Source organism: Tiliqua scincoides, chromosome 12, assembly GCF_035046505.1.
Source record: "Tiliqua scincoides isolate rTilSci1 chromosome 12, rTilSci1.hap2, whole genome shotgun sequence".
In the NCBI taxonomy this organism is placed as follows: Eukaryota; Metazoa; Chordata; class Lepidosauria; order Squamata; family Scincidae; genus Tiliqua; species Tiliqua scincoides.
The window spans coordinates 6854380-7086088 of record NC_089832.1 but is presented as its reverse complement, the minus strand read 5'-3'; the positions used below and the strand labels follow the sequence as shown (position 1 = coordinate 7086088).

The 231709-nt window shown below is 46.1% G+C and overlaps 13 protein-coding genes, 1 non-coding gene and 1 pseudogene across 22 annotated transcripts; 9 read left to right on the top strand and 6 right to left on the bottom strand.

Annotated features, from left to right (window-relative positions):
• Positions 1-14534: 14534 nt before the first annotated feature.
• On the bottom strand, positions 14535-27569 carry ZBTB33 (zinc finger and BTB domain containing 33). 2 transcript variants are annotated; one of them, XM_066640157.1, is made up of 2 exons: positions 27497-27569; positions 14535-18071 (listed from the first exon to the last, which is right to left on the bottom strand). In XM_066640157.1, exons 1-2 carry the CDS (start codon positions 27540-27542, stop codon positions 16033-16035), a joined length of 2085 nt encoding a protein of 694 aa, XP_066496254.1. In that variant the 5' UTR covers positions 27543-27569; the 3' UTR covers positions 14535-16032. The 2 variants fall into 2 exon arrangements, with proteins under 2 accessions (XP_066496254.1, XP_066496255.1); XM_066640158.1 differs by lacking the exon at positions 27497-27569 and adding an exon at positions 23664-23745.
• A 798-nt stretch (positions 27570-28367) lies between these two features.
• Positions 28368-39876, top strand: NKAP (NFKB activating protein). Its single transcript, XM_066640092.1, has 9 exons — positions 28368-28634; positions 31183-31263; positions 33544-33620; positions 34337-34393; positions 34684-34732; positions 35424-35539; positions 37651-37726; positions 37968-38117; positions 38550-39876. The coding sequence occupies exons 1-9, from the start codon at positions 28393-28395 to the stop codon at positions 38722-38724; spliced, it is 1023 nt and encodes a 340-aa protein (XP_066496189.1). The 5' UTR covers positions 28368-28392; the 3' UTR covers positions 38725-39876.
• A 1015-nt stretch (positions 39877-40891) lies between these two features.
• AKAP14 (A-kinase anchoring protein 14) lies at positions 40892-45152 on the bottom strand. The gene is made up of 5 exons (XM_066640187.1): positions 45029-45152; positions 43901-43989; positions 43025-43204; positions 41705-41757; positions 40892-40976 (listed from the first exon to the last, which is right to left on the bottom strand). Exons 1-5 carry the CDS (start codon positions 45150-45152, stop codon positions 40892-40894), a joined length of 531 nt encoding a protein of 176 aa, XP_066496284.1.
• Positions 45153-50828: 5676 nt separating this feature from the next.
• On the top strand, positions 50829-52646 carry LOC136663201 (putative defense protein 3). Its single transcript, XM_066640186.1, has 4 exons — positions 50829-51036; positions 51251-51363; positions 52211-52326; positions 52574-52646. The coding sequence occupies exons 1-4, from the start codon at positions 50829-50831 to the stop codon at positions 52644-52646; spliced, it is 510 nt and encodes a 169-aa protein (XP_066496283.1).
• Positions 52647-57974: 5328 nt separating this feature from the next.
• On the bottom strand, positions 57975-60784 carry NDUFA1 (NADH:ubiquinone oxidoreductase subunit A1). Its single transcript, XM_066640089.1, has 3 exons — positions 60608-60784; positions 58563-58652; positions 57975-58072 (listed from the first exon to the last, which is right to left on the bottom strand). The coding sequence occupies exons 1-3, from the start codon at positions 60707-60709 to the stop codon at positions 58052-58054; spliced, it is 213 nt and encodes a 70-aa protein (XP_066496186.1). The 5' UTR covers positions 60710-60784; the 3' UTR covers positions 57975-58051.
• A 698-nt stretch (positions 60785-61482) lies between these two features.
• Positions 61483-74568, top strand: UPF3B (UPF3B regulator of nonsense mediated mRNA decay). Of its 3 annotated transcripts, none has more exons than XM_066639998.1 (10): positions 61483-61748; positions 64426-64532; positions 64684-64790; positions 65964-66062; positions 67633-67743; positions 68447-68490; positions 68957-69145; positions 69973-70142; positions 70442-70757; positions 73540-74568. In XM_066639998.1, the coding sequence occupies exons 1-10, from the start codon at positions 61497-61499 to the stop codon at positions 73684-73686; spliced, it is 1542 nt and encodes a 513-aa protein (XP_066496095.1). In that variant the 5' UTR covers positions 61483-61496; the 3' UTR covers positions 73687-74568. The 3 variants fall into 3 exon arrangements, with proteins under 3 accessions (XP_066496095.1, XP_066496094.1, XP_066496096.1); XM_066639997.1 differs by having other exon boundaries at positions 61484-61748; positions 69964-70142; XM_066639999.1 differs by having other exon boundaries at positions 61486-61748; positions 69964-70124.
• A 2936-nt stretch (positions 74569-77504) lies between these two features.
• On the top strand, positions 77505-81869 carry RPL39 (ribosomal protein L39). Its single transcript, XM_066640142.1, has 3 exons — positions 77505-77637; positions 79826-79929; positions 81640-81869. The coding sequence occupies exons 1-3, from the start codon at positions 77635-77637 to the stop codon at positions 81686-81688; spliced, it is 156 nt and encodes a 51-aa protein (XP_066496239.1). The 5' UTR covers positions 77505-77634; the 3' UTR covers positions 81689-81869.
• LOC136663381 (small nucleolar RNA SNORA69) lies at positions 81139-81267 on the top strand. The gene has a single exon (XR_010795025.1). It is a non-coding gene; the product is annotated as a small nucleolar RNA SNORA69 (small nucleolar RNA).
• Positions 81870-82983: 1114 nt separating the features above from the next.
• On the bottom strand, positions 82984-93451 carry SOWAHD (sosondowah ankyrin repeat domain family member D). Of its 2 annotated transcripts, none has more exons than XM_066640119.1 (2): positions 93407-93451; positions 82984-85716 (listed from the first exon to the last, which is right to left on the bottom strand). In XM_066640119.1, the coding sequence occupies exon 2, from the start codon at positions 85581-85583 to the stop codon at positions 84540-84542; it is 1044 nt and encodes a 347-aa protein (XP_066496216.1). In that variant the 5' UTR covers positions 85584-85716; positions 93407-93451; the 3' UTR covers positions 82984-84539. The 2 variants fall into 2 exon arrangements, with proteins under 2 accessions (XP_066496216.1, XP_066496215.1); XM_066640118.1 differs by lacking the exon at positions 93407-93451 and adding an exon at positions 90935-91179.
• Positions 93452-100627: 7176 nt separating this feature from the next.
• On the top strand, positions 100628-162459 carry SEPTIN6 (septin 6). 5 transcript variants are annotated; one of them, XM_066639868.1, is made up of 10 exons: positions 100628-100738; positions 115729-115843; positions 139120-139315; positions 140014-140200; positions 141949-142110; positions 144050-144146; positions 145712-145880; positions 146706-146838; positions 147425-147615; positions 161150-162459. In XM_066639868.1, exons 1-10 carry the CDS (start codon positions 100709-100711, stop codon positions 161157-161159), a joined length of 1290 nt encoding a protein of 429 aa, XP_066495965.1. In that variant the 5' UTR covers positions 100628-100708; the 3' UTR covers positions 161160-162459. The 5 variants fall into 5 exon arrangements, with proteins under 5 accessions (XP_066495965.1, XP_066495963.1, XP_066495964.1 ...); XM_066639866.1 differs by lacking the exon at positions 161150-162459 and adding an exon at positions 155263-157254; XM_066639867.1 differs by lacking the exon at positions 161150-162459 and adding an exon at positions 151656-152394.
• Positions 162460-172207: 9748 nt separating this feature from the next.
• Positions 172208-186697, top strand: NKRF (NFKB repressing factor). Its single transcript, XM_066639905.1, has 3 exons — positions 172208-172550; positions 180232-180371; positions 183195-186697. Exons 1-3 carry the CDS (start codon positions 172291-172293, stop codon positions 185165-185167), a joined length of 2373 nt encoding a protein of 790 aa, XP_066496002.1. The 5' UTR covers positions 172208-172290; the 3' UTR covers positions 185168-186697.
• A 2344-nt stretch (positions 186698-189041) lies between these two features.
• On the bottom strand, positions 189042-200839 carry UBE2A (ubiquitin conjugating enzyme E2 A). The gene is made up of 6 exons (XM_066639906.1): positions 200423-200839; positions 199811-199891; positions 194426-194451; positions 193336-193425; positions 191509-191597; positions 189042-190458 (listed from the first exon to the last, which is right to left on the bottom strand). The coding sequence occupies exons 1-6, from the start codon at positions 200464-200466 to the stop codon at positions 190330-190332; spliced, it is 459 nt and encodes a 152-aa protein (XP_066496003.1). The 5' UTR covers positions 200467-200839; the 3' UTR covers positions 189042-190329.
• Positions 200840-202713: 1874 nt separating this feature from the next.
• On the top strand, positions 202714-210494 carry STEEP1 (STING1 ER exit protein 1). Its single transcript, XM_066640088.1, has 7 exons — positions 202714-202887; positions 204505-204622; positions 204729-204770; positions 205810-205948; positions 207653-207742; positions 209069-209161; positions 209972-210494. Exons 1-7 carry the CDS (start codon positions 202764-202766, stop codon positions 210032-210034), a joined length of 669 nt encoding a protein of 222 aa, XP_066496185.1. The 5' UTR covers positions 202714-202763; the 3' UTR covers positions 210035-210494.
• A 5411-nt stretch (positions 210495-215905) lies between these two features.
• LOC136663309 (5S ribosomal RNA) lies at positions 215906-216022 on the top strand (annotated as a pseudogene).
• A 7956-nt stretch (positions 216023-223978) lies between these two features.
• Positions 223979-229790, bottom strand: SLC25A5 (solute carrier family 25 member 5). Its single transcript, XM_066640002.1, has 4 exons — positions 229536-229790; positions 226239-226725; positions 226003-226143; positions 223979-224370 (listed from the first exon to the last, which is right to left on the bottom strand). Exons 1-4 carry the CDS (start codon positions 229644-229646, stop codon positions 224213-224215), a joined length of 897 nt encoding a protein of 298 aa, XP_066496099.1. The 5' UTR covers positions 229647-229790; the 3' UTR covers positions 223979-224212.
• Between the last annotated feature and the right edge of the window lie 1919 nt (positions 229791-231709).

Sequence of the window (231709 nt, the reverse complement as noted above, 5' to 3'; positions counted from 1 at the left end):
ATTTATGAAGAGGTTGAAGAGCACCGGTCCCAGGGCGATCCTTGGGGCACATCGCTTTTCACCTCTCTCCATTGTGAAAATTGCCCATTGACACCCACTCTGTTTCCTGGTCTTCAACCAGGTCTCAATCTAGTAGAGGACCTGCCCTCTAATTCCCTGACTGTTGAGTTTTTTCAGTAGCCTTTGGTGAGGGACCATGTCAAACGCCTTCTGAAAGTCCAGATATATAATGTCCACGGGTTCTCCTGCATCCACATGCCTGTTGACCTTTTCAAATAATTCTAAAAGGTTTGTGAGGCAAGACTTACCCTGACAGAAGCCATGCTGATTCTCCCTCAGCAAGGCCTGTTCGTCTATGTGTTTTGAGATTCTATCTTTGATGAGGCATTCCACCATCTTAGCCGGTATAGATGTTAGGCTGACTGGCCTATAGTTTCCCGGGTCCCCCCTCTTTCCCTTTTTAAAGATCGGCGTGACATTTGCTATCCTCCAATCCTCTGGCACTGTGGCCATTTTGAGGGACAAGTTGCATATTTTAGTCAAGAGATCTGCAACTTCATTCTTCAATTCCTTAATAACTCTAGGGTGGATGCCATCAGGGTCCAGTGACTATGACTTAATTCCTCAGTCAGGAGGGGCCGTTCGGGCAGTGGTATCTGCCCAAGGTCTTCTGCCGTGAAGACAGATGCAAAGAACTCATTCAATTTCTCTGCCATCTCTAAGTCTCCTATTATCTCCCCTTTCCCTCCCTCACCATCCAGAGGGTCAACCGCTTCTCTGGCGGGTTTCCTGCTTCTAACATATTTGAAGAAGCTTTTATTATTCCCGTTAATGCTGCTGGCCATGTGTTCCTCATAATTTCTCTTGGCCTCCCCTATCAGCTTCTTACATTTCTTTTGCCACAGTTTATGTTCCTTTTTATTCTCCTCATTAGGGCAAGACTTCCATTTACAGAAGGAAGCTTCCTTGCCCTTTACGGCCTTTCTAACTTGGCTGGTTAGCCATGCGGGCACCCTCCTGGACTTAGTGGAGCCCTTCTTCCTTTGCTTTATACACTTCCGCTGGGCCTCTATTACTGTTGTTTTAATCAGCCTCCATGCACTCTGGAGAGATGGGACTCTTTTTACCTTCCCTTTCAACCTCCTTCTAACCAGCCTCCTCATTTGAGGGAAGTCCGCTCGGCGGAAGTCAAGGGTTTTTCTGAGAGGTTTGCCCAGTATTCTTCCCCCGATGTGCATGTCGAAACAGATTGCAGCATGATCGCTGTTCCCCAACGGCTCAGTAACAGTGACATCTCTAACCAGGTCCTGATGCACAATATTAAATCCAGAGTCACCTGTCCTCTGGTGGGCTCCATGACCAGTTGCTCTAAGGCACAGTCATTTAACATGTCAAGGAATTCGGTCTCCTCTTCGTGACCAGAACACAAATTGACCCAGTCTATATGAGGATAATTGAAGTCCCCCATGATTACAGCCCTGGCCCTCCTTGTCACCTCCCTGATCTGTCTCCTCATTTCAAGGTCCCCTTCCGGTTTCTGGTTTGGAGGACAATAGTACCCCCCCTCCCAGTATTACATCGCTCCTGAGGCCTGGTAATTTAACCCACAGAGATTCTATGGTGGAGTCGGACCCACCTTCAATCTCTACTTTGCTGGATTCTATCCCTTCCTTAACGTAAACGGCCACCCCACCTCCAACACGCCGCTCCCTGTCCCTCCTGTAGAGTTTATAGCCCAGGATTGCAGTATCCCACTGATTCTCCGCATTCCACCAGGTTTCCGTTATGCCCACTATGTCAATGTTTTCCCTTGTCACCAGACATTCCAGTTCTCCCATCTTTGCTTGGAGACTTCGTGCATTTGCATAAAAGCATTTGTACATGGAATGCCCCAGGATGGGCTGCTTATTAGCTCCTTTGTACCCGCATCCTCTCACTGTGAAAAACTGTCTATCACATCCCATCATGCTACCATTCCCAATTTCTTCTCCTACTCTGCCTTTACCTTGTTGTTCTCTAAACTCCCCATCCTCATCCCATAGGGATGAGGAATTCCGAACCGGATGCCCCTCGGCTCCTGTCGGCCTTCCCCCAGGATCAGTTTAAAAGCTGCTCTGCCACCTTTTTAATGTTATGCGCCAGCAGTCTGGTTCCATTCTGGTTCAAGTGAAGCCTGTCACTCTTGTATAGGCCCCGCTTGTCCCAAAAAGTTCCCAGTGCCTAACGAATCTAAACCCCTCCTCCCTACACCACCGTCTCATCCACGCATTGAGACCCCTGATCTCCGCCTGCCTAGCTGGCCCTGCGCGTGGAACAGGTAGCACTTCAGAGAATGCTACGTTTGAGGTCCTGGCTTTCAGTTTCCTACCGAATAGCCTAAATTTGGCCTCCAGGACCTCCCGGCTACACTTGGCCACGTCGTTAGTGCCGACATGCACCACAACGGTCTACCAGCCTGTCTAGACAAGAAGTGATGTCCGCAACCTTCACACCAGGCAGGCAAGTCACCATGCGGTCCTCACATCCATCGCAAACCTCCCTCTCTATGTTTCTAATAATTGAATCCCCCACTACAAGAAGCCCACAACCCCCTCCTGCTGAGGAGTATCCTCAGTGCATTCAGATATGGGCCCGTCCCCTGAGAAGGGGTCCCCCCTAGGGGATTGTTTCCCTCTTCTCCAGGATGACATCCTCCAGCCCCGAGACTTCCCACCCGGGCAGCTGAGGAGCTGCACGTGTGAGGTTGGGATGAAGCCTGATCATCCCCGGAAGTCTCTCCTCGGTCCTTCTCTGGTCAGCCACCAGGCTTCAAGGGAGCAGACACATTCCCTGAGTCCCTGGAGCTCCTTGCACCAAGGACACACCCATGATTTATGCCCCAGAGGCAGTGCTTTTTTTGTTTTTTTAAAAAAAAAAGGTGCAGGAACTCACAACTTGTTAATCATTTATTTATTTATTTATTTTTATATTACTGGAATTTTATAATACCGGAATATAATCTATTTTACAACTCATCGTGAACCAATTGAGGGTGTGTGACCACATGATTTTTGATTCATAACTTCATAACTCAATCAATTCATTAACCCATCTTTTGTGGTTCCCTCCCCTCCCCTGTGCACTATGTCCCCATTTCCCATTATTATTCCAATCAATCTATTAAAATCATTGGGCTTAGGGGTGCATAACTATGGGTTTGGTTGTAGGCTCAACATACAATCTACTGAGTCTACTCACAATTCCATATAGTGCATGTCTACTCAAAATTAAGTACACTGAGTTCAATGGGCCTTGCTCCGGACTAAGCATGCGTAGGATTACACTTTTAAGCTTTTAGAACCCAGGCATTCTTAATGACGACTTTAGCGAACATCTTTGAATTTCTTATCTGCCAGTTAATGGGTTTGCCATATATTGGATTTTGGTTAGAAAATGCAACTGGAACCTCACTGTGCAAAGAGAGGAGGGGTGAGAATCAATGTCTTAAGAGTAAAATGTTTTAATAGTAGTTCTTGAAATAAATTTGCACCTTTGCCAAGACAACATCCCTCCCTTCTGCTCTACTTCAGTTTCTCTGACTTGCCGGGTGCACATCAGGTCCCACATTTCCTAAAACTGGATACATTGCTCAGTCCAGGCATAAGATTAGTCCCTCTGTTAGCAAGCATATGGTTACTCTAGGCACCACACATGAACTCATGTTGCTGCCTGTCTGTCACCTGATGTCTTAACTAGAGCAGAAACTAACCTCTCTCTCTCTCTCTCTTTCTGCTGGCACAAGCCGTTTTACATATTGTTTTGCAGACCCCTTTGCAGGCTCCTTTGCAGACCCCTGCAGAGTTCTTCTCATTGATCTGGTGGATCACATCAATTTAAACTTAATAGAGGAAAGAAAATAATGGTGTGGGGAGGGGAATGAGATGGTTCTTTGGTTCTTTGGCACAATCTCATTATTGCTCCCTTATTGAGGGGCAAGAACTGTGCCTTATTGCACAGTGTCAGCAACACGTTCTTCAACACGAAGAACATGAAGTTCTTTCAACACGTTCTTCAACACAAAGTTCTTCAACACAAAGCAAGAACTGTGCCTTATTGCACTGTGTCAGCAACACGTTCTTCAACACGAAGCCCCAATATAGAGTCTCTTGGAGACACCCAAGATCAAAGCACTGGCATCAGCTCGACCTGATTCTCACCAGACGCTCCAGCTTTCCCAGCATCAAGATCACAAGCAGCTATCAGGGTGCTGCCTGCAACACCGACCACTCCCTGGTGTGCAGCAGAGTGAAACTGCAAACAAAGCGACTGTACCACACAAAAAAGGAAGGAAGACCTCGCATTGATACCAGCAAGACCCGGGATCAGAGAAAAGTGGAGGGATTTGCACAAGCGCTTGAGGAATCTCTTCCAGGCCCGGTCGATACAAACGCATCCAACAGATGGGAACATTTCAAGAATGCCGTTTACAACAACGCCGTGTCCATATTTGGCAAGAAGACCAACAAGACGGCAGACTAGTTTGAAGCCCACTCTGAGGAGTTGACACCAGTCATTGAGGAAAAGAGGAGAGCTCTAGCAGCACACAAAGCCTGTCCCAGTGAGCACAACCTGCAGGTCCTCCGAGCTGCTCGCAGCAAAGTCCAGCAGATTGCCAGAAGATGTGCTAATGACTACTGGCTCCAGCTCTGCTCCCAGATACAGATAGCAGCTGACATGGGCAACATCAAGGGGATGTATGACGGTATCAAGCAGGCCCTAGGTCCAACGCAGAAGAAAATTGCCCCTCTGAAGTCTGCCACAGGCGAGGTCATCCAGGATCGGATGCAGGAGATGGAACGCTGGGTGCAGCACTACTCTGAGCTATATTCCAGAGAAAATGTAGTCACCGAAGAAGCGCTGAACAACATTGAGTGCCTGCCTGTGCTGGAGGAGCTTGACAGTGAACCAGCCCTAGAAGAACTTCATGTGGCCCTGGACTCCCTTGCCTTTGGCAAGGCACCTGGAAAAGACAGCATCCCTGCTGAAGTCCTAAAGTGCTGCAAAGAGATCATCGTCACTGAGCTGCATGAAATCCTCTGTCTCTGCTGGAGAGAAGGTGGAGTACCTCAAGACATGAGGGATGCAAACATCATCACGCTGTACAAGAACAAAGGCGACAGGAGTGACGGCAACAACTACCGTGGCATCTCTCTCCTTAGCGTTGTAGGAAAGTTGTTTGCCCGAGTTGCACTAAAGAGGCTCCAGGTACTTGCAGAGAGCGTTTATCCAGAATCACAGTGCGGATTCCAAGCCAACAGGTCCACCACTGATATGGTATTCTCCCTTTGACAACTGCAGGAGAAATGCAGGGAACGACAGCCACTCTTTATAGCCTTCATAGATCTCACGAAGGCCTTCGACCTGGTCAGCAGGGATGGCCTCTTCAACTTTCTCCCCAAGATTGGATGTCCACCCAGGCTCCTCAGCATCATCAGATCTTTCCACAAGGACATGAAGGGCACTGTTGTCTTTGATGGCCCTTTGACATCCGAAGCGGCGTGAAGCAGGGCTGTGTTCTTGCACCAACCTTGTTTGGGATTTTCTTCGCTGTTCTGCTGAAGCATGCCTTTGGAACTGCAACAGAAGGCATCTATCTCCGGACCAGATCAGAAGGAAAGCTCTTCAACCTCTCCAGACTGAGAGCAAAGTCCAAAGTCCAGCTGAAATGTCTGCATGACTTCCTCTTTGCCGACGATGCAGCTGTCACTACTCACTCTGCCAAAGATCTCCAGCAGCTCATGGATCGTTTTAGCAAGGCCTGCCAAGATTTTAGACGATCAGCCTGAAGAAAACACAGGTCATGGTTCAGGATGTGGACTCACCTCCCTGCATTACAATCTCTGCACATGAACTGGAGGTTGTCCATGACTTTGTATACCTTGGCTCAACGATCTCCGACACTCTTTCTCTCGATACTGAGCTAAACAAACGTAGTAAAGCAGCTACCACGTTTTCCAGACTCACAAAGAGAGTCTGGTCCAACAAGAAGCTGACGGAACATACCAAGATCCAGGTCTACAGAGCTTGCGTCCTGAGTACACTTCTGTACTGCAGCGAGTCATGGACTCTCCGCTCACAACAGGAGAGGAATCTGAACGCTTTCCACATATGCTGCCTCCGACGCATTCTCGGCATCACCTGGCAGGACAAAGTTCCAAACAACACAGTCCTGGAACGTCCTGGAATCCCTAGCATGTATGCACTGCTGAAACAGAGACGCCTGCGTTGGCTCGGTCATGTTGTGAGAATGGATGATGGCCAGATCCCAAAGGATCTCCTCTATGGAGAACTCATGCAAGGAAAGCGCCCTACAGGTAGACCACAGCTGCGATACAAGGACATCTGCAAGAGGGATCTGAAGGCCTTAGGAGTGGACCTCAACAAGTGGGAAACCCTGGCCTCTGAGCAGCCCGCTTGGAGGCAGGCTGTGCAGCATGGCCTTTCCCAGTTTGAAGAGACACTTGGCCAACAGTCTGAGGCTAAGAGGCAAAGAAGGAAGGCCCATAGCCAGGGAGACAGACCAGGGACAGACTGCACTTGCTCCCAGTGTGGAAGGGATTGTCACTCCCGAATTGGCCTTTTCAGCCACACTAGACGCTGTTCTAGAACCACCTTTCAGAGCGCGATACCATAGTCTTTTGAGACTGAAGGTTGCCAACTCCAATTGAGGGGCAAGACTGGGAGAGATGGTGGTGTGTCTATGGACGTCTACCATTGCGTTGTCAGTCCAGAGGAGAATGAAACGCAGCCCAGGACCTCCAAGGGGCACCTCCTCCTTCCAGCTCCAACTGCAGAAGTTTTTGGAGCTCCCCCTCCACCTTTGATCCAGGCAAGTGGGTCAGTCTCCCAGTGTCTTCTAATGACTGTACTACGTGGGCTGTCAGCTGCTGGGGAATTGAAGTGAAAAAGGAGAAATTGGGCTGGGAAGCAGATGGGGAAGATGCATGGGCATGATCTGAAAGGGCACATGATGAGGCAGGCACCTTGCTGAAGCTGAGCAGGACAGATCTAGGTAAGTGTCTGGCTGGATGCCCTCCTGGAGACCTCATGGGCTCATAGATGCCTCCTTGGGTTCCATAATGGAACCCAATCTGTCAAGCTCTTTGGGGGGGGGGAGAGAGAGAGACTTGCCTACTAGTCAGAAGCGTCATTCCTGTCAACAGGATTGTCTCCCATGCAGACAGTGGCAGTCTGCACCTATGCACGTTTACTCCAAAGTAAGCCCCACGGTGTGCCTTGGAATCCGTCCCAAGTAAGTGAGGATAGGACTGCAGTATCCTTTCCTCCTTTTTTTAAACAGCGAAGGAAGCAAGCATCTCATGCTCCTCTCTGAGGCTTCGATCTTATCCACACTTTCCTGAGAGTAAGCCCCGTTGAACACAATGGAACTTACCTTTGGGTAGGCACTGAACACAATCGTAACCAGGTCTATTCAGAAGTAACTCCTATTTTGTTCAATGGGGCTTACTCTCAGGAAAGTGTGGTTAGGATTGCAGCCACTGTCAATCAGAAGGCAAAGGAAGGAAGCATCTCATCCTTGTCTCTGAGTTTGCCACACTTTCCTGGGAGTAAGCCCCATTGAATACAGTGGGACTTACCTCTGAGTAGACACTGTCAATCAGAAGGCAAAGAAGGAAGCATCTCATCCTCATCCATCTCATTCGCTGAGGCTGCAATCCTATCCACACTTTCCTGGGAGTAAGCCCCATTGAACATAATGGGGCTTACTTCTGAGTAGATACGCCTAGCATTGCGTTGTCAGTCCAGAGGAGAATGAAATGCAGCCCGGGACCTCCAAGGGGCACCTCCTCCTTCCAGCTCCTCCTTCCAGCTCCAGACTGCAGAAGTTTTTGGAGTTCCCCCTCCACCTTTGATCCAGGCAAGTGGGTCAGTCTCCCAGTGTCTCACCCCACCAGTGGCTCTCCCCAGAAGACTTTTTGCCCCTAAGGGACATCAGCCACCCCATCTCTCACACAGGAAGGGACTGAAGATCACTTATGTCTCCCCGCACACTTCTCCAGCTTGGGTGAGCTCGAAGGGCTCAAGGTCCCCAGTGAGAAGAGCCAAGGGAAGACTTGCCTTCACCTGTGAAGTGCAGGGGCAGCTCCACAGCTGCGTGCCTCCTGCTGCTGCCGCTCCAGGACGAGACTTTGGAGAGCCTCTGGGCAGCGGCAGGGCGCACTGGGCAGCAGGAGGGTCTGCATAAAAAAGGTGCAGGAACGCTGTTCCGGTGCGTTCCATTAGAAAAAAGCCCTGCCCAGAGGCATATAGTCATACATGTTGCACTCGATGCAAAACAATGGATAGCCCCCACCCTGCTGCTGGCTGTCTCACTGCATAGTTTGTTTAGGGCAGGGGTGCCCAAACCCCAGCCCTGGGGCCACTTGCGGCCCTTGAGGGGACCCCCTCTCAATGCGGCCCTCAGGGAACCCCCAGTCTCCAATGAGCCTCTGGCCCTCCAGAGTTTTGTTGGAGCCCACACTGGCCTGATGCAACTGCTCTCAGTGTGACTCTGTTTGACCTCTGGCGTGAGCTGTGGGATGAGGGCTCCCTCCACTGCTTGTTGTTTCACGTCTGTGATGCAGTAGCTGCAGCAAAGGCCAGCCTTGCTTTGTGCAAGGACTTTTATAGGCCTTGAGCTATTGCAAGACCTTCATTCATTCATATAAGTTCCATCTCTAATATATTTATTTATGTAAATTTATTTGAATTTGAAATGTACATTAATTCTTTTTCCCCTGGCCCTCGACACAGTGTCAGAGAGACGATGTGGCCCTCCTGCCAAAAACTTTGGACACCCCTGGTTTAGGGGTACTTGAAAACCATTTACTGGTTTGCTGCCCTCTTCTCAAGGGAAGAAGGACAGTGTCTGGGGCCCTGGCCTCTTCGCCCTGCTGCTGAACTTGCACTGAGGTTAAACTCAGGGTGCCTTACCTGGCACTTTGTTCCCGAGGCACTTGGTGTCCCAGAGGCCATGTGCGCTTCTGCAGAGAGGCTCACGCGGTGGCAGGCCCTAGCTTTATACCCCTAGCTAGCTCCTCCTCCCTCCCTCCTTGCTGACTGAAAGGGGGCTGGTCTTCCCAAGTGAGATTACAAAAGATTAGGAAGAGAAAAGGCTGCTGATGGGCCTAATGTACTCTGTAGGCTCCTGAATGGGGTGCTTGGATTTGCCTAATGGGGCTCTTATCACCTCCTAAAGGACAATGACTATGCTAATTTGCTAAATGGCTAAGTTTATGACTATGTTAAGCTAAACTGCCCTGGCTGGCTGGGAACGGGCCCTTCCTAGGTTCTTACCCTCCTAATTCAGTTCTCTTAGGCTGGACTGGTTTTTAACCTCAAGTTGCTTTTTATTTCAGTTTAAACTACACTGGTTTAAGAGTTTTTTGGGCTTGGCAGAACTAAAGGTTTAAATCCTGTTTTGCCCTGTTTATAAAATAGACACCAAGTGTACTTTCTCCCTCTATTACCCTCTTCTTTGTTTAGTTTGGGCTCTAGCTTCCTATCTAAATTATACCTCCTGTTTTTATTAAGTGTGCACCTTTATTTAAATTATTTACTTATTTATTGCTTTCACCTAAATCCTGTGTCCCAATTTACTGAACATTTAGATTATGTTCTAACTTGGATTAAGTTTAACTTGGGTTAAGTATAGGGTTAAACAAAGTAGAAAAACTTGCTTTCTACTTTATCCTCCTATGTTTTGTTTACTTTTCCAAGTGCCTGTATCTTGGGCCCTTAATCATGAGTAGGACTCTGCTCCTGCTCAGAGTAGATCTATGTACTCACTCACGTATATATTTTTATTGCCCTCACCTAGCTCCTCTGCCCCAACTTGCTGGACCTTAAACTCCCTCCCTCTGGTTAGATTAGGTGCTAACTTAGGTAAAGCTTAGACTCTCGCTGGTGAGAAATTTGGGAAAGGTTGGCTCCTTATCCTGTATATTGGATGAAAGAGTTGGAACTTGCCCCTATTTACAACAGAAAGTTTCACAGTTATTCTGAGTACCCTTGAGTGGCATGGACACAGCTCATCAGATATGCTCCCAGCATTGCCAGCCACATAAACAGATAACTAAATTACCAGAATTGCCTTTGTGTCCTTGGCATCTCCAGTAAAAGCATCATTTAGTGTGGATGGGAAAAGCCAAAGTACCCCAAGACTTTGAAAATCTGCTGCCAGGTCAAATAGGACAATTGTATATTGGATGGATCCACAGCTGATGAAAGGCAGCTGTGTGTGTTTGTTTTGAGTAGCCATGCACATGCTTGGAACACTGAAGGTCTCAGTACTGAAATAGTTTTCTGCCATGATCTAGCCCAGCTATTTTCAACCACAGTACCCTGGCACACTGGTATGCAGACAGTTTGCAGGTGTGCCATGGGAGTTTGGGGAGGGTCATTTATTAGTAGGACAAATGGGAGATTTGAGCCCCTACCAGCAGCATGGTGTGCCTTGTCAATGGGTCAAAAAATTGATGGTGTGTCTTGAAAATTTTAGTGCCCTGTCAGCGTGCTGTGAGATGAAAAAGATTGAAAATCGATGCTCTAGCCTCTGTGCCTGGAGGACCAAAAGCTAGCAAGTGACCAATGGCTGACAAGCAAGGAGGGAAGGGAAAAGACAGTCTAACTTATTCCCTCAAGGTGTGCTTCTATCCTGGTTGCACTCAACCATGAATTTTTCCTTGCATAAGCAACTCGCACTAGGAGCAGCAGTGGTTCCATGCATAGGTGTCCTTCTCAACGTACCCAATGAAGTGAGACACAGTTGGTTCATAATTTCTTGTGCTGCATTAAGCTCTCTTTATAGTTCTTGGTTCTTCTAGATCCTGAGGAAAATGAGCCAAGAGACTTCTACAAAGATTGCAACGAAAAGTGACCATTTTCACAAACACGGGGTGGGGAGTCAGTATTTTTGGACAACAAATACATAAATTCTTAATCAGGGAAACCTGGTTGAACCAGGGCCTGGTGTACACAGACAGTTCTGCAGTCTGTCTCACCAGATCATTTTCTATCTGGTAGATTTGGAAAGAAGTATTTTTCAATGCTTTGAAACAACATTATTACAGTACAAGAACTTGTCCAGTATTAATGAAGCCAGGGCAAACCTTTTCCCTATACATATGTTATTCGTGCCATACTTCCTGGTTTTATGTTCATTCTTTTCTCCCTAGTTCTGACATACCTCTATGAACATGAGTGTACTTAACGGATGTGGAATTTTAACCACTTATATTCCCAGTTCAAATCTTGCCTCAACCATCAATTCACTAAATGGTTTTAGACAAGTCTCTCCCTCTCATATCTATCTTCAGTACAGCTAGTACAGGGATAATCATGTCTGCTTACCTTACAGGGTTGTTGTACAGATCACATCAACATTAAATACTTTGCACTGAAAAAGACTCCACAAATGCTATAACCTTTTAGCACTGGGACCCACCTTTTTAAAACAACACTCTATGACACCCACCTAACTTTATGAGACTTTTTAAAAAAAGTAACCTAGAAAGAAATTTTTATTTACAAGTAATATTTTATTTATTTATTTATTTATTTGCAAAAAAAACAAACCTTGATCCATTTCTAGTAATAAGACAGCCCTAATGAATAGTTTCAAGGGTTGAGGCCTTAGTTATGTGACCCAATCCCCATCGGTTCCCACTATCTGTCACTGACGGACTTGGAGGAAAAAACATCAGAAAAAAAGACACTCAGACATTTATCTCCTTATAGTTACACAAGCTTGCAAACTGCAGGAGTTCAGCTGTTTGCAGGGCAGTTAGCAGCCATCTGAATTTTGAACAGCCTCAGAGCTTGAGGCAATTAGTTATTTGGCAATTAGTTATCTGATCTTTAAACTGGAGGCTCTGTAGGACCCACCACAGAAATCAGGTCATGACCCAGCAAGTGGGTCCCAACCCACGGTTTGAGAAATGCCACTGAGAAATGTTATCAACTGATAAATCTAGCTGATCAAACAACAAAGCCTTGATATAAAGAAAAAAGCAACTAACCCTGTTTTCGTGTTTGATCACACACTTGCTGCGTTGCTCTTCAAAGCATTCAAGTCAAACTTGTACAGTTTGTACATTTAAGAGGCATGCAAGATCTGCCTTCTCAGAATGCTGCAAAGCTCCTCAAAGGCGGGTTCCAAGTACCAGAAGTCATTTTGTTCTCAAAAATAAACTGTCTGCGCCTCAGTAGAATTGAAAGCTTTTATTTTTGCCATACAAAGCTCTAAGAACTAAGGTCAAGTATTGGTTAATGGAAAGCAAAAAAAAACATAAGTCCCAAAAGGTATGTTAAGGAAAAGGCTGTACATGTTATTTACATTACAGTACTGCATTGATTAAAATTAAAAAGGTAATGCTTCACCATGGCTCAGTAGAAACCAGTATGAAATACATCATTGCCCTCCTTTTGCATATCTTTTTCTGGGAAAGTTTTATGGTTCAATAGGAAATAAATAAGCAATGTACTGATTTTCTTCTGACCGGCTTGCATTGGAATGCTGCAACATGAATTTTCAAAATAAACACTAAAAAGGACTTGGATAGAATTCCCAGACAAATTCACTATGAATAAGAGCTAGTCTATAAGTTGCACAGAAAGTGGCTGCAGAATTCTGGGCTGAACCACTACACAGTGCAGGTGGGAGGTCATGTTTTTGAATGCCCCCACCCACATTTCCATCTCCCAAGCAAAAAGACCCTTTAATGCAGTTAGCTAGCCCAACGTTTTCTCCCCAGCATATTAAACACAAATGCAGTCTGAAGTGGTATGGTCCAGAAGCACACCACCTCAGTCTGCCACCTTAATGGATAGAATAACTCTTACCAAGTGCAGCAGGACACAACTGGAAACATGTTCTTCCAAAATCAAGGACACTTACTTCCGAGTTGAACATGGCTGGAATCAGCGCATCAAGATGCGAACACTACTTTCATCTTGGGCTGAGATTTCCCATGGGATTTCTGCTGGACACTACCAAATGTATCTGTTTTGTAGAGATGCATTTTTAGGTTACCGCAGTATACTTAAAAACACTTTCTTCCTAGAGCCAGTATCTTAAAAAATATTTACAGAAAGGTGAACATTGAGACTGGAAGCTACATTTAAAAATAAATCCTATAAAACAACCAGTTGCTTATATATAAAAAAACCAAAACAATAAGGTATTATTAAAAAAAGGTAAGGTACAGAAAGGATCTGGCTTATTTCTAACTCCATAAATACTGGAAGCAGAGGATTTCAAAAAATATGAGCACATTTTATAAGAACTCTTAACTTTGGATACTGAAACTTTCTTCCTAGGAAAAGCCTGAAACCTGAGATGCAATGCAAGTACGAATCTTCTAGCAAAACACACAGCTTTGAACCCTAGTTTTCCAGTTTTCTTTTACATGTTACTTTTTTTTTTAAAGGAACACTCTCAGTAGGCACTGATTTTAAGTTTGAAAAGTCTCAGTTGATTATATCAATATAACCAGTATTTTCTGGATGTACGGCCTGCTAAACTCCAGAACTGACATGCGCTATGGAACACATCCTCCTTTCTAATGAGCAGCAGAAATTACCTTGTTAACAAAAAGTAACTTCTTTCGCTATCGGCACCTAATAAAGTCCTTAAAGAGGGGTTTTGTTAGCTGATTAAAAAATATCAGTGAAAAAAAAAACTTATGGAATACCCCCTGTAGAGGCAGATACAATTAGAGGCAGATACAATTTCAGTTCAACTAGCTAGCGAGTTTAGAAAATCTACTCGAATTGTTGACTTAAATATGGTGCCAATTTTAAAACATGATTGATAAAAACTATTTAAATAAACAACCCAACCATCTATACCAGGGGTGCCCAAACCCCGGCCCTGGGGCCACTTGCGGCCCTCAAGGTCTCTCTATGCGGCCCTCAGGGAGCCCCTAGTCTCCAACGAGCCTCTGGCCCTCCGGAGATTTGTTGGAGCCCACACTGGCCTGACGCAACTGCTCTCAGCGTGAGGGCAACTGTTTGGCCTCTTGCATGAGCTGTGGGATGAGGGCTCCCTCCACTGCTTGCTGTTTCACATCTGTGATGCAGTAGCGGCAGCAAAGGAAAGGCCAGCCTTGCTTTGTGCAAGGCCTTTTATAGGCCTTGAGCTATTGCAAGACCTTCATTCATTCATATAAGTTCATCTTTAATATATACATTTATGTTAATGTATTCAAATTTGAAATGTGAATTAATTCGGCCCCCGACACGGTGTCAGAGAGACGATGTGGCCCTCCTGCCAAAAACTATGGACACCCCTGATCTATACAGTCCAGAGAACAAAGGATTTGCATTTTACATCTACATAAACAAATTTGTCTTTCTTTCTCTCTGATTTTCTGACATATTTTAATCTGTGTTATATTTCATCACTCATTTACCTGTGAGTTTCACTTTCTGGCGAGAAAAGCAGTGTCTTAAAAATAAAATTTTAAAAAGGACTGAAAAATAAGCTCAAGGAATGTTTTCTTTGAATAGGTTTATTTCAGAGGACATGAGAAAGAGAAGAAAAAAATCCATAAGTGATGGAAAGAAAAGATTTTAATGACATACCACTGATCACTAACTAGGTCTATTCACAATCCTTTTCCGTCCTCTAAGGGTCTTCCCCCCTATATTATAATTTACAAAAAATTCAAGACGATACTCGACGTAAAACAAGACTACATGACCGCTGTCCAATTTACTTTCAGAACTAACATTTCTTGCTCAGGTTGGTTTACTGATACCAAAACGTCAGAAAATTGTGTACCAATTTGCAAGGGGAAAATGGAACAATTACTAAAACAGAAGCTGTTTTCTTAGTGCCATAAAACCTATGATATTTTCCCCCCCAAAATGGCCAAGTGATGCAATGTTCCTTACCAAAAATACTACCCAAGTTGTACTCTGAATTCATTTCAAAGTAACTGACAGGATTCCCTAAAAAAAACTGTCAGTAAGCTCAATTATAGAGCAAATGCATTGTTTGTGGTACAGTACTTGGCTCTGGGAAACAGCTTCTGCACCTTTCAGCTTTCAAACTGATCAAATTATATTCGACAAAAGCCTTTTCCCATAATGTTCTTCCCATAATGGAAAAACAGCAACTTAATTCTCACTCTAAACATCCTTTCAGTAGTCCTCAGTATTGGAAAAACCGTGGGCGGGTTTCAGTGCCACAGCTGCAGAAGGATAAAGCACAATGGTCCAGCCACTGGATAATTTCTCTTACCCAATATAAATAAAACTTGCTCAGTTTTACCTCCAAAGGAAGGTGCCTTTCTTTTTTGCTGCTGAGATGGCATGATTACATTGTGAGAATCTTTGTGATGACAAAATGGTTATTTTGGAGCAGGACCAAAACCAGGATGCTGCTTGAACAAAAAGGGGTATGAACAAGATTACCGGACCCTCACGGCACTGTATTATCCGCTACAAGTGTTTACGGAGTGTGCTGGTTTCTCTAAGGTTATACACCCAAAAGCCATCCTAACTGTCCTGTCGATTCAAACGCTAATGAAACCATTTTCAGTGTTAAAGTGCTAACATGGAAAAAAGGATTACACAGTAGGTGATTTAAGGGCAAGAAATATTCAACCATTTACCAGGATGCTTCCTATTACTGTAAAACAGCACCTATTCAAACAAAGAGGACTTCCCAAAATTCTGATCCACACTTAACACTTAACTTTCCTGGAAACACTTTTTCTTCCTGGATTCAAGTACAATTTACGTTTTTTCCCCCAACCAACTCTTTTTTTTTTTGTCACAAGATCACCTGAAGCTTAGAAGTATACTCTAGTTCTACTTTTTGCTGGCTAGGGATAACAAACAAAAAAAACTGTCTTGCTATATAACATGAGATATTATATTTTGTGGGTTTTTTCTTTGAGCAGCCCATTTTCCTTTAAAAAAAAAAGAAAACAACAGTTTCACTGTTTTTCTTGCAAAATGTAACGCCTCTGACAAAAGATCATTTCAGTAAGATTCTGGTATCACAAACTCAAATTCAGTACTACCATCAGTTGGGTTTTGTTTAAAAAGGGATTCGTTGCCCTGCGGAACAAAGATGTCATCCCAGGTCATTGGCTTGGCTGGAGGGTTTGGGGCGGAGGGGTTTGGTTCTGGAGCGGCGTCTTTCACAGGAGGAACCGGATAAACAAGAGCATTGTTATTGACCATGGGGATGTTGCTGGAGCTACCTGAAATATATGCATAATTTCTGATCTGCAACGACCGGCAAGGATGCAAGCGGTACATCTTAGATTCTCCGGAAGGATCCTGACTGTGAACGGATCTTATGTGTGTTGCCATGACTTGATAGTTGATGAAACACTGGCCGCACGCCAAGCACTGGTACCGTCGCTCACCGGTGTGGTGGATTTCGTGCTTGGTGCGGTATTCCGCAAGAGGGAAAACCTTTTCGCAGTAGCGACACGGGTACTTCTTCTCCCAGGAATGGACGTTAAAGTGTCTCCGCAAACTGGTAAGACAAACATAGGACCGGCGGCATACAATGCAGATGTAATAGACCTTTCCGTCCATTATGAGTTCGTAGTGATCATCGTGCTTCACTTTGAGGCGTTTCCGGTTTGCAGGGTCATCTCCCGAAGTTCGGGGCAGGTCATCGAGCCTGACTTCCCCGTCAGACTCATCTTTCACCGGAATGACGATGTCATAGGTATCCTCGCCGATGTTTGCGTACACCTTGCAACCCGTAGATAAGCCTTCGATTTCTGTGGCTGTGTCTAAAGTTATGGTTTTCTGGCCCTCTGTTACGTGCTTTGGCGCGACGCCTGCAGGAGAATCCTTGGTACTTCCTGACAGGACGTCTGGCACTTTTGCTTTGAAGTCTGCAGGTTGGGAAGCTGGTTCCTGTGGAAAGCTGACGGCTGGCTTCTTCTGAGATACGGCATTATCGGGGGCAGCAGGCTTGGGAGTGGTGGGCTGCTGGACCAAAGAGCTGCTGCTTGCTGACCCCGGGCTGGATGAGCCTAGAAGGTCGTCATCATCCTCCACATCCTCTTCTTCCTCTTCCTCTTCATCAATGGCATTGGTTTCCATGTCAGTTAAGGAATCATTATTTGATGGCTGCTGATTCTCCTCGGGTATAGGAGACACCTCTATCTCATGCGATGAACCTATGTCTGGTGAAGAGCTAATCTGTGGCGGATTTAAATGAAGGACATTAGGAGCCATGGGTTTTGGAGCAGAAGGGGGAAGTGGCTCTGCAGGTGCTTGGTTTTCGGTTGGATTTGACTGAGAGGTCGACGAGTCAAGCATTGGAGCTGCCACAACAGCTGAACAAGGAGAAGAGCTATTGCTGGCACCATTTGTTTGGTCAGGGGCCACAGTGGGGTTCGGGCAAGGCTGGCTCTGTGCCACTGCCTTGGTCTCTGAAGGACGGTCTTTGGGAGGCACAAGCTCAGAGCAAAAAATGACATCATCGTCATCAGAATCGCTAATGGTGATCTTTGTGGCCTCACACTCCTCCCTGTACAACGAAAACGATTCCGTTTCAACAGGGTTCCTGGCAACAAGATTTTGACTCCCGGGTTGTGCCAGAGCCTTTTGTGCTTCAAGGCCATTTGCATCTGAACCGGACGGTTCCAAAGTACCCGGCTGGACACCCCCGGACATGCTCTTCACCTGCTGCAGAGGTGCGCCCAGGTCCGCAAGGAATTTAACACCCAGCAACTGCCCTGATTTGATTAAGTCATCCAGCAAGTCTGATCTGACCCGGACAATTTTGGAGCTGTAGATGTAGTTGAGGATTTCCGCAAAAATCTCCGCTCTTATAAAGTTCAACTCAACCACCTGCCCCGCGACCGAGAAGAGCTGGTGAAAGTAAGTGCTCGAGGCTGAGAGGACGTTCCGGTGGGCTCGGAATTTCCGGTCCTCCACGATGATGGTGACATCACAAAAAAGTCCATGGCCCCGCTGCTCGTCCAAAGCCTTTAACAGCATGCCAGAGTACTGGTTGTCGGTGGCAGTAATTAGCTTTCGGGTCTCCATTCCTACAACAAGAACACAAAGAGAAGCTGTGTTTCCATTGCAGAACGGTTGCTTACATTCAGAATTCCAAAAGGCAGGGCTTCTCAAACTAGGGCATCGTGACGCCCCAGCCTGAGGGCCATGGCCTCTGCCCCCTTAAGGGACGGGGGAGAGGTAAAACTGGAAAACTTCTGCAAAACCAGAAGTGGAGCGCGATCATTCTGTTTGCACTTTCTGGAGGCTGGGGAGCCCTGCAGACGCTCACGCAGGGCTCCCCGCACCCCCAGGACACTGCTGCAGGGACTGGTAAGTAAATGCCAGTCCCTGCAGCTCCCTGAGCAACACAATCCTGGGGATTGCATCACTGCCTTCCCCCCCCCCCGCCACCGCTGCCTTCCCCACTCCCCCACAAAGACTTAGTGGCTCTCAAACTCTCCCAGAGGTAAAACTCCCACAGAGTTTGAGAACCACTGCCAAACAGTCTTGTTTCTCAGCATGCCCCATTTTAAATAATCCTTATGTGGCAACATTTATTTATTAGACGTATTTATATCACACACTTCTATTCTAAGCAAAAACGCTGCAGGTGGCCAACATAAAACAAAAAGATGAACAAAAATCATGACACACTACCAAGCAAAAAAATGGCAGCAGAGAAAATATCACCACAGGTGCATAAACAAATTTTAGCAGTAAAAACCCGCATAGTACCATTTAAAACATCATTTCAGCACCTATATGGGTGTTTACTGCTGTTGTTTTTTCTTTCTTTCTTCAAACTAGGCTAGATGTTTCTAAAGATGGAATGCCAACCAATTGACTGGTAACCCAATCCTGCACGTGTCTACTAGAAAAGAAAGCTCCACCAAGCATAATGGGATTTATTCCTGGGTAAATGTGCACAGGATTGTAACCCTCCTTCATTAGAATATCTTGCCTAGACATTGCTAAGATTAATAGTCAGCAACATGGTACGTCAGCACCTCAGATATAGACAAGATGCTTAGATACACATTGCTGTGTTGATGACTGTTTCCATGTCCAACTGTCAATAACGAATTTCTTAATCGCATGGATTAATTGCGCACTTTGCAATCTAAAATGGAAGCTGTTTCTAAGCAAAGCCAATGTTACAATGCAGCTGCCTCTCGGCTGACAGAAAAGCACTTTTAAAAGTGTTTGCTCTGATATTTTTCCTTTCTTAATATTTAATCCTAGACTATCTTGCAAAGCTTTTACAAATATGTATGAACTTGAGCATCCAACGTCTGTGTAGTCTATGCATCAAAGGGCACAATCCTAATCAACTTTCCAGCACCAAGGTAAGGAAATAAACATTGCCTTACCTTGAGGAAGCCTCAGTGACTGCCCCCCAACTGCAGGATGCAGCACATGCCCCACTGGCACAGCTACGCCAGTGCTGGAAAGTTGGTTAGGATTGTGCCCAAAGACACATTTGTTGATTCTTATTTTGACATGATGCGAGTCATCTTGAAGATACCTCTGGGGGTGGAAAGGTGGGGTAAAAAGTCTATGGATTGATAAATAGAGAGAGGTATATTCAATGAAGGACAATGATGTGTGTGCAATATGCCAGGTTGCTAGAATAAGAACCAGGGACTAAGATCTTGTGCCTTTAAGAATTGCGTGAACTCAAATTATTTATCAGGTGCACTATTCCCACCATTGGAACATGATGGGACAAGTGGCACCAAAGGAAATTCTCCCCCTTCCAATGCAACTATTAGATGCATAGAAGCATGGTTCCCTACAGCAATCTTTGAGCAAAGTTTGGTAGTGTTGTTTGCTAGAACAACAGAAGTAGAGAAAACTCTTGGATCACACGAAGAAGAGAATCACTGATCGTGCAATGAGAAATGCAGTACTTGTCAATCCCACAGATTGGGGAGATGATTAACTAACACAGACATGCTGAGACACACCCTTGACTGAGGTTGCAGGAGACGACTAGAAAGAACGACAGGTTAGCTAACTTTTGAGATCCTGAAATCTGGCAGAAGGTCCCTTCCAGGCCCTTCTGCTACTTAGGAAAAGGGTCTCTAGACCAGAGCCATCCCAGCTTGAGTTGCAAGTATGACAGGGATCACAACCGTAGTCACTGTTGCCTGCAACAGGAAAGCAGCGGTGGACTTTTGGGACCCTAGGCAGACTCCCCTCCAGTGCCACAACCACTTATCACCTGGGCATCAAATCAGTTTGAGCAAGTCCCATGGCATCCCACTTTATGCTACAGCTACAAGATGAACTAGTGCTGTTTGTTGCTGCCAACCAAAAGGCAGATTTTGAGATCCCAGGGTGATACAAAAGCTCACCCACCCCTGCTTCAGCCTAGAAACCAACTCTGATCCAGTGGCCTCCATGGCACTCCTAGAGGAGCAACCCATTGGTAGGAGGCTGCCTGTCTCCTGCCTGCCTTGATTGGCATCCAGGACTTGCTTCACTGATCTTTGGCTGGGGGAGGCTTGAGTAAAAGAAGGGGAGCAGGAGTGGGAGAAAAGAGAATGGGGTGTGGGTGGGGGTCTTTATCTGGAGAGAATGACAATGAAATGTTCATGCAGGTCTATGGCTGTTCCTACAGTATTCCATCATCTGGATTTCTGTAAAGGTGCTCTGTGTTCTAGGGAGGAACACCAACTTTTAATTGCAAAACCTGTCATCTGTTTTTTATTACATACTAAATGCTCAACGTATCGTTTCAAAAGTCTGCAAGAGAGAGACTAGTCGGAGCTAAGTCACCACAGGTGCTAACATGTGCATCTGACAGCAGCCTGGCAACAAAGAAATTCAGCAAGTTCAGCTTTCCTTGCAACTTATCTCCATGCTAGAAGCCTTCCTGTATCAAATCTCCATGTGTCAAGCTGCTGTTATAAGCACAGGAGCAGTGCCTGAGAACAACAGGGCAGCCTGAAGCGTCCTAGAAAATATTTTTTTCCAACTGAAACAAGTTTCTGTGGGAAAGAGCCAAGGAACATAGAACATCTGGAGAGATCTGGGGTTGCTTTCAGAATGTAGGCTCTGTTCTGCTCACTGTCCTCTTCCCACAACAATTAGAAAGCGGGCATGCAGGGAACCCCTCACCGGCTTTCGGCATTTATATCCAGGACACTTATTAACTTGCCTGGGTGGATGCTGCTAAAAGCAGGGCAGACAGTGGAAGAGAAGCATTTTGGATCTAAATGTCAAAAATGCAATGAAAAAGGTGGGAAAATGAAAGGAACTGATTTGCATTGCTCGACCAGGAGGTGGGGAGAGCATTGCAGGAAATGTCACTTCAAAAATAGAGCTGCCACTTCTCTGGCTGCAGCCTGACACTTGCAGGAATAGGAGAAAACCCAGCTAATCAGCATTCTCTTTCCCTTGGCCGTCAAGCAGATATCTCCAAGCTCCCAAGCAGGATCTGAGGGGCACCCCTACTGTCCTAGGTCTTGCATGACTCACCAAGCCAAACAGAGTCCACCAGCCACAGCCAGGGGCCTGCTACTTGTGCTCAACATCCCACAACCCTGCTTTTGTTTTTCTTTAATACAGTCCAAGGCAGGCAGTAAGAAACAGAACATCTATCTAGTCTTTGGTGGACTATACAACTCAACATCCTAAACTATAGGTATCGTGCAAGGCCTGTTCTACATAGGAGGGGCTGGATAAAAAGGTGAGGGAGTAAGGGACAGAGAGACGGACAGGAACAGCAACAGCAGGAGGCGTTGAAGCAATGACACAGCACTGAGTGAAAAGGAGTGACAACCAGAGTGGAAGGAGGAGAGAAGCTGTGAACTCAGAGAGGTGCCCTGAGAAGGATTCAAAATCATTGGTCCATCTGCTCCAAGACTGGCTACACTGACTGGCAACGGCTGTCTGGGGTTTCTGGGAGAAGTCTTGCCAAACCCTACCAGGAGACACTGCCAGAGGTTCAATCTAGAATATCCTGCAAGAAAAAAGCGCCTGTTCAATCACTGACATGCAATGCAATCCTGTAGATGTGTGAAGTGAGGGGAACACTCACAGTAGAGTGCATTTGGGGGGGGGAGCAGAAGGGCAAGAGAGTGCTGGGTGCAGGTTAAGTGATAAGCAGAGTGTAGGAGGCAGGACTGACATGGGGCGGGGACTCTAAGCAGGGAAAGTGCAAGAAATCACAACACCCAAGTGTGCAGGAGAGGCTGATGGGTGAGTGGGTGGGAAGAGCAATGACATGGGGCTGCATTGCAAGACAAGCAATGACACTGAGTGAATGTAGGGGGCAGCAATGGGGGGCAGAAGCAGGGATGTAAAAGTGAGTGTTGGGCGGGGGAGCAACAGAAGGAGCAGGTGCAACACCAGAGGGAAAGAAAGCTTTAAAGTGGGAGCAGGAAGAGAAGCAATGACACAGGGCAGTGTTCCAAGACAAGTAATGACACAGAGTGAAGGCAGGGGCGCAGTAGTGATTAAGGGGGGAAAGGTGGAGTGGGGCAGTCAAAGCAATGACGCAGACATGATTGTTAGGGGAGCAACAGAAGGATGGGGGAGCAGAAGCAAGGCCAGAGGAGGAGAAGGGTTGAAAGCGGGTGGGAGGAGGAGAAAAGCAATGACAGATTTGGGGAGGTGGGTTTTGAGGTAATGATGAAAAAGTGATTTTGGGGGGGGAACTGAGAGAAGAAGTGGCAGCGAAGCAAGGCTAGAGGAGAGGTGAAAAGTGGGAGGGGGAGAGAAGCAATGACACATTTGGGGAGGGGGCAATGACCAAAAGTGGAAGTTTGGGGAGAGCCACAGAGACAGTAGCAGTGATAGAAGGAGCAAAGGGGGCAGGAGTAAAACCAGAGGGGAAGGAGCCTGAAAAGTGGGGGGGAGGGGCTAGAGAAGAAATGACAGATTTGGGGAGGAGGGGTTGAAGCAGTGATGCAAAAATGAATGTTGGGGGAATAACGGAAAGAGTGGGAGGGGCAAAGCAAGGCTATAGAGAAAAAGGGTTAAAAGTGGGGGGGCGAGAAGCAATGACAGGTTTGGGGGGGGTTGAAGCAATAGTGCAAAACCGAATGTTAGGGGGGAGTGATGGAAAGAGTGGGGGGCCAGAAGCAAGGCCAGAGCAGAGGAGGCTTAAAAGTGGGGGGGGGGAGAAGCAATGACATATTTGGGGGGGTTGAAGCAATGGTGCAAAAGTGAATGTTGGGGGGAGTGATGGAAGGAGTGGGGGCAGAAGCAAGGTCAGGGGTGAGAGGTTAAAAGTGGGAGGGGGAGAGAAGCAATGACACAGGTTTGAGGTGAGCCCCAGAGAGAGCAGCAGTGGCAGGAGGAGCAAGGGTGGGGTGGGGTGGAGGAGCAAGGCCGGGGGAAGGGGTTAAAAGTGGGGGGTCCAGCAGGGACGGGGGCTGGAGGGGCTGACAGCAGAGCCAGAGACGGGAGCAGAAGCCCCTCGCACAGGGGGGCCCCTAAGCGACCCCAGAAGGTGCCAGCCAACCTCCCTCCTGCTCCCCCGCAGAAGTGGGCGTGGCCGCCTGCGTGACGCCTGCGCCGCTCCCCCGCCTGAAGTGGGAGGAGGGGTACACAAAGGCGCCTGGCGGGAGAGGCGGCGGCCAACCCCGCGCGGGGGGGGAAGGAGACGTAGAGCCCGTGGGGTCCGTTACCTCCTCCGCGCTCCTTCCGCCGCCACACACGCAACGAGGCCGGCCACTCACACTCCCTCGCCCGCCGCCGCCGCCCCTCCAGCCGGCCGCCAGGGAGCGCTGTGGTTTAGCCTCCCTCGCCGGACTTCCCCTCATGCTCCGGCCGCGCTCGGCACTTTCCGGAAAGCCGCCCGAAGGTTCGCTCGGCGGTTTCCGGAGCCGCTCGGCGGTTTCCGGAAGGCCGTCCCGAGGGAGCTCTCGGCACTTTCTGGACCCGAAGGCTCGCTCGGGACTTTCTGAAGGCGCTCGGCGCTTTCTGGATGTTCCGGAGACGCCCGAACAGGCCTTCGGAAGCTTCCGCCTTTCAGAGCCACCGCCCACGTGGAGTGGAGGGAGGGGCCGCCTTTCAAGCGCTGCTGGCCCAGCCTCCAGGCCACGTGCAGCAGGCAGGGCGGCGGGGACGCGGCCTGCTCAGAAGCCCCACTGCGCTCGCTGGGGCTTTGCCGCCAACCAAGCCCACAAGCGCAGACCCACTCTCCTGGGAGCAAGCCCCACTGGACACCATGGGACTTCCTTACGAGTAGACTGCTGGGGCACAACCCTAGACCCACTTTCCTGGGAGTAAGCCCCACTGGACACAATGGGATCTCCTTCTAAGTAGACCTGCACAGGATTGTGCCCTAAGGTTACAATCCTAGACCTATTTTCCTGTGGGTAAGCCCCACTGGAAATGATAAGACTTCACCTTAAGTACTTAAGTACACCTGCATAGGATTGTGCCCTAAGGCTATAACCCAAGACCCATTTTCCTGGGAGTAAGCCCCATTTGACACAATGGAACTTCCTTCTGAGTAGACATGCATAGGATCATGCTGTAAGCCCACACCAAATCGGACTGCTAACCCACAGACTTGAGCCTGTGATCCCATAACATTCTTAGGTGCATGCTTCTCTTGAATGCAGCAGGACTTACTTCCAAGGAGGCATGCGTAGACTTGCATGGCCTTGAATGACATTTAGCACGTTTTACTTTGGGAGTCAGTCTCATTTAAAACTTTCTTAACAGGGCTTTACTTCCAAGTAAGCAAGTGCTGGAAGGAGATCTGCCACCTGCACCCCTCCTCTCAGACCTTGCTGCAGTAGACAGCCCAATCCTCAGGCGTGTCTACTCAGAAGTCCCATTGAATTCAGTGGGGCTTACTTCCAGGAAAGCATGCAAAGTTTTGCACCCTGAGAGAGCAGAGACCACAGTGGGCTGCCCTACTTCAGCTGGGGAAAGGAAGAATGCGTCACATTTTGGCAAACCCATTACACTGCACAGAACTGCTCCAGAGTACTACTTAGGGCGAAATCCTAACCCACTTTCCAACACCGTCATAAAAGCAACACAGCTCCGAGGTAGGGGAACAAACATTTCCTTATTTCGAGGATGCTTCTGTGAGTGCCACCCAACTGCTGGATGCAGCACAGGTCCCTTTGGCACAGCTATGCCAGGGCTGAAAAGTTGGTTAGGATTTGGGCCTTACTGTATAAAATAAAGGCTGCAACCCTCTACACACCTACCTGGGAGCAAGTCCCACAGGGATCACTTCTAAGGAGAGATGCCTAGGATTGTGCCTTAGCATAGCAAAAAGATGTTGATTATAATCACTTATCAGTTAATGGCTCAAGAAGCAGAGGTTGCTCAAAAGAGCCTAATCCTAACTAGTTAGGATTAGAGTTAGAGTTAGAGGATTAGAGTTAGATGACTAACTCTCAATGCTATCTGTTTTTTTTAGTATGTTAATAAGCCTCAGTGTTTACCTCAGTGTTTGCCTCAGGCTGTGATTGTTTGTATTGCTAATGTCTGTATTGTATTACTAATGTCTGGTTGCAGTTAGCTCAGCCCTGGGGAGTTTACATTCCATATTCTCAGTGGATTCTACAAGTGTTTGATCCTTTATCTAGAAATAGAACTGTTGAGCTGGAAAGGAAAGGTTATGTTTTCCAGCTATTGAGCAGTTAGGTCAATGACAGAAATTTGTAACAAAAGTATGCAATCCTAAGCACTTTTACTCATAGAAGAAAGTTTAACTCAGCTCAATAGAACTTACTTTCTAGTAAGTGTGCTAGAATTGCATCCTAAACCATTTTCCTCTTTTCTTTGACTGCACGACCCTTTGCTGCTTTTCTTATAATTAAAATGACTCTCAAATGTCACATCTAACTAAAACCCACCTATATCTAAGCTAATCATGTTAGGATTTTTGACTTGCAGGTGAAAAGAACTAATGTCCCATTACAAGTCAAAGTAACCCTTTTTTTATTTCATGTAACTGGATTTTACTCTTGTTGGCTATTGTAAACTTAAAACGAGTTACCCCCCCCCCCATGAATAAGTACGTTAGGCCTAAGTTGGCATGAGAAGCCTGAACCAAACTAAGAAAGTGGCACGTACAGGGTGGTGGCAGTACTACTGGGCAAGGGGCCTTGAGGGTTTTAGGGTTCGAAAATCAAGAACCCTAAGCTCCCAAACCCCCCTTTGTTTACAACACCCCCCCCCAAAGAAGAAGAGTTTCAATCAAAGCACAGAAGAATGAGTTACATTTCACACAGAACCAGCCACCAAAATTTGGGTTCCACAAAGAATCTTAAACTGGATCTTGGGATTGTTTCCTACAAGGTCTCTTCCACAAATGCATACATCACTGTACAGGTAAAGGCTTTGAGGAAATCTCATTTGGCCCCGTTCAGGATGAGGCATAAACAGTTGCAGAGGTTGTAATGCGGGTGGTGTCTAATAAAATTAGGGCATATTGTATGGGTATGCACTGCAAGGTCTTCTTCTGTTTGGATAAGTTCCCCTCCCCCATTATTCTACTCTATTCACATCCCTTTTCACTTGGGGAACCTTTGTCAGTTTCAGTTCCCCAAATAAAGAAAAAATGGTAGCAAAGCGGGTTATTTCCATTGTCCACTGTGACTCCATGACCCCCCCTTTTTTTTTTTACCGTGCTACCTTAGGTAGCTCTACCTGTTATTCCTAAAACAGGGTGGTGCTCACATCGTAAGTAATGCTGTGCCTGCAAGACAAGTTTCAAGCAAAGCTGCTCTCAGCTGCCTGCGGTGCTGAATCAGCACCATGTTGCCTGGGGGTGGGAAGCAAAGCAGGCTGCGTGTGCTCTTTCCCGCAGTTCTTGCACAGGGCTGCAGCCCAGCTGGACTGTCTTGCACTAAGTAGAAGATCAGGAGGAGATTAACAGGAGCGCGCATTTCTGCGGCCCGCAACTGACACATCTCGACCTTAAATGCAGAACGGAGGAGGAGGACAAACCAACCAAACCTCGAACAGGCTGATAGTGGAGGGACGAGAGCAGGTGGCCGCAGACTGGCCCCTCCCGGCCGTTTGCGGGATCCGACCCGACCAAGCTGGCAGGGGCTGCAGCAGCTTCCAGGAGTGAGAAAGGCCAAGGCCGCAGGAACACTAGAGTGCCGCCAGCCAAGAGCTGCACACGGAGGCTTCTGCGCGGGGCAGGGAATGACGGCTGAGGGGCCGTGTGTGGAGGAAACAAAGGCTGCGTGCAGAAGGGGCGAGTGTCTCTGCACGGAAAGGCGGAGATGCGTGTCAAGGCTGAAGCCCACCGGCCCTCCCTCCAGCCACAGTTCTACGGCTATAGAAGGCTGGAGACCGTCCACACGTGCACGGGGCAGGCCTGGGGCATTTCTGGCGCAGACGCTCCAGGCTCTCGCAGGCCTTGCCCCGCCGCCTGCCCAGAGACGGCAGGAGGGAGCCGGAGCCTTCCCACCGGTGGCAGGGCGGCCTCAGCCCCCGGCACAGGCTCCCCCAGGGGCTGGGCGAGGGCGGGCGGCCTTACCTGCCGGAGTCTTTCCTCCCGCCTCGCTCATGGCGCCGGGCTCCATCCTCCCTCAGGGGCTACAGCCCATCCGAGCACAAAGGAACTGCCTCCCGGAACCCTCCGCGGCCGCCCTCGTTGCCGCCCGGACCGCATAAGGCGCCGCACCAGCAGGGAGTGCGCCGACCATAGAGACGGGGAAGGAGCGGCGCGGCGGGGTCTTCGCTCCTGCAGGTCGCAGGCTTGGAAGTCGGCCCATGCGGTGCTCTCGTTGTCTCTCCTGCGGGCCTCGGAGGGCGGAAGGCGCTTCGCTCTCAGAGCTCTGTGGATGACAGAGACGCCGACGGAAGGATTTCACTGACGGACCGGAAGTTGGAAAGGGTCAAATTAAAAAAACTTATTTAATCTTATTTATTTATTTTTAGTGACTTATTTTTATTCTTTTGCTGTTTAATCTACCCCATAATAGTCGAGGATTAGTTACTCAACACTATGGTTACACTTCCGGCTTCCAAATAAACTTCCGAAGAGTGAGGGCTAGGTGCCATAGAGATAGCGGGGTAGAGCGACTCAACAGCCGTATAAAGAAAGAGGTCAGGATACCATGGAGATTTAGGGGTAGAGCGACTACACAGAAATAGGGCGGGTACCACAGAGAGTTGATGGCGACGTGCCATAGAGATGTAAGGGTAGAGTGACTACACAGTATTGAAGCTAATAGAAGCTAACTATATGAAATAAATATTACAATATTATAATAAATGTATTATGAATACTATAATAAATATCTTAAGAGATAAAGAGATAAATCCTTAACCGGAAGCGAAAGCACACTTAACCCGGAAGTCGACGGTGGGAGCGGGCGCCGTCGCGCCGGAAGTGGCGTTGGAGAGGTCGGAAGTGGGCCGCTCTCCGCCATGGCCCCCGGCTCCCGCTCGCGCAGCCCGGTGGGCTCTCCGGTCTCCCGGCGCGGCCGCGGGTCGTCCAGCCCGTCTCCGCCGCGGCCCAGCCGGAGCAGGAGGTCGCGGTCCCGGTCGCGGAGCCGCGAGCGCAACGGCTTCTTCGGCAGGCCGCGGCCCGGCACCCCGCAGCACCACCCGGGACACCGCCACGGCCACAAGCACGGCGCCAAGGAGCAGGAGGAGTCGCTGCGGCAGAGGTCAGGCGCCCGCCCCGCGGCCTCTAGCGGCAGGGCGTTCCGAACCCCTCCAGGCCCGAGTGCGCAGGCGGGCTAGGTCTGCGCTCCCTGCGAGGAAGCAGCGCGGGGGCGGGGGGGAGGAGTCTGTGCTCAGGCTCTTGGTCAGCTGAGGGCCGCTGTCCCGGGAGGAGCCCTGCTGGCTGGGCAGGCTCTGCTTGGGACTCTCCCTCTGCTGCTTGTCAGCTGGGGGGCAGTGAAGGGCTTGTGGTGCGCAAGAGCCTCCCCCAGCCCTTGCCTGAGAAAGAAGCAGCAGCCACAAGTCCAGGCAGGCCTTCCCCCTTGCAGGGCTTTGTCCACACTGAGTGGCAGCAGCTCCCCAGACTTTAGGCAGGGCTCCTTCCTCTCCTGCTTGGAGACATCCTACAAGGACATCTGCAGGAGGGCCTGAAGGCCTCAGGAGTGGACCTCAGCAGATGGGAAACCAGCCTCTGAGTGGCCCGCTTGGAGGCAGGTGTGCAGCCCGGCCTCTCTCAGTTTGAAGAGGCACTTGCCCAACAGACTGAGGCAGAGAGGCAAAGGAGGAAGGCCCATAGCCAGGGAGGCAGACCAGAGACAGACTGCACTTACTCCCAGTGTGGAAGGGATTGTCACTCCCAAATCAGCCACACTAGACACTGCTCCAGAACCACCATTCAGAGCGCGATACCAGAGACTGAAAGTTGCCAACAACTTGGAGATGCTGCCAGGCATCAGAACAGGGACCTCCTTCGTGCAAAGCAGGTGCTGTGCCACTGAGCTCCCATCTCTCAAATATGGAAAAGAACATGGGAAGCTGCTGCCTTATAGGGACTTAGGGCCCAATCCTATTCAACTTTCCAGCTCCAGTGCAGCCCTGAGGTAAGGGAACAAATGCTCCCATACCTTGAGGAGGCCTCTGTGACTGCTTCCCCACCAAAAGGATGCAGTGCATGTCTGTATGACACAGCTGCACCAGCACTGGAAAATTGGATAGGCTTGGGTTCTTAGGCCAGTGTTTCTCAACCACTGGTACTTGAGGTGGTGTCCAGTGGGTATGCGCAGGACCCCCAGGCCCTCACTGCCTGGAAGTGAGACCCGCAGTGCTATGTGACAGGCAGCAGTTTGAAGTTTGGCTTGGCAGGCAAAGCTCCAGCATGCATTTTTCATGTGCTCAGAAAAGTCCACCCTGAGCCTCTTATCTGTGTTTGTCATGTTGCATCTAGCCTCCCAATCATGATGCCAATGACATAATCACCAGTTACAGGTTGAGCCTCATTATTTGCATGGGTTCCCTTCCAAGCACTCACCTGGACTTCAAACTATAGCAAATCAATTTAAAAAACAAAGTTTCTTTGCTCCAGTGATTTAAAAACAGCCTTGCTGACCTTTTTGATGTAAGATAAGAGTCATTAAGAAGACAATTCATCAATCAGTTCTCCTCCAAGCACTTACAAAGGCACTTCACTCTGTTCCTCCCTTCACCAATGCAAAGTGATCACCTTTCTTTCATGTGCTCAGGGGGAAGGGAGGGGTCCGCTGGAGAGAGAAGGATTGATGGATTGTCAGCCAGCTGCCCTCTCTCTCTTTCTTTTTAAGGAGGTTACTGTTAAAGGACTGTTCAGTTTTTTAAACTGATTTTAAAGGGGTGCATTTTTCCCCTTCTCCAGGGATCAGCATGTTCCTTCTCATCTGCAGTGGCCATTTGTGTTGAGTCAAATCTGTGTATAAATAGGCTGGACCTGTACTTCCATTGGTACTTCCAGTAGGTGGATTATGCAAAGCGGAACAGCAGGGTCAAACATTGAGAAACACTGACTTAGACCACCAACCTGTAAGCTTAGTGTTAGCTACATGGACTGGCCAGAGCTCTGGGGTAATTCCTAGTCTTACTGAGAGAGACGCCAGGGGTTTAACCTGGAATGTCTGCATGCAAAGCATCTCTGGCCCTTCCAAAGGAGCTACCAAGGGCGGCACCAGCAAATAGCCTCTGGGAAAGATGCTGTGCTGGGATGGTGTTGTTTTTCTCTTGCTAGCTGTACAAGAGCCGCTGCTTTAAAAGGGCTTCTTTGCCCAGTTAGCAGGTGTTGGTTGAGAGCAGGCAGCCACCCACTCTCTCCATTTTTACTGGCCATGAATCAGCTTCAGCCTGTAGCTCTGTGTACACTTTCTCCGAGCAGCTTCTTGCTTCTCAGGTGTTGGATTGGGCTGACAAGCATAATTTAATAGCCGCCCTAAACAGGACACTTTGGTTGTTGCATGGGCCTTGGCTTCCTTTGGAACAGCCATTCGAAATCTCTTTAAAAAAATGAAAACAAAGCAAGTGGGAGGAAGAAAACCGGTTAATCAAATTCTGAATTATGGTCGCATTCAGGAATCACTCACATGTTTATTTGCACTTATTTGTCTTGCAGCTTTTTGCATAATAGCAAAAATGACCCAATTTTGAATTCTGAATGTGTTGGTTGTTGTTTCTGCCCCTGTGCTGTGTTTGAGTTTTTGGATGTGTGTGCTTGTCATGCTGCTGGTTTTAATGGAGAGGTATCTCATACAGGCGACTGAACGAAAGAGAGAGAATTGGCGAACTTGGAGCACCTGAAGTTTGGGGGTTCTCGCCCAAAGTTCCTGACCCAGAGTAAGTAAGACTGTTTATTAATCTTGTAAACTTAGTTAAAAGTGTAAGATATGGTTTCTGCTCTGCTTTGTTCTATCCCACTTCTCAGTCAAGATACTGAGTCTTGTACTTGATGAAGGATTGCATCAAAGCAGATGAAATTTGATTTATTTCTTTTCTTTCCAGTACTTACTTTGCTGCTCTGGAAAGCATATTTTGAAAAGATTTAAATAATATTAGTGACAAGAAAATGTATAACGTAAACATTTTATGCGTTGTATAAAAGGCAGAAGCAGCGCCATGGAATGATGGGAACGCTCCTTCATTCTAGAGCAGGGGTGTCTGAAGTTTCTGACACTGTGTCAGGGGGCTGGGGGGGATAAAAAGAATTAATTTACATTTAAATTTGAATAAATTTACATAAGTTTACATAAATTAATATATTAAAGATAACCTTACATGAATGAATGAAGGTCTTGAAATAGCTCAAGGCCTTGCACAAAGCAAGACTGGCCTTTCCTTTGCTGCTGCTACTGCATCAGAGAAGTGAAACAACAAGCAGTGGAGGGAGCCCTCGTCCCACAGCTCATGCGAGAGGTCAAACAGTCACCCTCATGCTGCATCGGGCCAGTGTGGGCTCCAACAAATCTCCGGAGGGCCAGAGGCTCATTGGAGACTGGGGGCTCCCTGAGGGCCGCATTGAGAGGCCTCAAGGGCCACAAGTGGCCCCAGGGCTGGGATTTGGGCACCCCTTTTCTAGATGTTATGAAGAGAAGAATCTGGACTTGATACCAAAAGAGGTGGCTTGTTTTCCAAGGAAAGGAGGGGTGTGTACTAATTTCAACACTAGTGGCAGTCATTGTGTAGGCCCTCTAGGGGATCCTCACAGTGCTCTTTCATTTCTTAACTCCCGATCTCCTGCTTATGTGACAACGAAGGAGACCCAGTGGCAAAAGTAGAACCACTTGGCTTGTTGATCCCTGAGTTCAAAATATGGTGACAGCTTAGACCAGCCATTTTCAATCTTTTTCGGCTCACAGCACAATGACAAGGCACTAAATTTGTCAAGGCACACTACCAGTTTTTTACTTAAATTAAATTACTACATTACAATTAATTTTTAATTAATATGATTAATACAATTAAATCATTACATGACAAAAGACTCACAAGAAGTTTGGAGAGGAAAATATATGTGATTCTGGAAAGGAAGAAAAATGTTACTGAAGTGTTATGCCAGAAAGTGCTGGCAAAGAGAGGGCAGATTGAGCACATTGTGGAGAGATGTGGGGTGAGGGATAATGAAGAGACATGATTGAAACAACTGCAAGATTCAGCTGGAGTGGGGGAGGGAAGAGAGAATGTGAGGCAAGTGATTCTGGACCTTTGGAAGGTGGGGACAAGTGAGGGAAGGTACAGTAAGAGAGGTGCTAACTGTGATTATGAGGGGGGAGAAATGTGCCTGTGGGAAGGGCCACCCACAGAAGTGCCAGTTGCCTGCTCCTGTATTTGAGGAAACAGAGAGTGACCCAAGCCCCATCCTAGACATGTCTACTCAGAAGTAAGCCCCATTATAGTCAATGGGACTTACTCCCAGGTAAGTGTGGATAGGATTGTGGCCTAATGCCCTTACTCTAAAAGGCAAAAAGTGCCTTGTTGGTGAAGGGAGGGTTGCTTTGGGGAGCTACAGGCAAACTGGTAAGGAAAAGGGACTTATAAGTACCCTTTTAGCTAACCAATTCTTTGGCTGGTGGCCTCAGCAGACTCGCTCTCTTCCTACCTGCTTGCCTGCTCCTGGCTCCCTCTTTCTCACTCGCTCCACCCAGACCTCCTCCAGGCTCCTCTGGATGCCCAGTCAGCATGCAGAGGAGGCAACATGGACTTAATATCCAATCCTAGGCATGTCTACTCAGAAGTAAACCCCATAATAGTCAATGGGCCTTACTCCCAGGTAAAAGGATCGGTTTGCAGACTTTGTCTTGCTCGACAGCAGGGGATGCAAAGCAGCTATGGCCGCTCCTTTTTAGCTGGCTGCTGCATGAGGGTCAAAGCAGCTGCTTCTCCCACGCACGCAGCTGCTGCCCGTCTCCTCTCGTCCCGTGGCACACCTGAGACAGCCTCGCAGCACACCAGTTGAAAACCACTGGCTTAGATGTTAACATAGAAGTGTATCAATGAAAATCTAACCCCTGGAGAATTTGCTTGATTTAGGCCAAGTAATGAAGCTTGCCAAGTGACTACACATCTTGTACTTTAGCCACTATTACTAAAATTTTGTTTGCGTTGTACATTTGAATATAGTTCTGATGAGCACACCCCAGCAGAAGATGAGGACGGGACATCTAAGAAGAGCAGCTCATCCGATTCCAGCTCCGAAGGTATTATTTTTCATGTTTTTATAGCACCCTTCCTCCAAGGAGCTCATTATTATGCTGTAATCAGGATTATGCTGATTAAATTCAAATGACCGACGTAGGAACAGCGCCTGTTGCCCAGTGGCTCTTATTTGAAAATCATGTTTGCCATTCCTGTGCTGCAGCAGTCTATTCACCTGTCCTTCCTTGCAGAAAGCAACACTGTAGAGCAGTGTTTCTCAAAATGTGGGTTGGGACCCACTAGGTGGGTTGTGAGCTCATTTCAGGTGGGTCCCCATTCATTTCAATATTTTATTTTTAATATATTAGACTGCTATGTGACTGCATTTAGGGAAATGTTACAGAGCTGTACTTTTAACAAGTTACTGTGTATATATTTTTAACAATGATAGTCACCCCGGATAAGTGTGGATAGGATTCCAATCTAGGATTGTTAAAAACTTTCCTGCTTGATGATGTCACTTCTTTTCATGACATCACTTTCGGTGGGTCCTGACAGATTCTCATTCTAAAATGTGGGTCCCAACACTGAACGCTTGAGAACCACTGCTGTAGAGAATGAGTTTTCTGAAGCCCAGGGGCAGTTGTAGTGTCTTGCATCGGCTGCCTCTTGTTAAGGCAGCAGATGCTGTCTTTAGTTAGCTGCCTGAAGAGTGACTGTGAGGTGATTATCGGAGGTCTCTGATGTGTGAAAAGTAAAATAGGCCCTTCTCTTTCAGAGGAGGAGGAGGAGAAGAAGAAGAAGAAAAAGAAGAAGAAGAGAAAAGCAGCTTCACGTATGTGCCCTTACTGCTGATGCATTGGGATTTAGTGTTGCAGTTTAGCACGGTGTGTGTGTGTATGTGAATGTGTGTTTAGGTCTGTATGTATGCGATTTATATCTTTCTTCCAACTCTGAATAAACACTCTAGGTGTTGATTATGCCTGCTCACAATCTGAGATTTGCTAGGTAGGGGAGCCATACTTGTATGGTTGACATTTGTCTGTGAAGTTCTCTGTCTCTCCTTCCCTGAAGTATCTAACGCCCTTTCCCTTGCATTTAAAAATATTTTTCTTAATATTTCAGGTGAGGAAGAAAGAAAAAAAGCCAAGAAGAAGAAGAAGAAGCATCGGAAGTAAGACCTTCTTATTTAAAAAAAGAAAAAAACCCACACAAAAAATGTGTAGTTTTTGTGCCTGTGTTTTTGAAAAGGTAATGGTGGGCTCCAGGCTTCTTTCTCCCATGCCCATCAATAAAATCAAAATCTGTGTGCCCCTGAGAGACCATAACGTCCTGCTTTTGTTTTCATATTCTTTATTTTTATTTCTGTTGTCAGTCCTTCTTTCTGTCCCTGTGTGTTTATTGTCCCTGGGAAGAGTTGTTAAAACAGATTGGGGAGTAAGTGAAGGGGTTCGGATTAGAATATACTATCGTTAAGAAGAGGAGGAGGTAACATTATTTTGGATTTGTGTTGTAAATGACTAAAATGATAGATAGTGAACCCTATCACTGTATTCATGAAAAAGCAAAACACTTGGTCATTCTTAGGGTGTAGTTGGCTTCTCTGGAAGCCGTCATACATAGTTCAGTGATTTTCTTTTCAATCCCATTCATCAGTTATTCTGGTCACTTCCATATGTGACTAAGGGCACAATCCTAAGCAGGTCTACTCAGAAGTAAATCCTATTGTGTTCCTTGGGACTTACTCCCAGGAAAGTGAGGTTAGGATTGCAGCCTAATAGCCAAACTATTTTCAGACCTGTTCCTAGAAACCTTTTCCTGCCCTGCCTTGATCTACAGACTTACTGTGTCCAACTTCTTGATAGGAAGAAGTCCAAGAAGAAAAAAAGCAAGAAAACAAGGAAGGACTCCAGCGACTCAAGTAGCGAAGATTCTGATGACGATGCTATACAAGAGGATGACCTCTGGATTGAGAGATCGAGTAGGTTGATGCCCGTTCTTAATACCTGGCAAAGAGCCAACCACATGTGCTGCTTTCATTGCCCAGCAAATCATTTTTCAAGGGGTGTAGGCAATTGTCAGCTTTGAACTTTTCTTTATAAAAGTGACTAAGGCCCAAATCCTAACCAACTTTCCAGCACTGGCATAACTGTGCCAGTGGGGTGTGTGCTGCATCCTGCAGTTGGGTGGCACTCATGGAGGCCTCCTCAAAGTTAGGGAATGTTTGTTCCCTTACCTCGGAGCTGCATTGCCCTAATGTTAGTTCTGGAAAGTGGGTTAGGATTGTGCCCTTATACACTTAGTCAGTGGTTCATAAACTGGGTCACGACACCCCCACAACCTCTTCTTCCATCTTGGATTGAGCCAGACCCTGCCATCTTGGATTGTAGCAGTGCAGTGCTACTTGGGAAGCACCCAGGGTTTAGAACCTTGGTGCCTGAGGGAGAGTGCTAAAAGCAGAAGCACTCTGAGGGTTTGAAAGTTAGAACTCGAGCAGCAAGGAGTCAGAGCAATGAGAGACATTTATTCAGAGGGTTGATGCAGGGAGAGCTGAGCCAGAAGTAGGACGGTATGAGACTGAGAGAGAAGTCCCTTCTCCCGGCTAGCTTCCTAGCAAAGAATAAAACGACAGACAGGTATAGAAGCGAGATGCAGAAGGAAGACTGCTGGGATTCAGCCTTCTCTGACTTTTATTCCCTCTCAAACAATACACATCAGACTGGGGTTTTCCATTCTCTTATCTTGTTTACAATACTAAGCATTGAGTCAGAAGTCTGCGGCTTCTACTTAATGAGAACAAGGCAGAGGCTTCTAGATGTGTCCAGATGCCAACGCAGGTGTGCCTGCACTTGTTGCCATGTCTCTAAAAGCTTAATGTTCTGTGCATTTTCCTACATTGGATCACACAAAATCTCACAAGATCCAAGATGGCGGGACCCAAATTTCATGAGATTTTGTGAGATCTAAGATGGTGGTGCCTGGGGGGAACAGGTGGGAAGGGTGTCCAGGGACATCCCACAGCACTCCTGTGAGTGTGCCATAATGTCGCAGGGTGCCCAAACCCCAGCCCGGTGGCCACTTGCAGCCCTCGGGGACTCCCAGTCCAGCCCCCAGTCTCCAGTGAGCCTCTGGCCCTCTGGATACTTGCTGCAGCCCAGGTAGGCCCAACACAACTGCTCTCAGTATGAGCGTGACTGTTCAACCTCTTGTGTGAGCTGTGAGCCGAGGGCTCCCTCCATTGCTTGCTGTTTCATGTATGTGGTGCAGCAGCCTCAGCGAAGGAAAGGCTGGCCTTGCTTTGTGCAAGGCGTTTTATAGCCCTTGAGCTATTGCAAGACCTTCATTCATTCATATAAGTTCCATCTCTAATATATTCATTTATGTAAATTTATTCAAATTTTAAATGTAAATTAATTCCTTTTTTTCCTGGGCCCCCGACACAGTGTCAGAAAGACGATGTGGTCCTCCTGCCAAAAAGTTTGGACACCCCTGTCCTAAGGCATTGCAGTGAACACTTTGGGAACCTCTGCACTAAGTTCCCTACGTACATGTTGATGAGGTTCCAGGGGGGTTTGTACATAGGTTGAAACATCTGTTTCTTGCTGGCCCAGCATTATTGCCCCTATGCAGCAGTTACCACCAAAGGAATGTACCATGCCTGCGCTAAAGCACCAACGCAGCTATCAGATCACAACTTGAGGAGCCCATGTAATTATTACAGTTGTATCTTGCCTTTTTTTCTATCCAAAATTTCAAAGTAGCTAACAAAAAAAAAAGACATGCTATAAACAGGTTAAATAGGCCAACGGGTTTGTCTCTCCCTTCCTTTTAGAGTACCTGGTTGCTGCTACGCCCAAGAGGGAAAGGGCTGGCTGGTCAGTCTGATAGGACCTCATTCACCCACTGCTAAGCTGTAGAGTTGATCGCCCCAGTGGAGTCAGGGGAGAGCAAGAGCAGCTGAACCAGACAGGGCAATGAAAACGGTGGCTAGAATGATAACATGCCCCTGTATTTGTGTGTGTGTGTATTTTAATGCTTTGGAAATACAAGTAGAAGGCTAAGTAATCCTAACTTGAAATTACTGCCTTGCAGAAAACACAGATGCTGTGGATTTCATTGGACCGGATGCTCCCATAACCCACGCCTCTCAAGATGACCGGCCCTTGAAGTAAGTAGCCAGTGGTTTACGAAGGTAGTTGAAATTCAGGCTTTCCACATACAAATGCAGGTATAATTGTTGTTTAAGTGAAAGGAGACCTAAGGGAGCCACCAAACTAGACCACCACAGTTTTCAGCTATGCAGGTTCCTGGACTGGTTGATTGTAGGTAGACCTAACCTTGGACGTAGCTACTCACTACAGTGCTATGACCTTACTGACTTGAGGTTCTGTTGTCTTTATCTCCTAAAGTTATGGGCACGCTTTGCTCCCCGGTGAAGGAGCTGCCATGGCGGAGTACGTCAAAGCTGGAAAACGTATCCCTCGGAGAGGTGAAATTGGCTTAACCAGCGAAGAGATTGCATCCTTTGAGAAGTCTGGCTACGTGATGAGTGGCAGCAGGTGGGTGTTCTGCTGGGAGCTAGAATGAGGTCTTGTTTAAGCAATGGGGTCCTATTTAAGCATGCTGGGGGCTAAAATGAGGTCCTGTTTTTCCACTTGGCTGACACATGCTAGAGGTGGGTTATGGGGAGACGTGGTCAGGTTATGGCCAATGAAGGAAAGCCTCTTGCTGGTCGGGTGGCAGATAATGATTGCTGCTGCCAGGGCTGGCCTGTTGAGGCCAACTGAGATGGTCACCCCCAGCAGCAGGTTGACATGGAGCACTCACCTCACTGTTTCTTCCACTCCACCCCCTTTGTTTTGCAACCGTGGAGTGGGGGGGAGCAGAGCGACACATTGCCAGATGAAAGGGGGCCACATTTGGCAGGTGTCTGAAGATCTTGGGCTGGCTATGCTTACTGGGGTCTTGATGAGTTCCGCTTCTCTCACCAGACATCGCCGGATGGAAGCCGTGCGTCTGCGCAAAGAGAACCAGATCTACAGTGCGGATGAGAAGAGAGCCCTAGCATCTTTCAACCAGGAGGAGAGGCGGAAGAGAGAGAACAAGATTCTGGCCAGCTTCCGGGAGATGGTCTACCGGAAAACCAAGGGAAAAGACGACAAATAATCTGTCTCATTCTTTCTTTAGCCCAAGTGGAGGCTGCTGTTGGCGACCTGTGGCTGTTCACAGGAATGTGGCAAATGATTGTCCAGTACTTCAGCCTCACTTGCAGGGATTAGTGCTGCCCCCAGAACTTGGCCAGATAGTTCATCTGTGTCAAGTGGCCACCTGTTCATTGGCTTGCAGGGCCCTGTCAGTTGCTGAAGCACATACAAAGGCCAGCCAGTCATGCAAGCTATGCCAACATAGTGCTCAGAATGTGGTGAGATGCTGTCATCTGCTGGTAATTTGAGGGAATTGCACCATTTAAAAAAAAATTTGAATCGCATGGTGACAGAAGTTCACTCAAGACAGTTAAACTCGAGACTTCCAAAACCAACAACATTCTTGGTTTAAAGTATTGGGCCGCAGTGTGAGAGACAGAGAGAATGGACTGACGCAATATCTTGTATTAGACTGGAGAATCATAGGATGATCCAAAAACCTTTCTCCAACCCTGTAAGACTCTTCAATGCCTGTTATCACCTTTGTAAGCTTTCTAGCCAAAACAGATTTGTATAGTTTCTTACTGAGCTTCTCCCCCCCCCCTTGGATTTTTAATAGAGCAAAGTGGGTTTAAGTCATAGGCTTGTTTTGTGGCTCAGGTTCCTTGTAAATAGAAATAAATGGATCTCTTAGTACAGATTTGAGTTCATCATTTTGGAATACTATAAATTCAGCAACATTAAGAGTTCGACCTGTAATTTTGCAAAAGGGAGGAGAGCTGCTTAAACAACGTAAGCATCTTACTGCCTTGATTCTGTGTAAATAGTACTTTAATGGGTGTCTGTGGACAGCGATGGGGTGGATTTTCAACTAGGTAATATTCATTGTTGAATTTCTTTCAACTAAGCCAGTATTTGAGATAAAACACTGAGGCCTTTGAATCCTGAACTGTGTGGCAAGAGCCATGCATTCCACACCACCTAAGAATGCATTCCCACAATTCAGAGGAACTTTGGGAGTGCCTCTGATGTAGCCCAAAGAGCTGCAATCTGAAAAAGGAAAAGTCTCCAAGAATCTCCCAGAGTGTGACAGAAGAAGGAAGCTTTGTCTAGTGCATTCTGAGTTGTTCATCCACCCCCTCCCCGGATATATTTCCAAAAACTTGTATTTATTTCTGGAAAACTTTATTTTTAAAATAAATAGTTTCCCTGAACACACCTGTGTACTGTGTAATTTTTGTTTAATACTTGGTTTGTCATTCTGAGGTCATGACTTATCCTCTGAAATTGCCCACAATGTTTATTTTTACCTTCCTTTTCTGCATAAAGACACTCAATTAACACAATGGAATTAAGAAATATAGTGCCTTGTAGCTCTAAAACTAAATCAGCAGTGGCACAGCAGCAATAACAAAAAAAATAAGCATACCTTTAAGGCAATAGATGATATTAAAGTGAGCAGCTTGGATTTAATTAAGTCTGCCCAATACTGTTGCAATTGAAGGGAAGCGGTCTCACTTTACTCAAGCAATGTTGAGACCTAATTCTCCAGTTTGGAATTGGAGACATCAGCCAACATCCAGGTCCTGAATACATCTGGTGTTAGCAAATGTGGTTGCTTTGTGCCTGCCTATACAGACTCACCTTTTTAAACTAAATGGAGATTTTTGACTGCTGCACTCTACCCTCCTAGAGCCAACAACAAGATTAAAAGGCAGGCACACAGCCACATCAAAAGATTGTTGCTGGGTGGGATTGTATTCTCTGTGTTAATGTAGGATACAAGCCTAGTTTATCCTTTCGCTTCTGTATGTGGGGCTTGCACATGGGAGGGGTGTTGTGCATGTGGAAGTGTTAGCACAAGGTTCTTGCACCCAGGAATCCAAATGGACTCCTAACTTTGCTTTGTGCTTGTGTGGCATGTCGCACAACATGTTCCTTCTGCATGTTCTTGGGCAACTGTGTAGAACAGTGCAAAATGGCAGCTTTTTTTCACATGTACTCCTTTTGGGTCAGTGCCACATTTTTCACATAATAATACTACTTCACACTTGTGAAGTTGTGAATTAAAGGAAGGCAGGAAGACCAAACCTGCCCAGCTGCCTACAAAATGTACATGGTTCCAACTTCCCCAAAAGAGGAAAAGAAAACATCAAAAAAATTGCAGCACATTAAACTCTGTAGCAGAACTAGAAGTCAACAGTCTCCATCATGCAGATTTTGCTCTCGATGACATCTTTGAGCCACTTCTCTTTAAATCGGGACTCTCCTGGCCTATATAGAGACAAAATTGGAAAATGTAAAGAAGCAGGTACTGATCTGGATCCAAAATTGCCATTAAGAACTCAGCTTTGTTCACACAGATAATTTCCTTACAACCAGTGGCATAGCTAGAGAGGGTGCAAAGCACTAAGTTTTGCAGGGAGCCTCACCGCAGCATGCAAACAACCCCTCCCCTTTGGAGCCATTCTGTGTGGTGGAAGCAAAATGTACGTACATCTCCATTTTGTTCCCACTCTCCGGAATGGCTCTGAAGGGGAAGGAAAGGGGCTGCTTGTGCACTGCGGTGAGGCTTCCTGCAAAACTTAGTGCTTTGCACCCCCTCTAGCTATGCCACTGCTTATGACAAAATGTTGTGGGTTCATGTTGGTCTCCGTGCAATGAAAACCTGCTCATATCTGCATATGGGGCTGCTTTATAAAGGTGTAAGAGCACACCTGGACATTTTGTTTTGGTAATTGGCAGCTCTAGATACAAAACATTTAGATTATGCCTACAGTGCTATCCTATGAATGTCTATTCAGAAGTCAATGCCATTAACTCCAATGGGACTCACTCCCAGCCACATAAGTGCATATCAGATTGCAGAGCCTGGAGATGCAAATGGTTAGTGGGTGGGTTTGCTGGAACAAGCAGTCTGTGTATAACAGAATATATGAAATAGCAATGATTTTTAAAGAGACATGATTTGGCATGTAAGAAATAGGTTGCAAAAAAAATACCTGTGAATGAGCTTATTTGTTTCCACCAAAAAGAACACTTCAACAGGTAATGTCTGCATTAAAGAGGGGGGAAAACAGATTTTGTTAGAACTCTGAGAACTTCAGGTTTTTGTTTTTTTGGAGGTGAAGAACAGCCAAGGGAGGTGGTGGGTTCTCCCTCACTGGAGATCTTCAAGCAGAAGCTCATCAGGAACCTGCTGGAGATGCTGTGGGACAGTGGTCCTTTCTCCTCCCTCTCTAGTGGTCTGTGGGGAAGCATCTCCTGAGTGAGCACTCCTGCACAGGCTACCAGAGTGGGTAGAGAATGGACCTCCCACAGCTGCAGCTAAAGCTTCAGGGCAAGCCTCCATCACAGGCAGTCTACTCTGGTGGTCTATGGGGGAGCGCTCATCTGGGAGATGCTGGAAGTAATAGAAGGGGATCTCTTTTTTCCCCTTGAGATCTCGTGGACCACGTCTCAGGGCCTTGTAGACAACCTGTGGTCCATGGACCACAGGTTGGGAACCAGTGCTCTAGGAGAATTTCCTGGTACAGGCAGGGGTGGACTAGATGCCTTTGTGGCACATTCCAACTCTATCATTCTATGAACTTCAGGTTTTCAGTTTTGTGGAGGGGAAGAACAACACTGAGCCTAGAATGTTGGCAAGGAGCAGAATCTGAGAGATCTTCAGGAAAGGGGAGGAGAGTTTGGCTTGCCACTTTGTTGGAGTTGGTACAACTCCGTCTGCTTCCACAGGTGGCAGGATACTGTCCTGAAAGGGTTAAGCCATAGCCCAGTGACCCTACACTTTACCTGTCCCCTTTGGATGACCTATGTGGGGGTGTGGCCCAGACCCTATAACCTTTCCCTTCGCTCCGAGCACGCCCTCTCTTCCTCACTGACCAGACAAGGTCGCTCCCAGCAGGGCTCTGCTGGTGACGCCATCTTGACCACATGGCATGCAGGACAAGGCAGCTTTATGGCCTTGTTGTCTTTAAGTTAGTGTAACCTCTGATCATAAACAGATGCTGTAAACATACTTCTATGGAACCGTGAGTAAATGACTTCTTTTGCAACTTCAACCAGCCATTGCCGTTTGTCTTTATTGATTAGCAGTCAGCCGGGTGTGGGAGGCTCCCTGGAGTTGATTCCCAGCAAGAGGGGGGGTCTGCTGCTGAAGCTACTCTGCTTCCCCCCCTAAAGTGGAAACCAGTTTAAAGATTCCTCCAACACACTTCAGGCATCAGGAGTGGCCCCGATGGAACCCCAAGAATGCGTAATTATAGCTGCAGCTTCGGTGCATTCAGAGGAGATACCACTGGTAGAGTCCAAGCACTTACTGGTGGCTTGATTTTTGAAATCTGTATGACAAAGTAGACGGACGCTGTCGCTCGTGGGATGGGCTTTCGGCAGGTCGGGATGCTCCAGCATATGCGGTAATGATACTGCATGCTATACTTGAGTTCTTCTTCGCCTAGATAGCAGGACCAGTGGAGCCAGCTTTCATGGAGCTCCCAGGTCTGTGGCAGAAACAGAAAGCAAGGTGGTGCTTCTGGATGATCCAAGATACAGGCTGAGTTTTATCTACCATTCAGGATCACGGGTGCAATCTGGACAGGGCAGCAAGGTGTGACAAATGGAAGGTCTCGAATTAACCAGGAGGGCTAATAGCCACCTGTGCAGGGGCCCACCAGCAGAGATGGGTGCTGGTTATCACCACTGCCATCTCACTGTTTGTTCCAGAGAGAGTGACTGAGTGGACACTCTCACTGAGTGGACACTGAGTGGACACTCAGGGAGGAGGAGGAAGAGCTTCTGCCACCTGCTTGCCCACTTCCTTCTCCCTGGCAAGGACCAAGCAAGAAGGACCAAAAGCAGCACTAAAGAGGGCCACCAACAGAACACACAAAGTTGTGCTCTGCAGAATCTGGCCTTTGCTTCCTCATGTACTGACCACACTGATTGGCAGTGGCTCTCCACAGCAAGGGGCTCTCTCAGCCTTGCTGGGATCTACAGCATATAGATGTATCATATCTCCACCACTGAGATGCAGTCCTTCCGCGAAGGAGGCCTCCACTTCAGAATATTTTGCTCTAAGACCATAATATTTCTGACCATGTTAGACCACGTAAATGTCCCCCAATGTCCGGCTGCAGGCTCTTTCCAGCAACCACTTTGTGGATCTGGCCACATGCTTAGAGACCCATCAGACCTACTTTCATGTATTCCTCAATCTGCAGCACTCCTCTGGAGACGGTGAAGTCCTCGCATTTCATCCACTCGATGTTCTTCACTTTGTACTTGGCTTTTGCAGTGGAAGACACAGACAAATAGGAAACATAGTCAGACCATTGATCCATGTAGCTCAGTCATATATTTTACACATTTTCACAGGCCCTAAAAAATGAGTTTTATTGATGAATGAATGAAATTTGAATGAATGGACAAATTTTACCTGGATCCTTTTTGTAATCAGCATGATATGATTCAGAACAAAAGAGAAATGTGACAATTACACAGAAACAATGCTGTGTTTAAACCAAGAAATGATATATAACAACGAGTAAACATGTCAAACATTAGCAAATGCTCTGACAAAACAAAATCAGTTGCTGCGGGCCAGATAAACTCTGGTGGAGGGCTGGATGCATAAGTACACCTCCTTTTTGCCCTAGTGGCCCAGAATGGCTCTGAAGCGAAGGGGCTGCTTGCATGGTACAGTGAGGCTCCCTGCAAAACTTAGTGCTTTGCACCCCCTCTAGCTACACTACTGGATTACTCATGGGTCAAGCCCAAGGCTGATTGAGTGGCTTGAGAGAACACGTCTCAGTGTGTGCGTTCAAGGTTTCACCGGCCTTCCAGGGGATCAGAGAGATGTCACCCACACCTCAAGCTGATCCTGGAAATGGTAGTTACAAAACTGTTAAATGTAGACACAGGAGGGATTTTGCCAAAAATCGCCTGCTTCTATTTTTGCTAAGATCCGCATCTAGACGCTGCTATTTTCCAAGCTAGCTTCTTTCCTTCTTGTATTACCCATCCACCTGCATTTTTAAGAAACGCTTTTTTGCATGTTCACTTATTACCGCTTGAGGAGGGTCAGACTCAGTCAGAGCCTTGTCCCAGTCCTTGGCTACTTGCTGTTGGGTAGATCTGGGGGGATTTTGCCATGTAACTGGGAGGGAGGCTTCTAAGGATGGTGCCTGTTTGCCTGGCTTTGTCCTTGAGGTGGTGGTGCAATCCACTGATTTTGGCCCCGGGACAAGTCAGGGGAAAGGAAGGAGTCACCGGCCCTGAGCTTCCCGACCCCACCATACCCTGTCCCAACCCTTGTACTGCAATACCTTCCTCTTTAATTTGCAGCTCTTGAAAAGAATCAGTGGCAACTTTGATTACATCTTCGGTGATCACCTCTGCTGCCTTTTTCATGTCCTCATGAGATGCATCCACATCACCTTCCAAATCCATTGTCATCAACTCTTAAATGAGGAAAAAAGAAACAATTGCTCAGGAGCAGCACGGAAAAGGTGAACCCTTGATCTGTACAAACAATGCAAATCAAGTCTATTTGCATAATTCCACTTATTTCTGCCTCATTCATTCTATGGCTGTTGATCAGGGGAAGCTCCAAGAGCTTGGTAAGTTTCCACAGGGGAAGATTTTTGAACAGGGGGGCATGTGTACAGCTCAATTCAAGATGCTGGAAGAGCAATACACCTAAAAACCCTAATAACACAGAATTTGAATAAGTGCAAAGCAATTCACTTGTACAATCTCTTGTACAATAAGTGCAAAGCAATTCAATGTACAATCTACATTGTACAATGTAATCTTTACAACAGTCCTGTATAGTAAGTAAGCACGATTATCCCCATATTGCAGTTGAGGATGACTAAAGCCAAGAGGGAGTGATTTGCCCAAGGCCACCTATGTGAGTGTGTGGCAGAGGCGAGTTTTGGAAAAAGTCCTCAGAGCTAGTGAAAACTGGCCAGTGTGGGCAAATTGTTGTGTCCTTCTTAAAAAGAAAACCCCATGGGGCTGTTTCACACATTACACAGGGCAAGTCAGGGTACACCATTGAGTGTGCACATAAGAGGGAACTGTTGCCTTCCTGATCCAGCCTTCCTGATGCATGTACCTGTGTGATACCCATGTCTGCATCATTTTTAAGTGCACACTTCCAGTGTACACATAAAAGGTCTCTGCATACTTTCAGCCCCTTTTCCCCTATACACTCTACTGACAGTGCTAATAAACATACAGCCCCTGACATAATTAGGGAACATCAGATGCATCTCACCCCTTCCTCCACTTCCATATAAAGAGGCTTTGGGACTAAACTACATGCCTGAGGTCACCTTCCAGGTTCTTTTCCCCTTGCGATTGAAGCTGCTTTATTTCCCCCAAGGTACAGATTCCCAGGGCTCATTAGGCAACTGGCTTGCAAGCTCTGTGACAAGTGTTTGGTCACAGTCATTGCCCAGGCAACAGCAGGCCAGCCAACAGAACCATAAGAGCAGGTGCTGGGCATTCTATTGCATTTAAAGGGAAAGCACCAAGAGAGATCTGGGCTCTTGGTGCACATCATGCGCAGCAAATGTTTTCATTAGGCAGCAAAAGGCCAAGAGGGTCTCATTGCCAAGTGTTTTCACATTTGGGAGCAGGACAGGCTCCTTAAACAAACTCTCCCTTTTAAAAAAATATCTGAATCATGAAACAGTTTTGGAAACAGTGGCTTCAGTGGGAATTTGATCTGGTCCAGTAGAGTAGGTTACACATGTAGCTGTCTTAGGACACAATCCTATGCTTGTCTACTCAGAAGTAAGTCCTATTGTGTTCAATGGGACTTACTCCCAGAAAAGTGTGTCTATGGGATTGCAGCCTCATACGGAATCAGCCAGCAGGCGCACTTAGCCCAGGGCTCTCTGCTCCGTCAAGCAGGAAACAAAAGGGATTAGCCAAAGAAAAAGAGCCAAAGAAAAGGGATTAGCCAAAGAAAAAGAGCCAAAGAGCCAAAGAAAAAGAGAAATGCTGTAAAAATGACTTTTACAATACTGTTTTTCATGATTAATCAGTTCCACTTTTCACCAGACAAGGAACGAGGCTGTAGACATTAGCCTGTAGGGTTAGCCTGTAGACATTTCAGTTCTTTTCCAGGACATGAGGCTAAAAAAGAGGACAGCTGGTCACCCTGGCTTTTTCCTCATACATATGGGGCAGCCAAAGGTTAGGGCATTTGGAGGCAGCTGGGCCCCACCAAATTTGCCACCCACTTCCTTTCAAGGGCTGACAGTCTTGTGACATCCTGTTACCAAAAGGGCTGTTTTGTTTAGGGGGAATTATTACACCACCCTTATTGGAACCTCAGGATCGCAGGCTGGATAACAAGACGGCATAATGCAGAGAAATTCCCTTTTAGCTTAAAGAGGAGACTGGGAGAAAGATAACTTTTAATAAAAGATTATAGCTTTATTACAAAAGCACAAAGGTAAACATAATGCACATGGAAAAATGATAGATATATGTTCTTTGGTCCTAGTACTTGACTCCAGTGTACCTAGCTTTCATGGTGGTTGCGTGTGGAGAGTATTTGGTGCATCCGAGGAAATTAGAAAAAGGGAAAGATTGCAGGGAAGGATTTTAGAGGTCCCAAACCCAGTTGCTAACTAAAGATGGGGAGAGAAGGGTAGAAATGGGAGGGGAGAAGGAAAGAGTTTCAGGCGCCAGATAGTTACCTGTCCTGTAGAGCAGTTGGGGGGGGGGGAGAGTCCTGTGTCGAGGACCCTCTGACACAACACAGATGTGTTGTGTCCTTGGAGGGGGAGGCCAGAGAGAGCGAGCATGTGGCAGCCCTCTCTTAAAAAGGGTTTTTCTGACTGTCTGAGCTGGATGGTAGCTTGCATCATCCACACAGTGGGGTACTTGGAATATGTAAAACACTGAAAGGATTATCAGCAAAATTCAATAGGGTCAAATGACTGTCTTCCTAGCTGGGGGAACTTACACAATACAGTAAATACAGTAAATACAGTAACCCAGGAAGGCAGTTCAAATTTGCATAGAGTACTTAAACAGTGATTGAGTTAAAACAATACCATGAATAGGAGACGCTCAAACAATGATTTACAATGCCAGACTTCTTCCTAGAGAGGTGGAGGTTGTATAAGCTTGTGACTTGACCAGAGTTTTGGACGTTTGGCCTGTGTGAGAAGTTTGGCCTGTATGATGTTTTAGGAACATAACCAGATATAAAATCACAGCTAAGGAAACGGGATTTTCACGTAACAATCCCCAGGCCCAGCCTCAGAAACCTCAGGTATGTAGATGCATCTGATCTAGCAGCCCCATACAGGAAGCAGACCCCATTGAGGTAGGAGGGAGCCGTCGTCCACCGAGCAGGGCTAGCCCAAGACCTCCTGATGGCTGAGGCAGCATGCCAAATGCTGGCCCCCTCACCCAATTATGTGCCAGCCTCTGCTTCTCCCACTCACCAAGGTTCTAGTTCCACACTCTCCTCCCCTCCACATTTCCTCTCTGTCCTTCCTTTTCCAATTTAGGGAAGAAGAAAGAGGGGCAGTGGAGGCAAGTAGTTGGACAGAGATTGGCACCCCATACCAACATGCTGCCTGAGGCAGCTGCTTCAGTTGGCTTCGTGGATGAGCCAGCCCTGCCATTGAAGGCTCGTGGAGGGCATTATGCTGAGGACTCCTTGAAAGATGGAGCAAGCCCTGAAGCAGGAAGGAAGGTCACTCTTGGATCATGATTTTCGCCTGTGTTGGATATTCTTTCACTGTTTATTGCCTGTAACATAAAGACACTTTGGTTAGGGCAAGCCTTGACAAATCCTTCAGAAAGGATTTTTGAAAAGAAGTTCAGGAAACCTGATCCGCTTGCTTTTTCTTTCTTTCTTTTCTTCTCCAACTTGTGACAGGAAATCTCAGTTTCAACATTAATCGATTTCCAAGACGAAATAGTTTTCCTGCAAAGCAGAGTCAGAGAGTGAACTTATACTTTTAAGAGAGAGATTGTGATCTCAGTCCTTGCCAAAGGCAAACTCACCCTGGAGGTCCCATCCACATTTTATCATTTGCAGCTGCTTAATCATTTCTAAAACATTTGAAGCAATTTAGGATGGAAAGAAGTTTCTTTTTTTCCTTCTGAATGCTATCCACTGTGATTCCAACTTAAAATCCTCCGCTAGACTGTGAGAAATATTGTCACGGGCAGAACCCCCAAATATTAGTGACGAGAGCCCCCCTGAAATGAACTAGCAACAAAACCTCTCTCTGTCTTTTTTATGGGAAATTACTACCTAAACCTGAGAACAAGGGTGTGTTTATTTTCCTTGGAATACAGAACAAAGGCAGATGGTGCTTGTAAGAGGAGCTCACTCTGCAGAGATGGTTGATCGTGCTGTTTCATTTTCTCAAGATAATGTCCAGCAATTCCAAAAACGTAGCACTCCCTCATACTTGCTGGTTATCCTAACCTGCGAATGCTTGCTGCCTTCAGTTACATATTTATCATATATTAATAATATTGCTCAGGTTTGAAAGCAATAGGAGATCATTTGGCTCTACTAACTGGTCAACGAGGCCCCTTTTATAGCAGATCCTCTTATATTTAGCAGGGGAAAAGCAACTGTCCCTTTTCAGCCCAGCACAGCGTATTTTCCAGTGGCTGTAGCTCATGTCTCCCCTGCAACTTTTTTAGACTGTGAGCCCTTTGGGGACAGGGAACCACTTCTTGATTTATTTTTATGTGAACCACTTTGTGAACTACTTTTTGTTGAAAAGTAGTACATAAATATTCTTAATAATGTTGGGGGGGGACGGGACCAGATCCAATGGAGGACAGAGTGCCTATGCCTTTAACCATTGTATAGGAGAGTGAATTTTGATAGGTGCAACTCAATGTTGAGGGGTTTAAAAAGCTGCACCTGCCAACATTTCCATGTCTGTACAGTGGTTAAAGGCATAGGCCCTCTGTCCTCCAATGGATCTGTTCATCCTGAGTAGGTGAAGGAGACTTTCAAACTTCTGAGTATGCTATGGAGACAACTGTTGTGTTTAACAGAAAACTGATGCAGCAGAATAGCTGCTCTGAATCGGGAACTCCCGAGTTCTAATCTTACCTCAGCCACAAGCTTCCAAGCAGTTAATTTTTTCAATGTGATTTTAATTATAAGCAGCTTTGAAGGCTGCTATAATTGGAGAGAAAAGCAGCCTAAATAGGTGGCCATAAGAAAATACCAGTAAGAGGGTGGACAAGAGTGTTTTTTCGAGTGCGGAAAAGCATGCTTTGGAGCTCTGCCCACTAAACCAAACCTCCTTCTGCTGTTTGTTATGTCACATTCCTGGTCTTGTTGCCGATTGGCAGGTGTCCAGGGATCCTGAGAGTACCATCAGACACCACTTCAAGTACTACTTGTGGTACCCATACCACTGGTTGAGAAACACTGGTATAGACCAGCCATTCTCGATGGGAGCCATATGGTCCCCTGCAAAGCCCAGTATGTCAGGATGTTCTTTTTTCTTTTCTTTTTGGTATTCAATAATAAACAATTTTATGTTTATCTGTTTGTGTTGTACCCTTGTTTGACAGGGGGTTCTGGAACCTGAGAAGAACTCCTAAGAGACCATAGCCAAAAAAAAAAAAGGCTGAGAATGCTTGGTATACAGACAAATCATGTGATGATTGTACATGTATCTGTTTCAATGCATTTACATGCACTAAGAAGCAATTAGTGACACCAACAGGGCCTTCTCCAATATCTGCATGCCTCGAAATGGACACACACCTCACTTTCATGCTTTTTTTGGCCTCAGAAGGGCTCAGTGTCTGCCATGGGTATCCCCTGAAGCAAGCGAAAGCCCTGCACAGTTTTTACCATGCAAAATGTCTCAATTGGACCCCTACAGATAAACCCAGAGAAGTGGTGCTGGTTCCAAGGAAAAAGGGGGGAGAGAGAGAGAAAGAGCATGTGAGCCAGAGGCTGCTGCAATCCAAAATGGGCAGAAAAAATGAATTTTGATCTGGGTCAGTGACTCTGCAGAGCCCACCCTTTCATGTTGGAGATCCTTCAAGCTGTGGATAATTCATTCTCGAGTCAACAGAGAGAGTCAGAACAAGCAGCTCCTCGACATGGCTCGGTGCAAACCTTCCCTTCTCTTGGGCTTCACAGTTCTCTGGACCATCATCAGCCCATGCAACGCCTTCCCGTCCGGGGCTCCTGCTTCAGCTTGTGAGACTATGTTGCCAGGGCACACTGGGGTCCAGCCCCAGATGGCTCCAGCTCCCTACGAATTCCTAGTCAGCACACCTTCCTTCCTGAATGGGCAGCCAATCAATGGTAAGTTCCTATTTCTGAAGTTGAAATTTTTCATCATCTTTTCAAATCGCTTCCAAAACCCACCTTTTTGTGGCACCTCGGACACAACCCCGGTGTCCTCTCTCCCATTGTAACTAGTGAACTGCAACTTACTCCATAGCCACAAAAAGACTGCCATGGTCTTTGGACAAGAGCCAGCTTGAGTGCCATTTGAACCCCTGTCGTTTTTCTCCAGTTCAGATCCTGGGCTCTGCGTACCGAGGGCTGCTCCTGGAGGCTCGCTCCTTTGGATCCACCGCTGTGCTGGGCCACTGGCAAACCCCACCCAATGACACCAAACTCTTACAGGCAGGAAACATTCTCTGAGCTCTATCTTCTTGTTCTAGAATTTAGCCTAATTGTTGTCCCTCCAGTACCCTCACCCAGAGGGTACTAGAACAGAGCCTTGAAGGGCACCTGCCCCTGGTGCTACACCAAGGGGGGGTGCATGATTGCCCCGCAGAGTCTTCCCTAGTTACAGAGGATGCACTAGAGGCTTTGTGGCCCCCAGTGAAGACTCCCCTTCAGGAGACAGAATGGGGGTGTGAAGCCACTGCAGCGAGCACTCCCTCCTCCAGGGAGAACCAGAAGTGATCACTTTGCACCACAAGCAGCACAAGGCAGTCACATTCGGGTTCTCACTGGTGGAGGAGGTGCTGGTAGCTTTGCAGCCTCCCCCATTCCTTCCTCTTTAAGGAGGGCCTCTACAGAAGAATGAATGGGAGCTCAAAGCCACCAGTACCTTATGCTCTGGGGAGAAGCCACTGTTAGAGAAGCCAGGTAGAAGCATGACGCTGCTCTAGCAAGCACTCCCTCCTCTGGGGAGAACCCAGAAGTGATGTCACAACATCATGTGATGTCATTATGTCACTAGTTAGTCAGTTATTTTATTATTATTATTATTAACAGTATTTATATACCGCTTTTCAACTAAAAGTTCACAAAGCGGTTTAGAGAGAAAAATTAGTTAGTTAGTATGTCACATTAGTATGTTACGGCTCTGCCCTCACCAGAAAATACGTAAAGGATTGTTTGAATCATACAGTCCTGAAACACTAAAGTTCTCAGGGCTTTAACACTAAAGAACAGGGCTTTAAACACGAAAGTGTTTCAGGATACCAAATTGGATACCAATTTGTTCTGCTTCCTTTTGCAGTGCTCTGGAAACCCTCAAGGAGCCATCACTCATTCGAACACCAATATCAAAACAAGACAGACCACTTATACCTGGCTGCCCCCTAACTCTGGCTGCCCAAAAGTAATTACATTCGTGTAAGTTTCATACACTCCTTAAAATACTGCCGCCTTCCCTTAGATGGATTTAAGCATCATCCTTCAGGCTGCCCCCCCCTTACCTACTGATATGCCTGCCCCTGGTTTTTCCAGTCCCTGGCCTGGAAAAGGAAAGGGGTGTGTGAAGCAGAAGCAGAAGTGTTGAGCAGAGGAAGAGAGTGGTGGGCAAGAGTGTCCACTCCCACACTTCCTCTTCTAAAAATACCCTTTGCTGTTCTAATTCCAGAGCAACAGTTGCCCAGTCTCATGACGTCTACTGGACCAACATGAGATCCAAAGTTATCTGGAGAAGTGAGTAACTCTTTGACTTTCAACCAGTTTACCATGGCACACTGGTGTGCCGCGAATGGTTTCCAGTGTGCCACGAGATTTGGGGGAGTCATTTATTAGTAGGGCCATTGGGGAATGTGAACTACTGGCAGTATGGTGTGCCCTGTCAACTGTCAAAAATGAACGGTGTGCCCTGAAAATTTTAGTGCCTTATCAGTGTGCCATGAGATGAAAAAGACTGAAAATAGCTGGAGTGACTCGTAACGTTTGCTATGTGCATCAAGGCCTACTTTTGAGATCACTGCATGCCTCCCCTTCAGGGAGGTCTAAGGGCACAGCCTGATGGTGGGTGATCCAGCACCCTTGCAGCAGCTACGCAGCTTGGGCTGCTGAGTCAGGCCATGCTTGAGCAAACAGGAAGAAAAAAAGTGTGCAGGCACCAAGGGAGTAGGGGCAAGGCAAGCATGACTGGGAAGGGCAGTCCAAACATGATGTCCACAACCGAGAAGTCCTTCTCTCTGGTCACCCTAAACCTAAGTGAAGATGGTGGTGGGACTTTGACAAAGGTTTCCAAAAACATTATAATGTTCCAACAGGCTCCTGGGGAAGGAGGTGATTCATTAGGACCTCTCAACACTGAGAAGTCAAAGAGAAAAGCTATTGCCTTCATTCCCTGCTTGCAAGCCTTCATAGATGTATGACTGGTCACAAGAATGTTAGCGTAGAGGACACATAGCTGATCCAGGAAGGTAATTCTAATGTTCGTCATTAATATTATATGATTACAGTACTAAGCATTTATAGTGCTTTAAAGAAGAGCCTTTCTGGATCAGGTCAAGGACCCATGTAGTCCTGCTTCCTGTATCTTACAATGGCTTTCACAGTCCTGATGTAATCCTTATGCCAACCCTGTAAAATGAGGGTGTATTATTATCCCCATAACACAACCAGAGAAGACAACAGGAACAGTCCTAACCAAATGTCCAACAGCGGAATAAGGGCAATGTAGCTCTAAGGGAAAAAAAATTCCCTTACCTTGAAGAGGCCTCCGTGACTGCCTCCCAACTGCAAGATGCAGCACACGCCCCACTGGCACAGCTACGCCAGTGCTGGAAAGATGGTTAGGATTTGGACCTAAGACTGAGAGGAAGCGCTTGCCTAAAGTCCCCTGATGAGCTCATGGGAGAGGTGAATATTTAACTGGGGAAGGTCCAATTCACAGTTCAGTCTCGAAGCTATTACAGCAGCTTGATGTGTGGCCATTCATTATGGTGCTGAACCTTTGGCTTCATTTTCTCAACCATAGTCCCGACCAGGACTGAAGAATGACCTTTTCTTCTTTCCCACATTACAGATCCCAAAGCTACATGTGGAGCTGAGATACCGACACAAGCCATGTCTATGACACCAGTGCTTTCATGTCTTCTACTAATCTTGCTTGGATACATTTAGAACCCAGTACCAGATCGACTCACTATCTGAATAGATGCTGTGTTGCTTTGATTGTTTTTAATACAGAAAAATCTCAATTCCCAGATCATTCCAATTAATAAGAGTTTAACAGCCCAATCCTAACCACATTTTCCTGAGAGTAAGCCCCATTGAACAAAATAGGACTGAGTAGACCGGGTTAGCATTGTACCCTTAGGGAACAAATATTCTCTTATCTTGAGTAGACCTCTGTGACCGCAGCACACATCCTGTTGGCACAGCTGCATTGGTACTAGGAAGTTGGTTTGTGCTGCAAGATGTGCCCAGTATTCCCAGCTATTCCAAATTAGCAGTACTCCTACTATCTGGGAAAAGAGGCACCTTTTAAAATGATATCCTCTTATATTTAGCAGGAAGAGAACAACTGTCCCTCTTTGCCCAGCGTAATGTCTTTCCCAGTGGCTATTGCTCATGTCTATTCAGTATTTATTTTTAAGATTTTGAGCCCTTTGAACTATTATGCAAACTGCTTTGTGAACCACTCTGGGTAAAAAGTGATATATAAGTATTATTAATAATATTCCAACAGAGGAGGTGGCAGGGTCTGACCCCCCTTGTGACGCCACTAGAAACCCCCTATCTTTGACTGGGTGACCTGAACACAGACCAACACCAGCGACAGGCCTCTGCAAGACTCGCCGGTTTTTCAATGTCGAATCAAATATGGATTGGATGAAGAAGAATATGCCAATTGGCATCTGAATATAGATTTTCTGCTCCCTGTAGAATAGATGGACCTTTGTAAGTCATGGGTTGGGAGAAGAAACAAGGGGATACTGTGTTCTTTACTACACTGAAGAATGTGATTCATTCTGGGATAGACACTATAAAACTTAAAGACTACAAATAAACACCACCGCGAAGGTTTTGCAACATGTAATTGTACAAATTATGCATTTCTTTTCCAGATTTATCATAGACATGTTTTAAAACGACTAAACATCACTTACAGAATCTTGATTACACAGATCTTGAGCTATGTTCACAAAACGTGAGCAATCAAGACTGTGTGTTACAAGAAAAATGGCACATGCTTGTAATTTACAAGAAATGAGGAATGAAAACTTTTTACTGAAGAGTTATCCCCTCTTCAAAAGACCAACAATGGGCCCTCCATAACCTGCAAGTCATAGAGGAGGTAGGATACTTACATTGAGAATCTCCCTCCCTGATCTTAATGGGCAGGTAGATTCATCATGAAGATTGGTTCGTCAGGTCTCTTGACCCGAAGCCACATAGACATTTAAAGACAATAACCAATACCTTGAGGGCACAATCCTAACAGTGCAGCTCTTCGGTCAGGGAACAAACATTCCCTTACTTTGTGGAGGCCTCTGTGAGCGACACCCAACTGCAAGATGCAGCACACGTCCCATTGGCACCACTATGCCAGGGCTGGAAAGCACTGACATAAGGGGTTAGGATTGCGCCCTGAGTCATGCCCAGAACTGATAACCAGTGCAGCTGAACTGATGATGGGGAGATGCTGACCTGTCCTACTCCCTCCATCAGTTGTGTGCCTGCCATAGACTTCCCTGGGGCAAATGCCCTAGGCGCTGGCAGCTAGGACCCTGCGGAAGCCTCTCTGAGGCTCCCAACAGGGGTGGAAACGGTGCTTCTGGTTTGCCGGAAGCACAGTTTATAGCACCGGGGAACCTCACAGGTTTCCCCAGCATGGGAGGAGGTTGCGCAAGGCTCCGTGAGCCTCTGGTGAGTGCGGGGGGGCAGATTTCTGCATGGGGGGCAGCGACAGCCCACGGGGGGGTACCATCACGGACCTTTGCCCCAGGCGCGGGGCTGCGGAGGTTCATGGCTGCCCTCCATCTATTACTAGTTAAGGAGACTCACTGGATAGAACTATGGATCATCCTGTGAAATTGGCAAAAAATTCAGGACAGATGGGAGGAAGTACTGCTTCAGTGACAATGACTTAGATGACTTTAAAAGGGGCACAGATAAACTCACAGAAAAGGTGAATTCTATCCATGGCTATTATGCATGACAGCATAGGTAGGTAGGTAGGTAATAATAATAATAATAATAATAATAAAACTTTATTTTTATCCCGCCCTTCTCCCAAAAAGGGACCCAGGGCGGCTAACAACATATAAAACAAATTAAAACATAATTTCACAGATAAAAACATATTAAAAAACACATTAGCAGAACCCATAAAAACAGTAGTCAGAAGAGTCAGAATAAAAGAGCATAAAACAGCAGTTCTTAGAGGAATCGGGCCTGTAAAAAAGCAACTAAAAGATATAGAAAAGATGTTAAAAAGGCCAGAACGTCAGAAGGCTTGGTTAAACAACAAGGTCTTCAGGCCTCGCCGAAAGGACTCAAGAGAGGGAGCCATTCTCAAGTCAAGGGGAAGGGAGTTCCACAACGTTGGTGTCACTACTGAGAAGGCCCTATTTCTTGCCGCCGCCCCACATACCTCCTTAGGCGGCAGCACTTGTAAAAAGGCCTTCTCTGATGACCTGAGAGGACGAGCCGGATTGTACGGGAGTAGGCGATCTCTAAGATAACCTGGCCCAGAGCAGTATAGGGCTTTAAAGGTCAAAACCAGCACCTTGAATTGGGCCCGGAAACGAATGGGCAGCCAATGTAGCCCCCGGAGAAGCGGGCTGACAGAGTCAAACCGCCTAGCTCCAGTGACCACACGGGCCGCCGCATTCTGCACTAATTGCAGTTTCCGAACCGTCTTCAGGGGCAGCCCCACATAAAGCGCGTTACAATAATCTAACCTCGATGTCACCGTAGCATGGATCACCGTGGCCAGGTCTGCACGATCCAAGTACGGACGCAGCTGGCGCACCAGCCGAAGCTGAGCAAAGGCCCCCCTAGCCACAGCCGCCACCTGGGAATCCAGGAGCAGCTGCGAGTCCAGGTGGACCCCCAAGCTGCGGACCTGCTCCTTCAGAGGGAGTGCAACCCCATTCAGAGCAAGCTGATAATCCAGCACCTGCATCGAGGATTTCCGAACCAGGAGAGCCTCTGTCTTATCCGGATTTAATTTCAGCTTTAGGGGAGCTTTAGGTAGGGGAGTCCTTTTCTCTTTCACCCTGCTTGTGGGTTTCCTAGTAGCAGCCGGTGGTCAATGTGGAAAAAGGATGTGGACTTTGATGGGTCCTTGATCTGACCTTGCAGGACTCTCCTTAGATTTTTAGTGATATACTGATTCTATCAGCATTGAAGTGAGTTAACATGGAAAGCAAAACTTGAGTCAGCTTTCCAACTCTTCCCTCCCTCCCCCCCTTTAATCACTCCATGCTATACAGGTTGAGCCTCATTATTCAGGTGGGTTCCATGGATGGCAAAAAACGCACTACAGTTAATCAATTTAAAAAACCAAGTTTCTTTGCTCCGGTGATTTACAAACAGCCTTGCTGACCTTTGTGATGTAATATAAGAGCCATTAAGAAGACAATCCATCAATCAGTCTTCCTCCAACAGCTTAGAAAGGTGCTTCACTCAGTCCCTCCCTTCACCAATGCAAAGTGATCACCTTTCTTTCAGGTGCTCAGGAAGAAGGGAGGGGTTGCCTGGAGAAAGAAGGGTTGATGGATTGTCAGCCAGTTGCCCCCCCCCTCATTAAAGAGGCTATTGTTAAAGAACTGTTCAGTTTTTTAAACTGATTTTAAAGGGATGCATTTTTCCCCTTCTCCAAAGATCAGCACATTCCTTCTCATTTGTAGTGGCCATTCATGTTGAGTCAAATTCGTGTATAAAAAATCAATGTATAACAAGGCTGGACCTGTATTTTATTTCTTGGGAAAAATCTTTCTCCCTATACATACAGTTTTAGTGATCAGGAGAATATCTCTCCCCCCCCACCCCCCACTTACAATTAACAAGCTGGACACTTCGTCAAAGACATGTTTATTAACATTAGGCTGATTTCAACAGATAGCAGAACTCGTGGCTCGAACCTGTTGTGGCTCTAGTCAATGTTCTCCAAACCCTAAAAACACAAAATGAGACCACATTAAAGGTGTTTTCTGTGCATAGTTTTGTCACTATCCAAGAACACTTCAGAGCTAAATTATTTATTTATTTATTTATTTATTAGATTTGTATTCCACCTTTCTCCCCGAAGGCCACCCAAGGCCGCTTAAATTGAAATAAACAAAATTCTTGTACTATTTTTCCATCAATTTCACCAACAAAATAAACAATAATTTTCATGCAATAATTTCCATCTTACATAACAAGACCACACTGAAGGAAAATAAACAAAAGGACAGAGAGGTGAATTTTAGGTGGAAAAGGCAAGTAAGAAGTCCTTCAAAAGCTCAGAATGAACAATTTCTTAGAATATCCAGGATTTCTCGATATTCTACATTCTTTCCCCAATGCTAGGGGAAAGAATCTTTATCAGTTGTTTATTGCCAACGCTTGGATTCTGCTTAGACATCATGCCACCAGTAGATCACACTGAACTGCAAACTCACCTTGGATTCGTAGAAGCGATTGGTTCCTGAGACACGCCTGTCCCTTTCCAGCAGGTGCCACTGATAGGGGTTCCGAGCAATTCTCTTCTCCTGAGCACACAGAAAGGCATCAGAGAACATGTGGCCAAGAATGAAGGAGCAAGAGAAGGTTATACTTATACAGCAAAGGGTCAAACATGAGGGAGAGTTGAATAACTGCAACTAATCCTGGCTGAGGAGTGAGATCTCTTTATCTTGAGTTAAGAACTACAGGGAACCCTGCCTCCTAGCTTAAGACTGAGGCTCAGATATACACAGGTAACAGCCCAATCCTATCCAACTTTCCAGCACTGGTGCAACCACAATGCAGTCCCGGGGTAAAGGAACAAATGTTCCCAAACCTTAAGGAGGCCTCTGTGACTGCTTCCTGCACGCAGGAAGCAGTGCATACCCCATAGGCTCAGCAGCACCAGCACTGGAAAATTGGATAGGATTGGGCTGTAAGTTGACTCTAACTCAGGGCCAGAGCACTTGTGGACAGCCATGGTGACAGATTAATCCTGAATAACCTAGTTCAACAGATGAGGTGGTGATCCTGAGCACAAGCTGTGTGGCTCAACTTACTGAATGCAAACCCCTCCCCAGAAAATACTACACATGAAAACTGCAGAGGACAAAGAGGGTAAATCCAACCCTGCACATGTCTTGAGGTTCCTGAATAACAGGCAGGCATCTTTCAGGACTTCTCTGGGTCAAATCTCCGCTCTGCCACAAACTCATTCAATAGCCTTAGGCAAGTCTCTCAGCCTCAGTTTTTCCTGCAATTAAGGGGTAATAATACTGATGTGCCTTACAGATTTGTTGCAACGACTGCAAAACGTTAACACTTAAGTAGCACTGTGAACAGTCAAAAGCACAATTTATTGTTTCCATTTCTAGACTTCCAGAGGGTTAGTCACATTAAACTCTAGCAGGGAAACAACAAAGAACCATGTAACACCTTAAGGACAAGCAAATGTGCCATAGAACAGTGGTCTTCAACCCTTTTCATGCCATGACCCCAATATATAAAGTACGAGGTTGGGGACCCCACTGTTGATCCTGCTCCCCTGCCAGGACCTATCTGCCCCCCTGCCCCCATTGCTGCCCACTCCCTGCCCCTGTTCACTGTAACTATACTTGTGTGCACCGCTTAACAACGGGCCACACAACGACAGACTGCATATATGATGCTGGTCAAAGCACAATAAAAATGCTCTTAATGAGGCAATCATGTCTCCTATAACCTGCAGCAGAGTGTCTGTTTACACAACAGAAAGGCTCTTAATGCAAAGAACAGGCAGTCTACCTCCAGTAGCCTGTGCAGCTAGTGTCTGGCAGGGAGTGTTGGTTTACACAACAAAGGCGCTGGATTGTACTGAATGTTAACTTAATGACCTAATCACATAACAGGGATAAGAGAACTTATCCCCATCGTTAAGTGGCGCACACCTGTACATCCCCATATATCCAAATACAGGTATGCACCACTTATCAACGGGTATACATTCTTCTATCCCTGTTGTTATGCAACTAGGTTGTTATGTAACAACCCAATCTCAACGCTTGACACCAGCCCAATCCACTGCCTTTCTTGTGTAAACAGACACTCCCTGCCAGACACTAGCTGGTTGCACAGGCTACTGGAGATAGATGGTCTCTCTGCATTTAAAGCCTCTTTGTTGTGTAGACAGACACTCTGCCACAGGCTAGGGGAGACCTGACCACCTCGTTAAGAGCCTCTTGGTGGGGCTTTCACATGATCCGTCATTAAGTGGAAGGTTGTTAAGTGGCGCACACCTGCATAAAGACAACTGAACATAGTTATTAGATCTTTCCATCACCGTCTCTGGTGGCTAACCAAAAATCAGGTCACGACCCACAGTTTGGGACCCCTAATCTCATAAGGAGGTGCCCATTCACAGCGTCCTGGCCACGCGAGGGTTAACTGGCTGGGTCAGGTGACATGAAGCCCTGGTCTGGGTTGAGGCCTGAAGTGATGGTGTCAAGCGTTGTTTGTGACCCACCTTCCCTCCATGGGTGTACTTGTGGATCCTGTGGGTGGACAGGCCAGGGATGGTCAGGCACACGTACATGACGGCCAGGGAAGGCAGGATCTCGTACCACATCGCGACCACACTCTGCCCTCTCCCTGTCCTCACCACAGCACGGCCCCCCGACTGCGCATGCGCAACCCAACTCCCGTTCCACTTCACCCTCAACAAATCTACCTCAGCGCCGACTGCGCATGGGTAATCGCCATTCACGGCGCCTTTTGGACCACCTTACCCACAACGCACCGCGCCGGACACTTCCCCAGAATGCATCGCGGGACCGTTACCGTTGCGATGCTATGGCGACCAGCCACTTAAACTCTTAAAAAATTTAAAAGCGATAAACATGAATTTTCATTTCCTGTTTTATGCCTTTCATTCGACCTCAAAAAATTGTTTATGAAAAAAGAGTCCGTTAAATAGAAGCAGTGCATGCCGGCACTTAAGAAGGTGGAATGGGGCTTTCTGGAAGATGTAGTTCCAAAGTAGGCTAGGAGTCCATGGCATGCGCAACCGTGCTACCCACAACGCATCGCGCCGGAAATTCCCGCAGCATGCATCGCGGAAGCATTTCCGTTGCCATAGCGACCAAGCACTTAAACTCTTTCAAAATTTTAAAAGAGATAGAAAGAATATGACGTTTGTTTCCTGATTTATATCCTTCATTCTATCTCGAAAATGGTTCAGAGGGGAATAAAAGGCCGTTAAATTCAGGCAGTGCATGCCGGGAATTAATGAGGGATTCTGGGAGCTGTAGTCCCAAAGCAGCCCCTGAGGCCCGTCTCCATGGCAACCGTGCGGCCTGTGCTTGTTGGCGGCGGCGGCCTCCCCTGGGTTGTTCCCGCGAGAGGAGCGATGGCCAATGGGCGTTCGGAAAGAGCCTGAGTGGCCTGGAGCGAGGCCTGGCGCTGTTGCTTCCGCCGCCGAGACTGCCGTGACGGCGATGAAGGAGGATAAAGAAAACGCCCGGCCTAAGGAGAAGCGGGCTGGGCCCCTCACCCCGACAGGCACCGGCTCGGGTCTGGCCGCTGCCATGGCCGGCGTGGACGCCAAGGGGGGCGGCGAGCCCGACAGGCTGGAGAGGCCCAAGGATAAGAAGGAGACGCTCAGCAAGGTGCGCTCCTCCTGCGCCAGGCCTCTGCTTGCGGGTGGTGGGGCTCGGCCTGGACTGGACCACGAAGGGGGGGAGCTGCTGCTGATAATCCCATGAATAATGCCGGTTGGCCCAAACTCCTGGCAGGTAGAAAACTAGCTTGTCAAGGAGTTGGTTATTACTTCCTATTGGTTGTACCAAGGTGCTGATATCACATGCAGCCAGGACTGTACCACTTTGGGGGAGGGGGGTCTGTCGTTGCTACTGGTGGTATTGAGAATCCATGCATAATACTGGTTGGCCAAAATTCCTTGCACCTAGAACACTAGTTCATCAAGAAGTTTGTGTAGGTTGGTGTTGTTACCTGCTGTTGGTTATTAGGTTACTATGTACTGACCTGTACCTGTGTCACTGGAACCTAATAAAGTGTTGAGGCTGGTACAGCCTGGACTGTACCACTTCAGGCAACGGGGGGGGGGTGTCCATCATTGGTACTGATATTATTGATAATTCCATGAATAACAGTTGACCTAAACTCCTTGCATATAGAAAACTAGTTTGTCAAGAAGTTTATGTAGGGTTGTTTGTTTTCTCTTATTGTTTATCATTGTACTTGGGTGCTGATATTGCACATACTGACCTGTACCTGGATCACTGGAATGTAATGAGTGGTAGAAATTAAAAAAAAAAGTCAACTAACTTTTGGGGGGACCAATTGGAACACTTTAAAATTGCATTTCTAACATGAACTTGGGCATGTTATGTGGGTTTATAGAAACAGATTTAGGCTGCAATCCAGTGCACCTTTGGAACTAAGAAAAGGTGCAGAACAGAGTGCCCAAAATGATTATTGGGCTGGGGCACTTCCTTGGGGCTCATCAGTCTAGAAAAGAGGCACCTGAGGGGGGGACATGATTTATACATTCAGAATTATGCAGCGTAAAGTGGATGCTCTTGTCCCTCTCACACTACACCAGAACCAGGGGACATCCTCTCCAATTGAGTGTTGGGAGAGTTAGAACAGACAAAGGAAAATATTTCTTTACCCAGTGTGTAATTAATCTGTGGAATTCCTTGCCACTGGATGTTGTGGTAGCATTTGGCTTATATGCCTTCAAAAGGGGTTTGGGCAGATTTCTAGAAAGAAAAATCCATCACATGTTACAAGCCATGATAAACAACTTCCTGGTTTTAGTAGTAGGCGAACTCTGAATGCCAGATGCAAGGGAAGGCACCAGGATGTAGGTATCTTGTTGTCTTGTGTGCTCCCTGAGGCATCTGGTGGGCCACTGTGAGATATAGGACTAGCAGGGCTCTTCTTATGTTCTTAACAGTTAACCAAATCTCCTTGCAAGTAGAAAATTAGCATGCCAAGAAAAAGAAGTTTGTACAGGATTTGTTGCTTAGCTTCACTTGCTTTTGTTTATGTGTTTACCAGGATGCTGATATTAACACATTCTGACCTGCATCCAGTGGTACTGAAATAGCCACACTGGAACCCAACAGCAAAAATGCAGAAGGGGGGAGGGAATTGTGACAACTTGCAGTGCAACCCTGTGCATATTTATTAATATCTAAGTCATGTTGTAGTCAATGGAATGTAGTCCCATGTAAGTGTGCATGGAATTGCAGCACATTTTTTGTGTACTTAGAATCTTTTTGGTAGATAAATTGCACAGCAGGACCTGCTGTTTTGAAGTATATCATTCTAGAATAATTGGTGAATGAAGGGGAGAGAAGTGGTTGAAACTGAGGGGAAAAAAAGATAGGTTATGTTTCAAAATTATTGCCGTATTTAGAGTTCTGGACTGCCACCTGTTGTGGCTTTGCTAGGTTTTTTTTAAGTTGTAGATTACTGTACTTGAAAACCCAGAAGCTTCTTATTTAGGGAATAGTTTAATATATATATAGTCGTAGTTTTAAATAAATAAATAAATAAATAAATAAATATATTCAACATTTCTGACAGCCAAAATATGTTACATTTTGAAAAAAATAAATCTACAAACTCTAGCTGATTGATTAAAAGTTTGTGGGATCTTACCTTAATGGAAACATGTTACAAATGTAGTAGAGCGTAGAGATTTAAAAAGTCAACAGTCTTCTGTAGGGGACAAATTGGCACTCCTTAAAATCACCTTTCTAAAATGAGCTTGGACTCATTTGGGCTATATGGGTTTATAAAACCCAATTTAGGCTGCAATCCTATGCACCTTGACCTGAGAGTCAGCCCCATTAAACCTAGCTGGACTTACTTCCAAGTAAACACGCATCACATTGTGCTGTTAAACCAGCGATTTTCAACCTTTTTCATATCATGGCACACTGACAAGGCACTAAAATTGTCACGGCACACTATCAGTGTTTTGACAATGGACAAGGCACACCACACTGACAGCAGGGGCTCGCATCCCCCAGTGGCCCTACTAACAAATGATCCTCCAACAAAGTGCTGCGGCATACCAGTGTGTACCACGGCACAGTGGTTGAAAATTGCTGTGTTGAACACACACAAAAAAGCACTCGGGCTTCTGGGAATTTAGTTCTTGTTTTCAAATCCATGGAGAAAAATGTCATTTTGCTGTAAGTATTGCTTTTGTTACAAGATCTTGGTGTTGGGAAAACAGTAAAATATCCATCAGTAAAAGCCACTGATGAGGGAAGATGTTTTGTAAAAAGTGTCACCTTTTCCTTTAAGGTAGTGATTCGCCGCCTGCCTCCCAGCTTGACCAAGGAGCAGCTTGAAGAACATCTTCAGCCATTGCCCGAGCACGACTACTTTGAATTATTTGCAAATGATTCCAGGTTAGACAAACTTCCGGCGTCTGGTTGTATTGCATGTAACAAGGGCATGTCATGAATGTCTTTCAGTTTTACACCCGTCTGTGTTGTGTATATTTACAGTCATCGCTCAGCAACGTTTCCTTATACATTGCCATTTTCTGTCCTTCTGCAGTTTGTACCCTCACATGTTTTCCAGAGCATACATCAACTTTAAAAACCAAGAAGACATTGTTCTATTCAGGGATCGCTTTGATGGTTATGTTTTTGTTGATCACAAAGGCAAGTAAGCCTATCGCTTGGTTCTGTATATCATATGTCTGGTTTAAAAAAAAACACAACATATTGGCATCGTTTATAATAATTAACCTAAAATAACCATGCATTTCTGTGGTTTTAATCAGGGTTTCAAACGACAGTTTAGAGTGCAATTTTGTGTATGAATGGATGACAGTAAGTCTCGTTAATTTAAAAGGGGTTACTGTTCATGTCAGTCTGCTTCAAAGTGCCACCTGTTGGTCTTTCTTGAAAGTTAGTCTTACTAACAGAAAGTTAGTCTCACTAATATCAATTGTGTTTGCTTCTGAATAAAAGGATGTTTACTATGACAGTGTAAGCAGAACAGTCCCTTTCCTGTGCCCTTTCCTGTGCTGAGGCAGCAATGCCCAGGACCCCTCTCTTAAAAGCTCCAGCATCACCATATGGGGACAACTTGCCCTGGCTACCCTCTGGCTTTGCCCTGAGTCAAGCAGAGGGTTTTTGGTGTAGGTCATAGCTCTTTTCTTGTAGGAAAGATTCCAAAGGCCTTCCCATGTGGGCATAGACATCAAGAAATGCAGTGACAGACAGGGAAAAATGAAACGACTTCGCCCTTGTCGCCTGTCATAGGAGATTTTGTTTGCCTCCTCTGACCCAGAACATCAGCTGGTGGCACTGGAGGGTCATGCTGCTTGTGTCCTTTCTTTTCCTTCTTCATGGAGCTTCCATTGTTCTTCAAGAAGTATTTATTCACCCCATTCAAGGAGGTACCTGTAGGTTCACATGTATGCATATGACCAAAGCAGTAGCATTCAGTGCATTATATAACTCATCTGATTTTCCTGTTCATATGGTTTTAGGGCCATTGCACACAGTACACTTCTTGGCTACATGGTCAGGACTGGTGTTCCCATTGCAGACTCGTGCAGTACATGATTATGGTCATCTGTGCTGCAGGTAGCAGTAATTTCTGTGATTGTGATTTTTTTTTTCCCAGAGGCTGCTAAGGAAGGCCTGAATGGGCTACTCATGTAGACAAGAAATGTATTATGTGAACTGGATCCCCTCAAATCAGTTCTTTGGTTTGGGTTTGTGGTTTTGAGACTCACTAAATCAGGCCTAGCCCTTGCTTCAGCTCATAATATATGTGTCAGCTCTCATTTATTTTTCATTTTTTAAATTTTTGTGTGTGAATAGGTCTGGAGTATACTGCCATAGTGGAATTTGCGCCATTCCAAAAATCTGCCAAAAAGAAGAGCAAGAAAAAGGATGCCAAAGCTGGGACCATTGAGGATGGTTAGTAGTGATGTGGTCACTTGATGAAAATGATTTCAGAAAAGGAATTAAGAAGTGGCACTCTGAATACGCATGAATTAGGATTACAGTGGTTTTTTTTTTTTCAAAAGTTGCCTGCACTAATTGCAGAATCCTAGGCACATTTTCTCAGAAATAAGTGTCTGTGTTCAGTATGGGTTACTCCTAGGTAAATGTGCATAGGATTGTAGCCTTAAATACTTACAACTCAGCACTTTAGTAGTGTTTCTCATCCAGTGGTACTTGATGTGGTGTCTGGTGGTACCCATGGAACCCCCAGACCCCCACTGCTTAGCAGCAAGACCAGTAATGCAACATGAAAAGCAGCAGTAGGAGGCTCAGCTTGGTGGGCAGAGAGCCTGAGTGTGCTTTTTGCACACTCAAATGTCCTCCCATCTACCCTAAGCCTCTTACCAGTGTTTGCTGCATTGCATATGGCCTCTCAACCTGGAAGTAATGGTTGGGAGATGAAGTAATGGTGATGGCATCATTGCAAGTTACTTCTGGTGATACTTCCAATAGGTGGAGTGGTAAGGCGGGGGCCAAATGTTGTGAGACGCTGCCTTAGTGGATAATCGGGCTTCAGTAGAGGACTTTGTTACATGCTCAGATGGCCCATAACATGTGAGCTAATAGAGAAAGTAATGTCTAGCATGTCAGCTAGTGCTGCTGTTGCTGCAGCATGCAAATTTTACCATGCAATATGTTTCTTTGGATCATACCATTTTAAGTCTTGTGGTCAGAAAACAGTGCAGAGACAACAGTTTCTTAAAGCTAACTTTACCCTTCTTAGTCACAAATATTGCTATTTTCGGGTACTAGTGCGCGTTTCAGCACAATCCTATCTTGTGCTGGAACAGGCAGGCCAAGAGGCCTGCACTATATCCAGCTCAAGATTGCGGCCAGAATCAGCTCAGCTGGTGGCAAGGAGAAACTCTTCCACTTACCCCTGGGTTAGTTACCACAGCTCCAATGGGTCCCCTCAGACCTGCACCACCTTAGGAGGCGACACAGTCTAAGGAGAACAGAGCGGCCTAGAGCTGCTTGGGGAATGGGATTGGGATGCAGCATATAACTGCTGGGTCCCAGCCCTGCCCCCCCCACCCTGGAACTCCTCCTCTCTGCCCTCCCTAGCCGAGCTCAGCTAACGCACCTTCCCTCTCTGCATCGGCTTGGGAGTGAATGCAGCCTCCGTGGGCCAGCGTGAGTCTCTGCGCAAGCCCAGCCAACAAATATAAGGTGCAAACGTTCTTTACAACCTAACTACTAGTTAGGACTGTACCTGCAGATACTCAATTGTACAATGCACTTTCATAGCATGTCTTTGACCTGATATACTGTAGATGCGCTTGAATTTAGGCCTGCATGTTACACACTTCGGTTTTTATGTGTAACTAGAAAACAATCACTTGCAGAAGTGATCTCTTGAGTTGAACATGTACCTGAATATCAGGTGGCTATTGTCTCAGGTTTTAGAACGTTTTAGTTTAGCAAAACTTAAGGAAGTTTTTAATTTGTATTTTATAAGTAATACTTCTCTGTTCCTCATCAGATCTGGAATATAAGAAGTTCTTGGAAAATTACAGTGCTGATGATGAAAAGTTAACATCCACTCCTGAGACGTTGCTAGAGGAAATAGAGGCAAGAAACAAAGAATTAATAGGTAAGAGAAGCCTCCAACTGAAGTTCACCGGGAAAGAGGTTTCACTGTGTCATTTTGAAACCATTGCTATGCATGTTTCCTTTAAAGGGCCTACAATTTTAAGACAAGTGATTTAAAAATGCACCATTTAAAAAGGAAAGAGCTGGAGCTCTAAGAGCAGCTATAGTTTGGGAGGGGAAGCTCCTCACAGCCTCTGCCTCAAGAGCACCTGAGCCTTGTGCATTTGTACAGGGTGGCATAGGTTCAAAGAGCCCTTGATACATGCCTAAAGGCTTCAGCATTCCCGTATGGGGTTTTTACCTTTACCCATAGACTGCCATGCTGTTGTCAGAAAACTGCTTTTGAAAGTCACCTTGGTTTCAAAAGTGAGCTCACATAAGGCATGAGAGTTGCTCTTGGAGGAAGAACAATCCCAAAATCTCCCTGAGAGCAACAAATTAGTTTGTGTTCTTTTGGTTCTGGGTGACATCTCTCTGTCTGTTTCCAGACAGAGGATTCTGCAATATTTGTAAATGAAGAAAAGTTCTGTCTCTACCGAAGGTCTCATTTAAATTCTCCCTCCATTGCACATTGTGCTCCATTGTGATCTATTAGCAACACTTCTGTCTTGGGTCCTGTAGGCGGTTCTCCTGGGGGCTTTGAATACTTATGATTAAAGACAATATCTCTATGATGATAAACATTCTTTCTTTTTAAACCTTAGCAAAAAAGACAACTCCTTTGTTGAACTTCTTGAAGAACAAGCAGGTAAGAATTTGTTCAGGGTTGTGCAGAGGCTCTTTTCTCTACTTCATTTGTGCTTTTGTATGTGTCTGAGTGGTGTGTAGCATGTCTTCCAAACAGTAATCGGCAGGCACAGTACTGAAGTTTCTGGTCTTATTACGGCTGCCTTTGTGTGATAGGGATTCAGAACAGCTATAAATCTGTTCTAAAATAAGGATCATTGTGTGTCTACTAGTTCAGCTAGTTCTGAGTTTTGTTCAATTTCAGTGTAGTTATTTGGGTAAAAGCAATTATTGTTATGGTGCTCATAGCTTGGCAAATATCTTTGTGGACTTGTAATATTTTTGAATTTCTTTGCATGATCATGGTGTATTGAGTTAACCTGGGGCACATTGTGTTTTCACTCACAGAGAGGAAAGGTTTTCATTCACAGAGAGTCTGGCAGATAAAAGTATTCTCTTTTGTTTTCTGTGTCATGTTTCCCTTACAGAGACTGAGAGAAGAAAAACGAGAGGAAAGGAGGCGACGAGAACTAGAGCGTAAAAGGCAAAGGGAGGAAGAGAGAAGGAAGTGGAAAGAGGAAGAAAGAAGGAAAAGGAAAGAAGCAGAAAAAACAAAGAAAGTGGAGAGGTGTCCAGAGAAAGAAAGGGACAAATCAAAAGATGAACCAAAGATTAAGGTATTGCTTCATTCCTGTCGGAATGGCTTTAAATATGTGTTTTGCTTACACACTTTTATGAAATACTATGGCAAGACAAAGAAAATGTTCCTTGAATGTGGCTCTGGGAAGCTTTTGTGTGCTATTGTTTCTTATGTAAGACTGGAATCCTCTGCACACTTACTGGGAAGTAAGTTCCACTTAAGCATCAAATTTGCTGGCTGATAAAGATGTATGGGATTCTGCCACAGTGAAACTATGTAACTAGGTTTGCTTTTACATGCAGTTTTAACCTAGGGGCTCCTTAATGTAAGCTATCTAGTATATGAACCTCCTAATATATAGGTGCTGAATTGTAACCTGATTGCCATCAATAGTTCAGGTCTTGGTCTGTCACAAAAACAAAACTTTAAGCACACTTGTTCATATCCATCTCTTATTACTCTGTACTGTCCCTTTCCTTGCTTAGACTGTAAGTTCCTCAAGGCAGGGGCCTTTCTTCTGGGTGTGTTGGAGTGGTCTGTTACTCTTTAATACATCATGTTTTTTAATGGCTCTGTAAATAGTATGTCTTTCAGTGACAGGTGGGTGTAACAAAACTAATGTTAATTGCACTAGCCAATCTGGCTTGAATAAAAAATAGAAAACAGAATGACTTGTTTAAAACTAGTTAAAGGTAGGCAATGAGCATTGCAGAATAATGAAACTTGCTAGTTAGGCCAGTAACTTTACCACTTTTGTATTCCATCTCGGTTCCTCCTCATTTCAGGCCAGCTTCCTAGCATAGTTTAGCATTAGAACTAATCTAGTAAGGAAAACTAAATTTGTTCTCTTCCTAGCTACTTAAGAAGCCAGAAAAAGATGAAAGAGACTTTGAAAAAAAGGAAAAGTCCAAGAAACTGGAAAAAGAGAGTCTGAGGGAGGAAAAGGCTGCCAGCACAATCAGCAGTGCGCCAGCCAAGCGCTCCGATGGGGAGATTAAAGAGGAGAAGGCCAAAAAGTTAGTGTTCTCTTTGCAGTACGTATCCTTGTTTCTCAGCCTCTGCTGGCCAATTAGGCTGCGTTGTTCTTGGCAATCTTGATTTGTAGGACTTTTTGCAGTTGCTTTGCATAAGTTGAAGGGCCTTGTTCTGCCCTTAATTGTGGCTTGGAACAGATGTACTTTCAGTGTTTGTGTTTCATTTGAGCTACATCTCATTCTTGTCTGCAGTTGCCATGGTGCTTTGTCGGTATGAGCCCTGGCACGACTCTGCACAGTTGAAACTCTTTCATTTTGTGGGCCTATCCCTGTATTAAGCCTTCAGGTCTCTCATGCAGATTGGAAGATGACTGTGGTAAAGACTACCGGCAAAGAGAGCGAGACTATGACAGAGACCGAGAGTATGAGAGAATTCAGCGAGAGAGAGACAAACTTCGACGCCAAGACGAGGACCGTCGGAGACAGAAGGAACGCTTTGAGAAAGACAGGGTTTTCAGGAGAAAAGAAGACGAGGTGAAAAAGGAGGAAAGAGACTCCTTGCGGGAGAAAGGAAAGAGAGCCGAATTGATGGACTACAATGCAGAGAAACCAGAAAGAGCAGCCAAAGAGGACAAAAAGGATGAGATGGCAAAGCGAGATCGCATTCGAAACAAGGTACACGTTCTGTAATCTGTTTTCACTCCATTTCAGGCTGTGGGTGGGACTCTTTATTTATTTTTAATTAACACACAGAGACATACAAAACATATAACATACATTTAGGAGTGCTAAATACCATTACTCATTAATCATACTATATCTCCTAACCTACTACTCATCTACTTCTGCCTCTCATTAGTTTATCGATTTATTTATATAATATATACTAAATTTTCCCTAATGCCCTGTACTATATTTTCTAAATTTTTACTTTCTATAAACATAAACTTACTTCAATTACTCATTAATATTAAAACAAAATAATCTAATTACCAAAGTATAAACATATAAAACAATTCTTCCATCTACTTCTAACTTCTACTCATTTATATATTTCTTATATCAAATATAATAGATTTTTCCTAATTCCCTATAATATCTTTTCTAAACATTCACTTTTTATCGTCTCAACTAGTTCAGTTACTCATTAATATCAAATAATAATCTAATTTCCAAATTATAATAAAACCAACAATCTATGGAAAGAAAGATGTTCTTTACCATTCTCCAATCTAATTCTCCAATCTGATTACATTTTTTTCTTTAACATAATAACCACCTATAAAGCAATTCATCCACACGCTAACATTTCCAGCTATTTTTTCTGATTCATTCTAATTCATATATATCAATTTTGTATATATTTATTTTTTAAGTAAATTTAAACCAGTTATTAACTAAATAAAATCCTTCAATTTTCTTTAACCCTCAGGTTTCTTTTTCTTTCTTTCTTTCCATTTTTTTCTCCTGTAATATCTTTAATAATTTATCTCCATAACAGAATCCAATAAGCCCACACTTTCTTGTATAAGGTATGTTCATTCTTCCAATTAACTGGGATATGTTTTCTTCTTCTTGTTCCAACAAATTTTGTATTTTGTGCACCCATGATACTCTGTCCATCTTCTCTATTTCAATCTCCATCAGCGTTCCCTCTAGATCCTGTTGATTTTCCACTCTTCTAATTTCTGTATCCACTCTTCTGATGATGATTTCATCCCTCACCATCATCTTTTCTGCTTTCTCCTTCTGTTTATCTTCTGTTTCTTTACATCTTCCAATTGCTCCTTGCACACATCTATCTATTGAGAGAGAGTCTTTAAACTGGCTTGAATCTGTAAGGACCAACTCAACTGCTATCTTCTCATTGTGAGCAATTTTTCCAAATTTTTGAGGATCATTTGAGTCCAAATAAGTGGAACAGGCTCCATATTGCAATTTCCCTGTAATCCACAAGATGTCCACAGCGTATTATTCTCCTTACTTCTACCACATGTTTTTTCAGTCAGGCATTTTTTGAATTTTTCTTACAGATAACAGTGTGATTAATGGAGAAAAACAAAACAAAAGAAACAGTCTCAAGGAGACAAAACTCTTTCAAGTCTAATAAAAATTATGTCCACAAGTCATTCTGGATTTTAGTCCACGTATCAAATTATATTTATAATTCACGACCAATTTATTCCACTACAAAGATAAAGAGCACTTTCAACATCCTTAAAAAGTTTCTCATTAACGCCTTCAGTGTATCCAGGGCTTTTAGCCAAATCAGTCAATCAAGACTGGGAACAATATTAACACATACTTATCTTAAATTTCCAACTTAAACTTTACACTTCATGCTTTTTCTTCCATATGGTATCTTAGCATGGAGCCAGCAGCTTGATTGCAGACACTGCACTTTCCCCAATACTGTCCCTGACGATTAGGTTTCCGAGAAAAAAGCCTCCCCCCCCCCGCCTCTGGGGTTGGGCTTTCAAAGTCTCTGGTACCTGTACCATGGAAAGATCTTATCTCTCCTGATAAAGATCTTCAGATCCTCTTCAGACCTGCAGTTTTTTGAGTCTCAGGAGCCTCTGGAGACATGTCTGTTCATCCACTGTTGGCTCCTCCTACTCAGGCTGTGGGGTGGGACTCTTGCCAGTAAGTTGTCTGCTGTAGTTGCCAAGGTGTGTGTGAAATGTTCTTGAATGCATCCAAATACCTAAATTGTGTTTGAAAGCCGTATATATAGTTGGTTTTTATTATAAATAAGGTCTGTATACTGATGTTATGCTGCAGCTTTCTTCCAAGTGAAGAATGCGCAGGATGGCAGCCAGTGATTGTTTATAGTGATTGTGTGTTTTGAATTTAAAGCACAGTTTCTGTACCTGCTTAGATCTGAGTGACCTGAGGAGTCAAAATGCATGTTGCCTGCCATGTCATTTTTTGTGTGTTGAAAATGTCTATCCCATTCTTTCCCCCCTCATTCAGAAGGCACTCAAGTAGTGTAGGTGTGTGAAGGCTTTGCCTGTCGCTGCTTCTTCTCTCACAGGACAGTTGGTGTTAGATGGGGGGGTATGAGTTGTGTTGCAAGACAGTGAAATATTGGATACCCCTATACAGGTGTGTTGCCAGTGGCTGCTTCTTGCAGTTGGCATCTACAGACACGCAGCTCCAGAAATTGTGTGCCTTTTCATTAGTTGCATGTGTAATCTTCTCCTCTCTCCAAAGAGTTCAGGCTGGTGTGTTTAAGTCCATTTTCCCCCTTGCAACGTTCCTTGTGAGGTAGGTTGGGCTGAGATTGTGAGTGACTGACCCATGGTCCCCCAGTCAGCTTCATGACTGGATGAGTGTTTTTTTTTTTTGTTTTTTGTTTTAAACCCATGCCCTCGATCCTATTCTGGCACTCAAATGCTACACCAGACTAATGTTGGAAGCAGAGTGCTACAACCAGACTGTGTTCTTGTGGTTTCAGGATCGCCCAGCCATGCAGCTCTACCAGCCAGGGGCTCGGAGTCGAAGTCGGTTATCCGCCTATGACGAAAGTTCGACCAAGTCACCCGACCAAGGAGTGGATAAGAAGCAGGAGTGTGAGACCAGCAACACAAAAGAGGAGGAGTAATGAGAGCCTTGTGTGTCCGACTGACCTAGCAGCCAAAGAGCATGAACTGTGCAGTCCGAAAGTGCCTTGGGGTAGAAGGAAAAGTGGGGGGACAGGACAGTACTTTTGGATGTGTCTGGTTTCGGAGCCTCAGTGCAGAGTCAAGACTCAGATTCTGTTTTCTCAGTAGATTTTCAGTTGTGGGGGGTGTTTTGTGGCAACAAGCTGCAAACACTGGGAAATTCCCAGTTCTGAAAAGCAAAAAAACCCTTTTCATCCTGAAAACAAGTGTAGTTGCTAACAGTATCTCAGAACCAGGGCTGTCTTTGAAATAATAGCCATGAATCAGTATTTGCACTTAAAAACCCAGCCATCTTGGAACCTCGGGGCTGCTGAAGTGTTAACGTCGCTGTCAGAATGCTATGTGGAATCTGGCCCTGTGGCCTGCATAACTAACTGGAGGAGAGGAGAGGGAGGGAAATGAAAGCCCAGTGTAGTTGTGACCTAGAGAAGCATTTCAACTAGGTGGTTGCAAAATAGCTTTTGAGAATGGAGCAGAGGGAGGAGCTAAGCTTCTTTCTTTCACTTTTGGTTTTTATGGCCTGAATGGAATAGCTGAGCTTAGGTTATGGAAAGGGAAATACATAGATATATATTTTAACATCCCATTAATCACCAGATACTAGTACAATTTTGTTTTAGAGGTACTCCTTAAATATTCCAGCTCTTTCCCTTGCATTTTTTCTCCAGTGCACTGTAGAGAAAATGTATCTTTTCAGTTGTATTCCATTTCCCCTGGGGCATTAGAGTGTCAGGCAACGAAGAAACAATTTTTACTAAATGGTGGCTGCTCCTTATGTGAATACAACACAGCTATTTTGTACCTAATAAAACTCTGTGATATGCCCTTTACAACTGCTTATGGTGTGGTTTTTTTAGTGCAATTGCCCAATTTCCTAAGGATCTGGTCTTCTCCTTTTGATGTTGAGCATGTTTGGTTTTTTCACATTTTTATATCGCCCTTCCTCCAAGTTGCTCAGGGTGGTGTACGTGGTTCCTTCTCTCCTTTTTGTTCTCACAACAACCCTATGAGGGGTGTGTGAGGCTGAGAGAGAGTGACTGGCCCAAGGTCACCCAGGAAGCTTCATGGCTGAGTGGGGATTTGAACCCGGATCTTTGTGGTCTATGCCACATCATCCTGGATACATCTGCTTCTTTGGCCAACCATCTGAGTGCACAAACCCATACTTTACCGGTTGAAACAGAGTGCGATGGAAATAAGCTTTATTTCCCTGCCTTGCTCAAAATCAGTGCAAGGACGTATGCTCAAGGCTACTTTTTCAGGATCACCTCTTTCAGCTCTAAAATATATTTCCATTAGAAGAGCCCCGCTGGATCAGGCCAAAGGCCCATCTCGTCCAGCTTCCTGTATTTCACAGTGGCCCACCAAATGCTTCAGGGAACACACTAGACAACAGACACAACCTGCGTCCTGGTGCCCTCCCCTGCATCTGGCAGTCAGAGGCAGCCTACCTCTACCTTGCACATACCTACAATGACTTGTAACCCGTAATGAACTTTTCCTCCAGAAATTTGTCCAGTTCCCTCTTAAAGGCATCTAGGCAACATGCTATCACTGCTTCCTGTGGCAAGGAGTTCCACAGACTAATTGCACGCTGGGTAAAGAAATATTATCTTCTGTCTGTCCTAACTCTCGCAACACTCAAATTTAGTGGGTGTCCCCTGGTTCTGGTGTTATGTGAGAGGGAAAAGAGTGTCTCTATCCACTCTGTCCATCCCTTGCGTAATTTTATGTTTCAATCATTTCCCCCCTCAGGTGCCTCTTTTCTAGACTGAAAAGCCCCAAATGCTGTAGCCTTTCCTCATAAGGAAGGTGCCCCAGCCCAGTAATCATTTTGGTTGCTCTTTTCCATTTCCACTATATCCTTATTGAGATGTAGTGACCAGAACTGGATGCAATACTCCAGGTGTGGCCTTGCCATCAATTTGTACAACAGCATTACAATATTAGTCGTCTTATCCTCAGTGCCTTTTCTAATGATCCCAAGCATGGAATTAGCCTTCTTCATTGCTGCCATACATTGGGTCAACACTTTTATTTAACTGTCCACCCCCCCCCCCCAAGATATCTCCTGTCACAGCTCAGTGACACTTTGTAGCTCTTTGCTGGTGACCCTTAGAATCTATTATTGTTAAATGAATTTTTAGCCTGCCTTTCTACCACTCAGTGGAGCACCCAAGGCAGCTTATAACAGAAAAGAACACACAATGTAAGTAAAAGATTAAAACTATTGGACCCCAATGGATCACCAATTAAAATCATATTCATTTAAAAAAAAAAGGACCAGCCCGACATGCCAACCATTAAAAGCCTCTTTTGAATAAAAAAGTCTTTAGGCTAAATCAAGATAACCTTAGGCTAGAATTGACCTTGTCCTGTGCATAATTAGTAAAAACACAAGAAGATCCCTGTTGGATCAGGCCAAAGAGTCATCTAGTCCAGCACCCTACAGTTCAGAAGGGCCACAAGCAGGAAAGCATGCTTTTGTTTCACCATTGCAACTGGTATTCAAGAGGCAAACCCTCTCCTGAATTTGAGAGGTAGCATATAGCTATCTATCATGATTAGCAACCACTGATAGAACTTCCACCTGAACTTAATGTGGTAGCCATTTCCACACTTTGTGGCTAAGGTGCTCAATGATGTACTGTGATACATATTTTTTTAATTCCATTATTTTCATGTTGGTTTCAAATTATTGCAAGAGTGTAGGATAATTATTTGTGCGTGTGTGTGTGTATAAGAGATCAATTTTTATTAGTCAATTTGCATTTTGTATATTATGAAATATGTTTTATATATTAGACCAATTTTATTACTTTAATTCATATATATGTACTTATGTGTATGTGTGTGTATATATAATATGTGTCTGTATACACACACATATACTAGTGACTAATAAAAATGGTCTCTAAATGAAATATAGTGAGTTTCAAAGTAGGAATAAGAAAATACTCTTAGCAAAGAGTAAATACACTATTTTTCTGTTGCATCTTAGTGGGAGGGGCAGCGGGGGTGGCAGGAGGAGGTCCCCCTACACTTCCCAATGTACCACTCGACTAAGCGACTAAGCGACTAAGCTGATTACGGGGCTGGGGCACCTTCCTTATGAGGAAAGGCTACGGCGTTTGGGCCTCTTCAGCCTAGAAAAGAGACGCTTGAGGGGGGACATGATTGAGACATACAAAATTATGCAGGGGATGGACAGAGTGGATAGGAAGATGCTCTTTACACTCTCACATAATACCAGAACCAGGGGACATCCACTAAAATTGAGTGTTGGGCGGGTTAGGACAGACAAAAGAAAATATTTCTTTACTCAGCGCGTGGTCAGTCTGTGGAACTCCTTGCCACAGGATGTGGTGCTGGCGTCTAGCCTAGACGCCTTTAAAAGGGGATTGGACGAGTTTCTGGAGGAAAAATCCATTATGGGGTACAAGCCATGATGTGTATGCGCAACCTCCTGATTTTAGGAATGGGTTAAGTCAGAATGCCAGATGTAGGGGAGAGCACCAGGACGAGGTCTCTTGTTATCTGGTGTGCTCCCTGGGGCATTTGGTGGGCCGCTGTGAGATACAGGAAGCTGGACTAGATGGGCCTATGGCCTGATCCAGTGGGGCTGTTCTTATGTTCTTATGTTCTTATGTTCACTCCACCCCTGTACGTTGCAATTACGCTCCTTTAGAAATCCCCAGCACGCAAGCCCCACCCTCTCTTGCATGGAAGGCTGCAGTGGCTCCAGGGAGGCGCCAGGGGTCGCTGTTGCGGAGGTCGCTCTAGCTCGCTTCCTTCCCCTCTCAGCTTTCCCCCATCATCCCCTGCGACGGCTGGCCTTGCTCTCTTCCTCTGCCGCCATTGCAGCGACTGTTCGGTGGACCCTCACCATGGTGAGCCAATCCGTTTTCATCCTCCGTGGGGCGCCTCGGAAGAGCCGCGACCCTGGGGCTCCGTGTCCTTGGGGCTCCCCAGAAAAGCCCCGGGGTGGAATGAGGAGCGAACGGGGCCTTCGGAGGACTGGGAGCCCCGTAGTTGGAGGTCTCGGCTCCCTGTGGCAGCTGTATGGGAAGAAGCATCCCACTGGGTCCCCTGGCAAGGAAGGGGTTAACGCCATGCATTTAGTTAACGTTTTGCTTCTACTTGCCTGTAATAAGTGCCCAGTCCTAGACCTGTCTACTCAGAAGTAAGTCCCATTAGAGTCAGTGGGGCTTACTCCCAGTTAAGTGTTGATGGGAGTGCAGCCTGAGAGCCAAATCCTGTCCCTGTCTACTCAGAAGTAAGGCCAATTATTATTAATAGGGCTTACACCCAGGTAAGTTTGGATAGGACTGCAGCCTCAGAGCCCACACCCATGCCTGTCTACTCAGAAGTAAGGCCAATTTGATTATTTGATTTTTCTCTGTAAACCGCTTTGTGAACTTTTAGTTGAAAAGCGGTATATAAATACTGTTAATTATTATTATTATTATAGTCAGTGGGGCTTACTCCCAGGTAAGTGTGGATAGGATAGCAGCCTGAGAGTCCAATCTTGTGCCTTTCTACTTAGGCCCATTATAGCCAATGGGGCTTACTCCCAAGTAGTTGTGGATAGGATTCCAGCTTTACTTCCAGGTAAGCACAGGCAGGATTGCTGCTTTAAAGCCCAGTCCTATGCATGTTGACTCTGAAGTCCCATTATAGTTCATGGGGCTTAGTCCCAAGTAAGGGGATGGAAAGGTGAGACACAAATATTTTATGTAAACTCACTAGGCTTTCCTTAGGCGGATTATATCCGAGGAGCTTAGGAAGGCATGTATGCATGTTCCCTGTTCTTCACAACAGCCTTATGAGGTAGGTTAGGCTGAGAAATAATTACTGGCTCCAGGACATTCTGCAAGGTTTGTGGCAGAATGAGAATTTAAAGTCAAGGCTTGTTAGCTCTAGGTCAGTGGTCTAACCTTTTCCGTGCCATGGTCCCAATAAATAAAATTATGGGACTGGGGACCCACCGTTGAACCTGCTCCCCCCCCAGGACCCGATCTGCCTACCCCCATAACACGTCCTAGCACTTTTCACTGTAACCAAAAATTCTTACAAGCGGGAAAAGCAAGCAGAAAAAATTGCTATGAAACCTGGCGGTAGTGAAAGCTACTTTAGCACAATTGTTGAAAACTTGAGCAAGGCTGGAGCACAATTTCCTGGTATCTGAAGGGGTATGCCGGATGCCTCCCCTTTTACCTGGTGATGCTCTAGTACACCAGTAGTTTTCAACCTTTTTCATTCCCATAAGTTGCTGTGACCCCACAAGTGATGCTTCAGAACCCCTTTGGGGCCCTGCCCCAAGATTGAAGGACACTGCTCTAGATCAATATTTTACCTACTACTTAATCCAGGATTACTACTTAATCCTATCTCATTGGGATGCAAGGATTTTATACATGCCTGTTGGGAATGAGAGTGCCTTGCTGGGTTGGAGAGAGAGATTGTCCTTTTGCTTTCTTTTGGGGGGGCAACAATAGGTTTTTCCCCCCAATAGCTGTGCTTTGCTTCCATGCTCCTTCTGCTTGTACAGCGTACGCCGCACTTAAAGATTCACGTTTTAAGATATCTTATTAAATGTATTTCTTACATAGCAAGGCTTTGTGTGAACTCACCAAGCCTTTGTACCTGGAACTTCCAAAAGGAGCCAAGTTTCCCCTTTCTCTTTTGCTGGACCAGCTTCTCCATATTACTTGTGAAAAACCCATTTGAAACTGGTGATGCCTGATTCTTTTGCATGGTTACTGGAAAGTAAATCCTGCTATGTGTGCAGCAGGGCTTCTTTTTAAGTAAGGGTACATAGCTACAGTCTTCAATTTGCCTTATACCAGCAGAAGAATGAAGTAGCAATTCCTGGTGCAGCCTGTTCTTTCAGCCCGTTTTGCTGCACTTGTATACAAGCCTGTTCTTTCAGCCCGTTTTGCTGCACTTGTAGACAAGTTTCAACACTCAGAGTGTTGGAAAATCCAGTGTCATTTTCTCCTCCTTGCTCAGAGCTGCTAGGCTTGGTTTTAACAGGCTTCTCTCTCTCTCTCTGTTTTTGTCCTCCTCTTCTATCAGTCATCCCACAAGACCTTCAAGATTAAGCGCTTCCTTGCCAAGAAGCAGAAGCAGAACCGGCCAATCCCACAATGGATCCGCATGAAAACTGGCAACAAGATCAGGTAAGCCTCGCCTGCTTCTTATGGGGCACCCCACAACCACTTATGGGGTGCCCTGGGAGGACCTTCTCCTGAATGTTGGCTGGCTCTGCAGGGGGAATTCAAGGAACTAAGGTTGCTGTTGGGGTTGGAGCAAGGGTACTTCCCTGTTACTGTGGTCCTCTTGTGCGCTTTTTGCAAATGCTCCAGCCCCACTTGCATTCTTGAGCCCCGAGTCTGATGTTGCTGGGACAGAAATGAGTGTCCCTGGTATCCCCAGTTGTAGGACTAGTGGTGGGAGGTATTATATCCACACTTACTGGGCATTCATCCTTTGGAGAAGAGTTAAGTGCTGAGTCATCCCATGTTTTGTAATGCAAAATCGAGTCCCAGCACAAGAGAATTTCCTGTCTTGGCACAGTTCTCACCCTCAGAAATGGGTGTAAGTCTTGAATTTATTTCCACACTGCCTGAATAGCAATAGGGCTTCACACCTCCTTCAGTGCTTATTTGGGACTGGAGAAGGGACTTCTTCCTGGTGGTGAGCCTTTCTGTTAGCTTTGCTTGACAGAAGGTTTGATGGGGCTGTGGGTGGGAGACCAGCTAATTTGCTTTCTCCCACCCCCTCCTCCATGGCTCACTTCCACTTTTGGCCTCAGTTCTGAAATGGGAAGGGCTTTACTCTCCCGCTCTGGGGCTGTTCCTCCTTCGCTGGCTTATGGAAACATAGCCCCTTATATCCAGGCTTCTTGGCAGGAGCAGAAGGTTCTCCATTGCCTTTGGCAACAGAGCCATGCCTCTGGCTAGTTTCAGCTCTGTACTTGCAGTGATCTTAACACTGTTGAGCTGTGTGTGTCAGGGCACAAGCTCCTGTGGGCCCCCAGCAATATTGCCCCCCTCCCCAGCCCCATTCTGTTGGCCCTCATGCCAAGGACCTCAGGAGTCCCCTCCTAGCAAGGCCCCTTGTAGGCACCCAAAGGTGCCTGCTGACAAACTGGAAAACCTTTGCCTTAAAAACAGTCCATTCTCATTCTGTTATTTTGCCAGCTCTTCCCACTGTGCATGTTCCTTGCCACATTTCCTATCTGTTTTTCCCTCTTCATATCTCCTACATTTGTAGCACGATGGCTTTCTCCTGTCTATCCATTCATGAAAAGCCATGTTTTGGTGCAGTGCCAGGTGTGTTGAAGGAGCACTTCTTAAGGTGGCAAGGATTTTCTAAAGAATTTTTCAAAAGCAGGCTGCAATTGCAGTGCTTCATTCTGTGGGAGCACTGCCATGACCCTGCTGAGAGTATACCTGTTAGGAGCCTTCCTCTCTTCTGAACTGTGGAGAATTGTGCTCCTCCCAACAGGGACAAATGTGTCTGAGAAGAATTTGGTAATAATAGCAAATGAAGATTAGATCTCCTAGGTAAAGATTTGAACATAGACTTCAAGCAAGTAGCTTGCTTTTGTTTGGGTCCCTGTAGCAGTGGGCCTTTGGAGTTTAAAATCTGCAGGTTGAAATGTTGCATCTCTTTACCCTCCGAAACAAGGCTGGTGTGTACTCAGAGGAGGGGAGGAGGTTACATGGGAGTGAGAAACTCACACTAGCCACCCTTTTGTCGAGAGTGCCTCGTGCGTTCAAGGGAGGATAGCTAATTCGGTATCCTGCAATTGGTTGAATGGTGCTTGGGATTTTGGTTTGTTGAAAACTGTGCTTTGCTTACTAATTGTGCTCCTTTTGTTCTAGGTACAACTCCAAAAGGAGACACTGGCGAAGGACCAAGCTTGGGCTGTAAAGAGAAGCCACAACAACCCAAGGGAGGCATCTGAACTGCATTTACAAAACACCCCCACCCCGCTACCAGCCCTATTTTCAGGGCTTAAATCCCATCATGTGGTGCCCAGTTTTTTTCCTGTTTCTAAACCTCTTATTTTTACAAGAGGTTTTTGAAATGATTAAAAACTGAATAATGGAAAGCTTTGCGGTTGATGTTTGTCTTTTTCTGTTGTTCCAAACCCATTTGTACAGCTGAATTCTCTTTGCCATTAGAAAGGAGCTTATGAATAAAAATGAGATTTGAATGCAAGTCTGACAAATTAGCCATTTCTGGTAGGATTTACTAGTCATGCTTGCTAGGCCCAGCAGTGAGGCGGAAGGGGCAGGCAAGAATACAAAAGGCTTAATGGCTGTGGAGTTGGCATCTCTTGCATGGGAGGCTGAGAACACCCAACCATGTCTTAGTGGGCAAATAGCTTGAAATAAGCAGGCAAAAAATGTGCTGTGCCAGTTTGGGATGGAGAAACATGGTCCTTGGAGGCTGGAAACGTGTCATCTTGTCACTGGTCTTGGCTGAGAAGGGTCCAAGCAGAGACTGCAAATAAAGCAAGGGGGAAATGTAGGGGTAAAAGAAGATGGGGGCCAAGCCATGAGTCCATCTAGCTCAATATTGCTCAAAGTCAAGCCATGAGTCCATCTAGCTCAATATTGTTCCTTATAGCAGCACTGCATCCTTTCAGGCAGAGGGGTATTTTCCAGTCCCATCTGGAAATGTAAGGGATTCATCCCTAAGGTCCTTGGAAGGAACTGGTGAGCAGTGGGCGCTGGCCAAAACACCACCACAGACAAGGCACCATGGATAATTGGGGCATCGTGTGGCCCTCACATTTCTCTTTCATGCATAAGGGCATTTCCTACATGCTGTGTATTTATGTTAGGAAACACATACTGGTGACTCAGGCTTCGTGCTTGATCCAGATGGCACATCTAATTTGAGGAAATCTTCACAGCTCTCAAACAGCAAGCTCGTCCTTGCTATTTTGAGTGCCGTTTGAATTCGTAGTCAAAGTTGTGGTACTGACACATATTGGCTAGTGCCTGTAGCACCACTTTTTGAAAGGGACACTGCTTCCCACTCTCACAAGTGCCTTTCAATTTCACTCTTTTTAAAGTTTATTTTTAAATTAGTTCTCTTTTCTTGAAATTGCGGATGTTCTACCCTATGATTTAAGGGAAACTCACAACCAGCGAGCTTCTCCACCACAGCCAAGCGTTTGCCACACTGGAATCTATTTGCTTTTCTCTTGAACCCACTCCTTTATTTAAGTTATGCATTCTCTTTCCCACTGCTGGAATGTACAGGATCCTGATAACACAAGACAAGTGTCAGAAAATGAATAAGCCCTGACCCAATTCTCAGAAAATCTGTGAGGAGATGGGAGTCATGGAATACCCACAGCCCTTTCCAGTGGATTTATTTTGTAGTTTGTTATCTGAAACTGAGAAATGCCCCTATAGTTCAAAAGATTGCACGTGACACTTTCTAAGTGTGTTTTTGAAATTATTCCCATGTGACTTGGGCAAAGCCTGTGCTGGTTCATGTCTCAACAACTCTGCAATAAAGGCCTATAAATAAGGCATGAGTTAAAAATTAAGTTAGCCAGGGTGTGACAAAAGCAATTCCCACATCTGATTTTTTTTTCCAAGGGAAGAGAAATAGCTGTGTTACCAATTGGGTAGGTAGAGGATAACCATATGAAGCTGTTGTACTGAGTTTTCATTGGGCCATCTAGCTGGCAGCAGTTCTCCAACATTTTAAACTTCAGTTCTCATCTGTACTTGGATATGCCATGTATAGGTGACTTTTCTAGGTGCAAAATCCAAACCACTCAGCTATGACCCCCAGAAGACAGATTACAGTGGATCACTGTCCAATTTCTTGAAAATTAGTTGGTGACCTCTGGGTTTCTCAGATTGCTTGGACCAGGTCTGATCCTGCAAGACATTTTCTGGTGTTCTTAAGCAAGACTGCATACTCAGGATCATTCAGCACAGCCTAGCCATGCTGAATCAGATGAGTCTGCACTCTGGCCTCGTAAACTCAAAACAGAACTGCTAAGCAAAACTACAGAATGAGAGTGAAGTCAGCTCAACCATGAATTAAAATTACAGGTTGCCACCTTTTGATAAATACCATTTTTAAAAAAAACAGGCAGAGTTCAGCTTCCTGAGAATCTCCTACTTTTCAAAAGCAAGGTCAAGTTTCTAGCTCTTCAGATCACTGAAAATATGTGAGCAATGTCCACCAAAATTTCTGAAGTCAGCTGAGAATCTCAGTGAGCTTTCCAGCTGTTCTGGGTAGGGCTAAGTATACTTCCTTGCCACTCCCCATGACTAAAGTCCCCAGAACTATAAATTATGCAAATTAAAAACATGGCAAATATTCAACATCTACATAATATTCACAGACTGCAGAATTGATTTTCCTTTTTTCTTGGTATAGAATTTTTGTGGGGAAGGCGATGGGGTTCGCACCCTGGACACAGCTGCTTTTCAGGGAGCAGGAGAATTTAAAGTAGCTTTTCCAGGTTGCCATCTTAGCCATGCTGATGTGACACCAGCTTCATTTGTCTGCCCCTTTCCCCCCAGAATTTCAAACCTTGGATTTCTCAACAGCCCAGAGGCTGGCTGGGCAGGTTTGCTGCAGCCAAATCATGGTCAACCATCCCCTGGGCTTCCTCTGGCTCCGATCTTATCCCCCCCAGGAGAAGCTGCAAGGAAAATTGCAGCTCACAGTCAACTCATAATCAACAGGTCAAACTGCAGCTCACAGCCAACAGGTCAAACCACCTCTCCCACACAGCAGACTCCTATCTCTCTTGAAAGAAGGCAATGGCTTGTCTGAACATGTTCCTGAAATAAGACAGCCCGGTGGCTGCCCGGCTCCTCTGCTCGCCATCCTGAGTCTCCTTGCAGGCCCCTTTTGAGTCATGGATCCCTCCCCACCTGGAGGGCGCACAGTTGTTGTTGGTGTTGCCAGCTCTTAGCAGGGCCAGGTCTTCCTCGCAGGCCCCTGAGAGCTCCTTCAGTTCCTGGGGAGTATCGGCACGGAGATATTGCCACGCTTTGCGGCCATTGTGGTCCCGAAGGCTGGTGTTGGCCCCGTAGGCTCCTACCAACACCTTGATGACCATCTCGTGGCCCTGCAGGGCAGCCAAGTGCAGGGGAGTGAGCCGACCACTGGCTGTGAAGACGTTGACATCGACTGGGTAGCAGTGCTGCTCAGCAAATGTGATCACCTCAATCAAGTCTTCATGCCGGCCGTGCTTGGCCAGCCAGTGGAGGACAGTGAAGCCGGTGACAAAGTCTCTCCTGGAGAGCAGGCTGGGATCCTGAGTGAGCAGGTTGAGGATGCTTGCAGCGTCACCATCCGCCACGGTCAGCATCCACTCGTGCTCCAGTGGGTCCAGAGCCAAGGAGAGATCCTCCGAATTGACTTCCAGATACTCCTGCTCATGCAACCCATCCACGGAGGTGACGTTGCTATCGGCAACACCCTTGGTGGATGCCGGCAGCCACATGGGTTTCACCTGACTGCTCTGCAGCAACATTTCCTTTAGCCCTTTCCTCCTTGTGCTGCCATAACTTACAGAGAGTCTGGCTCCATCTGGTCCCATTGCCCAGTTACCTGACCGCCTGCTGGACCGGCCGAGACTCCTGTTAGGCAAATGTGCTCGGCGGAGAATCAGGCTTTCTGCACGGGTGCCAGGACTCGGGGATTGGCTGCCCTCAGCTCCCTTCACCTGAGACTGGGAGGTGCCCACCTGACCACCAAACAGCTTGCTGCCTGGCCGTCCTCGTTCCAAGCTCTCCTCCCTTTGCCACTTGGCCATCTTCCCTCCTCCAGGCTCCATCCTTCCTCAGGAGGCTCTCCTACAGCTCTTGTGAAGCCATGACCAGTTCTTCCAGGAAGCTGCAAGGACTGCGCACTGCCTCCCTCTCTGACAAGCTCCTCAGCCCTCAAACAGCATCAGCATTTCCTGATTTCTGCATGCAAAAGAGGAACAAAGAGTTACCCAGGAGGAAGAAAACACTTGTGAAATAGGCCAGCCTTGGCCTAGAGGCAAGAAGATGAAGATTTCAGGGTAAGACAAAATCGCTTCCTGTGGATTGGTGGTTTTCAAAGACTTAGTAGAACCCCTAGGTTCTTATTGTCTTTGTGTCCTTGCTGTCCATTGATGGGCTTCCCCACCTTTGGAAAAGGTTATCTGTTCCAGGTTTGTTGCATGCACAGAGCCACAGCCTGCAAAATCTCTCCTAAACATTGCTGCTTGCAAGTAAAGCCAAGCACCCATCTCCCTGCATCCTTCAGTAACCAAAGTTCAGCCAAGGAGACTGTATCATCATCATCACTGTGGATATAAATTTGGAATTGATGTGCACTCATTTTGTGTTATCTTAAAAAATCTCCTCATTTCATGTCCCTTCCTCCACAGGTGGGAAACAATGGTTCCTGCCTCACTACTTGATTAAGGCTGCCATCCTGTACATACTTACCTGGGAGGAAGCCTCACTGAACTCAGTGGGATTTACTTCTGAGTAGACATATCTAGGTTTGCACTTCCAAGGCTGCTTTGTTCGATTGTGAATGATCACTTACCTTTACAGAATAATGACACTGACAGCCCCTCAGCCACACCATAGTTCCTTAACCCCAGCTTTACAGCACATTTACTTTTTCTTTATTTCTGTGTCTGCACGTACACACACCCACTGAAGATTTTGTGCCATGCATCTGATAATGAAGGGAACTGTCTCACAGAAAAGCTTGTGCTGAAATAAATTACTCTTGCAGTGTTTCTCAAACTGTGGGTCGAGCCAATTTCAGGTGTGTCCCCATTCCTTTCAATATTTTATTTTTAATATATTAGACTTGATGTATTAGTCATGGTATGTGACTGCATTTGGAGAACTGTTACAGACCTGTACTTTGAACAGGCTACTCTGTATTTTCTTTTAACAATGATAGTCAATTGGTCTTTCTCCTGGGTAAGTGTGGATAGGATTGCTGCCTAGGATTGTTAAAAAATTTTCTGCTTGATGAAGTCACTTCCGGTCATGACATCACTTCCAGTGGGTCCTGACAGATTCTCATTCTAAAAAGTGGGTCCCCGATGCTAAAAGTGTGAGAACCACTACTTTAAGGAAACAATTCTATACACCTTTTCTTGGGAGTAAGCCCCACAGGGACTTACTCCCAATGGGACATAATGGGAATTCTGAGCAGACATGCATAGGATTGCACTATAAGATGCTACAAGACTCCTTGCTGCTTTTGCTGCAATTGATGATCATGGCCACTCCTCTGGAAGTTGGAAGGAAATACTGCACCATTTTGTTCCATACAATCACGCCTATGTATTTTGCTATTAATAGTATCTTTGTGGGTGTCTGTGTACGATTTAGCTCACAGGAATGGTGCAGGGAACATCCTCCGGAGTGCTGGATTTTCTACTTCTCTAAACATGCAAGTACAATCGGGACTGACACATTATCATCGCAGAGTGCAGCCCAAGATGGTACCCAGCACCTTGTGATGCTGGCTCTGAAGAGCCTGCACAAAACCTCCGGACTACATGGTAAGACTTGTACAAAATGCAGGACTTTGGGGACCATTTCGCCTTGCTGCTCAAGGCTTTGTGCCAGTTTGGTTGGTATTTTGAGTTTGGTAAAAAAAAAAAAAACCTAAGAAGAGCCCTGCTGGATTAGGTCAAAAGCCCATCTAGTCCAGCTTCCTGTATCTCATAGTGGCCAACCAGATGCCTCAGGGAGCACACAACACAACAAGAGACCTGCATCCTGGTGCCACTCCCTTGCACCCGGCCTTGGGGGGGGGGGTAGCCTACTTCTAAAACCAGGCAGTTGCATACACCCATCATGGCTTATAATCTGTGATGGACTTTTCCTCCATAAATCTATCCAACCCCCTTTTGAAGGCATCTAGGCAAGACACCATCACCACGTCCTGTAGCAAGGAGTTCCACAGATTAATGACACATTGACTAAAGAAATATTTTTTTTTTGTCTGTGCTAACTCTCCCACGTTCAATGTTAGTGGATGTCGCCTGGTTCTGGGGTTGTGTGAGAGGGAAAAGAACATTCCTTTGTCCACTCTATCCATCACCTGCATAATTGTGTACATCTCAATCATGGTAACAATGGTATTACGAGAATGTGCTTTTTGGATTTTTTCTTATGAATCAACATGGTAATCCACGTTCTTGATCTCAGGGCCCCCTGTGGCAGTAGTGTCATTACAGGGTGTGGAGTGCACTGGGTGATACCATAAGGGGGTAAGACCAAAGGAGGGGAGTTGGACATTTCCTGGCTTGGCCAACTGGGAGGCCAAGTTTACTCAGCGGGTAGACCTGGGCTCCACATTGGGAAACCCAGTAACCTGGGCTCCAGAAACTTTTCTAGCCATTGCTGCCCTTCCCCTGTCCCTGCTCTGCCTGACCCCATCACCACCCTCCCTCTCTGCCCCACACTGGGTGACACCAACCCTAGTGATGCCATTGCCCTCTGGCTATCTTGATCCTTATTTTCAAGTAATGTGTTTTAAAATGGGTGGTAGTCTGAAATTTTCCTCCTTGGATCAGAGATAGAGCATAGTTTTTAAGTGTGATTTACAGTGTAATCCTATGCAAATTTACTTAGGAACACAGTGGGACTTGCTTTCAAGTAAGCCTGCATCAGATTGCCCTATAAGGACAGAATCCTAAACACACTTACTAGGGTGCAATTGCAGTCCCCTTTGAATTCAATGGGACTTACTTCTTAGTAAGCATATGAAAAGGTTTGAGGGTGACTGTGCTTTCCATAGTGTACACAGATTTATTTGCACTAACTTTGCCTCCAGCACAACACAGTTTCAAAACACACAGAAGTCATAAATAGCCATGTCAATCAACTAGGAGAAAAAAATTCCAAAGGCTACAGTAGGTAGTATCTTTTGTTATGGCTCTCAAAGAGGACCAAGTAGGAAGTAAGTTTTCCACAGTGCAAGCCTATGCATGTCTACTCAGAAGTAAAGCCTGCTTGAACACAGTGAGGTTTACACTCAGGTCAGTAGCCTCCCTTTCCTAAAGGCTGGTTGCTAAGGAAAACAATAAATAAAGAAATGTGGGAGGGAAGAAAATGTTGGGCAGTGATGGAAAATATTGTGCACTGTCTTTTTAAGAGCCAAGCCTAGAAGGCCTCAGGCTGAGACCGGCCATGTGAACCAACCGGGGAAACAGCTTCTGTTTTTGCAGCAGAAACTGGTGAGTGACTGGGCCTCGGGTGATCTCCTTTGGGGTTTGAGAAGTCCAGAGCCCTAATGAATTAGACAAGAGAGATGGTCCACAAATAAGTTGCACTTGCTTTCTTTCCACCCAACTAAGTTTTTGTGCACACAGCACCATGGAGTGCTGTAGGTGTGATGCACCCTTAATTAGATTAAGATGTGTTGTTAAATACTAAACAAAGGTGTAAAGCCCTAGCACAATTTAATGTAATTAAGGCTGTGTTCAGGGCCGGCTCAAATATGAGGCCAACTGAAGCACTTGCCTCAGGCACCAGATTGGCAGGGAGTGCCCACTCACCTCCTCTCATTTTCTGGATGGAAAAGGAAGAGGAAGTGTGGGGGAGAGGAGAATGGTGGGTTAGAGCTTTTGAGATATTTTCTCTTCTGTCCCCTCTTCCTTTTCTCATCTAGGGTGTGGGAGGAGCAAAGGCTGATACATAAGAAGGGGCTGCATTTAGCTCGCTGCCTCATGCCTCAGGAGGGCTTGAACCAGCCCTGGCTGCATCATATTTCTTGTCTTCTATTTTAAAACTGTCATGAAGTATAAAATTTGAGGGTTTGAAGAGTTCTGTGGCACTCAAACTTGCTCAATATGTTGGCTTAGGACCCACTAGGTGGGTCACGAGCCAATTTCAGATGGGTCCCCATTCATTTCAATATTTTATTTTTAATATATTAGATTTGATGCTACGATGGTATGTGACTGCATTTGGGGAAATGTTACAGACCTGTACATTTAACCAGCTGCTATGTATATTAACAATGATAGTCAATGAGATTTTTTAACAGTCTTAGGCTACAATCCTACCCGCAGTTACCCAGGAGTAACTGCGGGTAGGATTGCAGCCTGTTAAAAAATTTTCCTGCTTGATGTCATTTCTGGTCATGACATAACTTCAGGTGGGTCCTGACAGATTCTCATTCTAAAAAGCGGGTCCCGGTGCTAAATGTGTAAGAACCACTGTTCTAGATGGTCCTATGAAAGCCATGACCCTATTGCAGCTTTTAGTTTTTGGGAACAGGACTGGAACCAATGGGATGAGTGTTCACACCACAAGCAGTTATCGCTCTTTCATTTATTGGGGGGAAGGAACAATACCCTATCATCTGTCTCCAGCGTGAGTGGCAGTAGAAACTTTCTATCATTCTATATTGTTCTGATGCTTTCAGAACAGTACAACTTTAAAGACAGAATATAAATATCTTCTTAAAATATATTTACAAAAGTTTTGATACCTTCCCCCCCACTAAGTATTTAAATCTCAGAAGGCAAATATATTTGTTTCAAATATATTTGTTAGGCAAATATATTCCTACACCCACAGGTTGGGTAGGAAGAGATGAAGAGAAGATTCATTAGCAAATTCCTTCAGCACTGACTCTAGCAGTTTCTAGAGCTTAAAACAAAAAGAGAGAGAAACTAGAGCATGAATTGATGTGGAAATATCGCCCTCTGATTGGGAAGTCCTATTCCCCAACTCCTGATATATAGGGGGCATGATCTAAGCATTACTCTACAACAGCCCTGTAAGTAGCCTGAGATGGTGTGTTGCTTATGGCAAAACTTCAGGTGAGTTTTGAACAAGGGATTATTCAGCTCACAGATCAAACCCTTGGCTGGGGTGCTGAATCAGCTCTCTGCTCCCAGAAATACAAGCATGGATTTAAAGGTGACATGATGAAAACTGTCTGCGATTCAACTTCTCCTTATTCCCCTTTCATCACTTTATTAGGGTGCTGTTTTACCAGCGGTAAACCCAGCGTCCATTTCTTTGTACTCACAAGCTGTAGATCCTTCCTGGAGGCTGCCCTTCCTGCTAAGATTTCACTCCTGGCTCAACATTTTAAAAAAGAAACCAGAGATGACACATTGTTCCAGTGAAGAATGAGTCAGAGCCTCCTTTTTTTTTTTTTTTTTACCTTTCCAGGTGTGCCTGCACAGGGGTCGACGCTGAGCTGATGCTGCGGCCCGGTGGGTGTCCCCAACCTGGAACCCGCTGTGGCCTCTATGAACCCTGCAGCCGGCCTTGGAGATTCCTTCCTGTTCAAAAGCACGTCCCTTTGGTGCCTCGACGCTGCCTGCAGCCGGCTTGTGTGCCTTTGTGAGACGTTTGCCATCGGTGAGTCTTGCACTCTCTCGCACACTAAGAGAGCCAGAGGGTGACCTTTGCACCGCCTGTTCGCGACAACAGAGCAAGCCGCTGCATGTGATTGTTCAATCCTGCCTTCTATGCGGTGCTGAGCCTCGGTGGACAGCAATCTTAAGAGCAATGGGGGAGACCTCCCCCCCCCACTTTGGGGGAGAAGAAAAGTAACACTGTGCTCACAGCTCGAGAAGAAAAGTAACACTGTGCTCACAGCTCTAAATCCTCCATGTTGGCAGAGCAACAGATCCAGGGACAGCAGCCTAGAAAGGAGGGGCCCCAGAAAACCAGTCAGGCCAGCCACCTTGCAAGGGATTGACTTTGGACTCCATCCCTGGAAGGAGCCACTCATCAAAGGACGCTGGGAAGGGGTTGATACCGTTCTGCTTGGAAAACACATGTAAATACAGATTAAGAGAGCTGCACAGCACTCATGCTTCAGTTTCAAAGTGCCTCACATACAGTATCTCAGTTATTCCAAGCTGCCTAACTCTCAGTGGTGTCGCTAAGGAGGGGGAGGCCAACACCGGGTGATGCGCACGGGTGCACGGGGTGGGGGGTGACACCACTACTGGCCAAAATTTTTAAAATCTTGGTACACTCATATAATACCATAATTTTATATATCATTCGATGCATAATTTCATGCAGAATGCAATGAAACAAAATGTGTTGTCTTTATTCTATCAAAAGTTATAGCCAAAAAACCAGTGGGGCAGCGCAATGGTGCGTCTTCACGCCCACCACCTGGGGCACCTATCATGGGGGTGACGTGCTGGCCTCCCACACAGGGTGATGCAAACCCCAGTGATGCCACTGCTAATACTGAGTCAGGTGCTTCATTCAGATGGCTCAGGATAAGCAAGCAGGGAGTGGCTGCAGCTCTCCAGGGCTTCAGGCAGGGGTCTTTGCCAAGGTGGTGCCAGGGATTGAACCTGGCTCCTTCTGCCTGCAAAGCATGTGCTTCACCACTGAGTTAAGGGTCCTTTATCCTTGTGACAACCCTGTGTGGAAGGTCAGTATTAACCCTGTGAGTACAGAAGCTCTACTGTGGAAGAGGGCAAAAGTCCATCCAGCGAGGGGTCCTGATTCCCACAGAAGTTTTACAGTATTGTGACTCACTCCAAAAACTGGAGATTACATCATTAAAGGAGGGATCAAAGTAGAAATAAGTGGCAGGATAAGAGAATATTTGAATGAAGAAATTTAATTTTTTTTTTTTGATACTGTTGTACTGTCTGCTGTTGTACTGCATGGCTATGGAGAGGTCTCATGACAAGCTCCTGCATGTCAACATTTACCACTGGTAAGAAGCACTGAAATAATACCTTGAATGCTAATATCTTGAGCATATACAGAGTGCTAATGTCACAGTAACACACAATCACTTTTCCTTGGCTGAAGATTCCAGGAGAAAAGCTATATTAGTGCATAGTCCTGAGTCATCAACCTGTGGGATGGTGGCTCAGAGCCTAAGGCTGCAATCCTAAACACACTTTCCTGAGAGTAAGCCCCATTGAACAAAATAGAACTTACTTCTGAGTAGAACTGGTTAAGATTGTGCCCTAACAGTACAATCCTATACATCAGTGTTTCTTAAACTGTGGGTCGGGACCCACTAGGTGGGTTGCGAGCCAATTTCAGGTGGGTCCCCATTCATTTCAATATTTTATTTTTAATATAGTAGACTTGATGCTGCCATGGTATGTGACTGCATTTGGGGAAATGTTACAGCTCTTAACAAGCTACTCTGTATATTCTTTTAACAAAGATAGTAAATGGGACTTACTCCTGGATAAGTGTGGGTAGGACTGCAGCCTACGATTGTCAAAAAATTTTCCTGCTTGATTATGTCACTTGGTACATCCTGACAGATTCTCATTCTAAAAAGTGGATTCCAGTACTAAATGTGTGAGAACCACTGCTATACATATTTTCTCAGAAGTAAGTCCCACTGTATCCAGTGGGGCTTACTCTCAGTGTGCACAGTAATTCAGTCTGAGACTACAATCCTAAGCACACTTACCTGGAAGTACTTACTGAACACAGTTGGACTTACTTCAGAGTAGATATGCCTAGGATCCTACAGCTAGGTAAGCACCAGTGCTCTCAGATTCATGCTCTGAGGAAAATAAAACTAACTTTAAAAGACTGATATGAATGCTAAGCCCCACTATTAGAAAGTACTTAACACCTTAGAGGAGTGACTTGTTTACAGTGCTCAGTTTTTCCAAAGGTCATAACTTACTCTTTCGGATGCACGCAGAATAGTTCTGTCCTCCGCCAGTTTCTTGCCTTGTCCTAAAGTCAAGTGTTTCCTGAAGATTACGAAGAGCAATGTCACTTCCTCATAATAAAATAAAAGTTCTTCATGGCTTCTGGGCTGATTGGGGGGGGGGGGGAGATAATCATGAAGGAAAAGAGGCAGAGCGTCCTTGTGGCCAGCACACTCTGATGAATGAAAACATATGAGATGGGGGGATTAAAAAAAAAAAAAAGCCACATTCTGGTAGTGGCCTTTATTGGAGCTGACCAAATCACTGCAAAATCTTTTCTCCAGAACTCTTCATTGGTTGGGATGGTAAGCAGAGCAGAAAGGAAGGTGGGAGGGCCTGAGTCAGTAGCCCCCCCATGTCTGCCATTAGTGTCCTAAAATGGAGCACAGGAGGATTTAAACACATTCAATGACAACTAGCCTCACTAGGTGCCAGGCAGAATCTCAATTTGCACTCGGGGCTTCTGGGAAAAGGAAGGAGACAATAATAGCTGTTTCCCCACATTCAGAATATGTATTTATATTTTCCTCCAACAAGCTCAGGGTGGTGAATATAGGTCCTCCCCTCCTTTTGTCCTCACAACAACCCTGTGAGGTGGGTGAGGCTGGGAGAATAAAATGTCCAGCAGTTATTCTGTTCTGTCCCCATTCCTAGTTGAAACACACAGGTCCCTCATCAGGCAGAGTGCAGAGGTCACAGGGAAACATTTTAATATTTATATTAGCAATTCTGTTTGACATTAAATAGCCCAAGTCTTCCAGGTGCCTGAGGAGAGCTGGCAAAGGCTGCCCCCTTTACCAGGTGATGTGCTAACTTCTGCTCCTCCCTGGATTGGAAAATGAAGAGGGAGACAGAGCAAAACAGGAGGTACAGAGGAAAGTGTCTCCAATGCACTGGCCCATCACTCTCCTCATTTTCATTCTTCCTTTTTAAATCCAGGAATGGGAGGAGGAGGAGAAGAAGCATTGGGAACGGGTGGACAGATGTACAAGGGTACCCTCCACCAATTCGCTACCTGAAAGAACGACCTCAGCTGGCCACATGCATGGGCCAGCACTGATTAATAGCAAAAATTGTGAAAGGTGTACCAAACTGTGCCTTCTCCTTAATCTAGGAGGTGCTTTTCCTTGGCTGCAGATTCAAGACCAGTTATACTAGCGCAGGGGTGCTCAATAGGTGGATCGCGATCTACCGGTAGATCGCGAGGCAAAATGAGTAGATCGCGGAGCCCTGTCTCTCCAAACTGTTAATATGTCAGTTTCGTAACTAGCGCATAGTCATGAGACATCAAGCTGTGGAACAGTGGATGAGCCTAGTCTAGGTGCATTTCTAGATATATCCACCAGGGGCAGTGTATGGTTAACTTTTGTTGTCAGGACACACTAGTGCTACCAAAAGCACATTTATCAAGAAGTAAGTCCCATTCAAATGAACAACGGGGCTCACTTCTGAGTAAATATGCACTGGTTCAAGCCACCAGGGAAAGGTAGCCTCCCATGCTGTTCTTATTGCTAGGGTTCTGAACCATTTTTGGAGTATGTAGAGAATGCAATTCTGCACATGGTCATCTCCACCCAGGAGGTTCACCACTGCATGAGCTGTGGCTGCCACACTCTGCCAGGTACCCCACTCTGGCAGGCATGAGAATGGGTAACTTTTCTTTTTTGTTTTTAAGAAAATATTTTATTTCACATTTATAACAGTTTACAATCAGCACCTCAAATTTACCCAGGAATAGGCCTAACTTTTAGGACAGCAAAATGTGTGTTGGCTTATGTTACTAATGGAGAACTTCCATGTTCAGAAGTGTACCCATGAATACCAGTTACTGGGGAGCAACAGCAGGGGAGGGACTTCTGTTCATCTTCATGACCTACTCAGGGGCTTCTTGGAGGCAACTTGTTGGTGGTCTCTGTGGAAAGTGGAATGTTGGAGTAGCTGGACCTGTGGTTTGATCCAGCAAAGCTCTTTTATGTGCAGGCTGAGCTCTAGCTAATGTCTCACTAGTGGGAAAGGGTGGTTAGCTCCTCCCTGCAGTGCATGGCTGGGGCTGAAGGCCAGGAGGACTGGGCAAACGTTGGAACTCTGAGGTCAAAAAGGACACCCTCTGAGCGCCACACACAGCTATTTTCATGTGACACTGAGTTCCCTAGGAGGGCTGTGCTGCAGTGTGAGAGAGATGGTGCAGCTTTCCTTTCTCCCAGGCACACACCTGGTTAAAATTGGGGGATTGCACTGGCCCAGAATGCTCTGTGATATATAGAGGACTGGGGGAGCATAAGGCTTGGAGGGGTAGGTAAATATGGGGGGGCACAAGCAGAGTGACTACAGAGGTTGAACAGGATATGCACTTGCCAGAGGACCCACCCAGCTGAGCCAAACTCTTGAGCCCTCAGTACTGATGGTGGTGATGGTAGCACCCAGTATGCCATCAGGGGTGAGGACGAGCATCAGTGGAGCCCCAGGGCCTGGCTTTGCCCCAGGACCCCCAGCAACCTGAGTATACCCCAGCACTGGGTGCAAGTTCACATCCCACCAGCCACTACCCCTTTCCCATGAAGTGGGCTGCCCGATGGGTGTACCTCCCAATTTCTGAGCTCAAGCCCCCCTTCCCCATGATTCCAGTTGCCATTCCTAACCCCAAACACCAGATTGGCTTGTGTATATAGGGCTATTCACACATCACCTTACATGTGCATACAAGTACCTGCACTCCTGTTTTTGGATGAATGGCATGTATTTGTTTAAAAACACAGGTCATGGTTCAGGATGTGGACTCACCTCCCTGCATTACAATCTCTGCGCATGAACTGGAGGTTGTCCATGACTTTGTGTACCTTGGCTCAACTATCTCCGACACTCTTTCTCTCAATACCGAGCTAAACAAGCGCATCGGTAAAGCAGCTACCACGTTTTCCAGACTCACAAAGAGAGTCTGGTCCAGCAAGAAGCTGACGGAACATACCAAGATCCAGGTCTACAGAGCTTGCATCCTGAGTACACTTCTGTACTGCAGCGAGTCATGGACTCTTCGCTCACAACAGGAGAGGAAACTGAGCGCTTTCCACATGCGCTGCCTCCAACGCATCCTCGGCATCACCTGGCAGGACAAAGTTCCAAACAACACAGTCCTGGAACGTGCTGGAATCCCTAGCATGTATGCACTGCTGAAACAGAGACGCCTGCGTTGGCTCGGTCATGTCAGAGAATGGATGATGGCCGGATCCCAAAGGATCTCCTCTATGGAGAACTCGTGCAAGGAAAGCGCCCTACAGGTAGACCACAGCTGCGATACAAGGACATCTGCAAGAGGGATCTGAAGGCCTTAGGGATGGACCTCAACAAGTGGGAAACCCTGGCCTCTGAGCGGCCCGTTTGGAGGCAGGCTGTGCAGCATGGCCTTTCCTAGTTTGAAGAGACACTTGGCCAACAGTCTGAGGCTAAGAGGCAAAGAAGGAAGGCCCATAGCCAGGGAGACAGACCAGGGACAGACTGCACTTGCTCCCACTGTGGAAGGGATTGTCACTCCTGGATTGGCCTTTTCAGCCACACTAGACGCTGTGCCAGAACCACCTTTCAGAGCGCGATACCATAGTCTTTCGAGACTGAAGGTTGCCAATACAATGTTTAAAAAGTGAATGCAAAGGACTGGACCACTCCAATGCAGCCTGCAGTTATTCCATGTGTATGTAACTGACCTATGCACACTGTACACAGATTGTACTGAATACCCATAGAAGGTAATGTTGAATAGTCCTTGTGCCATCCTGTTGCAGGATGGTCCTTACCCTTCATGGACTGAAGCAATGTTGAAAGTATGCAAACCTATCCACACATTCCTGGGAGTAAGCCCCGTTGACTATAATGGAACTTGCTTCTGAGTAGACAGGCTAGGGCTGTTAATCTCTAGATTAGTCAATGTGGCTAAGGCTGCAAATTCTATCCACACTTTCCTGAGAGTAAGCCCCACTGACTATAATGGTACTTACTTCTGAGTATAGAGACATAGGATTGGGTTCTGAGAGATCAAGAGGAAAGAGTGTGGATGGAGGGAAACTGCTGGAGACTAGTGTGTGGCTGCCCCACCCAAGAACTGCTGAGAACCAAGGTGTTACTGTGGTGGCTGGAGAAGCTGCTGGTAGGAGAGGAAAGGAAGGAGGACCTCTGCAGGTTGAACAGGTGAGCTACCCTAGTGATGGGGTAATACCCAGCAGTGCTTTCTGCAGAATTAGGGTGATTTCAAGTGAAGAGGGGAACTAATTAGCTTCAAGTGGACATAAATTCTCTAGGCTAAGCTTGGAGTAGGAATTTGGCAAAACACAGACCAAAGAAAATATTTCTTTACTCAGTGTGTAATTAGTCTGTGAAATTCCTTGCCACAGGATGTGGTGATGGTGTCTGGTCTGGATGCCTTTGAAAAGGGATTGGACAGATTTCTGGAGGAAAACTCCATCACAAGCTACAAGCCTTGATGGGTATGTGCAACCTCCTGGTTCTAGAAGTGGGCTGTCTCTGAATGCCAGGTGCAAGTGCTCTTTTGTCTTAAATGCTCCCTGAGGCATCTGATGGTCCACTGTGAGATCCAGGAAGGTGGACTAGATGGGCCTTTGGCCTGATTCAGCAGGGCTCTTCTGATGTTCTTGGAAATCCAGCAGATGAAGTTCTATGCCAGAACAGATGAAAGAAAATATTTCTTTAACCCAGCTTGTATTTAGTCTGTGGAACCCCTTGCCACAGAATGTGGTGATGCCATCTGGCCTAGATGCCTTTTAAAGGGAATTGGACAGATTTATAGAAGAAAAGTCCATCATGGGTTACAAGCTATGACGGGTGTGTGCAACCTCCTGATTTCAGAATGCCAGGTGTAAATACTGTTAATAATAATAATAATAATAAATAAGGGACGGCATCTGGATGCAAGTCTCTTGTTGTCTTGCATCTGGTGGGCTACTGTGAGATGCAGGTAGCTGGATCAGATGGGCACCCTTGGGCCTGATCCAGCTGGATTCCTCTTAGGTTCTTCATAACAAGAAGTTTGCCTAACCAGAGAGCAGGGCCATAGCTGGGGGGCCAGGGGTTTTTTGCCCTCCCCCTGAGCCAGCAGTTTGCCCCCCTGGCATTTTTTCCATGCTTGTCATGTAAATGTGGAATGTCCTCCAATTTAGCTCCTGTTCCTTGAGAGCTCAGCCCTCCCTGCAGGCAGCCTCCTCCAATCAGCTCAGGCTGCTGATGCTTAGTAACTCACCTTAGGGGCCAATAATGGGGATCTGCTGATAGTCACAGGACACCAGAGAGGTGGGCATGAAAAAGCCTGGAGGGAGCATGCTCAGTGCCTTCCTGGGAGTTGTGTGGCTGTGCAGGCACTTTGCAGGACCCTGGGGGCTGCTGCTGAGTGACTCTGGCATCATTTAGGGGTGAGCATGCAGGAGATTTTGGATGGGCCATTTCTGCTGTTTGGGTCTGGTAGGGCCTTTCTCTTTGGGGGGGGGGGAGAGAAAAGCATGGCTCTGGCCTCTGAGATTTTGGATGGACCATTTCTGCTGTTTGGGTCTGGTAGGGCCTTTCTCTTTGGGGGGGAGAGAAAAGCATGGCTCTGGCCTCTGAGATTTTGGATGGACCACTTCTGCTGTTTGGGTCTGGTAGGGCCTTTCTCTTTGGGGGGGAGAGAAAAGCATGGCTCTGGCATCCATTTGGATGGAAATTTAGGAAAGGAAATTTAATTCCTTACTTGATGATTATGTAGTGTCTGAAACAACAGGTAACAGAGCATCATGTAGTGACACCCACAGTAAGCATGCTTCTGACTTTTTTGAAATTCTGGATGTAGTGCTAGCAGAAATAAAAAGAAGATTCTATGACAATGAAGAGATTCTTCAGGCAATAATTGCAGCAGAAAATTTAGATGATGAAACTGGAAGGCTTAATTATCTAAAAAATTTCAATATTACCATTCCAAGTAAAGAAGAAATTATCGGCAATAAGAACTTTTGCATGTAGCACAGCAGTTTGTGAATGGACCTTCTCAGTGATTACATGAATTAACAGACCTCAAAGACTATCAATGTCTCACTCAACAATGGCTAATTTAGTATACCTAGCTTTTGAGCTAAAGAGAACCAAGAATTTAAGTGGAAAAGGTTCTAAGAAGATCCAATTCTCAGAAAGATAGGAGAAGTCAGCTCTACTAGGTAGTTTCAAATCTTCTGTACCTTACTTTTTAAAGTAATGAATAATGTAAAAAACTAATGTTCCATGGCGTTGCTATATTTCAATATCTTTCCTCTTGCTTTTAGGTAAAGTAAATTTACTTTTGTCATCAGTAAATGAAAGGCTTTCAATACAAGTAAATACTACCTGTATCATAGTGATACGTTTTGCATAGTGAACCTTTTTGCAGGGTTGCAAGTCTGTGTATTGCACTGGTGTCCCAAATGAAAGGACAAGTGGCATGTTATTCCTATGTAGACAAATAGATTTTACATTGCATACAGAGATGCATTTATTCTATGCAGGTCATTGTTAAGATTGCTTTACAGATAATGAATGCATCTTTTAAAAAAAACAAACCCAAACTATTTCCTCCTAATGAAATTTGGGTTAGTTATGGGTCTTTGATGTTTCTCCATACTTACCCTTCGTTTTGCACACCAGTATAGATACTTGACATAATGGGCCCCCCCTGAAAAAAATGGTTGCCCCCCACCTCTAGAATCCTGGCTGCTGGCCTGCCAGGAGAGCTTGCGCTCTGTACATGCTCAGAAGCACTCTTGCCCCAACAGCAAGTGTGTGCTCCCTGGCGGGCCAGCGTGAGATGCAGGAGGCTGGACCAGGTGGGGGCCCTGGGGCCCGATCCAGGGGGCGCCTGTTGAGGCTGGAGCTGCCCTTCCCCCCGGATTCATTGAAGCAGGCGCTTGGCCACATTGTAGCGCGCGGGCTGTTCCCTGGCGCGCTCGGGCCGGCACCATTCCGCGGCGGGGGGGGGCGTGAGAGAAGGGGGGGTCCCTGCAGCCCCCCTGGGGGAGGCCCCCCCCGGCGGCGGAGAGGACGACGGCGGCTGCGGGGAAGAGCAGCCTCCCGCCCGGCTGCGCGGCGCCCCTGCGCTGGGTGGCCGCGGCTGGGCTGCGTCCCCGCCCCGCGCCTCCCCCTCGCCAGTGCCGCAGTGGCCGGGTCCTTCCTCCAGCCTGCCTCCCTCCCTGCCAGGCAGCGGAACGGAGGCTCCCCGGAGAAGGCGGCGAGGCGCGCACGGCCGGGCTCGGAGAGGTGGCGAGGGGGCCATGGCGGCCACCGAGATCGCGCGCCAGGTGGTGAGTGGGCTGCAGGAGGCCGCGGGTGGGGGCTCCGGGGCCTGGGCAGCCGCCCCCTCCCCTCCCCGCAGAGCCGCCCCCTGCGCGCTCGGCTGGAGAGGCGTCGGCGACGCGGGCACCGGAGAGGGCGCCCGGGCACAGCCCGCGAAGGATGCCGCCCAGCCCAGCCGGGCGCGGGGAAGCTGCGGCCGCAGCCCCCTCTCCACCCTGACCCAGGAGGAAGCCCCCTTGGCTGGAACGGGACTTGCTTCGGAGCAGACAGGCAGCGCACTGGGCTCTCGGGCTGCATCCTTACGTTGGCTATCGTGGGGCTCTCAGGCTGCAATCCTCTCCCTCCTTACCTGGGAGTAAGCCCCATTGACTATAATGGGGCTTACTTCTGAGTAGACATGAAGCGCTCGGGCTGCAATCCTCTCCACTCGAATTCCGAGAACCTTTATTGGCATACGGCTCTCCACTCTTACATGGGAGTAAGCCCCATTGACTATAATGGGGCTTACTTCTGAGTAGACATGAAGCGCTCGGGCTGCAATCCTCTCCACTCGAATTCCGAGAACCTTTATTGGCATACGGCTCTCCACTCTTACATGGGAGTAAGCCCCATTGGCTATAATGGGACTTATTGCTGAGTAGAAAGGCACAGCGTTGGGCTTTCAGGCTGCGATCCTCCTCACCCCTACCTGGAGTAAGCCCCATTGACTATAATAGGCCTTACTTCTGAGTAGGTAGGCATAGCATTGGGCTCTCAGGCTGCAATCCTCTCCACCCTTGCCTGGGAGTAAGCCTTATTGGCTATAGAGGGGCTTACGTCTGAGTAGACAGGCATAGGCTTGGGTTCTCCAGACTGGTCTTTGCCGGCACCTCAGTCCGGATTAAGATCAGGGCCATTTACACGGGAGGATGGGAAAATGCTGCTGCGTTGCGGGGGGGGGGGGAATCGGAGGGGAGTCAAAGCAGAGCTGGGGGAGAGAAGTGGAGGTGAACAATGGGGAGATCCCCCCCCCAATTTTTAGAAATGCAAAAGGGGGGCTGCTGGGATGACATAAAGAAGCTGCAGGGGGTGACTCCTGTTCCAGATTGGGTTGGAGGGAGGGAGAAGAGAGGGGGCTTATTTTATTCAGGCTAGATTATCAGGGAGGGGAGAATAGAAAGACCCAGGATGGGTTGAGGTTGATCCTTTCTGGAGTGCTTTAAAAAAAATTAGATTTCCTTGATTTGTGGTAAGTGGGAAAATGCCCTGGGGTGGGGGCCTGTGGAGGTGGTGGGTTTCACAATAGGGTTTGATATCAACCAGGCAGACCCATGAGGAAGACATGCTTTGCAGGCAACCCCCTTCAAAGGAAGGTCTGGGCCTGAGCATGAGGACTAGGATGATGCGATGGCTGTCACTTTCCCCCCTTCTTTAGAAGAAAATGGAGGGCTTTGCCCCCTGTGCTCTCCCCAGTATTTAGGATGCTGTGGGGGGCACTGATGTTGTTGACATTAGAGGATATCAGCAGGTAGGTTGAGGTGTGTGGCTTATTAAGGGCCCAGTCCTATCCAACTTTCCAGCTCTGGTGTAGCCACAATGAAGTCCTGTGGTAATGGAACACATGTTCCCATACCTTAAGAAGGCCCCAGTGACTGCCCCTCCACCACAGGATGCAGCGCACACCCCACTGGCACAACTGCAGCAAGCACTAGAAAATTGGATAGGATTGGGCCCACTTTTCCCTCCCATCACTTGAGTGTTGCAAATCTTAGAATATGGGCACATGAGAGTTCTTAATTTTACACCATAGGATAAACTGGGGGATTGTGGGGTGTGTGTTTCCCAGGCTGGTAGTGAAGCAGCAGCTCTTTGTGACAGGCCGTTGGGTCAGTGGGCACCTTCCTAAAGTGCTTTTGGGATTGATGGCCTGTTGTGTGCTGGCAGGGTAGATTGATCTCCATTGTGCTCAGTGCAGACCGGTGCATTCCGCTGTAGCTGTGTCTTGCAGATGCCAGCCTTGTTGTCAGAGCACCCTACATTTCCCAATGTGACATAGAGGAGGATTTTTCAATACTGGAGGGATAGGAGCTTTTGTCTCTACACAAGCCCTGTAAGGTCCAGCGCTCACCTGCTCTCCATCACGCCTGGCTTCCTCTGCTGCAATGAAAGAAAGCCACACGGGCCTGGAGAAAGAGCCTTTCCTTTGTGCTCGAAATGAATTGCAAAAAAACGTTAGAGCTCACAGGCTGCTTCATTCACTAGCAATTTCCTGTTCCTTTTAATGAAGGAGTGAATGGCTGGAACCCCTGGCTCTCTCCCCTGCCAGGCCACTAGAACAGGAGCACGTCATCATCTATAGTATACGTGCCCTTTAAAATTGTAAAATTGATAGTTTCTCTGCATTAAATCCATGGGTCATGCTGGGTGTCTTTCTGTGGCTTGGAATGCATTGTGTTGTCCCAGCTACAAGTCTGTTTAGGAAGTTTCACTCCTGTGACCATGTCAGGGAACGTGCCAATCAGGATCTTGGTTGGCTAAGATCTGTGATAGGTATATTTGGATGACTTGTCAACAAATGGCATATATTTGGGCTTTGGGCTAGTGAGGCCTGGGTTCGAATCCTACCAGCTCCCAGGCTAACCTTGGAGAAGTCGCTTATAGCCTTGCCTTGGGCAACAATGGGATGGGCTTATTTAGTATACTATGACCTTCTCAGTGAAGACTGGGATACTAATGTCATAAATTGCAGTAAACTATGGCTTGTCAAATAAAGTAGCTGTACTGAGTCAGGCCATTGTCTGTCTAGGCCAGCATTTCTTGACATTCCCCCTCCGCCGTACCACTTTGCATGGTTCACCTATTGGATGTACCACTGAAAGTAACTGGCAGTGATGTCATTGCCAGTTACCTTTGGATTGGGAGGCCAGATACAACATGACAAACATTGGTAAGAGGCTCAGGGTAGATGGGTCGCTTTTTCAAGCATATGAAAAGTGCACACTGGAGCTCTGCCCAGCAAGCCTAGCCTCCTACTGCTGCTTGTCATGTTGCATTGCTGGTCTTGCTGCCAGGCCGCAGGGATCTGGGGATCCTGTGGGTACCACCAAACACCACCTCAAGTGCCAGCAGTGGTACATTGGTACAAGTACCACTGGTTGAGAAATGCTGGCTTAGGCCGCTGCTGTCTACCCTGGTCGGTTGTAGCTCTCCAGTGTTGAAAGTCTTCCCCTTTCCTACCCTCTGAGATGCCGGAAGCTGAACCTGGGATTTTCTACCTGCAAGGCATGGGCTTGCCATTGGCTTATGGACCCTTCCCCAAATGCATGTTACTCTTGCAGTCAAAGATCTCAAGCAGACAGGTTGGTTGCTAGGTCTTCTTGGGCCCCTGGGGTACTGCTGTCAGTCAGAATTGGAACTGCAAGGCATGGTGAACCAAGAGTCTGACTCTGACTTTACTGTCAGGCTGCTGCTTCTATCTTTGATTGCATTTCCAAATTGCCCAATTGAGCAGTTCATTTGGGTTTTTCCATTTGTCTTCTGAAAACCAGCCCTCAGTTTGCAAATTTGGCGTATATTCTTAAAAAAGGAAGTGGTTTTAAAAAAATCTTTCAGCTGCACAGTTTTTGCAGTCAAAGTGTGCATCAACGTCTCGAACGTGCCCTTTTGTGACTGGGTGTTGCCTTTGCGCAATGGTGGGCCTGAAGGCCACACAAGAAGAGCTCACGCCTCTGAAGAGCCCGGCCAAAAGGTCGCTCTGGAAGGGATCACTTGTTTTCTATATTTGTTGTTAAAATAAGACCCATGATGCGCTTGTGGCGGTTGAGTAGTTCCGTTCTGCAGTGTGCCCTGCCACAAATATCTGCCACCTCTTGAAGTTGACTTCTTTAGTTACAACCCTGCCCCTCCTGCTGCAGAAGTTGGGGTTGGTAGCAGCTCCGAAGGGGCCTAATGCTGTCTGTCCCCTTCTGTGCACCAGCACTAGGTGTGCTGTATCCAGGGCCAGTGCTGTATGGGTGTCAATGGGCAATTTTCACAATGGAGAGAGGTGAAAAGCGGTGTGCCACAAGGATCTGTCCTGGGACCAGTGCTTTTCAACCTCTTCATAAATGACCTGGAGACAGGGTTGAGCAGTGAGGTGGCTAAGTTTGCAGACGACACCAAACTTTTCCAAGTGGTGAAGACCAGAAGTGATTGTGAGGAGCTCCAGAAGGATCTCTCCAAACTGGCAGAATGGGCAGCAAAATGGCAGATGCGTTTCAATGTCAGTATGTGTAAAGTCATGCACATTGGGACAAAAAATCAAAACTTCGCATATAGGCTAATGGTTTCTGAGCTATTCTGTGACAGATCAGGAGAGAGATCTTGGGGTGGTGGTGGACAGGTCGACGAAAGTGTCGACCCAATGTGTGGTGGCAGTAAAGAAGGCCAATTCTATGCTTGGGATCATTAGAAAAGGTATTGAGAGCAAAACGGCTAATATTCTAATGCCGTTGTACAAATTGATGGTAACGCCACACCTGGAGTATTGCGTCCAGTTCTGATCACCACATCTCAAAAAGGTCATAGTGGAAATGGAAAAGGTGCAAAAGAGAGCGACTAAGATGATTACTGGGCTGGGGCACCTTCCTTATGAGGAAAGGCTACAGCGTTTGGGCCTCTTCAGCCTAGAAAAGAGACCCCTGAGGGGGGACATGATTGAGACATACAAAATTATGCATGGGAAGGGTAAAGTGGATAGAGAGATGCTCTTTACACTCTCACATAACACCAGAACCAGGGGTCCACTAAAATTGAGTTTTGGGAGAGTTAGAACAGACAAAAGAAAATATTTCTTTACTCCACATGTGGTCGGTCTGTGGAACTCCTTGCCACAGGAAGTGGTGACGGCATCTGGCCTGGATGCCTTTAAAAGGGGATTTGGACAAGTTTCTGGAGGAAAAATCCATTACGGGTTACAAGCCATGATGTGTATGCGCAACCTCCTGATTTTAGAAATGGGCTATGTCAGAATGCCAGATGCAAGGGAGGGCACCAGGATGAGGTCTCTTTTTCCCAGTCTGTTGTTTGATCTTTCCCAGGTTTGTATCCAAGCAATACTCCTGCTTAACCAACGTGTGCGGTCAAGGCTACAATCACACTTTCCTGAATGCAAGTGCTCTTGAACACTGGGAATTACTTCAGAGTAGACATGCTTAGGATAGTGCTGTAGGAGACTAAGGCAGGGGTTCCCAAACTGCATGTTACAATGCCCTGAGGTGTCGCAGACCACCAGCTGGCCAAAAGCAAGACCGCGTGGGAAGCTACAAGGAACGGTAGGAGGCCCAGTTCAGTGGGCTGAGCTCCTGCGCACGGTTATTACGCACTGGGAGAGGCCCTCCTGCCCACCCTGTTCCTCTTAACCTCTGTTTGTAGCATCCCACGTGGTCTCCAAACCCAGAAGTAACAGGCAATGACATAGTCACTTATGGGAGTTGTGCACAGCATTTGCAGCACAGCAGGGGGGGGGAAGCATCTCAGGACACTGAACTTTGGGAAGCACCTATCCAGTTTGACTCTCCTCTCTGCCTAGAGCTCACAAGCCTATGTCTACTCTGCTTTAAGTTCTGTTGAATTCAGTGGGACTTACTCCCGGATAAGCGTATAGGATTCCAACCTAGCAGGTGTTTGACAAGCCACCCCCCCAGCCCTCCCACTTCCAATATGAGATTAATATTGCTAGTGGAATTCTATGCATGTTTATTCAAGTCCCACTGTGTCAGTGAGAGTTTCACCCTAGTAAGTGTGCATAGGATTGCAGTCTTTCTTACTGCATAGGATTGTAAATGACGACCTCAAGGCAACACGTATGTAAAGCACTTTGTGCGATGTAAGCTGGAAAGCAGTGTGGCTATGCTAATAAAATCCTACTATTTTGTTAGCTGATGCTAGCAGTGAGGGTGGGAGGATTGAGTCACTGAATGTTTACAGATGTGCTACAGGAGGTAAATACTAGTAATGTTATGATGTGTTCTTTATTACTGGTAGTATCAAAATGCAATTGTTTGTTTATATCTGACCTTTCCACACTTTCCAAAAACACCCAAGTCAGTTTACAAGGGTTTAAAAAAAATTTTTTTTTTACAGTGCACCCTTGGCATTTGTGCTGAAATAAATTGCACTTCATCCTTAAGATGATGTGGAATAAAATCTAGAATATACAATTAACAGTTAATTACTTCAAATGAATAATTAAGGCAGTGGTTCTCAAACTTTTTAGCACTTGGACCCACTTTTTAGAATGACAGTCTGTTGGAAGTGATGTCATCAACATGGAAGCTGTGTCGGGGCCGGAAGTGATATCATCAATTTAGGCTTCAAACATAAGCCACGATCAACCAAAGCTCCCATTACACAGTGCGCTGCTGCTGTAGTTTGCATAATTCAGAAGTTAAACATTCTAGCAGTTAAAGCAGAGCACAGGCTTGGATCCTTCTCCATCCACACAACTTTCTCCCGTTTCCAGTGTCCCATCTTCTAGCCATAGGTGTCCCATCTAGCCATAGGTGGCTATTAGGTGGCCACCATAGGTAGCTATCTCATAGCCAGTGTCCCATTTAGCCATAGGTGGCTATTAGGTGGCCACCATAGGTGGCTATCTCATAGCCAGTGTCCCATCTAGCCATAGGTGGCTATTAGGTGGCCACCATAGGTAGCTATCTCATAGCCAGTGTCCCATTTAGCCATAGGTGGCTATTAGGTGGCCACCATAGGTGGCTCTCTCATAGCCAGTGTCCCATCTAGCCATAGGTGGCTATTCAGGGCAAATCATGACTCTCTCCCACTGGGAACTGCCCTGCCCAGCGCCTCTGTACTCTGTATTTTCAATTCTGTATTTTCAGTGGTGGCTGAACTAGGTGCTCTGCAACCCACCTGAAATTGGCTCTTGACCCACCTAGTGGGTCCCCACCCACAGTTTGAGAAATGCTGAATTAAGGCATAGCCTTCACAGAAAGGCAGGCTAAATGCTGTCTTCCACATGTGTTTAAGAGACCAGGAAACACAGCCGGGGAGAGGAGGCATGATGCATTTCTCGAGACAGGAAGCTCCATATTTTTTGTGCCACTGTTTATATCCTTCCAGGAGCTCGAGGCAACATGCTGGGGGCTCCTAGGTGGTCTCCCATCCAAGCACTGGCCAGCTCAGACCACCTGGGCAGTGTTGTGCCTTTTAGCCTTTCAGGGTTGTGGTGCAGTGTGGATCAAGAGGCTGTGCTAGTCCCTCATGGAAGAGCTCAGCTGTCTGCAAAGGGATTGAGCGATTTGCCACTGTTTATGTTTGTGGTGGGTCCTTTAAAACGGCACATGCACACACAATGCCTTTGAAGGAATTGCTAACATTTAAAACCATTGTTCTGTTTCTTGGGCTGTGTATGCACCAGGTCCATTGAAAATGTTTTCAGCAACCTGCTGGGGATGGCGATAGGCTTGTCTGATGCCTCCGGGCAAATGAGCATTAGCTGGCTGTTTTGGACATGTGTAGATTTTTGACAAGCGTTTGCCACAAATAGAGAGTGTTCTGTTGCATGACTCACATTGCCTTCCTTTAGCCGGGGCTGGCGACATTTCCTGCTTAGGGGACGTTAAGCGGCCAGAGTGAGGAAGAGCTGGCATGCGTGTTGTGGTTGCCATGGGAATGCCATCCCAAATTTGTCTCATTTGGAAACATGCACCTGGTGGATTGGGGCTGTTGGGTTGAGAATGCATGCCTAGGGTTGCCACATTGGATGCATCCAAAAACCTGACAGTTCTGAGGCGGGGCCTGGGGCTGTCACAGGACTAGCAACCCTTGAAAATCTGTTTCTGGGGCAGGGCTCAGAAGGATTGAAAAATGGCCTGTGTTTATCCTTTGCTGTTCATCTGTCTAACAAAAAAGGCTGGGGAAACTAAGGCTGCAATCCTAACCACACTTTCCTGAGAGTAAGCCCCATTGAACAAAATAGGACTTACTTCTGAGTAGACCTGGTTAGGATTGTGCCCAAAGTCATTTTTGGATGCGCTGGCAGCCCTGAATGGGCAGTCACATTTGTGTTCCTCATGGTGGCTGGGATGAGTGTAAAAACCTGCATTGTGATTGCCCAGATCCACATGGTAAATGTGCAGAATCATGGCCACTGGGCTAGATCACTTTTGGGAGGCATCTCTGTGACATCCGTCAACATGTGATCCAGGTCAGAGGCAACCATACCCCCCAGTTTGGTGGAGTGGCTTCCTTGAGGGTGGTTTCTGGCTACTGTTGGGATCTACAAAGTGAGAGAGGGTCAGATCTGGCCACAATCCATCCAGAAAATCTCCTGATTGTGGGAGTAGTACAAGAGCCCAGCAGGATCCCACAATCTGGGGATTGTGTGATCTGGGGATCCCACAATCTGTGGGATCTTGAATGTGAACTGACCTTCCTGTGGTAAGAGATCACAAGACAAAAGAGACCACATTTCTTTGGATATAGATCCTGAAGACAAAAGGAGAATATCAGGTGTTGGGTATCAAGCTGCCCTTCAAAGTATCTTTTTTGGGAACATGCTTCATTTCACTATTTCTTTACACTTGAAGTCAGCAGCAATTGAAATTTAAAACTGTGCCACTGACTGATCAAAATCTTTTACAATGCAGTATATCTACTCAGGAGGAAGCCTCACTGAGTTTAATAGGATTTACTCCCATCGAAGCTGTAGCTGATTAGCAGTCATGGTTTTTAACGAAATCAGATTCATTGAAATAAAACAGCAGCTCCATCAAAATGATCTCTTAAGAATATTTTGAAGAGGAATTTTCTCTTGTCTAAGCAAAATAAGTCATTTTCCTGTTTGGAAAGATAAGCTGTGATTTGTTTGAGGAAGGGGTTTAGGTTGGTTCTAAAGAGAAAAAAACCTTATTGTTGGCAGGCCTCTCCTGAAGGGTGCATCAAATACCTGTGTGTACACATGCTTCTGTTGCATGTGCTTGCCCATTTAACATATGCAGATCATTCCATGCACCCTTTTCCTCATTCCTCCAAGGGAGATGACTTTTGCTTGACCTCAAAGCAGCACTCCCTGGTCTGTGAACAGAAACTAGTTTCTCTGTAGGCAACTACAGAGGGTTGTTGCTTAGTTGTACACTATCTGCTTTGTAAGTAGAAGGTCTCAGCTTCAGTCCTGGCATCTCCAGGTATGTTTTGGCAAGACCCCTGAGCGTGACACTCGGGAAAGCTACCGAGCAGTACAGACAACACTGACTTAGGCAGATGGTCTGATTCAGTATAATCAGCTTCTTATTTGTCTGAGTTAAAAAAAAAAAAGTGTTTTCTATTTTTGACAGATTGTAAGGCAATTTTTCTGACTCTGCAATAAAGAATATTGATTGTCTTCAGCAGTTCTTGTGTGGTTATGGCCCTATTCCTGCAAGCAGCCCTGATGGCTTCCTTCCAGAAAGCAGGTTTGTTTGTTTTTTAAATTAGAAGGAGAGGATTGTATGAAGGACTCCCTCGCCTGGTCTGGTGTGTCTGTATTTCAGACTGGGAGAGTTGAGCACCTATTTCAGAATAAGAATGTGAACTTGGGCCCCGCTTGGCAAAGGACCTTGCAAGGTTTGCAAGATGAAGCGGGTTGAGGGAGTGCCAGAACCAGCTTGCTGGGGTCCTGTGGCCATAGTCCTGTGCTGTGCCCCACTAGGTGTCCCTTGATGGCACATTAGGTGCTTTTGCTGCTACTGAGTGTTCAGGGGTCAGGTGGGCCCCTTTGATGGGTGTGCACACTCAGCCAGGGCTTGACCTGGCTAAGTCCTGATGCCACCACCTGCAATTGATAGGAGATACAGCCAAGGCAGGTCTATGGCAGCTGGGCTGTGACCTTACCCACATAATGTCCTGACACATGCTTGATCTCATCTGATCTCAGAAGCTATGCAGGGTCAGGCCTGGTTAGTACTTGGATGGGAGACCACCTGGGAATACCGGGTGCTGTAGGTTTATACCATAGTCTTTCGAGACTGAAGGTTGCCAACCATTAGCAGAGAGGGCTACATCTCCCCTCCTGCTTTTGGAACAGAGATAGGTTGTACTCTGAACCATCAGCGGAGAGACAGACAGATGCTGCAATAAACTCTTTGCAGTTTTCAACAGGAGCCCTGCTTAGCTTTGAGACTCAACCCAGCCCATGTGCTGGTTTACTTTCTGGGTGCTTTTGGTCATCATCTACCCCTGCTCCCTTCTCTGCCCTTCTTATGAACTCCAACTCTTCCTGAAGAACCAGGAAAAAAAGCCCCCCTTTTTTTCCCAACTCTTGAGCAGTGCTGTTGATTTTTCTCTCTAACTCCAGGGCACTGACTGGCATCCTTTTATCTCTATCGCCTGGATTGGCTTAGGGCAAGTCTTGCTGGGAAAATATCCAGGTAGCTTGTCATTTTGTGTGCCCTTTGTCAAGGGCTTCAAAGAAAGCGAGCAAAGAGCTGTCAGAATCTGTGGCTCCAGATGGCATTGACTGTTCCTGGATGCTGATCGGGTGAGTCGCGGAGTAAAGACAACAATGAGAGCACCGGCTCAGCCATTAATTTTTACATCTTTCGGCTGATGGTATGTAGAGGCCACGCTTAGCTTCCTCCTCCCACCCTAAGTGCGTATTCTGATTTTAGTGATGCCAAGGAACAATAGAGAGAAACCTGGTTTGCACAAGTCACATGCAGCAAAAGCAAATGAGTGAGATGGCTTGTGTATTCCCCCCCCAAGGTTGCCTACCATTGTATGTTTCCTCTTTGCACAAGTTTGAGGCAGTTGTGAGAGACAGATGAAGTCTTGACCGCATTCTAAACCAAGAGAGGCCCACACATGCAAGGAGTCTAGCTCAGAGGAAGTGCACTTGCCCCAGTAGTCTCTCTCCTCACTTGATGACAAATGGAAAGTTTTGCACCTGCTAACTTCAAACTGGTTATCTGTAGAACCTGCAGCTTCCAGCATCAAATGTCTCAGTTTATTTCTCTGCTGACATTTGCACTCTCCTGTTTTTGAAAGTGTCCCGATCAATGCCTAATTTTTTTTTTTAATTGCCTGGTCCTGCCTCTAAAAACCATCTTCAGATGGCTGGAGACAAACAGGGTGGGGAACAGAGTACTTCTGTCACACTCTGCTTATGGACTTTTTATGGAAGCATCCAACTGCCTGTTGGAAACAGGGTGGTTGTGTAGATGTCTAGAGAAAAGGCACCTGGTGGGGGAGATGATTATGATGTACAAAATTATGCGTGGGATGAGTAGAGTGAGTAGAGGGATGTTCTTTTTCCTCTCTCACAACACCAGAACCAGGGGACATCTAAAATTGAGTTTTGGGAGAATTAAAACACACCAAAGAAAATATTTCTTTACCCAGCGTGTAATTAGTCTGTGAAACTCCTTATCACAGGATGTGGTGATGGTGTCTCACCTAAATACCTTTGAAAGGGGACAGATTAATGGAGGAAAAGTCCATCACAGGTTACAAGCCATGTTGGGTATGTGCAACCTTCTGATTTCAGAAATAGGTTAGATCAGAGTGCCAGACGGAAGGGAGTGGCAACCAGATGCAGGTATCTTGTTGTCTTGTGTGCTCCCTGAGGCATTTGGTGGTCCAGTGTGAGATGCATGAAGGTGGACTAGATGGGCCTTTGTCCTGATCCAGCGGGGCTCTTCTTATGATGGTCTCGTGGTCCGATTGGGGCTGTAGTTCTGTGGTGAAGCACTTGCTTTGCATGCATAAGGCCCCAAGTTCACTTCCTGGCTACGTGTCCTGGTGGGACTGGGAAAACACTGTCCAAAACCCAGGAGTGCAACTGCCAGGCAGGTAGATTTTTCTGAGCTAGATTGATCAGTGCTGTTACTCAGTAGAAGACACAATTTAGTTGGCATCCTTCAGTCTCAGAAGACGATGGTGTCATGCTCTGAATGGTGGTTCTGGAACAGAGTGTCCTCTCCAGTGCGCGAAGCCTGGGTAAAGTAGGTATGGAGGATAGGCTGTTACCCATGCAGCAAATCCCCCCTCTCCACCTCACTGAAATGGTCCAATGGAAAGGCAGAGGCCAATACGGTTGGTTCCAGCGGCGTCGCAGGAGTTGCCAGAACACGACTGTGTTCAGCCATGAACTGCCTCAGGGACTCCGGCTCCGGATTTTGCCTCGAGGTTGACTCCTGAAGCCTTTTCCATAACTGGATGTAGCCACAAGGCAGAGGAGGTTTGGGATCAGAGTTTTCCTTCTCTCAGATGAGCTGCCTTCCCAGGCTGATGAGTCCCATCTACCTGGTGGCTGTTTAGTCGCCTCTTACGACAAGTACAGCCAAACTGAGGGCCTATTCTTATCCCCAGATAGCAATATATGCATGTATATTCTAATGTGTGACTTTCCATGAGTGACATTTCTGGATAAGCAGGAGGACCTGCTTGTTAGTGGTGCTCCAAGACTGAAAACACAAGGAGGCATTAACTCTCCCAGCAGGAAAGTCCTATAATTGGACTACTGTAATTGGATGTATTTTCCAGTACATGCTCCTTGCAGTGCAGCCCTGTTTAAGAATGGAAGCAGTGCCCTTTGTTTCTCAGTTGCTTCAGAGCAGCCTTCTGTTGTTTTTTTTTAAGAGGATCGATCATGAAGTGCTCTTGTTCATGCCAGAAAAAAATGGGAAGGAGAATTTGAAGGTGGGTGGGGAGCTTCCCTTCCCTCCCTCTGCAGCCTTCAGGCACAGGAGTTTGCCACTCTTCCTTGTCTTGCAGGATAATTCAGCACCTCTAAAATTCCTCACGATGTAGGAAAAAGAAAATACAGAGTTCAGGAAACTTTAGTGTGGCGAAAGGCTCTTCCTCTTGATTGATGGGCTGAGCATTTCTCTTTAATGTGCGCACCTGTGCTGCACTTGCCATCATGCCTGCCAAAAAAGCAACAAGAGGATGAGACTAAAGCTCACACCTGCTTTTTGCCTACTTTTTTATTTTTTATTTTTGCAACAAATGGTTTACTGCATAAGCATTTCAGAAATGTGGCTTGGACTCCATATTTAAAAATGTGACTGATGTGGCTCCCTTGTGCTGCCGTGCTTTGAGCCATCAGTGGTGTGGTTTCCTTAGCCCAGTGTTTGACCAACTAGGTGGGTCACAAGCCAATTTCAGGTGGGTCCCCATTAATATCGAAGTGTCTTTTATTTTCAATAGATGAGACTTGTTACTACTATGATTTGCGACTGCATTTGGGAAAATGTTACAGATCTGTACTTTTAACAGGCTACTATGTATACGCTTTTAACAATGGTCCTGGGTAAATGTGGATAGGATTGCAGCCTTTGGGATGTTTGGGGAATTTTTAAAAAATAGATCAACAACTACTTGGGAAGGTTAGGAGGGTCCTTCTTTATTTTAAATAAATTTTAAAACTTGCACTTATTGTAATCTTTTATTTACTTATTTAATTTAATTTTGTTGCATGGAGGGGCGTTAAAAATTTTCCTGCTTGATGATGTCACTTTCGGGCATGACATCACTTCCAGGTTAATGGCATCACTTCTGGTGGGTCCCAACAGTTTGTCATTCTCAAAAAGTGGGCCCTGGTGCTATAAGCTTTGAGAATCACTGCTGTACAAGCAAGGCTTCAAGATATGCACCCTGTTTGCTAGGTTTAAATTGTCTCATAACAGAGTTGCAACTTTTGTTTCTGTCACTCCTGTTTTCTGGCCAAAGGCAACTTTAAAAAACCCTCTTCTCCCCCGCTCCCTTCCATTATCGAGAGGAAAGCCCTGGGGTGCCCTTTTCTGGAAATGGCTTTCATCAAAGCCCTGACAGTTACAGACTCTGCTTACAGGCAGAATTCTGGGATGTATTGTGGGATCCTGGCGTTGTGCTGCCTTTTGAGTTGAACCCATTTCTTGCAGTCAAGGAACAGTGTTTAAAATGTGTTCAGAGGTTTGTTTGGGGTTTAGATGGCTGAAGATGGAGACTTCACATCAACTTGGGAATGGGGAATGTTTAGAACTTTTTCTTTATTTAGGAAAGAACAATTCTAAGGAGGGACACAATTCATGTTTATAAAAATGATGCACGGGGTGGAGGAAGTGGATAGAGAGCAATGTTTTCCTTCCTCTCTCACAACATCAGAATTGGGGGGGGGGTGTCTTCTAATAACACTGATTATTGTGGCCATTGGGGAGTTATCTAGTATGCTGGCAAAGAAACCAAGCTGCAATTTGAGAGTTCTCTGGTTCACCTCTGCCATGAACTCAGTAGTTACCCTAAGCAAGTCACTCCCTCTCTACCTCAGTCTTTCCCAACTGCAATATAATACTTGCTTACTGTGCATCTGTGCTTCCCAATCTTCCACTGTCCGTAACGTCCCCCCGTGCTGCAAATGCAGATCGTGGCTCCCAGTAGTGACTGGTGATGCAATCATCGCCAGTTACTTCCAGGTTTTGAGACAGTGACACTAAGGAGTGGTAGGAGGCTCAGGGTGGGCAGGCTGGCTTTTCAAACATACAAAAACAGTGCACAAGAGCTCAGCCTCCTGAGCCTCCTCCTACCACTTGTAGAGCAGTTTCACCACTGGGCGCCAGGTGTCCCATGACGCCCTGCTGACGCTGTTGCTGAGTGCCTCGCAACACCCCAGGGCATCGCGACACATGGTTTGGGAACGCCCACCTTATAGGGTTGTTGTAAGGACACCATCAATCGAGTGCTATACAAATGGGAGATTCAGGGTGGACAAAAGGAAGACCAGGACATAATATATGGAATTCATTGCCACAAGATGAGGTGGTGCCCATTAACTTGAATGGATTTAAAAGGTGATTTGTCAAATTCCTGGTAGATAAGTCTATCAATAGCTACTCGTCATGATGGTTATATGAAACATGTATCTTTAGAGGTAGACTAATGCCATGCTAGGTATAGAGTCCTGTACCAGCACGAAACTTCACATGAGAGTTTTCGAAGGGCATCTGGACAAGAGTGTTGCATTCCTTTTGGACAGAACGATGATGTCTCTTTTGTCCTCTCCTAGGGTGAGGGCTGCCGTACTGTCCCTCTGTCTGGCCACGTGGGATTTGACAGCCTGCCTGACCAGCTGGTAAATAAGTCGGTTAGCCATGGCTTCTGCTTCAACATTCTGTGTGTGGGTGAGTACTTTTTTCCTTGCCTCCTCCTTTGCAATTTTCTTCCATTTTTGGGAAAACCTGTCATTGTCGACCGGGAGCTGTTTTCAGCCACTCAACATCATACATGGGCAAAGTGGGTTAATCGGGTAAATCCTCTGTCTTAACCAGAATACACATTATGTGTTGCCTGAATCAATTTGATGGCAGATAAATAAGATTCCCTGTCTTGCTGGGTGGTCTTCAGCTGACGGGATGGGATGAGCTCCGTTTGTGGTGTTGTGCTGGGCAAATGGACAATCCAAGCAAAAGAGCAGGGGCCTTTTGCGTTCTTTGGCCTGAGCCGTGTTGTTTAGTCCATGTTCTTTGCTTGAAAAGAAGCCAGGTGACTTGCCATCGACCTGTGCTTGCAGGAATGGAAAACCCAGAGGCTCCGTCAAGCTTGTTACTGTGATTGTGAGTTGACTCGCGTCACTAATTTCTGCCCATTGAGGCCTGAATTTCACGAACAGTTGGTAAGAAGCTGAACCTGTTTCTGAACTGTACCACTTCAGACTACTGAAGGTGGAGTTAGAGGGTTGAATGTTCCTTTAAAACATAATGCCCTGCATGTAGAAATTTGCCGTGTTGGGGAGAGAGTCTAAGCTGGCCCTTTCTCTCTAGCTTTTTGTTTTATATCCACAAGGACTCGTTTGTGTTTTTAAAGAGTAGCATACAGGTACGTGATTTGCACCTTTGTATCCTTGATTTGTACCTCAGAATGAGGAAATGAACCTTGGCAAACTTCTGCAAGGCTTAACTCAGTGGTTCCCAAACTGTGCACCACAGCACCCGAGGGTGCCACAGCAAACTTCCAGGGTCACCACAGGATGCCCCCACTTCATCATCTTCCAGGCTCTCCCAGGTACTGTCGTCCTGGATTGTGTGCAATCCAAAATAGTGGCACATGGGAGAACCAGGAAAAAGAGGTTGCCATGAAAGAAGGGCACTGCGACCATGGCACATTTGGGAACCAGTGTCTTAACTGCTTAGCAGTGGGGCACTGACATTTAACTGACACCAAAGAGGGCAGCTTTGTATGTTCAGCCCTTGCTCCTTGGTATGAATGAGATGACCAAAGGATAATCTGAAAAACTCTTTTCAAAGGGTTGCAGCTCAAGGGCAGAGCACATGTTTTGCCCACAGGAAGCCCCAGGTCAGTCCTTGGAAGCATCTCGAGGCAGGACTGTTAGGACCCCTCTATGAAGCCTTGGAGACCCACTGCCAGTCACAGTAGGCGTTACTGAGCTAGGTGGACCAATGGTGTGACTCGGTCTAAGGCAATTTCATGTGATCACATTCATTGCAGCAGCAGTGTTTAACTATTTCCATCCCAATGCTCTTTTTAAATCTTATCTCCACCCCAACCCTGAAAACTGCTACTGGAGAAAAAGAAAATGCAGGCACTTAGTACTGTCTGTGACTGTGTTTCCCCAGTGGAGCTAGTGTCACCTTGCAGATTTGGGGTGGCATTTAGGTCAGGAAATCAGCATGGGGAGGGGGAAGGTTAAATACACGTGCTCTCAATGCCACTAGTTCAGTAGAAATTGGAGCATCTCTTCCCTGCCCATGGGTGCTTTAAATTCTTTTTTTTTTAAGTAGAAATTAGGAGATCTGATCCTGCATCTCTGGCATGATGTTTGCTTTGATTCTTTTTGTTCTGTGCATAAACTGTGGCAACTGTGGGGCTGACTGCTGGTCTATGAACCTGCTTGTGTAGCTAAATGTAGCTAGCTGGAGAAGTAGCAGGCATCGCTCTAGTTTTCAAGGTAACATTAATAGACAGTGGCAGCTGCAAGAGAAGGAGGAGCCCAGTCTTTAGGGACAGCAAGAGAGGGAGACTCCAGAGTGCCTTGACTCGGTTATTCTCCCATCCTGAGTATAGATTGATTGCTGATGTCTGCGAGAGGCAGTGTTAAAAATGTTGCTATGTTTCATTTTATTTTGTGGATTGTCTCTTCCTGTTAAAAGATTGAGGGCTGGTCTAACAGAATGACAGGGAACAGAATGAGGTGGTAGATTCCTAAAGTGGTGGAATGGACTGTACCATTTCCATTTATTGCAGGTGGAAAACCACTTTTTAAAAAAATGTTCTGTTATGTTGCCGTTTTTTCCCCCCAATCCCTTCAGGTAGAAAATTAGTGCAGTAGGGATCAGGCAAGGTGAGAGTCTTTATCCCTGATGTAGTAGTGTTTTAATCACAGGGAATTTGGAGGAGAGTACAGTGGGCCCTCCTTATCTGCGGATTTGAATATCTACAGATGCCAAGTCTGCAACTGGAGGACCTTCTGGACATGACAGGAAGACAATTCTGGTTTGCTGGCATGAATCTTTCTAGTCACGTCCAGGCGGTGTTCTGGAGACCATGGGTGACCTCCAGAGGGCAGGGCACAGCCCCCAGGTAAGGAATTGCAGTGCCATGCAGGCTCCCGGCGTATTTCATTATCCACAGAATTTGGTACCCATAGGGGCTCCTGGAACGGATCCCCCATGGATAACGATGTAACTCAGTGTTGCTTGATGTTTGCCCATACCACGTCACATGGTCTACTTATTTGAAGTACCACTGCACGTAAAAGGCGATAATATCATCGCCAGTTACTTCTGGGTTGGCAGGCCAGATGTGTCACTACAAACACCAGTAAGAAGCTCAGTGTGGACAGGAGGGCTTTTCTGAGCACAGAAAAGCATGCTTTGCAGCTCTGCCTGCCTAGCTGAGCCTCCTACCGCTGTTTGTGGTGTTGCATTCCTGGTCTCACTGCCGGGCATCTGGAGTCCAGGGATCCCTTGAGTACCAACGGGCGCCACCTCAAGTACCACTGGTGGCACTGATACTGCTTGGTGAGAAACACTGATGTAGCATATTTTCTCTTTATCTTGAAGTGGTCCTAGCTATTCCACCTCGTTATTCTGCTGCAAGCATATTCTAGGATTCAGTCCACTGATTGTGTGGGCCTTTATTTAATTGATCGCCTGTGCAATCTGGCTCGTCCTCTCAGGTCATCAGAGAAGGCCTTTTTACAAGTGCCGCTGCCCAAGGAGGTTCATGGGGTGGCAGCAAGAAATAGGGCCTTCTCAGTAGTGGCACCAACGTTGTGGAACTCCCTTCCCCTTGACTTGAGAAAGGCTCCCTCTCTTGAGTTTTTTCGGCGAGGCCTGAAGACCCTGTTCTTTAAACAAGCCTTCTGATTCCATGGCCTTCTTAACTTTTTTATACATCTTTTAGTTTCTTTTTACAGGCTGGATTCCTCTATGACTTGCTGTTTTATGCTCTTTTTATTCTGACTTTATTCTGACTACTTTTTTTATGGCCTCTGTTAATGTGTTTTTAATATGTTTTTATCTTGTTAAATCATGCTTTTGAAAACTGTTGTTATACGTTGTGAACCGCCCTGGGTCCCTTTTAGGGAGAAGGGCGGGATACAAATAAAGTTTATTGTTATTGTTATTATTGTGCAGACTTCAAAAGCCTGTTCATCCAGGGTTTCAGATTGCATGGAGAAGCCCTCCACTTGTTCATGGAGCACCTTCTTAATCTTTCAGTGCATGTTGCAGTAGTTAGTCTTCACAAAAGCCCAGGTACTAGTTGCCTGAGTCCTGTGATCTAGGAGAGGCTGGCAGCCTGTAGATCAAATGAAGCGTCCACCAAGCACTTTTTTTCGCTGTAGCTGCCATCCTGGCTCCTTGATGCAGCTCTGGATCCAGGTACACTCCCGGACTGCAAACCTGATTAACTCCGGGTCATGAAGCACCACCATTAATGTCTGACTCTGCCTCTTCAAAGTTGCGGGAGCTGTCAAGCGCCTTTGCTGTCAAGCTGGGGGTGGAAAGAAAAGCCAAGAGACGGCAGAGTTGAGGGCAGGCTCTTGCAAGCAGTGCAGCCGCCAAGAAAAGACTGTGGTGCTCAGAGCTGTCGGAAAGCTTAATACGGAAGCCTTTTATATGGGCAGGCAGCATCGCATGATCTCTGACCAGTTGTTGTCGGCGCTTCCCTGCATGTGTCTCTGTGGTTCATTTCTTTGGCCAGAGTTTGCTCTGGAACTCAGATGGATTTCTCAGTCTATTCCGTCTCTTCTGTTGATAAAACCCTCCACCTCCCCCCGGCAACTGTTCTTCACCTTGGATCAGCAGTCCCCAAACTGGAGACCACTGCAGACCAGGAAATCCTTTACTGTTACGAACGGCACTTACCCAAACCAGGACGCTGTGACTCTTCTTGTTCCCAATTTGGGATGATGTGATGCACTGGGTAGTCACATCTATGGTGCAATGCCCCAGCAGGCATTGCGCCCAGATTACCAGGCAGATGCGATTGCCCTGAGTGTCACATTGTCCCAATCAGGGGACAAGAAGAACCGTGGCATGCTAGAATGGTATGTGCCGCTCCTGGGGGGGGGGAGGGGGGAAGGATTCTTCCAAACCCCAGATCTGACCCGCGGGCTGGGGTTTGGAGAGACCCGCTTTTGATTGTTGCTAAATTTATTTGTTTATTGCAGGGGTGTCAAACCATAAGGCCCACAAGCTGGATGCGACCCCCAGAAGCAATTTCTCTACCCCCTGTTATAACTGGACTCTCCCAGCATGATAATTGGGCTCTTGAAATTATGAACAAGGTTTGCACATTTCCTCTTCTGTCATTTGCAGCTGATGAGTTTCTAGGTGAGAACAAAGTACTTATTTCTGGCCATCATCTGCTTAATTATGTCACTTCCTGCTTAATGATTTCACTTCCAGCACTCAGCAAGCAGCATAACTGCTATTTGTCCCACTATATGAAATGAGTTTTACACCCCTTCACTGGCCCCTTCATTGGCCTTCACTGGTACGACAAATAGTTTATTGTAAAGTCCTCCTTAAACACCTTTATTTTTGAGATTTGCAAGTCACCTTTGATGGACTATGGAAAAACACAGGTGTGCTCCCTCTTTCACCTCCTTCTCTTCCTGCAAATCAATTTCCCACCAGATGCAAGTCAGCTGTATGTTTAATTAAATTTTACAAGTGCGAGGTTTAGAAATATAAGAGAGCTTTCAAAATAACAGCCTTCTGGATTTCGTAGTGGGAAAAGCTTTTCACCAGATTCAAAATATAGTTGAGCTTGAGTAACCTGGTTACCCAAAATGGTTTGCAAGCTCAGTGCAGGCATGATGTGTAAACATGGTCAAGTATTAAGTCTGCCTATCTCAAGCATGTAATTAAAGATTGGCTGCATATGAATAGTTAAGTATGGTTAGTGCAAACTCTGGTTTGTAAACCATAATATCACACCCTGGTTTGCAAATTTTAGCCATACTTGAGGTATTCAGATAGAATATTTAACCATAGTTAAGGAACAAAAACATGATTAAGCATTACGTTGTACTATTTCTCATGCCAGTTGCATGGTTAGAGACCAGCTGTACACTATGGTGTGATACTCTTGTTTGCAGTGGGTTTGCTAACCTTTTGTGTTAACTGTGGTTGAGTTTTCCATCTGCCTTCAGCATACCCTGGTTAAGGCAGTTTCCATGCTTCTCCAGCACGTCTGCTTTCAATGCAACAAACAGATCTTGCTGGTATCTCCCTGTACAAACCCTCCAGGTCAGGGCTTACCTTAGCACTGGGCCAGATAGGTTATTTGAATCTGGTTTTGATAACTTTCTAACTGCCTTCTAGATCAGTGTCTCAGTCACATTAACATTTTACTGTCTCTTGCAGTTTACTGTGCTGTCTATCTTGTTTAGTGTGTGCAGGAGAGAAAGAAAGCTAATAGGGTGGGCAGCTGAGTTTCATTTATCACCTTTGGGGGGGATGCAGAGCAAACCAGTGTTGTATTAGCCTGGAATTCTGTTATGGGCGAATTGGGTTCAAAGTAAGTTCTGATGTGGTTGCATTTAGAGCAAGGAGAAACTGTCACTGCCCTCAAAGCATTAACTTGAACTTGGGGAAATCATCTGTTTAAAAAACAACATTTTAAGGTAGGTCAGGATTATTAGAGGAGTGAAGCCTAGGCAACAGCATGCTTAAGACACCATGGCAACTCCCTGGCAAAGGTGAAATTTGAATTGAGGACCTTGCAGGTTCACAGCTTCCCTTCTCACCAGTACACACTACATCTGCTTATCAGTTATTTGAAAAAGAACTGCATTGTTGTCCATCTTTGGGTTTCCTTGCTTGAACATACTTTTTAATTTCAAACAGGAACAAAAAATGTGTGTCCTCAATTAGAAATGTGTTCAGTCACCCAAATCTGCTACTACAGCATCATGTTGCCAGCAGAGCATGTTTGTTTTTTTGCATCTTGAAATGTTTCAAATGCTGAAATTAGATGGATGCTTTCTGCTGGCTCATCAGAGCTTAGTAGCCTGGCAAGCACAAAGCCCTGCCCTCTTTTTTGGGAATGGATTTTTTGAGGAGTTTTTGGCAAAGGTTCCCTAGTCTTGGCAAGCAGTGAAAGATTGCATGTTGGAACCTCAGTGACCTCTGTCAGGAAACTGTTGCCTGGGCAAAGATCCAGGGTAGATTTTGCAGTGAGGGTTGGGATTGCTCTGAAAAGGTTCAATTCCAGGAAACCCGAAGTTTGAAAGTAATAAATCTATACACTTCCTCCCAGAACAGCTGATGGCAGCCTGGATCTCCTCCTGATTAGGGTCCAGGAAGTCTGCAGCTCATTAAATCTCTTTTCCTTCCTTGGCCATCATCCAAAAAGGGCCAGTAGCAGCCAATGTCTTTATTAGAATAGACTGAAGATCAGTATGCTAGCTTTGCTTTGGAGTTACGTAGAACTCCTTCCTCAGGCTTTGCCTTCAGGAAAAAATGGGGAGGGGCAAAAGAGGGCATGGTGGAAATACATGCCACCAGTCTAATCAGAATACAAATCTAAATCCACAGATCCTTAGGCAGAGACCCATGCAGACTGAGACAGAGGCTATAAGTCCCAATGTCATAGTAGCGAAAGAGCTACTGTCACTGTTCATTCCGTCACAGTGTCTGAGGCTGGTGTCCCTTGTGTTTCTTGTTAAGCTGTGAGTCCCTCAGAGAGACAAGGAACCATCTTCTCTACCTTTTTGCTCTGTAAAGCACTTTTGAGACCATCTCCTTTTTTGCTGAAAAGTGGCATGTAAATATGGAAAGAAGCAGGAGTCTGTATAAAAAGTACAGCTAGAATTTCATTTTAGGTGGTAGGCTGGTTATGGAATTAATAGAAGACAAATCTGATAGTATCACCAAGGGGTTATCTCTTTTCTCCTTAGACCCAGTTCCTAAGTTCTATCCTTAGCTGGTAATTATCTTCCATTGATTCCAGGATGTTTGAATAGACATAGTGATGAGTTTTGTTGTCCTCTGGAAACCAGTCATGTGAAACTGCAGGCTAGAGCACCTTTCCTTGAAAGAAACACTTGCAAGTAGGTGCTCCAGCTTTCTGTTTCTTATTACAAATGTGTGGGGCAAGGGGTGGGGGAATCCCAGGTGCCAAGAGGAACAGAAGCAACCAAACCAGCAAACAAGGAACAATGAAGAAATGAACTGTGACAAGTGAAGATGTCACCAGACCTCAACAGAGCTGTTCATTGCCCGCTTTTTCCCGCATGGGTGTTTGTGGTTGATTCAGACATGCAAGGTCAACACTTAATTACTTTAATGTGAGGCAATATATCCACATCACCCAGAACACAGTGTACTCTTCCTTGGACTTGGTTCACACCAGGTTCCTTGATCTCTACAGCAAGGGTCTCCAAACCCCAGCCCGGGGGCCAGATGCGGTGTGCGGCAAGCCTCTATCCAGCCCGCAGCCAGCCTCTTGTCCCCTGAAAGCCTCTGGCCCACTTGGCCAAACATGACTGGAACTATGCTCTGGTTGCATCTGGAGGGTGTTCAAGGGCCAGAGAGGTTGAATGAATGAGCCCATTCATTCATTTATTCACTCATCTAAGTTCCATCTCTAAATTATTTAAATAAATTTTATATTTAAATTTTTTTTTTCCGGTCCTCAACACCAGATATTTGATGCAGCCCTCTGGCCAAAAAGTTTGGAGACCCCTGCTCTACAGGGTATTGCAAGCACCGCATTTTAAGGCTTTGACCACAGGTTTGTTAAGATTCCAGAAGCCCAACTCTATGCATGTCTACTCAGAAGTAGAGATGTAAAATTTCCAGAAATTTTGAAAATGGAAATTTTTGGAAAAATTGAAAAAAGTGCTACATTAGCAGTTTTTTTTTTCTTTTCCAACTTGAAAGTCATTCTGTTAGTTTAGGAACATAAAATATGACTATGGACAATTTGACTTGGCATAAAATTATCACAACTAGCATATTAAACAAATTTAACGTTACAGGGCGCTCCATGTTACAGATGGAGTAGAAAGAGGACTTCTTGAACGTTGAGAAAAACTATGTGCATTTTCATCATTGTGGTCTTCTTCACTTAGATCCATGAAGGATTTTTTAACATCTACAGGACAGTTGTTACATACAAGAATGTGTTTTGTCATCCTGCTAGTATTTGAAAATGCATATTTTATCTGACCATATTTGCAAATCACATTTTTCTTCTCAGAAGAACTTGTAATGTGAAAATGCCTCCATGTGCTAGATGTTGGTCTCACCATTTTCCTGAGGGGAGTAGGAAAGAAAAATAATTTAATGGCTAGTTTGCAAGGAGACACTAATCCATGGTTGTGGGTAGGGGAAGTAAAGAACCAGATTAGTAGTAATTAAATCATTATTTACACAAACGTTATAAAGATGAACTAATGTAGCTAAATGATTCAGAGCCCAATCCTGTGGTCAGTGGCACGGCTCTGTGCTGCTGGCCACAGTTGCAAACATGCCATAAGGCACGTTTGCGGGGCTCACCACTGGGCTCCCGCCGGTGCTAGCCCAGCACTGGGCGGTGGCCCAAGTTCTGCGGCTCGCTGCAGAACAGAAGGCGAGGGTGTGGATGGGGTGTGGGGAAGGCGTTCCGGGGAGGAGGGAGGCCAGCGGGGACGGGCAGGAGGTGTGCCGGGGGGGCGGGCAGGAGGAGAATCAGCGGAGCTGAGCTCCGCAGGATCCAGGGCACTTGGGTAGGCCTGTGCGCCCTACACGAGCGCCTTTACTCGCACCTTTGCAAAAGGTTGGCAGTAAAGTGAGTAGCCCCATTGCGGGGCTGCTTACCTTACTCGGGGGAAGGGGGCGAATGTCTCCTTCTCCCAAGGAGCCTCCCACAGTAGCGCGGGAGGCGCAGGATTCAGCAGCAGCCCTTTGTGATGCCGCCGAGCCTGGGCGCTCCGGGCAGCTCAGGATTGGACTTGCCCGTCCCCAATCCTATCCAGTTTTCCAGTGCCAGTGCAGCCATGCCAGTGGGGCATGCACTGTATCCAGTGGCAGGGAGGCTGTCACAGAGGACTCCCCAAGGTATGGGATCATTTGTTCCCTTACCTCAGGGCTGCATTGCAGCTGCACCAGTGCTGGAAAGTTGGACAGGTTTGGGCCCTCAGTTTTCTGGAATCTGATAAATGGAAACTCTTACCTTTTTAAATTAAGTATATACTTTCAGGTCCTTTTTTTTGCTCTATTTTCTTCCAATGCTTTGAGGCCTTGTGAAGAGGACAGAACAGAACCAAACATAGCCACCCACATGCAAAAACAATACTGAAACCTTTTCTTTTCTTGTGGCAATGGCAGCACCTCCTAAAGGAAGAAATGCATCTTGCATTGAAGAATTCAGTTTGTAACCTAGGACCTGCTTGTCCTAGGACCACTTGTCCAGTGGTAATCTGATACCATACATATTTTTTTAGAAAGGATTTGGAAAATATTTGAACAGCTTGTCTTAAAATATTTTATTCATCATGTTAAAACAAAACATTCCATAATCAATTTTTTCTTTTTTTCTTCAATTTTTCAGAAAAATACAAAGTCTTTTTTCAGAAAATTTTTCAGAAAAATACAAATGGAAAAAAACCCATTTTTTTCTGAATTTTTCTGTTTTTTTTCTGGACCTTCACATCTCTACTCAGAAGTAAGTCTCATTGTAATTAATGGGGCTTCCATGTACGTGTGGGTAAGATTGCAGCCTGAGCCATATTAATTCAGCTTGCAAAGAGACCTTAACAAATTTTAGTTCCTTCACTATTTTCCAAAAGGGAAAAGAAGTCCATGTCTCTTCTTCATGTTGGGTTGATATTTGCAGGTACCAGTTGTCCAGTGTGGTTCTTGGTTTTCAAGCTTGCCTTCTTCAGTCAGTCCTGTTCCCCTTTCTGCATCCTTTTTCTTGAAAGTGTTTTTGTGGCTGACCTTCCCCACATGGTTTACAGTTTTGAATAACATGAGATATGAGTATTGCTCTCTCTAATCACTAATTGTAATTAAATTGTGACAGCATTCACTTTTTGCAAGCCCTTCTGCTTTACACAATGAATTTATTGTGCAAATGGGTTTTGTGTCTCAGCTTTCAGTTCTGCGAGCTTCTGAATTCCAGACTCTGTAGGGAGTGTCTATTTTTTTATTATTCCCTGGAAGGTTTTGAATGTTGTGTTTAGCTGTGTTTTCACTTTTGTGGCCTTGGAGATTAAATATTTATGCTTCGATGCATGTTTATTATCCACGTTTTTTAAACAGCTTTGCATGGCACCAGATTTTAACAGAATTTTCTTTTTAATGGACTTTGATGTTGCTGGTTTCTTAGTACTTCTTGGGTTTAAACAAAAATACTTTGTCTAGTGTTAAAAAAAAAACAAAAAACCAACTATGAATGTTTGTAGATGGACTTCTAAGAATCCAGCCCTTAAAAGTCTAGGTTCACTGTCGTTGGTGGGAAAAGGTCTTTGAATTGGCTGGTACTCTCTTTTAAAAAAGCAGATTCTAATTTGGGATTAGTATATTCAACCATCTGGTATCTTTCTTAGAGTGTTCTTCTTTCTGTGCCATCTAGGTGGTTATTTGAATTCCCAGCACCATGAAAAGGCCCACGTTTAGATTCCTGCTAGTGTTTCGTTTCAGGCTAAGACATTCACTTGGAAATATACAAAATCATAAGGAGAGAATGCCTCTGAACATGTGCAGAGTTGTATTCACTCAACAGTGATTAATTGCAACTAGCCTCTGGATATCTGAAACTAGAACAGAGTATTTCCAGCTCAGCAAAGACCTGGTTCACACATACATGCAATCTATTCTTAGTAGCTGCAGGGGTTATATTCTTGAAAAACCCCACAGTAATGGAAGCAGCAGTTACTGAAGCATTGAGCTTATGGGGCAAATGGGGTTAGCTTCCTGTGACCCTCTTCCCTATACCCTTTCACTACTGGTTACCATGAACATCATTTCATGTTCCGTTCTTGTAAATAACCATTCCCATACTACAGTACATACACTTTCCGTTGCAAATTCACACACAAATTTACGAATATCACAGCTTCCTACCCTTGAAGGAGCTTGTGTTGACACTGCACAATAAGTGTCTCAATTTTTTTCATCACTGTACGGCCACAAAGAGAGAGAGAGAGAGTGTGCGTGTGTGCGTGTGTGTGTCAAAATGGGTTACACTTTTATAGTAGCAGATAAGTGAACCTGCTATGTCAGAATGGGTAGATAACAAGAATTTATTGTATGTCAGTGTTTCTCAACGTTAATCCTCTGCTGTAGCACTTTGCATGGTCCACCTATTCGAAGTACCACCGGAAGTAACTGGAGATCACATCATTGCCAGTTACTTCTGGGTTGGGAGGCCAGATGCAATGCAACAAACACCATTAAGAAGTTCAGGGTGAATGGGAGGGCTTTTTTGAGCATGGAAAAGCAGGCTTTGGAGCCTCCTACCTCAGTTTTCTCTTGTTTCTGATCTAGCTGTCATGAGGCAGGTGTCCAGGGTTCCCATAAGTACCACCAGATACCATCTTAAGTACCACTGGTGGTACCCATACCGCTGGTTGAGAAACACTGCTGTATATGACGTTTGACTGCTGTGCACTTGATAGCTGAATGTGTGAAGTGACACCAGTGAAAAGCATTGTGCCGGAGGTGATGTAAGGGAAGGCAAATGTGTTCTGTGCAGTGCTGGATCTTCAACAGCATAGTCACACCTGCGTGTCCCTTCGTTCATCAACAGTTGCTTGATTTTCCAGCTCTTGGAGATCCTTGGCCAAATGTATGAAACTGCCTTTATTGCAAAGAAATGCAAATACTGTCAGTTTCCATTATTTGCTAGGGTCAGGTTACTGAAAACCCTTGTGGATAGCAGATTCACAGATAATGAGTCTATGGGATCAATGGGGTTACATACAAGGGGTACCATGGGGAGGGGAAGGGGTACCTTCCCTGCCATCAGAATAATCCAAGTCAGCCCTTGATGTAGCAACATGGTATGTTTGTGAACAAGATCCAGATGTTGCACTCACTCCCAAAACAGGAGTCAATGGAAGTCAAGAACGTTACCAGTTTATCAGTATTATGAAGCTTCCAGTTACTTGTCTAATGGCGATTTGCACTAGGTAATATGGTAAATTCTGTTAACAATAAATTCCCTTAGTATTTATTGACCACTATTAAGCATAGCGTGAAATGGCAGCCTGGGGAGGCTGTGTCACAAAATGCTGCCTTGGGGAGGTGGAGCCAATCTTGTACAATAATTGACATATTTTGGAGGTTTATGCATGCACGCACAAGCCTCCAAATGTGGCTGGCTTGGGATTTGAACCAGGGTCCAGGAAAGATAGTTGAAGAAAATTCAAACCACTGAGGTGGGGGGTGGGGAGGCAGAAAGAAGAACTGGGGTGACCTTAAATCACTACCAGAGCTAACAAGAATCTGACAGCCCCACTGGATCAGGCCAAAGGCCCATCTTGTCCAGCTTCCTGTACCTCACAGTGGCTCACCAGATGCCACAGGGAGCACACAAGACAGCAAGAGACATGCATCCTGTTGCTACTACCTTGCACCTTGCACTCTGTGGTAGCTGACTTCTAAGACCAGGCGGTTGCATGTACAGTCATGGATTATAACCTGTGATGGAGTTTTCCTCCAGAAATCTGTCCAATCCCCTTTTAAAGTCATCTAGGGGAGACACCATCACTGCATCCTGTGGCAAGGAGTTCCACAGACGAATTACACGCTGGGTAAAGAAATATTTTTTTTTTTTTTTGCCCAGCTACTGTTGTTGCTCCAGGTGTTGAGCAGCTGGTTACTTAGAAGCCTGAGTTAGTGGGTGTGACTTCCGTGCTGGATGGAGGCCCTGCACGCTGTTTAGAAATTCAGCACGGATCTCCCTTCTGGAGAGGGTTCCACCCACGTTGCAACACTCAAATATTCCATGAGTGTTGGAGCGCTGGCCCCTGGCCTATGCTACGTGTGACCCTTGGAGAGCGACTTCTCAAAAGTGTGAATGGAGGCTTGCGCGGAGGCCAGGTTTCCAGTGTTCCGTTTCACCAGTGCTTTGTTCAAATGCTGGCACCTCAACTTTGCCTCCATTCCCTGCATGTGAAGCCTGCTTGAACAGTGTCTCCAGCTGGGCTGCAGCCGGATAATTAATGCCTATGAGTAGACAGTAATTGGCAGGCTCTGGTTCTCTGATGCAAGGTACACATTGTGGAGCGACAAACGCTTGGTTTGTGAGGAAGCAGGAAATCCTTTTGATGGGTCAGTGTTCCATCTCACCAGTATTTTCCACTAATACAGTCAGGCTTGAGTACTGCCTTTTAGCTCTCATTTGGAAACCTTTGCCAGCTGTATTAGTGGGGGGGAGGGGGTATTTCAACCCATGGCCCTGTGTTACAGAGGACTGGTGTGCAGTTGTGGCTAAGAGACCAAACTACAAATCAAAAAGACCCCAGTTCTGATCTCACCTCTGCCTCTGAACTAAGTTGGGAGCCTTATCCCAGTCTCCACTCTCTTCCAGCCTCAACCCTTCCATCTGCAGTATGGGGATAATGCCATACAAAATTGTTGCAGACATGCATGTATTATCTTGCTGCGAAAGTGCTTTGTGCACTTGAAGACACTACACAAATTATTCTTGTTTTATTATTATTATTATTATTATTATTATTCAGACACAGCTTGTGATTTGCTGCTGAAGGGTGCCCTTCCTGCTAGAAATGAGGAATTGAGAAGGGGAAAAAAAGAGGTTGCCCATGTACTTTCAGGGACTGTCTGTACTACAGAAATAAATGGCTTTATAGTTATTTGCTCTTCCGTAAGGAAACGAGAGTTCAGTTGAGGGGCAGGATGCTCAGGAGAATTGTGGTCGCTGTCAAGTGCAATTCCTAGGACTCTGGGGGAGGGGGGAAGCCATGACAGCTGAAACTGGTAGGAAAGCGGTAATACATTTTTGTGGTATAGTTATGCCCTGTGACTTGTCAATTACCAGAGGGGATTTGGGGTAAGAATGGAATGTGCTACCCTGAAGAAGGGACTGATGTTGTCGTCTGCATTCCAGTGTTCAGTGCACTCTCTTTCTGGGTCAAATGTGGATGTGTTGCCTGTGCGGAGAGGCTGCTGCCACAAAAGGTTGCCGTTGCCTAGCTCCATCCTGTGCCTGCACCACAACTTTGTTTGGGGCCATCCTGGAAACAAAACTGTGGGTTGGGACTCATTAGGTGGGTTGTGAGACAATTTCAGGTGGGTCCCCATTCATTTCAATATTTTAATTTTTATAATAAAAAGACTTGATGCTACTATGGTATATGACTGCATTTGGGGATACTGTACTTTTAACAGGCTACTATGTATATGCTTTTAACAATGATAGTAAATAGGATTTTCTCCTGGGTAAGTGTGGGTAGGATTGCAGCCTAGGATTGTTAAAAATTTTCCTGCTTGATGATGTCACTTCCGGACATAACATCTCTTCGGTGGGTCCTGACAGATTCTCATTCTAAAAAGTGGGTCCCAGTGCTAAAAAGTTTGAGAACCACTGCAATCGATTAATGAAGACATGGTGCAGAGAAGTGCCTTCACATCCTGCTTGAGGAGGGGCTTCCACCACTGTGGCAGAAGCAGAGGGCAAAGGTGCTGGCCTGATCCAGCAGGGCTGTTCTTCGAAGCCAGGGGTGTCCAAAGTTTTTGGCAGGAAGGCCACATCATCTCTCTGACACTGTGTCGGGGGCCGGGGAAAAAAAGAATTACAGTGATGCCTCGCAAGACGAAATTAATTCGTTCCGCGAGTCGTTTCGTATTGCGAAAATTTCGTCTTGCGAAGCGCGGTTTCCCATAGGAATGCATTGAAATTTAATGCGTTCCTATGGGCAAAAATGTCAGAACAAAGTCAAATTTGGTTTACAAAGTGTTTATTAAGTGCTCTTTGAAGGCATACATACTGTACAGAGGATTTTGAAAATTTCAAGCACAAAACTTCAATGCATCCTGGGTATTAACGGTTGTGTGATTTAAAACAAACCAAAACAAAAAAAAATGCAAAAAAAATTGTCTTGCAAAGCACGGCCATAGAAAAATTTGTCTTGCGAGTCACCCAAAAAATCACAAAACACTTTCTTCTTGCGAGTTTTTCGTTGCGCAAGGCATTCGTCTAGCGAGGCATCACTGTAATTTACATTTCAAATTTGAATATGTTTACATAAATTTATTTATTATTATTATTATTATTATTATTATTATTATTAACAGTATTTATATACTGCTTTTCAACTAAAAGTTCACAAAGCGGTTTACCTACAAATTTACCTACATGAATATATTAAAGATGAACTTAAATGAATGAATGAAGGTCTTGCAATACCTCAAAGCCTATAAAAGGCCTTGCACAAACCAAGGCCAACCTTTCCTTTGCTGCTGCAGTTGCATCACAGACAAGCAGTGGAGGGAGCCCTCATCCCACAGCTCATGCTAGAGGTCAAACAGTCACCCTCGTACTGAGAGCAGTTGCGTCGGGCCAGTATGGGCTCCAACAAATCTCTGGAGGGCCAGAGGCTCATTGGAGACTGGGGGCTCACTGAGGGGCCGCATTGAGAGGCCTCAAGGCTTTGAGGGTATTGAGAAGAAAACAGCTAATATTATAATGCCGTTGTACAAATCGATGGTAAGGCCACACCTGGAGTATTGCGTCCAGTTCTGGTTGCCATATCTCTAAAAGGATATAGTGGAAATTGAAAAGGTGCAAACGAGAGCAACTAAGACGATTACTGGGCTGGGGCACCTTCCTTATGAGGAAAGGCTACAGCGTTTGGGCCCCTTCAGTCTAGAAAAGAGGCGCCTGAGGGGGGACATGATTGAGACATACAGAATTATGCATGGCAAGGATAAAGTGGATAGAGAGATGCTCTTTACACTCTCACATAACACCAGAACCAGGGGACATCCATTAAAACTGAGCGTTGGGAGGGTTAGGACAGACAAAAGAAAATATTTCTTTACTTTCTTTTTCTTTACTGCGTATGGTTGATCTGTTGAACTCCTTGCCACAGGATGTGGTGACGGCATCTGGCCTGGATGCCTTTAAAAGGGGATTGGACAAGTTTCTGGAGGAAAAATCCATTACGGGTTACAAGTCATGATGTGTATGTGCAACCTCCTGGTTTTAGAAATGGGCTATGTCAGGTGCAAGGGAGGGCACCAGGATGCAGGTCTGATGTGCTCCCTGGGGCATTTGGTGGGCCGCTGTGAGATACAGGAAGCTGAACTAGATGGGCCTATGGCCTGATTCAGTGGGGCTGTTATGTTCTTATGAGGGCCGCAAGTGGCCCCAGGGCCGGGGTTTGGATACCCCTGTTGTAAGCCGCTAAATCCCAAATTGGCAGTTGCAAAGCCTGCTTGCTGCCATACAAGCAAGAATTGCATCCCCTATTGGTGGCCTTGTACCGACAAGGCCCTTGACTGAGGAGGTTCCCTGCAGGAGTGAATGCTGTGATGTGTCTGTTTTTTTCTTATGCCAGCATTGAAGCACAGCTTGCCCGTCTGTTTTTGTCTCTGATCTTGGCTCCTTTCGCCCTGATTGTTCCCCTGCCATATTTTCCTTGTCTCTCTCTCTCTCTCACACGCGCGCACACACACACACACACACACACAGAGTTTCAGAGCAAGGATGGTTACAGTGTTTTACAGATAGATCTGTGCTTGCGTCCCGATTCTTCCGACTTGCTGACATCTCTCCAAATGTTGACACTGGCCCTCCTTCACTTCTAATCTCCCCTGTATACATCAGTTATTTGGCACTAGTTTGCACGGAACACCCCAGGATTGTCAAAACTGGATTATTCTTTTTCTTACTACATGTACGCTACACACTCCAGTGTTCTTGGAATCCCCTGTGAAAATTAGAACATCCTTCCAAAAGGGCATCTTTGCTTTCTGCTGTCAACTTGTATATTAATCTCTGTGATCAAAAGCAGAGATAGCATTTTGAGAGTTGCAGGAGGGATTTGGTGGCAACTGTCACCTCTATCCAAGCATCTTCATTACTATCCCCAAGACAAGAACTAAAAAAAAAAAGTCTTCAGGTTTTTGCCATGGTGCTGTTTGCACTATAGTAGGCACATCTATTGGCTAGTGCCTGTGATGTCATGAATCCAACTCTTTCCATAAGAACATAAGAACAGCCCCACTGAATCAGGCCATAGGCCCATCTAGTCCAGCTTCCTGTATCTCACAGCAGCCCACCAAATGCCCCAGGGAGCACACCAAATAACAAGATACCTCATCCTGGTGCTCTCCCTTGTATCTGGCATTCTGACATAGCCCATTTCTAAAATCAGGAGGTTGCACATACACATCATGGCTTGTAACCTGTAATTGATTTTTCCTCCAGAAACTTGTCCAATCCCCTTTTAAAGGCGTCCAGGCCAGACACCATCACCACATCCTGTGGCAAGGAGTTCCACAGACCAACCACACGCTGAGTAAAGAAATATTTCCTTTTGTCTGTTCTAACTCTCCCAACACTCAATTTTAGTGGATGTCCCCTGGTTCTGGTGTTATGTGAGAGTGTAAAGAGCATCTCTCTATCCACTGTCCATCCCCTGCATAATTTTGTATGTCTCAATCATGTCTCCCCTCAGGCGCCTCTTTTCTAGGCTGAAGAGACCGAAACTCCGTAGCCTTTCCTCATAAGGAAGGTGCCCCAGCCCCGTAATCATCTTAGTCACTCTCTTTTGCACCTTTTCCATTTCCACTATGTCTTTTTTGAGATGCGGCGACCAGAACTGGACACAATACTCCAGGTGTGGCCTTACCATCGATTTGTACAACGGCATTAGAATATTAGGCGTTTTATTCTCAATACGTTTTCTAGTGATCCCAAGCATAGAATTGGCCTTCTTTACTGCCACCACACATTGGGTCGACACTTTCGTCGACCTGTCCACCACCACCCCAAGATCTCTCTCCTGGTCTGTCACAGACAGCTCAGAACCCATCAGCCTATATCTAAAGTTTTGATTTTTTGCCCCACTGTGCATGACTTTACACTTACTGACATTGAAGCGCATCTGCCATTTTGCTGCCCATTCTGCCAGTCTGGAGAGATCCTTCTGGAGCTCCTCACAATCACTTCTGGTCTTCACCACTTGGAAAAGTTTGGTGTCGTCTGCAAACTTAGCCACTTCACTGCTCAACCCTGTCTCCAGGTCATTTATGAAGAGGTTGAAAAGCACCAGTCCCAGGACAGATCCTTGGGGCACACCGCTTTTCACCTCTCTCCATTGTGAAAATTGCCCATTGACACCCACTCTCTGTTTCCTGGTCTTCAACCAGTTCTCAATCCAGAAGAGGACCTGCCCTTTAATTCCCTGACTGTGGAGTTTTTTCAGTAGCCTTTGGTGAGGGACCATGTCAAACGCCTTCTGAAAGTCCAGATATATAATGTCTATGGGTTCTCCCACATCCACATGCCTGTTGACCTTTTCAAATAATTCTATAAGGTTCGTGAGGCAAGACTTACCCTTACAGAAGCCATGCTGATTCTCCCTCAGCAAGGCCTGTTCGTCTATGTGTTTTGAGATCCTATCTTTGATGAGGCATTCCACCATCTTACCCAGTACAGATGTTAGGCTGAATGGCCTATAGTTTCCCAGGTCCCCCCTGTTTCCCTTTTTAAAGATAGGCGTGACATTTGCTATCCTCCAATCTTCCGATACTATGGCCGTTTTGAGGAACAAGTTGCATATTTTAGTCAAGAGATCAGCAACTTCATTCTTCAATTTCTTAATAACTCTTGGGTGGATGCCATCAGGGCCCGGTGACTTATTGATCAATGAGGCCTGAAACATCTTCTCTTTTAACCTCTATCTGACTTAATTCCTCGGTCAGGAGGGGCCGTTTGGGCAGCGGTATCTGCCTGAGGTCTTCTGCCGTGAAGACAGATGCAAAGAACTCATTCAATTTCTCTGCCATCTAAGTCTCCTTTTATCTCCCCTTTCTCTCCCTCACCATCCAGAGGGCCAACCACTTCTCTGGCGGGTTTCCTGCTTCTAACATATTTGAAGAAGCTTTTATTATTCCCCTTAATGTTGCTGGCCATGTGTTCCTCATAGTCTCTCTTGGCCTCCCCTATCACCTTCTTACATTTCTTTTGCCACAGTTTGTTCCTTTTTATTCTCTTCATTAGGGCAAGACTTCCATTTACAGAAGGAAGCTTCCTTGCCCTTCACAGCCTCTCTAACTTGGCTGGTTAGCCATGCGGGCACCCTCCTGGACTTAGTGCAGCCCTTCTTCCTTTGCGGTATACACTTCTGCTGGACCTCTATTACTGTTGTTTTAAGCAGCCTCCATGCACTCTGGAGACCTTCCCTTTCAACCTCCTTCTAACCAGCCTCCTCATTTGAGGGAAGTCTGCCCATCGGAAGTCAAGGGTTTTTGTGAGATGCTTATGCCTTTCCCTTATGCTTGCAGCAGTTCTGCAGTGTGTTAAAAATGTTCGTGAATTTTCCTTTGGTAAGGTAAAGGATGAGCATACATTTGTGCATAAACGATGTACTATGTTGCATGTAGGGAAAACTAAGGCTTGCCTAAAAGAAGAGGCAAGATTTGAATAGGGAAAGTCTTGATTCTCAGCTCACTTTCTAAACCATTACACTACACCAACTCTTTAACTACTAATGATACCAAATCCACAAATATCAGGGATGGACCAAGACTTGGGCACTGATTTGAGTCATGAAAACACATATTTTTTTGTGATTCTTACGGATTTGAGTCACGCATGTCAAAAACTTGGGCGCTGACTCAGGGATTTTACCCTAAAAATGAAAAGACTTAAATAAATTCAAGTCAAGACTCACTTTTGTGTGCACTTGCAACCTTGTTCTGTGTGTGTGCTTGCTTGTTTGCTTTTTTGTCACTTCCAAGGCTTGTCTCACTTTTCAAAAAGACTTGGTCAAAATGACTCTATAAACCGCTTTGGACGAGTCCCATCAGCCACCTTGATGAGTTGTGGGCAACTCAAGACTTGGCCTGAGGCTCTGGCACATCCCTGACAAATACAGTAAAATACCATTAGGAACCAACAATAGTTAGGGTTGCCCTAAATGCCCTTCTCTCCCCTTCCTTCCCTCCCATGTCTAGTTCTCTGATGAACATGGCTACAAATTGGTGTTTTTTTAATTATTTTTAAACCTAATTTTGCATTGTGCTTTTTTAAAACACATTTTGCCACCCACTTCAGACTTTTTGTCAAAAAGCAGATTTAAAATATTTAATGTTTAATATATTTTTTAAAATGCAGGTTTTTGCTTACATGATTTTTTGCTGCTGTAGGTTCTGGCTGCTGGAGTTGCTAATTTTATTGATTCTCTTATGGTTACTCCTTTGGTAAGCCATTTTGAGCGTAAACCGTGGGAAGGCAGGTGAAAAGTCTGTACACAAATGCATAAAAATAACTTTGTTTTACAGAGTAGGCTTTCTGCTGCAGCTAAGAATCTTCCTCTGTAATCCAATTCCTTTCCAGGGAATGAGCCACCCTCTTGCCTTTCACGTCCTTTCCATCCCCTTGCTTCCTTTTGGAGGCACTAAAAGGCTGGGGGAAACAGCATTTCTGTTGTGCAGCGGCTCAGGTTGCCCACTGCTGCTCCCAGCGGACAAATACTTTCCTGATCTGTGAGGCAGGAAATTTGTGTCAGTGCATTAATGTACTATGAAGGGCTGGACAAATCAGCCGCGAGTTGCAACATCCTGCTTGATCAGTTTTGATGGAGCCCCTTGGCCAAGGTAAACCCACACATGCGCGCGCGCGCGCTTGTACACACACACACACACACACACACACACACACACACACACACACACACACACACACACACACACACCCACGTTAAGTGCTTTCGAGTAGTTTCTACAAGCGATTAACGGTTCATTTCAGTGCTTTTTTTTAAAGCTTCTGAATATAACATAGGTGCATAAAAAAACACATATTCCCTGTTCCTAATTAATTTCATTCATTTCTGATTCCTCTTCATTACATTTTATTTATTTATCTTTCACATGTTTATATTACCCTTCCTTCAAGGCAGTGTTTTTCAACCTTTTCCATCTCATGGCACACTGAGAAGGTGCTAAAATTGTCAAGGCGCACCATCCGTTTTTGGACAATTGACAAGGCACCTTCACTGTTGGCCAGGGGCTCACATTCCCCAGTGGCCCTACTAATAGGCACCCGTGGCACACATGTCAACCATTCGTAGCACACCAGTGTGCCACAGCACAATGGTTGAAAATAGCAGCTCCAAGTAGCCCACCGGGGTGTACATGGCTCTTCCTCCATTTTTGTCCTCACAACAACCCTGTGAGGTAAGTGAGGCTGAGAGAGAGAGTGACTGGCCCAAGGTCACCCAGGAAGCTTCATGGCTGAACAGGTATTTGAACCGGATCTGCCGGGTCTAACTCCTGAACCACTACACCATCCTGGTTCTCAAGGTGCTTGGTGGGTTTGGAACCTGGAATTTCCTCCCTGCTCACCAATTACAGTGAATCCAGCTTTGCAATAATTCTGCAAAAGTGACCAACCCACACAGTCCTGTTGACCTACCCTTTCCTCTTTCGTGCATATATTAATTGTATACAATTGTTTTATATAAAATCACATTAAAAGCTCAGTTTGTAGAAATCTATATCACAGTTATTTACAACATTGAGAGCTCAGTCCTATGCCTGTCTACTGAAAAGTAAGTCCCATTATAGTCAATAGGGCTTTGTCGTAAACTTAGGGGGGTTTGGGGTGCTCAGAGTTCTTGGTTCTCAAACCCTAAAGCCCTTAAGGCCCCCCCATCCAGTAGTGCTGCCACCACCCTGTATGTGCCAGTGCCTCAGTCCAGGGACACTGAGACCCTCTAGGCTTAATTCTATCCTTGCAGGCACTGAGCGCTTTCTCCAATTAAAGCTTCAGTCCTCAAGTTACTAGACCTCAATGAGCACTTGGTAGCTTGCTGAACGGCTAGGCAGGATTCCGAACCTTTGTCCCCAACAGGCAATGAAACAACTTAGTAAAAGAGATTTTAGTTTATTAAGTACATAAGGTTACATAAGGCAGCAAATGCTAGAGGCATAAACATCTAGGAAACATATCAGCAATAAAATAATGAAGCTATAATATAAATAATAATAAAATAATAATATAATATATATATAAATAATAATAAAATAATGAAGCTAGCTGGCTATCTCTATCGCTCACCTGGGTCACCCAGTGATAGGTGATCTATCTGTGATAGATGACCTGTGATAGGTGACCTATCACTCACCTGGGTCAGTCACTCTTGTAGATCTCTTAGCTCCAGGCTACCTGTGAGGCTAGATACCCATGTTGGACAATGGGGCTCCCAGCATGCAAGATGTTGCACCCAGAACCTCTACCCAAGAAGAACTGGACACACCCCTTGGGGCACTCATTATTATACTTCTCATGCTAATAGTACTGAGGTGACTTCATACTTATTTAGACTGTCCAATCAGAAACTTTTGAGGATAGAACCTTCTTGGAGTGGGTCTGGTTGCTAGCCCTCCTAGTTCTCACCCCTCCCAACTGGAGATCCCCAGCTGCATTCTGCTCTGCTTGATCAGGCGCCCCTCAGTCTACTGAGGTGTTAAACATTCCAATGGGTTGTAATTCTTGTTGTCTGTCCTTTCTGGCCAGCAAAGGAGAGACAACCATCTTTTTGTTTGTTTATTCACATTCTTGCAGCTAGGAACTGCTAGCCACTTCTCCGTTACTGACTTAGTTTGGTTCAGGCTTCACATGCTAACCTAGGCCTAAACTGTACATATTCATGACAGGCTTACTCCCAGGAAAGTATGGATAGGATTGCAACTTAAAATTCACAATGGAATAACAGTGATTTTTTTTTTTCCTCTTTCAAAAGGGGAAACCGGCCTTGGGAAGTCAACGTTGATGGACACCCTTTTCAACACCAAGTTTGAAGGAGAGCAGGCCTCTCACTCACAACCAGGAGTTCAGCTGAAATCCAGTACTTATGATCTTCAGGAGAGCAATGTTCACCTGAAACTGACCATTGTTAGCACAGTTGGCTTTGGGGATCAGATTAACAAAGAGGACAGGTAAGCCTAGTGTTGTTAGGTTACTGATCAAATAATACAGGGGTCTCCAAACCCCGGCCCAGGGGCCAGATACAGCCTGCGACAAGCCTCTATCCAGCCCGCGGCCAGTCTCTTTTCCCCTCAAAGCCTCTGGCTCACTTGACCGAACATGATTGGAGCTGTGCTCTGGTTGTATCTGGAGGGTGTTCTAAGGGCCAGAGATTGAATTCGCCCATTTATACACTCATCTAAGTTCCATCTCTTATTTATATAAATTTTATATTTTTTTCTGGCCCTCTACACCGTGCCAGATATTTGATGCAGCCCTCTGGCCAAAAAGTTTGGAGACCCCTGAAATAATAGAAGTTATGTCATGATGACGCTACCCAACTGCATAAGAGATCTGTACATTATTTGCCCCCTTGGAGTTATTTGTCTGTGGCCCGATGTGCTTGATCACAAATAGAGTAAAATGATTGAGCTGGCAATTGAAAATTTTAGGTCACCCTGCCTTCTCTCATCGCTGTCCAAGCATTTTGTGACCCACTGAAAACCGGGACGCAACCCACAGTTTTGGAACCATTGCTTAGGTGATCCAGATACTGTCATGAATTTTAGGCTTATTTCTAAGTTTGCAGATTTCTGGGATAGGGGCTTGGAGAGGAATGTTCCATCCTTTGCAACATGTTCCTTTTTTCCCCTCTTCCCTCCTTAAAAAGCTATAAGCCCATTGTGGAGTTCATCGATGCCCAGTTTGAATCTTACCTGCAAGAGGAACTGAAAATCAAACGGGTCTTGCACAACTACCACGACTCCCGGATCCACGCCTGCTTGTACTTCATCGCTCCCACCGGCCACTCTTTGAAATCTCTGGATTTGGTAACCATGAAGAAACTTGACAGTAAGGTAGGAGTTGTACATTTGTCAACTTTCAGGAAGCATCATTGTTAATGTGCTTGGTTCTGTTCTTTTCATATTTGAAAGTGTCAGACCTTTTTTGCTTCCTCCTCCTCCCTCTCTCTGACTGTCTTCCTGTATCTTGGAGCGGGAACATTGCTCAGCTGTAGAGCACATGTTTTGCATACAGAAGACCGAGGTTCAACCCCTGACCTCTCGCTCTGGAATTCTCAGGTAGCAGAGCTGGGGAAATGCCTGAGATCTTGGAGAAGCAGGGCCAGCCCCAGCCCTCTAGTACCTGAGGCAGCATGTCCAAGTATGTCCACCCTCTTCATATGGTGATACCAGCCTCTGCTGTCTCTCTCTTTCTGGATTTGAAAATGAAAAAGGAACAGAGCAGAAGTCTGGAGGAGAGTGTTGGGCTAGAGTGTCCCAGATGGTCTAGTTCACTACTCTCCTCCACTTCTTTCTCCTCTTTTGTTCAGATCCAGGAAATAGGAGAAGGAGCGGTGAAGGTAGACAGGCAATCAGAGGCGGGCAATCCCTCTGCTCTGCAATTTGCAGTCTGAGGCACTACTTTCATCAGCCTCATGGGTGGGGCAGCCCTGCAGAGAACCACTGTTAAAGCAGACGGCACAGTGCTAAAATGTTTTTAGTATGGAGTAGTTTCATGTGTTCCACAAGAAACCAAGTGTAGCTTCATCTGGATATTTCCGTTCCACCTTTCTGCCCCTAAAAGTGTCCTCGAGGCACTTTATTCAAATGTACGTGCAACCAATCAATAATGTTGGCAACCTTCTCTCGAAAGACTATGGTATTGCGCTCTGAAAGGTGGTTCTGGAACAGCGTCTAGTGTGGCTGAAAAGGCCGATTCGGGAGTGACAATCCCTTCCACACCGGGAGCAAGTGCAGTCTGTCCCTGGTCTGTCTCCCTGGCTATGGGCCTTCCTTCTTTGCCTCTTTGCCTTAGACTGTTGGCCAAGTGTCTCTTCAAACTGGGAAAGGCCATGCTGCACAGCCTGCCTCCAAGCAGGCCGCTCAGAGGCCAGGATTTCCCACCTGTTGAGGTCCACTCCTAAGGCCTTCAGATCCCTCTTGCAGATGTCCTTGTATCGCAGCTGTGGTCTACCTGTAGGGCGCTTTCCACATGCGCTGCCTCCGATGCATCCTCGGCATCACCTGGCAGGACAAAGTTCCAAACAACACAGTCCTGGAACGTGCTGGAATCCCTAGCATGTATGCACTGCTGAAACAGAGGCGCCTGCGTTGGCTCGGTCATGTCGTGAGAATGGATGATGGCCGGATCCCAAAGGATCTCCTCTATGGTGAACCAATCAATAAAATCATCAAAACCAAAACCATGAGAACAAATGAATTCATTAAATGACCAGTGAAAAAACTGGAGCAACAAGAAGGAAAACTAAAGCCAGTTAGGAGCATGGAGGGAATCAGTCCAGAGGGCATTGCCTTAACTGAAACATGCATGTGATCCAGGAAGTCTTAACTAGGCAATGAAAAGCTGACAACAAGGGACCAGACAAGCCTCAATGGGTAGGGACTTCAGTAGTCTAGGGGCTGTGACCAAGAAGACCCTGTTACATTTCTTCTCCCCCTCCATAACAGGCTTATGAAAGAGGGAGAACATGGAGCAGGGCCTCTGATGTTGAATGAAGTGGGAGGGCAGATTCATCCGAGCAGAGGCTATTGTTTGGATATCCAATCCCTCTTCCCTTCTCTTTCCCATTTCCCCCCTGCAGGTCAATATCATTCCTATCATCGCCAAATCTGATGCCATTTCTAAGAGTGAGCTAACCAAATTCAAAATTAAGATCACAAGTGAACTTGTCAGCAACGGGGTGCAGATCTATCAATTCCCTACAGATGACGAGTCCGTGGCAGAAATAAATGGGACAATGAACGTAAGCTAAAAGCAAACTCTACACGCAGTTGTAGTGTGTTCTGGTGATAAGCGCCTACTTCATAAAGCTTGTGGGGAGGCTACCTTGATGCTGTATGTGACGTAACTGAACAACTCAAAAAGTGCGATATAAAAACTCTGGGTGGGTGGTGATCTTGCTCAGTCCATTTGTGCCAGGGTGAAACTGCAAGACACCCTGCCACTTAAAAATTGCCCACTCTGCAACCCTTCTTCTGCATTTGCTTCCCTGCCCCAGCGGGTCAGCAGTGGTCCCTGCCTTCTGCCCTCTAATGCCAGAGATTCCAGGTGGCGCACACATGCAGACATCACCCACATCAGTTTTGGAGGGGATGTGGAGAAGGGGCTCATTCCCCTGCTATTCTTCTCCAGTGATAGGAAGAAGCTCTCCCATCCATCCTGATCCCCCAGTTTGGCGCCCTCCTAGTCTGCACATTTAAAAACTATAGTGGGCTATGAGCATGAATAGCAGGAGAATTGTAAAGAGCTCTGCAATCTTTGCAGCTCTGTCCATTATCTTACATTGCTGCTCAGTCTCCCTGAAACAACACAGAAATGGTTTAATTATGATAGCTGCACGCATCTGGAATATAATTGTCATTGTGCAGGGGTGTTGCCAAGCACAAAATTCGTCCTCCTCTGGGGTGCTCTCTCCCTCTTCCCTATTTGAAACTCCCTTTTGGAATAAATAATTTTCTGGCCTTTATCTTTTGACTCTTGCCACGGAGCACTGAGAGAAATCTGGAGTTGTCTCATTCATTTCCTGTAGGGTGGAGACAAGTCATTATGTGCTGTTTCTTGTGGCTGGGGAAGCCAGTCTCTTTCTGGGCTTGGCTCTCTTCTTTTCCCAATTCTAGAAATGGTCTGTTTTCTTTTAAACAAGGAAGAAAAAGGCATAACATTATTTTAAATGGAAGAACAAAAGGTCACCTAGAAAATGTGTTGAGTTCGGGGGGGGGGTGTATGTGTGTCCCCCCCCCTTTGAACATAAATACAAACTTGCCATAGATGGAAAGTCATTGGAAATAGATGCCATAGATGGAAAGAGTGTTGCAACTCTGTTGTCCTGTCATGGGCTGAAAATACTAGCACTTAATCACCGAAGCTTGCAGCCAGGGAGAGCACATCAAAGGGTTTCTTGTTCTTATTAGTGAGTCTGAAAAGCACAGTGCCGCCTCTTATCTGATAGGGGCTCCTCTCATCATCCATTGGGAGAGGGCAGGAGCAAAGCATGTCCTTAGTGATCTTTTAGGCAAGTTACACTCAGCCTCAGTCTTCCTGTCTGCCTTGTGGCAGGGTTGTCGTGAGGTTTTATGTACTGTAGATCATAGGCATACCAAAAAAAACCACAACTTTTTTTTTTCTAGTTCCCAAGGATGTTTAAATGAATTTAGGATATTTTTGGGGTGCTGAATCCAAAAATGTCATGGATGGCTGATGGCTCTAGTTTTTGGGGGTATGGCGTAGCCACCTGATAGGCCTATTCAAGCATCTTCTTCCTGTGGAAGCCTTGGTGTTGGCTTCCTCACAAGGAAGTTGCTTGAATCTGTATATCTGGTGGCTATGCTGTACCCCCAAAACTAGAGCCATTTGATAAAACCAATGACAATTTTGCATTCGGCTTTCTAAATATACCCATGAATAGATCTAATTTTTACGACAAACAGAATGTGTGTAGTCTGTGTAATAGATGTGATGCACTTTGCACACTTAGAAAGAAGGACACAAAATATTGTCCTGCTCCGAATCTCTGGTGGGGCGGGAGTGCCAGGGCCAGATGTGGCCCATGGGTGCCAGTTGGCCATTGCTGCTGTACCAGGCTTATTGGAGAACATTTTGAACTTTTAGAAAAGTGCTCTATAAATGCTCACTTATTGTTGTTCAAATGAAATTGGCTGATTCTCCCCGCCCCCCTTTTTCAGGCTCACTTACCATTTGCAGTGATTGGCAGCACAGAAGAAATCAAAATAGGAAACAAAATGATGAAGGCACGTCAGTACCCTTGGGGGACTGTGCAAGGTGAGTGGCAGCCCTAGTTAGGTGACTGGTTTTTATCCTGAAGCAGCATTGGCTGATAAGAAATAAGAATGGATCCGGCCAATGGCCCGCCTAGTTCAGTTTCCTGTATCTCCCAATGGCCCACCACGTGTCTCAGAGAGCACCCAAGACAGCAAACACCAACTTCCAGTTACCACTCCCTGGCATTTGGCATTCAGAGGTATCCTACTTGCATGTACTCATCACAGCTTGTAATCTGTGATGGATTTTTCCTCCATAAATCTGTCCTAAATGCCCTTTTAAAAGCTTCTTGGTCAGGTGGCAAGAATCTTATGGCAAGGAATTCCACAGACTAATTAAATGCTGGGTAAAGAAATATTTTCTTTTGTCGGTTTTTAATTTCCTGCCACTCACTTTTAGTGGATGTCCTCTGGTTCTGGTGTTGCATGAGAGGGAAATGAGCTTCTCTCTGTCCATTTCATGCATAATTTTTTACATCTCAGTCATGCCCCCCTCGGGTGTCTTTTTTCCTTGGCTTGAGCAGAGTTGCATTTTATCACACCTTCTTCTTGGCCATATGAAGCCTATTTTACTCATGGGGTAGAAGGATATGGCAGAGTAGACAGTCCTGTTTCAGACTGCAAGTGGCAGGGGTGCTGCTTTTGAATGCGTCTCTCATAAAAGCATCCCTGTAAAGACACAGATTCTAGACACGAACCACATTAAACACATTTTCTTTTTCCAAAGACAAGATTATTGCAAGGGGATATTTTTGTTGTTGTTGTTAAACGAACCACATTAAACACATTTTCTTTTTCCAAAGACAAGATTATTGCAAGGGGATATTTTTGTTGTTGTTGTTAAACTTGTAGGAAGATTCATAAATTCAAAAAGATTCAGATTGCACATTTGCAGTTTGAAGTGATACAGTCCATTCTACCACCACCAAACTCTTCAGCATGCATAGAACAAACCTTAGCAAGGTCTCACCAAATGCTCACTTCCCAGAGGAAGGAAAAAAGAGTAGAACTTCAGAATGGCCCAGAACTTCTAGTGAAGAACTGAAAGCTGCCATTGGCCATCATGTAGTCTTATTAACTTGACAATCGCTCCCTTCCTCCTCCCTCCTAGAGTTGGGAGGCAACCCTGGTTCCCAAATATTTGTTGTTATTGCCAAGCAAATGACTTAAATGGGACCTGAAGCTTGTCTTAAGCAAAGGTTGTCTAGCTCAATTATTTCTGTTTTAAAAGGCACTGCTGGTGTTGTGTGATACTTTTACAGTTGTTGGGCATATAGAATTATCAGTATACATGCTCTATCAAGGGAGAAAACAGGGAGGGAAGGGGATGGATGCAGGAAAAATGAGGGGGGAGAAACCTATGCAATTGTTTTGGTTAAACATGAAATTAGTTACAGTGGAGGGGAGAGCTCAGGCATGATGTCACCAGCTTTGCAGAAAAGGTGGGGGTTCAAAAGGGATTTGCAGGAAATGAATGAAGAAGCATGCCAGAAAGTGTGTGAGTCACCTTGTTCACTTTAAGTGTTCTTTGCTTGCCCCCATTTGTTTTGCCATGAATTTTTGCAGTGGAAAATGAAGGACACTGTGACTTTGTCAAGCTAAGAGAGATGTTGATCCGCGTCAACATGGAGGATCTCCGTGAGCAGACACACGCACGCCACTACGAGTTGTATCGGCGATGTAAACTGGAAGAAATGGGATTTAAGGACACTGATCCAGATAGCAAGCCTTTCAGGTATTGCTCCAGTTGGAATTGGAAGGACTTTGCTGGTGGGAAAGAGAAGTTACTCTTCCCTACTTAGAGAATAAGCATCTAGCTTAACTGGCTATGAAATGTGTTTCATTGAGTTTTGAACTCTTAGAAACGAAGGTGGCCTGTGCATAGTGATGGTGGTCTTCATTGGGCAGAATTCTCTGCAGAATTGTGATTTCCTGAAAGCCTGGTGTTTTGAAGTAGCTTAGTTTCTAGTCCTTAGGGCTTCCGTATAGTTTTCGTAAACATACATGGGCAATGTGCCATAAAGGGGCAGTCTTCCTTGCCCTTCTCAGTGCTTCTTGCTTTCCATATCCCAACTTCATTCTCTTTCATCTACGTTGCCTCAATCCTTTCTTTAAGTGGAAAAATACCCACTCCAAATCTTAGAAGCTGAATAAACCACGCACAATGAATGCAAGCGTCTGATTTTCCTAAATTTACTCTGAGCATAGAGTTTGAGCTTCCCTTATTACAAATTTGTATTTGTAACAATAGTATTTTTCATTCTAGGTAAAAGAGTTGTTAACAGTGAGGGGGAATTAAGTAGTTTGAGTTAACTGACCTACTGTCTTGGAGGGCTAGAAACTTGCTTCATTTAATTTTAATGAAAACCCAGCTTCTTGGGGGGGGGGGGGGGGCTAGAGGTTAGAGGTTCTGTTTCAGGCCATTCAGCACCAACTTAGCAGTGCAGATTCCTAGACTCTAGTAACATTGTAAAGTTTTTATTTATACATACCCTACTGCAGGCAGAATTTGATCCACTGATTCCCCCCTTCTCCCTTCTATCCTTCTCTGGTCCTGTAGTCTACAAGAAACATACGAAGCCAAAAGGAACGAGTTCCTGGGAGAGCTACAGAAAAAAGAAGAAGAGATGAGACAAATGTTTGTGCAGAGAGTTAAGGAGAAGGAAGCAGAGCTGAAGGAGGCTGAGAAAGAGGTGACCATAAACCCGTGTGTGTAACTGTGATGAGTCTGTGTCCTTTGGATTAAAGCTCACAGGGAGGTGTCCGGCTGCATTAATTGATCAATTCAGGGCTAAATAATGCCGAATCTTCTTATGTTTGATTTGTTGATAACTGAATAAATGTAGAGCGCCTCATTCCTGGTCCCCGCAGCTGTCAAAATTCCTCCTTGGGTGTGTCAGCTGGTCACAAAGGACCTCCATCTTCCTTTGTGGCTGGGTTCTCTCTGTGGTTTTGGTTTCAAAGTTGAAACCTAAACAACAGCAAAAATGGTGATGATGCTACAGTGTTTGACTTGCTTATGGGTCCAGACCCATCTGTTGAAGACCAGTGCCCTATAGCGCATTCAGCGTTCCTGCGCAACTGTGTGTTGCAAAAGGATGCCATTTAGCAGGGAGCAAAATGTCTCTTTCAGGCAAATGTATCCTCCATTGCCAATTGTTTCTCCAAGGCACTTCTGGTTCAACCCTCCCAAAATACGTGTTTGAAAAATGCTTCGGGCGCACCCTTCGTGCTTTCCTCTCTCCACATGCATCTTTTCACTCTGAACTTCCTTTCCAGCTGCATGAGAAATTTGATCGCCTCAAGAAGTTGCATCAGGATGAGAAGAAAAAACTGGAGGACAAGAAGAAATCCTTGGACGATGAAGTCAACGCATTCAAGCAGAGGAAGACAGCGGCTGAATTGCTCCAGTCTCAGGCCCAGCAGGCAGGAGGATCACAAACTCTGAAAAGAGACAAGGAGAGAAAAAAGTAAGTTTGACTTCATGGGGTAGCACTTTGGATCACTATTTCCTTGTCATCGCCCTCCTTATTTCTTTCCCCCCTCTGGAGACAGCAGACTCTGCTTGCTGCTGAAGTCCTCTATTAAGGCTGTGCCTGCAGAACCATCAGCGGCTTTGAACAGCACATTCTTCCTTGGAGGGGTGCTGCAGGTTTGTCAAATGACTCTTCCCCTTGGCAGCGACAGTGTTTTTGCCCCACCAGCTTCCATGTTGGAGGAAATTGGACAAACAGGAATTATCTGGGCTGAACCCCCTGATACATGCTCTGAAAGGCCCAGCGGCACAGCACAAACCTGGTCCACTGAGAAATTTTTCTGCAGCTCATGTGTGGAAATCGCCTGTGGTATCCATATCAAAAAGCCTGCAATTTTGAGCCAGTTACTCCTCCGTTCCAGTGCAATCTTCTCCTACCTCCATTTCCAGTATTAAGTTGAGCTGGTGTCTGCTCTGAATGCCAGTGCTCAGCCTCAAGGACTTTCCCCAGAGAGAGACACAGGAATGAAGTGATGCTGTTGTCTGCATCCATAGAGAGCTGCACACAACAGCAGTGTTCAGTTTAGTGCTGGAAGTGTAGCCTGCATTCCAGAGCTTAACTTAATGTGGGGCATGATGAGGAGTCCCTTAACCCATTTTTGCCCAACCCACAGGTGTACACATTTGATCCCTGTTGCATGTTTGCAACATTGGGCAGAAATGGCTTAATTAAATCAGTGCATGCCTTTGACTCTCCTTCTCCTTCCTGGTTTAACACAATCATGGTCCCCCAGCTGATGGAGCCTTCACAGGGGCTGAGGCCCCTTCTGGCCACCCTGTAATTCAAGCAGTGGCTCCAGTTCTTGTCCCCTTAACTGGCCCTGAACTTGTTTTCTTTTGGTTTAGTTTTTTTCTTTAAACTAATCAAAGTTTGATTTTTTTGGTTTTTGTTTTTGGTTCACTAAATTGTGTATGTCTCCCTTAGTTGTCATTTGTATGCTGTTTTTACAGTTAATCCTGCTGTTTACTGCATGGTGCATGGGGCACATTGTGCTGGTAAGCTTGACTAAATTATGTGGCCGTTGTAGTGGGAATCTCAAAGGCATTCTGTACACAAACATGCACAAGTCTGTCCCTGTAGTCCAGCTTCTGGCATCAGCGGATGCCTGAGTGGGGCACCAAGTACTCCCCTATCCGCTTCCACCCTTCTCTCAGTTGCTGCTTGACTTGGCGACAGTATGCAATAATCCCCCTGCCATCCCTTTGGACTTGCTGCTTTCGAAAAACAAGAGGACAGAGCAGGAACTGTGGAGGAAGAGAGAGCCACTCTAGCCCGTCGCTCTTCTTTCCTCCACTTCCTCTTTCACTCCATTCCTATATTCCTCTCCAAATCTGAGCATGGAAGGAGGAGCAAGAGGCAATGATAATGGATAGGGTTGAAGTGGATATGAGTGGCAGCACCTGAGTCCCCTCCCCCAGTCAATTGGCTGACTGAGGCAGCTGCCTCAGTCTGCCTCATGAATGGGCCAGTCCTTCTTGGCATCTCTAACAATCTCAGTTCTCTGTTATGCAGTGACAGGACCGTTGCGCCCTGAACAACGGTATCCTGATCAAATGCGTCTTGGTATTGGACATTTTCATCCGTTCTCTTTGTGTCCCCGATTTGTGTCCCAATATATGTATACTTATCTTAGATGTACTTTTTTATTTTTAAAACAGGTAGGATTTGGTTTGGGATAAGAGGCATAGGATATTTATCATGGGGTTTGTTTCCCAGTTATACAGGGATGCAAATAACCGGGATACTAAAATAAAGCGAGATGCAAATGTGCAAAACGAGATGCAAAAATGGGATGCCAGTGACTAGAACGCATTTGACAAGGACGCGCTTGTCCAGGATGCAAGTACCTTCCTATGCACCTCAGCTGCTTTCTCACACACAGAGTAAGAGGCATTCAGGGCTTCTTTAACCTCTCTGCCCCAGTGAGAACTGTTAAGGTTTAAGGGGGGCTTGTATAAAATTATTGAGAGGATTGGTGTAGGTTCCCAGTCTTGTCCCAATATGAGCAGGTTGCAAGAACAACACTTCAACTACAGCAGAGTACTTTCAGCAGTTGTATTGGTCAAGGGATATCACATACAGAGCAGTCATTTAACAGTCCAAGAGTCAGCACGGAGAGCAGTCAGTTCCAGTATAACAAATCCAAATCAGTTCCGATAATACACAGTCAAAGGTTCAGTCCATAAGTCAGTAATATCACATACATACAGTATCCAGCCTCTTCAGTCACTGGCAGCAGTCTCACAGTTACTCCATCAACTCCCCTACTGCTGCACTTGAGGCTCCTCCTGACTACCTTCATATAGTCAGCTCAGCCAATCAGTATTTGGCTTGGTCACACCCAGGGTGTGCCTGTCCCAGGTGCTTGCTGATTCTGCTGAATCATTGCTCTGCACCTGCTCCCTGAACCAACATGTAAGCTTTGGTTCTGCATCACTCAGAACTCAAGCTGACAAGAACAACCACAGAGGCTCTTCAGAATTCTTCTCTGCAGTGCCCCAGCGACGCTCTTGTTTACCTGTTGCTCTTGTCTTAAGCAGGAGAGCAGGCGGCTGAAGGGCATGATGGGAGAATCTCAACAAGCTACGTGTTCTTGTTCGAAAAGAGCCTTTTGTCCAGAAGGGTGAAGCCAGTTTTGCTGACCCTTCAGCACTTGCTCAGCTTCAAAATCTGGCCCTTGTAGTGCTGACCAGTGGTCCCTCTGTATGATTGTCCCATAGTAGCTTGACCTACTCCTGCCCTCCCCCCCACCTGCAAGCCAGAGAGGTGCTATTCTGATGATATTCATGGAAGGCTTCCTTGTTGGGATCCAAGCTCCTTTTGTGCTATCTATCTTTTCCCTGCTGATCTAAAATGTAAATGGGAACCCTTCCTCCTTTGTTGTTCTCTTGCACAACAAACATGACTTCAGAACAAAAGAGAAGGATGAAGGTGGGGGGGGAGGCCGCAAACAATTGTTGCTCTTCAAGGCTTGAAATGTAAAAAAAATAACTTCCAAGAATTGCTTTGTTTATCCAGAGCCTGAGAGCCTATCTAGGGGCTGGAGAGAAGCTGGAATAAACATTGTGGGTCCTTGTTAGCTTTTCAATGACTTTTGGCTAGCTTCCACGTGCAGCCCTGTGGTGTGCTGCTCTGTGGCTCAAACAGGCCTTTCTTTTTGTTCCTAAGACTATTGGCAGACCCTGCCTTTCTGAATGGGGCATCTGTCTTTGCCCTTGCTGAGCTTAGTGAGCAAATCTTTTCCAGCAGTTTGCAAACCCTCCCAGGACTGGTTTGGCCTGAGACGACTTGCATGGCTTGTCTATTTTGGCCCGGGCACATGTAGTTTAACCATCTCCGTTAACACCCCTGCTGTGCAATCTGCTGAACTCTGAAAGGCTTTATTGTGTGTCCTCAAGTGTGTTCTAAGTAAATTTTAAACCAAATTAACATTTTTCCTCCTAGAGATTAGGAAGGCCAGGAAAAATTAGCAACTGGGGTGGGCAACCCAGAGCCCACAGGCTACATGTGGACCCCCAGGGTTCTTTGGGGCTGCTCAGTTTCTCTTAGTAGCATTTCCGTAACTGACATCTCCAGTGCCCTTGACAACATGACAGCCATATTCAAGACCTTGAATGGCTCAGGAACCAAAAAGACAAATCAATATTGGTCCAAATTCATTCCCCCCCCCCCGCCAAATCTTATGTGATGGATCAGGTTTTTAACATGTTAGAGTTTACAGTTTCACAGTAGGAGTATTAGAATGGTAACAACATGCTCACCTTCTGTGGCTTGGCATCAGCCAATTTCATGTGCATTTCAGCTGTGTGACATCCATGCAAAAAACCTTTGTACTCCGTGATGTGTATGTCCAACATGGCCTTTGGTCCCAGTTCTGTTGCCCACCCCTGTTTATGCCATATTTATCTTATTAACTTATTAATCCAGAGAAACATTAATCCTTTTTGTTTGTTTGTTTGTTTTTTCATTTTCAGTTCAGGTTTCCTGTAGATCCTTTCTTTTTGCATCAGAAACGACCACCCCACATTTTGAGTTAACCCACAGTCCACCCCACTGCCTTTTTGTCCATCTTCTCCCCAGTGCACCTTTTTGCTCTGTTGACCATTGTCCTAAACGCCCCAGAGGTTCTCTTCTCTTGACTGTTGTATGAAGAACTCTGAAGTAATGTCTGTGGAGCTGCTGAGAGAGGCTCCGAATGCCTGTGGGGTCTGTCTTAGCCCATTTTGCCAGAAGCTTGCAGGGCCGACGTCCTAAGACATTTCATGTCAACATCTCATTAATGCATTGATGTGCGTGTGTATGGTAAGGCCACATGTTTGCTTCCCGGTTACACCTAGTGCTGTGATGCTTGAGCCTTATCGCAGATTCTCTTGTGAAGGCAGGAAAGCTGTGCAGAAACCAATTCAGGGATGCTTGTTTTAAATCAGCTTATAGGATCTTCACAAGGTTTTTGTTCATTATGTCTCTAAGTTTTCAGCTGTGTTTTGACTGCAGCTGAACCTGCTCCCTGCCAGAAGGAGAAGTAAAGATGAGGAATCTTTGTCGGTTCAGGATTTAAGCTTCCCAAAAGATTGTCATATTTTTTCCCCCCCAGTGACTGCAGTATGGAGATGGTGATGCTTTTACTGTACACTCATTGGGATGCTTGCTCTGATTCACTGAGCCTTTATACTCATAGGACCTCCCAGGATGCATGTACGGTGCTCCCCAGCTAGCCAGATCTTCCTCTCAGTAACAAGGGGAGCTATGTGCAAAGCCCCCTGGAACAATTTTGGAGAGTCAGGATATGAATGCATGTTAAATAAAATCTGGGAGCTCCCCCTTCTGTCAAAATAAAAGAGGAGATCCACACACATGCTGGAGCATGTATGAACATCTAGATCAGGGGTGTCAAACATAAGACCCGCAGGCCGGATGAGGCCCCCAGACACAATTTCTCTAGCCCCTGTTTTAATTGGGCTCTCCCAGCGTGATACTTGGACTATCTCATATCTTGAAATTATGAACAAGAATTGCACATTTTCTTTCTGTCACTTACAACTAATGAGTTTCTAGGTGAGAACAAAATGAATGCTCATTTCTGGCTATCATCTGCTTAATGATGTCACTTCCAGCCATCAGCAGGCATCACTAATGCTATTTAGCCCACTATATGAAATGAGTTTGACACCCCTGAGTTAGATTATGAAAGCCTGAAGGAGAATGTGGGGGCCTTTCACCCTTGCTTCTCTACTACAAAGATTGGAAGTCATGAAAATCCCAATCCACACACAAGCTGGAGCACTATGAATTTGACACCCTTGCTCTAGCCTGAACAAAATTCCCCACACTTGCTGCCAGATGAGTGTACATAATGCTGGGCACTTGTACTTGGCCAATTTTTGTGGCAAATAAGCCCCCTTATCTCACTGGAGTTTGTGTCCGAATTAATAGTAAAAGACCAACTCCTGAAATGGATTATAAAATTTCATCCTCGAGTATTAGTCAAGTGTCTCTTACTGATTGAAAAATGGTAAGTATTTTTTTTTCCTTCCCGAAGGTAGAAAACAACATTTTTGCATTTTTAAAATAACTTTTACCTAGGTTGAATGGTGTTCTTTTAAAAAAAACAAAAGGTAGCTGCATTGGAAATCTTTATAAAGGGAAAAAAAAGTTTGTTTTGAATCTGCAATATTTTTTATTTAATTTTGATTGTGAGGAGAATAATTTGTTGAGATTTTCATATGTGTTTTATAAAGCCTGGTGAAATTTAACTGCAGTTACTTATCTTATTAAAAGAGAAGTAATAAAAGTTAAGGAATTTGAAAGGGCAGCAGAATAATATCAACTTTAAAAACAGACTTTTTGTTTTCTTTTAACCATGAGCCACATTTGCACTAGACTTAGAATGGCTTAATTAATTTTGTTTCCTCTGTCTAGGGCAGAGTTTCTCAAACTGGGATGTCACAATGCCCCAGCCTGAGGAACTCTGTCTTTGCCCCTTTAAGGGGTGGGGAGGGGGGAATGCAGGAGATGCTGTCCCCAGGACCCACTGCCATAGGTGATGGTGGCTTTGTTTTATTTACTGGCAGCAACAGCCTTTTGTGGGTACAAGGAGCCCTATGGAAGCCTCCACAAGGCTCCCGAAGCCTCAGAAAATGTAAAAATAGAGAATCGCAACAGACTTCTGGTTTTGCAGTCGAAAACCAAAAGTGGGTTGTGGTCTTTATTTTTACATTTTCTGAAGCTTGGGGAGCCTTGCGGAGGCTTCCACAGGGCTCCCCGCACCCCCAGGAGTCTACTGCCCCAGCCAGTAAGTAAACCTAGGAATCGCTTTGCTGCATTCCCCCTCCCCCACAAAGACTTATTGCAGCTCTCCTGCTCCTGGAGAGTTTGGGAACCGGAGGTCTAGAGAATCCTAGAAATTACAGTTCTGTACTGGGGTTGGGATGGATTTATGGATCCCTAATGTAGAATTCTTGGCCTGTTTACGGAGCTCCGGTTCCCAGCATTCCTTGAGGAAAGCCATGACAGTTAACGGTGGTACGAGACAAATAGCCTTTTGTGTAGATATGCCCTGTTGGTTATCTTGGACATCTAAAAAGAATAATAAGATTCTCTGGAGTTTACAGTCCTTTAAACCTAGAGGGGATCTTTGGTCTCCAGAGGTTATTTTCATTACTCAATTAATGTTACGTTTCACATCTGTGCTCCAGTGGCAGTCCGTTATGGAACCCAGCATGCTGTGAGGAGTTCAGACTAGTGCTTCATCTGAAAAGGGTCTCTTGAACATTTGCATTTGAAAATTTACGGGCTTTATTTGAAGAAGTAGCCAGTTTTCTTATAACGGAAAGCAATCGCTTGTCTATAGGCTAGATCTCATTCCCAGAACAATTTTTAAATCTTGGTAGTACTCAGTTTTCATTTAAAATGTGGCTTTTAAAAAAAATGTTTTTTCCCTAGTATGGAGAAGGATTCCTTCCCCCCCAACCCCCAGAGAAAGAGATATTTTCCATGTTCCCATTTTTCTATTAGCTTTGATGTGTAAAATCCCAGCTATGCTGACTTGAGCATACGCACAACTGTGAACCCCTTAGTACTAGATGGAAGCCTGAAAACTCGCTAGGTAGCAGCGGGAGAGGGATCTTTTGCAACAAAAGAGTCTTCTGGCCCACTGTGTGGAGAATCAAATGCCTCTCCCCCCCCCAATTACAGAAACATTGGGACATTTTTCAGAACCCTTTGAAGCAGCTATAATCTGAGTAGTGTTCTAGGCATCTCTCCCTCCCTCCAGTTTACATGCATGACCCTATTGCCCTTAGAATTTCTAGGCAAAACAAGTATTATTTAGAATCAGGGCATTAGTCTTGGATTAGAGGGGGGAAAGCCCTCTTTTTTTGTTCTCTACATAAGTAAAATCATTGCACTGAAATGGTTCTCAATTGATAAGGTCCCCTTAATTGTACTTCATTGTGTATCTGTGTGTTGACCTGTCATAGCCGATATTTTTTGGATGGGAAATCTTTTTTTTTTTTTAATAAACTTCTTTCAGACAATAATTCTGGTTAATGCTTTGTTTTTTGTTTTGCCCTTCTTTTGCAGTAACCCCTGGCTGTGTACTGAGTAGTTTGCCTTGAGTACACTGGGCTGGAATGGACCTTCATTTATTTAATATGCTTCTGTTCAGTCATGGTCTTCTCATGATGCCTGCCACCAGTGATAATCTAGAGTCATACTTTACTTTTTTTTTAATTGCTGTATAATAGTGTGTGCTTGTGTACCATGTATGATAACAGTTTCGAGGTTGTTTTTGGACGCTGTGCAATGGTTAGGATATCTTTCTAGGTGGTTGATGTTCACCTATAGCTCGGACAGATTTCCTGCACAGGAATGTCCTCCGGTGAGACCTTGGCTTCCTCCCATAGTGGAGACGGTGGTAGAATCCTAAGATAGTAGAATGGACTGTACAACTACAGATGGTGTGAGAGAGAGGTTGTCCAGCTGTTGAATATTACCTCACATACAAAGAGAGGCTCAGAACAAAGAAAAAATGGGACCTCCCAACCACTAAGGTGGGAACGCCAAGTGTCACTCCCCCTTTCCTGGGCTCTAGCCCACCACTCCTCCAGACTTTCCCTTTCACTTCATTCCCCTATTCCTTGTTGAGTCCATGGAGCGAGAGGAGGAAGAGGAACAGCCGCGGTAAGTGGGTGGAGATGGCCCATGGCACTGCCTCAGCTGGCCTCATGGGTGAACTGGCCAGAGTTGAAAACTATCAAAGGCAAACAATTTAGCACTGTCCTTGCAGTTCTAGTTTTCTGCTTGAAGGGTCTTCTTTATATAAAAAATGGGGGGGAGCCTTAGCCACAGTCTGACATGGTACACTCATTCTGCTGCCTCATAATGCCACCAGCTCATTCTGTTGTGTATGTGAATCCAGCCCTCTTGTACCGGCAGTCATTAGAGAGAAGGTGAAATGGCGTGAACTCAGGACCACCTACAAAAAGTGGCAGCCCTGCATAAAGTTGCCTTCCTCTTCTGTACTGCATAGTAAAGCTCTTTGTCCTGACATCAGCTGCCCATATCAGCCAGTGTTGAGTGGACAAACACATTGCAGAAGGATGTTAAGACACAGAGCAGGATTTACACTAGTGGTTTCCAACCTTTAGGAGCCCGTGGACCACTGAGGCAAAAATTGGAATCGTCATGGACTGCATGCAACCCCCGCCCCTGCACACAAAAAATTCAACTAAATTTGGTAGTCCATCTGGGAGCACATGGCAAGACACTGGAAGTGCTGGCAGCAGCTGTGGGTGGTCCATTCTCCGCCCTCTCTGGTGGTCCCTGGGGGAGTGTCTCACTGAGCAAGCGCTCTCCCGGGGACCCCCCAGAGAGTGTTGAGAGTGGACCGTCCATAGCCATGGTGAACACTTCGATAGTGGGTAGGGGAGCGATCACTCAGTGAGACGCTAGAAATGATAAAAAGACTATCACACTTATTTTCCTGAGACCTCATGGACCACTTCTCAGGGTCTTGCAGACCACTTTTGTTCCACAGACCACAGATTGGGAAACACTGGTTTAAATGGAGGAGAAAAGTCAGTGCAAGGCTGTAATTTTGAGCAGCAGCCTTGTGTGTTGTCCATCAGTGTGTGCTTTCACCTATAGCCTCTGTGAAACAAAAATGGGCACACAGCCTACATAGGGCTACAGCAACTTTGGCTAGCCTGGCAGCTCCGAGATGTGCCATCCATATTGTGGTATCGCTCAGAGCACTCTACTGTGTTTGGGACCATTGTGTGAAGGAAATTCAGCATCTCCACCACGTGTGTGTCCCTGGCTATGTTCCACTGAGAGTAACATTGGAACTTGTTGTGGTCACCGGAGTCTGGATTTCCCCCAGGTTTTCCACGCTTGAGACTTGATGCTCCACAAATCCTGGCACAGATATTTGCATATTGACCTTTTAGCAAATGTTTCTGTGCCTTTCCTGATGGATGGTGCTGGAAAGCTGTCTAGACACCCAGCAGTTGGGGAGGGGGGGGCATCTGAGGCGGCTCAGAGCATTGTGGGAGCTGTAGTTTGCAGAGAGAGTGGACACCGCCATACATCTCTCAGAAGCAGCAGATGAACAACCTTCTGGTTGTTCATCAAACCAGGAACTTTGGCCTCCTGGGACTGTCTAAGCTTTGATCCATCAGAACCACTTGGCAGGGCTCATTCCTAAAGTCTGCCGTGGAGTCTAGAGGATCCTTGTCTTTGTTTGTATATATCGAGCATTGCTTGGGGAATTTTTGCCCCTATTGCAACATACAGTCTAGCTGGACATGAGATTTTGTCCAGATCCTACAAGAATTCTATCTACTTGGCTCTAAACCAAAGGCGCAGAGATTTTACCAGCTGCTTGGAAACCGGCAGTGTGTCCAGACCGCATGCTCACACTCAGGGGTTCTGAGCCCTGGTTCATGCATTCATCAGAGCCCAGCAGTGAAACAGCACCATAGATTTATCAGCCCTGACCCCACCAATAATATCCGGTGTGATCTGTGGCTCTTGCCCAGAGGCCTCTAAATTAATCTTTGGTCCCTTTTTAATTTTTAATTTATTTGTCTTGACCTTTTCCTTCTGCAAAAGAATGTCAGTTCTAAGTTGCCTGTGCTCTTTTTCTTAATTCTGCTTGCATTTTTGCTGGCAAAATATCATGCTGAGTGAGACGCCACTACTTCAGTTAAATTTTGGAGTGGTGAGAGTGCTTAACAATTTTTTTTAAATGATATTGTTTTCTTTTTTCTCCCTTCATACTTCCCTGGTCACACTGCTGGAGCAGTGTGTCTGTGTGGAACGAGGAATGGTGCAACCTTCTAGAGCTTTTTGGATGATCCTTTAAGTGTGTGGATGATCCTTTTGGATGATCCTTTAAGGAAGCAAGAGTTTGCTTCAGAAGCATGCGAACATGCTTAAAAACCATTGCTAGTTTCTGGACACCACCATGACTGCCTGCAGCGACAAGTGTTATACCCAGGGAAAGACCCTCTCTGTGACTCTGAATGTTGTGCATCTAATGTTCTTGGCATGGGCAGAATCTCCCCCACTCTGGCCTGGCTGCAGTATTTGTTGCCACAGACAAATGCCCATGCCTGGTAGCAAGAGTGATCATAGAGTTGGGATGGGCCCACAAGATCATCTAGTCCAGCGATTTCCAACCTTTTTCATTCCATGGCACACTGACAAGGCCACTAAAATTATCAAGGCACACCATCAGGTTTTTTGCAATTGACAAGGCACACCATGCTGCCAGTGGAGGGCACACATCCCCATTGGCCCTACTAATAAATGGCCTTCCCCCAAATTCCACTGGCACACCTGTGGACCACTCATGGCACGCTAGTGTGCCATGGCACAGTGGCTGAAAATGGCTGATCTAGTCCAACCCCCTGCCTGTAGCAGGTAGTTCTCCTTGAGCTCTCCAGCAGCTGCCTGTTGAGCCTCTGGCTTGAAGGTCTCCAGTGAGGGAGAGTTCACCATCTCTCCACTGTTTCCAAGCATGGGGGGCGAGACTTTTAGGTGGACAGTCCAACAATCTGTTTACCGATCCTGCTTTAAGTAATGATCTGAGTTCATAAACAGCATATCTGGATAGTACCTTTGACAGCTGAATACTCCAGCAAGAGTTATGTTTACATACAACCCGCATTTTCCATGGAGGAGGTGGGAGTCTTTTAAGCTCAATTCTAGACAGTTTTTGTGCAATAAGCATTGTACAGTGAACCCTTGATTCAATGGACCTTATTTGAACAGACTTCAGAGATGGTGGACTTGGTCTGCTTCTTTAAAAGCTGGTCAGATACATTTTGTGCACTGTCATAAAAGCACTTGGTTTTAACAGACTTCAGCAGGAGTGAACGCCCCTTCCCACCAACTGGCCCATTAAATTGATTCTTCACTGTCATGTATTTTTTATACCAGTGCAGTCCTGTGCACATTTCCTTGGACTGTATACTCGGCTGTGTTAAATGGGACTTACTCCCAAGTAAGTGTGTACAAGGTTGCAACCTAAGAATACGATTTAACTTGGAGGAATTCTTATTCTGGAGGTTCCTGTTCTCACCAGTCAGTCTGGTCCTTTTAAAATGGAGCGCCAGATTCAGTAAAACAGAATGAGATTTAAATGCAACCAAAGACAAGAGGAACATGTTGCAAAAGAGCTGAAGGAAACTAGCAAGGTGCATCTCCCTGGTGGTAGAAGGGTGGAAGTTCCCAACTGCCGATCCTTACAGCACCCGTTGGTTCCCTGATCTTTCTCAGCATTATAATTAACTAGATGTCCTCCTGCTAGGAAGCAAAGTGAAACAGCGAGCTTGGGCGGTGGACGTGGAGGCCATTAAAGTCTGCAGAATAAATGGATAAATCTGGTACCCAGGATGCAACCTGCTAGGATGTTCTCTGCTAGCCTCATTGACATGAACAAGAATCATGTCCTTTAAATTTGTTCAGCAGAAGATTCCAGGTTCAAATCCTGGCAGCTCCTAGCAGGGACGTGCGGTGGGTGGGGAGGCAGGTGAGGCAGAGTCTCTCCACTGGAGTCCTTTGAAAAGCACCACCATGCGTGAGGTGTGCAAGCACACACAACCCCATGTGCTCTGCCTCACTGTAGGTCCCTGGCTCCTAGGTATGGCTGGGAAGCTATGGAGGGGTACTGGCAGTCAGTGGTTTGGATACAGAACTAGGTGGACCACTCAGTAAAAGTCAGCTCTGTATGACCACTTTGTCCTGGAACTCAGAGGTTTTTCAGAGCAAATCAGCTGTTCTCAAAATCATGTTTGGGGGGGGGCTTAGCTCTTTTCATCAGGGTTCCAGATTTTCTACACAAAAACAATGAAGACTTGTGCAAACTAGGCACATGCTTTCATGGGCTGCTGTATGGTCCACTTCTTCAGATGCATGAAGTGTTATCCTCAGTGAGTAGGTGTGTATATATAAACTATAAATATATTACAAGTTTAAAGAGAAAGAGACAATAATTATGAGCAGAGATGCCAAAGGGCTGTGACCTGGAAAGGGTATTGCATGTTTTTGGAAATGGCTTCAAGTGTGAATTTAGAAAAACTCTACATTCCTCCCCCCCATTTCAATATTATATGGCATAACAGTGCGAGCCTAAGCATTTCTACTCAGAAGTAATACTTTTGAGTCCAATGAGCTTTGATCCCAGGTAAGTGTGTGTAGGATGGCAGCCTACACACTGTCATCTTTCAAACATGGATTCATCTCAAAACAATGAATCTCCCCTTCTCCTATATGTTTTGGACCACAGGGGTTTCCTAAAGGCCCCTGCAGCCAATGTTTGTGGGATAAACTAGAGTTTCACCAGCTGGGCTGCAGAATCTAGTTCTAGTTGGGTTTTGTTTCACTGGGCAACATTAAAACGAGTGCATCTTACAGAACAGGGAAAGTAGGGAGTACTTGTCTGGTTCCACCACTGATGGAACTTCCATATTCAGGAACAGTATACCTCTGAATTCCAGGGTCTGGGGACAAATGACCAACGGAGGTCTGTTGACTTGATACTCCTGCTCCCCACTGCCCAGAAGCATCTCGCTGTGTATTGTTATAAATGAAACATGCCACTTGGTCCTTTTGATGTTCTTGCTTTACCATAGTCTGAATGTTCACACTGATCTGGAAACAAACTGACCTGTAGTTTATTTTTCATCTTGCTTTTATGGATTTTGTTACAGTGTGTTGCAGTCTTAATTCTATTGCCCTGTGTGTTGCAGTTTGAATATTTTTGACATTTGACCACTCCTGACACTATGGTGATCCTACTCATCTGTCCCCTTTCAAGTTTGATTGTGTCCTGGGATCTGTTTTCTGCTTTTGTCTTTGAATGTCGCCTCTCCTGGCTTTTTAAATTGACAATCTGTGTGTTTTTTCTCTTGTTTTCTCTTTTTCTTTCTTTCTTTCTTTCTCTCTCTCTCTCTCTCTCTAGCTTTTTCTAATCTGTCTCCACCTGCTGCATTGTGTCTGAGGGAGAAGATTGCCACTTCAGGAAGAGTTTAGGGGTTCCCACCCAGTTTGGGGGAGGGAGGGGGGGAATGGGTAAGTCTTCAGAAATTTGGAGAGACTCCTTTTTCTTTTTCTTTTTTAAACTGCATGGGGTGTTTAAAACAGAAGCATCTTGTGGGTTTTTTTTTGTGAAAAGGCAGAAAATGCAATGGAAAGCTAAACACCCACATTTAAGTCTAGTTTTAAAACTTTAAGGAGCAACCAAAAAAGTGGTGGAAAACGAACAATGTAGCTGAACAACACTAAGACAGTGTTTTTCCATTTTCTTTTTGTAAATTTCCTTTCTATTTTGCCTAACATAAATATGATGGGTGTTTTAAGCCTCTGTGGGGGGAAAATTGTGCTAATTCATTGATTTGCTTGGATTTGAACACTAACGAGTTTTATGCAATGGACAGTGAACAGAGAAACAAGTTACTTGCTACCTCTGCGGAATATTTAATTTTAACAAGTAAAGGGCAGCGAGGGAGGGACGAGACTGGGGGGGAGTATATTTTTCATTGGGGTCATCAATAACCTCTGCCATTTTGGTGAAAAGTAACGAGCGGATTGAGTAATATTTCTGATTTTAAACATTTATGAAACCCCACTAAATTTACCAGAAATCCGCATACCATGGCGGTTAAGGGAATGAGCTGTGAGCCGGGCAGTCCATGTATTAAATCTTGCCTTAGAAAAGCAACTGTTCTCTCAGCTGGTGCCCCCATTCCCAAACGGGGATAGGAAATGCCTGGTCCTGTCTAGCATTGTTGGATGACCGCGATCAGCGCTTTGGGTGTTGTATAAATACTACATATATGATTATTGTGGTGAGTTTAAGCCCCAGAATCCAACCCTCTCCACCCCAAAGTCCTGGATTACAAACTGACTTTTCTATTATCAATATCAAGGTTGTGAAGAAACTTGTCAGTAATCAGTCATCTTGTATTTTTTTTTAATTATCATGCACGCCACGTGTATTGCCCTTTTAAAGTGCATTGAAAACTTTTTTTTTTCTCCAACCACTCTTGGAATTTTGGGCTGTTCACTGCATGGAGGGGGGGGGGTCTGTTTTCCAGAACTTTGTTCTAGTGTCTCTCACTCTCGCTCTGTTTTTACAATTTTGTTCCTTTACAAACGACAATTGTGATTTAACTGCACTGAGTTTTTCTCTTTACAATGAACCACATGCAGGAACCAGCACTGTTGAGCTCAAAATCTTTCTAATGTTGTCAGTTTTCAATAAAAAGTGACCCTCCCAAAAGAACATGTTCCTGAGTGATTATTTATTGCTGCCATCTCTGAAATGATTTGTGTATGTCTTAAATTCTGAAACATTGACATATTGTTTCACAGCTTCTTCCTGTCAAATCAGACTCAGATGGTGAGGCTGGGGGAACTCCTGTTCGGCATCTTGGCTGCTGACTTGCTTGGATCTATTCTGTCCCCCATGCTGTTTAACATCTATATAAAGCTACTGGTGGAGATCATTTGGGGTTTTGGAGTTGGGTATCACCAATATGTAGATGACTCCCGGCTCAATCTCTCTCTTCCATCAGCTTTAAAGGGGGATGTTGAAGTTCTGGAGCGCTGCCTGGAAGAGGTTGGGGCTTGGATGAGGACTGATTTTAAATCAGGACAAGACAGAAGTCGTCCTGATCCAGAAGGCCACAGCGTAGGTTTTAGATCTACAATTTGTAGGAGTGCTACAACTAGATAGGGTCACACTCCCTCTGAAAGAGCAGGTTCGCAACTTGAGAGTCCTCCTGGTCCCACAGTTGTCTCCCCCACAGTTGGGAGGGCAGGCTTTATCCATCTTTGGCAGGTGCGTCAGCGAGATCATATCTGAGTCAGATCTGGTGGTCCATACCCTAGTGCGTTTCTCAACATTTGTCCCCCACCACACAACTCTGTATGGTCCACCTTTTGGAAGTACCTGAAGTAACTGGTGATTGGGAGGCCAGATGCAATGTGACAAATACTGGTAAAAGGCTCAGGGCAGATGGGAGGGCTTTTGCAAGAGTGTGAAAAGCATACACTGGAGCCCTGCCTACCAATCCATAGCCTTTTACTGCTGCTTTTCGCATCACATGGCTGGTTTCGCTACCAGGTGGTGAGGGTCTGGGGGCCCTGTGTGTACCACCAGACACCGCCTCATGTACCACTGGTGGTATGAGTACCACTGGTTGAGAAACTTGGTGTTTAGACTACAGTAACGCACTCTATGTGGGGCTAACCTTGAAAACAGTTCAGAAGCTGAAGTTATTACAGAATGTGGCAACCTGGTTGGTCACTAAGGCCCAGGCTGGAACTGCCAAGCTTCAGCATGTTGCTTCAGTGGCTACACTGGCTGCCCATTCCATTTCAAGCCCAATTCAAGGTGTTGGCACTCCTTGCCACAGGATGTGGTGATGGTGTCTAGCCTGGACGCCTTTAAAAGGGAATTGGACAAGTTTCTGGAGGAAAAATCCATTATGGGGTACAAGCCATGATGTGTATGCACAACCTCCTGATTTTAGAAATGGGTTTTGTCAGAATGCCAGATGCAAGGGAGGGCACCAGGATGAGGTCTCTTGTTATCTGGTGTGCTCCCTGGGGCATTTGGTGGGCCGCTGTGAGATAAAGGAAGCTGGACTAGAGGGGCCTATGGCCTGATCCAGTGGGGCTGTTCTTATGTTCTTAACTACAATTCCCAGGAAGCCTTGCAGGTCTCTTGTTATCTGGTGTGCTCCCTGGGGCATTTGGTGGGCCGCTGTGAGATACAGGAAGCTGGACTAGATGGGCCTATGGCCTGATCCAGTGGGGCTGTTCTTATGTTCTTATGTTATGTTCTTATTTCTGGAATCAGTTACCAGAACATTTAGAACAGTCCCCTTTTTATCTGGTTTCCAGAGGGGTCTAAAAACTTATTTCACTTGGCCTTTTTAGAGGGAGGAAAAATCTCCTAGGGACCCTTTTTACCCTTGGTCACTGCTATTGTGCCATTATTTTTATGCTGTTTTTATATTTTTTTTAAACTGAATTGTTTAACTTTGTGATTTTTAAATTGCTCTTAATAGTTTTTACTTATATGTTTTTATGGTTGTATTTTGGTTTGGTTTTTTTAATTGTACCTTGCTTTGAACATAGGAAAGGCGGCGTGCAAATATTTTAAATAAATAAATATTACTTCTATACACGTTCTTTGTGGAACTGCATTCTGTAACGTACAATGTGACGGTGGTGGTGATGACAATATCAGAGCAGTTAAATGATGCTGCTTCTTAGCCAATAATGCTAATATAGCCAAACAAATGGAAGGACGGTTCCCTGTGAAGGACCAGAGGGACTCATGAATCTTTAAAAGGAAGTGTGTTGGAGGCTGCACAAGAACTGCCATTGGAGGTGAATGCTGTGTGGGAATGAAAAGGGACAGCTGCTAATCCACCTTCCCCCCCCCCCCAAATGTAAGAGGGCAGCCACTTGAAGGGTGCTTCTTAGCCCAGTTTGCACAAGTGACAAATATATAAAACGTCAGGGCTGCAGTTTTTAATCAGCTACTTTCATTAAAACTCCCTTGTTAGTAGATTAAAAAGGCTTCTCTATTAATTGGGAGGAAAATTACCTGTTTGAACTGGCCCATGGACCTTGAGGTTGGAAGATGCAATTCAGTTTCCAAGGAACTAGATCAGTGGTTCTCAAACTTTTTAGTGCTGGGACCCATGTTTAGCACCACAGTCTGTCGGGACTTGCCTGTCAAGTGCTGTCATGGTCAGAAGTGCTGTCATGGTCAGAAGTGACATCATTAGTTTAGGCTTCAAACCTAAGCCATGAGCAGCCAAGGGTCCCATTTCATAGTGCACTTATGCTGTTGTTTTGCATAGCTCACAATTCAAACATTCTGGCTCAGAAGTCAAAGCAGAACACAGGCTTGGATCCTTCTCCAACCGCATAGCCCTACTCCCTTTCCAGCGTCCCATCTTCCCACCAATTCAGGGCAAAGCATCAGGCCGCCAGGATCCCTCCATACCCAGCAGCTCTCTGTACCCTGTATTCTCAGCACTGTATTTTCAATGGTGGCTGATGACCCGCCTGAAATTGACTCGTGACCCACAGTTTGAGAAATGTTGAAATATATTATTTTGTTTTACTTGGGAGAGATTTGCTTTTCTCCCATCTCCCAAGCCTTTAGGTTGGAACAGGCAATGCATCTTAAACAAATTGGGTTGCAGATTAAAAGGAAGCCTGCTTACAACACAATGGGGGGACGGGCCTTAAAACTAACAGGGAACGGCATCTACCCAAATTGCATTGCTCGAAGACAGCGCTCGAGTTCATCAGAGCAGGCCACACATGCACCCAAGAGATTAATCAATTGATGCAGCATTCATATTATGCTCAGTCAAGGCTGCATGGAGTTCCTAGCGGGTTCACGATCCAGGCACTGTCTGTGTTCACAACCTGTCCCCTATGAGAAAATACCTTTCTGACTCTGGGCATTAACTTTGATTAACTAATTAGATACACCCACAGAGTTTCTTCAAAAGCAAACCTTCTGCAACATTTCTATAGCACTATCCAGGTGCAGGAGCAGGGTGTTGTTTTAGTGTTTATCTGTTAAAATTAATGTTTTAATGGCGTGTTACGATGTGCGCTTTATTCCCCCTCTCTTATGATACATTGTACATTTATTTTGGAGCTCTGTAAGCCACCCAGGGCATTTGCTTCGGCATGGGAAAGGTGGGTTAGAAATCTTTCAAATAAATAAATGCAGTGATTTCAGTTATACTTATGGAGTGCCAGTAAGGTTTGGGATCCTGCCAGAAGCTTCGTGGAATGCTTCATCATGGCCATTTGGAGAAATAAGGAAAGGCCACCTGAAGTGATCTATAATCTGCAGCCAGAATCCTCTGCTGCTATAGGTAAGAACAGTAAAGAAAAGCAGATAGGAGGCATTGTGGTGAAATGCAAAGAGATGCTTGCATCTCTCTGTCAGTATATAGAAAAGACAATTCTCAGCCCCAATGCAACATGCTGTGTGTTCTGGACTATTGCATGCTTTGGTTCTCTGTGCACAGGCATGGACATCAATCAATCTTACAATGTGGGTCATATTGGTGAGCAATTAGCTATGCAAAACTGGGCTCCCTCCTTACCTGTGCAAAACAGTTTGTATGCACAGAGTATTCATCTTTGTCTCTAAGTGCAGGACAAGGAAAATAATTGCTCTGCATGTAGGTTTTCAGAAATCCATGGATGGTCTCTCCTTTTGGAGCGTCCAAAACCCAGAGCAGACCTAGCCTGTTGTCTTGCTACAAGGAAGTGTGATGAAAGACAGTGCTGGGTGTAGTGTAAGAACAGGGGCAATCAAGATTCAAATCCCCATTTAGTCATGACATTCAGGTAGAAACCTCCTTGGGTGGCAGTTGTCTGTCACTCTAATTTACCCCACAGAGTTGTTTCCAAGATAAAAGGGGGAAGGGAGTTATGAATGCTACCTGAGCTCCTTGGTGGAAAGGTGGGATAAAACTGCTAAAATAAAGGAAGAGACACCCTGCCCAGAGCTGTGGGTATTGGGGCCAAGCAACAATCTACGCAGAGGCTTCCATTCCTTAAGATCAGGAGGATCAGAAATGTATGGGCAGTCTTTCAGCTAGATCCTACTTAAGTAAGGATGACATGAAAAGGAGAAAAGATGGAGGTTCAGTGTCAGTTTGGAAGAGCACAAAGGCTTGCTTACAAAGCTGGGCTCCATGGCCTTGAACCTGTGGCCCACTGTACATGCAGCAGATGTTGTTGGCATCCTTCAGTCTCAGAAGACTATGGTGTCACGCTCTGAATGGTGGTTCTGGAACAGAGTGTCCTCTCCAGTGCGTGAAGCCTGGGTAAAGTAGGTATGGAGGATAGGCTGTTACCCATGCAGCAAATCCCCCCTCTCCACGTCGCTGAAGTGGTCCAATGGAAAGGCAGAGGCCAATACGGTTGGTTCCAGAGGCGTCGCAGGAGTTGCCAGAACGTGACTGTGTTCAGCCATGAACTGCCTCAGGGACTCCGGCTCCGGATTTTGCCTCGAGGTTGACTCCTGAAGCCTTTTCCATAACTGGATGTAGCCACAAGGCAGTGGAGGTTTGGGATCAGAGTTTTCCTTCTCTCAGATGAGCTGCCTTCCCAGGCTGACGAGTCCCATCTACCCGGTGGCTGTTTAGTCGCCTCTTACGACATGTACAGCCAAACTGAGGCCCTATTCTTATCCCCAGCCCCCAGGGGAAATGCAGCAGAATGTGTTGGTGAAATCCGTAGGTGCTTCAATACATCTCTGTTCAACAGCAGGTGAGTTGGGTCCCTCAAGCAGGTTGCCACCCAGCCTTGGGCAGGTCACAGTCACTGCTGCCAACACCAACCTCCATTTTCTTTCACAGTCTTCAGTGGGGCCTCCTAGTCCTCCCGCCACCCCCGCAACTTCCTGCTGCCCCCTGCCACGGCACTCTCTCTCGTCCCTGACTTTGCCCGCTCTTCCCCTCCATCTTCTAAAATAAAATGTCTCTCCTTTGGCCTGGCAGGAAAGAAGGGGCAGAAGGACACACAGGCATCATATATTGCCCACCCATCCCCCCAGGGCAGGAAATGAGAAGGAACTGAGGTAGCCTGGTTGCTCACTCCCTCATCTTGCTGGGTTGGTTCCCTGTGGCAGGCTGGGGGTTTGCGGTGGATCCCAGCTCTTGACAAGCTTGAAGGCCTCTGGTCTAATGGACTGCATCATTTCTGAATACACTCCTGTGTTGTTCTTTTATCCTAAAGTCAAGAATCTAGCACAGAAGGAAGCAGAGTGGGCCAGGCAGTTTCTCCTTCATGACATCATTTTTAAGATGCAGAAGTGGGGCTGGTCCTGTTGTTTGTTTCTGTTCCCATTCTAAATGTGCAGGAGCTCCAGAGCCTTTTGGGGCTGCCGGTGGGAAGGGGGGATTCCTCAACCCTCCCACACCTGCCTGCTCTCCCAGGCTTAATGCTGGCTGTGTTGGGGTGCAGCTTGTGATTCCCCCCCCCCCCCCGGCCCTGGTCTTCCACCCAGGTATCCGGGAAAGACAGTGCATGTTTTGAGCTTTGGCTGCCTTTAAGTAACTCACCTGGAGATACCTGTTCCTTTGCTGACCTTTTGGCATTTTCCATCACAGCCACTAGAGGACAGACTTTTCTGTGGTGAGCTTCAGCCACCTATAACTTAACTAACCTGCCTGGTATCTGTCAGCACGGTTGAAGTTCCCGTCACAGTCACTGGAGGGCAGACTTCTCTTTTCTTTTTCTTTTTTCACACATCACACACATCAACAACACAAACAAACATTTAGGAGTGCAAGATACCATATACCACTTTTGTTAATACATCTTTCTACGTATATCTCCTAGTCTAATTTTCTTCTACTTTTACCTCTTATTAAGGGCAGACTTATCTGTTGTGAACACTGCCTGTGCTTTGCTATCTAACCTGCTTGATACATAGAAGTCTGCCCTCTAGTGGCCATGACTGGAACTGCAATGGAGCAATATCTGGATGGGTGAGCTTTTGCAAGCCCTGAGCTCCATGATGAAAGGAAGGCAGGATCTGAATGTTGCTCTACACCAGGGGTGCTCACACTTTCTTGGCTCGAGAGCTACTTTGAAACCCAGCAAGGCCCGGAGATCTACCAGAGTTTTTTTTACAATGTTCGCGCCATCATAACATATAACATTTATGTGTACAATGTATGTTGGTGTACCTTGAGCCCCACTGAGTATAACAGGACTTACTCCTGAGTAGACATGCCTAGGATTAGGCTGTGAGGCTGCAATCCTAGCCACACTTACCTGGGAGTAAGCCCCATTGAGTACAATGGGCCTTACTCCCGGCGTTTCCTCCCAGAGGCACCTGAAGGGGGGGGTTGTCGGCACTCCAAGATCTACTCATTTTGCCTCGCGATCTACCGGTAGATCGTGATCCACCTATTGAGCACCCCTGCGCTACACCTTGTAGCAGAAGGAGGTGATAAAGTGAAGTGTAGCACCTTGGAGGGGAGGAGATACTGCCCTCAAATGTCCTCCCCTATACAAAGTTGATTGAGGAGGGCCACATCATCTCTCTGTGCTGGGGGCTGGGGGAAAAAGAATTAATTTACATTTAAAATTTGAATAAATTTACATGAATGAATATATTAAAGATGAACTTATATGAATGAATGAAGGTCTTGCAATAGATCAAGGCCTATAAAAGGCCTTGTACAAAGCAAGGCTGGCCTTTCCTTCACTGCCATTGCTGCATCACAGATGTAAAACAGCAAGCAGTGGAGGGAGCTCTCATCCCACAGCTCATGCAAGACGTCAAACAGTTGCTCTCATGCTGAGAGCAGTTGCATCCAGCCAATGTGGGCTCCAACAAATCTCTGGAGGGCCAGAGGTTCATTGGAGACTGGGGGCTCCCTGAGGGCCACATTGAGAGACCTTAAGCACCGCAAGTGGCCCCAGGGCCGGGGTTTGGGCACCCCTGAGCTAGAGGGTCTTAGGTAAACCACTCCCGCCTCAGTCTTCCTCATCTGCAACGTGCGGATAATAATACTTGTTTAGTGTACAACATCTAGATAAGTGTTGATTTCATATGCATTATTAAGAATGCTATCTAAACAGAGAGAGGCTGTATATAAGTACTGAAATAAATAATAATAAATAAATGATTCCAGCTTGCTCCCTTTCTGCACTGCTGCTGCTTATTAATATTTAAAGTTCAAAACGAGGTGTGTGTGGAGGGGGGGGGGTTTCCTGTAAGAGATACCAGCAAAAACATCTTTGGGTCAGCCGAGTTCACCTCCAACTAAATATACAAGATCCAGCGCTATTAAAAAGTATCTCTTCTTTGCTCAAGAATCCTGGACTCGCAGGGTTGTTACTACATATGGGAGCATTCAAAATGCACTTGGCCTTTTTTGTGCCAGCCCATTCTTATCCCTTGGGGTTTCTGTTGCCTCTTTTTATTTATTGCTGCCTTTACCAGTCAGCTTGCCAAATCTGACTGAAGCTATTCCTGGAGACTTTATTTCCCAAGTAGGTTGCATTCCTATACACACTTAGGACCTGATCATATCCCACTTTCCAGTGCTGTTGCAACTGAAAGCCCAAGGTAAGGGCTGCCTTAAAGAATCCCTTGCAATGATGAGACCTCCATGATTGCCACCCCACCACAGAATGCAGTTCACGCCCTATTGGCACAGCTGCATCCACACTGGAAAGTTGGATAGTATTGGGCCCTATCTAGGAGCAAGTCCTATTGAACTCAGCGGGGTTCGCTGTTGAGAAGACATGCTTAGGTCTGCATTGTAAACCATGGAGGCCCTCTTGCTGGGAATCAACCCCAGGGAAGCTCCCACACCCGGCTGACTGCTAATTAATAAAAGACAAACGACAATGGCTGGTTGAAGTTGCAAAAGAAGTCATTTACTCATGGTTCCATAGAAGCATGTTTACAGCATCTGATTATGATCAGTGGTTACACTAACTTGAGATAACAAGGCCCTGGAGCCGCCTTGTCCTGCATGTGCCATGTGGTCAAGACGGCGTCGCCAGCAGTGCCCTGCTGTGACCCATCTTGTCAGGTCAGTGTTCAGTGAGGAAAGAGAAGAAGAGAGGGTGTACAAGGAGCAGAAGGGAAGGTTATAGGGTCTGGGCCACACCCCCACATAGGTCATCCAAAGGGAACAGGTAAAGTGTAGGGTCACTGGGCCATGGCTTAACCCTTTCAGGACAGTATCCTGCCACCTCTGGACAGCAGACGGAGTTGCACCAAACTCCAACAGATAAAACAAACTGGTCGATAACATCTGCCTGACTGTGTGAAAATATAATAATAATAATAATAATAATAATAATAATAATAATGCAAAATCCAGTCAAAAAACAATAGGACTGAGTGAAAATAGATTTCTGCACAGTTGGGTAGATGCTATCGATGCCTGGTTTTTATCCTATAAATACTGTCACAAAATGTAAGCTGTTCCCAGTAAAGCTGCCTTTTGTAGTTGGTGAATGGCAATTTCTGCGGCCGATGCAGGTGCTCTTCCAGGTGTTCTGGAATTGCACTGGGGTGCCAGTCACCACTGGGATCACTTTGGTCTTCTGCCAAAGCCTCTCAATTTCTACTTGTAAATCTTTGTATTTTGTCACTTTCCCGTTCTGTTGTTGTTGTTGTTGTTGTTAACAACGACGTTTTCCCAGGCGAGGGTGCAGCCCTTTTGCAATGAGGATCCTCAGCTGCCAAGCGCAGCCCTGGCATCGCCCTTCTGCCGCCTTCCTCAATGAGCCTGAGCTGCGCCTCTTGCTTTGCAAGGCTCCTCGCAGCCCAGTCCTCCGCGGCTCTACTCAGAAGTAAGTCCCATTATGTTCAGTGGAGCTTGCTCCCAGGAAAGTGTGCACAGGACGGGAGCCTCCGAGCCCATTCCTAGGTATGTCTACTCAGAAGTAAGTCTCGTTAGCGTCAATGGGGCTTACTCCCAGGAAAGTGCGGACAGCGCTGCAGCCTGAGAGCCAATCCTAGGCATGTCTACTCGGAAGTAACTCCCTCTGTAGTCAATGGGGTTTACTCCCAGGAAAGTGTGGATAGCCTTGCAAGCCTGAGTGCCCACTACTCTGCGTCTATTCGGAAGTAAGTCCCATTACAGCCAATGGGGCTTGCTCCCAGGAAGGCGCGCATAGGATAGGTTGGACTTGGAGCATAGGTTGGACTTGGAGCCCAACCCTCTGCCTGCCTACTCAGAAGTAAGTCCCATTACAGTCAATGGGGCTTGCTCCCAGGAAAGCGTGGCTAGGGTGCGGAGAGGCGGGGCTGGGGGCGTCCTCCGGGGCGCGAGGAGGCGCTGCTGGGCTGCGCAGGAGACCCTCCCCTCCCTCCCGGAGAGCTCCTGCGCGCGCCTGCGGCCGCCCACGTGACCAGAGCGGAAAGGGAGGCTACATTGTAGCGCGGCGCTCTCGGGAGCCGGACCGGACCCGGGTCGCCGGCAGGAGCAGCGGCCGCCGCACGTGCGGACGCGCGGACCCGGGTCAGGGCCGCGCTGGTGCCCCGCTCTGCGAGCAGCCGGCGGAGCGCCCATGGCAGGCGGAGGGTGGCTGGTGCCCGGCGGGGGCCTCTTGTCCCCGCAGCCGCCGCCGCGCCCGCCGCCCGCCGCCCCCTCCGCGGCCGCGGAGCCCGAGCCGGAGCTGCAGCGCTGGCGGGAGCCGCAGGAGAGCGAGCGGCACTGGGCGCTGCGCAGGCAGTTCCTCCTGCGCAACTGGCCCGGCCACCGCGGCGCCCCCGAGCGGCTGCTGGCCCTCTCGCGCGCCTGGGCCAACCACCTCTTCCTGGGCTGCAGGTGAGCCGCGCGCGTCCGGGTCCCCCCCCCGCCGCCCCCTGCACGCAGGCGGCGGGCGAGAGCCCTGCAGGGGCAGGCCCCCTAAGAGCGTCCCGTGCCCTCCTTTGCACCTGCCCCTTGGCGTGCAGGCAGCTGGGAAAGACCCCTGGCACAGGCGCAGGAGAAGAGCCCTGCAGGATCAGGACCTTCCTGCATCTCACAGCAGCCTGGCAGGTGCCTCCAGGAGCATCCTAGTGCCCTCCTTTGCACCTGGCAGGTCAGAGACAGCCGACTTCTACAGCCAGGTGGTTGCATATGGCATGCCCACTGTGGCTTGTAACCTGGGATGGGTGGCCATCCAGACCCTGCCAGCTGTTGGGGGAGGGAAACCTCCTTGGCGCACAGGCATCTGGGAAAGGCCCCTGGCATAGGAGCATCAGGGGAGCCCAGCCAGGTCATGCCCAGCACCCACCTAGTCCACATGCCAGCTGTTGGGGGAGATGTCTCCTTGGTGCAGCACCAGCAACTGGGAAAGACCTAGGGACATCAGGAGAGCCCCACTTGGTTGCACCCAGGACCCCTTTAGTTCACATGCAGTACCTATATCAGGCTCTCTCAACCAGTGGCTTGTAACCTGGGATGGACTTTTCCTCCATAAATCTCTCTAATCCCCTTTTAAATGTTAGCATCTAGGCCAGGCACCATCACCACGTGCTGTGACCAGGAGTTCAGCAGATGAATTACAACCAGTTAACACATCTGCCTTGGTGCTGAGAGCACTTGGAGGAGGACAACTGGTCTTCGCCTCTTCACATTTTTGCCACAGAGCCAGGTTTCCTTCTAGGCGAGTCTATACAAATCTATTGAGAACCTCAGAAGAGCACTGCTGGATTAGACCAAAAGTCCATTAGTCCATCTTCCTGGATCTCACAGTAGCCCACCAGATGCCTCCAGGAACACACAAGAACAACAGACCTGCATCCTGGTGCCCTCCCTTGCACCTGGCATTCTGAGCCTATTTCTAAAACCAGGAGGTTGCACATACCCATCATGGCTTGTAACCTGGGATGGACTTTTCCCTCCAGAAGTCTGTCCAATCCCTTTTTAATTCAGGTGCCATCACAAAAATCCTGTGGCGAGGAGTTCCACCAACTAAGTACACGTTGGGTAAAGAAATATTTTCTTTTATCTGTCCTAACTCTCCCAATACTCAATTTGAGGCGATGGTTGTTTCAACCATTGTGCTCTGTCATTGTAGACCCATTGGTGTCAGGACCCACAGGTTGAAGAACACTGGAATAGAGGCCATATCAGTGATGTTTGCTAAAAGTTCAGCCTGCTCAGTTTTATGACCCACCAAGCCAAAAACACAAAACAAGAAACCAGTCTTTCCTTCTAGGTCAGGGATTTGTAAGGCACTTTGTGCGCTTCAGAGTATGACAGGTACTATATTGTAGGGCAGATCATGTATATAAGGGACTGTCTGGTTGGCTGTAGCATTACAGGCACCTTAAAATACATGACATATGACCCATGATTTTGTCAGCCAGAGTCCACATGTGTTTAAAAGGCAGGTCTGTCCATGAGGTCTGTTGCGTAATGTTTCTGCTTTGGAACACGTATTAGAGCTCTGCCTGTGCAAAATAGGATTTATTGTTGGTACCTGTGCAATACCTGTGCAATTTCCAGAGAGGCAGATGCTGCAACAGGGTTTTATGATGACTCCTTAAAGAACAACCCATTTATTTCAGTATAAGCTTTGTGGATTTCAGTCCCCTTCATTAGATGCATGAAAAAATGGCAGAGGTTCAGTCTTTCTCTTTGTGTAGCTATTTATATACACATGAGTATATTTATAGAAATACCAAAATGTTGCCTTGGGCATTTGCTTTCGCAGGGGAAAGGTGGGGTATAAAGTTAAAAATAAATAAGTGGTCTAAGAAGTAGATGGCAAAACAGATAACTTTTGGCTTCCTACAGTGACAGTTTGAAGGTGGTTGAGGGTGGCAGAATTCTTGCTTGTTTGCACAGTATTGCCAGCTTGTGTGTTGGCATTTGGCATCTAGAGCCCACTGGCTTCAGGGCTGTTTTGTTGCCTTGGGGAGGGGTTGAATGGATGCATAGAAATCACATGCCAAGAGAAACTAGCAAGTGATGCAGGTAAGGACGGGAACTCCACAAAAGCTTGCCCGATGATACATGCACTGATCTTTCTGCTGCCACAGGACTCTCGATGATGAATTTTGCCTCTGTGATAAATATGAACCAGACAGAACAAGTCAGCGTCTCAGTTCTCTGTTAGCTAACTGTTGTTGTTCCACCACAAAATGACAGCGGATAGGCAGGAGTTGGGTGATCTTATGGTTTTTTCATTTATGTTTTTTAATTGATTGATTCAGCAGTGGGCTTGCGGCAATGACTGACCTGCTGTGACCACAGGACATAGTACTGATCTCCCTTCCAAGGATAGCACTGGCGCTCTTGACATTGACCAACTTACATGGTGATGCAAAGAGGCTATTCAAAAGAATAGGGGCTGAAGCACTTTTTTGATGATGAAAGGTGGCAACGTTTGGAACTTTTCAGTGGGGGAAAGAAGTGCAGTCCTGTATTTCTCTGTTCAGAAGTCTAATTGAAGTAATTGCTAAGTGTGCATAACGCAAGGAGAGGACACAATTGAGGCTTATAAAATTATACTTGGTGTAGAGAGTCTCTCTTTCCCAATGCTACAACTAGGGGGAATTCAGTGTGGATTGCGGCTTGTGGTGGTGGGCTATAGTAGGGGTGGCCAAACTGTCGCTCATGAGCCACATTGTGGATTTTGACATAGAATGTGCAGCTCACAAAAGTATGTTGGCTGAAAATAAATAAAAAAAAGTCAAGCTTTATAATTATTTATCAGATAATAAACTGAGAGTCCACTGGATTGGTTGGCAACCTTCAGTCTCGGAAGACTATGGTATCGCGCTCTGGATGGTGGTTCTGGCACAGCGCCTAGTGTGGCTGAAAAGGCCAATTTGGGAGTGACAATCCCACTGGATTAAAACATTAGTTAATATGTTTAAGAACTTAAATGCCTCTTAAAATGTTGCAGCTCTGAAACACCTGAATTTTATCATATGTGGCTCTTACCGTGAGTTTGGCCACGCCTGGGCTGTAGGGAGTCCTTCTTCACACAGTATATAATTAATCTGCGGAGCTCACTGCTGCAAGATGTGATGATGACCACTAGCTTGTTTGGCTTGAAAAAGGAATTGGACAAATGAATGGGGGGGGAGGCAGGACTGTCACTGGCTACATGCTGGCTATGCACTACCCCTGGCTCAGTGGTGGTCCGCATGTGAGCAATGGGGGGGGGAGAAGCCTGCCTTCCTCCCCCGCTTGTGGGCTTCTCAGAGGCAGCAATGGGGCACTGTAGGAAACAAGCAGTTGGATAGGTGGTCCTTGTTCTGATCCAGTGCTGCTTCATGGGAACAGAACTGTGTGTTATAACTTTGGATGGCAGCAGAGAGAGAGTGTGTGTGTAACCTTCTTGCAATGTTTTTATTATTATTCTGCATTGTGTTCATGTGTCTTTGATTTTCAATGATGCGCAAGCCTCCTTGAGACATGGGTGATAAGGCAGGCTATAAATTAATAAGTGAATCGCCACAATGAAGCTGTTGCCTACCCTCTTAGTAAATGCAATGCATAGATCAGCCCCCCAGTGATGTACGCCGTATGGAGTGGCTTTGCGAGTGCCTTCCCTCAAATGCAATAGTTGTTCTTCCCAAGAAATGGAATAATTATTTATTGTAGTGCCATCCATGTACACGATGCTTTACCTAGGGCCTACAAACTAGATCAGGCGTGTCAGACTTGTTTCATACCGAGGGCCGAATAGCATCCAGGATGCCTGCTGAGGGCTGGAAGTGATGTCATTAGGCGGGAACTGATGTCATTAAACGGGTCATAACCGAAAATAAGCACTTTTTTCTTACTTAGGAACTCATTAGCTGCGAACAGAAGAGAGAAAATACACAAAACCTGATCATATTTCAAGATATGAGAGAGCCCGGTTTTCACGTGGGCTGCCCTTTCAGCAGTAACACCACAGTACTGCTCAGCAGATGAGAGCCTGAGGGCCAGATAAAAAGCTTCCGTGGGCCGCATCCGGCCCCCGGGCCTTATGTTTGACACCCCTGATCTAGATGTTGCTATAAGGAAAGCAACAAAGGGAGGGAAGGGGGATAAGCTGCAAGTCTGGCAGTTCTGATGTCTTCACTCCAGCTAAGCTGTGGGTCCTGGATGGCAACTGGCTTCTAACTTGGACTGTGCTTTTAAGTCTGGCAGGGACTGAAGAGTCCATGGTGTTGGCCCCGCACACAAAGTCACTTTCTTGTGAGCTGAGATGCATGCAGAGGGCTCGTTAATTCCATCCCCCTGGCATGAACCCGGCAGAGGTTTACGCTTCTCTTTCGGGCTCCTATCTCTCTATCATCCCCTCTGGGAACAGCATTAAAGTCCTTCCTTTTGCCTTTTCTCTTCAAGAACGCTTGGCTGGAGAAACTCTGCCAGAGTTTATGATGGGATTGTCCTGTGCGCAATCCCAGGCATGTCTGCTCCAAAGTAGGGGTCATTGAGTTTGGTGGGACTTACTCCCAGGTGTAAGTAAGGCTATGACAGTAGCCTTAGCTGCATAATTTGGATGGGTGTCTTTGGAATCAGGGGCCATGGTGGAGGCAGAATGAGGCACCCACTGCTTGTCCTAAGCTGGGGTTTCCCCATTGGCCTTGAACATCAAGTCATACCTTGTTGCTGGGCTATGAAATGGGGATGCAATTGTTTTTGTGCTGGTGCTGTTAGACTTAAACATCCCTGAAAGTAAGCTGTTCATTTCGTGGTCCTGAATGTACTGAGTCTGTGTTTGTGTATTGGGTAACCTTCCTCATACACAGGGGATGCTCACCATGATAGGATGAGCTGTGAAATGGTGGATAACTCACAAAGCTTTTAGTATCTTAGTTGAAAAGGGCTCATTCTTTATTGCTGAACCTGCAAGTTAAAGGCATAGTGTTTTTTGTTGTTGTTTTAAGCAACTCTTTTGGTAAGAGTTGTAAGAGGGAAATGGTTGTAAGAGGGAAAGAAAAAGGAAATCATAGAGATGGGTAGCTTTTGTTCACTAAATTGTACATTATCTCATCATTCCTTCAGTTTCTTGAAAGGTTTCTACGTTGTGACTTTGGTAACATACAAGTGTATTTAAATTCTAATCAATTAAGGTCAAAGAGTAATCAACTTGATTTTTAATTAGTTGTCATGGGTCATGGCTTAGAATGGTTGTTTTGTGATGGAGTAACTGATTTGGGCCAATATATTTGTCTCAGTAGAACAATGAGAGGCTGATTTTGTTTTTCTCCTTAAATGCATTCCTTTAGAGGTAGGGAAGTAAATCTCAAGCCAAAAAAAAAAAAAAATGAGCAGCATACAAGAAGTTAACCCATTTTTAAAACGAGCCTTTAAGCCATGAGTAAAAGTACATTGTAGGATCTGGTTCCGACCTTAAAGCATCTTCAAGGAATTTGCATCCTCTCAACTGTTAGTTGGTCACCACCAACTTAACTGCCACTTCCTGCTTGAGTTGTTAAAGGCATACCAACATTGTTTACCTGTACATCATTACTATGTAGGTTTCTCTTCAAGGTTTAATTCTATTGTCTTTAAGTGCTGGAAGCTAGGCATCACTTATACGGAGAGTCTCTTTTGTTGATATTGTTTTTGTCTTTTTTTGAATTTCAGTGGCCTCTCTATAGGTTCTGGGTGATATTGTTGCACTATGGAAACAACCTGAGTCTGATTAAAATTTATTTGGTGACCAGTTCTCTCAGCATGCTCTGCCGCTGCTGATTTTTCACTTTGTTCTAAGAGACAGTGGGTTTCATTCTCCTGTTTAGACTTTTATGGTCTATGGTCCCATATGTAGACTTTTCCACACTCACAAGGAATGCAATAGACACCAGCCGCGGAGAGTGGTGGTCTTTTATGTTTCACAGACCCCAACACCTGAGATATCTTCTTGTAAGGTATATAGATGGATCTGAAGTTGACTTTCTCCAGTATCCTCCCAGTCTTATTATCCGTGATGTTCCAGATATAAGGCAAAAATACTTTTGATCTGGTGTCACTTTCTTTTGCAGTCACTTCTCGTCTAGATCGCAGTGCTCAGTTAATTTCTCATTCTGTGTATCCATTTTGTTGTAAGACTCTGGATACATGTGCTCCATGTAAATATTGAGGCTCCAAGATGCATCTAGCTCTGGTGATTAAGGTGTTAATTAGTCCTCTTTTTTGTCCAGGATGATGATTGGATTTATGCAGTTAACAGTCCATATGTGTAGGCTTTATGTGTATACCCTATGTCCAGCATGCCATCCTCCCTGTGGCTGACAAGCACACCCAGGAAAGGTGTTAATCCAGCTTTATTTTCACAGCAGCCCTGTGAGGTGGGTCACAGAATGACCTGTTCAGGCCCCATTATCTAAGCTCCCTGTGGCCAAATGGGGATTTGAACACGCCTTCCCATTTCCCTATCTTGCATAGGAACATAAGAACATCCCCACTGGATCAGGCCATAGGCCCATCTAGTCCAGTTTCCTGTATCTCACAGTGGCTCACCAAATGCCCCAGGGAGCACACCAGATAACAAGAGACCTCATCCTGGTGCCCTCCCTTGCATCTGGCATTCTGACATAACCCATTTCTAAAATCAGGAGGTTGCGCATACACATCATGGCTTGTAACCCGTAATGGATTTTTCCTCCAGAAACTTGTCCAATCCCCTTTTAAAGGCGTCCAGGCCGGTCACCATCACCACATCCTGTGGCAAGGAGTTCCACAGACCAACCACACGCTGAGTAAAGAAATAATTTCTTTTGTCTGTTCTAACTCTCCCAACACAATTTTAGTGGATGTCCCCTGGTTCTGGTGTTATGTGAGAGTGTAGAGAGCATCTCTCTATCCACTCTGTCCATCCCCTGCATAATTTTGTATGTTTCAATCATGTCCCCCCTCAGGCGCCTCTTTTCTAGGCTGAAGAGGCCCAAACGCCGTTCCATTTCCACTATGTCTTTTTTGAGATGTGGCAACCAGAACTGGACGCAATACTCCAGGTGTGGCCTTACTATTGATTTGTACAACAGCATTATAATATTAGCTGTTTTGTTCTCAATGCCTTTTCTAAGAATTGGCCTTTTTCAACGCCGCTGCACATTGGGTTGACTCATTGAGCTGTCCACCACCACCCCAAGATCTCTCTCCTGATCTGTCACAGACAGCTCAGAACCCATCAGCCTATATGTGAAGTTTTGATTTTTTTGCCCCAATGTGCATGACTTTACACTTACTTTCATTGAAACTTACAATGAACCAGTGAGGTGGACCTAGGACATCCTGCAGGGCATGGTATAAATTAAATTCAATGTAAATTAAGCAGTAAATCATGGAAGACTCAAACCCACATCGTTCAGGATCACAGTTGGTGCTCTCATGTGCTCCCCTTCTTTGGTTTGTATGTCGCTTGTGCTCCCTCCGGGAGAAAATACCTGCCTGCGTGTCTTCATGTGATACCCAACTTCAGAGGCTTGCAGAGGTTGGAGGCAGGAGTGGGAGGGGTGCAAAGGGATTTCCTTGTGCAGGCTGTAATGTGATGTTTCTTTCAATGCAGGTATGGTGCCCAAGTTATGGAAAAGGTCCTCCAAATGGCTGAAGGGATTGATCTTGGAGAGGTGCCGTCATTCGAGCTGGTGCCCGACGCAAAGGCAAAAAAGAGACCTCGTTCCCCACTTGGTGATTCTCCTTCTGACAGTGAGTACACCAGAACTCAGGGTTGCCCAGTTGAACTGGATGGACAGCAGGTTCAGGATTGGCAAAAGAAAGCATGTCTTTGTATTATTAACTGATGTGGGTGGCAGCTCTGAGCTTAGATGACTTTAAAGGAGGATTGTACAAATTCATGAAGTAGGAGAGGTCTGTTGAAAGCTAAGTGGAACTTCCGTATTCTGAGCCAGTCTACCTCGGAATAGCGGTTGACAGGTATTCAAGAATGGGCTGCTGCACTGCTTCTCAAACTCTGGGTCATGAGATGAATTTTGGTGGGTCGTGAAAATTTGTTTGAAACATTAAAAAAAACAAAAAACAACTAGTTGCAAGCACCCTCGCCTGGTTTGCAGAAGTAAATTGTCAGCTGAAATGTTAACCTGTGTTATGAGGTAATCTTCGTATTCCCAAATTAAAATGTCACCTTTTCTAATTTTCTCTAGTAATTAGTGTGTTGTAGATCACAGTTTTAGCCTTTTGGCTGGCCTAGATATCCCTAACTGCCTATCTTGCTCTCCAGCCTTCTAGGTACCCTGGAATGACTGTAAAGGTTTGGCACAGTCCTTGAATTTGATTTTTAAGGCGGGTCTAGCAAATGTATACACTCACATACTGTATATAAGGTCTCTAGCATCACCTCAATTATTATTAATTATTAATAAATAAAAAATATTTCTTTCTAGATTTTTCTTTTGTCTAGTGGGTCACGATAGATTCTTGCTTTTAAAAAGTGGGTCCTGGTGCTAAAACATTTGGGAAGCACTGGGCTGCTGTCTCTGTGTCCAGCTTGTGGGCTCCCCAGAGCCACTTTGGGTTGGCCACTGGTTGGCCACTTTGGGAAACAGAAGGCTGGATAGAATGAAGTGGCATGCTCCGCAGGTGGTTCTCCAGTGATGCTTATTATACATCAAGATTGTGGGTGTCAGGCTTGAAAAATTACACAAGGAGTCATTGCCAACCCTCTAGCCTCCCCACCAGCCTCTTGCTGTCGGACTGCAGAACTTCTGGTACACCTAGCTAAATGTTGTCCAGGTTCAAGGAAAACAACAACAAAGAACCTGAGCCCATGGGACAGCTTCTCTCTCTTACAGCCCCAAATAGCAGCAAGCCCTGTTTAAGGCCAGAGGAGGATGTACGTGCAGGCACACTGTATAGGCAAGTATAGTGTGAGCACACCCTCCCTCCCACCTAAGGCAGGGGTGTCCAAAGTTTTTGGCAGGAGGGCCACATCATCTCTCTGACACTGTGTCGGGGGCTGGGGGGAAAAGGATTAATTTACATTAAAATTTGAATACATTTACATAAGTTTACATAAATGAATATATTAAAGTTGCACTTATATGAATGAATGAAGGTCTTGCAATAGCTCAAGGCCTATAAAAGGCCTTGCACAAAGCAAGGCTGGCCTTTCCTTTGCTACTGTTACTGCATCACAGATGTGAAACAGCAAGCAGTGGAGGGAGCTCTCATCCCACAGCTCATGCGAGAGGTCAAACAGTCGCCCTCACACTGAGGGTGGTTGCGTCGGGCCAGTGTGGGCTTCAACAAACCTCCGGAGGTGGAGACTGGGGGCTCCCTGAGGGCCGCATTGAGAGGCCGCGAGGGCAGCAAGTGGCCCCAGGGCTGGGGTTTGGGCACCCCTGACCTAAGGCATTGACCATTTGCCCCCATAGCAACAGATTATAAATCTTTGCAATAAGAATCACAGCTTCTCCCCCCACCCCATTCAAGCTTTAAAGTTTGAGGGAAAGAGCCTGCAATCTGGGAGCTGTATTTATCCCCTCTAGATCTATCATAAAAGGCGGTGCTAGGGTCCAGGAGAGCCTGAGCAGTCTCGGCAGGGTGGGGCAGAGCCATGGAATCTACAAAAGCCATGAAGGGCTGGCAGAGTTGGCGAGGGCAGAGTGGGGGCAGCAGCCTGCATTTAATGGTTAAGCTGTGGCTGCTAGCTTTAAGGGGGATGAGAGAAAGCAATCCCCACAGTCACTTCAGTTGGCTTTCATGGGATTTTCTTAGACGAGAGGAAGCTCAGTAATCCTCCCTACAAGTCTCCATGTGGGGTTCGCTTCCCAGCTAAAGGCACGTGCAGGCTGGAGAGTTCAGTGCGGGCTCTTGTCACCTGCCACAGATAAAAGTACGCTCTGCCCTGTCCTGCCACAGCAGTGGACTTTCTGTGGTCCCGATTCCCAAAGCTGTGCGCTTATTTTGTGCAAAGAGAGCAAGCAGAAAGTTTCCTTGATGTTTAATTGACGTGGTGAGGTTATTCACACATTACATTGTATGAGTGTACCTGTGTCTGTATACGTACATATACCTGTTTTGGTGTTAATTCCAAAAGTGAACCTAGGGAAACTTGAACCCCTCATATGTAGGGTGTAGTGACTTTCAATGCTGCTCTCATCAGCCTTCTACAAAGTGGGGTGTGATGGGTTTGCTTCAGTCGCAGTGTCACAGACAGTCACAATCTCTGGCCTCTGTTTTGAGTTAAGAGATGGCTCCTGAGAAGTTGTCAGAATTTTGCAGTTCCTCACCCTTTGCCTCTCTGTTTGTTGTCCGGACAGTCTAAGTCTTACTGGGGCACAAGCAGAGCTGCAACACAAAATTGAGGCATTAAGCGCAAAGCCAGGAGACATCTTGATATTTCACATGCTACCCATATCAGCTAGGGTGATGTATAGTCACACCTATAGATTCACCATGCAAGCACAGAACCTGTCATTCTGAATATACTCTTTGCCTTTCAGTTGAACTCACTTCACCCATCTCCAAAAAGGTTCTCTCTTAATACTATGAATTCTTCACATTCCACAGGTCCCGAATTTCCACGGAAACAGCCTCCCAAGTTTCGTGTCCGACCTCGCTTTGAACCCATCCACTTTGTTGCTAGCAATGCAAAAGACGGTGAGAAAGAACAGCCTTCCGAGAACCAAGTGCAGGACACCACGGAGAACATTACGACCCAGCAAATTCAGAACTATGCGGACCGGGTGTTCAACAGCTTCAGTACACAGGATGGGGACTCTCTGTTTTCCACCTCAGTGGGCTTAGGCTATGCTAGTAATCAAGTCAGTCCGACAGAGGTCAGTGCTGCTTTAAAAAAGAAAGACACTCCCACGAGTGGCATTGCCATGGTTTCATCCACCCCGTCTCCCATTCAAGCCGCCTCCGAAACGTTCCCCAAGTCAGTTATCACAGCCAAGCAGTGTTTCATTAACAAACTTGTTGCGGCCGTCCGCAAGAATCTCGCTAACCCTGATGCGAGCTGCGGGCCTGATAAAATCAACTACACGTACCTTCTGACACGGTCCATACAGGCTTGTAAAACCAATCCCGAGTATATTTATTCTCCCTTGAAGGAGATGTCCCCAGGCGACCTTCCCAAGAACAAGAAGCTTCTCAAAGATGGCTTTGCATGTGAGGTGAGGTGCCAGAACGTGTATTTGACCACGGGGTACGCGGGTAGCAAAAATGGGTCCCGGGACCGTGCAGCAGAACTGGCTGTGATGCTGCTGCAAAAGTCCATAGAGGTCAAAGTGGCCCAGCGGAAGTTCAAAAGCACAACCCGGGAGGATTTAGTCTTGTGTGAGAGTGGTGTGCCCCCTGCGGAATTCCCACCAGCATTGAAACAGTTGGATGACTTTGTGGCTGCTATGAAGGACGGCACACCTGGGCAGCCAACCACTGACCCACAGCAGGGTCCTAGTTCCGCTAAGCACTGGACTAATTTTGTCCTCACGGAAAATGCCAGCGACGCTATTGGGATACTGAACAATTCAGCATCCTTCAACAAGATGAGTGTTGAATACAAATATGTCTTGATGCCAAACCACTTGTGGCGCTGCAGCGTCTATCTGCAGGACCACTTTTTAGCAGAGGGGTATGGCACCAAGAAGACCAGCAAGCATGCTGCAGCGGATGAGGCGCTGAAGATCCTCCAAAAGACTCAGTCTAACACGGGAGCCACCAAATCTGTCCAGGTCCAGAAAGTGGGCAGCACCACACGGGCTCCTGGCAAGAAGAAGGACCTGAAAGACCTTGTTGTTTACGAGAACTCCATGAATCCCGTGTGCACGCTGAACGACACGGCTCAGTTCAACAAGATGACCGTGGAGTATGTCTTTGAAAGGATGACAGGGTTGCGGTGGAAGTGTAAAGTGATGCTCGAAAATGAGTTGATTGCCGAAGCCGTTGGAGTGAAGAAGACCGTCAAGCACGTGGCAGCTGAAGAAGCCGTCAAAGTCCTGAAGAAGACCCAGCCGACGGTTGTCAACAACCTCAAGAAAGGCACCATCGAAGACGTGATCTCGAGGAATGAGATCTGTGGGCGCTCAGCAGAGGAAGCCTTGAAGCAGCAGATCAAGGAAGACAATATTGGGAACCAGATCTTAAGAAAAATGGGCTGGACGGGGGGTGGCTTGGGCAAGAGTGGGGAAGGGATCCGGGAGCCGATTGCCGTGAAGGAGCAGTTCAAAAGGGAAGGACTAGGGCTTGATGTGGAAAGAGGGTCAAAAATCACCAAGAAAGATATTGAGCAGATAATCCAGAACTACGCCTTCTCGGACAGTAAAATTGACCTGACTTTCTCAACAGAACTCACCAATGATGAGCGCAAGCAGATCCATCAGATTGCTCAAAAATATGGGCTCAAGAGTAAATCCCATGGGCAGGGCCGTGATCGATACCTGGTGGTTAGTCGAAAGAGGCGCAAGGAAGATTTGTTAGACCAGCTCAAACAGGATGGCCAGGTAGGCCACTATGAACTCATCATGCCCCAAGACAAGTAAGGTATAAGAACCCTTGACTTCTTCTGGGGACATCTGCAAGGAAGCCAAGTTCCCCGGTATGTGGAGGAAAGAGAGTTGCATCTTGCTGTGGGAAGAACAATTGAAGCATAAAAAAAGTTTTACTTGCTCACCTAATTTCTAAAAATTTTGTTAGAAAAAGGTTAGAACTGTAAAGTCAGACTTCTGTTCAGCTACATTTAGTGCAGTCGGGAGACCTTTAGTGTAGTCAACCATTGTATGAAGTCTTGGAATCTCGGTCACATTTTACTAGTTTTGTAATTGCAAAAGCAGCTCCACCTACAGAGAAACTTCATGGCCTTTTAAAAAAGAAAAAGAACACAGAAAGCCCCTCCCTGTCGTTTTATTTTGTCTTTAAAAAAAAAAAATCCGAGAAGCAGTGACAGTATAAAGAACACTTTAAAGTTGGTATTAATGAACAGAATTTTATTTCTGGACATGCACAGAACAGCATGTTTTGTATTTCCATTTTGGGTATGTTGTGGGTAAGTGCCTCCTGCATATTCCAAAATGCCATGTTGTGGACGGTAGCTGTTGAATGAACTTTTGTTTTCCCGGGGTTCTATTCTTGTTCTATACGGGCCTCAAAATTTAGCACACAAGATTGGCAGCACTGAGAGCTTTTGGGTCCAGTCTTATTCAACTTTCCAAGGCCAATGCAGCCCCAAGGTAAAGGAACAAATGTTCTCTTTCTTTGAGGAGGCCTTCATGACTGCCTGCCTGCCCACCACAGGCTGCAGCACTCACCCCGTTGGAATGGCTGCCAAGTTGGATAGGATTGGACATGACTGGAAAGTTGGATAGGATTGGGCCCTTTATCTTTTTAAAAAAATGCCTAGCCCAGCCAAGGTTGAGCACTTTTAACAGCATGAGCCTCTGTATGTTTACTCTGAATACACAAGCCCTGCAGTGTTCAGGGGGACTTACTCATTATGGAGTGTGGCTAGGATAGCATCTTTCAGTCCTGTCGATTTCTGTGGGGAAGAGTTAAACCACAGGAGTAAATCAACTTGCTCCGTTATGGCTGGGCCTTGTCTCCCCCTTTGAAATCTCATGGTTGAAAGTCTGAGTTAGCAGTACCTTGGGGAGAGGGGTCTGTTGGTTCTCTGTATGACTTGCAAATTGTGCATAATAAGCACTTATGTGGGGTTGATAAGACATTAGCCCATAACTTAATGTGTTATATATGGGTTGCAGAGCAGACACTAATCTGGGTTTATTTTTACCATCTTTCCAAACCAGAATAGCTTTAATGCACCTCTCATTTTGGTGGTAAGAACATTACTTCTAGGACTCGGCATCTTCTCGCTATACTTTTGAATGGTGAAGTATTTAAAACTCACAACCCCCCCCCCCCAACCCAATGTACAGTCTGTCCCTGTGGGGCAAATGGGGTGATATTTGCCTGTTTCTATACATAGCCTCTGACGCTCATTTTCTTATGCTTCCTTTGTGTACATGTGCTTGTATCTCTCCTTGAGGGGGGAGCAATGAGTAAATGTTCTCTTGTGACTGCAGTGTGGCGTAATTCCTAATTCAATGAAAGCATTTTTCTTGTTCAAAGCTAGACTGGTGGTAGGTCCCTTGCTGGGGTGTGGAAAGGTACAACCTTCAGAGAACTAGGCTTGCTAAGGCAGCAACAGAATATCCCCTCTTCCTGTTCAGTCTCTCTACCACCAGATGTTACTTCATAGTCTTGTTCCACGAGGAATAGACATGGAGCAGGTCCTGACAGTGTGATTCGTTGTATGCCTGTTAGGGCTCCAGAGGTTTGGATAAAAAATTGATGCTGAAGACCAGGTGTCGTTTATTCTTAAATTTGTGCAGCTGTTTTTTCCCTTCTTGTGAAGGGTAGAGACCTCTTCCAGATTCTTACCACATGTATTCTCTACTTGTGCATAAACAGAAAAAATGTGCCATTTTAATCAAAATGAGTTTTCATTTATCACCTTGTAGAACTCATGCTGCTTTTGGGTCCCTTAAGGGAGAAAGGTGGGATAGAAATACAGTAAATAAAGGTTGTCCAGTCTAGCAGTAGTTACTGGGTTGATGGCTTTGTGCTTCTGTTGCCTTCAAAGCCATGTGTATCAGTTGTTGCAGATCCTTGGCAGGAGAGATGCCTGCTTGAGGGCTCCACAGAGGCAGCTGGTGAGCCAATATGGGAACAGGATGGTAGAGTGGGTGGGCCTTTAACCTAATATAGTAGGGATTGCCTTGTGTTCTTTAAGAGATATTCACCCACAGCTGCTTAGGAGGTGAGGAGGCTTTTTGTGGTTTTTCTCACCAGCCCCAACAACAGAAAGGCAGGGCTAGTTGCTATCATGTACGTATAAGTTCTTCCATCCCTGCTCTGTTCATATAAGACTCAGATCATTATGCAAAGGTAAGATGCAGGTCACAGCATTTGGTAGGGGGAAAACTTTGTTATATCTATATCATAACATGGAATATCACGGAATACATGTTCTCCTTGTGCAGAAGACATACAGTGCAGTTAATGTGAGTGGCAGAAAACCGCATAGCTAGAGAGGTGTTTTGTTACTGCCTGGTAAGATAGGATTACAACCTCTTACTAACCACAATGGGAATTCTGAGTAAAATAACACAATTTTCAGACACCCTGAGCAGCTTGTAGTGGCTGCTCAGGGTGTCCTTCTGTCATGGTCACCACCCCATGGTCTTAAGAGGATACAAATTACTGCTACAAGAAATAACTATTATAGGAACAGCTGCTGGAATCCTTCCCACACTTACTCAGGAGTAAGTTCCATTTACTATCATGGTTAAAATAATATACATAGTAGCTTGGTAAAAAGTACAGGTCTGCAACATTTCCCCAAATGCAGTCACATACCATGGTAGCATCAAGTCTAATATATTAAAAATAAAATATTGAAATGAATGGGGACCCACCTAGTGGGTCCTGACCCATAGTTTGAGAAACACTGCACTAGGTGGGTTGTGTAGCACCTAGCTTAGCTGCTGCTACAACTCTAGGGTACAAAGCTGTTTGGCAGGTTGGGCTCCTGCTGGGAGAGAGACATGGTGCTTTGTCCTGAATAGATGGGAAGCTAGAAAGGGTTATGTGGTTGGAAAAGGATCCAAGTCTGTCTTCTGCTTTGAGTTCAGAGCTGGGATGTTTGAATTCCAAGCTATGCAAAATAACAGCATACACATAATAGGACCTTTGGCTGATTGTAGCTTAGGTTTGAAGCATAAATCAATGTCACTAACAGTGGATCCCAACAGATTGTCATTCTAAAAAGTGGGCTCTAGTACTAAAGGTACACTGCTTTAAAGGGATAAGTCAGGGCTTTTCAAACTGGGACATCGCAACACCCTACTTCTGATTTTGCAGAGGCAGGGCTCCCCACACCCCCGGCCAGCTGCAGGAGGCTTTGGTAAGTCCAGCGAAGCTCCTGCAGCCCCCTGAGTGATCCCCAGGATCATGTCACTGCCTTCCCCCCACCCCTGCAAGGACTTAGCGCATATCACATTCTCCCAGAGCATTTGAAAACCACTGGGTCAAGTAACTGCTACAGGGGACTATGCCTTATTTTTATTGGGAAAATGACAAAGATACTGACAACTGGTTAAGGGAAGAGGGTTTTCCAGCTATATATCAAAAGGACATGCACGTCCTGCATGGATGGCATTACATATTCTTAAACCTTTCTGCTACTTTACTTGTGGGAATAAACTAGACTACCTAGCCTATTTTGTCTCCTTATAGGCTACAGATCAAAATATGACTTACTGCTACTTTAGACAGCACTGTTTTCCAAAGTGTTAGCTAAGCATCATCATACTAACCAGCCTCCCCCCCAAGATGAAAAATCAACTTATGCCAGTAGAATTACTCTTCTAGATCATTTAAGAGCAACCACAGCTGTACATTTCTTGCTTCTTTCCACAATAAGCACTTAAGGTTACACATTTATTTACAAGTAATTGAAAAATGTACAGTTTCTTACATGGGTTACTTGTGCAAAGTTGTACTCAACAGATCAATGTATACACAGAAGACACTGGAAGAGCAGACAAACACACTGATCGGTCTCCTCCCACGCTGCTGCTTAAGGTATCCAAAATGTACAAACTGAGCTATACAAAAATGCTTCTGCAGAGGTGAGACAACTTTGTAGAACTAGGGAAGAGCGAGAATGAAGCATGCAGCAGTTGCACTTGTGGTCTTCTTACTTTTTTCCACCAGAAAAGCAAAGCGGTAGGGTCAGGTTATCTTCTCCACTAACTGATGCAGGGATTAAAATCTTAAAAAAGAAAGATTCTGAGTATTTTCTTTCCCCAACCCCCCATTCTTGACCCCTCTCACCCTTAGCCAAGTTATTTCCAACTCCTGCACCATGCCACACTCGGAGGCTATGAGAGCCACTTGGCTGTGCTGTTTAAGAATATCCTTCAATACCTTATGGAAGAGGAACACACTGCACTTAAACCTCAAAGCTGTTACCACACCAAGATATCACTTTACATGTCACCCACAGAAGCAGACAGCAACCCCTTTTCCCTGCCCCTCCCACCCCCACTATCAGATGGCTTTGAAATGGAATCCGGTATCCAATTCCAAAATACTTTCACAGTTAGTGCAACAGAAAAACCAGGAAGAATGAGAAAAGGTGGGAAATTCTGAGTTCTTCACAGTACTTACAGATGCAGTGAAGGTGGTAGCAGCAGTTAAGTGACCAGCCTGGACAGATCAGCACTGGAGTCATAGTTAAAAATGTATATTGTATATAAATATCCCTTTTTTCTTAAATCAAGCTACACATAAGCATCACTGTGTATAACACAATTACAATTAAAAGCTTAGTGTACACTACAGAAATGCACAATACTGCCCCTATGACTGGAGATGGTAGGTGGGCCACAGCAATGTGGAAGTCAGCCTCGATAATTATTCTGCAAGTAACCCACATACAGTACATTTGACCTCAAGGGGGAGAGGGAAGGGGGTGCTTTCTGATGTCCAAAGGAGAGAGAAGCTTCAGCGAGGGTGGGTGGCAACAGCACAACAGCTATTTTGCTTTCAAAGTAAATGCAGTGATGCGAGGAGGAGGAGGATGACTCAGACACTTCATACTTATAATTTTCCTCATCAGAGTGTTCATTAGCATCATCCAGGGTCAACAGTCACGCCAACTCTGTTCTACTATTGCAGAAACTCGTTTTTCATATTCCCGCTTATTCTCTTGGTATAGTTGAGCTGCCTGGCTGTTTGCTGGACTGTTTGGGTTGGGCTCATCCAGTAAAGACTGTTTTTAAAGAGAAAGAAAGGAGGGGGGGTCACAGGCTTCATAAGGAGGTTTTCATGCATAAGTTGACAAACACAGCAGCTGGTGCAGGGTATGTGGAGAAAGTGTGTTCTATCTTAAACCCCATGCTTTGCCTGCCACTGTTCCCCCCCCCCAGTGAAACTCACTAGAAGTACTCACCCTTTCCAAATGACAGCACTGAGGCTCTTAACCCTTTTTTGCTGTGCTTTTGTGGGCTGCAGGAGCAGCTTCAACAGCACTCCAAGCACGTGTAGAAGCCAGCTACCAAAATGCTTGAAGCCCACAGAGACCCAGCAACCACCTTCTGAAGCTTGTGAGGGACATTTTTGGTCAGTGAGGAAGTGTTATTACAAGGCTGCTCTAGATGCCAATGGCATTTTCCACCACACCTGCTAGTGCAGACCAAATAGGAAATGAATTGCTTCACTGTTAATTTGAGGGAGGGAGCTCAAATCTTTAATGCCATTAACTTGACTACGCTCCAAATTTACACTCCTGGACAAATCATTCATGAGGAGATGGGGTTATGACCTCTTCTGTTCTAGCCCTACAGAAGACCTACGGGCAGAGATGTATCCAAGGCTTTGATACCCCACCCCTAGAAGAAAACACACATGCAGCAAACTTAGGGTGAATGACAACTGAGTGGTGCCAGAAATTCAAATCACACCTCAAAACAGCAGCATGTGCATTTGAACCACATCTCCAATTATAAGGCACTCTGGTTATAAATGCATTCTTATCACCTTGCTCTGTACATACTTTTTCAGCGCATGTGTGTGCTTAGAGATCCCCTGAACCAATCTGGTGAGGCTACAAATTTTACTGGCATCAGCTATTTACAAAAGTACTAGAACAGTAAAGGACTGAGAGTGTTTTGGTTTGGATGTGTGCATTTTTAACATTGGGTTATAAAATACAGAAGGTTAGGGAATGCCACTCAGCTAGTTAACTGTCTTGTCAGGAGATGGCAGAGATTCTACTACTATGGATGAGGAAGCAACTCTGTGTCTCAAGTGCTGATGTTACCTGTATGGATGTTAAGATGGATGACACATCATAGGTAGGACTCCAACGGTTCTGAAGAATATCCAGACATATACTACCATCTGCATAGACTACAAAAGGACATGAATGGGTTTCATGACAGGATGAGTTGCCTCAAGTTTTTCTTTTCCCTTCCAGCTCACTGCCAATCGTTGCTGCATAAACATCTGAAGTTATCCACACAATAACTCCAAGATCTTGCGCCTCAACTATCTTACTTCCATGCAAGTTATGGAACAGGCTCTTGGTTGAATTTTTTGAATTTATCCTACTCCACTGACATTTCTTCCCTTATGTCACAGCTGTAATGAAGATGATCACAGAAGAGTATTTCAAAGTTAGGATGAAGCAGCAGCAAGAGGGTAGCAGTGCCACCCTCTTCTACAAGTCACCTAAAACCAAGTACACAGAAGTCTAATGCAACTTTTGCAATACAGGCTTGCCCCAGTAACTGCAGATCCCATATCCACAGATTGCCTTCCCCCCACAATTAAAACCAGGTAAAAGTGCATTAACTAGGTCACTACAAGCTTAGGAGCTTGTAGCAACTTTCAGGCTGACTCACAGCAGCCTGGTCACTTCTAAATAACTAGCTACAGGTTAAAAGAAGCAGGCCTTCACCGTTTCCCATTAACTTCAATTTTTTTTTTTAATGGGAGGTAGCCTTCTCCTTTAAGGATGTTTCTGGCTGAGGTAAGACCATAAGCAAGATAGTGGGTTTGTGGGGAGGAAGCAAGGGCTCCATTAGCTCATTGAAGAACTTACTCCAGGTTCCTTTAAAGCAGAGATCGCTAGTATCCTCTGCTTTAAAGGGACCTTTTGGCTGGAGTAACTTCTTAAGACAAGCTAAAGGGCTCATGGGGGGAAGAACCCCCACTTATCCCAGGTCACTAGGATCTTTTGCTTTAAAGAGACCCCCCCCCCCCCCGCAAATCCATTAGCCTGTTTAAGGTCTTATCCCAGCCAAGAAGTTCCTTAAGGGAGAAGGCTGCCTCCCAGCAGTCTGGCCCTTAAAAAAACTAGACATAGGTTAACAGGACGCTGTTACAGTCTGCTTCCTGTTAACCTCCAGTTATTTAGAAGCAACCAGGTTGCCAGGCTGGAATTTGCTACAAGTTCCTAAACTCATAGCAACCTATTTTAAACAAGAATTTCATCCAGTAAGTTTTAATTGCATGGGAGGGGGGACAATGACAGGCATCTGTGGTATTCACCGAGGAGGTCTGGAATAGAACTGGGGCATGCCTGTACTTGGTTTAAGCTTCTTTACAAGCTGCCATGGAATACATGCAAGTGCAAGATGGGAAGCCTGATGAAGATAAGACTACTTTTTGACAATATTAGTAGCTGTACAAGTATCACAAGCCTAATTGGTTACATTTTACTAGTGATCACAAGTACAGTCTACTGTAATTCACAAAACTGAAATAAAAGCAGATGTTATAACAAGGACTACAACGGTAGAAAGCCCAAGAATGACCTAGATGTGCAATTCATAGATTTCATTTCTATCAAGACATGATGTCTCAGAGAGCCAACGAGTCATTGGGGAATAGTCTGCTGGGACCCTGTCTGCTCCCAGAGACATGTAGGCCACTGAGAGTCACAGGGAGTGGGTCTAGATGGGCCCTTGGTCTGATTCAGCAAGATTCAACTTGTGTTCTTATTTACCATAAAGTCAGAGAAGTTTTAGAAAACAGGCCCTAGAATCCAAAAAGTATCCTATTGAATCAATACTAGGGTGCCTTTCCTTCTACCAAAATTGCTGTCTTTAAGAGACAGCACATGGTATTTCAAATGGGTACCTACCATTTGGATGAAACATTTTAGACACAAATCTAACAGTAGGTGGCTTGTTTGGATATTCTTCTGTGAATTCTATAGTAAGCTTGAAAGTGCCTGCAATGGAGAAAGAAGTTCTAAGTATCTTGCTCAAAGATCAGTTCCAAACAACAATCAGGGAACTACATAGGAATGTCAGGCTACTCTGTGTGGTGGTACAACCGATGGTCCCCAAACACAGAAGCATCAATATCGCAAGACTTCCTTGCTAGAGGAGATTCAAATGCTGGTAGAGTATTCCACCTCCCACCTCCAGTAAGCTCACTGGCAGGGCATTGTGGAGAAGATTGGAAGATGGCTTAGTAACTGGTAGCCAGAGATTTACTACCTCTGGACATGGAGGCTCCAGTGTTAGCCAAGAACAGAGTTCAAACAAGTTCTTTTGCAAAGAGCACCATTTAAAAAGGAGGCTTTTTCACCACTGAGGCAAAGTGTCTTCAATGTAATTGGTTGCTATTTCTGCCAATCAAGCTCCTTCTCCCCACTTGGCCATTCTTATCACCCCCTTCCAGAAATGAACCCGTAGCTTTTATATGAGGAAGGCAGACTGGATATCCTCCTTGTCCTCTGATACGAGTGTGATGTTGAGGCCAGGAAAGAGAAGAACTGGTGTCCAAGCAGGCCAGTAGCTGCACTCAAACAGCTCAGTCACTGGGCAGATACAGCTCACCCCTCTTAAGTCGCATAAATTCAATGATATTTTAAGACTTCAAGCTATTAGGGATAGCATCCTAATTTCCTGCTATGTGCCTGCACACAAAGTGCTCTGGAAAATTAATTGCCCTACTGAATGTACTGCAGTCTGTATTCTCTGCACACTTATTGGAGTGCGAATCCCACTGAGCACAATGGGATATAATCAGAAAAAAAACATGAAAAGGCACATTCCCTAGTGTTGGAACTGAAATACAATGTAATAAAACACACGCTAGAGCTCTCCATTTATTCCACACCAAATATATTAAATTCTGGCATGGAATTCTAGGAGTTAACATTCTGATCACATCAGCTCGATTCATTTTATGGGACTTGAATAGTAGGATTTTTGAACACTTACCATCTTCAAAAGGGGTTCCTTCAGGCCTGTAAAAGGAAACAGCATATTAGCATCTTGTATATAGTCAAGTTTACTGTTGAACTGGCAGTCAGATTCTACACTAAGAGATGAATTTTCTCCTTTCCTAACATCAAAACAGCATACACAGCAAGCAAGGTTTAAGGGCTTTAGGAGAAGCCAATCTAATCAGCTTCACTACTTTTGTGATGAGGGTTGTTCACTCTGGAAATAAGTAGCCAGGGATAGTCACCTGCCACCTCTAGCTCTGCCCCCACCAGCCCAGATGCCCATCCAAGACACAGTGGGGATAGAGCTCCCACAGCTCCCACAGTACTGTCTCTGGAGTTCAGTTGCACCCATCATGGTTCATTCTCCTTTCAAACTGCAATAATGCTGCCATCTTATGGTGGCTGCGCATGGCACTAATCAAACAGAAGCAGCCACTCTCCACATGCAACCAAGCAAATAATTACAGGACTGAGTTACGTAAAACTTCCTCTTCCTATACCACAAATTTCTGACCGTACAAAGTATTTTACCAGGTACACAGCACTTCACTGAACACTGTTATCAGAGGCCCTGATCCCTAAATTCTGACAGAGAGGAAGACAGATGTAACAACTAATATACACAATACATACTTTATTCCCTACAAAAACTAAGTTCAGATATTCAAGATTAATACTCTCTAAAGGCACACACAACACCACCCCCACCCAATAGTGTTTTCCTAGAGTATTAGTCAAAGGAAACTAGAGCTCACATGTAGACCATGACGGACAAGATCGTCCGAGTTCATGAGCAATTTTTGTATCCTACTTTACAGCCAAAGCTCTCAAAGCAGCTTACACAGAATATGAGGGCCACAAGAAAATCTAGAGTCACAACAACCAACTAAAACCATTTTGCACACCATAGTAAACAAAACCAAGCAACAAAAGCCAACTCCTAAACTGCCTTCCTGAATCTCAACCAAACTTGTTAGGGAGGTATATTTTGGGAATAGGTTCCTTGTAGCCACTTGCTTCACTTTAGAAGGCAGGGACACCAATGTGGAGCTTCCTTAGACAATATAAAGAGATGTGGAGATAGATAAGCAAGCACCAGAATATGGGAAGGGAGTGCATACTGACTGACTGCCTTCACTGGGTACAATCTGTTGTATCCAAAATGAAGTAAGGTGTTGGGGGAGGGACCAAAGGAAACCGCACTCCAGGTTTGGAACCAGTATGTGTAGTGTCACAGGTAAGGCCATAGGTTACAATAAATTCCAAGAAAAGTACAACTCTTCAGAAAATGATTATGCACCAGTCAATTAGAAGACCAGTAATGACAGAGAAGTTTTCCTGACAGGAGCTTGTGCACCACTACTAATCTTCCCCCAAGAGAGTACAACAACAAGGAAGAATTACTGATTCTAGGGCGTGCTCTCACAGGATACAGGGAGTGACTGCAAGGCCTAGGGAGCATTCACGTGAACTAAGTGTATGTCCTACAACAGGCCCTGTAATTCTCTGCAAGGAGCAACATACAACTGTGACCATTATCATTTACTATCTCGCACCACCCTGAGTAGCTCAACAGAACAATAAGACACAAACATGATAATTTTAGTTTTTCATCATGCTAAAAGCCACTCTGAGCAACTTACGCAGAGGCCAAGAAAAGAAGGTGCAACTACTATACAAGCATGTTGCTCTAGCAACACTAATTATTACAAATGATTCTGCTACCCTGGACATCTTGGTATAAATTCTGAGGACAACAATAATCACTGTTAATACCCTTGTAAGACACACACACTCCTTGAATTAGGAACTTGCATTATGCCTTTATTATAATCCAGGTGGGGCTCCGAAAAACCCAAGTCTAAACTCTGGTAAGCAGCTCTGCAAGTCACTGTAGACAAGACTGTCCTAGATGTGGCAACATTCCGATGCAGCAGAAGGCAGCTTCCAACGTTCTTCAAGCATGCCCAAAATTGCATGGCAACATCTTACAAACTGAGGGGGCAACTTACTGCTGAGTGGGAGATGGCCATTTGCTATGCAGGCAAAAGTCAACACCACAAGATGCACTTCAAAAGGGGGCTGCATAGAACGGCACTAAATAGTGGGTCTTGAAGAACCTTAAAGGATAACACTTATTTCTACACAAGCTTTTGACGACTCCAATGCACTTGACCAGGTACACAATGCAAAATCCTCAGCAAGCACACATACACATGCCTGTTGGCCTTTGAGGATTTCATTTCATGTCTCTGATAAAGTGAGCTGAAGTCCAAAAAAGCCTTAGGCTGAAATAAACTGGTTCACCATTAAAAAGGTGATACAAGACTCATTTTGTTGCAACACTAAGCACACATAGACGAACAGGCCTTGCTGAGGGAGAGTCAGCATGGCTTCTGTAAGGGTAAGTCTTGCCTCACGAACCTTATAGAATTCTTTGAAAAGGTCAACAGGTATGTGGATGTGGGAGAATCCGTGGACATTATATATCTGGACTTTCAGAAGGCATTTGACATGGTCCCTCACCAAAGGCTACTGAAAAAACTCCACAGTCAGGGAATTAGAGGACAGGTTCTCTCATGGATTGAGAACTGGTTGGAGGCCAGCAAGCAGAGAGTGGTTGTCAATGGGCAGTTTTCACAATGGAGAGAGGTGAAAAGCGGTGTGCCTCAAGGATCTGTACTGGGACCGGTGCTTTTCAACCTCTTCATAAATGACCTGGAGACAGGGTTGAGCAGTGAAGTGGCTAAGTTTGCAGAAGACACCAAACTTTTCCGAGTGGTGAAGACCAGAAGTGATTGTGAGGAGCTCCAGAGGGATCTCTCCAGACTGGCAGAATGGGCAGCAAAATGGCAAATGCGCTTCAATGTCAGTAAGTGTAAAGTCATGCACATTGGGGCAAAAAATCAAAACTTTAGATATAGGCTGAAGGGTTCTGAGCTGTCTGTGACAGATCAGGAGAGAGATCTTGGGGTGGTGGTGGACAGGTCGATGAAAGTATCAACCCAATGTGCGGCAGCAGTGAAGAAGGCCAATTCTATGCTTGGGATCATTAGGAAGGGTATTGAGAACAAAATGGCTAGTATTATAATGCCGTTGTACAAATTGATGGTAAGGCCACACCTGGAGTATTGTGTCCAGTTCTGGTCGCCGCATCTCAAAAAAGACATAGTGGAAATGGAAAAGGTGCAAAAGAGAGCGACTAAGATGATTACGGGGCTGGGGCACCTTCCTTATGAGGAAAGGCTACGGCGTTTGGGCCTCTTCAGCCTAGAAAAGAGACGCCTGAGGGGGGACATGATTGAGACATATAAATTATGCAGGGGATGGACAGAGTGGATAGGGAGATGCTCTTTACACTCTCACATAATACCAGAACCAGGGGACATCCGCTAAAATTGAGTGTTGGGTGGGTTAGGACAGACAAAAGAAAATATTTCTTTACTCAGCGTGTGGTCGGTCTGTGGAACTCCTTGCCACAGGATGTGGTGCTGGCGTCTAGCCTAGATGCCTTTAAAAGGGGATTGGACAAGTTTCTGGAGGAAAAATCTATTATGGGGTACAAGCCATGATGTGTATGCGCAACCTCCTGATTTTAGAAATGGGTTATGTCAGAATGCCAGATGCAAGGGAGGGCACCAGGATGAGGTCTCTTGTTATCTGGTGTGCTCCCTGGGGCATTTGGTGGGCCGCTGTGAGATACAGGAAGCTGGACTAGATGGGCCTATGGCCTGATCCAGTGGGGCTGTTCTTATGTTCTTACAGGTATACACCTCTAGAAACTGTTAGGCTTGTACCATTATGCTCTGTGAAGTTACTTAACAGACACTTCCCCACAACAGCTTTTTTCTCCCTTATTTGAAAATGGCACTTAGAGAAATGCAATTGGGATCACAACCACAGCTGGAGCAAAATCTGTCTCTCTCTCCCAAATGCCTGAAAAATGAAGTTTCATGTTGTTCTTGCTACAAAACAATAACATTAATATTCAGATCTGGCCAGTGTAATACATTTGTTACTCAGAACCAGACTGGATTACAGCAATGGGAACTACATGGGGCTAACCTTGAAGAGTATCTGGAACCTACAACTTGTACAAAACAAGTCTTTTGACATGGGTCTTAGTGGAGGCTTATACTTGGCAACACAGTATACCCATTCTTCAAAAGCTTCACTAGTTGCTATCATGTTTTCAGGTACAATTCAAGAAGTTGGATGCGACCTTTAAAGCCCTAGCACCAGATTATCTGAAGGATCACCTCTCCTCAAATGCCCACCCACCTCAGTCATCAGCTAGGGTCCTGCTCTGTTGTTCCCTCTTCTTCAGAGGTGAAACTGGCAGGGACACTGTCAGGGCCTTTTCAATCACAGTCCCCAGGCTTTGAAACTCCTTCCTCTAAACTAGGGTTCCCAAACTGAGCGTCATGTTGGCCCAGGCATTTCCTTGGGTGTTTTGGGCTGCCCACCCACCAGCAGCAAGATTGTGATACAATGCCGCAAATGACAGCATTGGGAGGGCAGCATGGCAAGCAGAGTGTGGGCTTGCTTGACCTCCCTGGGGATTGTTTGGGCTGAAATGGGCCTCCCAGAAGTAGTTGGTGGTGACATCATGTCATTGGGGCCATGCTTTGCATGCAGTATCACGAGCATATGGCTTGCTGCCTGGTTGGGGGGTGTGTGCAAGTGCACTGCATTGGGCCCTGCTGGTCCTGAGGCCCTGTTGGGCATTATTTTCTTTTTATTTTTAATACCAATTAACAACTTTAGTTTTGTAACAGCAGAGCATGAGGTGGCTTAAGGACCTCTGAGGAGGTTTGGCAAAGTGGCCCAGGTAAGCAAAAACACCGCTGTCCTAAGAAGTCAGAGCTGGAGAACTGAAAGTGGCATTTCACAGGCTTCATAAGAACAGCGCTGCTAGATCATATCAAAGTCCCACCTAGTCCAGCTTCCTTTATCATACAGTGGCCCACCAGATGCCTCAGGGAGCACACAAGACACCTGCATCCTGGTGCCACTCCCTTGCACCTGGCATTCTGAGGCAGCCTATTTCTAAAACCAGGAGGTTACATCATGGCTTGTAACCTGTGATGGACTCCAGAAATCTGTCCAATCCCCTTTTAAAGGCATCTGGGTCAGACACCATCACCTGGGGTAAGGAGCACCTCCTGGGGCAAGGAGTTCCAAAATGATATGGTGGGCAAAGAAACATTTCTTTTTTATCAGTTGTCACTCTCCTGACACTCTCCTGAGAGGGTTTTAGTGGATGCCCCCTGGTTCAGCTGTTGCGTGAAAGAGGAAAAAAATCCCTCTATTCACCCCTTGCATAATCTTCAAGGGAGGGGGGACAGCCCAGACAGGGCCAAGGCCAGACACTCACCCAAAGATGACTGCGTTCCATACCATGATATTGTTCTCTGAAGGGGCCCCGCTCACTCCAGCCGGGGGATCCTCCTGTAGCCTGCACAGAAAAAAAAAGGGGGGGGGTTAGAATAGGGGACACAAACACCAATAACAGATCCAGAGCTCAATCCTATGCGTATCTACTCAGAAGCAAGTCACATTTTAGTCAGTGGGGCTTACTTCCAGGTATGTGTGGATAGGAATGCAGTCTGACAGCCAAATCCCACGCCAGTCTACTCAGAAAGAAGTCGCATTAGAGTCAGTGGGGCTAACAGGTCAGTGGGGCTGGGACTACAGATTGAAAACCCACTCCCACGTCTGTCTACTCAGAAGTAAGCCACATTATAGCCAATGGGGCTTACTCCCAGGTCAGTGTGGCCAGGACTGCAGTCCCAGCCAGGTCCACCTTTCCACCCAATCAGCGCAACCGACGTAACTCCCCTCCCGGCCCCGCCCCTCAGCGCCACAGTCCTGCCTTACGCAAGCAGCGCCCGGGACGCTACGCTGTTTGCGTAGCGCTCCCTCTGCCGCCGCCATGTTGGATCTCCTCGCCAACATCCCCCTCCCCCAGGGGCTCCCCCCTCCTCACCTCTTGAAATCCCTCATGAGACGCCTCCGGGCCGGCGTGGACATGGCGGGCTGGCGGTTACGAATCACTCATATACCAGGCCCAGGGAGGGAGGGAGGTCCGCGGGGAGGCGTCCGGGGCGGCGGCTGACTGGCGGCGAGTGAGGCGCTGAGGCGGCGGCACCCCGAGCGACGGCGGAGCGCACCACTGGCGCCTCAAGAGGGGGAACAGGAGGCGCGCGCGGCCCTGAGGAGAGCGGACCGTACCACTGTCGTCGCGGGGGGAGGAAAGAGAGTGAGAGCTCGAGCGGGCGATACTAGATACAGCCGCCTCAGCTTGGGATGTACCACCACGCGGCTGCGGAGGGGGGGAGAAGGCGGCGCCTCGGAGGCCGAGGCGAGACCATTTGGGGCCACAGCGGGGGAGGAGAGGAGAAACGAGGGTCTTTCGCTGAGAAACTGGGCGCTTCCAGGCCAGCGCGGGGGGGAAGTGGGCGGGGCCGCCCTGCCACATCAAAGTGGGCGATACCAACTCGAGAGGCAGGAAGGAGACAACGGGTTGGCGCGGGGGGGACAAAAGCAGTACGCGTGTGAGGCAATACGTATGAGGGATGATTGGGTCAGCGCTGGTCCTGATTGGTCAAGAAGCGGGACGGAGCCACGCTCCCCTTAGGGCGGAGCCTTGTTCTTCGGGATGACAGCATTGGCCGGCCCGATCCTGGGCCTGATGATTGGCAGCTCCCTTGTTTTGCAATGGGGGGTGCTTTCCAAGCATGCTTAGGTGGGAGGAAGGGTGCAGTCCCAGCCACACTGACCTGGAAGTAAGCCCCATTGACTCTAGTAGGGCTTACTTCAGAGTAGACAGGCATGGGAGTGGGCTCTCAGGCTACCATCTAATGCAGTTTCCTGGGAATAAGCTCCATTGACTATAATGAGACTTGCTTCTGAGTGTGGGATGGCATGGGATTGGGCTCTCAGGCTGTAATCCAAGCCACACTTTCCTGGGAGTAAGACCCATTGACTCTAAGGGGACTTACTTCTGAGTAGATAGGCATAGGATTGGGTTCTCAGGCTGTAATCCAAGCCACAGTGACCTGGGAATAAGCCCCATTGACTATAAGGGGACTTACTTCTGAGTCCTCATGCTTAGGCTTGGGCTTTAAGACCCACTGGGGCTGACTTTTGAGTAGACCCACATAGGCTGGTGCTGTTGGTGTGTGAGCTAGTTTAGTTCTCATTCTGTATTTTTTAGGCTGTCAAAATGGCATCTTGGTGATGTAAACAAAATTAGGTCCCTGCCCATGAGGAACTTGCAATCTATAATGGAGGAAAACAACAGAAGGAGGGAGAGGGAGGAATTTGGCCAAATATAATAATGTGTACTTACAGTTCAGCCACACCACTGTAGGTAATTACAGGGTGGTAGCTTAGTGGCAGAGTGCATGTCCTGGTTTTAGGCTGCAGGAACCTAAACACACTTCCATGAGGATGAGTTCCATTAAACTGAGTGGGGCTTGCTTCTGAGCACATATGCAGAGGTAGGGTTACCAAATACACAGGGGGACAGAATGCCTATACCTTTAACCACTGTATAGAAGAGAAAATTTTGGCGGGTGCAGCTCATCATGGAAGGGTTTAAAAGGCTGCTCCTTCCAAAATTCCCTCTTTCATACAATGGTTAAAGGTATAGGCACTCTGCCCCATTTGTATCTGGTAACCCTACGAAGAAGATTGCATTGCATATGTCTGGCATGTCCTGGAAGGGCTGCAAAAGGCCATTCTGAAGCCTCAGAAAGCCACTGCTATTCAGTGTAAAACTGAGCTTTGTGGTCCAGTGGTCAGACTCAAAGGCAACTTCATATAATTAGAGGTGTTATTTATTCATTGAAAATAAATTCAATGAATTCAGTGGGGCTTACTTCTGAGTAAAGATGCACAGCATTCAGGCTGCATCCCTATGCATATTTATCTGGGTGTGAAGGTCCATTCAATTGGGGCTTACTTCTGAGTAAAGATGCGTAGCATTCAGGCCACGACCCTATGCATGCTGAGCCCTATTGAATTCAGTGGGGCTTACTTCTGAGTAAAGATGCACAGCATTCAGGCTGCATCACTGTGCATGCTTGCCTGGGCGTGAAAGCCCTATTGAAGTCAGTGGGGCTTACTTCTGAGTAAGGACTGGGCTGCTCAAAGGCTGCTTTGGGATGCAGCGCCGGTTGGGGTTTCATTGCACCGGAGTTGCCCAGGAGGAGCCGCTGCTGGGTCCGTTCCTCGTTCTCGTTCCAGCCCTCGCGAAGGCGGAGCTGACCCCGCGGGAGGAAGGGCTGGCTCGGCCCGGCTGATCCTGCGCACCCTCTGCCGCCATGCCCAAGGTGGTGTCCCGCTCCGTGGTCTGCTCGGACACCCGCGATCGCGAGGAGTACGACGATGGGGAGAAGCCTCTGCACGTGTACTACTGCTTGTGCGGGCAGATGGTGCTGGTGTTGGGTGAGCAGCGTTGGTGTTCCTGTCTGCTGGGGGTGGGGGCGCCTGATCCCCCTCTGCTTGGGACTGGGAGAGGCATCACGCCAGCCTCACACCCCCTTCCTTCCAGGGGGCTCATCACTAGCTTCCTCCACCCCAAAATGCCTGCACCTTCACGGTGCCACTGGTCTCTTGGGCGATGGCAAAAAGCTTATGTGGCCTTGAAGATGCTCCTAGTCTCTTAGGTGGGGTCCGGACCCCAATCTTGGAGCCAGGACCCCAGTGGGCAACTTTGGGGGCAACCTTGGCAGCCTTCATGGTGCCACTGGTCTCTTGGGCAGTACTAAAGTTTATTTAGCCTTGAAGGTGCTCCTTGTCTCTGAGTAAGGACTGGGCTGCTCAATGCACGTAGGGGCCAAGACCCCAATGGACAGCCTTGGGGGAAACCTAGCTGGGGCAAAATATGCACATGCGCTACTGCCTGTTCCTTTGTCTGATTCCCCTCTCTTGTTTGTTTTGTGTTTGTGTGCGCGTGAAATAAGCCTTTGAAAAGGGGGGATTAGGTAAATCAAAAGAGCAGAGCATCTCCTGTAGCACCATTTCAAAATCTAAAAGGGAGGGTTGACAGAGTCAGTGGTGGACCCCCAGTTTCATACTTTATTTGGGGGGAAGGGGTTGTGGCCCAAAAAGGTTGAATACCACTGACCTAGAACAGTGTTCATCAGCCTTGGGACTGGGACCCCAATGGGCTAGCAAAGCCTAAGTCGTGGCAACTTATGAGAATGAAGACCACTTCAATTTAAGGTTGAAGACCACTGGACTACTAGAGCATCACCAGGTAAAGGGGAAGGTATCCCTTCAGATATTATGAGACTGTGTCCCAGCCCTGCTCAGGTTTTTAGCAATGGTGCTAAAATAGCTTTCACTAGTGCCAGGCTTCATGGCTGCTTTTTCTGCTCTCTCTAATAAGTGTATTTGGTTACAGTGAACAGGGCTGGGACAGCATTCTGAGGACAGGGAGTGAGTGGGGGTAGGTGGGTAGGGTCCTGGAAGGGGGTGCGTGATCAATATTGGCGTCCCCAGTTTCGTACTTTATGTATATATTGGGGTTATGGCACAAAAAAGTTTGAAGACACTGACTTAGGGCAACCAACCCCAGCCTGAAATTGCGGCTACTTTTCCAGTTGGAATGGTGCCCCTTCCCCCCCACCCCACCTGTGCCCCCACAGAACCACCAACTACCCTGTGGAAGGAGGAGGAGAAAGAAGAGAGGCAGCCATGAAGATGTGGAAGACACACACCTCTTTTTATTGTGATTTACTATGTTTTGGGCAATTTAAAACTACAAAAGTGATACTATGGGAGCCTTGTCGGCTGTTTGTGGACTTCCTTGCAAGCAATTGACTGACACCTGTTGGAAACAGGATACTGGACTGGATAGATTGATGCTTGATTTGATCCTGCAGGGCTTTTGTGCACAGAGGGAGAGAGAGAGAGTGTCTGCCCACCTGCCCACCAGTATCTTTGTTAAAACTGCCCTGTGACCCAAAGGCTTCTTGGGAGGCCAAAATTTTGCCTTCATGCAATGAAAAACTCAATTCAGATTGAACCCCCATTTCAGTCATCTCTCTGCTTCTCTAGATTGTCAGCTCGAGAAGCTGCCCATGAGACCTCGAGACCGGGCCCGGGTGATTGATGCTGCCAAACATGCCCACAAGTTCTGTAACACCGAGGAAGAGGAGAATGTGTATCTCCGCAGGTAGGAAAATCCACTCTCTTTCCCACCACCCCTGAAAGAAAAACTCAGACACTCTTCTGTGGCTGGTATCTTTTGGGTTGTAAACATTCCTGTTTTCCTTCCCCAGGCCCGAAGGCATCGAACGGCAGTACAGGAAGAAATGTGGAAAGTAAGTCCCTTTTGCAATATTTGGATCGCATTGTGAGATGAGTTAAATCCTCAGGGTGCTTAATTTGGGTGCTACATTTATATTTGTGGATTCCATCATTACATGTGAAACGACCTCAGACCCCTGGTCTGTCTAGCTCAGCACTGTCTACACATTAGTGGCTCTCCAGGGTTTTGGGTGGGGATCTTTCCCAGTCCTGCCTTGTAGATGGTGAAAATTGACTACCACTCCTGAGCTGCAGCCCTTCCCCAGTTGCAGTTTTTTGGATAGAGGATACTGGTAGTCTTATGCTGATGTGTGTCAAAGAGGCATGTACTGGCTTAAGGCTTAATTCAGAAATGAGCACATGTCCCTGTGGATGGTTAATCTGTGTCTAACCGAAGCTTCTCCACATCACTTTCCAAGCATTTGTCCCCATCAGAGAACAGCTGTAAAAGTCTTGTTTTAAGAGGCCAGGATGAGACCTGGAATGTTCCTAGCCCAAGTGTGGGTTACTGCAGGTTCAGTCTCTTCTCAGTACGTTCAAAATGCTCAATTCTTCCTGGCTGTTTGATCAGTGGGCTAGTAAGGATGTACTATAGCTTTACGCAAAAATCATATACAGTACAAACCGGTCAGTGCTTTCCCAACTACACAAGCCAGCAGCATCGTATCTGTATAGGTACAGATCATTGTACAGGTGTGCGCCACTTAATGATGGGGATATGTTCCCTGTTGTTATGCAGTTAGGTCATTAAGTGAACATTCAGCCCAATCTATTGCCTTTGACACTAGCTGGCTGCACTGGAGATAGATTGCCTCTTCTTTGCATTAAGAGCCTCTGTTTTGTGTAAGCAGTCCACCCTGCTGCAGGCCTCCTGCAGGAGATGTGATTGCCTCATTAAGAGCATCTTTATTGTGCTTTGACCACCATCATATATTCAGTCTGCCATAAAGCAAACGGTTGTTAAGTGGTGCACACCTGTATTTTGCTTCCCCCTCCCTCCGCTTGATTCTGCCCGATCGTCCAGCAAAACTGTGCCTTCTCTGTCTTCGCCAGGTGTGGGCTGCTTCTCTTCTACCAACACCAGCAGAAGAATGCTCCTGTGACTTTCATTGTCGATGGTGCTGTGGTCAAATTCGGACAGGGCTTTGGCAAAACAAACATCTATACCCAGAAACAGGAGCCACCCAAGAAGGTAGGGAGATGTTTGTCGCCATCAATTCATACTAACCAGATCAAGAGGCGTCTTTTAGAATAGTGTGTATCATTATTAAGAATAATTATATACCGCTTTTCAACAAAAAAAAAAAGTTCACAAAGAAAATCAAAATGCAGTTAGCAGGGGAGAACAAATGTTCCTGGTAATCCCAGCAGAGTGTACCTTCAAGTGGATGTTTGGGGTGTCTCTCTTATGTTTCTTTTCGTCATGAGTGTAGTGGTTATCTACACAGGCGCTGGGCTTAGCCTTGGTAACATGGCAACCGACAGGCAAACTTGCTGGTTCCCCCCACTCAGGCACACCAAAGTGGGCCAGCTGCTGAGTCTTCGCCCAGAGCCTGTAAACAAAGGATGTTATGAAAAAGTGCATATCTTAGGAATGTGTATTGCAGTCAAGCCAGAGCCAGCAGGTTTCTTAGCAGTGCAGATTTCAGCAACCTTCAGTAATTTTTCCCTAGTGTCATCATGTGTTTTGAGAATGTATAAAAGTCTGAGGAAGCTAGCCGGGAGGGCGGACTTCTCTCTCAATCTCATACCGTCCTACTTCCGGCTTAGCTCTCCCTGCATCAACCCACTGAATGTCTGCTGTGTCTCTCATTGCTCTGACTTCTTGCTGCTCGAGTTCTAACTTTTAAACCCTCAGAGTGCTTTTGCTTTTAGCACTTTTCCTCAGGCACCAAGGTTCTAAACCCTGGGTGCTTCCCAAGTAGCATTGCGCTACAACACATGAGTCCTTTTGGAACAGGGAGACATCTTCTCTTTAAGAGTAACCCTCTTGGATAATGTTTTTTGTTGCAAAGCAGTGGGTAAATCTTCTCAGTAACAATCACCAGTGTTCTGCAGATGGAGCTTTGTTTGGAAAGGACACAGTTCTGCTCTGGCTGTATCCTCCAGGCTTCCTGAATTCCCTGCCCCCTATTTCAAAGGTGTGACCCGGAGGAGTCTCATTCTTGGTGACTACCTGTTTGTGCTGACCATGGTTTCAAGAGCGTGTTGGTGTGGCTGTACCTACTGCCAAACCATCACACCAGCTCCCTCTGGTTCCTCTTATTCCTCTGCGGGTCCTGCTGCTACAGCAGAGAAAATGGTTGGGGCCACCTTGGATGCATCCATAGCTATGCTTTCCAGGCATGGCAGTCACCCCTCACCTTCTCTGTTTGCTTTTCTCTTCTGATTCTTCCTGGGGAAGTCCTTTTGAATCTTGGCAGCGTGCAGTGGTATACCAGTAGTATGATAATGCATCAAACTGCACAGTATTTGAGCTGACCTTGTTTAGTTCTGGATAGGCTAGCTGGGCTGCAGTTTCCCAAACAAACATACACATTTATCCTTTAAATTTTAGGGGAGGGCCATGGCTTCTGCTTTGTGTTGCAGAAGATCCCAAGTTTAATCCCTGGCATCTCCAGGCAGGGTAGGGGAAAATCCCTGTCTAGAACCTTGGGGAGCCACTGCCAGCCAGTGTTGACAATGAACTAGGCAGAGCAATGGTCAAACTCAGTATTCAGCAGCTTCTTATGTCCAACCATCTCTTCCTCCCCCCTCCATAAGAAATCTCAATATTTTCCCCTCAATATTAGGTGTTACACAAGAGGCTCCAGTAGTGCTGTGAAACGTTTTCCTTTGCCTTGAGATATAATGACATTTTTTTTAAAAAAACAAAAAACTGTGCTTTGTTTCCAAGGTGATGATGACAAAGCGGACCAAGGACATGGGCAAATTCAGCTCTGTCACCGTCTCCACCATTGATGAAGAGGAGGAGGAGATCGAAGCGGTGAGTTTGCTCTCCTCTTCTCATGGCACCAGGCGGAATCTAGAGTACCGCCGCCGAGGATTTGGCTAGGTAGTGCCCATTGATGTGCAAGGGGGAGTAGCTTGGCATTGGGAGGTGCAAAGTATTTAGCTTGCCACCTTGGATGCAGAAGGTCTTGGGCCAGCCCTGAGTCAATCAGAATAGGTCAAAGGTAGAGGTGGGAGAAAACCATTTTATTTCTAAGTGGATTTCAGTGTTTTCTAAAAGTTAGAAGTGGAGAATGCAGTGTTAAGTGTTTTTAGTCAAAATGTTGCATTATAATTATACATTATAATCATTTCAAAAGTGTGCTATGTAGGTGATACAGGTGGCATAGTGTCCGCAATATGCGTATTGCAGGTGGAAGGACCGAAGCTGAGGGGGAGTGGGTTGCTTCTGGACATTTCGCAGCTTTCTGGCATAGGCAAGATTTGAACCAGGGAAGTCCTGTTTCAAAGCATGCTCTGCTCTGTTAGCCACTTCACGACACCAGCTCTCGGAAGGAATCATCCTACTGTAATTAGCATTCAGGGAATTTAAATATCTTTCAAGGAAATTGTAGGGTGAGGAGGAGAAGAAGAGGAGAATATAGAAAGAGAGAAAAAATATGCTACTTTTGTCTCCCATAAGTTTTTTTTTTTTTTTTAAATGAGTTTGCTGTAGAGCAGTGGTCTTCAGCCTTTTTCATGACATGACTCCAATAAATAAAGTATGAGACTGGGGACCCACCACCACTTCTGCCCCCTCTCAGGACCCGATCAGCCCACACCCCACCTCCACCTGCCCCATTTCCCCCTACCTCTTATGTCTTTACACAACAATCCTGTGAGGTAGCAGCCTGAGCAGGACTAGCCTTGGAAGCTACGGGGCAAAACAGCAAGATGAGGCTGTGCAGATTATATCAAGAACTAAGTTCTGATAAGGCAGCACCATTATTGGATTGGACCAAGTTCTGTCTTGCAGAGGCTTTGAAAGTTTGCCACAACCCCTCCCCCCCATGAGTCTTCATAACCCCATTGGGGTTGTGGCCCATAGATTGAAGAACACTGCTGTAGAACAATGGGATGAGGGCCGTACACAGAGGGTAGAGTTAGTGTTTTGGTTGGACGAGGTCTGAAGCTCAATCCCTGGCACCTGCAAGCAGGGCACAAAAAAGCCCACACCTGAAACCCTGGAGAATCACTGGCAACCAGTGTTGACAATACTGAACTAGACAGAAGAAGGCTCTGACTCAGTAGGAAGCAGCTCCCTCTTTGTACAGCCTTTGTCCTCAGGATAACTCCGCCCTTGGTCTTGTCTTCTTTCCAGCGAGAAATAGCTGACTCATATGCACAGAATGCCAAGGTGATCGAGAAGCAGCTGGAGAGGAAAGGCATGAGCAAACGACGGCTGCAGGAGCTGGTGAGTCTGACTATATACATACAAACCTTTCTGCATTGACTTGCCTGCTGAGGAACCCTTTGAATGCCACAGAATCATAGCACGCTGCAAAGGATTCTGGGGCACGTTCTGAAGTGGGCACTAGTGGGGCACTGGTCAAGCTGGTTGAGCTCTACTGCATGCATCCTAAAATGCAAGCCACACTTTCCTGCAGCTGCACATTACAGGGGAGGATTATCAGTGGCTCACAAGATGTCTGTCACAGGCGTGTGTCCTCTGTTACTGATCTTCTCGTCAAGGAATACCTGCAGCTCCTGAGGGATCCTCAAGTTCCCTAGAATAGCCATTGTAATAGAAGGCCCCTAAGCTTGTGCCTCTATACTTTTGAGAGTCCCCTGGACTGCAAGGAGATCAAGTCAGTCAATCCTACAGGAAATTAACCCTGACTGTTCACTAGAAGGACAGATGATGAAGCTTAAGCTTAAATACTTTGGCCATCTCATGAGAGGGGAGGACTCTTTAGAAAAGACCCTGATGCTGGGAAGAACTGAAGGCAAAAGTAGAAGGGGACTGCAGAGCATGACATGGTTAGATAGTGTCACGGAGGCAATGAACATGAATTTGGACACACTCCGGAAGTTAGTGGTAGACCGGGGGGGGGGGCTGGTGTGTTGTGCTCCATGGGGTCACGAAGAGTCAGACACAACTTAATGACTGAACAGCAACAACAATAATTCTACTTCTGTAGAACCAGTTTTACCTATAAGACTTGATGGGGGTTATTAATATGCAATCACATTTAACTTTCTTTTCTTTTTAAATTTCCATCAGGCTGAGCTGGAAGCCAAGAAAGCCAAAATGAAAGGAACCCTCATTGATAATCAGTTTAAATAAAGAGCTCTGAACTGTGGCAAGAAGTGAGAAGTGTCTTTTCTGAGAAAGGAGAACATTCATGGCAACTCCTGTTGTGCTTTAGGTTTTTTGTTTGTTTTTGTTTTTTATTGGAGCGCCTTGTGAGATCTGGACGTCCCCAGATCTCAGCTGAAAGATACTTCGTTGGTGCCAGTTATGCAAAATGGAACTGTTGCTGTTCCAATATGGATTCTGCATTTCATTGTGTGTCATTTATATATTTATTGTCTTCTGAACCACGTTCAAGTTCTGTTTCTAGGAAATTTCAAGAAAATAACCTTTCTCAAGATAGGCTTCTGCCAAATGTATGTTCAGGGACATTGGAACAACTCAGATATGGTGATTTTTTTTTTCTTATGTATATAGAATGCCTATAGACCTCAAGTTTGTATTGACTGAGCAGAAATTCCTTGTAAATAAAATAAATACATTTGCTAAGTTATTTATACATGGTGTATTGTTTCCCCTACAACATTCTCTGGCAAAGAAAGTTAACCTCATTGTTAACTGTCTCATGTCTCATTGTGAGGTTTCCATGGACCACCACTGCCAACCCAGCAATCTCCCCCTTCCAGGCACCTATTATTAAAGTCACTTATTTATTTATTTATACATACATACATACAGGTATTTATATACCACCTTTCTTTGGTCATCAGATTTCTCCTCAGACTTTAATCCAAGGCGGTTTTCATAGGCAGGCTGTTCTAAACCTTACAATTGTCTAGTTCTAGTCTTTCATAGAACTCCTCGTTCCAGCTGGATTCCTTCCTGGTCTGGCCTCTCTCTGGCCCTTCGCCTCCCACGCTCCACTTGACCAACTCCTCTCTGCCACCTGTTGGCAACCTTCAGTCTCGAAAGACTATGGTATCCTGCTCTGAATGGTGGTTCTGGAACAGTGTCTAGTGTGGCTGAAAAGGCCGATTCGGGAGTGACAATCCCTTCCACACTGGGAGCAAGTGCAGTCTGTCCCTGGTCTGTCTCCCTGGCTATGGGCCTTCCTTCTTTGCCTCTTAGCCTCAGCCTGTTGGCCAAGTGTCTCTTCAAACTGGGAAAGGCCATGCTGCACAGCCTGCCTCCAAGCGGGCCGCTCAGAGGCCAGGGTTTCCCACCTGTTGAGGTCCACTCCTAAGGCCTTCAGATCCCTCTTGCAGATGTCCTTGTATCGCAGCTGTGGTCTACCTGTAGGGCGCTTTCCTTGCACGAGTTCACCATAGAGGAGATCCTTTGGGATCCGGCCATTAACGGACCGTGGCGAGGCAACACCTTACTGGCTGGGGACTGCCCATCAGTGTATCAACGTGTCCTCAGTTCTCGGGTACTTCCGGTTGTTTCGAACTGGCAGCCTCAGATCTTCAGGCATACAAGGCGGCAGCTCTACCAACCGAGCCAGACCTCCTGCCCCTGTTTTATCTTAGGACAAAACTACATGTTACAGGAGATGTTTGGATATCCTGATATTTTTATTTTTCCTTAAGTTGGAGCTGTTCAGGCTCCTTTGGATGAGAGGAGCAGCATCTTGGGGAATGTCTCCCTTTCTCCCTGCTGCCACGTCCTGATTGAAATTGCCCCCCCCCCCGAAAGCTGCTGTTTTTGTTACTGGGGAAAAATTCCAATAGTGGGGCAAACAGTAAGTTTGGGGGGATAACTGGGAAAAGGACAAAGGATTTGACAACCTCTCTCCCAGCTATTGCTAAGTTAAAAAAAAAAAATCAAACCTTGGCAGTACCGTTACTGGGAATTTTCTCCCAGTTGAGTTAGATGCTTAGAGCTATGCCTGTTAGCCTTCCAGCAGGGTCTAAACACTTTCCTCTCTTATTTAGCTTTTCCAGGTTCTGTGGCTGGGCAGGGGGGAATTAGATATCCTTTTATTAATGCTTTTTGTTTTCATTTCTGGTCTTGTGTAGTTTTATTGTGATATGAATTCCATAAGTTGCCTTTGGTATCATGGTTATCGATGGTGTAAAAATATTGTACATGAATACAGATCCCCTGTGTAAGTATTGTTTGGCCCCAAGAGAGAGGATGCACTAATGGCAAGAAATTGGCAAGACTACAAGGAAGGAACAAACAGTAGAGACTGAAGCATTCCTCTTTGATTTGCTGTGTTACCCAGCAAGGTTGACCCAAGAGAGAGGTCCCTAAGGCTGTTTACCATGATGTCTATCTGGTTTCATCCCTCATTAAGAGGAAGGGTGTTGTAGATCAGGAGATGTAGTGTTCTGATGGAGCTCTGTCAGAATGTGTTAGACCAGGGGTGTCAAACTCATTTCATAGGGAGGGCCACATAGCATTCATGATGCCTGCTGAGGGCTGGAAGTGATGCCATTAAACAGGTCATAACCAAAAATAAACACTTTTTCTCACTTAGGAACTCATTAGCTGCGAATAACAAAAGAGAAAATATATGAATCTTTCAAGATATGGGAGAGCCCAGTTTTCACGTGGGCTGCCCTTTCAGCAGTAACACCTCAGCACTACTCAGCAGCTGAAAGCCTGAGGGCCATATAAAAAGCTTCCGCGGGCCACATCTGGCCCCCCGGGCCTTATGTTTGACACCCCTGTGTTAGACAGTATTTTCATTCAGTTAGAGAATACAGTTGCAGTAGTAAGATTTGGCCAGCAGGTGGCTTTGAATGACACATGCAGCAAAATCCAAGCTACAATTTAAGTGACTCTAGCAGGGGTGGAAAGTATCCTTTCCTGACTTTCAGAGGTTTGGGTCTGTCTTTTGCAAACACTGGTGAGCATCCCTGATTCCCCCCCCCCTTTGTTTTTTTAACTATTTTGGACCTGCCCATTGCTCCAGAGGTTTCTGTGATGCCTTTCAGAATCCTGAAAGGGCTGCTGAGTCATTCGAAGACAGTAGCCATGTGTGTCCTTTTGGGCTGTTTTATTTTTTGAGCATCTTCTTCTTCTCCAGTTGATTAGTAGATAAAGCCCCTGGCTCTGAGCCATATCATTGGACCATGAGACCTACCCGATTTCCAGGAGCAAGACATACAGATGACCTCCCACAGGTGGAAACTTACAAACACCCACAGTTGCTTATAAAAAAGCGAGATCACACACTAGTCTTTGTGCGTTTGCCCAGATCTGGGGTTGGAAGTCTGAGACTGCACAGGGACTCCTCTGCCCACCTTGCCACAAGTGTGGGAGCAACAACGAGGAACTATGTGAGTAAGTAGGGTTGGGAAAGTACCCAGGCAAGGTGTGTCAGTTTTTTGCTTTATTTACTGCTTGCATGTTAAAACCTTGCCAACTTTTGTTCCTTTTCCACTCTATCGGTGCTGCATCTTTCATCCTTGCATCTCTTCCTTTATGGTTTTGATATTTTGTGGCCTTTGGATAAACCACATGTCTCTGTGCTGTTCTACCTGCCTGGTCTTGTGGGAGGGAGCGGGGAGGGGGTTGCCAGACACAACTCCCAGGCTACCCCTATTCTGCAATTGTTTGATTTTAAGGAACACCTCTGGATTTTGGGGTTCCCCGTTGACCTGGGAAGGAAGTTTTCCCAAGGTAGCTCCTTGAGTCTGCAATCCCTAACTTTGGGTGGTGTCAGCAAACTACCTCTTTCTAACTGATCCAGGAAAAGCAGGGAAGTGGGTGCTGGTTGTGATCTGTGCATGCCCTCCATCTTTCCCTTCACCACATTAGGACTCCACCTATTACGCAGTACCAGGTTACACCCAGATACAGCTGTCTGTAGCTGAGCACACAGTTCCCTGTGAATGACTATATATCTGATTTCATTTTAACAAATCAAGCATCTGCAACTATGGACTTTCTCTGTTTAAATCTTGCCTCCGCCATGAGCACAGGAGGTGGCCCTAAGCAAGCCACTCCCTCTTAGCCTCAGTCTTCCCCATCTATAATATGGGGATAATAACTGAAGAGTTGCTGCCAGTCTGTGTGGTTTGGGAGTTGGACTCAGATCCAGAAGATCCAGGTTCAAATTCCCACTCAGCCATAAAGTTTCCTGGGTGAGTGGCCTTGGGCCAGTCACTATTTCTCAGCCTCATCTTCCTCACAGGTGATAAACGTGAAAAATAAATCCTGCCTTCGACAGATCAATGGTCTAATTCAGTAAAAGGCAGCTTTCCCTGTTCATTGGCACTTATGTTGCAGCCTCCATCGGTGTTGTCCTCGACTTCAGACAGAATTTGCATGCTGGGGCCGCTTGCTCAATTAGCCTCTCCCAGATTCTCCTCTGTCAATCCCACACTCTGCCTGCTTGCAGAGGGTTTTCCCAGGCGATGACACAAGCAAAGGTGGAGCTTCTACCTAATCAAGTACAAACACTTCCTGGCTTTTCTCCAGTCCTTAAAAGGAAATGCACCAACAGGGAAGCTGCTGTGACCCAAGCGCCCTTCAGTCAGGTGATGATTAAAAGGAAACAGCAAAAAAAAAACCTTCCAGTGTATGCTTTTTTTCCCTGAAGGTCATTCTCCAAAAGTGGAGGTCAAAAGCCTGCCTTCAGCAACTCCATTTTAACAGAACCTGTCTTAATGAGCTGTCTCTCTGAACACTTTTGTCACTGTACACTCTAGCAACAGAGCATTGTGTCCTTTGCCAGTGTCTGCCATGTGAGACACGCAGCAGAATCAAATGGGATATTCACCCCATGGTGTTGTATGCACAGACAGATGTTTGTGACGTGTGCACATTTTTGGGGTGAACAGCTGTATATATGTTCGCTTTGAAACTCAAAACAGAGAGACTGGACCCCGGAACTTGTTGAACACAGAGCATGCTGGCATAACTGTCTTCGCCTACAGCTCAACAGTCAGCCATGTGTACAATTTGCACATGTACAGTGTTGCATGTAATGTGTGAATGGGGCTAAGATGAAATGCTTTTCTAGGACAGTGCCTCTTTGAGTTTGTATGCTTTAACCTCTGCTAACTGAGTAAGAGGCACTTTTTCAAGTGGGTGCTCCTTTTTTTTAGCAGGGGGAGAGTAACTGGCCCTCCTCACCCCAGCAGTGTCTTTTCTAGTGGCTGTTTGCTAGTGTTCTTTCGCATCTTTTTAGATTGTGAGCCCTGTTGGGACAGGGAGCCATTTAGTTATTTGATTTTTCTCTGTAAACCGCTTTGTGAACTTTTTGTTGAAAAGCAGTATATAAATACTGTTAATAATAATAAAAAAATAATAATTTAATACTTCCCCACACCCAAAACGTATATTTGCACACACAAAAGTTGTGTGAGAGGCTAAATTCAATGTTTTTTATTCTCCTGTTGTGACCATTCTGAGATCTGTTCAAAAAAGTATATATCAGGGTTGCCCACACTTTTTAAACAGACAAATCATATACTATATTTTTCAGATGTTGGAGAGCCCTGATACTTAAGAAGCATTTACATTCCTAAGATTGCAATCCTATTCACACTTACCTAGGAGTAAGCTCCATTGACTGAAATGAGACTTGCTTCTGAGTAGATAGGCATAGGCTTGGGCTCGAAATACGTACATTTACTCCTCATGAACATTAAACATTCCAGTGGACTCTCAGTTTATACCCAAAAAATAATCATAAAACTTGAAAATTTCATATTTACCTTCTACATTGATGCAAAAAGGAGCTCAGCCAACATACTTCTGAGAGCTGTACATTATATGTCAAAAGCCCAAATCCTGACCAACTTTGCAGCACTGACATAGCTGTGCTAATGGGGTATGTGCTGCATCTTGCATTCACAGAGGCCTCCTAAAGGTAAGGGAATGTTTTTTGCATTGCCCTTACGTCAGTGCTGGAAAGTTGGTTAGGATTGTGCCCAAAGAGTCACATGTGCCTCGCAAGCCGCAGTTTGGCCACCCTGGTACACAGTATATTCTTTTTTATTGACATGTTCCTGCAACTGTTACCCTGCACATGCTTGATCTCGTCTGATCTCGGAAGCTAAGCAGGGTCAGGCCCGGTTAGTACTTGGATGGGAGACCGCCTGGGAATACTGGGTGCTGTAGGCTTATACCATAGTCTTTCGAGACTGAAGGTTGCCAACCAAGAAGTTCCTGCCCATCAAAAGAGCAAGTCTGACTGACATAGCCCCAGCAGCTGAAAAGTCAGAGACCCCTGGGCTATAGTATTATCTAAGAAGGGAAAGTCTTCTGCAGTTCAGAAATCCTCTGCCGAACGTACTGGTAAGCAAGGAGTGACGCACATTTTCTCAAGGACAAGACCCACCTGACAGCTGGCCCAAACCTGTTGAACAACTCTCTCAAATGGCATCTGACTTTAACGCTAGAGGTAAAAGTTTCTCTATCTGGTTTGGTTTGGTCTGAACCAAACAGCACAGTGGCCACGGACTGACCCACTGACTGAAATTTATACAGTATGGATCAGAACAGACTGCCTCGAGTTCCGTGTCTGTTTTCAGGTATTCACAGCACAGCTGTGGGAAACCCTTTTTTTTTAAACTGCTTTCTTCTGAAAAACTACCCTGTCAATGAGGATTTGCTTGTTTAAGTGAGGCAGCATGCTATCCCCTACAAGCAAGTTGAAGTGGCGTGGCCCAGGAAGGACTATACCACATTTATTTCTGAACAAGTATCTTGGCTCTCGCCAGGCTCTTGTATACAGCACTTACCTGTTGACACTTAGGAGCAGTAAAAACCTAGCCTGGGGTCCCTCTGTTAGCATGATCTGTGTCACTATGGGGCATGCTGCCATCTGTTTAATCAACCTGGCGTTCCTAGAAGTGCCGGACTTTGTCACGACTTGGCAGTTACTCAGGCACAAGCTCTGAGGACATGGCTTGTGCTTTTTCCATGTGATTACTTTCCAACTACAGTCTGCTCACCCCTAACAGAAGAGGGAGCTGCATTCTTTACATTGGTGTGAAATTCCTGCTCGGCAGCAAGATAACTTGATGCCACAGCAGTGAAGAGGCAGCACAGATACTGTGCCAGTTTGCTGGGTGTTAGCCAGCTCCCACAAACACAGAGCATTTGGCATCATTGATAGCTACAAGACCTAATGAGGTGGGGAGGGGGCTGTAGAAAATGACAACATTTGGGCTGCAATCCTATGCAGTCTTTCCTGGAAGTAAGAACCTCAGAATTTCATGATACTTTCTTATGAGTAGACCAACAGTTCTCACTTTCACAGGAAGTGAGTTGTGATTGCATTTTTTCAATGTTTTGAGGCATGGGGAGTCCTGCCTAGGGCTCAGTGGGGCTCCCCGCACCCCCTTCCCATGGCCACCGTAGACAGGTGTAAGGTTTTTAAAAAAAACCCTGTGTCCCCGGGGCGGCGTGATCATGCTGACCATGTTGTCACAATCCCCCCCACCCATCAACGGGACAGAGGCAAGATATCTTGAGCTGGTGGATCATGACCCACCAATTTGAAAACTCCTAGACAGTCATAGAATTAAGTAATTCTATGTTAAGTAATAGGTAGAGGTATTTGAAAATGGCATTATTTATTTTACTCAGCCCATTGTGTTCTCAAAAACCTAGGCTGCAATCCTGTCTTACTCACTGGAAACAAACACCTCCAGTTATAGCAGAACAGGCTGCCAGCTCTAAAAGCTGTTTTGCATCTGTGCAGCAAAATACAGGTGGCGGTGAATCTGATCCTTATTTTCTATGAAGATCAAACCCAAACTGAAAAATAAAATGCAAAACCACAACAGCTCCCCCCCTTTGGCTCCAGATAAGTTTTACATTGTTTCCTGAAGATTTTTCAAGTAGATGTGGTGCTTCTAGTTTCTAGATTTCTGGTAGTACGAAAGGGAGAAAAAATTTCTTAACGCCATTATTTAGGGTTGCCAGGCTGGATGTATCCAAAAACATAAGACTGTTGAGATGGTGGGTGGGTGAAACTTGCTAAGGTTGTGGAGCCCAGCAGTGTCCTCAACATGGTGTGAAGTTTAAACAACAACAACAACAAAAAAAAAACCTGGAGAAACAAGCTCAGTTTTGGGAAACTGGCAGCCCAAAGTATTGTTTTTTTCATTACAATTGTTTTTCCGCTATATTTAACCTATAATATGCAGGGCCATACTTGAGGCCAACTGAAGCAGTTGCTTCAGGCAGCATATTGACAGAGGCACCCACCTCATTTCCTCCCACTTGACTCCACTAGGAGGTGAAGAGGCTGGTACATTACCTGGTAAGGCTGGGAGCAGCACTTGGTGCACTGCCCCATTCCCCAGGTCTCAGGGTAGACCTGACCATGTGCCATTTTTTCTCCAGTCCTTACACTTGCTTCCTATTGTCATCTCTGTCTGCCATCCCTGTTCTTACCTCTCAGGTTCTCCCCATTTTTCTGCCTTTGTTTCCCAACATATCCCTGGCCAGATAGGTAGCAGCTTCTTCTTTGATTCATTCAGCAGTTTAGAACAGGGAGTTAGATTCTAAACTAACAGGGAGTGTGGATTCATTCTGGCTCAGGTATCACTGAATTTTCTGGTTCAGTTCTGAACCACATAAAAGAGTGGCTCAGTCAGTGACCAATTCAGTCACTTCTAAATGGTTTGAATCCACTTTATGCAGCAACGTAGCAGCAAACTCTTTTGCCTGCAGTGTAACTCATAAAATAAATGCAGCTCTAACTATTTAACAGGAGAAAAAATATTATTAAAACTGTTTTTTTTTTTTTTCCAATTCTGTCCAGTTTGGGCAAATAAAATACATGCAGGAGGATGAAAAAAAGATTGATAAATAAAACTTTCATACTCTACTTGAAAAGTGAGTACTTGGATGCTAGAACACTTATTTGGAACCTGTTGTTTAGGGATTCAATTCTAGGTCAGTGCAAGGCAACCAAGAGATTTGAAGCTGAAGGTGAATTCTGGCTTGCTGGGAAAAAAATCCCTCTCAGCTGGTTTTTGTGTTTGGATTAAAGTTTCATTTGAGTCCCAGATGCAGAGCATTTGAGAGAGTCAGATCCACATCTCAGCTGCAGTTCCAACTAGGCCTTGCTGTGAGAGAGGCAGAAACTGCCAGAACCACCACGAAGATTTATTTTATACACTTTATTTTTCACATTTTTATCCAGCCTTTTCTCCAAGGAGCTCAGGGTGGTGTACACAGTTCCTCCCCTCTTTGTGTTCACGCAACAACCCTGTGAGGTAGATGAGGCTGAGAGATGGCGATTGTCCCAAGATCACCCAGGAAGCCTCACGGCTGAGAAGGGATTTGAACTGGCATCTTACAGATCTGATCCACCTCACCATCCTGACTCTCTGGAGCTTGAGGATGAGTCCAAAGCTGCAATATAAAATCTAATTTCCAACACCACGTGTTGCCTGTTAAAACTTGACTATGGAATTTATGCTCATGCAGATGTTGGTTTCTTCACTGGGTTCTATATGACTCCCTTTGACAGGACTTTTGACTGGAGCCTGCAGCAGGGTTTTCCGTAAGGCCAAGGAAAGAAAGGGAGATGTCTCTCTGGAGGCTGGGTTGTGTTCATGGGGCAGTTCACAATTAATTCCCTGCACTCCAACACAGCTCCAGTGGTGCTAAACAGATAAACACACATGGCCCTTGAGACCCCATTTGTTCCTGCCACTGTCATAAAAGAGAGCTCCTGGCATGGTTTGAGGAAGTAGGTGGGCCATTCCTGGGTTGCCAGGGGAGGGTTGTAACTCACCAGATTGTTCTGTAGAAGTGAAAGAGATGATTCACCAAATGTTTTCACTACTGAACCGGAAATGTAGCGCAATCAAAAGCTACTGCAAAGTCCAATGCCAAAAGTTTTACATGTAGCAAGCCATTGCATAATGAAACTTGGCAATAGAGAAATTGGACCTGGAAGAGGGAGGGAACATTTGCAGTACAGTTCAACTGATTTCAGCATACCTGAAATCACTGGGGATTCACTGGCGCGATTTATCTATGAGGAACTCATTGGTTCAATGGGTGCACCTTGATTAGTGGTCATTTTAGGTGCATGTCCAGTGTCTTTTGTAGTGCACACAGAAGACCACTGAAGCAGGCCCAAACACGTGTGTGCTTCATGTGACAACTCACAGCTGTATGTGTGAACTGACACTTGAACATAACCATAGTTCAGGTGATGTGAATTAAATCGGTGAGGCTTGTTCGGCAATGAAGAGTGTCACCACCCAATTGAAGAAATTGAAATCTTTTAATTGCATGAGGTTGAGTTTATTAGTCAAGGAACTGATTGCATGTCCACATGGTGGGGGGAAGGGGACAAGCAGTACTTATGAAACAAAAAGCCAGCTATTTTTGTTTTTAAATGGACATCTGTGTTGTACCGCTTAAAATTTATTTTGTATGTTATATCCCACCTTTCCCCTCTGAAATCAGAGACACTCAAGGTGTCTAAAATTCCACCAATATGCATCATAAAAAGCAAAGTTATAAAGAAATTGAATTTTAAGAAACATACGGAAGGCATTGTGTTAGGAGAGGCATTCCCATTGTCTCTTACACAGGAGAGAATGCCTCTTCTGAGACGCCATCAGCAGTCTTTATGGGTCCTGTGCTTTGTGTGTGCATGTTGTTCAAAATCTGATTAATCAAGGCACCTTTTTAGTGAGTCAAAATGTTTTTGCTTGATTAATTTGATCAATTAAATATTGAAGGTTAATATCAAGCATGGTGACACATGCTGGTCACCAGTTCCTGAATTACAGGAGGAAAGGTAGGGGAGTCCTTAATGAAATCCACAACTCCCACACCACTGACTTTCTCAATTTTAGCTAAATTGTGGATCCATTCGTTGGCAACCGTCAGTCTTGAAAGACTCTGGTATCGCGCTCTGAATGTTGGTTCTGGAATAGCGTCCAGTGTGACTGAAAAGGCTGATTCGGGAGTGACAATCCCTTCCACACTGGGAGCAAGTGCAGTCTGTCTCCCTGGCTATGGGACTTCCTTCTTTGCCTCAGTCTGTGGGCCTAGTGTCTCTTCAAACTGGAAGAGGCCATGCTGCACAGCCTGCCTCCAAGCAGAACGCTCAGAGGCCAGGGTTTTCCACCTGTTGAGGTCCATTCCTAAGGCCTTCAGATCCCTCTTGCAGATGTCCTTGTATCGCAGCTGTGGTCTACCTGTATGGTGCTTTCCCTGCATGAGTTCTCCATAGAGAGATCCTTTGGGACCCGCCATCATCCATTCTCACGACATGACCAACCCAACGCAGGTGTCTCTGTTTCAGCAGCGCATACATGCTAGGGAATCCAGCTCGTTCCAGGACTGTGTTGTTTGGAACTTTGTCCTGCCAGGTGATGCCAAGGATGCGTCACAGGCAGCACATGTGGAAAGCGTTCAGTTTCCTCTCCTGTTGTGAGCAAAGAGTCCATGACTCACTGCAGTTCAGAAGTGTACTCAGGACACAAGCTCTGTAGACCTGTATCTTGGTATGTTCTGTCAGCTTCCAAGAAGCTGTGGATCCTATAGCTATCTAATAACAGTAGTAAAGGGAACCTGCAAAAAAAGTAAGAGGGCCAAGACCTTTCTTGCCTTTGCTTATCAGGATCTGATATTGCAGTTATCAAGGTATGTAGGATCATAGCCACTGGGAACCATGAGATCTGTGTTTAATCTTATTTCAGCTGTGAAATCACTGGGATTATAAACTACTCTGCCTAGCCTCCCACTCTCACTATCAGACCAAGGGTCTACTTTACAGGGTTGTTTTTATTACTGAGACTTCACAGCTGAAGCAATTTGATACTGAGAAGGTGAGTCCAATACTATTAACCACACACATTAAACACACCTCTTGCTTCAGACTGGAATTAAGCATGCCCAACATTATGTGGTCTGCAACCAACAAGGGACCTCATTGTGTCTGCAGCAAAAGCTTCCTACACACATCAAACATGCTGGATTCTTTGCAGTTCTAGCAGTAAACCTGAACAACTGGAAATTCCAATCCAGGCTGCTCTCTCGTAGTAACAGCTGGTGGTAAAGGAATTAGAGCTATTTCGGGGAGAGCAGAAGAGGTTCTTGCAAGATAGTAGCATGTATTGTGAAATATGGCAACATCACAATGGGGGGGTGCGTTGGTTGCACAAGCTTGCAGTTTGTTCCAGGTCAATGCATTTGTCAACCCAGCCTGTGGAACTGAACTCCCTGTCCCAATTAGTGCATCTTAATAGCAGCCTCTGTTGGCTACAGAATACCATCCACTGGTGAAATTTTATTCAGACTTTAAAAGCTGGAAAGAAAATGGGAGCACAATGAGCATTTTGCCTCTTTCCCACACGGTGGAAGAGACAGGGCAGCCTTCCTACATTTCCTTGAGATAAGAAAGTATTGAATGTGACTAAGCCTGCTTACTTGTAATTATAAGTTGTCTTTACAATTGCAGTTTAAACAGCTAGCTGGAGCAGCCCAAGACCTCCTAGCACCTGAGATGGTGTGCCAAAAGCCATCTCCCCTTACCTGGGGAGGTGCCATTCTCTGCTCATCCCTCTCTGACTTGGAAATGGAAGAGGGGGCAGCTGAGAAGAGGAAGTGTGGTTGGACGAACTTCCAAAATCTCTAGCCCACTACCCTTCCACACTTCCTTTTCTGCTCTGCCCCCCTCTTCCAGTGCAAGGAGTGGAAGGAGTAGCTGAGCATGTAAATAGCGGCTTCATGGATGCACCAGCACCCAGCCAAACCTAGTGTAGAACAGTCCAGTAAACCATCAGTTCCAAGAGCCAAGGCCCCTGTCCCACCAGCACACTCAGCAACCTAAACTTGATTTCTCAAACTTCTTAGCAGCTCTATGAAGATGTCTTTATACAAGCATGTTGTTTAATTGATGCCGGTCAGCAACTACAGCACAACAGGCAAACTCTTCAGGGTCAAGCTTAGAGAACTATATCTGGAATTGCTCTTGAAACTGCACTGCAGGAGTTGAACAGCGTCTTCTACTGGAGTTGGGGGAAAGGGAGTATGGGAGTTGAGTACAGTGTTGGATCACAAAGTCAACTGCAAATCCCTGCTCAGCCATGAAGCTCCCAGGGTAACCATGGGCCAGTTTCTTTCAGCTAACCCTACCTCACAAGGCTGTAGATAAAAGGAGATCCTGATGTGAAAAATAAAGCCCAAAACAGAGTCATACAGATTCCTTACTCCTGGCTGCTGTAATCAAGAAAGCTAAAGACTTGGATTTTTGCATAAGAGGATTTTCATTCTGGTACAGAAAACAAATGGGGGGAGTTAGTGATGTTTTGAATATGTCAGTTTCCCCAGCAACTCTAGACCCAGGCCATTATTCTGTGCCTGGCTTCCATTTTGCAAGTTCCATGGTGTTAAGCAAACAAGACCGACTCAATCTTGAAAGCTTGTGATCAGATCAACTTCTGCCTACGTACAATGTGGGGGACGTTATATGACATGCCTTCAGACCAAACCCAGGATCATCCATTTGTGCTATACGTATAGATGTTAACTAGAGCAGAAGAGAAGTCAGATTTTAAACACCTGTAAGTATCACTGGAACTATTCTATCCCTCACATATATTTATCTTTCTCTTTAAATAACTAAAAAGTAGAATAAATGACAAACCTTGCTCACAAGTCTTGTTTTGTGAGCAGAAAGACAGCATTTCTATCATCTTCCTAAGCAAGATCCTGCCTGGGGCAGTGACTGCATTCTCATGTTACATGTGCATCTGGCCAAGGAGCAACACCATCAGGACAGGGGCAGGAAGCCTCTAGATATACTATCTTAACCCACATTGAAAGGAAAAGGGCATAGAAGGATCAGCCTTTGCTCAATTGCTGTCTTTTGGAGAGGAATGAAGTGGACTCTATCAAGACCATCCTGCAAACATGTGAACCCTGTACTTATCTCTCCCATTCGTTTTACCAGCTGACATTCACGGCTCATTAGCAAGATGGCTGTTCTTTTAATCAGAGAAATCTAATGGCTCAAACTGCACTCAGTCAGAAGACCAGTTTAGCAGAAAAGATCTGACACATTTGTAACCATTAAGAAACAGCACACCAAGCTCCAGATTTTTTTTTGTTTTTTTTTTATTTCTCTCAAACTTCTTTAAACAGGAGTTAACTGAATAAAAATAAGTTTGAGTCCCATCTTCAGGGGAATGACTCAATAAACAGGTCAGGCAAGCAGAACTGTGGCCCCTTTGCCAACCAGTAGAAACCTCAGCGGGAACTGATAAATAGTTTTGACAATGTCCATGAACATCACATTGTTAAGCGCCATCCTCAGGAAGAAATAGCTTATGTGTACTTCTTGATTTCATCATACAAGACTAGGACAAAAGCACCCCCCATTCCTCTGAGGACGTTGGACCATGCACCCTTAAAGAAGGCCTTGCCCCCCTCGTCACGAGCAATCTTCCGCCAGCAGTCAATTGTACCACTGTACATGATGTCCGCTAGAAAGAAAACAGAGCAAATCATTCTTTTGACATCCACAATCCCAGAAGGGATAAACCAATATCTGAACTAGTATATCTGCATCCCAACCTTTCACATATTGGGTTGGAATCCAGACTACAGTCATGCATCTGAGAAACTTGTTACATGCACACTCCACCCCTGAACACATTCAATTAATGCATGAGAAAGCAGGGACATCCACTAAAATTGAGTGTTGGGAGAGTTAAAACAGACAAAAGAAAATATTTCTTTACTCAGCGTGTGGTCGGTCTGTGGAACTCCTTGCCACAGGATGTGGTGTGGCGTCTAGCCTGGACGCCTTTAAAAGGGGATTGGACAAGTTTCTGGAGGAATAATCCATTACGGGGTACAAGCCATAATGTGTATGCGCAACCTCCTGATTTTAGAAATGGGCTATGTCAGAATGCCAGATGCAAGGGAGGGCACCAGGATGAGGTCTCTTGTTATCTGGTGTGCTCCCTGGGGCATTTGGTGGGCCGCTGTGAGATACAGGAAGCTGGACTAGATGGGCCTATGGCCTGATCCAGTGGGGCTGTTCTTATGACTGTACCACTAGCCACACACCCCCTCCATGATTTCCTGGTCAATGTGAAGTAGGCCTAAACACACTCCTAGTGATCACATGGCCAGAGAGATGCAGCAACATACACAGAGAACAGGGCTGCCTACACACCCTTTACTAACAGAGGAGTAAATAAAGCAAACCCAATTGACTGAGAGCACTAGTCAGTGGTTCCGGCCAATCAGAAAAAAGTACTTCAGCACTGCAGCTTTTGTGAATGAATTGCATGTTTTAGTATTAGCTAGAAAAGTTTACTCAGTACAAGTGTTGGCATAGTTTGCTGCACTTAGATTTGCCAAACCCTTGAATTAATTCAGGAAAGTTAAAGGCATAGGAAGTCTGTTGGTAAAGCTACATTGTACATTATATGAATGAATAACCCTTCCTTTATTTCCACCTTTGTTAAGCTCAATTGATTAGTTTGGGAGGTGGGTCAAGAGGAAAAAAAGGGTGGAATTAACCACTTGGCCTGTTCAACCCCAGTTTCTAGAAACCAAAGCTTATAGGGAGTCTTACGTATCTCCCAGGCAATACTTGCAAAGCAGTTCAATAGTTTCTCTGATGCAGTTATGTTAAAAAGTTATCTTTATACAAGACTGACTCACAAAGACCAGGTTATTCATGTCCAAAAGCCCTACACCTAAGAACCTTGCCCCTTCTTAGACTAGAGCCAGGATGGTGTCATGGTTAGAGAGTTGAACTTGTACCCTCCTTGGCCATGAAACTTCCCAGGTGACCTTGGGGTCACTCAGCCCTCGCTCTCAGCCCCACAGGGCTGTTGTGAGGACAAAAGGAGGGGAGGAACCATGTATACCACTCTGAACTCCTTGAAGGAAGGGTGGTATAAAAATGTGGAAAAATTAAAATAGTTATATAGTTTAAATAATTCCACTGTACTTGGGGAAATCTGTCCCACAAGTCTCAGTCATATGTTGAGTTGCAGCACAGAGCATTGGCTCTGAATGAATGAAGTCCCAGACCTGAAGCAATCCAGCACTCTAGGCAGCCAGTCTGCCAGCATTCTTTATGGGGGCTAGATACTTACCGCCCTTGCGACCTGACTGCATCATCATACGTCTCCTGACTGTGTCAAATGGGTAGGAGGTCAAGCCAGCAACTGCAGTAACTGTCTGAGCAATCATCCAACTGATCAAGATGTGGGTATTCTTTGGATCAGGCAGCATCCCTGCAGGGGAAGGAATTTGAGAGGAGGAATAAGCCAAGTCAAAGCTTATTCTTACATGTCAGGAAAAGCAAGAGCTACTGCAAAATAAGACTTACCCTTTGCAGTATCGTAGATACCAAAGTAAGCAGCTCTGTAGATAATGATGCCCTGGACAGACACGTTGAAGCCTTGATACAGCCCCCGAAGGCCATCGGACCTGAAGATCTTCACCAGGCAGTCACCGAGCCCCTTGAATTCACGGTCAGCCCCAGCTTTCCCCACATCTGCCGCCAGGCGTGTTCGGGCAAAGTCAAGAGGATAGACGAAGCAGAGAGATGTAGCACCGGCAGCCCCACCAGATGCCAAGTTGCCCGCAAAGTATCGCCAGAACTGGGTTCTCTTGTCGACGCCACCCAGGAAGATTTGCTTGTATTTGTCTTTGAAAGCAAAGTTGAGGGCTTGAGTGGGGAAGTATCGGATCACATTGGCCAGATTGCCACGCCAGAAGGACAGGAAGCCTTGTTCCTTGGGGATCCTGACCACACAGTCAATGATTCCCTTGTACTGCTTGTCTACCGTGATCTGCTTGCTTGCATGTTGCACCTATGGAAAGGGAAGAAGAGGTGAAGTTTGGCCATATTCCCTTTCTCCTCCCCTTTAAGATATCCAAGTTTGGCATGCCAGTTATGCAAAGCATGCCAGGAAGTTCCAGTTAAGTGTGGGGGAATTCTGGGAAACAAGCAACTGAAACTGCTGGAGACAGATGTTGCACAGATCAAATGTCTGCAAGGCTTGAGTCACTCTGGGGCCCTAACCAAACACTGCTGACACTTCTTTGCCAGGGAGTGCTACAAACTTGCAAATTTATGCTGCGGCAGAACCAATCAGGAAATTGCAGGTTCAGTTTCACTTTCTTCCTTCTGGAGGCACAAGGCCTTGAATGTCCCTTTGACATCTCAGGCCTCTGTCAAGTGCATGCATGCAGAGCCTCCCAGAGGAATTTTATCAGGGGGTACAAAGTTTCTTTTGGGCCCTTCCCTTCTCCACTGAATCATAATTTCTTACAATCACTGGATCATGATTTCTATGAATTACAGTATATAAAACTATGTAGGCTTACTCAAAATGTCAACACCAGTCTTCCCATTATATGCAAACATTTTCTAAGATTCCAGGAAATTTCCAGTTCCCAGGCCACCTTTTACCCTAAGCCCTCTGCACCTCCCTCTCCTGGGCCCAGGTACCATTTACTCCCTACTCATATGGTCCCTGCATACAGGTAGCAAGGCAGAACTTTCTCATCCATCTCAACACAAGGTTCAAGTATGGATAACTGCCCTTGAAGCACAAGAGTCAAAATGGCCAACTCTGAACTGGAAACAGGTATCCCAGAAAGACACAAGACCTTCAGGGCACAATTTTCACAGCTCCCGGGATTTAAGCCATTTCTGCCCAACTCTGCATATATGCAACAGGGATCAAATGTCTACACCTGTGGGCTTGCCAGAAATGGGGTAATAAAAATGGGAAAGCTGATATTTAACATGTCTCTGCTAGACAACTTAGGAGGCCTCCTTGGAAACACCAGGCGGCTTCCAGACTAGTTGTATCTAAAGAGTAAATCTCCTCCCTAGGCTGGTTGCATTGTATTTGGGCTTTTTCCAACAAGATAGCAAGATAACAGGTGGATTAGACACCAATAACACCTGCATTGCAAGTTGACCCCTACCACCTGACCTTTACAAGGGCACCCAGGAGTCTACAAGTGTCCCAGGAGACCAACAGGAGCTTAAGGCATCCACAGCTCCCTGGTTCCAGGAAGGGAGCTAGGCCAGCTAGGCTAGGCCCCAATCCTCTCAAAATGACCAGCTAGCCACCTTTTCACACCTGCCATGCCCTCCGTGCACCCCTTTTACATCCAGATTTAGCAACTCTCCCCCATTTCTCCCTATAAGGGGTTGGCTGTGGCTTTAGCCCCACATGTTGCCAACCCAAACCACAGTCTATCAGGTGACCTTGAGAGGCCTCTTCTTGCTACTGTTCCATCCTTCTAGAAAGGGACTTCTGAGCAGACTCTGGCTCTCCCGAGATACGGGCCATCAAGCCGGGCCTGACCTTTGGATCTCACGGTCAGTCACACACCCCACTTCCACAGCAAGCCGGCTTTCATGCCGGGTGCCCCAATGGGTGGCTCCCAGACCTGGTCTCGCCTTCAAGGTCACCCACAAGCCTTTCTGCCCTGCGATTTAAGGTGCCCTTCCTGATGCCGCCTTCCCTTTGGCTGCGCCACTGGTGGATTCGATGCCGGGGTCATGCCAGGCATAGAAGTGGGTTTACAAGGAGGAGCAAAGTGAAATGGGATGCGCCTCATCTCTCAGGGCAGGGGGGCTTTCCAAAGGAATTCTGATCCATCCAGCCAAGGGCGAGGAGGCACCGCTTGGAGGGCGAGGCGACGGCTGCCATGTGGCTTGGTGCAGCCAACTGCGGGAGGAGGCGGCGATCGGGGCCCTGCTCTCTGCAAGGAAGGCCTCGGTCGCGCGCCCTTCCTGCCTCCCGCGGGCTAATCCAGAGCCAGGCGGGGGATTTGCATAAGCGGAACTAGTTCTCGCCAGCAGCAGCCCCACGGCGGCAGGCTGGTGCATAGGCAGTGCTTGACGTCTGCGAGGGAGGGGGGCAGGCAGAGACCCGCCGCCTCCCCAGGGCGAAGAGTTCAAGCCTGGATCGTGCAGGGGGAAAGGGAAGGAAGAGCCCCATCCCATCCCAAGGCCCGATTCTACGTGGGGGCGCCAGGGGAGGCGCGATCCAGCCCCCCTCCCCGAACAAGGGGCACCGCGGGCCTCTGCTTGCGCAAGGAGACGTCCTGCTCCCTGGAAAGGCCGGCCGGCCTCCTCTTGCCCAGGGCAGGGATGCCCGGGCCTGGCATCTCCTTGGGGCGACCTTGGCGACGGCTTGCAAAGGACTCTCCCCCCCCCCCCCGATCTCCTCAGCCTGGGCAGACAAAGGCGAGGAGCTGGAGACGCGTGGCGCGCCTTTGCGCACGGAGACGCCGCAGCGGAGTGCGCTCATCACCCACCCCCCAAACCGATTCCCGACAGTGATCTAAGAAGTCGATCCTTCCCCCATCGAGCCCCCCCAGACTGCACGATCGAGCCCGCCTCCCCCAGCTTGCACTTGGAGACCAATAGCCGAATCCTAGGCATGACTACTCAGAAGTAAGTCCCATTAGAGTCAATAGGGATTACTCCCAGGAAAGTGTGGGTAGGACTGCAGCCGAGACCCCAACCACATGAGCGCCTACTCAGAAGTAAGGCCCATTAAAGTCAACGGGCTTCCTCCCTGGAAAGTGTGGATAGGATTGGGCTGCAAGCTGGTATCGCTTCGGTTTCAAGCAGCGCCCCCCACATGCCCCCCACCTGGAGCAGCAGCTTGACCCTCTCGATGGGGGCCACGGCGGTCTTGGAGATCGCAGCCGCCACGCCGCCCGCCAGGAAATCCTTCAGGAAAGAGATCGCCGCGTCGGTCATGATGCCCAAGGATCAAACCCCACGAGTGGATCCGGTGGAAAGAGCGCGAGGGCCGGGGAGGGCGAGGCTGGCTGGCTGGCTGGCTGGCTGCACCGGGACTCGGGCGGGAGGCTGCCGGCTCACTGAGACCGAGCCACTGAAATGGCCGGATTTTATACCCGCCCGGCAGGCTCGAACGTGAGAACGGCGGGAGGGAGGGGAAACTGGGGCAGCGACGCACAGCCGCTTCCCATGGCCCCCATTGGCCCAGAGCAGGGAGGGAGGGACCTGAAAGGGAACTGCGGCAGAAGGGGCTTGCATTCCACCCCCGATGGGGGACAGCTGGAGGTTGGCTTGGGGTCTCCATGAGGTTCCCCATCTGGGGTGGTCCAGAGGGTTGGATCGGGGTGGGTACCAGGCAGACGCGACTCTCCCCTTGGGCAGGGAGCCAAGAGGAGGAGGAGGATGCAGGCTGGGCTCTTCTCACCTGCATTACGTTCAGTGACACAGGCAGAGCGTTCCTAAGGCAACCCTCGCCCCAAGAAACAGGACGTGTGTCCTTGGATGAACCGCCTGGTGACTGTAGGCAGGGGGAATCCAACACCCCCTCTTCTCCCCCCCCCCCCCAAATAACAGGATTGGGGAGATTTGCTTTTTCTGTTCCATTGCTACAAACTCATAGGTGCAATTCTAGACATTTACCTGGGAGTAAGCCCCATCAGCTATAATGAGACAGACTTCTGAGTAGACATTTATAGGGTTGGGCTCTAAGGCCCCAATCCTATCCAATTTTCCAGGGCCAGTGCAGCCATGCCAGTGGGGTGTGAGCTGCATCCTTTGGTGGCAGGGCAGTCACAGAGGCCTCCTCAAGGATTGGGAACATTTGTTCCCTTATCTCAGGGCTACCTTGTGGCTGCACTGGTGCTGGAAAGTTGGACAGGATTGGGCCCCAAGTTGCTAAGTGAGAACAGTGTTTCTGGCCACCTCTGATTAATGATGTCACTTACTGCTTAATGTAATGTCATTGCTGCTAATGATGTCACTTTTGGCCCTCAACAGGCACCATGAATGGAGGCACTATGGACCTCTGTATGGAAAGAGTTTGACAATCCTGATCTAGATGGCCACCCTTCCCACTGTGAGTAGACTTTGGCTGCAATCCTATCCACACTTTCTTGGGAGCAAGCCCCATTGACTATAATGGGACTTACTTCTGAGTAGATATGGTTAGGATTGGGCTCTTTGTCACACTGATGTTTCTGGCCCACAGTTCACCAAAAGACTTCCTGTTGAAGCCTCTGTACAATGAAAAGGGCCTGTGTAGCCAGGCTCTTGCACTGCAGAAGGCCATTCATTGCAACCTGCCTTGCATGGGAGAACTTTCCTGTGGGTTGTGCTCTGTGGGGGCCCAATTCTATCCAACTTTCCAGTGCTGGTGCAGCTGCAATGTAGCCCTGAGGAAAGGGAACAAATGTTCCCTTATCTGGAGGTAACCTCTGTGACTACCCCCCTACTACTTTATGCCTCATTGGCATGGCTGCACCAGCACTGGAAAATTGGATAGAATTGGTAAATTGGTCAGGCTTCTTCATCTCTCCCTCTGCTGCCCTCAGCAGTACACAAAATCTTCTATCTCTTGTATCGTGGTACTTCCACCCAGGGCCAGCTTTAGGAGCTGGGAGTTCAATTGGAAACATTTATTGTGGGCCCCAGGCTCACAGCCAAGATCCGTAGAATCTTAGGGCCCAGTCCTATCCAATTTCCCAGCACTGATGCATCCACAATGCAGCCCCAAGGTAAGGGGACAAAGTTCCCTTACCAAGAGGAGGTCTCCTTGGGGCAGTGACAGCAAAATACCATCCCTGCCCTGCATGGCTCTGATGCCGAAGCACTTACATGCGCTTACCACTCTGCTATACCATTCTGCCCCCAGCTCTGTTTCTGGCCCTCCCCACTGCAGGATGGAGAGCATACCCCATTGGCACAGCTGCATCAGTGCTGGAAAGTTGGATAGGACTGGGCCCTTAGACATATAAATAACATTTATGATAGATTTTACACTTCTATGGTAGAATGGAAAGCAA

Coding starts and splice junctions, on each gene's coding strand:
- ZBTB33 (XM_066640157.1), bottom strand. CDS start 27,542: ATGGAGCCCGGCGCCATGAGCGAGGCGGGAGGAAAGACTCCGGCAG. Junction 18,072..27,496: donor GGGAGGAAAGACTCCGGCAG/GTAAGGCCGCCC, acceptor TTCTTGTTGTAG/GAATGGAGACCCGAAAGCTA.
- NKAP (XM_066640092.1), top strand. CDS start 28,393: ATGGCCCCCGGCTCCCGCTCGCGCAGCCCGGTGGGCTCTCCGGTCTCC. Junction 34,394..34,683: donor GAAGAGAAAAGCAGCTTCAC/GTATGTGCCCTT, acceptor TTAATATTTCAG/GTGAGGAAGAAAGAAAAAAA. Junction 37,727..37,967: donor CAAGATGACCGGCCCTTGAA/GTAAGTAGCCAG, acceptor TATCTCCTAAAG/TTATGGGCACGCTTTGCTCC.
- AKAP14 (XM_066640187.1), bottom strand. CDS start 45,152: ATGGATTTGGAAGGTGATGTGGATGCATCTCATGAGGACATGAAAAAG. Junction 43,990..45,028: donor GCTGCAAATTAAAGAGGAAG/GTATTGCAGTAC, acceptor CCACTGCAAAAG/CCAAGTACAAAGTGAAGAAC. Junction 40,977..41,704: donor ACAAATAAGCTCATTCACAG/GTATTTTTTTTG, acceptor GTCTCTATATAG/GCCAGGAGAGTCCCGATTTA.
- LOC136663201 (XM_066640186.1), top strand. CDS start 50,829: ATGGCTCGGTGCAAACCTTCCCTTCTCTTGGGCTTCACAGTTCTCTGG. Junction 51,037..51,250: donor GAATGGGCAGCCAATCAATG/GTAAGTTCCTAT, acceptor GTTTTTCTCCAG/TTCAGATCCTGGGCTCTGCG. Junction 51,364..52,210: donor ATGACACCAAACTCTTACAG/GCAGGAAACATT, acceptor TTCCTTTTGCAG/TGCTCTGGAAACCCTCAAGG.
- NDUFA1 (XM_066640089.1), bottom strand. CDS start 60,709: ATGTGGTACGAGATCCTGCCTTCCCTGGCCGTCATGTACGTGTGCCTG. Junction 58,653..60,607: donor AGTACACCCATGGAGGGAAG/GTGGGTCACAAA, acceptor CTGTGTGCTCAG/GAGAAGAGAATTGCTCGGAA. Junction 58,073..58,562: donor ATCGCTTCTACGAATCCAAG/GTGAGTTTGCAG, acceptor TTGTGTTTTTAG/GGTTTGGAGAACATTGACTA.
- UPF3B (XM_066639997.1), top strand. CDS start 61,497: ATGGGCGTTCGGAAAGAGCCTGAGTGGCCTGGAGCGAGGCCTGGCGCT. Junction 66,063..67,632: donor AGCTGGGACCATTGAGGATG/GTTAGTAGTGAT, acceptor GTTCCTCATCAG/ATCTGGAATATAAGAAGTTC. Junction 69,146..69,963: donor AAGATGAACCAAAGATTAAG/GTATTGCTTCAT, acceptor TTCTCTTCCTAG/CTACTTAAGAAGCCAGAAAA.
- RPL39 (XM_066640142.1), top strand. Junction 79,930..81,639: donor AAAACTGGCAACAAGATCAG/GTAAGCCTCGCC, acceptor CTTTTGTTCTAG/GTACAACTCCAAAAGGAGAC.
- SOWAHD (XM_066640119.1), bottom strand. CDS start 85,583: ATGGAGCCTGGAGGAGGGAAGATGGCCAAGTGGCAAAGGGAGGAGAGC.
- SEPTIN6 (XM_066639866.1), top strand. CDS start 100,709: ATGGCGGCCACCGAGATCGCGCGCCAGGTG. Junction 140,201..141,948: donor TGAAGAAACTTGACAGTAAG/GTAGGAGTTGTA, acceptor TCCCCCCTGCAG/GTCAATATCATTCCTATCAT. Junction 146,839..147,424: donor TGAAGGAGGCTGAGAAAGAG/GTGACCATAAAC, acceptor CTTCCTTTCCAG/CTGCATGAGAAATTTGATCG.
- NKRF (XM_066639905.1), top strand. CDS start 172,291: ATGGCAGGCGGAGGGTGGCTGGTGCCCGGCGGGGGCCTCTTGTCCCCG. Junction 172,551..180,231: donor CACCTCTTCCTGGGCTGCAG/GTGAGCCGCGCG, acceptor CTTTCAATGCAG/GTATGGTGCCCAAGTTATGG. Junction 180,372..183,194: donor TGGTGATTCTCCTTCTGACA/GTGAGTACACCA, acceptor CACATTCCACAG/GTCCCGAATTTCCACGGAAA.
- UBE2A (XM_066639906.1), bottom strand. CDS start 200,466: ATGTCCACGCCGGCCCGGAGGCGTCTCATGAGGGATTTCAAGAG. Junction 199,892..200,422: donor CTCATGAGGGATTTCAAGAG/GTGAGGAGGGGG, acceptor TTTTCTGTGCAG/GCTACAGGAGGATCCCCCGG. Junction 194,452..199,810: donor TGGAACGCAGTCATCTTTGG/GTGAGTGTCTGG, acceptor TTCCTTTTACAG/GCCTGAAGGAACCCCTTTTG.
- STEEP1 (XM_066640088.1), top strand. CDS start 202,764: ATGCCCAAGGTGGTGTCCCGCTCCGTGGTCTGCTCGGACACCCGCGAT. Junction 204,623..204,728: donor GAGAATGTGTATCTCCGCAG/GTAGGAAAATCC, acceptor TTCCTTCCCCAG/GCCCGAAGGCATCGAACGGC. Junction 204,771..205,809: donor TACAGGAAGAAATGTGGAAA/GTAAGTCCCTTT, acceptor TGTCTTCGCCAG/GTGTGGGCTGCTTCTCTTCT.
- SLC25A5 (XM_066640002.1), bottom strand. CDS start 229,646: ATGACCGACGCGGCGATCTCTTTCCTGAAGGATTTCCTGGCGGGCGGC. Junction 226,726..229,535: donor GGGTCAAGCTGCTGCTCCAG/GTGGGGGGCATG, acceptor CCCTTTCCATAG/GTGCAACATGCAAGCAAGCA. Junction 226,144..226,238: donor TATCTACGATACTGCAAAGG/GTAAGTCTTATT, acceptor CTTCCCCTGCAG/GGATGCTGCCTGATCCAAAG.